Below are 250684 nucleotides of genomic sequence, written 5' to 3' on the forward strand. Positions count from 1 at the left end.
TCTCGTAACTGGAGAAACTGAATATCAGCCTACCATCACAGAAGAGTGTTTTTTTTTTTTTAGAAAATGTAAAACAATTATTTCTAATACAGTATGATAAATATGACTGTAATACTGCATGTCATAAAATTACTGTAACAATTGATTCATTAGTGTATAGGTTAGGCTACCATAAAAACCATATTGCTGCTTCTTCATTATCAATGCATGAATCATTTTACCTGTAAATAAATATGAATGTCTTTTTCACCTTATCTTTTCATTTTTGATGTTTAGTGTTAGTGGTACAAATAGAATCTACAGTGTTTTGTATCATATAAGACAATATTGACATTGGTAGTGAAAGACAATTCATCTTGTAAACAGACAACATAAACTTATGGTATCGATAAACACAGTACAGTACTGTAAATGAATTTTCTCTCCCTTATGATTTCCTTAATAACATTTTTGTCTCTAGTTTATTTTATTGTAAGAATATAACATCTAATACATATACCATATAAGTATGTATTAATTGACTATTTATGTTATTGGTAAGGCTTCTGGTCAACAGTAGCCTATTCGTAGTTAAGGTTTTGGAGAGTCAAAAGTTATACATGAGTTTTCCACTGCCAGAGAGTTGGCACTCTTAACCTCTGTGTTATTCAAGGGTCAAGTGTATTTGTCTTTCTCTGTCTGACTTATTTCACTAAGCGTAATACTCTCTAGGTCCATCCATGTTGTCGCAGATGGCAAGATCTCATTCTTTTTTATGGCCAAGTAGTATTCCATTGTGTATATGTACCACTTCTGTATCCATTCATCTGTTGGTGGGCACTTAAGTTGCTTCCATATCTTGGGTACTGTAAATAGTGCTGCTATGAACATAGGGAATATATATCTTTTTGAATTAATGTTTTTGTTTCCTTCAAATAAATACCCAGAAAAGGAATTGCAAGATGATATGGTAGTTCTATTTTTAATTTTTTGAGGAACCACTGTACTGATTTCCACATTGGCTGCACCAATATACATTCCCACCAACAAAGCACAAGGGTTCCCTTCTCTCCCCTTCCCCGACAACACATGTTGTTTCTTGTCTTTTTGATAATAGCCATTCTGACAGGTGTGAGGTGGTAGCTCATTATGGTTTTGATTTGCATTTCCCTGAAGACTAGTGATGTTGAGCAACTTCTCATGTGCATGTGGGCCATCAGTATGTTTTCTTTGGAAAAATATCTATTCAGATCATCTGTCCATTTTTTAAATTGGATTGTTTGGGGTTTTTTTGCTGTTGGGTTATATGGGTTCTCTATATATTTGGGGTATTTACCCCTAATTGAACATATTGTTGCAAATATTTTCTCCCATTCAGTAGTTTGCCTTTTTGTTTTGTTGATGGTTTCCTCTGTTGTACAAAAGCTTTTTAGTTTGATGTAGTCCCATTTGTTTATTGTTGCCTTTGTTTCCCTTGCCTGAGGAGACAGATCTGAAAAAAATATGGCTAAGACCAATGTCAATGTTTTCTTCTAGGAGTTTTGTGGCTTCAGGTCTTCCATTTAGGTCTTTAAACCATTTTGAGTTTATTTTTGTGTATGGTGTTAGGGAGTGTTCTAATTTCATTTCTTTTACATATAGCTGTCTAGTTTTCCCAGCACCAGTTATTGAAGAGACTGTCTTTTCTCCATTGTATATTCTTGTCTCCTTTGTTGTAGATTAATTGATCATAGATGCATGGATTTATTTCTGAGCTCTCTATTCTGCTCCATTGATCTATATGTCTGTTTTTGAGCCAGTACCATACTGTTTTGATTACTGTGGTTTTGTAGTACAGTTTGAAGTTAGGAAAACTAACTTCTGCTATTCTTCTCCTGTTTTGTTCTTCTTTCTTAAGATTGCTTTGGCTATTAGGGATCTTTTGTGGCTCCATACAAATTTTAGGATTATTGTATTTTTTTAGGCTTATAGTCACTTAAGTTCAAACACATTCTAAAAGCTGTACATTTTTAACTCTCCCTCAACATTTCATGTTTTGAACATCATATTTTATATCCTTTTGTGTATCCCTTTATTACTTATTATAGTTGATTTTATAACTTTTGTCTCTTAACTTGATACTGACTTTTTAAGTGGTTGATCAACTGCTTTTACTGTATATTTGCCTTTTCCAATGAGATTTTGTTTCCTTCATATAGTTTCTTATGTCTTATTATGGCCTTTTCTTTTTTGCTTAAACATGGCCCTTTAGCATTTCTTGTAAGGCTGGTTTAGTGACGATAAACTATTTTCGTTTTTGCTTGTATGGGAAACTGTTTATATCTCCTTCAATTCTGAATGATAACCTTGCCAAGTAGAGTATCCTTGATTGTAGGTTTTTTCCCTTTCAGCAATTTAAATATATCATGCCACTCCCTTCTGGCCTGCTAAGTTACTGCTGAAAAATCAGCTGATAGACTTATGGAGGATTCTGTTGTATGTGACTCTTTATTTTCTCTTGCTGCCTTTAAAATTCTCTCTTTACTTTTGTCATTTTAATTATAATATGTCTTTGTGTGGATCTCTTTGGGTCCATCGTATTTGAAACTCTGTGCTTTCTGGACCTGGATATCTGTTTCCTGCCCCAGGTTAGGGAAATTTTCAGCCATTATTTTATCAAACACATGTTGTGCCCTTTTCTCTCTCTGTTCTCCTCTGCAACCCCTGTAATATGAATGTTGGTACACCTGATGTCCCAAAGGTCCCTTAAACTATCCTCATTTTTTAAAATTTATTTTTCTTTTTTGCTGTTCTGATTGGATGATTCCCACTATTCTGTATTCCAGATCATTTAAGTGTTCTTCTGTATCATCTAATATGCTGTTGATTCCCTCTAGTGTATTTTTCATTTCAGTTATTTTATTCTTCAGCTCTGATTGAGTCTTCTTTTGTATTTTCTAATTCTTTATTCAGGTTCTCACCATGACCTCTATTTTTTCCAAAGTCAGTGGGCACTTTTATGACGATTGCTTTCAACTCTTTATCAGGCAAATTTCATATCACCATTTCATTAGATTTTTTTCTGGAGTTCTTTATTCTTTAAGCCTTTCCTTTTTAAAATAATTAATTAATTAATTTATTTATTTTTGGCTGTGTTGGGTCTTTGTTGCTGCGTGTGGTCTTACTCTAGTTGCAGCGAGCAGGGGCTACTCTTCGTTGTGGTGTGCGGGCTTCTCATTGCAGTGGCTTCTCTTGTTGTGGAGCATGGGTTCTAGGCATGCAGGCTTCAGTAGTTGTGGCGTACAGGCTCAGTAGTTGTGACTCGCGGCCTCTAGAGCACAGGCTCAATAGTTGTGGTGCATGGGCTTAGTTGCTCTGCGGCATGTGGGATATTCCCTGACCAGGGCTCGAACCCGTGTCCCCTGCATTGGCAGGCAGGTTCTTAACCACTGCACCACCAGGGCAGTCCCTTTTTTCTGGAGTTATCTTGTTCTTTAATTTGGAACATATTCTTCTATCTTCTCATTTTGTTTGATTTTCTGTGTTTGTCTGTATGAATTAGGTAAAACAGTTACGTCTCCTGGTCTTGAAGGTGTGTCCTTGTGTGGGAGTGACCCTATGCAGACTCAGACTCTGTGTGCCTGGTGGCTTTGGCAGAGGAGCTGGAACTGAATGGGAACAAGTTGGGGCTTTTCCTAGGGTGTCCCGGGGGCCACTGCCTTTGCAGGGTGGGGCTGCAGCTGTAGCCCAGTGTGGGGTGGGGCTTCTCCTGGGGCCTGTGGAGGGTGGGCTAGAGCTGGAGCCAGAGCTGGCAGGTTGGCTAGGGCACCAGGTTCTTCTCCGTCTGCTGCCTCTGTGCGGGGACTAGTGAGTTAGTTTGTGTGCACGCCTCTTAAGACTAGAGTCTCAGTTTCCTACAGCCCTCCAGTTCTCCCAGTTGTAAGCCCTGCTGGTTTTCAAAGCCCATCAAGGGGGCTCATCTTCCCAGTGCTGGTCACCAGGGCTGGGGTGCCCAATGTGCTGCTTGAACCCCTCATTCCTTAGGGAGGACCTCAGAGTTTGTGATATCACCTTCTGCTCCTGGGTCATCCGTGGGGCTGTGCGTCCTGACTGGATCGTGTCTCTGCCCCTCCACCTGTCTTGATGCGGTTTTTTTCTTTACATCCTTAATTGTAGAAGAACCTCTCTGTTTGTCTTCAGGGTGTTCTCAGAGAGGGTTGTTTTACATGTACTTGTAGTTTTGGTGCATCCATGGGAGGAGGTGAGCTCATGGTCTTCCTGCTTTGCCTTCTTAATTCCACCTCTCTTTTGTATTTTAATAGAGCATCTATGAAAGTTAATTTTGTCTTTGGTCCCAAATAATATCTAAGGTATATGAAGTCATTCACAAAAGTAGAGGTTTTATAATCCACATTCCCTGATTGTAATTTTTTTTTAAGTTTATGTTTGGCTTCTTTGGGTCTTCATTGCTGCATGGGCCTTCTCTAGTTGTGGCGAGCGGGGCCACTCTTCACTGCAGCACATGGGCTTCTCGTTGCAGTGACGTCTCCCATTGAGGAGCATGGGCTCTAGGCGCACGAACTTCAGTAGTTGCAGCACGCGGGCCCTAGAGCGCATGGGCTTCAGCAGTTGTGACTCGCAGGCTCAGTAGTTGTGGCACACGGGCCCAGCCGCTCCTCGGTATGTGGGATCTTCCCGAACCAGGGCTCAAACCCGTGTCCCCTGCACTGGCAGGCGGATTCCCAACCACTGCGCCAACAGGGAAGCCCACCTGATTGTAATTTTTCAGAAAGGAATAAATAATGAAAAGGGACTCCCATCCCTTCCAAAATCCTCTAATTACTTAGAAATTAAGAACCAATATCCTAAATCACCCTTCGTCAAAAGGTAAATAAAACTGAAGTTACAAATCACCTATTGTACAAAGCAACGATGGGGGAAACGTCATACCAACACATACATGACACAGCTCAAACTATTCCAACTGGGAATTTATAGCCTTAAATGCCTTATTATTAACGAAAGAAGAAAAATAAACTTAGAGCTCAGTCTAAATTAGAACAAGCACAATAAAATGAACGCCCCAAACAAATTGGAAAAGAGATTAAAGTAGAAATTAATGAATAGAAAACAACACAAGTAGAAAAGGTAAGTCCATCTAAGAGCTGATCTCTTGAGAAAGACCCCCTGAGTAGACAAGCTCCCGGTCTGATGAGGGAAATGAGAGAGAAGTCACGAAAACCCGTGTAAGGACCGTGATCTGAGCTGCTGGCCCGAGGGCTGCGGTCAGGAAGCTGCTTCCCTCTCTCCCACCGCTGCCTCCGCATTTTTGTGGGAAACATTGCCTTGCTCTTGGTGACATTTCTGGTAGCTCCCATGGCTTTTCACCCACTTTCGTTCTAAAAACGGTCCCATCTTTAGGGACCTGGAGGTTTGATCCCACCTAAGTGAAAAACCTATCTCATTAGGTCCATGCTTTCCCCTCTTCCTGGGGCAGGCCCTTCACTGCCCTCTGGACCAGTGCTGAGGGAGGGGCGTGACTGCCCACTGCGCCTGTGCCCTGCCCCCCAGGCCCCCCAGTCCCCCCAGAGCTGGGGCTGTGTGCGCGTGGAGCCGGCACCACTTATACTTTTCCCTCGGTCTCTCCTGACACACGCTCTCAAGTTCTGGTTCTCTCTCCGGTGTGCGGTGTCTTGGGAGATGCCCGAGGAGATCACCACACCTGCATCTTTCCCTGGAGCAGCTGATGCACTCACCCGCCCACCTCTGAGGCACCGCAGCCATCCCTCATCCCTGCCTTCTGCCTTTCGTTTTGTGGGGTTTTTTTGGAATTCAATTCACCCTGGCAAGCAGCTCTCTCTCAAGGAATCATTGCAAGATGACCCAAGCCCTGCTACTGAGGGTTCTATGAAAAAAGCAGAAGCATCCTTTCACTGTGGGATGGTGAAAACACTCCTTATTCTGCTGCTGGCCTCTCCCACCGGCCATTGGAGGGCTTGCTCCAGCCCACCTGCCCCCTGCAGACCCCTCAGCACTAGACAAGCTCTAGTGCTGTATTCACAAGAGACCCCGGAGCTTCAAGATGCGTGCCTGGTCCCACAGCCAGGGGGAGAAATGCCAGGATCCTTTTCCGTCAAGTGTCCACCACTACGAGTGTATTTCCTGAAGCTTGCTTCAGCAGACTTGCAGGGGAGGTGGGGACGCAGCACCCTCCGCACTCCCGCCTGGCCTGGCAGCTCTGCACTGACTGTCTTCAATCCCACATCTGAAATCTAATCCTCTCCTGTATCGCCTGGAGGGGATGTGGAGATGAGCTACGCTGCACGAACGGCCATCCATCTGGAATAAAACGGCGAACCACATGCCGTCATGAAAGATGAATAAGCGCCAGCTGGAGTGAAGACTTCAGTGTACAGAGGAAGGAGAAGGAGAAGGAGATGATGATTTAGGGGGATTGTGACCCAGAATCTGGGGACACCTTTTAAGTAAGAAGAAAACCTAGAAGCTGTAAATAAAACGACTGACATATTTGAATATAGAAAAAACCATAAAGCACTCTTTCCTCTCCCCTCCCCTTCCCCCCTCCCTTCCCTTCCTGAACAATTCGGTCCCAGGGGCTTTAGGTGAAACTGAGCGAGGTGGGTGTCCATGGGTTGGGGCTATCGCGGCCTGAGGACGGCGTGGGCGGAGAGGAGTGTCCCAGCCAAGGCGACAGAGCCTGGGGTGATGATGGTGCCGCTGTCCCGACAGAGTAGCAGGCTGGAGCAGGTGTCAGGAGGGCAGCCCAGGGCAGAGAAGGTGTCCACCGGTGGGGGGGGACAATCAGGTGTGAGTGTCAGAGATGAGCAGGGAAGATGTCTGGATGAAGGGTTCACACCGGAGACGTCAGGGCCCAGGCCAGGTGAGGGGGTCTGCAGAGGAGGGCATCCTGGTGCAGGTGTCAGAGGGTGGCCTGGCCCGAGGGGTTGGAGGCTGGGCTAGGCAGGGAGGGTGTCCAGTGTGGGGAGCAGGGGGCCAGAGCTGAGGCAGGGAGAGGGCATCCTCAAGGAGGCAGGGCCAGCCTAGGGCACGGGGATGGTGACACACGGGAGGACTCATCAAAGAAGTACCCATGCTGAGGAAAATGGGGATCGGGTGGAGGGAGGTATACATACAGGAGGGAAAATAGAATCAGCCCTGTGGTACTGATTGGAATTGCAAGTATCCTGAGCTCATGGATTTCCATACGTACAGATAGAGAAATAAATATGTGTGTGTGTGTGTCTGTGTTCCTCCTTGGTCCACTGAGGTGGCCTGAGGCCGAGATACTCCATAAGCAACGAGCACGGCAGTATTAGGATCTTGGTTTCTGAAAACCATTCACCCCTGAAAGGAGCCAGTGCTCCTTGGAGAAATGAGATTGCAAGGCTGAGGCCCAGTGAGTCCAAAAGGAACCTGGAATGCCTTACCGTGCCCAGAAGCAAAGAAGTGCTCCCGAAGCTCAGAGACACAGAAGCCAGCATGAAGGATGCCCACAAATTGGGGACAAATTAAGCTTCAAAACAGCTAATGATAGAAACGCCTGTAACCCTCCGGAGGCAATTGAAACCCATGAGAGTGTGTGTATATATACAAGTTCTCATATCAAGTTTGAGAAGTAAGAGCATACTTTCATCTCAAAATGCTTCCTAAGAAAACACTAGAGAGAGAACATGTAACGCTGCAGTGGAGAGCACGGGCGGCACCCTCTGAAACAAGCCATCTAGCTGCACATCCCCAAACCCACCTCGTGTGCCCCTGGTGGACGCCTGGACGGGAACACAGCATCACTTCCGTGCATTTTCTTCCAAAGCGGCATAGCCCGCCTCTAATGATGCGGAAGAGTTTCAAACCCCAGTTCTACAAAGTATCTGGCCTGTGACCTTCAAGGGAATTGAAGAGTTCAAGGGTTCAAGAATGAGAATGATTTCCAAGCTGAAGGAGAGTAAAGAGGTGTGCTAGCTATGTGCAAAGTGTGATTCTGAACTAGACGGATTTCTGCTCCAGAGGACATTGCTGGGCTGGCTCCTCCTCCCCCTTCTCCTCCTTGTTCTTGTTATTATTATTAATTATCGACCAGACTCACTGGTGGTGATGTCTGAAAGCCAGTGGCCCAATCTCGATGGCTGTGCTGTGGTTCGTAGGAGAACGTCTGTGAGGTGACGGGGCATCATATTGGCAGCTCAGTCTCAGATGGTTCAGGAAAGTGAAAGTTCTTTTTCTTGCACTTGCAACATTTCTGTAAATTTGAGATTGTTTCAAAATTAAACAAAATTGAGAAGTTATATAGGAAGTGAAAAGACTAGCAATTGGGAAAACCCTGAGCAGCACCAACCTCACAGAAGAGCTAATATTTTAACATACCAGGGGCTCTGATTAAACTGATAAGATACAGAGGAAATAAGAGAAAACCCACATGGCAAGGAGACAACAAACAAACAAGAAGAGGTTACCTCATCGTTGCCAGGGACAAGCAATTAAAATATTGGCCACCTATCATAAGGTGCCTATCATAATGACACAAATTTTAAAGAGTGGCAGCCAGAAAGTGTGACTTGGAGATGTGGAGTGAGTAGTTTCATCCTTTGATGGTAGAAATCTAGATCGTTTAGTTTTTGTGGAGTGAAATCTGGCAATGTCTGTTAAAAATGGGTATTCCATCACAGCTAATAGAGAAAAAGTTCTGGAGATTTAATACACAGTGATCCTAGTCAATAGCACTGTATTATAAACTTCAAAGTTACTGAGACTAGGTCTTAACTGTTCTCAACACAAAGCAGAAATGATGATGACGTGACATGACAGAGGTGTTAGCTAACGCCACTGTGAGAATCATATCGCGATATACACGTGTATCAAACCAACACGTTGTACACCTCACACTTACACAATATTGTATGTCAATTATATCTCAATTTTAAAAATTATTTAATGCATTTCCTTTGACCCAGAAATTCCATCCTGGAGGATCTATTCTGTAAATCAGGATATAGAGACAAGAATCTTCATCGCGGCTTTGTTTTTAGTAGCAAAACCAGAACAGTAAATTATTATTAATAGGAAAATGATTGGGATACAAGCATCCCGTGGAAAACTATGCAACCATGATAAAGAATGTAAGCTCTTTGCCAGCTGACTAAAAGGGATTCCTACAATATATTTGTAGCGGGGAAAAAAGGCAAGATGCAGAGAAATATGTAAGATATAATCCTATGTTTTCAACAAAGCTAACTTCCCAATACATGTAGCCATTTTATGTATGGTTACATGAGCAAGTAGAAAGATATGCATGCTCACCCACGTGGTTACAGCACCGTCCATTGGTTTGGGGGACGGGTGGGTACAGATAAGAAGGAGAAGATGAGTTTCGGTGGCATTGCTCCATTCTGACTAATTTCTATTGCTCTGCACACAGTCCTTACAATCTGGGTTAATTGATTGCTGAGGCGCCAGCTGTTTGGATAAATTAATCGAGAAAGATGGCTACTGTGAGACAGTGGGAGGTAAGAGTCTGTAGATCCACTGCCCCAGCTGAGGAGGCCGAGCCAGAGCCAGCAGCAGCAGGCAGGACGGGTGACAAGCACGCTCAGGAAAGTATCTGTGCAGACAGAGGTCCAAGGGCAGTGTAAGACAAGATCCACAGGTGACGCTTATTTACCAAAGGTGGGTGAGGGGGTGGGGAGCAGGGGAGGAAGAGTCGGTGTGAGAGGCGAGCATCAGAGGTCAAGGACGCTTAGACTCAGGGTCGGCTCTCAGCAAAGAATCAGGTCCTGGGAGACGGGTCTGGAGCTCAGAGCAGGAAGGGCGCCAACAGAGCAGGGCTGTGGGTTGTCCTCCTCGCCCCGTCCCCTAACCCCTCCGACTTCCAACCCTCACCATTAGGGGTTTGGGCAGCTTCTGGTGCCAAGAGAAAGAGAAGAAAGACAAAAACAAAAAAGCTAAACGCAAGACTTAAGACATAGAATTCTGATGTTATTAAGAAAAAGTGCTCCTAAATTCCTCAGTGTAAAACAATCATGTCAAAACTAAAAACGGAGCTACCCTATGACCCAGCCGTCCCACTCCTGGGAATATACCCATAGAAAACCAAACCTTGAAAAGACACATGCTCGCCAATGTTCATTGCAGCACTATTCACAACAGCCAAGACCTGGAAACAACCTAAATGTGCATCGACAGATGAATGGATAAAGAAGATGTGGTACATATATACAGGGGAATACTACTCAGCCATAAAAAAGAATAAAATAACGCCATTTGCAGCAACATGGATGGACCTAGAGATGATCATACTAAGTGAAGTAAGTCAGACAGAGAAAGACAAATACCATATGATATCATTTATATGTGGAATCTAAAAAAATGATACAAAGGAATTTAATTACAGAACAGAAATAGACTAGAAAACAAAACTCTGGTTACCAAAGGGGAAGGGTGGGGAGGGATAAATTAGGAGTTTGGGATTAGCAGATACACTGTACTGTATATAAAATAGAAAAACAATAAGTCCTACCATACAGCACATGGAACTATATTCAATACCCTGTAATTATAATGGGAAAAAAATATGAAGAAGTATATATAAATATATATGTATATATACACACATACAAATATAGTGTATAGTTATGTAACTGAATCACTTCGCTGCACACCAGAAACCAACACAACATTGTAAATCAACTATACTTCAATAATAAAAAATAAATAAATAAAATAAAATAATCATGTCAACACTATTACTACTGATAAGACTGCTGAAGCTTTACTGACCTCTTACTAAGTGCTGTGTAAATACACCAGGCGCTTCAAATGTCTTCTGTCTTTTAAGCTTCACAGAAACCTGTGAGGTTGGTACCATTATCTCCATTTTCCAGATGATGAAACTAAATCTGACAGATGCTAAATAACTTCCTTGAAGTCACATAAGTAAACATTTCCAAAGCCCTCAAATCCAAGTCTGTCTGAGACCACGGTCCTAACTATGCTGTGTGTACAATTACTGATATTTGTAATGACGGCCTGGAGTCATCTGTAAATGTTAATCTCTGATTTTTTTTTTTAACGTTTTTATTGGAGTATAATTGCTTTACGATGGTGTGTTAGCTTCTGCTTCATAACAAAGTGAATCAGTTATACATATACATATGTCCCCATATCTCTTCCCTCTTGCGTCTCCCTCCCTCCCACCCTCCCTATCCCACCCCTCTAGCTGGTCACAAAGCACCGAGCTGATCTCCCTGTGCTATGAGACTGCTTCCCACTAGCTAGCTATTTTACACTTGGTAGAAAAATATATAACGCTTCACGAATTTGCGTGTCATCCTTGCACAGGGGCCATGCTAATCTTCTCTGTATCGTTCCAATTTTAGTATATGTGCTGCCGAAGCGAGTGCTCTCTGATGTTTTTTATTTCAAAAATCAGGGAAAGTTATACTATCTCTCAAGTATTTTCTTCCAGATAAAAGTTGGTTTTCCAGAGTGACCCATTTTTCAAGAATTCTGGATAGCTGAAGCTTTAACTGTACTTTGCAGCTTCTTACTAAATTTCAGTAATTACATCTGTACAAATTGGTTGCAATCAGGTTGCAAGTAAAATTTTTATGAAATGCTATAAAATATATTGGTTGTAAATTCTGAGTCCTATGTAAGTTCTATCTATTGCATTTCCTCACACACGTCAATTTTAAAAAGGCTTTTAAATGTTTTTGGCAGAATTTTTTTTCGAAATAATACTTCAATATGGACTTTTTCTTGGCAATCCATGAGATTTCCTGGAAGTTCCTACTGAGTACACTTACTGTATAAACATAAAACTTGATTTCCCAGTAAAAGCATCAACCATCTGCAAATGCCAATAGGCTTTATAAGCAATTTGCAGCCTCTGAGTAAGGCCATCCTCCTTTTTCCATATTTTTTCTAATGCTTGGAGTATGGGCCACAGAACTCTTGGAAAGACTATTTTCAAATTCTTTCTTGCTTTAAGACCTCCCCACCTTTTGACTAAACATTGCTTCATTTTCCTGGAGTAAAGAATCTGACTGAAAATCTCTAGTCAGCTTACCTGATCACATTTCCCCCAATATGTCAGTGTAGCGGTAACTGCTCTGAACATCTAACCTTTCCTGAACCCGTGGCACATTCGTACAACCACACATAACAGTGTATACAGTTCCTTTTCATTTATCAAAAGAAAGAATCCTTGGGGAATAAAGATTTGACAGCTACTGTTACAAGATAATTGTAATACTTAAAAAAAAGAGAGAAAGAGAGATGAGACAGATGGTGTACGCTGGAGACATGTGGAAGTTTGCTTGAAAAAGAGCTTCAGAAATTCAACTGACACTGAAAAGAAATTATGCAAATCGTCATTTTTGCATAAAAGCATCATGGAAAACAGGGAAATTATGTTAATCTTTAGTCGTCCACAACCTTGTCACAGAGAGAGAATGTCAAGTGGACTGACACCTTCTTGGTGTCCTATTTTTTAAAAAGCTCTGTAGCCGCTCATGTTTTTCTTATTTATTTATTTATTTATTTATTGGAGCCACTCATTTTGAGTCACAAGGAAAAGAGATTAAATTGAGTGAGATGATTAAGAACATCTTCTGTTTTGCCATGCTTAGGTCTAATTCATTAATATCAACCATTAATACATTTTAGATGAGTTATTCAGTACTTTTATTATACATTACATAATTTACATGGGCAGTGTTTGTAATAAATTTATTAGGTATTTCTTCAGATTAACCTATGTGGCATTAAAGGATGATGGAAATTTAATTTTAAAAATTATGTTTATTACTTTAAAAAAAGATTTTCACATTGCCCTTTTAAGCTTTATATGCTTGCCTGATTCACACGTTACCCAAAATTTAAAACAAAAGGAAGAACGTGTACGAGACGCTATGAGGACAGAAATTCTAAGGAACAATGTGAAATGTTGGGGTGAAAATTCTGGCACTGTTGGTCGAGGGGACTGAGGCACAGAAAATTAGTGAGGAATCTGATTTCAGCGAAAGGAGGAGAATCACTTACTGAATTCAGGCAAGTTTTCAGAAGAACAGGTTTGAAGCGTAGCACCATTAGTATCTGGTGTCATGATAATTATGCTTTTAAGAACATGAATAGGGCTTCCCTGGTGGTGCAGTGGTTAAGAATCCGCCTGCCAACGCAGGGGACACGGGTTCGAACACTGGTCCGGGAAGATCCCACATGCCGCGGAGCAACTAAGCCTTTGCGCCACAACTACTGAGCCTGCGCTCTAGAGCCCGTGAGCCACAACTACTGAAGCCTGCGCGCCTAGAGCCTGTGCTCCGCAGCAAGAGAAGCCACCGCCATGAGAAGCCCGCGCACCGCAACGAAGAGTAGCCCCGCTCACCGCACCTAGAGAAAGCCTGCGTGCAGCAATGAAGACTCAACACAGCCAAAAATAAATAAATAAATTAAATTAAATTAAAAAGAACATGAATAAACTCACGTTTATTTAGGGGCAAGAAAGAGGGAAGGTGACATGTTAGCTGTAGACAAAAGAAAATGTTATGATGGGATCATTTCCACTCATTTCGAGATCACAGAATATAGGCTTGTGTCTGAGTGTACATGTGAACTAGGGAGAGTAAATGGAGAAAGGCCCATCTTTCACCCAATATTATATTGAAAACAGAAACCTGGGTCATACATCATGAATCTCCCGTGAATTCATGCTTGTGTGTGTGTGTGTGTGTGTGTGTGTGTGTGTGTGTTTAAGCTGGCCTATTTAAATGCCATTAGAAAAGTCAACATTTATATTTAATTTGAACAGAGAAAAAGAAATCTGAAAATTGATAAACAACCTTTAATATATAAAGATGGGTTGCCAAGAAAGATGATGGGATTTCATTTCCTGGAGATGGTGAGATAAAGTGATGCATATTCTCTAATAGTTTGGGCTGGGCGAAGACTGCTTAGAAGCAAAAAGACCACTTCAAGGATTAAACTTTTAAAACGAGAATGGAGCTTGACAAGAGAAAGTATTTTTCATAGAAAGGAAGCCATCCTATTACATTTTCTTCACAGAGGTTACATTTATCTTTGAACTTGGGTCAGCAGTATATTCGCGCACCCAGTGCTCCTGTGTGCTTTCATACAAGTTTCACAGTATAAGCAGCAGGACCTCCTGAGGCTTGATATGGGTGACCCTGGTCCACATTTGGGTCCTGGGGTAACTCGGGGCCAGCCATGTGTATTTCTCTGGGAAAGCTAATCTTCTGGCTCCCTTTTAAACTGATATTCTTTTTTTTTTTTTTTAATTTTTATTTATTTATTTATTTGTTTGTTTGTTTGTTTGTTTATTTTTGGCTGTGTTGGGTCTTTGTTCCTGCGCATGGGCTTTCTCTGGTTGTGGCGAGCAGGGGCTACTCTTCATTGCGGTGCGCAGGCTTCTTATTGCAGTGACTTCTCTTGTTGCGGAGCACAGGCTCTAGGCGCACAGGCTTCATTAGTTGTGGCACGGAGGCTCAGTACTTGTGGATCGTGGGCTCTAGAGCGCAGGCTCAGTAGTTCTGGCGCATGGGCTTAGTTGCTCCGCGGCATGTGGGATCTTCCCAGACCAGGGCTCGAACCCGTGTGCCCTGCATTGGCAGGCGGATTCTTAACCACTGCGCCACCAGGGAAGTCCCTAAACCGATATTCTTTATAAATCCGTGCAGCGTTTATTAAGAGGAGAGGCTGAGCCCCGGATGGTGGGGTGGGCAGGAAGGGGGGCCAACCAGAATGAAGGAAGGTTGCAACACGCAGGGTCTCTCCTGTGGCCCCAGCAAACCAGCAATGGCTGGAGCTCCCATATCCTTCCTTGGTTATATTAACCAAAGCCCAGATGGCCCTCGATGGACTAGCTTCTCTAGTCTGCTCTGGGTGACTAGGTTAGCCTTTCCTAAATTGTGGTCCCAGCATCACTATGTGAGAATCGCCTGATTCCTGAACCCATGCTGGACCTACCGAGGGAGTGTCTCTAGGTACAAGGCTGGCACATCTACATTTTTAATGAGCTCTGCAGGTGATTCTGGCCGCACTACACCTCAGGACCCGCTCCCGGAAGGCTGGGTTAGAATTAGAGGCACTTAGAGAGCCCCAGCTCCCCCAGGTATTTGGCATTCAAGCACCTCCTCAGACGTGCAACCCTGTGTCAGGGATGATGGAGGAAGATGTGGTTCTGCACCCACTCCTCGGTCTCACTGCCCAGCATCCACTCTGATTGCGCTGAAGTCCCTGGGGAGGGCCTATAAATACTCCATCTGCTCAGACTTCTTGCCAGACAGTGGCGTTTGCACCACCTTCCCACTGCTGAGACCGAAATACCTCCTCCGGGCTTGCCTTCCTTGAGCTGCTAAGAGCCCTGTTTCCTGACAACTCCAGTGCCCCAGGACCACTTGCCTTTTTCCATGGGGATTCCATTGCCCTTAGATGTCCTTTATGCAATTAGGATGGAGATAAATGTTTAATGCTGGAAAGAACCTTAGAGATAATCCAATCCACTCCATCATTATGTGGAACAGGTGCAAACAGATACACAGAAGAAGAAGCAGGGAACAACATTTTGAGTCCTCACAACGTGCTAGAAATGTGCTGTGCTAGATTTTTCAACCAGTTTTGTCATCAATATTTTTTTTACAACAAACTTTCAAAGGATGAGATCATGTCCATTTGTTATAGATACAGAAGTCGAAACTCAGCAAATTAAAGAACTTTGCAAAGTTGTTCAGTTAGCCGGTAGTGGATTCAAGGTTGAATCCAGGTTCTAAAGAAAAGTATAATATTAGCTATCATTTATGAAGCACTTACCATGTGTTGGGCATAGTTCCAAGCTCTGTATTTTTACTCACTTATGTAATACTGCCACAAAAACCTTGAGGTAGGGAGGAGTATTATGCCCCCTTTTCTGGGGGACGCAGGCACAGAAGACCAGAAACTTGCCTGGGGACACCCCGTTAGTAGATGGGGGAGCCCTGACTCTAGTGGTCTCTCCAGAATCAAGTAATCAGGGAAGGTAGTTATTGCCCGGATAGGAGATAAACAGACCTGAAGTAATGATTGGGAGGAAGGGACAGATCTGGGAACCCCTTCTGATGATCTCTGGATCACCTGTCTGGATGGGAGGTGTGGGAAGGAGTGCAGACAGAGCTCCATTTTCTTGCTTCCTCGGGGAACTAAGTCAACGGTGACACCATTAGCTGAGACCCAGAACAAAGATAAACCAGCGTCACATTTATGTTCTGGGTTACCTAGCTGGCATCTGGCTACTTCTACAGCTTCCCTGTGAAACGTAAGAGGAAGAACCACCTGTCCTCGTTTTCTACCTAAAAATGTATTGATTGATCAATTATAGGAACCACTCAGTGGAATTTGGAGCACAGTCTGCCTGATTTCCTATCCATAGGGCCGTGAAGTAGTAAGTGTATTTGTAGCTTTGGGATGGCAGTACATACGATCCCTTACTCGCTCCATTCTTATTCGACAATTATCCTCTGGCCGCCACTATGAGTTGCTGTCAAGGATCCCACGGTGAAGAAGACAGCCCCGGTCCGCTTCAGGGAGCTTGTATTCAGGCGAGGGAGATGGGCAATAAGAAAGGAATGAAAGCTTAGCCTGTGAAAAGTACTATACAGACAACGGGGGTGACATGGCACAGAACTTGCTAGCCCAGGGACCAAGTGACGTGGGGACTTGTCAGACGGGAAAGGCGTCTGAGGTTTATTCCAAGTGTGATGGGAAGAAACTGATGAGTTTTCAGCAAGGCGGTGACACGATGTTGTGCGTATTTTGCAGCTTGCTCTGAATGTCACTACATCCAGGGCAGACTGTGAAGGCAGGACTGGAGGCAGAGAGGCTGGTGAGGGGGGGCAGAGGCCAAGGTCGGTGACAGCTGAAAGAAAGGTGCAGAGATGACAAAGTGGGTAGAAACTGAAATATATCTGGGGGTGTAGCAGGCAGACTTGTTGATGGAGAGCGGTAGAGAGGAAAAGGGAGAAATCGTGATGACCCCTGGGTTCCTGGTTTAAACCCCGGATAAATAAATCGTGCTGCTATTTACCAATATTGTTGCAACTGGACAAGGAATTAGTGTTTTTTTTTTCCGTAATAAATGTTTATTATGAATCAAATGAAGTTACTTTTAACAAATACGTCTTACAAGCTTTTCTTTTTTTAAATATTTATTTATTTTTGGCTGCATCGGAACTTAGTTGTGGCACACGGGATCTTTCATTGTGGCGTGCGGGCTTCTCCCTAGTTGTGGCTCACGTGCTCAGTATTTGTGGCACAGGAGCTTAGTTGCCCCACGGCATGTGGGACCTTAATTCCCGGACCAGGGATCGAACCCGTGTCCCCTGCATTGGAAAGAGGATTCTTAACCACTGGACCACCAGGGAAGTCCCTACAAGCTTTTTGTTTAACCACAAAACTTAAAATCAAGTGTGAAATTTCTGGGAAATTACACAAATATTTGCTGAAAAAGTTATGTAGGTTTTTCAATTTGTCATTAAATATCAATAAACATAGATAAGAATTGTTAACCCAGTAATAATAAACAGGTCAAGTACAGCTTTGCCTCACCTGGATGATTTCCAAAGTGTCTCTTTGGTTATTAGGTTCTTGTGGAATGACTGAAACATAAATGTTTTATAACTTTCTTATTCTTTAACTTTCTGAGGTGGTAACTAATGGTGCACAATTCTTGATTTCTTAATGTATTTCTGTTGGAAGAATTAGTTTATGTCTTTTTAATGTTTCTCATCACACATCATTGAATTTTGATTCATTTTAATTTTAAAGAAGGCTGGTTACAAGTTGAGGCTTCTAATATTTTTTATTGAAGTATAGTTGATGTACAACATATAAGTTACAGGTGTACAATATACTGATTCACAATTTTTAAAGGTTATACTCCATTTATAGTTATTATAAAATACTGGGTATATTCCCTGTGTTGTACAAGGTATCCTTGCAGCTTATTTTATACCTAATAGTTTGTACCTCTTAATCCCCTACCCCTATCTTGCCTCTCCCTGCTTCACTCTCTCCACGGGTAACCACTAGTTTGTTCTCTGTGTCAGTGAGTCTGTTTCTTTTTCATTATATCCACTAGTTTGTTGTATTTTTTAGATTCCACGTATAAGTGATATCATGCAGTATTTGTCTTTCTCTGACTTATTTCACTTAGCATAATATTCTCCAAGTCCATTCATGTTGCTGCAAATGGCATTATTTCATTCTTTTTTATGGCTGAGTAATATTCCATTATATATATATTCCTATATATATTATATTGTAATATATAATATTAGATTAATATTCCATTATATACAATGTATAATATACATTATAATATATTACATTAATATTCCATTTTATATATATATATATATATATATATATATATATATATATCACATCCTCTTTATCCATTCATCTGTCAATGGACACTTAGGTTGCCTCCATGTCTTGGCTATTGTAAATAGTGCTGCAATGAACATTGGGGTGCATGAATCTTTTCTAATTAGGGTTTTCATTTTTATCATTTTTTTTTTTGATAAATACCCAGGCATGGAATTGCTGGGTCATATGGTAGTTCTATTTTTAGTGTTTTGAGAAACCGCCATACTGTTTTCCACAGCGGCTACACCATTTTACATTCCCACCAACAGCGTAGGCGGGTTGGAGGAGGAATTAGTTTTGAAGGTAGATGATCATCAGACACACGTATGTATACGTGTGTGTAAGCACGGTACCAGAGCTTACCAAAAAGCACTCTGGACTGGGAACTGAAAAGTCTGATTTGTGTCAGCACGTCATCACTATGAGCAGTAACTTCTCGACACCTCATTATTTCCCGTCTGCAACATGGGGATGATTATATCTGTCTTCACCGCTTCAGAGGGTTGCTGAGAAGATAAATGAGATAGCGTTTAGGGAAGCACTTTGAAGTCTTGGTTGGACAAGGACTGTATAAATCCAAGCTACCATTATCATGTCAGGGTGTGTTTATTTTTCATGTATCTGCTCAAAGTCACAGGGGCCATGAATATATCATGTGTACATTCTTTCCTTCAGGTTCAGTTCCCAGAAATGGTCAGGTGAACATGTTTGTCTTTCCCCAACTCTCCCTTCAGCTGTAGTATTCTCTCGACAGTATTCTGCAATTATTAGTGTTGTTGAAGACTTTTTAAAGACCCTGGGAAGAAAGGATTTTGCCCAGTATAACTTTTCCCAGGTAATTCTTGGCTGATAAAGATAATGATGATACCTTCCTTTAAAAGAGATGTACAGGTTACAAAGAACCAGTGCACTGTCTCATAGAATCCTCAACAACAGTCTAGGAAAGGTATGATTTTTTTCACCATTTGACAGAGGAAAGATGGCTCAAGAAGTTCAAGTAATTTGCCTAAAACTTCATTGTACAGTTGGAGTAATTAAAGCTAATAAAAGAGTTGCATTCTAAAAAATAGAGTGAATGAGCAGCGGGGATGTTGAAAGAACTGAGCCATGTCCCAGGTGACATTCGTCAGAGCTTCTTCCATCCTGGAACCCTGGACGCAGTCTCCAGGTCTTTGATAATGGGTGCAACTAGGCTTTTTCTGGTCTGGAGTTTCAAAAGCTGGACCATTCCACCCAGGACCTTGTGTACTCTTCTCTACATACAAACAAGCAACCAAAATAAGACCAAAATAAAGTAAAATTGTCCCTTGGTCTCCAGAGTCATTACCTGGTTAACTGTCAGCTTTCCCTTGGAGGACACAAAGAGCATTCGGGTTTGCTTGAGGTGACCTGTGAAAGACGTCCTTGGGATGGTGGGAAGAAAACTGGACTTGGAATCCAGACATGAGGTTGAGTCTTGGTCCAACGTGGCTTATTGTGATGAGTGAACCTATTTTGAGTTTTGGTTTTAATAAGTGTAAATGGCATATAATAATGTTTATCTGTTTACTGACTGTGACCTTCCAATCAGCCTCCCCTTCAGGCACGCAGTTGCAGGTGCAGAAGTTTATGGGCTAAGCAGTCACTTTTAGAGTGACTTGTTGGTGGATTACTGGATTAAAAATGCTCTATTCTGATCATTTCTCCCTTTGTCTTTCTCAACTCAAATGCATGTGTATTTGCTCACTTCTTTTTTTTAATCAATATTTTAAAATTGGAGTATAGTTGATTTACAACGTGGTGTTAATTCTCCTGTACAGAAAAGTGATTCAGTTATACATATATATTCTTTTTTCATATTCTTTTCCATTCTGGTTTATCACAGGATATTGAATATAGTTCTCTGTGCTATACAGTAGGACCTTGTTGTTTATCCATTCTCTATATATGTATTTGCTCACTTCTAATGGAGGGGAAGTGGGCTATCCTTTCTGGTACTCATACAGTAGGGCTGTCCACATATTCATCCATTAGCACAAAGCTAAAGAGGGAAGATGGACAGAGTTTCAGTGAGGACTAGATGACCGCATCTCCAGTGTGGAGCAGGTGACTGCACACAGTGAGGGAGAGATAGCTGTAGTGTCACAGCGGTTCCTTACTCAGGTGATTCTCATTTGTCTGTACTGGTTTCGCTGTGGCCCTGGCTGGAGACTAGACGATCATCAACTCCCTTCAAATGGTCAGGCTGGTTAGAGGTCGGCCATTGGTTTCTCGAAAAGGCGTATCTGTCACCCTTTCTCCTTATCTTCTGCACACCTTTGAGGAGGGTATTTGGGAAAACTTTTTGTTATGTGGATGGCAAATGCAAATAAAATGACAATTTTGAGATCAATGACAAAATTTTAACTTGTTTTACCGCTAAACTGAGGCTGAGAAACAAACCCCCAAACTTGTGGACACGTGTTTTTCCAAAGGACCTTTCGGTTTACACGTGTGTGCCTGGGTTTACAGGTGTGTGCCTGGCTTTACAGGTGTGTGCGGGGGGGCCCCCCAGAGGCCGCGGGGCTGGTTCGGGCCACACGGGCCCCGGGCCAGGCTGACCCCCGGGTCGCGGGCGGGTAGGACGAGCCTCCGGGCCGGGCTTCCCGTCGACCCCGCCTTCCGGGTCCTGGGCCGGGTCCCGAGGCTCGCGCCCGGGTCTGTGTCCGGGGTACCGGGTGGCACCCGCTTCTTCTCTGCGGGCAGCGCGTCCCCACTCGGCCGTCCTCCCAGCCTCGGCGGCGGCCGCTCAGTTCCCCTTCCCCGTGCCCCCGGGACCCACCCTGGACCCCGGCAGCGCCCGGGCGCGGGAGGCGGGCGGCAGGCCTCCCCCGCCCGTCCTCCTCCTCCTCCTCCTCCGTCTCTGCTCTCCGCCCTCCTCCTCCTCCGCTGCTCCTCCCCCTGCCCTCCCCCTCCCCCTCCTTTCCCCTCCCCTCCCCCTCCCCCTCCTTTCCCCTCCCCTCCCCTCCCCCTCCCCCTCCTTTCCCCTCCCCTCCCCTCCCTCCTCGCCCCTCCCATCCCCTCCCTCCTCGCCCCTCCCCTCCTCCTCCCTCGGGCCCGGCTGGCGGCGGCGGGAGCGCGCAGGCGGCGAGCGGAGCCCGGTGCGGCCGCGGCGTCCGAGGCCGGTGAGCGGGAGAGCGCGGGGCGTGCGGACAAAGAGGGCGCCGCGCGGAGGTAGGACCCGCCCCCGGCCCCGAGTCCCCGGGCCCCCGCCCCCCGGGCCGGGTTGGAGCGGAGCGGGGCGGCCCGGCCCGGCCCGGGTCACTGCGGCGGCGGCGCGCGCCCGGGCGCACGGCGGGAGGACCTGGCGACGCTGCCTGCGGGCGGTCCTGAGCTCCCGAAACTTCCCGTGGGCGCGGGGCGGCGGCCAGGCGGCGGGGGGACCCACCCGGCCCTGGCGGCCCTGGCCCGTGGTCTAGGTGGACGGCCCCCTGCACCAGCCCCGGCGAGCGTCTACGCGGGCGGCTCCCGGCACCAGCCCCGGGGTGTCTGCGCGGGCGGCTCCCGGCACCAGCCTCGGCGTGTCTGCGCGGGCGGCCCCTGGCCCCTGGCCCCGGCGTCTGCGCGGGCGGCGCCCGCCCCTGGCCGTGGGCGCGTCTACACCGGCGGCCCGGCACCTGGACCGGCGTCCACGCGGGCCCGCAGTACCTGCGGCGAGCAGAGGGGCGGCCGACCCCGCCCCGCCGTCAGGGGCAGCAGTTCCTGCCGACGTCCACAACGCCACCCGGTTCCCCTGGACACGTCCACACTGAACTGGGGGTAGGGGAGAGCGGTGCAGGCTCTGGTTTGAACGCTTTTTCCTGAATGGCCCCTTTTTCATATTAAGCCCTCGGTTCTCAGTCCAGCATTCCATTCTCAAATTCTCTGGGTGATAATTTTGCCAGATTTTCTGAATGGGATTAACACAGGCCGTTCAGAAATCGTTTCTGAGTTTGGCAACCGCTGCCCTGATGGGTGCTGTTATATTTGAGCTGCTTTCAGGCCCATCTTTAGTGTGTTGTTTAGAATTGTGAACCTTCGTCTCGTTTTGGTTGGGCAGGATTAAACAGTTCTATTTTTAAGAGCAGCGAAGAAACATATGTATTTAATACTGGGACCATGTGCCACAGAAATCACATGAGGCGCGGTTTCTTAACCACCAGGGTGGCTTAAATACTGGGAACTTGGTGGGATTGAAAAGGAATTTCAGGTGGAGGAAACGTTCATTTGCCACTTTCACCTTCTCAGGTGAGTTGAGGACTTGACTAAGGCAGCAGATTTGACTTTGAGAGCCGAAGAAATTATGCTCTTATTACGTTTCATAAATCCTATTTATGGCAAGAGCCCTGAATCGTACTTGGTAGCTCTTTCTGCGCACTGAACTAGATAATCTTTCCGGATTCATTCTGAATTGCTTAGAAAGCCTATTTTGTTTTTAAATTGTTGACGCTGGAGTTCAGGCCCCATATTCCAGGGCAGAGCTACGCTCTTCGGAGGCAGCGCTTCTGTGTGCTTTCTGGTTCCTGGCTCTCCTCTGCACCTTTCCCCCGATGATCATACTTTTCCGTCTTGTCTTCCTCTGCCCCGGTGCCCCCAGAGCAGCGTCTGACATGGGTGTCACATGAGCCACTGTCAGGGCCGCGTGGAGCGTCTCCCTCGGTGAGCTACAGGAAGATGGATGAGTCGGCCCTTCTGGACCTTCTGGAGTGTCCCGTGTGTCTGGAGCGGCTCGACGTCTCTGCCAGGGTCCTGCCTTGTCAGCACACGTTCTGCAAACGGTGCCTGCTGGGTATCGTCGGTTCCCGCAACGAACTCAGATGCCCCGAGTGCCGGACTCTGGTGGGCGCGGGCGTAGAGCAGCTTCCAAGCAATATCCTGCTGGTCAGACTTCTGGACGGCATCAAGCAGAGGCCTTGGAAACCCGGCCCTGCGGGGGGCAGTGGCGGCCCCAACTGCACAAGCGCCTCGAGGGCTCAGAGCAGCGCTGTGGCCACTTGTAGCTCGAGAGACCCACCTTGCCCCCAGGGTGGACAGCAGCCTCGGGCGCAAGCCTGGAGCCCCCCGGTGAGGGTGAGTAGCCTGAAGAGGCGGTGCGCGGTGGGTGACGGTGCTGATGGCCAGTGTGTATTCTTTAGCCTTCGGATGTTTTCTAAATCAGCTCGTGGCTAAAGAAGTCACGTTACTGGAACAGATAGGAGATTATGCCTTGGGAATTTTTTTTTTTTTCTTTTTGGAATGAGAGTGGATATAAATAATTCTTCTTGTTTTTAAAATTCTCTGCCGGATGGTGGGCCTCTATTACGTTTTAAGGGAAACCTTGGGAAACAGTAGCAATTATTCAATGAAATCTAAAATACAGAAGTTTTTTATGCCGAGTTTAAAATGGAAATTTGGTGTGGTTTTACCTTTTCGATGGTGTTGGGAGAGCCATGAGTATGTATGTATGTGTGCCTATATGTAGACGTGTTATAAATATGTGTGTGGGTAGATCACAAGTAGGACATCGAGCTTTAGTTTTTAAGCGGCTTGGAGCCACTCTGTTGGTTTTATGAATGCACAGCACAGAATAATTTTCTGGTTGGAGGAATTCTTAACGAATCATGGCCACAGGTAGCAGAGTTTTGTTGCTGTAGCAACAAAATGTCATTGAGAGCCGTGCTAAGACAGCAGAAGATGTAGCTTTATGTTGGGTTTTATAGGGAGTGAAACGAAATGTTTCCATCAGAAAGATTTTTCTTGGGTTTTGGGTTCGGGTTGAAATAATTTGAAGTGAGGCTAAATATCTGGGCAGTTACCACTACTGAAATTTCTAGAAGGTAAGGTATTTTGAAGAAATGTAAATTATGTTGCCTGTGACGCACCCCAGTTAAGACATGCTTTTCTCATTTTTGTAAACCTAAAAAGTAGTTACGGACATTCGATAATTAAAGCACTTCCATTTTTGTCGGAAGAAGCAATCTTGATAATTGGCCAAACTGAGAGAATCTATTTTTAAAGAACAGTTAATCTGGATGAGAATTCTTTTTTCAAAAATTCGTAGTAAACACTCAAAACTGACTTTTTTCATGTGAGGTAGGAATAACCCTTTGGGATGGCATTAACTAGTGTAAATTCACAGATGTGGCTCTCTGGGAGCTGTAGGGAATGACTACCTTCTAAGCATTCCTTTCTTCTCAAGTTCATCTTTTACAAATGATGTATTTACATCACTAGATGTAGAGTACGCAAAGTGTTTTAATTGCTGGAAAACAGTTTTATCCCCAGGCTATCAGGTTTCTTTTGAGTCATATTTAATTTTTTTTTTTTTTTACAGTTAGTGAGAACTTTGGGTTCTGGAGGTTTTCTTTGCTTATTTGAAGCCCCCTAGTTTTGAAATTGGTCTGCTTATAGGGTTTTCTTAGATTTCCTTCTTTTAATGGAGTTTACATGATTAGTATCTGTGGACTCATGAATATTTCAACCTCAGAACCATCGTTTTTGAGACACCCGACCCAGGTCTGCTTCGCTTAATTAGGGGGTAGATTTGCTTCCTTGGAGGGATTTTGTTTCCTTGTTAATTAGACTGGAGAGGCCTAGCCTCTGGCTGTGACTAGAAGTGTCTCAGCTGTTGACAACACGTTGCCTTACCTGTTGTGAGGAATGTGGTGAATGTTTGATTACTGATAAAAAGGAATTTAAGAAGAGGGCTCAAGCATTCAGCTCAGTGTCCTTTGGATTTTAAGTTTTCTTTCTGATGTGGAAACTGACAATGTGATGTTGGAATGTTCACTTATTTGAACTGCTAATCTCCCAAAGTTGAGCTTCACGTTTCTTAGGTACATTATTCTGTGATTTTGATGATGTCAGTATTATTATTCTGGCTGATACGATTTTCCTGATTTGCTTTATGTTTCTTCTTTTGGCATGAGAAAAATTACTTGCCAAGAAGCTCAATTGAGCTGGAGCTTTATAATCTGGATAAAGTAGTTGAGGCCAATAAAAGCAGGAGATGATCATGTCTGTTACTTTCGGGGGGCGGGGGGCACAGAGAGTGGAGGACAAGACAGTGAACAAACAAAATTATTCAGTAATGTGGGTTGAGCAGATGCTGTAATTCTTGTCAAAAGCACTTTCTTTCCCCCCAAGTCTAAAATAATTTCTCATTAGCAATTACTGGTACCTTCTACTTTGAAATATTCAAAACAACCAGGGGTACACAAACAGCCCAAGGACCTGAAAGATATATACATTTCAGAAAACGCTCCTTTTATTTTTTTACTTTATTTTATTTTTAAAATTTATTTATTTTATCGAAGTATGGTTGATTTACAATGTTGTGTTAGTTTCAGGTGTACAGCAAAGTGATTCAGTTATATATATATATATATATATATAAATATATATATATATATAAATATATATATATATATATATATATATATATATAAAAATATATATATACACATTCTTTTTCAGATTCTTTTCCATTATGGTTTATCCCAGGATATTGAATATAGTTCCCTGTGCTCTACAGTAGGACCTTGTTGTTTATCCATTCTATATATAATAGTTGGCATCTGTGAATCCCAAACTAGAAAATGCTTCTTTTAAAAGTGAGACCCGTGGAGTTGTCAGCCAGCCCCTGGGGTGTCCCCTGAGGTGAATGACATCATAAATCCTAGATCCTCAGCTGTTCTGACTCGACCCTGGGGTGTGAGAGCCTGTTCCCACGTGTGGTGGAAGCCAGTGCTGATACCACGTGGGATGCAGTTCAGTTATTGGTTATGTCCCATGTTCCGTTAGATCGTGGCCATGTGGCTTCCTCATGCGTATACCTCAGGGACACTGGGTGTTATCAGCAGATACGAACATTTCCAACGTGTGACACACATCTTGTTCCCAGAATTTTAGTGTTTCCTGCCTCATACGAAGGAGCAAATGGAAGAGTGTTGGATGGCGTCACCACTGGAAACCACCAGCTCTTTACTGCGAGTAAAGAATCCCTGCTGGTTTGGCGCCACAGTGGACCAGTGGGGCGAGGTGCAGGGAGCAGTGGCTGCAGACACTTGCTTCCAGGGGCTGAAAAATACCTGCAGAAGGTGGATTTTATATATATAAGTATGTACGGAGTTCCATGTGGACATGTGTGATTAATCCCTGTAGAATTGTGACCTAATGGAATAAATTTCTGCTTTCTAGCTGTGGCTCCACTGGTTCCAGGTCTAATACCTGTGCGTGTATCTGTCTGTCTAGGTGCTGCTACTTCGCTCCCTCAGAGCGAGCGTATTCAGCAAACACTGATCACATGACCCCTGATTTACACTAACTTGCACTTCATGTATTCTTTTCTTTATCTAGCAAATATTTATCAAGCACTTACTAGGTACCAGGCCCTGCCCTAGCTGCTGGATAGATAGTGCTGGGCAAACCAGACTCAGGTTCTGCTTATGAACCAGTGTGTCTGGTGGGAGAGACACACCTGTAATAGCATGATAACAGTGCAGGTAGGTCATCACAGGTGCTAAGTGTTAGGCTGGGAGCTGGGGAGATGATAGGCGAGGGCCTGGTTTAGTGCGTGTGTGTGTGTGTCTGTGTGTCTTCAAAAGCTTCTTCAGGCCGAGGCATTTGAACTGAGGTCTTAAGGGTGAAATGGTATTAATTAGTTGAGAGGGGTTGGCGGGAAAAGGGACAGAGTATTCCAGAGGTCCTGACCTACGGCCGGATGAGGCAGAGCTCCCAGGAAGAAACGAGGACAGTGAGTGAGAACAAAGCGAGGGACGGGCTGGTGACCTAAGACGAGGCCTGTGGTGCAGCACTGCGCCGGGAGCCGCCCAGGACCACGCGGCCACACTGGTCAGTGCCCTGCCCGTGGGGCCAGAAGGAGGGGTCCTCGGGACTGAGATTACCACCGGGCTCAGCACAGAAGTGGTTGGAGCGTGCCTCAGGGGCCTGGGAGACGGGGAAAGAAGAGGGGCACAGGGGAGCTTTCCTCCCTGCCGCTTTCACTTCTCCATAGCGCCAGCTCCCTCTCTCCCTGCAGCTGACTGTTAGCGGCTGAAACGTGTCCCCCCAGGCTCACGGGTTGAAGTCCCGTCCCCCAGGTCTTCAGTGTGAGGCTGCGCTCAGGGGTGGCACCTTTGAAGAGGTGCTTAAGGTGAAGGCAGCTTACGCGGGTGGGTCCTAATCCGCAGTCTGGCGTCCTCCTAAGAGGGGATCAGGACGCAGAGCCGGGTAGAGGGGAGACGCAGTGGGAACACGGCCGGCCCCCTTCACGCCAAGGAGAGAGGCCTCGGGGTGGGGGGAGCCAGCCCCGCCGACACCTCGGTCTCAGGCGCACAGCCTCCAGAATGATGAGATAAACGCCTGTTGTTCGGCCGGCCGGCCTGTGCAGCCCCAGTGCCGCCCGTGGATGGGCTCCTGCGGGTCAGCCCCGTGTGGCCTCGGTCCCCTCTGTCCCCTGCGCGCCGGTGGGGCTGGTCCTACAGGCCTGCGGGAGGGCGGGGGTCAGGCCTCCGCGCCCTTGGATGCTGAGTCACCTCGAGTGGACCTTCAGTCCCTGCCAGCCCCGCCGGTGGAGCCTGGCCGGCTGGGCTGGCGGGGTCCAGGAGCGGGAGGAGGGCGGGGCGGGGGAGGGGGAAGGGGGCGGGAGGGGGAGGGGGGTGCCGTCGCTGGGCGGGGCATCGGTCCAGCGCACGTGTCGGGGAGAGTGCGCGTTTAGCAGAGGCCGAGCACACAAGAAACAGCAAGCAAGGCAGCAGGTGGTGAGGCCCCCGAACTGTGCGGTGAGATACAGGATCGTGCCTGGGACGAGGGTCGTGGAGGAGGGGGGCGAGAGTGGGCAGGACCCGCTCCCCCTGGCCAGGGGTTGGCTGTCAGGGCACAGCGGGGACCATCCCTCCTGGACCTAAGAAGCAAGACTTCCAGGTAGTGGTTTGGACCGAGGGAGAGGTTTTGATGTTTCCCAGTGGCCGAGTCTAAGTAGAAAAAGGTGTTTGTTTTTGCCAAACACTGTGTTGCAGACATTCTTGACCTCTTCTTCTTTATTCATCGTGTCATCCTTGACCCCTGCTCAGCCCTCCTGTACCTCAGCCCTGACCGCTCCCGTGTTCCTGAGTCAGGCCTGCATCGAGGCTCAGGGCTGGGATGGGCAGGGAGCCTGTGTACAACAGGAAATGCTGAATGAGTCTTCTTTTATCACATTTGTATCGTCTGACTGTTACCGTGTAAATCTCAAACAACCCTCTGCAGCTAAGGAGTATTGTTATTTAAAAAATGTTCAAGATGTAAATTGCAAAATGAGTTCCTAAAAACATTCTGGCTATAAAAAAGTTCACCACTTTGGAAGTATAATGTGTGTCCTTCTGTATCTCTTCTTATGTGTTTATATGTGTATGCATCTGCTTGTTTTGATTCTTGACATAAGTGGGTTTCCCTACTCTGCATATCTGATGTCTAGAATATATCTGGGAAATCTTGTCATGGCTGAGCACATACACCTACCTCGTTAAAAAGAAAACACCTGTTTATTGAGGTACACTGTACATACGGAAGAGTGCACGCATTGTGAGTGTACAACTCACTGATTTATCATGCTCCATGCTTTTTAAATGACTGTGTACTGTTTTTCTCTCCATTTAAAAAATTAAAGGTAATATGTGCTCATAGTAAGAAATTTGTGGTAGAGAAGGATGTAAAGGGGAAAATCAAGGCTTCTAATCGTCTGTCCCTAATCTCCAGAGGTGACCACTGTGCAGAGGTTTTTTTCTGTGTGTTTTTCCCCCCAGGAAAAAACTGCATAGAAATAGGATCGTGTTATACGTGCTATTCTGCAATTTGAGGTTTTCTCTGAAATGGCATCTCTCTGAGCTTCCCGTCTGCTCTCATTGCTGGTCAGGAAGGCATCCTTGTGTTATGGACATGGGAAGGGTGGCTGGAGAGGCCCAGAGACTCGTGCGAGGCCCCCCGCTGTCAGGAGGGAGCCGGCCACCACCCCAGGCCTGTCTGCTCCCCGCTTCGTCCTCTTAACCGTGTCGCCTCGCCCTCGCGCTGCTGCGGCCCTGGAAGCTTTCCTCAGTGTAACTCGCGGGGCTCCTTTCGCCTCACCGTCCCTGGTGCCTGTTTTGTTCTGACAAAAAGGGGCAGGCGGACCCCGTGCCATGGAGGTAGGTGGGCCCAGCCCTTCCCCGGTGTGGCTGGCGGCGGGGAAGGGAGGGGGGTGGAGGTCCGGGTTGTGTCGGCCGCTCTGGGCTCCGTTTCTTCACAGAAACGCAGAACCGAGGGCCCGAAGCTCCACACGGGGCCCCGGGCCAGGATTGCTGAGTTTGGTTCACCTGTGACTCTTGAGAACCTTCGTGGTGCCTGGCTCACAGGACACACTCAGGAGAGGTTTGTTGCGTGTGTATTAGTTTCCTGTGGCCGCTGTAACGAAGCACCCCCGGCCGGTGGTTGAGAACAACAGAAGTTCTGGGGCCAGAGTCTGAAATCCAGGTGTCGGCAGAGCTGTGGCCTCCGCTGGCTTCTGGGGGCTCCCGGCACACCCCGCTGTCCTCGGCTTGTGGACGCACCCCTCCCGTCCCCGTCTCCTCTTCACAGGGCCTTCTGCCCGTGTGTCTGTGTCCCCATCTCCCCCCACAGCCCGGCGGGCGCGGGGTGCACGGTATCGGGGGTCGCGTGTGCCCCCGGTGGAGACACCGCACGCCGCGCCCAGGATGGCGAGGACTCGGGTGCCGCTCGGGCGTGGGTCAGGCGGGCTCTCCGCAGCAGCACAGCGTCCTGGGGTAGACACCTTACACTCGAAGCAGCCTTGCTGCTGAGGCACCCTCACTGTGGAACTCAGGCTTCATCCTTCCGAGCTTTTGTCCTAAAGACTGCGTATATCTCCTCACTTTTTTCTAAACTTCAGAGACTTCTGAGAGTGGTGACGCTAAAGAGAGAACCTGTGAGCTCCAAGCACCCTGTGCGGCCCCGCCGTGCTTGCCCTTGGCCGAGCCCGTGCCCCGTCCGGAGGATGGAGTGCTGGCCTCTTGAAGGCTGGCAGACGTGCAGCTGCAGGCACAGCTGCTTCAAGGACGGCCCGTGAGTGGGCTCCTCCAGGTAGTGGGGAAGGGGATGGAGGTGCCGGTCCATGTGGTTGGCGGTAGCAGTTAAGTAGTAGATGATTTGTCTTGTGGAACATGGAAGAAGGCAGCAGTAAGCAGGCTGTGCAAGTGAATTACGTTGCAGTAAACATAGTGCAGAAAGGCAAGGCCTGTCAAGTTTGAACTTTCTTCTCTTAGCCTAAGGAAGTAAAAATTCCTCCAAGTATTTTTTGCAAGGACAGAAATCCTTTTGAAACGCTGTATGTTCACTGTTTATAATTCAGCAATGAATGAACAGGGGTGAATTTTCATTATTTTAAAATGTAGTGAGAACTGCCCAGGATGAAATGCGGGTTTGCTGTAGGGGCTCCATCCCTGGGTGTAATTCATGTGAAGGACCCCCCCCCCCCGGCCCCGCCGTCCCCACAAATAATCCAGCAGCGACGGAGCAGAACCTCAGTGTGGGTACCAGCAGCCCTGGCATCGGTGTAAGGTTCCTGGAAGGGTGTTTGGACACCAAGGATGAAAGGGTGAACATTAGATTTCTTACGAGGGGATTAAATTCCTGTAGAGCTAAAAATCTTCTAACACTCTTCATTGTATAACTGCTTGGTTTTTAAACATATATCTTTAAAGAACTTTCAAAGTTCTTTAACACGTTAAACACATAGATTAAACAATGTATGTAATAAATGAAACCTCAGACCTTAAATTTTTATTTGCTCGGCTCATTCGAAGTGACATTTAGTTAACAGATGTCTCAGTTTTTTTCTCCCATGGTTGAGTTTGTCTTTTAAACACACTCTTTGATGTATTATTTCCGTCATTTCATATGTTTTTAACCTTTTCTCCCCCGCAGCTGAGCACAATTGAAGTGCTTAAGTCTTTCAGGCTAAATATGTTTGCCACTTTTGGTCAGTCTAATTACTTTCGTTCCGTATTTCGTATTTCATAGTACATAATACTATTAGCGTTTTCATTTTTCTACTTATTTTATGACAAGTTCAAAATATTAGAAGATACGGAAACCCCAAACTCTTGGCATACAAAGGTAGTGATTTTGTTGAAACCGAAGTGTTAGCTGAAGGTCATCATCAGGTGACAGTGTGAAATATTTACAAAGCCCAAGAAAGCCCAGCTGTGGCACCAAAAGCTCTGGTCTCACTGAACGAGGTGCGAGAATGTAGGAAGTGTGACTTGAGGACCGCTTGTGCGGTGGTGAAGTGATGGAGCCCTGGTGTTAGTCCTGGCCTGGTGACTTGCAGCCAGTGATTTCTGTTCCATAGGCAGGCGTTTCCTCTTCTCTAAAACGAGGGGTTTCTGTATCTGAGTTCCTGTGCGGCCCTGAAAATTTTGACACGATTGCCCAAGCCAAGGCCAGCTCCGGCCGTGAAACATTTAGGACAGACTGAGGCTGGCGTCTGGGTATCGTCTGGGTGCGGTGATGTGAAATGGGCCTCAGAGTCACCCTGGGACACCGGCATCTCCTCGGTGTCCCCTGGAGGCCCCGCCTGCCACAGGGGCCTTCAGACGGACGGTAGGGTGGGCCAGGCATTCAGCAGGAAGGCGGGGGGCAGCCAGGAGCCCGACTTGGGGCTGGTTTGCTCGCTGGGCCTCCTGGGCGGAACGACCTCCCCATGTTCGCCCGCAGTGTCATCCTGCTGCCTGAAGCCCCCCACAGCTGGGGACGAAGTGTCCCCACGGCCAGGGGTGCTGCGCTTTGGAGAGGCCTGAGCCCATCTCACCGCTGTGCCGTCCCACTCTGACCGGCAGCTGGCGGGCGGCGTATTTATGCTGAATGCGGGTGGGAAGTAGCTGAGCTTCTCTGGGGTCGCACAAGCCCGGGCGGAGGAGGGCAGACGCTGTGGACTGGATCCTGCACACAGGGACACGTGGGGTGGGAGTGGGGAGGGATGCTGTTGGTAGTTTGCAGAGTCCACGGGAGGCATCGGGGACCGTCTGGGGCAGCGGGGGCTTCATCCGGGGCGGGGAGATGTCCCAGAAAACAGAGGCCCCTTCAGATGGGTCGGGGGGACTCGGGAACTGAGTCTTCCTCTGCACGAACGCTCCTTTCTGAGCGCTGGAGAGCAGGCCGTGGGGCAGAACAGGCAGGGGGTTTGTCACCAGGCAGAGCCCCCTCTGCCCCTTGCTACCTGCGTGGCTCGGCACCTCCCTTAGCCCGGCGTCATTCGTGGGGCCGTGAGGGTCCGCCCTCCGTTGCCCGGGACCTGCGACGCTCAGCTGCCAATCCTCTTTCCAGAAGTGAGAGCTTGGAGTGCCCTGTGTCAGTTACGTGGTGCAGTCAACCCTGTGTTCGTGTGCATGCGCGTGCATGCGGGCTGGTGGAGTCTGGTGGTTTAGTCAACCGACATTTGTAATGTACACGTCATCAGGCATTTTGCTCTGTTTTAAAGAGGCAGCTTAAACTTTAGGTTCACAAGCTGTTCATGAGTTAGTGACTGCAAATGATGCCAAATCTGGTTTCGTCCAGGTTCTGCCACTGGCTGGGTGTGACCCTGGGCCTGGGCTGTGAAAGGAGCTGGGGCCCTCAGGTCTCTCCTTCTCCTGCTCCTGTGGCCCCAGCGGCCGTGGAATTCCTTATGTGCTGGCCAGCCGTGACTGTTTCCTCTTCCTCCCTCCCTCCCTCCCTATCTCTCTTTTTGATGATGTGGGGAAAATAATAGCTGAAATAATTTAAAATACTTATCTTCTGACTTTGTTCTTTGGTATAGTTTTGAAAAGTCTTAGCTTTCCTAAGACTTCTGTAAGAAAGACTAGGTGTGCTTTGTAGTTTGGTTCTAAGTTTTAAAAATTGATGTTAGGAAGGATTACAATGCCCTCACAAGGGTCCTTTAATGGATGCTGGATGTAGAATGTGTGTGTGTTTTATTCCTTGCGGCCGATTTTTGTTTACCCCCTCACCCTTGCCCGCCCCTCCTTCCAGAGCACGCCCATCATGTTTTTAGATAGACACTCTGGTTAGTTTATCAATGTTTTGGTTCTTTTTATGTCTCCTACCTAGAGCAGCTGATCACCTTTTTATGTGACTAGACCCATCTCTCTGGCTAAGTAAGTACATTTATGTAGCTGATACCTTTTCTTCTTTTTTTAATATATTTATTATTTATTTATTATTTATTTTTGGCTCTGTTGGGTCTTCGTTTCTGTGCTAGGGCTTTCTCTAGTTGCGGCAAGCGGGGGCCACTCTTCATCGCGGTGCGTGGGCCTCTCACTGTCGCGGCCTCTCTCGTTGCGGAGCACAGGCTCCAGATGCGCAGGCTCAGTAGTTGTGGCTCATGGGCCAGTTGCTCCGCGGCACGTGGGATCTTCCTGGACCAGGGCTCGAACCCGTGTCCCCTGCATTGGCAGGCGGATTCCCAACCACTGCGCCACCAGTAGCTGATAACTTTCTGATGAATTTTGAAAATGCAGCAACAGTGAAGAAGCTTGCAGTGCTTCCACTTTTAATAAGTCTGGATGTTTGTTTTTTTTTTAAATGGAGCTTCTATTTATAGTTAAAATATTCACTTCCTGCCTTTGTAGGGTAAGAAAGGACACTGAGTGAACATTTTATGAAGATGATCACCTACTGTATTTTAAAGTCTCCGGAAAAGGACATTTCAAACCTTGTTGGCAGCTTACTCCAGAGCCTCACAGTCTTCCCAGCCAGGAAGTTCTTGTTTTTTTTTTTTTTTTTTGTATCAAATACAAATCCCCGGCCTTGCAGTTTAATCCCATTCCTCTGGTCCCGTCCCTAACGGGAAAGAAGTGCTCCCTGTGCCGGCCCTAACCAGCCCTTATCTGGCCGAAATACTGCACTTCCTTTACACATCCTCTTAGGACCTGTTTCCTAATGTTTTGACCGCTTTAGTTGCTCTCCTTTGGACGCCCGCCAGCTCCTCCCCGGGCTTGGGTTCCGGTCCAGAGGAGCCCTGAGCCTGGTCAAGAAGTTCTGGGTAGAATAGAGCCTCGCGCTGGGGAAGGGCTGTCACGTGACCCTCCTGAGTGCAATGCAATATGTATCTTTAAAAATAACTCCCTGCGTTGCTGATTCATGCTTCGCCTGGGCCCTCAGATTTTCTCTTCCTGAAAGTTTGGTTTTCTCCCATCTCTTATTTGAGCCCTTAGTTTTTTTTGTTTGTTTGTTTGTTTTGTTTTTGTTTTTAAACATCTTTATTGAAGAACAATTGCTTTACAATGGTGTGCTAGCTTCTGCCCCATAACAAAGTGAATCAGTTATACATATACATATGTTCCCATATCTCTTCCCTCTTGTTTTTTATTAGTACCATAGTCACAGATTACTTTTTGGGGGGGGGGGGAGGTATTTATTTATTTATTTATTTATTTTATCTTTGGCTGTTTTGGGTCTTCGTTTCTGTGCGAGGGCTTTCTCTAGTTGTGGCGAGCAGGGGCAAATCTTCATCGCGGTGCGCGGGCCTCTCATTATCGTGGCCTCTCTTGTTGCAGAGCACAGGCTCCAGACATGCAGGCTCAGTAGTTGTGGCTCACGGGCCCAGTTGCTCCCAGGCATGTGGGATCTTCCCAGATCAGGGCTCGAACCCGTGTCCCCTGCATTGGCAGGCAGACTCTCAACCACCACGCCACCAGGGAAGCCCTGAGCCCTTAGTTTTGAGTACCTTCCTAATTAAACCACCTCTTGTTTCTGTAATCCTCACGGTAGAGTCAGTAGCCATCCATGGGAACTGAAACCTGTCCATCCCAAATGCTGTTTCTGTAATAGAGAATTGTCATATGTGGATGGATATTGGATGTAGTTCCCTGTGCTCAACAGGAGGACCTTGTTTATCCATCCTATATATACTAGTTTGCATCTGCTAACCCCAAACTCCCAGTCCGTCCCTCCCCCATCTCCCTTCCCCCTTGGCAACCACAAGTCTGTTCTCTATGTCTGTGAGTCTGTTTCTGTTTTGTAGATAGGTTCATTTGTGTCGTGTTTTAGATTCCACATATAAGTGATATCATATGGTATTTGTCTTTTTCTGACTTTGATTAGTATGATAATCTCTAGGTCCATCCATGTTGCTGCAAATGGCATTATTTCATTTTTTTTATGGCTGAGTAATATTCCACTGTATATATGGACCACATCTTCTTTATCCATTCATCTGTCAATGGATACTTAGGTTGCTTCCATGTCTTGGCTATTGTAAATAGTGCTGCTGTCAACATAGGGGTACGTGTATCTTTTAGAATTATAGGTTTGTCTGGGTATATACCCAAGAGTGGGATGGCTGGGTCATATGGCAACTCTATTTTTAGTTTTTTGAGGAACCTCCATACTGTTCTCCATAGTGGCTGCACCAATTTACATTCCCACCAGCAGTGTAGGAGGGTTCCCTTTTCTCCACGCCCTCTCCAGCATTTGTTATTTGTAGACTTTTTGATGACGGTGATTCTGACTGGCGTGAGGTGATACCTCATTGTAGTTTTGATTTGTATTTCTCCAATAATTATCGATGTTGAGCATCTTTTCATGTGCCTTTTGGCCATCTGTATGTCTTCTTTGGAGAAATGTCTATTTAGGTCTTCTGCCCATTTTTCGATTGGATTGTTTGTTTGGTTTTTTTCTTATTGAATTGTATAAGCTGTTTGTATATTTTGGAAATTCAGCCCTGTGGGTTGCATCATTTGCAAATATTTTCTCCCAGTCCATAGAGTTGTCTTTTTCTTTTGTTTATGGTTTCCTTTGCTGTGCAAAAGCTTATAAATTTGGTGAGGCCCCATTTGTTTATTTTTGCTTTTATTTCTATTGCCTTTGGAGGCTGACCTAGGAAAACATTGGTATGATTTATGTCAGAGAATGTTTTGCCTATGTTCTCTTCTAGGAGTTTCATGGTATCTTGTCTTCTATTTAAATCTTTAAGCCATTTTGAGTTTATTTTTGCGCATGGTGTGAGGGAGTGTTCTAACTTCATTGAGTTACATGTGGCTGTCCAGCTTCCTAACAGCACATGCTGAAGTACCAGACACCTTCTGATTGCTCTGCTTGCAAGTCTGCTTTTGGAGTGAAAATGTTACCTGTAATCAAGGCCTCGGTTTTGGTGCAGGTGATCGAGATACTGAGTAATTCCTGTGGTCGGCAATCCTGCGGATGGCAGGAAGCACAGGTGGTGATGTGGGTAGCAATGAATGGCACCTCCACACCTTAAATCCCACGACAGGCATCATGCACGGTCAAAATTAAATTAAAATTCCTGAAAATGAAGCAGAAAGGGGAAAGAAAGGGGGCAGTTAGAAGAATAAAGTAGCCCCAAGGGACACTTTCCAGTTCTCGAATCCTAAGCCAGCTCTGGTTCAAATACCTGCAAGGATGAGTCCCTGTGATTGTTCATGTGTCAGATATTTAACTATAATGCGTGGAAATACCTTGAGTTGCTATCGCCTCTGTCAGGAGACTGAGCTGTGTGATACTCACAAATAAGTAGCGCTACATCGACCCAACATTTCATTATAGTTAAGAGAGTGGTCCATCTTGAGGGACAGCCAGCCCATCAGATAGGCTTGGTAACCTTAGAAATGCTTCGCACCGCGGATTCTCGGCGTGCTGTACGTGGAGAGTTTTCTGTCAAAGGAGCTTGATGCTACGTCCATGTTTATTATGCAAAGTCGCATGTGTTGCTAGGTTTATTTAAGTTTCTTCTCTGTGAGCTTAGCTTTCTTTACTTCCTGGACTGAGAGGCAAGGTTATTTTTCACATTAACCTGGTATGTAAATTTCTCACCCCCCTGCTGGCGGCTTTTTTCTCCTTCCAGTAGTGGCACCAGGTCAGGGTCTGGGCAGGGAGTCCTGGCGTTAAGAGCTGGCTGGTGTCTTATCTCTGTTTAGCTGAGGCCCCGCTGCGGTCCACCCATCCCTTCTGTAACTGGGGGGTGCTGGCCAGGGTGGGACCTATTCAACATGCCTTACATATAAATGTTGGAGTTTCAGAAGGTATGAAAACAGGCTGTGTTTTGCTCGTTCAGTACACATTTTTTTCTCTGTTACTGGATTGAAAGGTCACCATTTCTTGGAAGTTACCAGACACATTGGTAACTTAAACCAAAGAGTAGAATAGGTGAATTAAAGGCAGATCGAGGCCAAGTTTGATTTTCAGTTTGATACTTAGTATCAATTTTTCTAGTCCATTGAGTGTTATCTGACAAGTATGCAGCATTGACAGTTATTGGCAGCTATGTCCTGATAGGGCAATCTGCAAAGCTGGGAGAAGTTAGATCACAGCTATCTATCAGTAACATTAGGGTGAAAATAGTAGCAATCGTAGTTCGACAGCAAAATCAATTTTAAACGGTCTGATATCACTTCAAGAGCTGATCCTATGCAGTAATGTGTGTGGGATTCAAGAGAGTAAATTCTTGACTACCTGACCTTGGAGGAAAAATATGTAGCAAGATGTTTTGTGATCTTGAAAGAGTGAAGTAATACTTCAGCAACTTGGTGTTCTGTTGGTCGCATCTAGGCGAGCCATGACTGAATGCGTTCTGTGCTCAAAGAACTTGTTTTGCATCGATATCCCTATCTGAAAAAGGGAGCAGTGATGATAACATTTCATACGCTGGAAAACTCAACATGCCCTAAAATGTGAAAATGCACGCCTTCCTTTTATATACTAAGTACAACCTAAAACATCAGCTTAATTGCCTTCCTTCCACATTTCACACGGACAGGAAACCAGAGTCCTGACCCTGGAGACGTACAGTGTGTCCGTTACAGTCTCTGACTGATGAATACACTTACCTGGCACAAACACACGTGATCCAAGGTGACCTGAACAATAATATATAGTTTTGATTAATGAATATGCCGGGCTTTTCTTTAAGGTTTGAACAAAGAATGATGTAACACACAGTTTTGTTCATAAAGTAAACAGAGGTTAAAGACTGGAGCTGTTTCTGGTAGACTGTGCAGCCCTACATCATTCAAGAGCAATGAAGCAGTTTTCTGGACAGATTGTGTTTCCTTATGAAGGAAGGAAGCCACCTTTGTTCTGAGTCCCTGGCGCATACCTCACAGGTGAGGTCACCCTGCGTACCTGATACCCCTTTCCTTTCATGCACGCAGGGGAGCCGTGGGCCCTCCCCACGCCTTCAGCTCTCTCAGTCTGCAGAGCAAGGCTTACGTGTACCTGTCCATTAAAGGCTTTCGAAGGACGAAAGCCAACCCCAGGGGCTACGTGAACCATGAATGGACAATAAAAGACAGTGTGCTTCTGTTTTTCAAATAGCCTGTTTAAGGACAAAAGAGCTATTCACTCCTACTTGACTTTCACGTAGTTACAGTGAAGGAGGGGAGGATGGTCGTCGTGTTTTGTGCTTGATTTTAAGGCTGCTCCACTGAGATTATTTGAAACAGTAGTTGTCAGTTTTTCAGACTGATAAAGTCGCTGAGGCATGTGTGCTAATACGTCTCCATGTCTCGTTTCTTTAGAAAGAGGTGAATTTAAGAAGTGGGTCCCCACCCCCTGCAAGATCTGAGGGTGAAAGCGTTTAGAGCGTCAGATTAAGCTGTAACTGTTGAAATCGCCTCCTAACTAGTCCTCCTGCCCCGCCGTGTCCCCCGGGGTCCCTGGTGTTTCCGTCAGCGTGACGTGATGCCTGTTGTTCAGAACTGCAGGATGGTTACACGGAAGCCGAGTACCTGAGCCCCGCCCTTCCCTCCACCTTGTCTTTGCCGCTTCCGTGTTTCGCTCCAGCCACACAAGCTTTCTTGCCGTTTATTAAATCACCGAGGCCTGGGGCCTTGTCACCTGCTGTTTGCCCTCCCTGGAGGGCAGGGCTGCCTTCACCTGCATCTCAACGTGGCCCGCTCCCTTCCTGCAGTTTGCTGTCTTCCTCAGAAGGTCCTCTCTGACTACTGTATCCCCAAAAGCCCCTTGCCCTCCTCCTGTCACTCTGCTGGCCTTGCCCTGCTTAATTTTTCTTTGTGGCACTTAGGTCCATTTAAAATCATGGATTACTTACTTGTTTGTTCTTTCCCTTAAATAGACAGTAAGCTCTATGAGGGCCAGGATTTTGATTCATTTTATTTCTGTCTCTATCCCCCACAGCTAGAACGCTGCGTGGCACGTAATAGGCCCTCGGTAAAGAATTTGTTAAATCAAGAAATTGGTGAATGAGTTTTACTTGAAGAATGTTGGTCTCCACTACTCTGCAAACGTCATGCTGAAAAAATGTGGCAAATGGGAAAATGATCGTGAATCATTCAGATGTTTTAAGTTGGAACTGAGAACTTTTATAGATGAGTACATTAAAGTGTCATGTTTGCTTATTTGGCCATTCATTTTGTATTGTTCGGTTTTATGAGGATAAATGTGGAACGGTTTAAAAAATAATCTTGCCGTGAGCCCTTTTGTTCAACCCAAGAGGTGAGCAACGTGACTTCAGACTAGAGCGGCGCCTCTGCTTTCAGCTTTTGGAAATGAACCCACACCCTGTATCACTGACAGAGCGCTTCAGTGCTCCTTCTGGTGAAGCTCCCAGAATCATGAGAGCACAGAGAGGAACATGGTCTTTTTCACTTATTTCTGCAAATCCTGTGCCTCACATACTCTTGGGAGGAGGAGGGACATTGTTTTCTGTACCTACAGCTGTTTCAGGAGTGGGTGGAAACACCTAGTCATCTCGGCTGTGTCGTGACTCCGCCATAGCCCTCCTGTGATGCAGTGGGGATGCAGATTCGTTCGAAGATAGCCTGTATTTTCCTCTCCAAAATACCCCAGCTGAGCGGGGGGTTGGTTGCTGTCGGTTCCTGTCAGGAGCCACTTTCCTGCTCAGAATCCGGTCGCGGCTGTGTTCGTTACACGCAGGACTCACCGGGGCATCCCCCGTGGTCCCTTGTGTGTCACCAGGGACCACACCAGACCCCTTCCTCGGCTCACCGCCCGGGAGGTCGCCGCCTGCTGGAAATCGATTTTTCCCGCCGCTGCCCGGGTGCTCCCAGCAGGGGAAGGGGTCTTTGTGCTTCTCGCTCCCGGGGAATCCTGTGCTTTCCCACGTGTCGGCACACGGTCCGTCTCCACATAGATTTCGAGGATCCCCGCTGCTGCCTGTTGGCGGTTCCGGGCGCTTCTCCAGGGTCGCTGTGAGGCGGCAGCAGGCCGCGCTGGGGGCACCCTTGGTGTCCCATCCGGGGGGCCACGGCCCCTGCTGGGAGTGCTGGCCGCAGGACTGCGTGGCTGGCTCCGTGTCCCGTTCCTGCTCCCGTGCTCAGCTGCGGGGGCTGCGGAGCCTGCAGCAAGGGCGTGAGCCTCCGCGGCCTCCGATCCCGTGGGCGGAAGCCCCTCTGTAGTGACAGCCCGTGCTGTGCCCTGCGCGGATCGCCGTCCTTGGTCGGAGTGCGGCCGCCTCGGGAGCTTAGACGTCAGCGCAGATCACGTGAGCTGTGACCGCTGCCACCTTCAGGCCTGCCATGCGGGGCTGGTCACTGGTGGTCACTGCGGCCGGGCGGGCGGCCGATCCTCCGGCGCGGCTGTGGGCGCTGCCCTCCCGTGGTTCAGTCCCTTCGCAGACGCCGATTCGGGAGGAACCCCCAGCTGGTCCCACCGCCTCTCCTTCCTGCAGCCGTCAAGCTTGCTTTTCCTCTTTTCCATCTTGCGACCTCTTGTTTCATCTTCCTGCCCCTCTGCCCCTCCCCGCCCGTCTCCAGGTCCAGTATCTCAGCCTTTGTCCTCAGTCATCACCTTTTCCCAATATTGCCAATCAGCCCATCGCACCCGACTCTGTTAAATAGCCCGTGGAGGCCTTTTTTTCTTTTTAGATTAAAACAAATGTACGATTTTTAAAGGTTACTTTCCATTTACAGTAATCACAGAGAATTGGCTCTGTTCCCCGTGTTGTACATACATCCTTGAGCCCGTCTTACACCCAGTAGTTTGTACCTCCCCTCCCCCTACATAGCCCTTCCCCACTCCCACTGGTAACCGCTGGTTTGTCCTCTGTGTCTGTGAGTCTGCTGCTTTTTTGTTATATTCACTACTTTGTTGTGTTTTCCTTAATGTCTTTTTTAAAATGAACTACGTTTGGCTGGGGGTAGAAAAACCTGTGGAGAATAAAGCACGTGGTACGAGGCGGCTTTCTTGATACTTTCTTTAAGAGGCGGTTTTCTTGATACTTTAATTTTCCTGTGAAATGGAACTTGTCTTTTTTTTTCAAACTAGTTTATTTAATTTACTATTTTTGGCTGCGTTGGGTCTTCGTTGCTGTGCGTGGGCTTTCTCTAGTTGCGGCGAGTGGGGGCTACTCTTCGTTGTGGTGCGTGGGCTTCTCATTGCGGTGCTTCTCTTGTTGCAGAGCACGGGCTCTAGGCGCGCGGGCTCAGTAGTTGTGGCATGTGGGCTCAGTAGTTGTGGTTCGCAGGCTCTAGAGTACAGGCTCAGTAGTTGTGGTACATGGGCTCAGTAGTTGTGGCACACGGGCTCTAGAGCGCAGGCTCAGTAGTTGTGGCGCACGGGCTGAGTTGCTCCGCGGCATGTGGGATCTTCCTGGACCAGGGCTTGAACCCGTGTTCCCTGCATTGGCAGGTGGACTCTTAACCACTGCGCCACCAGGGAGGTCCCAGAACTTTGTCTTCTTTCACCTTCCTTTCTAGATGGAGAGCTATGAGATTATTCATGTTTTTCACCAGCAGTCTTGCAAGATGGTCATACTTCCCAGGGAATTATTTTATAATAGTATTCAAAATTTGAGTTGGCTTTTAGTTTCAGAGTAGAGTAATTGCTGGTGAAATGACTTGCATTAGTGGATCAGACCCAGTTAATGCACGTGTGTGCCTCTCTTAAAATAAAAGTTGAAAAATTGAATTTGTTCCTTGATAATTTGATCTGTAGGAAGTGGGGAACAAAGGATTCCAAACAGGGCTTTTAAAATCAGTTCTAATTAATTGCGTGTGCAGTTGCATCGGTGGAGATGGCGAGGCAATTAGTCTAATTATGTTTAAAATAACAGTTGCATGCCTCAACAGACGTCACACCCGCAGGCCTGCCTATCTTTTTCTACTTTCTCCTTTAGGCATGTGGTGGATTTTTTTGGCCATTAAGCATGACCTCGTCAGAGTCTGTAGAGCAGAACAGAGTGACAGGCTGCAGAAGGGCAGGGTCACAGACCCCCCAGCTCCGCGACAACACCTGCCCAGCACACTTAGGTGGCAAGACTGAGACGTGCTGGGGACCATTTTTGTTCTCTAGCTACTACCTCCCCCCACCAACCAAATCTTATTTTTGGAAGGCTGAGCTCTCTCTGAAATATTTTTCTCATGCTCCAATTTGGAGTAAACTATAGCTGAGTCCCGTTCTGCACACAATGAAATGATTTGAGTTTCAGAGTAGAACTTGAATAAGTAGCACCTTGCCTGACAACTTACCCTTAGAATGAAAGAGAGCTGCAGGCCAAGGGGGAGTGGCCGGAGGAGGGGCCACCTGGCTTGTGAAGTCCTCTTATACCTGCCAGGTCTTCAACTAGTGCAGCTACAACGGATGTGACACCCCTGACAAAACTGTTTTTCTTTTCGACGTAAGCAGTTGGTGTTTGCACAGGAGAATGAACCAGAGATGTTTTCCCTGCCTTTTCATTAAAAGCTAACTGGAGCGCTTTTCTCTTCCGTAGATTCGGTTTTATGGGAAGACGTATCGAAGGTGGTCTTCTGTAAATCCTCCCCTATTGCCCTTCCTTTGGTTTCTGGTAGCATTAAAAATGATTTATAAATTACACGTTCGTTTTACAGGATATCCTGCTGTTACAAGACTACAGTCTTTATTACCGACCTACCACAGCGATTTTGCTTTTTCTTTCAGCTGCATTTGCTGTATTTCTGACTGTGTTATTTGCAGCAGAAACTGGGGCTTGACTCTCATTGCTCTAGTTACGGCTGGATTGTGTGGTTTTCTCCATGTAGGTTTCCTCCTGCAAAAATGGGATCTTGAGGGTAGATGGCTGATGGTGTTAGGCCAGTTGGACCTTTGTTTTCTGACTGTTTTTGCTAATCCTGGTGTAAGAAGACAAGCTTGCTTCATCTGTGGCTGTCAGAATGCAGTGGATGTAGGTGAGCGATAGACAAATTTAGATGGAGATATTTAACACGGACATTTGAATATGTAGATCATCGGGCAGTGAGGCTTGTGCGTGAGCATTAGGGCCTCTCTGTTCACGGTTCATCCACAGACACAGGCCTTAACTCTGAGTGGATCCATTCAGAGGTGACAGTTACATTTGCCTTCCTTCTTGGAGGTTACTCTGTTAAAGTGTTGTTGTTTGAGAAGTTTATTCTTCCTTTAATCTTTGAAACAAAGCCACTCTTCTTAATATGGTAAGCATAAGCACATTCCTTTAAAATCTAGACCAGTCTAGGAATTTGGTTTGTAGTAAAGCAAAAGATAAATGTATTCTTTTAAGCGGATGTTCGATGCTAGTTGTGCTATCATTATGCTGGAGTATCTGCTCACAGAATACGGGTGTGTTTGCTGTAGCGTGTTCACCTCTGTGTGTTGTATCATCTCTGTGTACATGTATACACGTATGCGTAGTCATCTCTGTATATGTGTATCCCGCGTTTTGCGTAACCTTTAATAAACACTGGGTAACTCACATTTTTGCTTTGTTATAATATCAGTACCTTTTTCATGCAGAGCCTTATTTACTATCCTTTTTGTTTCCTATTAATAAACTGTTAAATAATAGTACAATTTAAAGACATTAAAGGAGTTGACAGGTTATAAAAACGGAACTGAAAACCACGGGTTAAGTTTAGAAAAGCTTATCACTGGGGTTGCCATTCTGTCTTGGTTAAATATGTGCAACTCAAAAAAAAATCATTATTTTGTCCTCTGTATGATTTTATGAGACAGCCTTCCCATATTCTATCTTAAATATTGTCTTAAATATTCCCATATGCATTTTGGTGTTGTTTTTCTTTCCCCTTCAAGTCATTCTGATTATAGTTAGATGAATTTAAGTTATTAACTTGTGGTCTGAGAGAATTTAGATTGATTGACATTCTGGCATTGGGAGCATAGTGAATTCTTGAATTCACAAAAAAGAAGATGTATTGTGAAACTGCAGAATTGGGTAGAAAGAGATCGGCTGTGTAGTGGTTTAAAAAAAAAAAAACTGGGAAGAGCTTTTACAAAAGCAGCAGGAAGTTCTTACTGAATCAGCACTAGGCCATTGTGTGGAGGGGTTTGCAGATTTCTAATTAAGCCACTGAATACTTACAGTCCTCAATTCACATGGAAAACTTTGAGAATGGTGGTGAGGCCCCTGTCCAGTTTGTGTAGAGCAGCTGCATGTAATGACTTGATAGTGAAAATTAGAAAAAAAAAGGTAACGTGCGTGGAAACAGCAAGAAAATTTGAAATAGAGTGTCTTAAAACAAAATAGTAGGACAGCCACCAAAAAGTCACTCCGTGTAATTTCGAGATCAGACAAAGGGATGGCCAGAGCGTGATGGGAGCGTGTAGAAGCCTGTTGCTAAATCACAAACGAGCAGGAGTGCGGTTCACAACCTCGTTTACTACTCTGTTGCCCTGGAGACAGACTGCACATATCAACTCTGGTAACGCCAGGGTAAGCTCTCCTTGTCTGCAGTTATTTGAGTGAAAATCTGAATTTGTGATTTGAAAATACGAGTTGACCGTAGTCGGTGCGACAAATTACATTTGTGGCTGGGTGGAGATTTCCAGTAGGTTCTCAGTCATCTTGTGGAAAATAATGACATCAAGGATCAGAAATAAAATCTGATTCTAAAAAGTTCAAATAGGAAAGCGTGGTACCTGAAAGCAAGACTTCCTGAAAACCCAGGGCAGAGGCTGCGGAGACTGATGTAAATGTCAGGCATCCTCTCACTTTGTAGCGGAATGAGGTAACTGGAGAATGGAGATAACAAAATTAATAGTCAGGGGAGTGCTGAAAATATTGTTTAAAGGTGAAAATGAGAGACCTAGCCTGGAACGATCAAGATCGCGTGCAGTTGTAATTTTAAATGATTCCTTAGAGGAGGTGAGCTTTCCTGCATTCCTCACTGTGTCTGCTGTGCCTTGCCTTCTGGTGTTGTGCTGTAGTTGCAGTGAAAATGACATTTCACTGATTTTCCTTGAAAAACACTCATCCAAGTGTTTAAGAAGTGTCAAATGAAAAAAAAAAATAACGGACCTGAAGCCTGGACAGACAGCTCTAATGGAAATGAATTGTCTTCCCCGCGGTGCTATTTTTCGAGACCACCTGCATCAGAAACACCAGGGTGCTTATTAAAAATGCAGATTCCTAGTGCCCCCCCCCCCCCCCCCCCCGTCCTCCCCCAAGACCCACTGGTTTCGGTTTCCCGGGGCCGGCCCTCGGGAATCTGTATTTTGAACAAGTTCTTGTGCTAATGTTTGAGGAAAACACTTCCAAGATGTAAACGCAGATCTTAGCTATTAAGACACAGGGATTGAATGTTTTCAAATCTCTCTTAACTTTGGAAAATTTTGGAAGTGGTATTGCATCCTAAAAACATTGCTTGATAGAAATGATTATGCGGATGCTAGAACTTGGGTCACTGCACGAGCGAGGTGTCTGTGTGGGGAGAAAAGTTTTCATAGAAAGCAGTTGTATGTTTGGGATTAAATCACAGGTAGATTAATGATCGAAATGGCTTCAGCAGAGTATTTCCCCTTTGGGGAGAGTGGCAGAGTCACTTATCATTATAATTTTTACTCCTCTGTTTAAAAAAAAGTCTTCTAATTCAACTAGAAAAAAATATATACAAACATATATATACATACATACATATATATATATATATATATATATTTTTTTTTTTTTTTTTTTTTTTTGGCCACACTGCATGGCTTGTGGGATCTTAGTTCCCTGGCTAGGGATCCAACCTGTGCCCCTTGCAGTGGAAGGGCAGTCTTAACCACTAGACAGCCAGGGAAGTCCTTCAACTAGAAAAATATTTGATTAAGAATCACATCCCTCCTTCCCCACCAAAGGAGCCTATTTATAATATTTGGAGCCTATAAGTATTATTGTTTATATGTAAAATTTTCAGATTTCATTGGAAATATGATTGAAGTGAAATGTCATCTTATATTTTTTTAAAACATTTTTTGATGCTATGCCTTCTGCTGTTTTAACTACCCGGTCGTGAATTTAGGGACCGGCCATAAGGGCAGACAACCGGGTTGGCTTTGCAGGGCGCCGAGGGCCTGTGGAGGGAAGCTGGCCTCACGTCCCCGGTCCAGGTGCCCGAATGACACTCCAGTGGGGTCTCGGCCCCGGCTTTTAGAAGGGTAGCCATGTTCTCCTTTCGGTTTGGGTGCATTTCTGGAGCCGCTGATCTTGGATCCCACCCTGGGGCCTGCTGGCTTTCTCCGTGTCTGTGCGTGGAGCTCAGGTGCCCATGTGGGCGGCAGACCTGCACCAAAGCACATCTCCTTGCTCAGGTGCGTTCCGACCCTTCCTCACCTCTGAGGCCCTTACTGCAGGGGATGGTAATTTAAAGCACAAACAGCACCCCTACAAGATAAGGCCAAACGATCCTACATAGAAGTGGGGCTGAAGTTCACTGCCTGTGCCAAAGGGTGTGTTTGTTGAAGGAAATCTATTTAAGCCCCTTCTAAGTGTATCCAGCCTGCATTTCCTATATTAATTGGAAGGTTTAAACTTAGGTCCGTTTCACATAGACTTGAGCCGTTGGCCTAGCTTTAAATTTTTTAGCCCCTAGTGAACATTTCAAAAAGGCTTCACTCCCTTCTGAGGCCTCCCTGTGGTGAGAAGGATGCTCGGGCCATGTTCAGTTAGGCCTGGACCGTTTACCGAGCGAGCGCTGTGCGCTGGCAGTGTAGGCAGGAAAGGAATAATGCAGGTTGGCATCCCAAGTTGGAGACAGTTTCTGAAACCACTTCCTTAAATAATTAAGTGAAACTGAGTTCATTGTAAAGCATGTTGAGAAGTATTAATTGACTTTCAGAAATTTGACCATCTTAAGATTCTGGGAGTAGGTGTCCCAGTGTCCACTTGGAGGGTCTGTGCTCTGTGATACTGACTGTCAGACTTCATTATTTTTATTTTTTAAAATTTTTATTGAAAAAAGAATTTTTTTTTTTGATGTGGACCATTTTTAAAGTCTTTATTGAATTTGTTACAATATTGCTTCTGTTTTATGTTTTGGTTTTTTGGCCGCAAGGCATGTGGGATCTTAGCTCCCCGACCAGGGATCGAACCCTCACCCCCTACTTTGGAAGGCGAAGTCTTAACCACTGGACCGCCAGGGAAGTCCCTTCATTAATTTTTAAAGAAAAGTTTTTCACTGATGGGTCTCGTGTTATATTATGATTTGCAGTTAATTAATTGCAGTTCTCCCGAGTATTTTAAAAGATTGTACTTATTTCATTGAGGTAGAAATGTTTGGTAACGAGGCAGACGTTGCTAACGCTGGAACGGTTGAAAGTTTTAAACCTTAGACGACGCCTTTTCATTTCTTCGGAGAAGTCTGTGAACGGCTGTTTAGTGGAAATGCATGTTTGCCTGTTGACTGGCTCCAGGGCTGCTCCTGGCAGTTGTTTGTTTTGTGTTCTGAACAACGTGTGTGGCTCCGAGCTCACCCTGCTAACCTCCTGTTTTTCCCCCTACGCCCTGCCCCTTGGGCGTCAGCTTCTGTCTGCACGTCGCTTGCACACCTGGCCTGCAGGATACCCCTCGTGGTTTAACAGAGATGTGTGACCTCGACAAAAACATCCCTTTGTACAAAGCAGGTCGATTGGTTAACCTTCCTTATTGGTGCAGTCGTGGCCGAAAGAGCGACCCACATACGGCTTGAAAAGGCAAAGATTCCACTTGAGGAGGGAAGTAAGTAGGAAAAAGATCATCAAAGCATTACAGAGGTGAGCCAGGTGTCTCTGGTATGGTCTCGTGTTTAGGAACTGGCCAAAGTCAGACTTGGTCTGTAGATGTCTGTGGTCAGAACAGACTTTTCGTTTTAACGGACTAGCCGCCAAAATTTAAAATTCTGGGTGTACGTGAAAATGTATTTTTTTCTGGAGAGAGGGTCCCTGCACTTTCCCCGGGCTCTCCCAGGGCTCCACAGCCAGACCGTGCACGGGTCTTGCTGTCCCCTGGGTGAGGCTGCGGGGTGCCCACCCTTTGCGGTCTCAGCACTGATTCCTCACGGGGCGAAGCCTGCATCTGACCTTTGTCCTCACTGCCTTCTTCCTCTGGCCGGCCGCAGGGTACTCCCCTTGATTTGTCCAGCACCCTCTGTAACTCGCCGCCAGCAAGCTCCCCAGATTTCATGGCTCTGCCTGTGACTCAGCTGATTCCCACCAGCCACGTTCAGGGCCTTGTCATCCAGACCTGCACTTAAACAATATGTGCAGGGGGGGTGGGGAATACAGTGGGAGATTGGGACTGACATATACACACCACTATGCATAAAATAGATGACTAATAAGGGCCTATTTTACAGCACAGGGAACTCTACTCAGTACTCTGCAATGGCCTATGTGGGAAAAGAATCTAAAAAAGGGCGGATAGATGTCTATGTGTAACTGATTCACTTTGCTGTTCACCTGAAACTAACACAACATTGTAAATCAACTATACTCCAAGAAAAATGTTAAAAACATATGTAAAGCTCCACATACACATTTTATCACACCAGCCCCCTGACTCGGTTATTTTTCAGTAGCGTAAGATACTTTTCAGTATGTAAACGTGGTTCTTCTCTCTACGTTTAAGAAAGTCTCCCTCTGTTTTCTTCACCAGAATTATGTCTCGTAAAGACTTCAGAACCTTGCGTTTGCAACAAGCTGGTCGTTGATGGGGGCGACCTCCTGTGGGCATGGACGATGATTTCCGCTCTCGAAATCAGTTTTACTTTTCTCCCAAGTAAATAAAAAGCACCTGGTGGGAATGACCTTGGGACGATTCTGCTCCTCAGAAGGTTCCGTGATGCTAAGCAGGATCCTCTCCCCGCCCCGTCGCCTTGCCTGCGTGTCAAGGAACCTCCCCGGCTGGTTCCCCGTCACGTCACTCCTCCTCTGCCTGCCGATTCTGTCCCCGCCCCCTCGACCTCAGGAGACATTCATTACTGTGCGTGTCACACAGCCAGCTGGCACCGCACTTTGGGCTCCTGTTGAATCTCTAGTTGGCTGGCAGATTGTCTGCTCATTGAGAAGGGGATGTGTGTGTATTTGTGTTTGTTTATGTGCGTGTTATTGGCAGAGGGTGAGGCAGGAGCAACAGTCGGGCTGGTTAAAGGCAGTCGTCTCTCTTCCACTTTCTTTCTTTTTCCATCACTTTGTACCAGAGGAGATCATGGGTGTTATTATTCAGGTTTTTTTTTTCTTTTTTATGAGTTGTTTATTTATTTACTTTTTAAAAAAAATTGAAGTATAGTTGATGTACAGCATTATGTAAGTTATAGGTAGGTGTACAATATAGTTACTCACAATTTTTAAAGGTCATACTCCATTTATAGTTTTAAAAATATTGAATATGTTCCCCACATTGTACAATATATCCTTGTAGCTTATTTTATACATAATAGTTTGTACCTCTTAATCCCCTTCCCCTGTACTGCCCCTCCCCCTTACCTCTCCCCAGTGGTAACCACTAGTTTGTTCTCAGTATCTCTGAGTCTGCTTCTTTTTGCTTTATTCACTAGTTGTATTTTTTAGATTCCACATATAAGTGAAACCATACAGTATTGGTCTTTCTCCGTCTGACTTATTTCACTTACTGTAATGCCCTCCAGGCCCGTCCATGTTGCTGTAAGTGGCATTATTTCTGTCTTTTTTATGGCTGAGTAATATTCCATTGTGTATATATGGACCACATCTTCTTTATCCGTTCCTCTGTTGATAGACAGTTAGGTTGCTTCCACATCTTGGCAACTGTAGATAGTGCTGCTGTGAACATGGGCATGCATGTATCTTTTCTAATTAGTGTTTTCATTTTTTTCCGATTTATGCCCAGGAGTGGAATTGCTGGGTCGTGGGGCAGTTCTCTTTTTAGTTTTTTGAGAAACCTCCGTACAGTCAGTGAGTTATTTGTTAGCGTCTGAGTCTGCGTATTTATCGTTTCCTTCTTAGAATAGTCAGGAGCAGTATGTGTATCTGCCCAGCCCTTCCTTGTGGTGTGAAGCCCCTCGACCCTGGCGGCGAGGTGTTCGGCGTGCGGGAGGGGTTAGGGTGGACGGCGGGTGCCGACCGCACCGGGCGGGTTCCGGGTCTTCACGCCTGTGAGCCTGGGTGGTTCTCACTGCAGCGCCGGGAGGTGGTCGCTGTTACCATCTCGGTTTCAGGGATGAGGAAAAAGACACGGAGAGCTGAGGGACCAGGTGAAGGTCCCTCAGCTGGTGAGCGCGTGTGTCACTGAGGGTGGGTTAAGCTGTGGCTGCGGACAGGCGGCCCTGCAGTCCGAGGGGCCCCCAGGACCCACACTCAGTGCTCACTCGTGCCGCGTGCCCCGTGTGCGGTCCTCGGAGCCCCGGCGCCATGGAGGGTCCGTCTCAGCTCTGCTTCCAGGAGGGGGCTGGCCAGCGGGCTCTGGCTTCCAAAGCGTTTCCCGCCACCCCCCGGAAGTGACACGTTTCCCTCCTGCTCACATTCCATTGTGCAAACCCTTGCCGGGCCCTGACCCAGTTTGAAGGCGGCGGGAGGTGCATCCTGCAGGGAGCAGTGGGGTCTGTGAGCAGCCTCGGGACTAGCCTGGTGGGGGACCCAGCCGCTGCAGCGACCACAGCCGTGGGGAGTGCATGGCAGGTGGCCTAACGCACGTGCTGTCCACGATGGGTTTTGTCGCTTATGGTGCAGAGGGCGTGTCTTTGAAAGAGATTAAGTAAAATCCCCCTGCAGTATGCTCATTATTACATGATTTGTAGTTATGAATATGGCATGCTTTTACATGAGAGGTGGAGGAGCAGGATAGGCGGGAGGGTGGATTCTGGATTGAAATGCCAGCTCTGTGTGGATTTCCTGTGTGACCTTGGGTGAGTTACTTGACCACTCTGTGCTTCGATTGCCTCCTGCTAAAATGGGAGTAGCAGTAGCACCTGTCACATAGAGGTACTGTTATCATTTAAAACAGAGTGGGTATTGCTATTAGAATAGCAAGTGTGGAATTCGTAGTAAATATTGAGCAAATGGCAGCTACTACCTTTTACTATGAATTTCGTCATGCCACAGAGTAAATGACATCTCTAGAAACTTAACTCTACGCAAAACAGACAGACGGCCAGGTTGGCCTGTCAGGGTATCGCTCTGTTGTCATGGAAGCCAGGTTGTCCTGATGCTTGGTGCCAACAGTGTTCATAAATTTCCATCTGTGTTCATCAAGAATCAGGGAAGTGTTGCTCTGAGTCGTGTTTCCCACGGTAGGGTTACAGGTGGTATCCTATTTCAAGAATATCAACGTAAAAGAACTTGTTGATTTAGTTATTAAATACATTTATACCCAGCAAAATGAGTGAATGAAAATGCGGATGTGTAAACCTAAGTGAGAAGTCTGGTGTCTAAGCTCTGGAGCAGGGGTCATCAGTGGAGTGGTCTCGACCCCCAGCGACGTCCGGCAGTGTCTGGACCTGTGTTGACCTGGATGGGGGACGTGGGGCTGGCATCTAGTGGGTAGAGGCCAGAAATGCTGCTAAACATCCTACAATGCACAGGACAGACCCCGCCCTAGAGGATTATTCAGCCTAAAATGCCAGCCGTGCCAAGGATGAGAAACCTGACCAAGAGGTAGAAGTCTGTACACGTGGATGGCTTTCATAGGAAGAGCCCTCCGGGTCAGGTGGGATCCCGTGCAGTCAAGGCCGTTGTAACCCCCTACTGGAGATAGTAGGAGTCCGTCTCCAGACGCGTTGGGTGCTTGGCCTAGCAAGGCTGTGCCCTGGGCGTGGCGGGGCTGGTCAGTGAGAAGTCTGCTGCCAGAAGTGCGCTGATTCATCCTCGATGAAGGCAGTGATCAGGACGTCTCTGGTTAGATGCAGTGAAGGTTCTCCACCCAAACCCACGCTCTCTGACTGCTGTGGCCCCGTGTTGGAAGAGTTGTGTGTAGTTTGCGCCCTGTGAGAGCTTGAAGCTTGTGCTGCTGGGCCTGGGATCATTCTCAATCGGGGCTTCTCAACTGCGAACCGTTGGCATTTTGGTTCCTTTTGGGTGGGTCTGTTCTGTGCGTCGTAGGATACTTATTTAGCGGCATCCCTGAAACCTACCCACCAGACGCCAGCAGCAGCCCCCTCCCCAAACCCCTCCACCTGACCAGGAGGGACCTAAAACCCTGGAAGCGCGCCCCATGGAGGCCCAGTTCCGGAGTGGTTTGGGTGAGGACGCTGCTTTTCCAGGGGTGTTTAGGTGGGCTAAATGGACGGGTTTGGCAGAGTGAGGTGAGAATGGAAGAACCACAGCAGCAGCAAGCAGGGGTACTTCTCACTTTGGGGGTTCCTTAGGATCAGCATGGCAGGCGAGGGCTATCTCAGAGCATAGGACGGGTGAGCAGATGGTACTTAACAGGGATGGAAGAGGTGAAGTCCTGCGTTAAGTATTTGATGGGCATGAATCTTATTTGGGGGTTTGAGCACATCACCGGAGAAGGGTAAAAATCTCTAGTAGCAGCCAGTTTTCAGGGCTCAAGCACAGTTTTCCCAGATTTACCAAATCAGCTTCATTTGGTGTAGCTGTGATGTGTATACCCTGCTGTTTCAATCAGAAGGCATCTGATCCCAGGTCGGTTCATTTGCCCTGGCCACGCCAGGGACGTGATGTGACCAAAGGTGGCCTTTGATCTGACCTTCGAGGGGTGCAGAGGAGGGGCCAGTGGCAGGAGGAGACCTGGATTCAGGGCCGTCTCCGCCGTGGTTCCAGCATTGTCGTGTGCCCTGGGGCGAGGCCGTGACCTAGCTGAGGCTCAGTGTCCCACGTGGAAGGGCGTGAGGAGGCCCAGTTGGTCTACCGCTCTTGGGGCCTGTGAAAACCGTGATGCTCTATGACTTGGTCCGCCATGTTTCCTACTTGCTTTATTTTACTGTCCCCGTTGCTGCAGTGAGTGATCTTTTCCAAGCGCGAACGTGAGCACTGAGGCCTCTGCTTGAATCTCTCAGGCCCTCTGCTGGGTGGAGCACAGAGCCTCTCAGTGTTGGCCCTGCCCACAGGCTGCAGGGCTGCCGTCCACTCAACCTCTCCCCTCGCTGGCCCTCACTCGTGCCCTCCCCAGCCAGCCAGCGCCTGGAACCGATGCTCAGCTGCCTCCCTCCCCTTGTCCACCTGGCTAGCTCTCCGGCCTCGGGCCCCTCCCCTTAGCCAGGTAGCCAGGCCTGCCTTTTTGCCAATAGTGTGTCCTATGTTTTGGATATATTTCCATTCTAGAATTTTTAAAACTGTTGAAAAAAATTTTTTTTCATTTTTTCTCCTTCTAGGCTAATAGGTTTTTTTTTTTTTAATAATTAGTTTTCTTTTTATTTATTTATTTATTTATTTTTATATTTATTTTTGGCTGTGTCGGGTCCTCGTTTCTGTGCGAGGGCTTTCTCTAGTTGCGGCGAGCGGGGGCCACTCTTCATCGCGGCGCGCGGGCCTCTCACTGTCGCGGCCTCTCTCGTTGCGGAGCACAGGCTCCAGACGCGCAGGCTCAGTAGTTGTGGCTCACGGGCCCAGCTGCTCCGCGGCACGTGGGATCCTCCCAGACCAGGGCTCGAACCCGCGTCCCCTGCATTGGCAGGCAGATTCTCAACCACTGCGCCACCAGGGAAGCCAGACTAATAGGTTTTTAAAGACAGGACCTGATACGTATATATCTTTATACTTCTCGTGTCAAGCGGTGCCCGAGAGGTATTGGGTATTTGGTGAATGTAGTTGAAGGAATCAGTAATTGAAGAGAGATGGTCCAGGCAGAAGTAGAAAAAGGCATCAATTGTTCAGGACTCTGATGGCAACAGAAGTGGGAGTTGGTACTTATGGGTCATTGGAGGAGAAGTATCCTGTCACGGCTCTGGGGAAAAGCTAATCTTCACAATTTAGGATCTGGAGTGGGGGAGAGATGTATTTTCCTTTGTGTTTGTGAATAACAAACAAATTTGGGGCAACAAACATGATCAGCCAGAGTGTCGTGAAATCAGCAGTAATGTAATAACAGGACACGTTTGCGGAATGCTCGTGTGCTGGCGCTGTTCTCAGCGTCCGCATGTTTTAACCCAGGGCCCTTGCCTCTCCCGTTTGTTCATGAAGAAACGTGGATGCCGGAAGGTGAGCAGCCCAGGGCACGCAGCTCGTGTGCAGAGCTGGGATCCTGCCCGGGCCACGACCTTGTGGTCTTTATATGCTGTATCTTAGCAACTCTCAGAGCAGGTCGCTCATTGACCACAGACAGTGTTTTTTAACCTGTTGAGCCTAGTGTACTGTTTCTACTTAATAACTATAAATTTAAAGAAGTAGATCTCATTTATAGAATTTTTTAAAAAGGGAGAGTCACTAATATTTGAATAGCTAATAGTTTAAGATTAAAGGTGAGATTTTTAGTTTAGATTGAAACGTTTCTAGACTTTTATTGAAAAACAGGGTGAGAACCACTTAAAAGCAATTCCCCATCCCTTCAAAATTAACCTCAGCTTATTTGAATTGAATATTCTTTTTGATTAACTCCGTGGGTGAAGAAAAAAACCTTTGGAATGCCTTTTACCAATCTGTTGCTTACATATAGTGGATGAAACATCCATGGCTGTATTTGAGGACCAGCATTTTGAGTAAGATACATTTTGACTATTTATAGACATGATATGGTTTGTTTAGACAGGGATCATTTAAAGTCATATTGAGTTAAACATTGTTTCTTCTAAATGACCCATGCATATAAATACCATTAGAGGCTACAGTACATTTTCACAGTTGTGTTGTTTCAAGTAAATCTTAATCCTAGCTGCAATATGGCATTGATTGTACATTTGATATTTGCAAATAGATCCCATAAACTCTCGTGGGCTAAGCTGGGGCTGGTTTTGTTCCCACTTGCTAGGAGACTGCCCTGAGTGCTCAGTGAGTGATGCCCTGTGCAGATGTTCTCATTCTCTGGAGGTTCACAGGGGCGTTGGGAAAACTTTCTGAGAACAGTGAGGTTGAACACTTAGAGCTTTCAGTGCTTTGGGACTTGTAAATTTTAAACAGTTAATATGCGTTGGTGACCCTCTAAAAGAGGATAATGTATACATCCTTTCCCAAACACATGTGACCACAGAAGAGGTTTTGTTGTTGTTTTGGGTTTTGTTGTTGTGTTTTTTGAGATATACCCATTTATATTTCCACGTGTTCCAAGGAACACAGTCAATTTGAGGAACAAAAAAGGTCATGTATTTTAGAATAAATTATTATTAAAATTGCTCTTTAGAAGATTCAGAAACTGTTCCTCTGATCATTATTTAAAGAAAGTGGCCAACAGAAGCATTTGAGAGTTGAATTGAGTTTGACAAAAGTATTCTTAATTAAATTCACATATTTATTCTATGCAAGTCTCTTCACTTAATAAAAAAAAGGAGAATTGTAAAGATGAGTCCATTTTCCCACAACTGAGGTTGGAATTAAAGTATCATGTTTTATTTTTATTGGAAAGCAGTGACAGTTGAGACAGAGTTCAGATATCTTTGGTTAACTGAATGGAGACCTTGAGAGTTTCTGGAAAAACTCACTCTTTGGAGATACAGTAAAATTAACTTAATGGAAGTGTAGCCATAGGTCAACCTGACTGTAGCAGAATGAATTATACCTACAGGAGCCTTTGGATCTTTTTTGGAATAAGCCCTGAAATGGGCTTATAGGAGGTATCAAACTCTCCATGAACCTAAAACAGCTCTTTGGTGGGGCTTTCTTGCTTTTATTATTATTATTTTTTACTTAAAGATAGTTTCTGGTTTGTACTCTAGGAGCCATCTGAAATTTCTTTCAAGAACAGATTTCTTTAAAAAACATTTTTTTTAGCACCACCAAGTTCTACAGATGTTTGTAGAATTATTCAGCAGAGTCGGTCAAGAACTCATAATTGGAGCAGGAAAATCCAAAGAGTGTATGTGTGTGTGTGTGTGTGTGTGTGTGTGTGGCATATGTCTGTGTGTCTCTATGAAAAAAATAAAATGGTATGTGTACTAGTAGATGATTAGAAATTGTGGGGGGCCAGAGCGATGGCCCCCCCTCCCCCCGAATCCTGGGACCGGGGAACATGCTGTCACGTGGCAAAGGGGAAGCAGGGCGCAGATGGGATTAAGCTTGCTACTCAGCTGACCTTGAGGTGAGGCGATGACCTGGGAGTGCCCAGATGGGTCCAGTGGGGTCCAAGGGCCTTTCGAAGGAGGAGAGAAGCAGAGACGAGCAGAGTGATGCCGCGTGAGAAGGGCTCAGCTTTTGCTGCAACTTTGAGGTGGAGGAAAGACCCATAAACCAAGGAAGGTGGGCGACCTCCATACGGGGGCAAAAGCCAGAGGATGGTTCTTCCCTGGAGGCTTCAGAGAGGAGTGCAGTCCTGTCCACACTTGATTTTAGCCCAGCGAGAGCCAGTTTGGACTTCTGACCTCGGAACTGTTAAGACGATCAATTTGGATGGTTTTAACCCATGAAGTTTGTATGAATTTGTTACAGTGGCCCCAGGAAGCTAATACGCATGTGAACTCTGATCTGCTTGGGTCGACTCCCTGTATTTGAAGATCACCTCGTTTTACAGCCAGTGTTTTCTGGTGCAGATTTTGTAGTTCTTATAGAAGATGTGCATTTAGAGTATGTATTCAGTGGTGATCTGCTTACTGCTCCTTTAAAAAGTGACGCAGTATAAAGTTAAAAAGTGACGCAGTGTAACGACTTGTTGAAGAAAAATAAGAATTGAAAAGGCATCCTGTTATTTTCATAGGGAATAAAGTCCTTAATAAAGTTCAGATCAGGGCTTTGGGATTCAGAGTCACTTCATGACTCCAGGATTTATAGAGTTCCCTTCATTCCCTCTTGTGAAATACCTTTTAAAAAGTTTTCCTTATGAGTGGCCTGAATTGAAGCGTTTGGGGACGCTGGAGATTCTGCTCTAGAATCCTGGATGGTATGTTTCCCTGCGGGAAATTCCACTGTAGCCACCCTTGCCCTTTGACATTCCTCTGAAAGTGGCCGGGTTTATCTTGATGGCACTGCTCTGCTGCCTGGGCATCCGAGGTCTCTGCTCTCAAGGTGTTTCCACCGGTGGAGAGTAATTACCATCAGTGTGTGATACAGTGAGATGAGTAATGCAGAGATGCCGAGGGACCCCCAAGGACCCCAGCTACCCCCGGCAAATGTTGTTTCAGAGTATAAAGTGCTCATTCAGATTTTAAAAGAAACACTGCGTTGCTGGGGGCTCCAATACAAGTTGTAAAGCATAAATTCCAACTTGACACACCTGTTAAGAAAACCACTTACTTTTGTTCCCATTGGTGGTCTCTGTGAATCATTTTACCGTGTACCTATCAGTGAAAGATGGAATATTTGGTGACAGATACATTTTATTCAAGAGGAACATTTTTAAATTATGTGAAGTAGGGAATAGTTCTTTGCTTCTCATGTGCCATTTCAAATCTATTTAGTGTTTAATAAATTGAGTTTTTTGAAAATAGATTATTGATTGATGTTATAGTCTAGTGATTTTTTAACTCCCTATTCTTGTTAACATTTTGTGATTGGAATTAATTGAACTACCAATTCTTTTTTTATGTGTTTGTAAAACCAGTTTAGTAATTGAGGTGTGTACAACTTAGATTTAGAATTAAGGGTAACTAATGCCATTTTAACTCATTCAGTTTGTTACCCAGTCACAGTTATTATAAGGCTTTACCTTCATGCCAGTTTTGGTGCACTGAATAAATATAGTTATAAAGATACACTTTCATTATCTACAGTAGTTTCCTATTAAATTGATGGTGTGTCACGGCCAAATATTTAGAAAGTTTCTGACCTGAAGCTTTTTGTTGTTGCTTTGTGCAGTTTCTGTACCTCCCTTTGGGGAGGGAAGGATGGTTAAATGAAGTTAGCATGAGCTATGATTTATTATCTCATTAATTACTTAATTCATCTAGGTATTCTGTTCTCTCCTGCCTTTTTTTTTTTTTTTTTAACAAAGCATCATCAAAATTTTCTTCCTTGTAGCATCTTACGTGTTTTGCTTTTCACTGCTATGGAATGGGGGTGTTTTGGTGACCAGGAAAAACCTTGGTATAGAGACACGACAACTATGGTGGAAAGCAGAATCCTTTTGATTTATGAATTTGCAGCTGAATTGTAATGTCAAGTGATCGTGAAAATCAAACCCAGTAGGAGTTTAACTTAATTTCAGAAACAAAATATACTCTTATGTTCAGCGTGTTTTGCCTTATCTGGAAGCTGCTGCTTCCTTCACTTACCACAGGTACTTAACCACCCACCTCTTTCCTTTGCATTAAAGGCACAAAACGAGACAAGCGTGAGTCCCAGCCTGGCCTGTTCTGATGTTGTTACTGGGATAGTGGCCGTCAGGATGCTCTCTCCCCGCCTTGGTGACGTTCAGAGTACGCTGCTGGCTGTCTTCTTTGTCTTGTCCCTTAGATGCATCGCCCCGAGGGTCCGTCTCTCCCTGACACTGGGGTCTTCCATCTAAGCTCCTCGAGTTCATTCTCACACGACCTCTCCCCCGCCCCGCCCCTCCCTCAAGCTGCCCCCGCCCCTTATTCCCTTCCTTTCGAAGCAGCTTGGACCAGCGCTGCCCCTCACCGGCGTCCCCCTCCAGGCGTCCCTCACCTGCGTCCCCCTCCAGGCGCCCCTCACCTGCGTCCCCCTCCAGGCGTCCCTCACCTGCGTCCCCCTCCAGGCGCCCCTCACCTGCGTCCCCCTCCAGGCGTCCCTCACCTGCGTCCCCCTCCAGGCGCCCCTCACCGGCGTCCCCCTCCAGGCGTCCCTCACCTGCGTCCCCCTCCAGGCGTCCCTCACCTGCGTCCCCCTCCAGGCACCTGTGCGTCTGACTTTGCCACACAGCTTGGTTCCTGAGGCTCCTCCTCCTCCTCCCGTGCCAGCCTTCAACCCAAGGTTTTCTCTGCCGACCCCCCAGGTGGTGACGTCAGTCTGTGACTTCAGTGGGGGCCGCCTTGCTGATGGCCGAGCGGTGACCCTGTGCTCTGCCTGGGCTCTGGGCCCACATCCAGCTGACTCTCCTGCTGGGGAGGCGTCTGGCCGAGGTGCCTGAGGCTGAAGCTGGGCGCGCTGCCCTTCTCCTCAGGCCCCTCCTTCTCCGGGTCGGCTAGTTCGTGGCCTGTCACCCTGTGCCCCCGGAGGAATCTCGGGTGGCGGGCATCACCCCACGGCCTGTCTAGGTGGCGTCCTGCCCCCAGCCCCCCCGGGGCCGCCGCACCTGGGCTCCCTCTGTGGTCTGTCCTCGTCCCTGCGCCGTGCGCGCACTGTGCTGGGGTCTCTGCTGAGAGGGGGCGATCTGCCCTGGCACGCTGTCACCTGCGGAAGGCCACCACGTGGCCCAGGCCTGCCCCGAGGGACTCAGGGGTCCAGCCTCCTCCTTGATGTCCCCTCTTCAACGCTCTGCCCCAGGCAGGCTCTGCTGGCCCTCTCTTCATGATCCATCCCCCCCCCCCAACCCCACTACTCTCCAGCACCCCTGCCATGCCAGCCCTGTCCAGGCTGTCGTAACCCCCGATGACTGCGGTGTCTGAACCCCGTCACCCCAGGCTGCTCTCCCCTCCTAGAGTCAGGCCCTCGAGCAGCAGACAGAGACGTCTTCTAAGGTAAACTTCTGGCCACAGCTCCAGAGGACAGACAGCGTGCTCTTTCCTCTGCTCCCAGCACTGCGGGCCTCTCGGTCATGCTCAGAACAGAGTCACACCGACTCTTTGTGATGGCAAAGCCACGTGGGATCTGGCCGACCGTTCTCAGGGGCGGCTGTGCCCCTTCCTGTCCCTGCAGCAGTGTTTGGCATGAGGGTGGCTCTCTGATGGTTACAGGGATGGTCCTGTTGGCTTTCAGTGCCTCAGCGCCCAGGTTGCTGAGCGGGACGGGACCACCCTCTCCTACCCCAGTGACAGCAGTGCCCTTGCTGGGACAGCGCACCCCTCTGCTTGCCTTTCCCGTGGCTTCTGTCTCCCGCCCGCTCGCTGGTTCTACCCCAGCCTCCCGGGTCCTCCGAGGCTGCTGTCGCCCTCCTGCTCAGGGCCTCTGCACGTGCTCTCCCATCCTTCCTTCCTCCGCCTGAGTCACTTCTCTCACTTGGTGCGGGTCTCTGCTCACGTGTCACCTCCTCCTTGGTCCTCTTGCAGAATCCCCACAACATCACTGCGCCTTTACTCTGCTTTGTCTTTCCTCTCGGTACTCCTCACGACCTGTCGTGAGCTTTTGTGTTGGCCCGCGGGTCTGTCTACCCATCTCCTGCCCTGGAGAACAAGGTCGTGAGCGCGGCGCCCGCCGGTCGCGTTCGCGGTGCACCCCGTCCCCCGCCAGGGGGCGCCGTGACCGCCTGGTGCCCGTGCCCTGCGCTGACGCGTCCTTTCCGGAGGGGCGCTGTGGGGCGGGCGTGGACCGAGGGGGCGCGGCCGCTCCCGCCCCTGCTGCCCGCACCGGTTCCGGCGCTCTGTCTGCACCTCCACTTCCCGCCGTCTCTTGGGGGCCCTTGCAGCTGTGCCGTGTCCGATCTGGCGGCTCCTCAGAACGCTCCTGGGCCTTTATCTGCCTATCTCCTCCCCCGTCACTTGAGTAGGTGCCCTGCCGTGTCTTCCTGGAGGAGAGGCCCCCCCTGAGGTGTGGGCCGGGAAGTGTGCATATGGGGGGGGGACCCGGGCCACCTGCAGGGGCCTTGGAGGCCACGTCGTGGGTGCCTCCCCCGTGGGGGCTGCGGCTGCGCAGGCCGGCGGGCGCGTGGGGCACCTGGTAACCCACACGTGTCGGGCGCGCCGTCTACACCGCGCGCATCCTGGGGCTCCACACACACCCACAGGACTAGGGGTGCCGTCCGCACCGCGTGCGTCCGGGGGCTCCACACATACCCACAGGACCAGGGGCTCCGTCCACACCAACAGCACCAGGGGTGCCGTCCACACCGCGTGCATCCGGGGGCGCCATCCCGCCCATTCGGGTTCTGGGTCAGCCCGTGCAGAACTTCCTGTCCAGACCGCTTTCTCAGCAGAAGTGGTGAGTTAGGGGTATGGTCGGGAGCAGGACGGATCTCGGGGAGTTAACCCGTAAAAGTTAAAGAGTCACAAAGTAGAGAGTTGTTAACCGCAGTTCTCTCTCACTTTTAGTTGTAAAATGCAGTTTAGAAGGTGAAAGATTAACAAGGGACACAGAAAACTGACTGAATTTTATCCTCAGATTATGATTCCACTTATATTGAAGCAGACTTTGTTTTTATTTTGTTCCGGTATTTATCTAACGATGTTGTTAATTTGGAGTTAAACTCTATTATCTTAAATCCCTGTTAGGAAGGTGTCAAAATATACAGAACAACCAATGACTTATAATTTAAAAACAGGTAATAATCGTTGCTGATTTTATGTTGCAGAATGTTTTGCCTGGGAGGGAAACAAGTCAGCCTTAAACACCAAACAAATGGATCCGATATATGTTATTATCATAGTTCATAACGTTACACGGAGGAGCTAGTGGCGTGTCCTTTGGGTGGAGGAAGGGAGAAAGGCTTACTTTTAGAAGGACGAATTGTACAGTTTATTATATTGTAGTCTGATTATCCAGTAAGCACTATGGTTATGCTTTAGCTTAGCAATTTAGTATATGTGCTATACAAAGACTCAGGGTCCCTCTAATAAAAAGCTATTGGAATTGTAGAATGTAGATATTATGTGCATGATGAAACATAAAATTCATGGCAAATTTTAGGGAGGAAAAAATGAAGTGTTATGTCATCTTGGATTTAACAGCTATGCTCTTTTTAAAAATATTTATTCATTCCAGTTTCATTGAGTTATAATGCACATAGAGCACTGTATAAGTTTAAGGGGTACAGCATAATGATTTGACTTACATACATCGTGAAATGATCACCACAGTAAGTTTAGTGAATGCCCATCTCATGTAGATTAAAAAAATTTTTTTTTGTCCTTTCTGTGAAAACTCTTAGGATTTACTTTCTTAATAACTTTCATACAGAACGTACAGCAGTGTTAATTATATTAATCACAGGGTCCATTACATCCCTAGTACTTCCTGTAACTGGAAGTTTATACCTTTTGACCACCTTCATCCAATGCCCCCCTCCCTCCACCTCCACCTCTGATAACAGCAAATCTGATCTCTTTTTCTGAGTTTGTTTACATGTTTTTGAAGTATAATTGACCTATAACACTATGTTAGTTCAAGGTATACAATACAGTAATTCAATAGTTATGTGTATTTCAAAATGGTCACCATGCTCTAACAGCTACATTCTGTTATTATAAGACATAATTGTAGATTGTTAGGTACATTACCAAGAGTATAGTCTTTATAGGCTGAAATGAAATGCTGTTGAGGAGAAGGTTTTAGCCTACTGCATATATTTGACCAAATCTTCTTTTCCAATGTCAGCATCTTCTAAATTTCCCCAGAACAGAGTTGTTAGTATAATGGATTATGGTAAAGCTTAAGTTATACATGATTTTTCTTTGATGCAGATCAAAACCAGCAATTTGGGCAGTTTTTGAGTTGTGTTTTTGTTTTTGAAGCCTTAAAAGGGCTTCCACCGAGTCTGCAGGGTGAGGACTCAGCTGGTTCACTCTTTATCACACTTTGTTGAAAAGACTGATTTTTTTATGTGTTTGGAGGCTTCTCAGAATTCTGTTTATAAACATTGCCAGGAGCAGAGAGTTAGGAATCTTCCACTCGAAAGAAAAATGACAAAAGGAATAAAATCATGACGACTTGCCATGGTTTGGTGCCCCTTGTCTCATCCTGATGCCACTGGGGCCACTCCGGGTCCCCCGAGGCATGGAATGGGTGGTGTCAGCAAGTTGGAAGCTGTGTAAAAGGCAGCGTATGCCTCTCATTTCTGATGAACCGCTCGGGGCCCTTTGGAATTACAGTTAAGTTGTGTTTAAACCATTTTGACACGTGACGTTCAAATTTAACTGAACTTTTAACTAAACCAGAATTGTCTGTCTGTTAAACTTGTGCCTTGAAGGCACATTTTACATGTGACTGACCTTCCATCTCATTCATTTTCACAATAATCAGAGCCTCTGCTGTGACTTTGTTCTTGAGCATGATGATACTGACCTCGTGAAGCGTATGGATGGTAGGCTCTTTCTCCAGACACGTTTTCACGGAAAGTCACGTTCCCTCTGTGTCACCCACCCCTACATGATAGGGGGCTGATAGCGTGGTCAGGCGGGCGTGCGTGATGGTGAGCTCGGAGCCGTGCGGTCAGCTGTCTGGCTGAAGAGTCCAGTGTCGTGGAAGCGACTCGCCCTGCAGCTGGGTGCCCAGGTGCCCAGACTGCTGGACGGTGGGCCAGACCTTGAATTGCTAAAATCTCCAAAGGCCAGACAGCGGCCGCTCTTGAAGCCGAGCAAGTGTCCCCCATTCCTCAAGCCACCCATGCCAAAATGTGCATTCCAGAAGTACTAGAAAAAGGAAATTTATCTTGTGGAAGAGAGGATCACACAGAAGTTCATTTGGCTCATTCATTGCTGACCAAGGAGAGCTAGTATAAATGTTTACTCCTAGAACTTGTCAAGTGACATGTATTCAGAATGAAATTTATTCTTCACAGTCTTCCTGTGAGGAGGCAGCCAGCTCTGGGCGTTTTTCTTCCCGTTACAAGGAGTTCATAGTAAAGACAGAAAATCGTGTCAATTTCAATCTCATTATTAAAACAGTCAAAAGTATGTGCAGTCTAGAACACAGACTATTTCCTGGCTTAGTTTTCTCTAGTTGTAGACAGGCAGTGAGGCATACTGGCAGACTGACGATTCACTTTGAGTTGAAGTAATTTTGATATCTTTTTAAAGTATTAATGAAAAGTTCCTCTTTTTTCTTCTTCCCTCCCTTCTGCTTTTCCCCTAATTTAGATTAGCACAAGCTAATTTGAATTGATTGCACGGGTGTTGATTGTTTAAAAAAAAAAAACAAACTATCCAAGTATCATTTTTGTCACTGAGACAAAATTAAAATCTCGGAATAAAAAGCATGACATTTAAGTGAATGGAATGCTTTTACACAGGGTGACAAGTAAACAATTGATTCTGGTGATTGCTGGCTTGATAAGAGAAGATAGAGGAGCACAAATGAAGAAATATTCCCACCTTCAACACTTATAAGCCCCTGGTTTCCGCAGCAGGAAACGCAGGGACCTGGCTCTGGGTCAGGGGGCAGCTGTGTCCCGGGCGCCCGCCCGCAGTGGCCACAGGGGGCAGAAGACAGTGGACACAGGAGAGGGAACGCAAGCTGCCCTTGCTCACATCCTTCCAGTACTTGGCGAGGGCTGTCGGAGGAGAATATGTTCGTTTTTAGCAGGCAGTGTTTGATAGCCTTGAACTCAGGCAGTGGCTCCTTGGCTTGACATTGGTGGGAAAGAAGGTATCTTCATGGATGAATATTTGTCGGACTGTTGTTTATGACGTCAGATAACTGAACCCTTTTTCTTTTTGTAATTTTTATGAAGTCTTTCCTTAAACGCATCATGCGCTCCCTCCACTGGTTGGACAAAGACTGCACAGCGTGGACGGCCCTCCCCTGAGGATTTGGGGCCCCGCCCTGTGCTCAGTGTGGCTCCGGGCCTCCACCCAACTCGGACTCTGTCACCTCTTCCACGTTACTATCCTTGCACCTGTCAGACACGCCTTCTAATCTTGTATGCGTTGAGAAACCAGGTAGCTGGGTTTACTGTGAGTTCTCTGCTGTGTAAGGAAGGTTATGAAGGAGTGTGGGTCTGGGGGCTTTGTGGCGCGTGGTCTTTGGGTGGAGGAATCATGCTTCTGTGCTCAGGGCTGTGTGCTAGAGGGTGGATCTGTCCAAAGTCTGATTTCTAAATGCTCTAAATTACTGTGTACTTTTTAAGGCACCTTGGAAGAACAGTTAACCCCTAATTAGCCTGAGCAAAATCTACTTCTAGATTACCTTTACTTACACTTTTTATTCTTACATAATTCCTCCCGTTAATAAATTTATGTATTTATTAGGCACTCTACTACCTACTTTGCATGCCTACAAACACATCCCAGTATTGGCTTCAACCAGCTATCATTAGGTAGTTAACGCTGCTCTAAATCCCAAATGACCAATAAATGACCTTGGCCTTCTCTGCATTTTGATCGTGGGTGGTGATGGTCCTTTCTGGTCCCTGCTCTTACCCTCCCCTGCCTGTGTCACAGTGGCTGCAGCCACATCCCCAGGCTCTCAGTCCCAGCTCCAGGGAAATGGTGAGGGGTTTCCAGGTCAGGCTGGTGAATTTCATGGGGGGGGGGAGGGGCAAGTGTTTTATTTAAATGTGTGTATGTATATTTATTATGTATACGTATATGTATGTATATGTATAAGTATGTATGTACACACACATTTGAAGTAAAGATGGCTGCATCAAACTTGATTCTGATGCAAATCCTGGCTACTGCTTATTCCCCATAGTGGTAAAGGCATTCATACTTGAATTAATTTCTTGTTGGAAGTTCAATCTGCAGACTGTTCTTGCACTGCAGTGATTTGAGGGATCATAGGAATTTCCCAGGGTGGTTGAAGAGACCCAGTACTTTTGACCAATGATGATAGAAAGCATTCTTTTCCCTCAGTTTTGAAACATTTCTTTTTATTGTAATAAAATATATGTAACATAAAATTTACCATTTTAAGTGTAGAGTTCTCATGCATTAAGTCCATTGACGGTGTTGTGTATCTGTCTACAGAACTCCTCCTCTTCCCCCCAAACAGTCACCCCCTGCTCCCCCCCCTGCTACCAGGCCAGTGTTTTATTCCTCACCGTCAATCACATCCGGTCTCATCCAGCCCAGCCCTGGTTAGTGCCCATCCAGATGCCCTCCAGGTCTGGGTTCGCTTTCTGTCTCTGGTGCTGCTTTCCTTCCAGCCTCCCCTGAGCTCTGCCTAGTGTCTAGGCCCCTTCGCTGATGACTTGCTGACTTGGTCAGCCGTCACCTACCCTGCTCCTGTCTTTCCGATTCACCGCCTGGTGACGGACGCTCCTGACGGTGCCGCTTTGTCGGGTCATCTCTCTGTTGCTCAGCAGTTAGCATTGGTGTTTGCCTCCAGCTTTGAGACTTCTCCCAGGCTGCTCTGTTCTTCCTACAGCTGCCTGTACTGGCCTTGGTCCTGACCTGCCTGCCCAGCTCATGGTGGGTAATCGAGGCCTCCCGACCATGTGAGAAATAACATCAGGCAGATTTAAAATTCGACCCTGGGAAGTCTACTGTTCAAGGCACTAAATGGCACATTACTGTATTATAATATATGACACTGAAAAATGAAATACCAAATGTATTTCATTTACCAAAAATCTAAATAGCAGGAAAAGTACTGAAGACCATGAACTGCTTTTCTAAAAATAATTTTTGAGTTAGCAATTAATGGATAATACAAAAGCGATGGAAGGATAATTCCCATTAAGAAATTTGACGAGGTGCTGAAGAAATCTGTACTAACCCAGGTTATGAAGATACTTTCCTATGTTGCTGTATTGCTGTTTATTGCCGTCTAACAAACGACCACTAAAGCTGATGTCTTAAAGCAAGAATTTATCATTTCTCCTGGTTCTCGGGTTGGCTGGGCTCGGCTGGGTGGTTCTTTACCCCGTGTACTGTCTGCGGGCGTCACCCTGTAGGCTGCATTCAGCTGGGAGCCTGGCTGGGGTTGGGAAGTCCACGATGACCCCCCCCCCTCACGTCTGGCCCCTCAGCAGAGGCCACCTGGCCCCTCTCCGCATGGCCTCCCGATCTATTCCAGCTCCTTTACCCTGTGACAGTACCCCAAGACGGTTTTTTTTTTTTTTTTTTTTAATTTTTTTTATTTATTTATTTTTTGGCTGCGTTGGGTTTTCGTTGCTGTGTGCGGGCTTTCTCTAGTTGGGGTGAGCGGGGGCTACTCTTTGTTGTGGTGCGTGGGCTTCTCATTGTCGTGGCTTCTCTTGCTGCGGAGCATGGGCTCTAGGCACATAGGCTTCAGTAGTTGTGGCACGTGGGCTCAGTAGTTGTGGCTTGTGGGCTCTAGAGCTCAGGCTCAGTAGTTGTGGTGCACGGGCTTAGTTGCTCCGTGGCATGCGGGATCTTCCCGGGCCAGGGCTCGAACCTGTGTCCCTTGCATTGGCAGGCAGATTCTTAACCGCTGCGCCACCAGGGAAGCCCCCCAAGGCGGTTTTTATTAACATTTTATTCTACGATTTTAAAAACTTTATTCCAAACTTGATTTAATTCGTTTACTGTTAAGTCTTTTGAAGAAATAGTTAACTACACCCAAATAATTGTTTAATTGTTATATTTAGTTTACGTGTGTGTGTATGTGTGTATCTAGTAGATGAGAGAAAAGAATTTTTGCTTGGAATAACTAGGCAGTTATACTGTTTTGTAGATGTAATTTTCAAATGACTTGCCTTCAAGACATATTCTTCATATATTAGAGTAGAGTGTAACATGAGTCTTTGATATGAAAACATGAGGACAAAGCATTTCTTGTTTCTGAACAGATATGGTGGTCATTGCATAGATCTTATTTACACTCAACAACAAAATGAGTAAGGACAGTTATAGAAAAATTTATATGAAAAAATATATTTCAAAAATGAGAGAAAGCAATTAAAAATAGCTGAATGTCTTTAATTCAGGAATTGTGGAGAGGAATGCTAAACTAACTTTTTAAATGCTTAAACCTCTTAATTTTAAACAGTATAATTTCCAATTTTCCTAAACCTTATACAGAATATGGATTTTTAAAGGATTCTTTAGTTATTTGCCTGGCTTAGAAATAAAGATTTAGACACATAGTTAGCATACACTACATATACCACATTACTTGACTATTAGAAAACAAGTGATTATCCTGCATATTCAATAATAAATCTATGAATTTGGTGTTCCTGAGAGAAATAAAATGCAACTTCCATAACAAACAAAAATTATGTCACTGAATAGGCAGTCTGAATAGGGCTGTATCTATTAAAGAAATTTAATCAGTAATTAATAACATTCCAAAACAGAAAGCAGCAGGCTCAGATGGGTTGACTGGCGAATTCTACCAAACATTTAAGGAAGAAATATCAACTCTCCACAGTCTCTTTTTTTTTTTTTTTTTTAACATCTTTATTGGAGTGTAATTGCTTTACAATGGTGTGTTAGTTTCTGCTTTATAAATACAGAGTGAATCAGCTATACATATACGTATATCTGCATATCTCCTCCTTCTTGCGTCTCCCTCCCACCCTCCCTATCCCACCCCTCTAGGTGGTCACAGAGCACCGAGCTGATCTCTCCACAGTCTCTTTAAGAAGATAGAATATTTTCTAACTCATTCTACAAGGCCAGAACTACCCTAACATCCAAATCAGACAAAGACGTTACAAGAAAAGAAAACTACAGACCAATATTTCTCATGAACATAGACGTAAAAACCTTCAACAGAATAGCAATATTAGCATATTGAATCCAACAATGTATAGGAAGAATTATACACCATGATCAAGTGGGATTTATCCTAGGTATGCAAGTCTGGTTCAACATTCAAAAGTGAATTAATGTAATCTGTCACATCAACAAGCTAAAGAAAAGAAACATGCCATGATTATCAATATATGCAGCAAAAACATTTGACAAAATTCAATACCCATTCATGATAAAAACTCTTATTAAACTAGGAATAGTGAGAAACTTCTTCAACTTGATAAATATCTACAAAACCCCTACAGCTAACATCATACTTAATGGTGAGAAACTCAAATCTTTCCCGCTAGGATCAGGTACAAGGCAAGGATGTGCTCTCTCACCACTCCTTTTCAGCATCATACTGGAAGTCCTTGCTAATGCAATAAGGCAAGAAAAGGAAATAAGAGGTATACAGATTGGGAAGGAAGAAATAAAACTGTTTTGGTTTGCAGCTGCCATGATGGTTTATGTAGAAAATTCTAAAGAATTGGTGAAAAAACTCCTAGAACTAATAAGCAATTGTGGTAAGATTGCAAATACAAAGTTAATTTACAAAAGTCAGTTGCTTTCCTACATACTAGCAACAAAGAAGTGGAATTTGAAATTAAAAACACAATACTGTTTACATTATCACCTCCAAAAATGAAATATGTATAAATCTAACAAAATATGTGCAAGATCCATTTGAAGAAAACTACAAAACTCTGATGAAAGAAATCAAAGAAGAACTTAAATGGAGAGATAGTCCATGTTCATGGATAGGAAAACTCAGTATTGCCAAGATATCAGGTCTTCCCAACTGGATCTCTAAATTTAATGCAATCCCATTCAAAATCCCACCAAGTTATTTTGTGGATATCAACAAACCGATTCCAAGGTATGCATGAAAGGCAAAAGAATCCAGAATAGCCAACACAATATAGAAGAACAAAAAAGTTGGAGGAATGATGCTACCTGACTTCAAGACTTAATATAAAGCTACAGTAACCAAGTCAGGGTGGTATTCACAAAAGAACAGACAAATTGATCAATGGAACAGAATGGAAGGCTCAGAAATAGACCCACATAAATAGTCAACTGATCTGTGACATAGGAGCAAGGACAATACAGTGGAGAAAAGATAGTCTTTTTGACAAAAGGTGCTAGAATAACTGGACAACAACAGGCAGTGAAATGAACCTAGACACAGACCTTACACCATTCATAAAAATGAACTCAAAATGGATCATAGACCTAAATATAAAATGTAAAATTATAAAACTCCCAGAAGATAACATAGGAGAAAATCTAGGTGGCCTTGGATCTGATGATGATTTTTTTAGATACAAAACCAAAGGCATGACCCATGAAGGAAAAACTGATAAACTGGACTTCACTAAAATTTAAAATTTGTTCTGCAAAAGACACTATCCAGAGAGTAAGAAGAAAAACCACAGGCTGGGAGCTAATATTTGCAAAGACATATCTGATAAAGGACTGTTATCCAAAATTTGCAAGAACTCTTAAAACTCAACAGTAAGAAAGCAAACAAGGGGTAAAGGGAGTTAAGTGTATAGTGACAGATGAAAACTGAACTTTTGGTGGCGAGCATGCTGTAGTGTACACAGAAGTTGAAATATAATGTATGTGATACTTAATGTTTTAAACCAATGATACCTCAATAAAAAAAAGAAAACCCTATTAAAACTGGGCAAAAGACCTGAACAGACACCTCACCAAAGAAGATACACAGATGGCAGATAAGCATATAAAAAAAGCTCCACATCATATGTCAGCAGGGAAATTCAAATTAAGACAACGAGACACCACTACACACCTATTAGAATGGCCAGAATCTGGAACACTGACAACATCATACATAACCTATTGAGGATGTGGAGCAACAGGAACTCCCGTTCAGTGCTGGGGGGATGCAGCATGGTGCAGCCATTGGAAGACAGTTTGGCAGTTGCTTACAAAACTAAACATACTCTTAGCAGGCGGTCCAGCACTTGTGTTCCAAGTGAGTCAAAACGTATTTTCACACAGATGTGTATAGCAGCTTTATTTATAGTTACCAAAACTTGGAAGGAACCAAGGTGTCCTTCAGTAGGTGATTGGATAAACGGTGGTCCATCCAGACAGTGGAATATTATTCAGCACTAAAAAGAAATGAGCTATCAAGCTATAAAAAGACATGCAGGAACCTTAAAATTCATATTACTAAGGGAAAGAAGCCAATCTGAAAAAGCTGCATATTGTATCATTCCAACCATATGACATTCTGGAAAAGGCAAAACTATGGCGACAGTGAAAAGATCAGTGGTTGCCAGGAGTTATGGGGGAGGGGTGAGGGAGTTCTGGAGCAGTGAATCTATATACTCTGCATGAGACTGTAACAGTGGGTGTCATTATACATTTGTCAGAACCCACAGGACGCTCAACAAGGCGGAACCCTAACGCAGACTTTGGACTTCGGGTGATCTAGGTGTGTCACTGTAGGTTCGTTGATTGTAACAGGTGTACCCCTCTGGTGAGGGTTGTTGATAGTGGGCGCTGTGTGTGTGGGGGGCAGGGTTATATGGGAACTCTCTCGTACTTTGGCTTAACTGTTTCTGGGGACCTAAAACTGCTCTAAAAGGCAAAGTCTATTTAAAAGGAAAAATATAGAAGGAAATGATGGAAAAAAATAAAGATACCTGCTTAAATATTAAAAAGAGTACTGAACTTATTGTGTCATTCTGTTGTTTCGGACTAGAAATTTTTCCTTTTTCTTCAGTAATGATTAAACATTTCAGAGGCTAATTTAGAAACGAGATAATGAAGGTATCACAGAAACATTTATTTCTCTTCAGTGCTATTCGCAAAAGGCTACGTCGTGGTATGAATGGTGGAAAGATTAATTAGCTACATTTGGGAAAAAGTATCTAAAACTGGATTTTTGCCATTTTTCTTGCATTTTCGGCATTAGGATGTAAAATGTAAGTTAATACCACTTTGAAAAGCCCCATTGGTGAGTGGAGTCAGAGGGGTAGCCATCCAGATGGTGGCTTTGGGTGGCATCAGCACGATTTTGTGCCCGTTTCCTCGTCATCTGACAGATTCTCTGATATACGTGGAAACAAAACTTCTGAACGCTTTTGTCTACCAACCACACAGATAGGTTTATACATTCATTGTCTAGCCTATAACTGTCCATGGTGCTCTGCGCCTTTAACTATGAAACATGCTGTGGACGCACACAAGGCCATCATTGAAATCGAGGTAACTTGCTGTCTAAGAAGGGTTTGACCTAGTTCCTCATCCGACGCAGACCCGGCTGATGTGGGTGGTACCCAGCCTGTTCTGATTCTCCAGTGAATGATGGCAGCATGGCGACCTTGGACTTAGTTCCTTAGAGAATGGGTTGAAATAACCAAACCTGCTCAATTATGGACAGTAGTAGAGACTTTTTTTTAAGCAATGCATAGATTTTAATATTTTTTCTTTGAGAAAATTATTATTTTTAATTGTATAGTTGCTGTACAATATTATATAAGTTACAGGTGTACAATATAGTGATTCACAATTTTTAAAGGTTATACTCCATTTATAGTTATTGTAAAGTATTGGCTATATTCCCCTTGTTGTACAGGATATCCTTGCAGCTTATTTTATACCTAATAGCTTGTATCTTATAATCCCCTACCCTTATTTTGCCCCTCCCCCTTCCGTCTCCACAGTGGTAACCACTAGTTTGTTCTCTATATCTGTGAGTCTGCTTCTTTTTTGTTATATTCACTACTTGTATTTTTTAGATTAGTGGAGACTTTTTATGGGGCTTAGGGATAAGGATGTAAGTGTTTTTGGTCTTTTGTTCTTATTTGCATTGTCTTGTGAAAATAATTCTGTTTTGATGAACGTGGTGGTTTTTCTTTTTTTTTTTTTTTGAGAGCGTAACATTGAAGCAGCATAAAAAAATAAAATAATAATTATGCAAAGTTGTGCATGTTATTATGAAAAGAAATGTTTTTCATAAACTACTTAGGCAAATGCAATTTTATTTCAATAGGCTTAAAAAATTTTTTTAAACACCCTATTAGGCTTACATCTTTTTTGGAAATAATAAACTGAAATCTGCATAATGTTTCTTTATCATTTATAAAATTAGCTTTGCTTCGTTATTTGCCTCATATTATGCATAATCATAGGTTGAAAGGTATCTAGAGAATGAGGGAAGGGGTCACACAAAACATTTTGCCTTAGTGTGAGTTAGAAGGTGAAGCTTGCAGTTTTCAGATGCAAATGATCCTCTGTGGTAAGAAGATGGAAATAAGCCGGAAGGCAAACAGAGGAGGAGGAGCAGAAAGGGGAAGAAGAGGGAGACGAAGGATAAAAAGGCCGAGAGGCTCTGGCAGATGGGGATGAGCAGAGCAGAGGAGGGGTGTCGAGGGAGGAGGGCAGGAAGAAGGGAAAGCCTGGAACCCTTGCTGAGCCCACCCGCCCGCCTGGTGTGCTACATACAATCTTATCTACCTTAGTGTCTCCATTTTGCAGGTAAGGAAATTTGAGTACTTCACGTCACAGTGTGAGTTAACAGAAGACACAGGGTTTGAACACATCTGATTTCCTTTTTCTAGTAATAGTGGCTGACTCATCATGGGCCAAGCTTGATATTGAAACTACTACAATTACAGGCTCCATCTGGTCCCTTTCCTCACTCAGCTTGAATCCCAGTGGGGAGGGTGGATTAGCGACTGCACGGTGACCTGCAGGGCAATACGTGCTGTAGACAAGGGAGTGCGTGGGAGGATTCAGGGTGGCAGCACCTCAAACAGCCCTGGCATCAGGGAAAACTTCTTGGAGGAGGGGGCTTCTTTTTGAGAACCGAAGGACTAAGGCAAACACAACTCTCCACTTCGGAGTTCATTTTTGTTTTGTTTGGTGTGGTTTTCATCTTTCCCCATTTCTATTTTTTTTTCTTTTCCAACTCCTTCTTATTTTCCAGCCATAGAAACCAGAGTCTTGAGGAAGTTCTGATACCGTTATTCACGCCTAGGGGTTTGTGCACGGTGGAGCTCACAGCCTACATCTGGGCTCTGTCCCTGCAATTACATGTGACTCACAGCTAATGTCCGGGGCTCTCTAGGAGCTGGCTTGCAGCTGCAGGCCCTACGTTTGACACTGATTCAAGTCTGAGTGTCACCTCATTTTGTCCTTGGGTTGTCAGGACACAGCGGACTTGGTGTAGCTGAGATGGCCGATGGTCATTTACTGGGCCTTCAGGTGTGTGTATTAAATAGGAATGAAAAATAGTTGTTTACTAAATCATTAGGAAGGAAACATTTGACTTGATAGCAACATTTCCCAAGTTTTGTTAAAACTCACATAAAATACATTATGTGTGTGTTTTTTAGAAACCTTGTGTCTGTCTTCCTAAAAAGAGGTATAGCTTTATGCTGTTAAGATTGCTGTTTCGTCCTTTTTTTCTCTGCCCAGTGATAACTAGGTGCTTCCTTGGTGGAGAGTTTCTTGAGGAATACAGTAAAAGTGGGCGGAGAGTGAGGCCCAGTGGCCTCCATGGGCACAAAGGATGGATGGAATTCCGGGCCAAGCCAGAGTGGGTGGGAGGGCAAAGGTCATTTCAACTCTGGGCAGAAACTGCCAGTACTTGGGGTCAGACAGCAGGGCGTGGATGAAGGAGGGTTAGTGAAGGAAGGTGGTTTCCTTTTAGGAGAAAAGCCCAAACTGGACTCCTTGAATAAGCACGTCTGAGCTCGGTCTGGACATTTCTAGACCCGCTTCCTCTGCTGGAGCGGGTGCCACTCGCTCTGGGGTGCAGGAGGGCCTGGCTGCAGGCCAGAGGTGCCACTCGGCTTGGTTTGGGCCCTGCCACGCCTGCCCGCTCCTCTCCGGTGCAGGGTCCCCCCCGTGGTGTGGGCACTAGGCCTGTGATCTGAGTCCAAGGCACACAGGCTGGGTGCTCCCGGGGGTCGCTTTGGAGGGTGGCATGCGTGTCAGCAGCCCTCTGCTGCGTCTCCGTGGGTCCTGGCGGTAGAAGAGCAGTTAAAGAAGGGGGAGCTGTCTGAAGCGGCGTCCTCCACCGGGGTGGCTTGTGGAGGAGCTCTGATGACCTCGTGTGTGGACAGAGCCCCAGCTTCTCAGCCTCCCTGGGCGCGTATTGGTCCCGAGGCCAGAGGCGATCCTGAAAGGTTGGAGTGTATCGTGGCGACTTGGTTTAAAATGTAGGAACCCTGGTGTAATACCCAGAAGCCAGCGGATGCCGTGTCTTTTTGGATTACTGTCCGTCTGCTCTGTCCCTGCCCTGTGTGTGTCTGCAGCTCGGTGTGTCTCCTGCCGCACACCCGCTGTCCTGAGAGCTTGGGATGGGGGTTCCCTGTATAACCTACCTTCACCGCGCAGGGCAAGTGCTTGGCCCAGGTGTGTTTTGACTTCCTTTTTTAAAATTTGATTGAATCCTATGAGCAGTCTTTTTGGACATTAGACTCTAGGGCAGTGTTGATCGGGCCCCGGGTGAGGACTGGTCATGAAATTATTGCAAGAGGTCATGAATCCAGTGGACCTTCCAGTGTCCCTTGTGGCCGGAATCATGTATGATGCAAAAGGGTATCATTTTCAGGTAACTGGAAGTGTGGTGTCACTTACATCAGTTAGTGTCTCCTAGGTTTGGTCATGTTTCCTCTACGTTCTCTTCAAGTGGGATATTCAGGGCGCTCTTCAGATCCGCTGTTGCAAGTGCCTGGAAGGATTGATTGATCTGAGAGAGTTCGGGCGCGGTGCCTCTCAGGCTGCTGCATTGGCTGCATTCCAGGTCCTGTCACTATTTATTCTGTTTAGAAACATGAATTAAAAATTTATTTATTGTTCTTGTGTTGGTGGTGAGGGCAAGACCCAGTTGTAAAAGGCCTCAGTGGGCTGGCATTGCTTTTTCAGGGGCTTTTTCGCCAAAGTGGATTTGAGAACTCCTGTGACTGTGGTTTGCTTGTTTTCCCAAGTCAGGGGTGTGTGTGTGTGTGTGTGTGTGTGTGTGTGTGTGTGTTTTGTTAAGAAATTCTTCACATATTCCTGGTGTTATCTTTCCTTTCCTTGAGTCAGAAAACTTTCACCGAGTGTCAGTGTGGTGTGTTGGCAAATTTCAAGAAAGGGGAAGAGCGAAATTTATGAGTCCAGTTAGGGATGCCACCGGGCTCCTCCAAGAGTTCCTGGCTGTGTTACTAAGTGAAAAAATATGCTGGAGATTTTTCTGACAGGTGAGTATTTGTCAACACTTTAATGAGGTCAGATGGTTTAACAACAACCCCAGAAGGATGTGCTCATTGCCTCCCTGTGCCCCTCTGTGCAGGGCAGTATATTTGACAGGCCTGGAAATTGGCCTGCATTTTTGGGTGATTTGATCTTAGTTTTGCAAAATCAGAGTTATTAATATAAAAGAGATAGTGCATGGGGGAGTTAGCCATGCTTATTACTGCCTTATCAGTGGGATTACAAAAATATAAATTAGTTTTTGTGATAGGACTCTGACAAGTCATTTCTTTTTCTCCAAGGTCACCCATGTGGTGTTAATTTTGACCTGATTCATAGGTCCTCTGATACCCTCCACACAGAGTGTGTGTAAAACAGCCAGACTTAGTGGCATTCACTTGCAGCTCTTGCCAACAAAGAAATACTGTGTACTAAATTTGAATCTGGTTTCAAAACAAATGTCAACATTTTCAAACGCTGGATTTACTGGAATGTAAATAGTGCATTTAATGAAGCAGTTTCTCCCGACTCCCCCCTTATTCTGTCAGCATATCAGGTAACTGCACGAATTTCCATTTTAATATGTGATTCCCATCTCTCCTTCGTTCCCTGATTCCTGATTGGCACAGAGAAAGGAAACCCAGCCCTGTTATAAAGGCTTTTCATCATCAAATCAACTTCTCAGTATTACAGATTACTTCAGATTTCAGAAACAAGTTGAACAGGAGCCCAGACTCTTCAAAGGGGGAGGTTGATATCTGACACCTTGGCAAGATGCAGTCTTTTAAAAAAAAAAAAAAATTTATTTATTTGGCTGCGCCGGGTCTTGGTTGCAGCAGCATGTAGGATCTTAGTTCCCCGACCAGGGGTCGAACCAGGGCCCCCTGCATTGGGAGCACGGGGTCTTCCCCACTGGACTGCCAGGGCAGTCCCCAGATGCAGTCTTATTTGTGTAAGTTAGGTGTGTGCTCAATGCCCATCTTCAAACTCGAATAGTTGTTAGCGTATGTGCAGTGCTAAACTTGGCTTATTTAGGGACATTTTTAGGTGTGGAGCTGTTGGACGAAAGAGACAGTGTTTTATCGTGAAAACTGGCTGGTTTGATTTCGAAGTTGTGAAGGCTTCGACAGAGAATAGGGTGATTTAATGAGATGATATGCTGGGAGTTTTGTTGAATTAGTGTGATAAAGAAGATGAGCACCTCAAGATTAAAAGACGCTCCAGCACTCAAGACCTTTAGGAAGGCGAACGCGGAGTAGTGTTACAGTCTTTGGAAGCGAATTCCTTCTTGTCTCATATTTGATGTGGGATTTATTTTGGCTTATTCATCTCACTCAACAGTCCCCCAGGACGTTTTACTTATCCTTTGAGTTGCTGTTTCCTCGGGGTTTAAATTAGGAAAAAGTCAGTCAGAATGAGGGAGAGAGAAGGGATTGGTATATTTTGAATCCTTCTCTGTGCCAAGATCATGCCAGGCACTTTCTTCATAGTAGTCTGACGGGATAAAAACAGTTTTAATTCCTGTTTTGCAAAAAAGTAAGCGCTCAAGGTCACACAGCCCTGTTTTGCACCAGGTCTGTGTTCTTTCTTTTGTCATGTGCTCGTAAGTGTGTGACTTCATAACATCCCTGGTCCCTGCTTCCTCTTAGGGAGTTTGGAGGGCAAATCAGAAGAGCTATCTCTTGACTGGAATGAAGAAGAAGGAAGAGGATTATTCAGTCATTCATTCAACACGTATTTTTATATGCCAGATACTGTTCTAGGTGTATCTTCAACCAAACAGGCTTCCGTTCTTTTATATCATTTAGCTGCGATTTACACATTTTTAGACCATGATTCTTATCTCTGGTGGAGGTTGTTAAACAACTAGAGAACAACACTAGGATGTCTTTATTTTGAGGGCACTACAAACAGCAAAATGTTTTGAGTGTTGAGTTAATACCCTGTGGTGCACTTTCTATGTCCAGTAACTATGTTACTATGTGGGATTGGAAAGTATTCAACAACAGCATTCCTTCAGGTGTGTTCTGGGGGTATTTGGTCAAATATAAATAGTTTCTTTACTGCAGAACTTCTTGGAGCCCTTAATACACTCATGTGGATTGTCAGTCTCACGCAGTATTGCCAAGCTTATTTGACCATGAACCCTTTTTTTCTAAGAGTTTCTAGCCCAAACAGTGTTCAGGAGAACTCACGTTACTATCTAGATACAGAATGCTGTGTTTTCCTCCTGTAGTTATTTTTTTTTCCTTCCCTGCTCAGAAAGCACACAATTGTATCTTTCAAAGTTCTCTTTATTGAAGACCACCTCAGTGTTTCTAATTTTTTTATTTTTCTTGGAGTATAGTTGATTTACAATGTTGTGTTAGTTTCAGGTGTACAGCAAAGTGAATCAGTTATCCATATACATATATCCACTTTTTTAAAGATTCTTTTCCCATATAGGTCTTTACAGAGTATTTGAGTAGAGTTCCCTGTGCTGTACAGTAGGTCCTTATTAGTTATCTATTTTATATATACTGGTGCGTATATGTCCATCCCAGTCTCCCAGTTTATCCCTCCCCTCCCTTCCCGCAGGTGACCATAGGTTTGTTTTCTGTGTCTGTGACTCTACTTCTATTTTGTAAATAAGTTCATTTTTATCATTTTTTTTTTGATTCCACATATAAGCGATATCATATGATATTTGTCTTTGCCTCGGCATTTCTAATGGTAAATTTACTAAGCTTTACTTTAGGTGCACAGATTAAATATCTGATGACAAATGTATCTAAGAAACGTAAACTGCTTCTCCACTTGTCATGAAGTTGCCTGGTAAAATTATTATGTTATTTCTTTAGAAATAGGCACTTCCACAGGCCTGGAATGAACGGATACTTTGGTTTCTAAAGGTAGGTATTTACTTCCATTGTGTTTTCAGAGGTTCGGACAGTTGTCCCTGGGCCTCAAACCCAAATAATAATTATAAGCTGGCTGCAAGCCGAAGACTTTTGTTCATTTTAAATTCCCCTCCGAAAAGAACCACCTCCCCTCCTTCGGAGGAGATGGTAAATTGAAATAGTCCTGTCCACCCTGGACTCCATTCTCGTCCACACAGAGGCTCACTGTTTCAGTTATAAATCTATGCTCTATTTGCCTGGATGTGTGGACACAGGAGAAGATGGGGCCCAGAACCAAGGTTGATCTCATCCCAGGAGCCAGCCTCCTGCAGAGAAGGTGCGCATTAAACTGAAGAAGTGGGGGGAGAAACAGCCTTTGTTGTGGCCACAGCACACGCACGGCCCTCCCCCTTCCCGGCCCCCGGGCACTGGGTGATGCAGACCAGGCACACAACGGTATCTCCTGAGTGACTGAACCCATAGCTTCCCCTTTAATTCTGTATCTGGAGGTCAGAGATCACTGGAAGTTCCGGGGAGCTCAAGGTGGCCTCTGACTTAAGTGGACATTTGCCAGGCGCTGTGCTGTGTCTCATTTATATCATCTCATTTAATTCTCAGAACAATCCAATGAGGTCCTTGGCCATTTTACAGATGGGTAAACGGAGGCTGGAGACCATTGGATACAGTGCCCGAGGCCCGTGTCTCAGAGCCGGGGGAGCTCGAGTACACATCCAGGAGCTGGCTTCTGCTCCTTACAGCTTCACCAGGGTTCTGGGCTGCTGGGTTTCTTCTTGCCTCAGTGGGGATGGCAGGTGGGGTTTCGGTGTTAAGACCTTCTCCCCAGAACTTTCAATAGTAACCCTCTTATTTACATTGGAAGGAGTAAAATCGACGTATGATTTGACGGGGGTAGGGGGGAATCGGGGCTGCCTGAGGGACTCAGCTGTGTTTTCTCTGTGACGTCGCAGGAAGTTACCATGGCAACGATGATGGTGTTATGAATGCAGAACTATAACCTCCAGCGGGGAAATTAGCAGCCTAAGGAGACAGAGGCTGAGGAAAAGCAAACAAATTCAGCAACATGAGGTCTAAATGCCTGCTGCTTTCAGCTTTCCTGAAACACCCATGTGAAATGATTCTTTTTACTCTCCCTGGTTTTGTTACTACTTTCAGAACTTGATGAAAGTAAAATAAGTCCCATGTGTGCGTATGTGTTTTTAGTTTAGCAAATACTGCTTTTTTTTTTTTTTTGTATCCTTCCTGCCCAGCCCCCTCTAATCCCTTCTTGAAGATATTCCCGTGGAGATAAACTGTTTCCTGGGGTTTTTTTGGTTTTGTTTTTTAAAATTTTTTTAAAAATTAAATTTTATTTATATTTTTATACAGCAGGTTCTTATTAGTCATCCATTTTATACATGTCAATCCCAATCTCCCAATTCATCCTGGGTTTTGCATCACCAGATTCCCTATGGGGTAAGTTAGCATGGGTATTTGTTAATTGATAATGCTGATTCTGGCAGTTGGATGGAGGGGGTTCATTAAAAAAACATTCTTTTCCCAGTAGAAACTTGAATCCCAAATTCCGATGTTCCTGTCGCTGTTCAGTAAATGTAATCCTTTCCAGGAAATGCTTCTTTCAGAAACATTGGTCATATGCCTTAAATCTTGTCACAGAAAATTTTTTTAGATCGCCGGGAATTGGAGGTGGCGAGAGTTCACCACCTACTTTGTGTGTATTTGGAATCCTCACGTGCTCTGTCTCTAACCGGCCCTGTGTCTGCCTGGCTCCAGGGCACCCTGGAGATGTCTGTTCTCTTCTGCTGCCCTTTTACTGTGACAGGAGCCTCACCGTGGTTCTGGCCCCTGAAGCTCTAGAAGCTTGTCAGCTGACTCACTTGAGTTAGTACCACAGATTCGTGTGGGATCAGAAGTATCTTTCTCCCTATTCTGTTCTGGGATCTGAAGTATTTTCCTAATCTGTGATTAGGAAGAGACGAGTGAGTAGAAGTGGAGCTTTCTTTTAAATAAAAGAGGATTTCAAATGATGAAAAGAGTACGTAGAGAGTTGAATTGGTCACAGGCATAAGTGCCTGTTATCAGATGATGGTAACACGTGATACCTAGGAAAGACCGTAAGTTGTCTCTGTTATGAAACTTGCCTATATGATGAACCTCTTCTGTTGAAGAGTCAGAGTGTGTGACCAGTACGAGTGAGAGGTGACGTGTGTTCTTTCACTGCCCCATTCCTCTACCAGGTTGTGTTTATCATTCACTCGTCTTGTAAAAATAGAGTTGTGTACTTTACCAAATTAGTACAAGTAGTTTCGAAGAAATGGAAATACACTAGTCATAATGTGTTTTTTTCACTCAGTATTGTGTTTCTTATTCATCTATGTTGTTGTGAGCTGTGATTCATTCTGACTAATCTATAAATTTCCTTTCCAGTCTTTACTTTCACTTCTGGGTTATTTAGAAATGGTAAAAATTTTTTCCAAGTATAGGTATTTCAAATTTATCCATGTATGACTGACTTTTAACTTAATTGGTTTGTGATTAGGGGACATGGTCTGTATAATAACTAATCTTGAAATCAACTAATCTTGAGCGTTGTTCTGTGGCTTAGCACATACAAAGTTTTTGAAAACGTTTATGTGAAAATAATGTGTATTCTTATTATTGAGTGTACTACCTGTGTTTACTACATTGAACATGTCTTGGGATCTCCTACCAAATGATGGGTTTATTAGTTTCTCCTGTGTTTTTATTAAATTTTTTATCTACATAATTGAGGCAACTTTAATAAATATACAATATATAGATTTGTTATACCTTCCAGTTAATTTTTTGTCATTATGTAGAGGCTCTCTTTTTTTATTGAAGTATGATTGACTTACAATATTACATTAGTTTCAGATGTACAACATAGTGATTCATTATTTTTATACATTACAAAATGATCACCATGATAAGTCTAGTTACCATCTGTCACCACACAAAACTACTACAATATTATTGACTGTATTCCCTATGCTGTATATTACATCCCCATGACTTACTTATTTTATAACTGAAAGTTTGTACCTCTTAATCTTGCTCACCTATTTCACTCATCCCCCCCGACCCATCCCATCTGGCAACCACCAGTTTGTTCTCTGTATCTATGAGTCTGTTTCTGTTTTGTATGTTTGTTCATTTTTGTTTTTTAGTTTCCACATGTAAGTGAAATCACACAGTATTTGTCCTTCTCTGTCTGACTTATTTCACTTAGTGTAATGCCCTCCAAGTCCATCCGTGTTGCTGCCTATAGCAAAATTTAATTCTCTTTCATGGCTGAGTAGTATTTCATGATATATTTATATACACGTACATACATACATATATGTATATCTCTCCACATCTTCTTTACCCATTCGTCTGTTGATGGACACTTGGGTTGTTTCCATATCTTGGCTATTGTAAATAGTGCTGCTATGCACATTGGGGTACATGTATCTTTTCAAATTAGTGTTTTTGTTTTTTTCAGATCTATGCCAGGAGTGAAATTGCTGGCTCATATAGTAGTTCTGTTTTGAATTTCTTGAGGAACCTCCATACTGTTTTCCACGGTGGCTGCACCAACTTACATCCCCACCAACAGTGCAGGAGGGATCCCTTTTCTCCACACCCTCTCCAGCATTTGTTTTTTTGATGATAGCATTTTGACAGGTGTGATGTCTCATTGTGGTTTTGATTTGCATTTCCCTGATGATTAGTGACGTTGAGCACCTTTTCATGTGTCTGTTGGCTGTTTATCTTTTTTTGGGAAGATGTATATTCAGGGTCTCAGCCAATTTTTCGATTGGGTTGTTTGTTTTTTGATGTTGAGTTGTATGAGTTTTGTACATTCTGTATATTAACCCCTCATCAGATATATCAGATGCAAATATCTTCTCCTATTTAGTAGGCAACCTTTTTTTTTTTCTGTTCATGGTTTCCTTTGCTGTGCAAAAGCTTTTTAGGTTGATGTAGTCCCATTTGTTTGTTTTTGCTTTTGCTTCCCTTGCCCGAGGAGACAGATTCAAAAAAATATTGCTAAGACCAATGTCAAAGAGAATGCTGCCTATGTTTTCTTCTAGGAGTTTCATGGTTTCAGGTCTTACGTTTAAGTCTTTCATCCATATTCAGTTTATTTTTGTGTTTGGTGTGAGAAAGTAGTTCAGACTGATTCTTTTGTATGTAGCTGTCCAGTTTTTCCAACAGCATTTATTGAAGAGGTTTTCTTTTCCCCATTGTATATTCTTGCCTACTTTGTCACAGATTAATTGACCATTTGTGTATGGATTTATTTCTGGGCTCTCTATTCTGTTCCATTGATCTATGTGTCTGTTTTTGTGCCAATACCATACTGTTTTGATTACTGTAGCTTTGTAGTATAATTTGAAATCAGGGAGTATGATACCTCCAACTTTGTTCTTTTTCAAGATTGTTTTTGGCTATTTGCAGTCTTTTGTGTTTCCATACAAGTGTTAGAATTATTTGTTCTAGTTCTGTGCAAAATGCCATGGGTATTTTGGTGGGGATGGCATTGAATCTGCAGATTGCATTGGGTAGTATGGACATTTTAACAATATTATTTCTTCCAATCCATGAACACAGTATATCGTTCCATCTGTTTGTGTCATCTTTGGTTTCTTTTAACAAAATCTTAAAGTTTTCTGAGTACAAGTTTTTTTCTCTTTACCTCCTTGGTTAGATTTATTCCTAGGTATTTTATTCATTTTGATGCAGTTGTAAAGGGGATTGTTTTCTTAATTTCTCTCTCATAATTTGTTGTTAGTATATAGAAACAACTGACTTCTGTATATTAATTTTGTGTCCTGCAACTTTACTGAACTCATTTATTCTAATAGTTTTTTTGGTGGCATCTTTAGGACTTTCTATATATATAGTATCATGTCATCTAAAAAGTGACAGTTTTACTTCTTCCTTTTCAATTTGGATTCCTTTTATTTTTTAATTTTGTTTTAGTTTTTGTCTGATTGCTGTGGCTAGGACCCCCAATACTATGTTAAATAGAAGTGGTGAGAGTGGGGCATCCTTGTCTTGTTCCTGATCTTAGAGGAAATACTTCCAGCTTTTCACCATTGAGTATGATGTAAGCTCTGGGTTTGTCATATATGGCCTTTATTATGTTGAGGTATGTTCCCTCTACACCCACTCTGTTGAGAGTTTTTGTCATAAATGGATGTTGAATTTTGTCAAATGCTTTTTTCCACGTGTACTTACATGATCATGCTTTTTATTCTTCAGTTTGTTAATGTGGTGTATCACCTTGATTGATTTGCCAATACTGAACCAACCTTGCATCCCTGGGATAAATGACACTTAATTGTATGATCCTTTTAATGTTTTGTTGGATTCGGTTTGCTAGTAATTTTTTGAGGAGTTTTGCATCTATATTCATCAGTGATATTGGCCTGTAATTTTCTTTTTTTGTGGGGACTTTGTCTGGATTTGTTATCATGGTGATGCTGGCCTTGTGGAATGATTTCAGAAATGTTCCTTCCTCTGCAATTTTTTGGAATAGTTTCAGAAGGATAGATGTTAACTCTTCTTTAAATGTTTGGTAGAATTCACCTGTGAAGCCATCTGCACTTTTGTTTGTTGGGAGTTTTTTTTGTTTGTTTTATTTTGTTTTTTATACTACTGATTTAGTTTCATTACTGGTGGTTTGTTCATCTTTTCTATTTCTTCCTGATTCTTTCTTGGGAGATTATATGTTTCTAGGAATTCATCCTTTTCTTTTCTGTTATCCATTTTCTGGGGTGTATAATTGTTCTAATAGTCTTTTATGATACTCTGTATTTCTGTGGTATTAGTTGTAGCTTCTCCTTTTTCATTTCTGGTTTTATTGGTTTGAGCCCTCTCTCTTTTTCTGATATATACTAAAGGTATATTATTTTTGTTTATCTTTTCAAAGAAGCAGCTCTTAGTTTCATCAATCTTTTCCTTTTTTTTTAAATCTCCATTTTACTTATTTCTGCTCTGATTTTGATTATTTCTTTGCTTCCACTAACTTTGGTGGTTTATTGTTGTTGTTGGCCTTCTTCTGATTCCTTTAGTTGTAAGTTTAGATTGTTTACTTGAGATATTTCTTGTTTCCTGAGGTAGGCTTATGTCACTAGAAAGTTCCCTCTTAGAACTGTTTTCACTGCAACCCACAGATTTTAGTACGTTGTGTTTCCAGGTTTTTGAAAATTTCCTCTTAGATTTCTTCAGTGACCAACTGGTTGTTTAGTAGGATGTTGTTTAGCTTCCAGGTGTTTGTGTTTTTTGCCGTTTTCTTCTTGCATTTGATTTCTAGTCTCATAGCGTTTGTGGTGGGAAAAGATTCTTGATATGATTTCAGTTTTCTTAAATTTATTGAGGCTTGTATTGTGGCCCAGCATGTGATCTATCCTGGAGATTGTTGCATGTGCGCTTGAAAAGAATGTGCATTCTCTTGCTTTTGGATGGAATGTTCTATATATATCCATTAAGCTGATCTGATGTAATATGTCATTTGAGGCCAGTCTTTCCTTATTGATTTTCTGTCTGGATGACCTATCCACTGATGTAAGTTGGGTGTTAAAATCCCCTACTATTATTGTGATTCTGTCAGTTTCTCCCTTTATGTTTGTTAATATTTGATTTGTGTATTTAGGTGCTCCTATGTTGGGTGCATATATATTTATAATTGCTATGTATTGTTGAACTGATCTCTTTATCATTATGTAATGTTCTTCTTTATCTTTTTACAGTCTTTGGGGGTTTTTTTGGTGGCGGGGGGTTTGGCCTCACCAAGTGGCATGAGGGATGGGATCAAGTTCTCTGACCAGGATCAAACCTGTGCCCACTGCAGTGGAAGCGCAGAGTCTTAACCATTGGACCCACCAGGGAAGTCCCTTTACAGTCTTTGTTTTAAAGTCTATTTTGTCTGCTATAAGTATAGCTACCCCAGATTTCTTTTTGTTTCCATTTGCATGGAATACCTTTTTCCATGCCCTGACTTTCAGTCTGTGTTTGTCTTTAGCTCTGAAGTGAATCTCTTGTAGGCTGCATATATGCTGTGTCTTTTGATTGCAACATTTAGTCCATTTACATTTAAAATAATTATTGATAGGTATGTACTTATTGCAATTTCATTGATTCTTTTCTGGTTGTTCTTATAATTCTTTTTTGTTCCTTTCTTATTTTGTTCTTTTCACTTAATGATTTGCTGACAATCATTAGTGTTATGTTTGGATTCCTCACTCTTTTTTGTACCTGTATCTATTATAGGTTTTTGGTTTGAGGTTACCATGAGACTCATATAAAACAACATATACATAAATTTAAGTTGATGATCTCTTATGTTTGAACACATTGTAACAACACTGCATTTTACTTCCCCTACCCATGTTTTTGACATCACATTTTACATCTTTTTGTTTTGTATATCCCTTAACTACTTATTGTGGATATAGATGATTTTACTATTTTTGTCTTTAACCTTCCTACTAGCTTTATATTGGCTGAGCTACTACCTTTACTGTATGTTTGTCTTTACCAATAGATTTTTTTTCCCTGTTGTAATTCTTTCCTACTTAGAGAAGTCATATTTGTAATGCTTTTCTACTTAGAGAAGTCCCTTTAACATTTCTTGGAAAGCTGATTTAGTGGCACTGAACTCTTTTAGCTTTTGCTTGTCTGTAAAACTCCTTATCGCTCCTTCAAATCTGAATGGTAGCCTTGCCAGATAGAACTGCAAACTTCTGGTCTGCAAAGTTTCTGCTGAAAAGTCAGCTGATGGTCTTATGGGAGTTCGCTTGTACATAACTAGTTGCTTTTCACGTGTTGCTTTTAAGATTCTGTCTTTAATTTTTGCAATTTTTATTACAGTGTGTCTTGGTGTGGTCCTCTTTGGATTCATCTTGTTTGGGATTCTCTGTGCTTCTTGGACCTGGATGTCTCTTTCCTTTCCCAGGTTATGGAAGTTTTTAGCTATTATTTTTTCAAAAAAGTTCTCTGCCCTTTTCTGTGTGTCTTCTCTTTCTGGGACCACTATAATGCAGATGTTAGTATGAATGATGTTGTCCTAGAGGTCTCTTAAACTATCATTGTTTAAAGAAAATCTTTTTTCTTTTTTCTCTTCAGCTTGGGTGATTTCCACTACTCTTGTCTTCCAGTTTGCTGATCTGTTCCTCTGTATCATCTAATCTACTGTTGATTCCTTCCAGTGTATTTTTTATTTCAGTTATTGTATTCTTCAGCTCTGTTTGGTTCTTATTTATAGTTTTTAACTTTTTATTAAATTTCTCACTGTGTTCATCCATTCTCCTCTTGTGTTTGTTGAGCATTTTATGATCATTACCTTGAACTCTTTATAAGGTAGATTTCTTCTCTTTGTTTAGTTCTTTTTCAAGGGTTTTGTCTTGTTCCTTCCTTTGGAAATACTCCTCTTTCTCCTCATTTTGCCTTGTCTTTGTTTATTTCTGTGTGTTCGGTAGGTCAGTTACGTATCAGACTTGCTTTCTGGGAACATTTTCCTTCTTGAAGGGCCTCCTTTAGAAGCTCTAGTGGATAGAACTCTACTAGTAATAAATAATCTCACATTTTGTCTGTGTGACTATGTCTTATTTTTCTCTTATACTTTTAATTCTAGGTTTTAAGTGTGGGTTGATGGCTTTTGTTTTTCTTTTTTCTTTCTTTCCTTTTTTTTTTTTTTTTTAAGCATTTTAAAGATATTTCCACTAACTTTTCGTCTCCATTGTTTCTGTTTGGGTGGAAATTTGTTTTCAGCCTAATTGTTATTCCTTTGTTATATGTTCTACCTTTTTTTCACTTTTAAATCTTATCTTGTGTTTGATGTTCTCCAATTTCATTATAATGTGTCTAGGCGTGATTTCTTTTTATTTATTCTCTTCTTTTTTTCAATGAAAAGAAAGAAAGAATTTAAAAAGGAAAAAATTTCTCTTTGTGATGAGAACTCATAGGATTTACTCTCTTAACAACTTTCCTGTTTATCATCTGACAGTGATAGCTATAGTCATCATGTTGTACATTAATCTCTAGCAGTTATTTATGTTATAACTGGAAGTTTTTACCTTTTGGTGACCTTCCTCAAATTGCAATCTTCCCCCCACCCCCACCCCCAAGTCTCCACCTTTGGTAACCACATGTCAGATATCTTTTTCTAGGAGTTTGATTTTTGTTTTTGTTTTTAATTCCACATATAAGTGAGACTGTGTAGTATTTGTCTTTGACTTATTTCACTTATATGAGCATAATGCCTTCAAGCTCCATCCATGTTGTAGCTTATGGTAGGATTTCCTCATTTTTTTATGGCTGAATAATATTACTCTTTGTGTGTGTGTGCGTGTGTGTGTGTGCGTGTGTGTGTGTGTTCTCATAACTTCTTTATCCACTCATCCATCAAGGAACTCTTAGGTTGTTTCCATGTCTTGGCTATTATAAACAATGCTGAAATGAACCTTAGGGTTCAGCTATCTTTTAGAGTTAACGTTTTTGTTTCCTTTGGGTTTATGTCCAGAAGTGGAATTTCTGGATCATATGATAATTCTATATTTAATTTTTGGAGGATCCTCTATACTCTTTTCCATAGTGGCTGCACCAGTTTACAATCCCACCAATAGTGCATAAGGATTCCCTTTTCTTCAAGCCCTCACCAGCATTTAAAATGATGGCCATTTTAACAGGTTAGGTGATACCTCATTGTGGTTTTAATTTGCACTTCCCTAATTATTAGTGACAGTGAGCATCTTTTCATGTAGCTATTGGCCTTTCATATATCTTCTTTGGAGAAATGTCTGTTTAGGTCCTTTGCCCATTTTTAAATTGGGTTATTTGTTTTTGGCTATTGTTTTATGTTTTCTTTATATATTCTGGATATTAACTCCATATCAGATATATAGCTTGCAAGTATTTTCTTCCCATTCTATAGGTTGTTTTTTCACTTTGCTGATGGTTTCTTTTGCTATGCAGAAGCTTTTTAGTTTGATATAGTTCCACTTGTTCATTTTTTATTTTGATGCTTGTGCTTTAGGTGTTATATCCAAAAAATCACCAAGACCCATGTCAAGGAGCTTATGAGTTTCATGGTTACAGTCTTACATGTTCATCTTTAATCCATTTTGAGTTAATTTTTGTGAGTGGTGTAAGATAATGGGTCCAGCTTCATTCTTTTATATGTGAATATCTAATTATCCTAGCACCATTTGTTGGAGAGATTGTTTTTTCTCTATTGAATATTCTTGGCTCTTTTGTCAAGTATCAGTTGACTGGATATGATTAGGCTTATGTCTGGGCTCCTGATTCTGTTCCCTTGGTCTATTTCTCTGTTTTTATGCCAGTAACTTATTGTTTTGATGACTAGCTTTATAGTATAACTTGAAATCAGGAAGTATGCCTCCTGGTTTTGTTCTTTTTTCTCAGAGTTTCTTTGTCTTTGGTGTCTTTTGTGATTCCATATAAGCATTAGGAATTTTTTTCTACTTCTGTAAAAAATGACATTGGAATCTTGATAGAGATTGCACTGAATCTATAAGTGGCTTTTGGTAGTATTGACATTTTAACAGTATTAATTCTTTCAATCCTACTTATTCTCTTTAATATTCATTTTTGCATAATGTATTTATTTGTACATTTATAAAGATTTATACAAATTGGGATGATCTAAAAAAGGCCAATTTTAAAATTCATTTCCATAGGGAATGCATTATTTCTAATAACACAAATTTCTTTCCAAATATTGTACAAATCAGGTTGCATGTGTTGGTATGTATATGTATATATATATATTACATTGAATATGATATTAAAAGTAGGGGCAAAAACAAATACATGTACTTTTGGGACATGTACAAAGGTGTGTAATTTTAAATACACATTTATCTTGACCAGCCCTATGGAAAATTACAGCATATAAAGAGTTAAGAACTTGGTGTTTTGATACTCTGCTATTTGTAGACATATATGCATTGCAGAAGGAGAACACTAATATGAATATAACTAAGGATGTTACATATGTATAAAAGTATTCATTTGCTGGTGGTCTAAAAATGAGGCCTTTCATTTGCGGTTTAAACTGATGAAAACTACAGTAGTTTGACAGTCAATTTTTGATTATAGAAAGCAAATGAAAGGGGGGGACAGAGGACCTTGTTTTTAACCTTTCCATTAGGTAATTTAACTTTTTCTCCAGTTCAAAAATATTGCCAGAGAGGGTGGAAAATCTTATTAGATGCAGTAACTTTGGGCCATTTGATTTTTCTAAACCACTATTATGGGACATTTTTATTTTTCCTTCAAAGGAAAAATAAAAATTTTCCTTTCTCATTTTGAGGTGTCAGTTTTTATTTAGCAGTTCCAGCAGGCAAGTCAACTGTAGTTTTCTTTTTTTTTTATTTTATTAATTAATTTATTTATTTTTGGCTGTGTTGGGTCTTCGTTTCTGTGCGAGGGCTTTCTCTAGTTGTGGCAAGCGGGGGCCACTCTTCATCGCGGTGCACGGGCCTCTCACTATTGTGGCCTCTCTTGTTGCAGAGCACAGGCTCCAGACACGCAGGCTCAGTAGTTGTGGCTCACGGGCCCAGTTGCTCCACGGCATGTGGGATCTTCCCAGACCAGGGCTCGAACCCGTGTCCCTTGCATTAGCAGGCAGATTCTCAACCACTGCGCCACCAGGGAAGCCCCAACTGTAGTTTTCTTATACAGCAAAGAAAACTGTTGGAACTTTTTATATTTTTCTCTTCCTCAGTGTCCTATAGTCAGGAGTTAACTTTTATTCATATTTTAAAAGGATATAATACTATTCTAACCAAGAGGTGCTAGAAAAGTTTCGTCATTTAGTTGTGGAAAGAGTACCAAGTCTGTGATTTTAATATAAAATGTTAATAATTTCATTTATATTTAAAGGATTATTATGCCATTCCAAATTCAGTTTGTTTTATAAAACATAATACAAGCACAGTTATTCTGCAGTGGGCCTTTGTGTAATTAAAAGTAAAAGTTATAGAATTACAGATGATTTTTCTTTTTCTTTTTTTGTTTTTCTTTTTTCTTTTTTTGCTTTACTTAGTTCTGGAGACTAAAAGTCCCAGGTCAAGGTGTGGGCAGGGTTGGTTTCCTCTGAGAGCCTCTCTCCTTGGCTTGTGGGTGCCACCTTTCATGGCCTTCACTTGGTCTTCCCTCTGTGTCTTCTTTTACTTGACTTTTGTTTACTTCTGAGTGTTTCTTTTTCAGTATTTTTAGAATAAAATAGTCAAAACTATTTTAAGGGCTTTAAATAGTTGATAATAACGTCTTGTTCAGTAAGACTAAAGTTGGACAAAACTAAAGTTGAGAATAAATGTCTTGTTGGATAAAACTAAAGCAATCTGAGGCAAATTCATGGGTGAATATATGGGTTGGCTTTGAGGAGATATAGTAAAGGATCAGCTTGTTAAAATAAAACACAGGGCTAGGGCAGTGGGCTAGGTAAGTTGGGTTAACCCTCTTGCTAAGGAAGACTAGGAAAAGAAATTAAAGTATAACTTGTTGTTGGAGCAACAAGATGTCTTTCAGTAGGTGCATGGAGAAATAAACTCTGGTACATGCAGGTGTTAGAATATTGTTCAGTGCTGAAAAGGAACAGGCTCTCAAGCCATGAAAAGACAGAGAGGAATCTTAAATGCATATAGCTACATGAAAGAAGCCAATCTGAAAAAGCTACTTACTGTATGATTCCAATTCTATGACGCTCTAGAAAAGGCAGAACTATGGAGAGAGTATAGCGATCATTGTTTGTCAGGCGGTGAGGGTGGGGAAAGAATAGGTGGAGCACAGAGGATTTTTCGGGCAGTGAAAATACTCTGTATGATAATATGATGGTGGATACATGTCATTGTATGTTTATCCAAACCCATAGAATATACAGCACCAAGACTGAACCTTAATGTAGACTGTGGACCTTGCATGATTATGACGTGTTCACCTAGGTTCATCAGTTGTAACACGTATCACTCTGGTATGGGACGTTGATAATGGGGGGGCTATATACATGTGTAGGGGTGGAGGGCATTTGGGAATTCTCTGTACCTTCCTCTCAATTTTGGTGTGAACCTAAAACTTCTCTTTTAAAAAATTGTCTTTAAATTAAAAAATATTCTACTTAGAGGCATTAGGGAGGTTATAAGATAGTGAAGAATTATGGGGCCAGGATCAGGGAGAATGGAGGCCCAGCTTCAAATCATCTCTTTCCCTGAAATGAGAGGGAAGTGATTCCAGAGTACTAGTTCCATAGGCTTCCAGCAGAAACAAGCTTAAGTCCCCTTTGGAAGAATATAATATTACCCTAACCCTCAAATTATTTCTACTAACAATTTGCCAAAAACAACATCTGACAATCAGAAATAAACACTGGGTGAGGAAGGACAACATTAGCACAACCCAGAAAAACAATAGCAGTGGAAAAATGCAGAGAAGCGTCACAAATTGGTGTCATGAGAAACAGACTTCAAAATTATTATGTTCACTATTTTCGAGGAAAGACAAGAATTCAAGAGAACTGGAAAGCATAAATAAGAACCAAGTGAAGACTCTAGAACTGCAAATTACAATAACCAAAGGAACAACTCAGAGGTTAGGTTTAACAACAGATTAGATATAACCAAGGACAGATTTAGCAACCTGAAAAATAGGTGAAAGAAATATACAAAATTAAACACAGAGAGCGAAAGGATGAAAAAATACACAAGATAGGCTACAGGATGTGGTGAGAAGTTTTAACGTACTTATAATTGGAATCTTAAAAGGAGATGAGAGCCAATATGGAACATAGCAATATTTGAACAGAAAGTGACTCAGAGCTTTCTAAATGATAACCGCTATCTACCAACTCAAGGAATTCTGTGAACTCCAAGAAGGATAAATAAAAAGCAGGTCCTTCCAAGTCATATCGTTGTAAAACTGATAAAAGCAAAAACAGAGAGAAGGTTATTAGAAGCAACCAGAGAACAAAAGACAAATTACTTTCCAAGCTACACTTAAATCAACAACTGACTTCTTAGCAGAAACAGTGGAAGCTAGAAGGCGATGGGATGGTATCTTTAAAGAGTGGAAAGAAAATACCTGCCAACCTAGAGTTCTCTGTCCAACAAAAATATCCTTCAAGTATGTGGGTGAAATAAAGACGTTTCGGATGAACAGAAATTGAAAGGTTCTGTCATGAGCAGATTTTAAGGTTAGATTAGAAGGTGTTATTTAGGTAGAAGAAAAATTATGCCAGCTGGTCAGAAATATAACTATAAATATGACTATGCAGAGAAATCGAGAAACTACTCACTATATAAAATAGTAACAATGTCTTGTTGGATTAAAATATACAGAGAGTTAAAGCACATGACACGTAGGTTTTGAAAATGTGCTCAACGTAATTTATTACAGGGAAATGGGAGGTACGACCACCATGAGATGCTACCACACTTCTCCAAGTGTGGCGAGGAGGGGCAGCTGGCGCTTTCTGGCTCTGCTGGTGAGGAACGTGAGTTGCTAACCACTTTAGGAAGTTGGGGTGATCTACAGACGTTTATACCCTGTGATCCAGCACTTTCACTCCGAATGTACACTTAACAGAGGTGCGTACAGAAGACACATTCAAGAATGTTCATGACAGCACATTCATAATGACTAAAACCTGGAAAGAATGCAAATGTCCGCCAAGATTAGACGGACAGATTATATATGCGTACAGTCGACTATGCATGGATGTAAAGGGATAAGCTGACGAGTACATGTAACCACACTGATAAATTTCACACACGTAACGTGGTGCAGAAGCAGCCAGACACATAGGAATACAGACTGCGTGATTCACTTAAGTAACATTTTTTAAAGCACCACAGAGCCATCGTGCTTAAGGATGCAGACTTAGGTAAGAGGCAGGATGGTGGATGCCTTTAGGAAGGGGAGGGGCGGGTTGTCACTAGGATCATGGGGAGGCAGGGTCCTGGCAGGGTCTGTCTCTTGACCTGGTGCTGGCATGTGAGTGTTTCCCTTTGTGGTCAATCTTTGAACTGCATCTCTTGTTTTGCACATGTTTCTGCGGGTGATTTATTTCACAACAAAAAGGTTAAAATACACACTCAGTCATACTTGAATTATACAGAAAATATTTTAGATGGAGAACTGTCTTGATTTCATTTTCTCTGAGTGTATGTGTCTGTCCCTGTCTGTCTGTCTTTCTTTTAATATTTTGGAGATTCTCTTGGAACAGGTTTTTAGGGGCTCTTGTGCTCGCTGCCAGGAGTCGGCCTGTCCCCTGGTCCCCTTTACAGCTCTGGCCTGAACATGAACAAAATCCACATCCCTTAGGTTGCCTTAGCGCAGCGGATAAAGATTTTTAAAAAGAGGATTTTACCAAACATCCAGGGAGGAGAGGGCAGGAAAAAAAAAAACCCAGTAACGTCAAAGGAACATAAGTCTGGAAAAGACTCTTTCATTCAGATTTCCAATCCTGCGGCAGCTGATTTCTTCCCAAGGCTCGTGGGCTGTCCTCTTCCATCCCCGAGCGGGTGTCTGTTAACTTCGAAACAGAGACCTTGTCCTCGGTGCAGTCCCCAGGCCCAGGAACCTTCTCTTCCGGTGACGGGCAGGCCGTGGGGAGCCCTTTCCCCCTCCCCGTGCGCGCGGTGGGATGTGCTCGCTGACAGGGCCCACGCTGTAATGATCCGTCAGCCACCCAGCAGGCGCAGCACCCTTAGTAGCGGGGCAAAGTCTGTCTGTCCCAGAGGGAACAGTTCTGAGTGACAGCTTTAACTTGCAGGCTTAATATTTCTATATACTGAAGTGGAACCTAGCAGCTCTGGAATAGCTACCGGCACTTACTTATGTGAAAGGAAAAGATATCCCTCAAATAACTCCGGGGGAGGAGTCCTCGTGCGTTGTCTGCTGGAGGCTGACACCGTGTTCCTGCTGAAACTTAAACCTGAATGTGGCTGGGGGAGCACAGCGGCAGTCCGTAGCCTCGGGTGCTTTGCATGTTCGTCCTTGCTTCAGCCTATCAGCACGAGCACGAAGAAGCTCATAGAGGTTGAGCGGTCTGTCTGAGAGCAAACAGCTAACTAAGCTTGGTGGAGGGGGTCCACGGCTCGTTCTTCCCCTACGCGCCCCACTTTCTCTGAAGGCACAGGGAGATACTGGTTTTATTTTTAACCTGGGGTGTTGTGCTGATGGCCCTTGAAACAGAAAATCTGTGACTCGAAATATCCGTAGAAGAGAGGCCGGTAGGGGAGCCGTAGTGCACATGCCGTGACCGAGTCCTCCCCCTGCCCGGATGCTGCCTTGTCTGGCTTTGCAGCCGGAGCTGTGATGGGCGGGGAGCTCGTGCTGGTCCCCCTGGCTCTGCCCGCTCGGCGCCACGTGGGGACCAGCTCTGTAAAGGAGGGGCTTTCATGGGACTGAATACCAGCAGAGTATCAGCGCCGGGTGCTGCAGGCCGCGCTGCTCTACCGTGTACCTGATTGCAGAGAGCCTCTGCTGAGTTGATTTAAGTGGTCTGTGGAGGGCATTGCGTTCATTGTTGTGATCAATGGTCACTTTATTCTGAGGGCACTTGAATGTTGCATCAGTGGAAATAGAATTGAGAAAAGCACCGAGTGCTTAGACGCTTGGCAGAGCTTCTACTTGAACCGGTAAGAGCCTCTTCAGAATAACTCCTTAAGCCAAAGCTATCTTTACGAGAATGAGACAGTTTAAATGTCTTCCCAGAAATTTTCATTTGTGTGTGTATGTATAATTCTTTTTCTTTTCCACAGTTCGTAATTTGTTGAAAATGTCAAGGTAGCTCCATAATTCCATTGAAAAAGTCAGTTACAAGTGATACACTGATAAACTATTTCCCTACTGATGCAGCCGGCAAAATATTGGAGAAAAGAGCCTGTGTTTCACACTCCTTGCTGAAAGGTTGATGCACACACTCAAAACTGATGCAGGATGGAAGAAATTATTTTGCCACTTTGGCCACTTCTGCACAAAGCTTTTCACTTAGAATTTATTGAACTGTGGCAGACAGGTTGAAATTATTAAATAAGCCAGAAAAGCTTTAAAGATTTTGGGTGTGTCGATGTTTTGGGATGTGGGCTTTTTTCCTGTCAGATTTTCAGTGACTTTTAACGATTAAAAGTACGTTTCCGTTCCTTTTTGTACTGTGCGCTAGGGAAGGGCTCCAGAAGTGGTGAAGGAGACGAGTGTGTGTCTCCCCAGCGGTCCTGCTGCTGGAAGAACAGGCTTTGTTCAGCCCCTGGGTGTCCGAGGCCCCGTGGGCTTCTCCTCTGCAGCAGGGCAGGTGCACAGGGTTGCCTGGAGCGGGGAGCCCACGGTCTCCGGTGAGGGCGGTGGTGGGAGGGGAAGGATGGCGTGGTTGGAATACCTGGTGGGGATTTGCACCCGCGCGAGGTGTCTTTGTTGCGTTAGGATTTCACTTGAAGGGTGAGCGGGTCCTGGGAAAGCTGCTTTCCTCCAGTCATGCCTTGGAGTCAAGGATGTTATGGTCATTTCCGAGGGCTGCTGTCGTCAGCTCCTGCAGACCGGCAGCGCTGTGAGACCACAGGCCCCCAGGGGAGAGGCTGGGACGAGGCGGGCAGGGCCGCTCCCTCGGGAGGCTCTGGGGAGGGGTCCTTTCCCGCCCTCTCAGCCCTGGGGCTCATTGCCAGCCGCGCTCCCTGCGTGACCTCTGGCCGTCCTCCACCGCTCCCCAGCCCCTGTCCCTCTGCGCGGCCCTTCTTTCTCCACGTGGCCTCCGTGTCAGGATACCACTGCTTGGATTAGGGGCCGCCGCACCCCACTCCGGGACGACCTCATCTGGACAGATTGCATCTGCAGAGACCCTGTGTCCAGACACGGCCACACTCTGAGACTCCAGGTGGACATGGATTTTGGACTGTTTAACCCAGTACAGATACCCTTCTTTATTTGTTCCAAAGCACATTTACTTCATTTTACTGACACCTTATTTACAGCTTAACTTAAAATTTTTAATGTATAGGCTGCAGATGCCTGATTAGATGATTAGTTTTCTTTTTTCTTTTAAAATTTTTATTAGAGTATAGTTGATTTACAATGTTGTGTTAGTTTGTGCTGTACAGCAAAGTGAATCAGTTATACCTATACATATATCCACTCTTTTACATTTTTTTTTAATTTTAATTTATTTTTTATACATCTTTATTGGAGTATAATTGCTTTACAATGGTGTGTTAGTTTCTGCTGTATATCAAAGTGAATCAGCTATACATATACATACATCCCCATATCTCCTCCCTCTTGCGTCTCCCTCCCACCCTCCCTATCCCACCCCTCTAGGTGGTCACAAAGCACCGAGCTGATCTCCCCCGTGCTATGCGGCTGCTTCCCACTAGCTATCTATTTTACATTTGGTAGTGTGTATATGTCCATGCCACTCTCTCACTTCGTCCCAGCTTAACCTTCCCCCTCCCCGTATCCTCAAGTCCATTCTCTACATCTGCATCTTTATTCCTGTCCTGCCCCTAGGTTCTTCAGAACCTTTTTTCTTTTTTTTTTTAGATTCCATATATATGTGTTAGCATACGGTATTTGTTTTTCTCTTTCTGACTTACTTCACTCTGTATGACAGACTCTAGGTCCATCCACCTCACTACAAATAACTCAATTTCATTTCTTTTTATGGCTGAGTAATATTCCATTGTATATATGTGCCACATCTTCTTTATCCATTCATCTGTCAATGGACACTTAGGTTACTTCCATGTCCTGGCTATTGTAAATAGAGCTGCAATGAACATTGTGGTACATGACTCTTTTTGAATTATGGTTTTCTCAGGGTATATGCCCAGTGGTAGGATTGCTGGGTCATATGGTAGTTCTGTTTTTAGTTTTTTAGATTCTTTCGCCATGTAGGTCATTACAGAGTATTGAGTAGAGTTCCCTGTGCGATATGGTAGGTCCTTATTAGTTATCTATTTTATACTAGTGTGTGTACGTGTCAGTCCCAGTCTCCCAGTTTATCCCCCGCCGCCCGCTTTCCCCCCTGGTAACCATAAGTTTGTTTTCTACATCTGTGACTCTATTTCTGTTTTGTAAATAAGTTCATTTGTACCGTTTTTTTAGATTCCACGTATAAGTGATATCATATGATCTTTATCTTTTCCTGTCTGACCTACTTGACTCAGCATGACCATCTCTAGGTCCATCTAGCATTATTTCATTCTTTTTTATGGCTGAGTAATATTCCATTGTATACATGTGCCACATCTTCTTTAGATGATTAGTTTTCAGTAAGATCTTGACTACTTTGTTATTGCTGGATACAGTATATGAAATGTATTCTCATGAAAAAGGAAATAAGCTTAAACATATTGCTTGTCAACCAGAAGAGAGAGCGAAAGAGATTGTCATAAAGAAAATAAAACTATGTGAAACAAGCTAATTTAAACTTTAACCAGAAACTAGAACAATAGTTGCTAGTAGCTCTCAAAGTTAAATAAATACTGAAAAGAATCCTTTTATGTAAAAGAGAGACCTTGAGATTTTAGAGAGAATCTTAATTTACCCTGGAGTGGAGAGGGTGTATAAACCGGAACAGATTATTTATTGATAGGAGAGCATATTTTAATAGCCGAGAAAACGTACCTGTGGAAATACTATTTTTATTAATAATGTTGGTATTTTCTAAAGAATGTTTTGGAATATATGAAGATAAAGGGTTCCTTTTAAAATTGTAAGTGCAGTTTTCATTATTTCTTCAGCCTAAAGGAACAGGATACTTGATAATAGAATGAGAAAGAAAATAGAATATGATATAAACAGTCATTTCGTAGTCAGTCTTGGAGAAGAAAGAAGTTCAGTGTTAATAAAGAGAGACACCTAAACTGCACAGATTCCTCGCAGTGAGTCGGGCATTCCCAGCGCTCTCTCTTAGGGTAAGCACTCGGGAAATAGGGCCATCAGGACCTGTGCTGGAATGGGGAATCGTTGCTTTATTTGCACTAAGCTTTCTGTATAACCTCCAGATCCCGACATCTCTCAGCTCTGTGCTCTTCCCTTCCTAGTAACAGAAAGCGGCTGGAGTCCCCACCCCGTGGAGTTTGGGCAGCCCAGTGTGTGACTCGTTTCTGAGGCTCTGGGGAGTAGGTGGCTGGAGGGCCCGTGTGGCGTTTCTCTGGCCTCTGTGGCCTTGGACCCCTGCTCCCGTGGGGCCCAGACTGTCCTGTCCCGTCTCCCCAGCCGTGCCGGCGGCCCTCTCTCAGCCACACCGCCTCAAGCAGGGGAAAGCATCCCCTCTCCTTCCTTCCCAAAGTACCACTCATCCCAGAGCTGTTGTGTAACAGACTCTACTGAGGGCTCGGGGATACAGGAGGCTGAGTTAGAACCCAGCTTAGAACAGACTCCTGGCACCTCGGGCTGGAGGCTGTGACCCTGGTGTTGGACTCATTCCCCCCCGATCCCCACCTTGACCCGTCCTTCCCTAACTCTGGGCCCCGTCCTGCCCTCCCTCCCCAGTCCCCTCCCTGCCCCCCGACGTGAGCAGGGCCTGGCCTGCGTCCTCTTACCTCATTATGTGGATGCCAACTCTTTATTCATCCCTCTTCTTTCCTTTCCACACCGGCTTGGAGAACGGGGGTCAGCGGGTAGTAATCACCGTTCAATTAAGATATTTTCCTAGAAGAAAAGCATGATGCTGCCTGAGAGTCATAGTTCTTTTCTGTGCCTCTAAAGAGGTCAGCTGAGACTATAACTCACTTTTAAATTTTTAGAATTCTTTCTCTCCAGCATATCTAGAATATTTCAACTGTCTGAGAAGGTCTGGAGTAGAAAGGTTCCGTTTCCTCCTGGCCCTATCTCTCCTGGGATTTGTTGCTGCCCAGCTGTGGGCTCCCACCTGGAGAGGCCGTGTCTTCCTCATCCATCATTTTATCTGCAGAGTCCAGCATGGGGCTGGGCACCTAGTGGACACTTGTGGGATGAGTGAGAAACATGAGAGAACAGTGTCTTTATATGTCGGAAAGGAAATCTTGAAATTCCTACCCAAGCTTGTCCCTTTCAATTGAAACATCATCGTAGGAAGCAGATAACACAGACAACGCACTTAAAAAATGTTTGGAATAGGGAGGCTTTTATCTTGGTGGTCCTGCAACATTGCTATTTGAAAACTAGGAGCCACCGAGAAGTTGAGTAGGAAGTAAAAGCCTTATCTTGAACATAATCCCTCACATGTGTGATCTTGTCCACCGCTGTCTGTTTTCTGCTTGGTTTAGCTGGAGGAGGTGCTCTCCGAGCTGTAATTTAGTTCACACCCTGGGACACAGACTCTGTCTTGGCATATTCCTTGTGGAGCCAGCGTGCGAAAAACAGCAAAGCCTCCCAGCCCGGGTGACTGGGAAGTTAGGGATCCTTTCTGGACCAGCCTCATCATCCAGAGACAGGCATCTCCTCCTCAGTGGCTCACAGGTCATGAGTGGTGGCTGTGGATTGATGGTGAAGGTCGGGAGCCTTCGCTGTCTTCAGGATGACCTCACGTTGTTAAATTTGAATGAATGGCTCAAAAGGAGAAGAAGAGCTCCCTTGCATGAGGCCAGGAAAGTGAGGAAGTTGTGATGGGGTGAAGCCCAGGTCTTAACGCCCACCACTCGCAGCCCACGTGGGTTCCCCTACAGGCCTCACTGTCTGGTTTTCTAGAATCTTCCAGGTCAGACCCGTGTCGGTATGTGCATGTATGAGGTGCCGATGGGACTGGAAGCACGTTAAAATTTAGGGTTGAGTGCAGCACGTTGCTGTGACGCGTCCAGCAGACAGTCTGCTGGGAAGACGCAGGGGGCCTGCGGGAGAGCTCCTGCTCCAGCACGTGGGTCTGGGGGTGACAGTCCACCTGCTCGTGGGGCGCCCGGGTCTCGGGCCTCCGGGCGTGGCTTTCCGTGCGTCACCAAGGGCCGTGCTCGGGCTCTGGGCGCCTCACCCCACACCCCGGGTCTCAGATTTGGGCAGAAGGAGTGACAGGAGCTATTACTGCTTTTAACAACAAACAACCCTTCCTGTGAGCCCTGCTAATGGAGAAGACCTGTCAGCTTGAGCTTTGTACGCTCATAAATTGGTGACTTTACAGAAATGAAACGTCCCTTTTCTACATACCTCTTCTCTTGGCCAAGGCTTCCAACACACCGTCATGTCCTAACTCATTTGTTTCTTGTTGACGTCAGAAAAAATTTTCCGCAGTTGTTAAAACGTCTGCAAAAAACCCTGCTAAAAGTCACCTTTCTCCTTTCCTTTTATGGTAGAAAAAAAGCAGTGCCTTGCTTACTGACCTGTGTCGCAGTGTGATGTCTTTAAGGAGGTGGACGGGCCATCTGAGGTCTGGACCACTGCCTCTTCTCTGTCCTTCTGCAGCAAGAAAGGAGTGGGGTTGTTAACGGGGACCCAAATCAGTCGCTTGTGTTCAGGGGAAACCTTTCCTGTAAGCCCTTTGTAAGTCACGTTAGACCAAGATTGCACCTAAAGATCCCAAATGAGTCTGTGATAGAAACTATTCAAGTGTCTCCTATATTGTAAACTGTGGAGGTTGGTTTTTCTGTTACGTTGGTTTCTGTTCTCTCAAAGTCTCCGTCATCATATTTTTGAGGAATGTTGAACTTTAAGGTAATGTTAGGAAATTAAGAACACTTTGGAAGAGAGAATGTTTTGGCATTCTTAATTATCTGTGTGTTGAAACATGGTCATGCTACACGGGTCCTCATGTCCAAGTACTTGCTCCAGAAGTGATTTTCTTGGCCAGCCTCTCCTGTAAATGACTGTGTTTTACCTGATTTGAACATGAAAAGCAGCTGCATCTAACAAATCAGTTGTAATAACGTATTATCTTTTTTTTAATTTATAGAGTAATGCACAAGTAACTTTAAAATTATTAAATTGATTGTATTCAGTCAAGGATATGTAGTGTATATGGTTTCCTTTGCTATACAAAAGCTTTTAAGTTTAATTAGGTCCCATTTGTTTATTTGCTTTTGTTTCCATTAGTCTAGGAGGTGGATCCAAAAAAATATTGCTTCGATTTATGTCAGAGTGTTCTGCCGGTGTTTTCCTCTAAGATTTTATAGTATTGGGTCTCACATTTAGGTCTGTAAGCCATTTTGAGTTTATTTTCGTATATGATGTTAGAGAATGTTCTAATTTCATTCTTTTACATGTAGCTGTCCAGTTTTCCCAGCACCACTTATTGAAGGAATTGTCTTTCCTTCATTGTATATTCTTGCCTCCTTTGTCATAGATTAATTGACCATAAGTTTGTGGGTTTATTTCTGGGCTCTCTATTCTGTTCCATTGATCTATGTGTCTGTTTTTGTGCCAGTACCATACTGTTTTGATTACTGTAGCTTTGTAGTATAGTCTGGAGTCAGGGCATGTGATTCCTCCAGCTCCATTCTTCTTTCTCAAGGTTGTTTTTGCTATTCGGGGTATTCTGTATTTCCATACAAATTTTAAAATTATTTGTTCTAGTTCTGTGAAAAATGCCATTGGTAATTTGATAGGGATTGCATTGAATCTGTAGATTGCCTTGGATAGTATGGTCATTTTAACAATATTGATTCTTCCAATCCAAGAACACAGTGTATCTTTCCATCTTTTTGTGTGATCTTCAATTTCGTTCATCAGCAACTTATAGTTTTTGGAGTACGGGTCTTTTGCCTCTGTAGGAAACCGTAAACGAAGTGAAAAGACAACCCACAGAATGGGAGGAATATTTGCAAATGATGTGACCAACAAGGGATTAATTTCCAAAATATACAAACATCTCATACAACTCAAAAACAAAAAAACAACCAACCCAATCAAAAATGGACAGAAGACCTAAATAGACACTTCTCCGAAGAAGACATATAGATGGCCAACAGGCACATGAAAAGATGTTCAGCATCGCTAATTATTAGAGAAATGCAAATCAAAACTACAATGAGGTATCACCTCACACTGGTCAGAATAGCCATCAGTAAAAAGTCTACAAATAATAAATGCTGGAGAGGGTGTGGGGAAAAGGGAACCAACCCTCTTGCACTGTTGGTGGGAATGTCAATTGGTGCAGTCACTATGGAGAACAGTATGGAGGTTCCTTAAAAACCAAAAATAGAGTTACCATATGACCCAGCCATCCCACTCCTGGGCATATATCTGGAGAAAACCATAATTCGAAAAGATACGTGCACCCCAGTGTTCATTGCAGCAGTATTTATAGTAGCCAGGACATGGAAGCAACCTAAATGTCCATTGAGAGAGGAATGGATAAAGAAGATGTGGTACATATATACAATGCAATATTACTCAGCCATAAAAAAGAATGAAATAATGCCGTTTGCGGCAACATACATGGATCTAGAGGTTATCATACTAAGTGAAGTCAGACAGAGAAAGACAAATGTCATATGATACCACTTATATGTGGACTCTAAAAGAAAATGATACAAATGAACTTACTTACAAAACAGAAATAGACTCACAGACTTATGGTTACCAAAGGAAAAGGGGGGGAGGGATAAATTAGGATTTGGGGATTAACATATACACACTTACTATACATAAAATAGATAACCAACAAGGACCTACTGCATAGCACAGGGAACTATATTCAATATCTTGTAATAACCTATAATGGGAAAAGAACCTGAAAAAAGAATATATATATGTGTATAACTGAATCACTTTGCTGTATACCTGAAACTAACACAACATTGCAAATCAACTATACTTCCAAAAAAAATTTAAAAAAGGATATGTAGTGTAAATGTGGCAATCAAGTATTTGGATTTTCTAGAATAGTCTCCATTTCACATATTCTATTTCATTCTCCCACAAAAGCCACAAAAACTCCATTTATTAATTCAACAAAAATGATTTGAATATTTGCGTCATGCCAGGCACAGCTCTGGGCTGGGGATACAGTGATAGATAAAACAAATAAGGTCCCTCTCCTCCTTCTTTTAATAGGCGAGACACAGTAGACAGCAGAAATAGACATGTCACAGAGTGTCGTAGGTGTCTAGATAGACACGCAGTGGACTCTGAGAGCCGTGAAGAAAACTGAAGCCCAGCAAGAGGATTTGGAGAGTGGGGGGGATGTAAATACCAGACCAATTCTGTCAGACCATGCAGCTTAATTTTGAGTTTGAAAAACTTGGTCAGGAAGATGGCTGGAGAGCTGAATGGAGAGATGGCCTCACTCAGGCCCCAAGGCCACTTGCAGGAAACACCGACCAGCTGGGTGACCTTGAGGTCCCCGGGGTCGTGGTCTGGTGCTGGTCTCCGTCCCCTCTTCTTCGGCACCACAGTCATAGAAGAATGGGAGTGAGTGGACCACAGCCACAGAGTTTCAAAAGGACCGAGTGGGCAAGGACGTGGGTTTGAGGGCACACAGTTTCAGTGATGCAGGAAGGATGGTTCTGGGGCTGCTAAACAGACTGTGCCCTTTGTTATCAGGACTGCAGTGTGTGCTTGAAAGTGTGTTAACAGGGTAGATCTCATGTGAAGGTGTCCTACCACGCTAAAATGAAATTAAGAACAAAAATTGGGGGACTTCCCTGGTGGTCCAGTGCTTAGGACTCGGTGCTTTCACTTCCAGGACCGGGGTTCGATCCCTGGTCGGGGGACTAAGATCCCGCAAGCCGTGTGGCACGGCCAAAAAAATAAAATAAAATAAAATGAAATGAAAATCATCAACTTGGGATGTCTGTTTAAAAAAAAAGAATAAAAATTGAATGACATAAGTAGTTAAATTTATGAGAGTATGATAGATAGTTGTCCACATGCTATAGGTGGAAGAGAGCTGGGACCGAGGACTCTTACACACTCACACATCGTCACGGTGCCTCAGATTTCACCATTAGTTTAATTTCTTTGGTACCTAAAAGATCTTATTAATCTTGATGAGTTCTCTGTTAAAAGGTTTGTGTATGAAAGTGAATGCTTGTGAAAAGAATTTTGGATGTGGGACACAGGTAGGGAGCGGGGAGAAGACGGGGTACCAGGCAAATCAGGGAGGAAAGAAAGAGGATGAATTTCCCAGAAAGGCCATTATTTTCAGTGTGGCTCTCAGGATGGAGCGGGGGCCACAGCGCTGTCTCTGCCCTTACCTGGAGCAACTCAGGAGGGTCCGGCCCAGCCTGGAAGGCTCCAAGTAGTAGGGGTTTGTGGCTGAATTGCAGCAGGGTGGAAAAGATGCTGCACTTGTGTTTCTTCTGTGAAACAAGAGGAGTGGAAGAGGTGGTCTCTGGATCTCCTCCCACATAGGAGAGGTATGGGGCCGTGGTCCCAGACAGTTGTAAAGGAGCACCCCGCGTCCCAGTGGGAGGACTGAGCCCTCCTGCACAGGGGGTGCTTTGCCTGAGCAGCTTGGGTGGGCTCCTTTCAGATTTGATTTACTTCACCCAGGAAAGAGTGCAGCTTCCTCTGTTCCCCGGAGTGAGTGTGTGATTAGAGACAGAAGCAGGGTCGTGGGCAGGTGAGACTCTTGAGCTGGTGAGGAGAATGGGTGCCCGAGTCATTGGAAGATTTGTTTAAATTGTTTGTTTGTTGAGATTAGAGATTAAGCAATTGGGTAATAAAAGTGCCTGAAAGCATTGGGTTTCAGTTGTTCTGGGGGAGGGGGCAGTGGTTATGTTAAAATTTACTGAGGGGAAGAGTAAAGTGTCTGAGTTCGCTTCGAATGCGCACGAATCTGATGTAAATTAGTGTTTTTCTCTGTCACGCGGTGTATTTGAGGTGCTTTTGCTGAATCTTATGCGCTTGAGTAGGCGACAACCAAAGGCTGAACCAAGTAAATAAAAAACAAAACGAACGGGGTTGGGGAGAGGCTGGGGGCTGGACCGTGTGGGTCAAAAGAGCCCGAGGCACCTGGCGCCCTCTGACTCTGCTTGGAGGCTCTGACCCGGGCAGTGGTTGGTAGCATGCCCCGTTGTGCGGTGTGTGCAGTGCCCTGTTACCACGGTTGCTGGCTGGTTGGGCGGTGCCCACAGCTCCGAGGGGGAGGCTCAGTATTTACATGAGCGGGATTTGGGACTCGAGCCTTTGGAGGTCTGGGTGGCAAGCTCTTCTCCTCGGCAGGTGTTCAGTTTGATTCTTCTCCCCTCACGGCTTTATTCTTCGTGGACAGCCCCGTCCCAGACCGAGCTGCGCTGGGTTGGACGTTGAAAGGAAAGGACCACTTCTGGCCTCCCGGGCGTTCTGCTCGGCCCGCCGTGCAGGGGCTGTGGCCAAGGGGTGTGCAGGCTGTCTCTGCGTGCAGGTGACGTGTCTTCTGGAGCCGCGCCTTCCTCTGAGACGCCGATTGCAGACTGGAATCGAAGGGCTTTGCGTTCGAGAGGTGGTCTGGGGTGACTCAGTGGGAGCAATATGTTTTAGGAAAAAATACAGAGTTCTGACAAGATGCTTTTTGGAAAGTCCAACCAGCTGTTTCAAGTAGAACACTGTAAAACCTACTCAGAGTAAATTGTATTTCACTTGGAAGCCAACGTAGTTCCAAGAATGAGCTCAAGTAAGCAGGGAATGGCCTTGCCCAGCGTCTGTGCGGGGCTGTCTTAGGCCTGGGCCCCCTGCAGCCTGCTCTCCCGGCCCGAGCCGTGCAGAGCTGCCCCGTTATCCTCGTGTGACCCGAGCACAGACGGGAAGTGCCGCACAGACGGACGTGATGTGAGGCCGGGCCTGTCCCCTGTGGCCTTGGACCTCGGACTGGCCCGGGCATGCGAGTGGTGGCTACGGGTTCGCATGGTGAGTTAGTCTCCTAGGGCTCCTGTAACAAATCACCACAGACCTAGTGGCTTTAAGCAACACAGATGTATGTTCTTACAATCTGGTAGGTCCGAGGCGCCGTGAGTCTCCCTGGGCCGACACTTGCAGCGGCGGCAAGGCTGAGCGCTCTCCCGATGCTCCCAGAGAGTTTCCTGCCGCTTCCACTGTCTGGAGGCCACGTGGGCCGGGACCCTCCTCCACCTTCCCGGCTCGCGACGGGGCAGCCTGTACATCCGCGTCCACGGCGGCAGGGTTCACCCTGAGCACAGCTGCCTCTGACTCCCAACGCAGCCGGGGTGCTTCTGATTCTACGTACCCCGTGATTACATTCAGCCCACTGAGTCCGGGATTAAGCACCCCGTCTGAAGGCTCTTAACTGCCTCACACTTGCCACGTGTCTTTGGCCCCATAAAATCACATCTTCTCGGGTTTTAGGGTCCTGGCTTTGGCACTGATCAGCTGCGTGATGTTGAGATAAGCGTCACTTTTTTTGTCTTGACGTGCCAGAGTTGGGCTAAGTAATCTTGCAGGTTCCTTCCAGCCCCAGCACCCTGTGATTCTACGTCTCAAAACAGGGGTCAGGCTCAGTGTTTGTAAAATTTGTTTAACTCGCAAGGACCCCATCTGTGAGAACCAAGGTTTTAGCACCTTTACCCATCAACTTTGTGAGTATCTGTCTGGATGTGTGTTCAGCCCATACGTACACACGGAATGCTTTCTATTCGGTCATGCAGGGAACTGTGTCAGTGAACTATACGTTTAGGGTTTTTCCTCTGTCTTCTCACCCCTTACCTCCGTGGAAACTGGTCTCCATATATGTAAACAACTTGAAAATACAGAGTTATTTTAAAACATTTGAATATTTAGTTTACTTTTAAAATAGTAGATTATACAGTTAACACAGTTAAGATGTGCCTCATTATAAAATTATTAACATGTAAAATAGCTTATGTTAGAGTAATCCTCTTAGTGATATGGACATATACAGTGGATTATGAATGTTCTTTCATGTTTATTTCATAAACTTTCCTTGCATTTACAGATTTATTGTTTGTTAAGATCAGTGTGGAGATCTTTCAGTGCTTGATTTTATAACTCTGTTTTTGTTCTTGCAAATGCTGTCTTTTGTTTATATCTCCTTATTTAATTAGAGGATGAAAAATGTCTCCTTGGTCCAAGTAGGTGTTTATAAAGATCTGTAGCGTACAGGCTGAGGAAATCTTTAATAAAAGATCTTTAATAAAGGTTTTCCAAAAGAATTTGAAATGGGAGCACAAAGAGATGAGCAAATGCTGCTTACGAGAGCGTCTGTGTCCAGCAGGTGGCTGGTGCAGGGTGACATAGGACGGCTGGCATCCCTCATCTCATGATAACTAAACGACAGACAAGCGCTGTACTTAGACGTGGCTTGTTGTCCTTTCCAGTGTACCTGGCTGACACCACTGTGAAGAGTTGGAAAAATGACCAGTGTTCTTTTTTGTGGGTGTGGAGTAGATGTCTGGATGGAAAAGGAGGCATGTCTCGTTGAAGAATAGTGCTGAGAGGGGCCCAGAGCGCGTGCGGGGCAGGACGCTGATGAGCCGGCAGCCTCCACCTGAGCCCTCACCTGAGTCCTTGCTGCTGACCAGGAGCCGTGGCTGGGAAAATCCTTCCTTCCACTGGCAGTGAGCTTGGCCCATCATGATGTCCCTTTGTTGTTCTAGTGTTAGGCCTGGGAACTATAAAGAATATCTCATTATAAAGAATAAGTCTAATATTGCTCTGTTGCATCAAATGGTCGAGTTTTTAAAAGCTCCGTCCTGATGTGAGCGTGAGCTTTGGGGTCGAACCGCGCCAGTCACCAGGGCGCAGCCTTGGTTTCTGCAGCTGTTCAGCGGGAGTAGTCGTGATTCCTGCCTCGTTGGCTGTTGTGCGTGTGAGTGTGTGCACCGCACGCTGTCAGTGCTCACCTACTGCTGTTGTCATCTTCCCTTTCTGCTTGTTTTCCCCAAGTTAAGTCCTTCTAACATGATTTCTAGACCATTCTCCGTGTGTGTTTAGAGATCGTGTTCCTAATATTCCCGTTAAACCGGGATACACGGAACCAGCAGGGTTCCCCCATGCCATCGATGAGTCCGTCGTGGAAGGACTGTCCCTCCCCGATTGTCACCAGCATCTCACTCATGCAGACTAATGTCCTGATTAACATCTACATGGTCCTGGTGGCTTATCTGGAACTTGCTGACAGCAAAGCCCTTGAGTCTTTTTCATTCAGTCTGCTGTTCAGGCAGGTCTTCTGTAGTTTCCTGTACCTGTGCGAGTGGTTTTAAACGATGAAATACACAAATTTACGTTCGTTCTAGTAAAAACATTTGCTTCGTTTGGCCCACATTGATCATCGGTGAAAATCTTTCTGTCGTCCAGCGTATTGGCTGGCCCTCCCTGCTAGGTGTGTGTCGCAACAAATCCATCACCACTCAGCACCTCCATTCACAGCATCGATTCAGATGCTGGCCACCCCAGAGGATGGGCAGGTACAGGGCTTTGGGGCACATCTCAGCATTCTCCATCCGGGTTTCTTTCTGACGACTCATTCATTCATTTCACCAGTGTCTTCCTCTGTTCGGGCTGCTGTAACGAAGTACCACAGACTGGGTGGCTTCCACAACAATTCTGGAGGCTGGGGGTTCTGGTAGATTCCATCCTTGGCGGGAACAGAGTCTTCCTGGCTTGCAGGTGGCTGCCTTCGTGCTGCTCACATGACCCTCTTGGTGCCGACGTGTGGGGAGAGGAAGAGGAGGCAAGCTCTCTGGCATCTCCTCTTATAAGAGCACTAATCCCATCACGGGAACTCCACCCTCGTGACCTCATCCAAACCTGTCACCTCCCAAAGGCCCCTCCTCCAGATACCATCACACTGGGCATTAGGGCTTCAGCACATGAATTTTGAGGAGGACAAAGGCATTTTGTTCATAAAAGCCAGCGTGCACCAAGTGCCCACAGCTTGCCTGGTACGGACACAGGCCTGCCATCCTGCCTTGAACAAGACAATGCGCTGTCTTTAGAGCTTACTAGCCGGTAGGTGAGTAAGCAGTACAGCTTGAGGCGTGATGAATGCGGGGCAGGTGGAAGGAGCCAGGGGAGATGGGGGCAGGAGGGCTCCCCTGCGGTGCCCTGTGGGAGACCCAGACGGTCTGAGGTGGGCCTGGGGGAAGATGCAGGCATGCAGGAGTCAGGGCAGAAGAGCCTGGGAGGTGTCGGGCAGGAGCGGGAGCCGGAGGGGGCTGGGGAGAGCCAGAGAGGTGAGCGGGGCCGGGTGTGGAAAGCCTCCTGGTGGGAAGGAGTTTGTGTGTCTTTTTCAGCGGGAGGGAGGGAAACCTCGGGAGGCTACCAGGCAGGACAGCGTGGGCAGCAGCCTCCGTTAGAGCGAGCGTCGTCTTGGCTTAGGCCGGTGGTGCCGAGCTCGCTGGCTTGGGATGGGGCCTGAAGGCAGAGCCCCAGGCTTGCTGATGAGTGGGGTGTCGGGGACAGGAGCAGAGGCATCGTGGTGAAGCGTCCTCGGGCCCGAGCAGCTCAGGGAGCCCAGGCGGGAAACACGGGCGGGATCAGGTGTTGGAAGCAGGCGGAGAGCAAGGGGTCTACCTGCAAACCTGGGGGCACCTGTGAGACACTCAGCAGGGAGGCGGGAGAGGCGGGCGCCCAGGGAGAGGTTGTGGCTCAGGTCACGCTGGGGAGACATCAGTGTATAAACCAGCAGGTCTTGGCCGTTTACATGAGAACCATTACGGAGCTTTAAAAAAACCGACACTTCGGACCCAGTCCTGGAAATTTTTATTAAATTGGTTTGGGGTGGGACCTTAAGCAACTTCAAAAGAAGGAAAATAACTTTCTACTTGATCCTAATATACAGTCAAGGTTGGTTGGTAACAGCAGGTATACGTGGTTTTAGAAGGGAACAGGTGAGATCACCTGGGGGTGAACTTAGAAAAGATTGGGCTCGGAGCAGCTGAGGAAGGAGAAGCAGCACAGGAGGCTGGGAAGGAGCCTGACCCGGATTCCCCCGCCCCGTGGGGAGCATAGTTCCTGGACCTGCAGCCCCGCACCGCCTGGGAGCCGCCCGCCCCATGCAGCCATGTGTCCGTGACGGCCGCGCTCAGTGATGGCCGAGCCAGGCCTGTGCTCACTAACGTCTGCAAAGCACCAGGTTTTATTTATTGTGTTATCAGGTAGGGCAGCTCCGGGTATGAGCCCGGGCTCCATTTCTCTGTCTCTGTGTCTCTCTTTCTCTCTCTCTCTCTATATGCGTATATACACATACGCATACTCATATATATGTATATATAAAGTATACACAGAATATCAGTAACATTCCCACTTTGCCCCCTCGTCATTCAGGCTCTATCTCTCATAATAAATACAGACTTCTTAGTTTGCTGTCCTAAGTTCCGTGATGGGTATAAAAAAGGAGCACATGTATACCGTAAGTCCAATTGTTTAAGGAAAGAAAAGGACCTAAACTGTGTCCGCAGCCACGTTCCTCGCTTCCTTACAAGAACTTGTGATGCACTTATCAGTGTGATTTCACCCTGAGACTCAGCAGAGGTTAAAATGAAGTGCGGTGCCGTGCCCTTGCAGTCAGATCAGTGATGATGGTGTGCTAGGGCTGCTCTTACGTTTCCAAAAGACTTTGTGAGAAAATAATGGCTTTATTTTAAACAGACAGAAATCTCGTCTCTCTGGTGAATCAAGTTTTTGTGACTGTGGTTCTAAGAATTCTTACTCTGTCACCTTGCTAACAACCCCCCGACCCCACTGTTTGAAAGTAGCTTGTCGGTGAGTAGATACCCGGTCGTCAGGAACACAGTTTGATTTCTTAAGTTCACACAAGAAATAGGTATTTTTTTAAAATTTATTTATTATTTATTTATTATTTATTTTTGGCTGTGTTGGGTCTTCGTTTCTGTGCGAGGGCTTTCTCTAGTTGCAGCAAGCGGGGGGCCACTCTTCATCGCGATGCGCGGGCCTCTCACTATTGCGGCCTCTCTTGTTGGGAGCACAGGCTCCAGACGCGCAGGCTCAGTAGTTGTGGCGCACGGGCCCAGTCGCTCCGCGGCATGTGGGATCTTCCCGGACCAGGGCTCGAACCCGTGTCCCCTGCATTGGCAGGCAGATTCTCAACCACTGCGCCACCAGGGAAGCCCAAGAAGTAGGTATTTTTGAAGGTGACACGTCAAGTGACCGCCACGTATTTCACCGGTTCAGTAAACTAACCCTTTTTCATTTGAGGGAAGGTTTTGATATTCAGGTTTTTATTTTCTCCAAAGCTAACGTGTTAACTCTGCTGCATCTCAGGGTCACCATCAACTAGACACACTCTCTCGGGGTGAAATCACGCTGATAAGCGCATCAAAGTTCTTGTAAAGAAGTGAGGAGCGTGGTCGCGGAGATAATTTAGGTCCCCTCCCCCTTTTTCTAAACTATTGGACTTACTGTATACATTTACTCCTTTTTTGTATCCATAAAGGAACTTAGCACAGCAAACCAAAAAGTCTGTATTTATTATGAGATAGAGCCTGAACGACAAGGGGGCAAAGTGGGAATGTTACTTATGTTCTGCCGATACTGCATTAAAGTATGAGAGTCGATTATTTATGCGACTGAATATCCTTATCAGCGAGGGGCGGGCCTGGGGCTGGCAGTGGGGGGGTGTGGGGGGTATTTAGGGTTTACGTAGCTTTTCTTCTTTTCATTTCCTTTTAAAGGCTACATGCGGTTGGTGAAGAAAAATATAGGAGCACACAGCATTCCTTTTTCTTATGCCTTTTATTTTTTTATTCATGGTAGAAAATATGCAACCACACAGAAGAGTCTAAAATAAAAAATACAAGTGTCTATCCTTTCATAGCTAGTCCAGCTTCCCAGAGGTAGGTGCATGCACTGTTTTCTCTTCTGTAGTGCTTTGGCTGGTTACCTTTACAACCTCAAACAGTGTTTCCATTTCTTGATTGCTTAGCCTTAGTATCAATTCCAGATACCCAGTGATAAAATTTAGATTTCTTATTCCACCTCCCACCTCCTCTTCCCGAACTCCTGGTTTTTGTTCAGCATATGATTTTTTATATCATCAGAGTTTATAACATTCCCTTCTGTAGCTATGATTAATTCTTCTTTGCTGTGTGTGGAGATGGATTACAAAAAAACAGCATTTGCGATATTGCGATTATATAACCGTTCGTTAACTGCAGTGGGTCTGAATCCATGAAGGAGGACATGTAACCTGTGTCAGGGGTCCTGCCCCACCGCGGGTGGGATGGGTCCAGCTCCTAAGTCCGGTGGGTCCTCTTTACATTTCTTTTCCATCTTCGATCATACGGGGCCATCACGTTTCTTGCATCACATGTCATCTCTCTAGGAGTCTTCTGTTGGGGGGTGGATCCGAGGGGTCGGATGAGAGGTACCTCGTCCAGTAATTTTTTTTTTTTCATTTGAAATGCACAGGACATAAACCTTCTGAGATTTTGTGTGTTCAAAGATGTCTCTGTTTTGTCCACACATACAAGTAACAGGTTAGCTCGCTAAGATTTTCTAAATCATGTTCCCTTAGAAGTTTAAAGGCATTGCTCTGCTGTCCTCTTTTATCCAGTACTGCTGCCAGGAAGTCAGACTTTAGTTCTGCGATGATAAACTCTTTTGCCCTAAGTCTTTTAGAATTTTTTCTGTATCTTTGAAGTTCTGCAGTGCGATAGGCTGTGTCTGAGTATGAATCTTTTTTACCCTTACTAATCCTGCTCGGTACTTCGTGAAACTGTTGTAGCTGAGATCTTGGGTGTCTTCAGTGCATGCAAAAAATTTTTTCCGTTCCTGTATTTCTTTCATGATGCTCCTTCACCTTATTGCCTGTCTTCCTTCTTTGTGGATACGGGGCTTTGTAAAGCTCTCTTTCATCTCTCCTAACCTCCCTCCCTTTGTTTGGGGACATACCCTTGACTCCAAGGAGGGCCATCATCTTGGCTGTTAGCCCTGCCTTACACATTTTTCACTCCAGCCAGTGAAACTTTTCCGATATCACTTGCTTTCATTCTTCTCGAAGTTCCTAAAATTTTCTGGTATGCTAATGGATGTTCTCCCTCTTTTTTAGAACTGCTATAGCTTATTTAAAGAAAAACAACTCTTAGTAAATTCAGTATGACCTTGGTGGGAGGTCACTCAGGCAACTAAACGCATGTGTTTAACTACCACTGCACATCACTGATTTACGACGTCTCTTCCTTTGATTTCCTTGCCTGGATCAGGTAAAATAACCACGAATACAAGCAGGTGCCCGTCTCGGTGCCCTGACCTTCTGTTTGGTTGGTACATATCAGCAGATACCACCCAGGCCGTCCCACTAACTCCCACCGCAGAGCTCCTGGTTGTAGGACACCAGACGCACGCTGCCGCCTTGGACACAGGGTGTGGGGTGGCAGCAGGTGAGGGAACGTCCTCTTCCCTCTTAGGTTTGTGTGGCAGGTGGGAAGCGGTGCCTGGAGGAGGGAGGGACCTAGTCATTTCAGTAAATGCGCTTAACTGTGAATAGGGCCCAGTGCTGGACCCTGCAGGTGACTCAGGAAGGCATCAGAGACCGTCCCTGCCCTCAGGGCGTTTTCAGTCTTGTACTGTTATCAGTTAAAATCTCAAATGCATATTTTAAAGGTGCAGTAAAGCCAACAGAGAACTATAGGCAAAACCCTGTGGGGTCCAGACGGAGAATATACATCTGTATTAAGGAATAAGGAAGAGGTCGGACAGTGTGGTATTTGAGTTGTGTGTTGCAAGGCGCATAGGCTTCTGACAAGTGGTCTGTGGAAGAGAGCTCGTTAGGTGGAGAGAAGGTTGGAGAAAAGTCCCAGGGCTTGGGAAAGAGAGAGCGTATTAGGGGAACTAGAGGGACTCTAGTTTGGTTAGAATACTGGATACTTGTTGAGAAGGAGGGTGAGGTATTTGAGATAATCGTTTGGGGTCTTAAGTGCCAAAGAGAGGGGTTTGAACTGAGTTTGATTAATCTGGTGGATCTCTGTAGGATGCAGTGAAATCTAACGGGTTGATTTTGGGCAGCCCGGTCGGCTGTCAGGATGTGAAGGTGAGACCTGGCCCCGACCTCAAGGGGCTCACAGCCTGGTGGACGTGAAAACCTGGTTGCTTTGCCCAAAAAAACATTGAGTTAAACAATTTTTGAAAAAGCATATAGATGTATGAAAAAGATTGTATATATATATACAATATATATATAGAAGTTAATCACTCTGCTATACAGTAAAAATCAACTACACATCAATAAGATAAATTAAAAAAACATATAGATGTAGTATATTACATTAGTAGATTTTTAACTATAATTAATCTGTTGCCATAGCCATCTCTAATGATCAATTTTCTCATTATCTCAAATCATCTATTTTTATGAATGCAGTTAGAATGATCTGTTATCTTTTTATGCCATATATATTAAATGCTTATTACAAGTAGTCTTGCTTAATTTTATATTCACTGATAGATGTTTAATCATCTAGAAATATAAAAAATTATATATCTATTGATTAATGGTTCATTTTGGTTAAAAATACCTGTAATTCATATCCTACTGTTTAGTTATTTAGAAAAAGAAGAGTTAGATTTGGGCTTGTCAGGAGTGGCTTAGTCAGTAAATCTTTCCCCTTAAGTTTCTCTTATTTCTTATTTTTGGAGATCAATATACTTGAATTGGATTACTGTTTTTTTTTTCTTTTTTTGAGGGAGCTTCAGTAAAATTACTTGTTTCAAAATAATTATCTAGTGGTATAATTATTCATTGCAAATGAATATTTCTTTTCCTCTTACATAGTCAAATATTTGGAGAAAGTAGGGAATAAAGGCAGTTGCTGTTTTTCAGTAGCACTCATTTCGCTCACAGAATATTCTCAAGTACTTTTCAAGCATCTTTTTACAACAGACTTAGTCAAAGGTGAAAGAGCTTAGCTGAAAGGGCCATAAGATTGTACTTTTAATGCTTTTTGAAAGCCAAAATCCCAAAGCGTATGGGCCTAGGTAGGGTTTGTTTGTTTGCTTTTTAAAGACCCTGACTGCACCCTCTGGGTTCACAGGGTCAGCTCTCTGTCCTCATAATAGATTATTTCCTAGTGAGAGGGTGTCCGTGCTCTGTGATCACACGCCGTCTTTACGCTCCATCGGCCATCAGAGCGGTCCTTTGGAGAGCAGTGACAGTGACACGCAGGTTACGTGTTACTTTTTCACGGAAAGCGAAGGCCGTGAGAGGAAGGGCCGCGTTGCCTCTGCGTTCCTGTGACCTGGAACCCGGGGCGTTGAGGCCCCGGCACTTGGGTCCTGCAGCTCCGTCACATTCCCAGATGTCTTCTTCCCAAACGTGTCCTCTGTGTCCCCTTCCTGCACCTCGTCCCCCTCCTCATCCTGGAGATTCCGCCCCTAAAAAAGAAACAGAGACAGAACCATCAGGAATAAAAGCAGCCTTTCGAATGGTCTGGTGGCTCAGAAGTCATAGAGATCCTAAGTCATCATCTCTTCCTTTGCCTTTGGGCAGAACCCGCCTCGTGAGAAGGTCGGATTTTTCAGAGTCTCCAGTGACAGAGGTGTCATAACCCATTGCAATATTTAACAGCCCTCGCTGTCAGGACACTCCTTCATCCCACTTAAATAATGTATGCATCCGTGTTAGCCTGTGTGTTTTCTTCAGTGAATACGGAGCTGACTTACTCTCCCTGTGTGAGACTTTTCTGTTGTATTGGAAGACCGACTGCCCCACGGATACATCTCAGCTTCTGCAGCTCGTGTCATAGTATTTTCAAATATTATGTATAGAGAATAGTTGAGGGACTTCCCTGGTGGCGCAGTGGTTAAGAATCCTCCTGCCAATGCAGGGGACACAGGTTCGATCCCTGGTCCGGGAAGATCCCACATGCTGCGGAGCAACTAAGCCCGCGAGCCACAACTACTGAGCCTGTATGCCACAACTACTGAGGCCACACGCCTAGAGCCCGTGCTCCGCAACAAGAGAAGCCGCCGCAATGAGAAGCCCGTGCACCGCAACGAAGAGTAGCCCCCACTCGCCGCAACTAGAGAAAGCCCGCGCGCAGCAATGAAGACCCAACGCAGCCAAGAATAAATAAATAAAATAAATAAATTTATAGGAAAAAAAAGAAGAATAGTTGAGATGTAGGCAAAATCATCTGTACCTCTCTCTCCGCACCGAGAACCCTGCAGTTGTGTGTTCCTTTCGTTTGTGGGATTCAGGCTGGTTCCCTAGTTGATGGATTCCTAGCCGTCTGGTGAGAGGCCCCCAGTGCTGGTGTGGGATCGGATGACAGTGGACACTTACTTCTGTGCCTCGGGGATGGGTTTCCTTCCCGCTGGGCCCCGATCTCTGCTTCTGGACTGGGTTTCTGGTTTTCCCGGTGTTGCCCTTCTCTTGGTGGCCGGTGTCGCTTGTTACTCACTCTGATACTAGTGTGGCTTTTCCTCCGCGTGCGTACATAGCCACGTATCTGGCGTATGTGGTCATTTCTAAGGTTTTCCCTCAGTACCGCCACCGGTTATTTTTTAAACATTTTAATATTGAGGTAAAATTTACATTATGTGAATTACAGTGTGGAAATCGTTAAGTGTGGAATTACTGAGTTGTAACACATGTCTACGCCTGGATAACCAACATCCCCGTCAAGGTATATAGAATGCATCTGTAATCTCAGGAATTTCCTCATGCCCGGTGAGGATTTATTTCCAGTAGAGTAGCTTTACCTATTGTGGAAGTCATATAGGTGTAATCTGTATATATTTATTCTGATACATGTTTATTCTGATTTCTCACCTGTACGCATCAGTAAGTTATTCTTTTCTTTATTTATCTACTTTAAATAGCTGAGGCGTCCATTGCTCATCTCCCGCAGATGGACGTTTGGGTTTTTGGTTTGGGGTGTTGTGAATAGTTCTGCAGGGAGCATTTCTGTGTGGCTCTTGATGTGGACATGTCTTCATTTCTTGGATTAACACCCAGGACTGGAATTGTTGGGTTGTGAGTAGGTGTGTTTGTAACTTTATAAGAAACTGTCGAGCAGTTTTCCAGAGTGGTTGTACCATTTTAGACTCAACCTGTGTGAGTTGTTCATTCTGTGATATTGACAGCATTTTCTGTTGTCAGTCTTTTTAATTTTAATCACTCTGATGGGTGTGAAATAATATCTCATTGTAGTTTTATTTTATATTTCCCTGATGACTAAGGATGTTGAGTACCTGTACACTTCCTTTTCGAAGTGTCTGTTCAAATCTTTTGCCTGTTTTTCAATTGGGTTTGTTGGTGGTTGTTTATTTGCAGTTCTTTATATTTCTGAATTCAGGTCCTTTGTCATGCATATGTATTATAAATATTTTCCCCTATATGTAGCATGCATTTTTATTTTCTAAATGGTCTTTTTTGAGGAACAGAATTTTTCAGTTTTGATGAAGTTCAATTTATAAAGTTTTATGGTTAGTTAAGATTTGGGGGGGGAGGTGAGGGAGGTCTGCCTCATCACTAAGATAGCATCCTGTGTGTTCTCCTAGAAAACTTACAGTTTTAGACTTTACATTCGATTCTGGGATCCATCTCAAATTATTTTTTGTATGTGATGTGAGGTAGGGATCAAGATGCCTTTTTCCTCCACGGGCTGCTAAGTGTTCCAGATCCATTGTTGAAAAGACTTTCTTTTCCCCAGTTGAATTGCCTTGACACTTTTGTCTAATTGTCCATACGTGCAGGGGTCTATTCCAGTGTTGTTTTAGTTCTGAAACTATGAACTGTCTTTCACATTTAATGTCATGTTTAAATTATGTGAGCATCTCTCTCCACTACATCAATGAAGACACTGGACACAAACATCTAAACCAGGCGGTTGAACTAGAGATCTCACCTGACCTTCCCGTTTAGTATGAAAACCTGCTCCTACCCCCGCCCCCGCCATGTTTCTGGCTCTCCCTACCTCCCTGGGTTTCTGTGAGGGTTGGATGGGGGCTGTGCAGAGCCCCTCATGCAGGGCCGTTCTTCCCCGTGACTCCAGTGGCAGGTGGGAGGTTTAGGCAGGGCTGGGGCAAGGGCCTTGCCAGGAATCCAACTGTCTTCCAAATAGATAGAAAGTTGACTTTTTACCAGGAAGTGTCCCTCATCCTGCCATGAATCCTCAAGATGGCAGCTCAAGTTACTGCAGCAAATTTTCCCAATAAATTTTCCTGCTCTCTGCAAAATATTATCATAATTATTAAATGTGATGAAACAGAGAAACTAATATTCAGGGCAATGAGCGACATTAATTTCCTGCATTTTAGTTCAGTGACTGCATTCTCAAGAGCTCTCTGCCCTTAGAAACATCCATAAGATTTGTTTTCTTTAATGGTTTGTCTGTCAGTTGGACAGTCCCGGTTTAAAGGCCATCCAAGAAAAGAAAGCTATATATCAGCTGTGTGACTGTTTGCTTATAACCACCAAAAGAGCCTGTAAGGAAGATACTTGTTTGCTGTGGTGTGCTGCAGACTTCGCTTCGCATTTTTCAAATGCCAACAATTCACTCAGTCCAAAGCCCTCAGCTGCCCTCTTCCAGGGCATATCGTGGTTTTAGCTGTGTTTCTAGCACACGCTGAAGTGGACGCCAGTGAGCGGTAGTGGCTCACGCTTCTCCAGGGTTTCCTCGTGCACCTCGGTGCGCCAGGCTCCCCGGCAGCCCCGGGGGACGGGGAGTGACAAGCCTCCTTCCTCCTGCTGTTCCCCTGTATCTACCTCGCACTGTGCCCCAGAGGAGGTGCTAAGGACAGTCCACAAGGGTGGGTAGCCGTCCCCAAGCAGCACGACACACGCGTGGAGGCATGTGGTCAGTGTGTTCACAGCTGGTGAGCCTGACCCACTGTAGAATCGCCTTTTAAGCGGCTTTTCCTTTGGCTGTGGTCTTTCCCACTTTGCCATCCACACTTCAGCGCTCAGCCCACTAGCGATGACATTCATTTTCTCACGTATTCATCCAGCAGGGGTGTAATCACAGGCACCGAGGTGGGTGCTCATGACGAGAGATGGCCATGCAGCTCAGGTGCACGGGTGTTGCAGTCTCGTGGGGACCAGGCTGTGAGCCGAGTGATGGGTGCATGTGAGAACCGTGTGCCCGGGCGCGGGATGAGCAGCCCCTTCTCCAGGCCGGGGGCGGGGGGTGTCCTCCCCACGGGGGCCGCGCCCGCTCTGGTCCTAAAGCAGACGTGGCTTCTGCGTCTGGGAAGCGGTCCGTCCTGTTGACCTGCACCCTGAACTTGGTCTTATTTACGTCTGATTCCAAACAACAGAGGCATCCGTCCCAGACAGAAAACTGTAAGTGGGAGAAACACGACCTCCTTGTCAACTAAGCACGTGTCCAGGTGCTGGGGACCCTCCGGGTAGGAAGGTGGGGTTGAGGGGGGCTGCCCTGTGCCCTTCGGTGGAGGGCTGTCTCAGTCCGTTCGGGCCGCTCTCATACAATACCACAGACCGGGCAGCTTGTAAACAACAGAAATGATTTCTCACTGTTCCAGCGGCTGGGAAGTCCAGGATCAGGTGTCTGGGTGGAGGCCCCCTCCCAGGTCCACAGCTGGTACCTCTCACCGTGTCCTCACAGGGCAGAAGGGATGAGGGATTTCTCTGGGCCTCTTTCATTAGGGCACTGATCCCACTCTCGAGGGCTCCACCCTCTTGACCTAAGCACCCACCTCTACACCATCACCTCTACACCATCACCTTTGGGGGGTAGGGTTTCAGCATAGGAATCTTGGGGGGTCGCAGACAGGCAGACAGTAGCCAGGAGGCGTGGCACGTTTGAGGCCGGAGGTGATGAAAGCAGACTGCTTCGCTTGCTGAGGGTGGAAAATACGCCGTGAAAGCGTCCAAATGGAGGGCCGTGAAAGTCATGGTTTAGGACATTAATCTGATGGAAGAGGATAACTGGGACCATCTTCAGATTCCAGAGGCACAGGTGGTGTGGCCAGGCCCGCGCTTCCAGAATTACTCCCGCTGCTGTTGCTGTGTCCCTTTGGTTCTCTTCCTCCCTCTCTAATTCTTAGGGGTTTTAATCCCCTAAACACAGGTCTTTCCCTTTGGCCCCCATCTTCCCTGTAGCACTGCCTATGACACTGTGCTCTGGGTCCCCCCAGGCTCCCCTGGACAAGTAGGAGAGGGGCCGGGGGGTGGGCTTGACTGCACCCCACACAGAGTATTTCTTGACCCTCAGTATTACGGTTCCTGGAGAAACAGCAGAGTCTCATCTAAGTTCTTCTTAAGTTTGGAAAACTCTTCTCTTCACTTTCTCCCCAGATGTTTGAACATAATCACTTGACTCGAACTAACTTTGTTATGTCTTTACATTTAGTTGAGTCTTTGGTTAAGTAGACAGTTACGTATCATCATTCGATTCCGTAGCAGCGAGAGTGCAGTCCAGGGAAAAGCTGCTGCTTCTTTCGTCTCCTCTCTTTTTACCTTTAGGTTTTTTGTTTCTCTCTCTCTCTCTCTCTCTCTCTCTCTCTCTCTCTCTCTCTCTCTCTCTCTCTCTCTCTCTCTCTCTCCCTCTCCCTCTCTCTCCCCGACCCTTCCCTACAACGTTAATGCCACTAAAACAAGGCTGGAAACTGTCCCCGGCGGATTGCTGCTTGGTCAGGAGATGCACCAGGAGGAGAGGAGGGTGGGATCGCAGGAGGGGTGTGAGGAAGAGGAAGAGAGAGGGTGGGAGCAGGAGGGGTGTGAGGAAGAGGAAGAGAGAGGGTGGGAGCAGGAGGGGTGTGAGGAAGAGGAAGAGAGAGGGTGGGAGCAGGAGGGGCAGCCGCGGGCCACAGAAGCAGGCAGGCTAGCCTGGGCAGCCCTGTTCCATGGCGGGTGGAAGGGGGGCCAGGTCTGGGCAGAGGAGACGGTTGGAGGCTGGGAAGGGGACACTGGCTTAGCAGAATAAGGACAAAAAAGAATAAATGTGAGTGAAGAAAACATGGTTCTCTTCATTTCTGTCTATTCGCAGCTGCTGTCTTCCAAGTGCTGGTAGATATGGTTGAAGTCAGTGTGATGAGAAAATGTTATGTGGCAAATTGAGGCGGAGGCTTAAGAAAGTGATCAGATCAAAATGCCCCAGCAGGGCTTCCCTGGTGGCGCAGTGGTTGACAATCTGCCTGCCAATGCAGGGGACACGGGTTCGAGCCCTGGTCTGGGAAGATCCCACATGCCGCACAGCAACTGGGCCCGTGAGCCACAACTACTGAGCCTGCGCATCTGGAGTCTGTGCTCCGCAACAAGAGAGGCCGCGATAATGAGAGGCCCGCGCACCGCGATGAAGAGTGGCCCCCGCTTGCCACAACTAGAGAAAGCCCTCGCACAGAAACGAAGACCCAACACAGCCATAATTAATTAATTAATTAATTAATTAAAAATAACTAAAAAAAAAAAAAGCCCCAGCAGAGTGCTGTCCACATAGAAATATTAAAGGAAAGAGCAAGTAAAATGATGGGCTTCTGTGGGATTATGGCATTCACAGCCCCTTCTGCTATTGCCTTGGAAAAGTACCTTGTAATATTCATCTTGGATGTTTGTTATATTGAAGTGGAAACATTTCAAGTGATGATCAAGTCGTATTTGAGTGGTAATCCAACCCAGAGATTCTAAGAACAGCACTTCAGACTTATTCACTATTAAAGAATCAGTATTGTAATGAAATGCTGTTATGTCCAGAGAGATATTTCACTTTGGGGGGTTAGGGAAAAGCCAACATGTATTTTGTGTACAAGGAACATTTAAAAAAAAATCTTTTCCTGAACCATTTTGCTACTTGTTACTCTGTGTGCAGTGCTTAGTGCTTCCTATTTGGTTATTTCTTTGGGCCTCAGTTCTTTCTGGAAAGTTTTTGAAAGTCAAGTTGCAACCAGCCAGAGTTTATGCCAATGGAAATACAACTAAACTATTAAATTATACACATTTTATGGCTTTCGTATGACAAGCATATCTTCTAGATGTTCCTTTTAGTAGGTCTTTGAATCTTTTTTTACTTAATGGAGCAGTAAGAAATGCATGAAGGAATTTGAATTTAGAGAGGCTGTCTTGCATGTGTATCTGGGCACTGGCATTTAGCGTCTGTAAAATCAATTGGCAGTGAATGTTTTATTTACCTGTTAGGATCTCAGCTAGATCATCAAGCAGCGCTTTGCCAGATATATTGGAATACACTCGATGGTACGGAAATCGAGTGGAAAGCAGTGAATCAGAAATATTTGTGTGCCGGTCTCATGAGGATTTTAATGCCCTATAAAATACCTGTGTATATAATAGAGAAGCAAAAATTATTGGAGAAGTAGAACTGGCGCACTGGCATAGTTATTACTCTTTTGTACATGAGCAAAATAGTCACTGTTTACCGAAATGTATTTTGGATTAAGAATCGTTATCAAACCTCAAATTGCCTAAACTGCCCAGCTCTTTGCCGAGGCCTGAGTGGCAGCTGCAAAGCGAGGTTGGCCGCGGTGCCGGGTTCTCTGCAGCCTCTTGGCTTCTCAGCCTCCCTTTCATGTGTAGCCAAGTGAAATGTGAGCTCTGCAGATACCGGGGCCTTGGCCGGGCAGCAGTTTGGAAAGGCTGCCAAGGGCCCGGAGGCCAGGGGCCGGGCGAGGCCACGACTCCCAGGCATTTCCAGGGCGGTGACCGAGGGGCTCTGAGGTTCCAGGCACGTTTCCCTGCGAGACCAGGCCTGGGCTCTCAGGCGGTGTTTTTGGCTTCATCCTTCAGACGTTGCATGAGGAATACGCAATCTTTATTGCTCTTCAGCCGCTTAACCGTTTATCCTTCACCTTCCACAATCTGTGTGGCGATCAGTGTTTTAAAAGATCAGTGCATTTCACTGGATTTGAAACCAGAGTGGGGTTCGTTTTATTTCATACAGGAAGCCTTCTTTGGGGAAGTCTGACACAACTGGCTTTTCAGCCTCTTGGAATTGAATTGGAAAAGCACAGCAGAGGAGGACAGGGCCGGGTGTCCGCTGGTGGGTTAGGTGGCCGTTGACCTCGGGATTCTTTCGCTGTGGCTCCCGGTCGCTGGGAGAACCCGATTCACAGGTCGGTGTGAGTTGGTGCGTTTCCGGTTGCAGTCAGGGATGTGACCAGGCTGACCGTAACGGATATCACTGTTCCCTGAAGTTTTGTTCTTGCTGCTCATCGTGTTAAGAATGTTGGATGATTTTAGGAACACTTAGCAGATTTGCTTTGATGGGAAAGTTAGTAAGTCCATCAGGCCGCTGGTGCGTGGAAATGATCTACAGAGAAATAAATTCCTTCCCTCCCACACCAGCACATGAGAAAAGAGCCGTCCTGTGGGTCCCTGGGGATCTGACAGGTCTCCCCAGGGAGCGGTCCAGAGCGGTCCTGAGTGCCGGATCTGGGTCTCGGTGCTGCGTTCGGCTGGCCAAACAGAGCTAATCGAGGTGGGGAGAAAACCGAGAGGACAGGCCCTAACGGTGCACAGAGCTATGCGTCGCCGAGCCGGTAATAGGAACTTCAGTTAATTCACCCAGCCTTCCAGCTCCCTGCACTGGCCCTGCCAGGGTGAGATACAGCCTCGCACAGAACGCCACCCCTACTAGACAGGGCGTGTCGGTGCGTCTGTAATTTCTAATGTTCACCCAGAAGATGAAAACAAACGTGAGCTTCGGAAGTGCCCCCTGTGAAGTCCCGACGCCCCCCTAGGAGGAGCGGCCTTTGGGTTGCTACACAGGGAGTGTGCCCTGGAAGTGCCAGTGCTGTGTGAATTCGTGCAAAAGGAGGAGCATCCGGCTGCAGAGACGGACATGTTTTCAGGTGCCCTGTGTCCCCGGTGACCGGCCCTTCCTGCTGGGCGGTGGCAGTGATGGCACTTCTGCCCACCGGCCGCTTGCAGTGGTTTACACGCTTTACTTCTCTTGGTCCTCACGGCACCCTGAAGATGAAATTAGGCCCAGAGAGGTTCACCTGCTCAGGATCACACAGCAAGTGAGCAACTGGGCTGGGATCCCGGCTGCAGGGCTACCCGTCATGTCCCGACGGCTGTGTTCCGAGCGTCGCTTCGCTCCGGGACTTGTCACTCCTCCGGCTCCGTCACTCAGAGCGCTGTTTACTGCTTGTTTATTTACTGTCATTTCCTCCAGTGTGTCTTAGGAAGTATTGTTGAACTGTGACTACCAGACTTCCAGAAACACACAGTAAAGTAGAGGACATGGCGAGGCCTTTCTGTGAGGGGGGACGGGACCTACGACCCTTCCCCGAAGCCGGCACGGCAGGACTGTGACCCCGGTTCAAAGGACCGGGCGGCATCGGCGTCCTGCAGGGGAAACCAAAGGGCGCAGCGGAGTAGTCGACAAGGTTCGGTCAAGGCTGGGTGACGGGGGTCGTGTCGTTAGAAGCAGGCTCCGAAGGTCAGAGGGCCCTTGAGGGGTCCAAGGACTTCTGGAAGGCTCGGCCCCGGTGTCCCCCGGAGCAACTCTTGTTAAGCAAACCCAGCAGGACATGGACGCGACTGGCCAGGCCCCCCGCCCGCGGTGGTCGACAGCAGCAGCCGGCTCTTCCTCTGATGCTAAGCAAGAATACCTCACCAAGAAAAGTTAGGCCAGACGCTGAATCTCTGACTCGAAGCTAAACTAATTTTGCAAAACTATGTTAGGAAGTTCTGTTGCCATCAGGGTTTGATCCACTTTTTTGGAGGGGGCGGGGGCAGGAGGAGACTTTAAAAAAGCTTTAAAAAAACCCGTCACCGTCCCCCTGCCTGCCCGCCCCCTGCCCATTTTCTCCCCCCCTCCCCCCACCAACCCTGGCCGGACTCGCCTGCCTGGCGGGGTTCTTCCCGCCCTGCGCTGCCTGAAGGACACGGCAGTTGAGACGCTCCAGCCTGGCACTCAGGGCCCCTGTGAGCTGCCTGCCCACCTGTGTGCACTCACACTCACGCCCCCTCCTGAGCATTGCGTTCTCTGTCACGCCGGTCCCTCTGCCCCGCGTGTGCCTCGCCTTTGCGGGTGCTGCCCCCCCAGCGCCCCTGCTTTTCTCTTTCTTTCTTCTTTTCCTGCTTTCCTGCTGGCTACTCTTGTCTCCTTGAAGATGTAGCTCGTGTGTCCCTTCCTCCGGGAAGTGTTTCATTTTCCCACCCACTCCACCCCAAGACCTCTGCCCTCTGCTGCTGTCACAGCTCGGTCCCTGCGTCCCCGGGTCGCTCGGTCCCTGCGTCCCCGGGTCACTCAGTCCCTGCCCTGTGGCCTAACGTCTTCTAGAGCCTTGTCCCTTAAGGGGAACGGCTGTGCCTGTCCCTCTTTCAATCCTCAGCACTCGCACACCACCTGGGAAAAAGGGAAAGCTTGATAAATGTCTTCCGGATGATGAATAAATGAGTAAGTACGTAAAAAGCAGGAGCTCAGGAATCTCCTTCAGTGAATTACTTTGGATGTTTGATGTGCTGTTTATCCTCTGAATTAGGGGTAGGCAGCAGTGACCGAGAGGGGCCAGAGGTCGTCTTAAAGTGACATGTAATGCTCAAGAAGGGCACCTCCAGTGCCACCGGAGAGGGAGTATCTATCCAGTCCATTTGGAGATTAGATTGCCTGGGGCACACGCACATGTTAAAGCTGTCATTTAAAACCATAAGGCAGTGTGGTCACATCCAAAACCACGTCTGTTAGCATCTCAGCCTGACAGTGGTCTCTAGGCAGGAGAGAGCAAAGGGGAGTGATCGTATGTAGGTTGTAAAGGCTATGTCTGTACGATCACGGGTTATAAACTCTGAGCGGCCGGCAGCGGTGACTGACCTACTCACGGCCATTCCAGACACCGGCACAGAGCCGGCCCAGCTCATCCTTGAGTCCGCGAAGGAGAAAGAGCTACTGCCCACAGTGAAAGCCGTTGGAAAAGTTTTCCCCAAAAGCGAAACTCTGATTCTTATCTGTCAAGCTTAAGAGCAGTTAGTAAATTAATGACTTGTTCTTCTAAGTTTTTCCTCCTCTTCTTTTTTTTTTTTTTTTTTTTTTGGTGCTTGTCATTTATCCTGCTGAGTAAAGTAGTTAATAGCGGAAATTAAGTTTTTTATGAGTTTTTGAGTTTTACACCAGGAAGCCAGACACAGCAGTACTTCCATGTACTAAAAACCCCAAATAAGGCAAAAGCCTCACTAAATTAGCCTTAGGAACAGAATGCCATCTCAGGGGCCGGGGATGGTCTACTGTTTGTTTTGTTTTCTCTTGGTGACACGTACATATACAGGTTTTTTTTAAAATTAATTAATTAATTTATTTATTTATTTTTGGCTGTGTTGGGTCTTCGTTTCTGTGCAAGGGCTTTCTCCAGTTGCGGCGAGCGGGGGCCACTCTTCATCGCGGTGCGCGGGCCTCTCACTATCGCGGCCTCTCTTGTTGCGGAGCACAGGCTCCAGACGCGCAGGCTCAGTGATTGTGGTTCACGGGCCTAGTTGCTGTGCGGCATGTGGGATCTTCCCAGACCAGGGCTCGAACCCGTGTCCCCTGCATTGGCAGGCGGATTCTCAACCACTGCACCACTAGGGAAGCCCCATATACAGTTTTTTAATGTGAGACTTTCTTTGTAGGGCAAAGTGTGGAGTTGACCTTGACTTAACAACCATGATAATACAGTTGAATTTTCAGACATTTTGGGACTGTTCTTTCATGAAAACTCTTCTCTTTCCTTCAGGGAATACCTCAGTTACCATGTGCCAAAGCATTATACAACTACGAAGGCAAAGAGCCCGGGGACCTTAAATTCAGCAAAGGTGACATCATCATTTTGCGGCGACAAGTGGATGAAAATTGGTACCACGGGGAGGTCAACGGAGTCCATGGCTTTTTCCCCACCAACTTCGTGCAGATTATCAAACCGTTACCTCAGCCCCCGCCTCAGTGCAAAGCACTTTATGACTTCGAAGTTAAAGACAAGGAAGCCGACAAAGATTGCCTTCCGTTTGCAAAGGTAAAGTGAGAACAACACCGCCTTCTATTTGTCGGCCCTTCTCTGTACCTGGCTGCATAGACTATGGCTTCTGTTTCCTTGTGCAAAAACATATGCTAGTTTCATGTGAACTATCTCACTGTGCTTCTAAAAATATCTGGAAGCAGGCTTCTCAGAGTCACAAAGACAGTAATTTTGTGCACAGACTGTTCTCTGTGAAAGATAATTTTGGTTGATGTGCTGTGTGGTATCATTTTCGTATTTAGGGCCTAAATGTAATTCTAAGCTACGTTTCGGGGGATGTGTGCGCCACTCGGGGATTTTAATTCCCTGAATTATGGATAACAAAGTGAAACATCGTTACTTCCTTATTTTATATGAAAATTTCTTTGCTGAAAAGCACACAAGACTGTATCTACTGAATTGATAAAATGCTTTGGGATTTTGAGCAGAATGCTGTGGTTTTTTGGTAAAGAAAAACAGTAGGGTGTACACTTCAATGGGCATTTGGTGTATTATCAGAGAAAAAGTGAAAAGAGCCTGAAAATTAATCTGGACCAGGGGTTCAGGGGGTCTGGGTGGGATTTGAGGTCGCAGTTTGTGGGTCTAAACAAAATCAGCTGTCAGCCCCTCGGTGGAGGGGCTGGTAGTTTACAGCTGTCTGGTCTGAAGGGGATGCCAGGCTGACTGGTAATTACCATTCAGTTCATCAGCTTCTTCCATTCACATCCTGAAGACACGTCATGGAACTTTTATTCATGCACTCTTGCGACTTGAGTCCCATATTGAAAAGGAAATTAGGCGGCGAGCTTCCTGGGATCGGGTGGAGTAACGTTCGTTGTTTCTTCAGGATGACGTTCTGACTGTGATCCGCAGAGTGGACGAGAACTGGGCCGAAGGCATGCTGGCAGACAAGATAGGAATATTTCCCATCTCGTATGTTGAGGTAAGTCAGTCTGTAGAGACGTCAGTTGTGTTAGTGTTCTGCTTTGCAAATCAGTCTTCAGTGTGCAGTGTGAGTATTCAGAAATCCTCAGGACCACTTCTCAGTATGTACCTGCATCGCATCGTTGTTGCACGCCTTAAACTGATACAGTGTTACATGTCCATTATGTCTCAATAAAACTAGGGGAAAAAAAAGAAAGACGAAAACCTAATCGATAAAAAAAAAAAAAAAAAAAAAAGCCCTCATAGCACAAAGCCCCAGGAATGCACCTGTTCTAAATCCTGGGATGGAATTCCTCTGCCCTGCCCTACAATTCCTCATCACCAGGAGACTGTGAAACGTTTGAACTCTGTACTTTGTCCCCTGCTAAGAGCATCGGTGTGTCTGTTGAGTGGGACCCTGGGCTCCCTGCCGGCCCCTGTGCTGTCTGCAGCCTCTCTTTTCTTTTGGCAACTGTGTGGTCAGAGGCTGGTAAAGGTCCCGACTGAGGTGGGAGATGCGTGTTTCTGTCTGTTTACGCGTTTCTTCCGTGTGCCCCACGTCTCAGAACTGGGACGGTGATCTGCACCGTAGCCTCCAGAAAACGTGAAATAAGCAATGAACCGCCTCCACCCCATCCCAGCAATAACCAGCCACGCTGCCCCCTTTAACCAGCTTTACTCGGAAAGGTATGGCCAACCCGATTCAGCGAAGTCTTTTTAGGAATTTGTATAAAGTAACGTATTATTTTAAAGAATAACACAAATTAAGAATGAACTAGGAAGTTACAATTTACATTCAGCCTTATTACATCATGTATCATAAACTTTCATGTCCTTTAGCCATAAGACTTTCATGCCAAAAACAAAATTAAAGGGATTTTCAAAGAACGAAAGACCAGCCCAAACAACCGTACGAGGTTAGCTGAGGTCACAGAAGGCTTCTGGGAAGAAGCGATTTCTTGGTGATGTCTGTGTCCTGGGTAGATGTGCATGGAAAAGGTGCATTGTTATGGCAGAAAGGACACGCATGCAGCACGAACAGCATGTGCACAGGCCAGAAAGTAAGAGACAGCACAGGTCGGGAAACTGAAAGTAATTCTCTTGTTTAAGATATCAAAGCATGGGGCTTCCCTGGTGGCGCAGTGGTTGAGAATCTGCCTGCCAATGCAGGGGACACGGGTTCGAGCCCTGGTCTGGGAAGATCCCACATGCCGCGGAGCAACTAGGCCCGTGAGCCACAACTACTGAGCCTGCGCATCTGGAGCCTGTGCTCCGCAACAAGAGAGGCTGCGACAGTGAGGGGCCCGCGCACCGCGATGAAGAGTGGCCCCCCGCTTGCCACAACTAGAGAAAGCCCTCGCACAGAAATGAAGACCCAACACAGCCAAACATAAATAAATAAATAAATAAATAAATAAATAATGCAACTGCAGAAAAAAAAAAAAGATATCAAAGCATGCATCTTCAGATGTAAAAAAGAAAACCCACACCACTGGTGTCCCCGTCTTTTCACCTGAGGCATTTATTTTGGCGTGGTTCTGAGGACAAAAATGACAAATTGTATCATAGTAGCCAGCGTTCAGTCTCCCCGCAGACTGTGAGATGGCCAGCATTTTCCTAGAACTCCCCTGGACTACCGTGTATCCGTGGAAAGGTAATTCAGACCATGTAAAAGCCTTGAAGTTTATCCGTATCCTTCAGGTGTTCCTGTTTATTAAAATATTTTTTCCTCCTTTGAAAGTAAACAATAGAAAAAAAAATGCTTAGCTCTCAGGTAACCTTTCCTGCACATTATTTGCATATTCTAACTGCGGTCACGGAAAGTTACACGCATTCCCAAGCATCTGAATCGTTACAGTGAGGAGCGTGGGTACTGCAAGCTTAGTCGTGAGAGCCTGTCTTCACTTGCTGGGTATTAGCAGTACTACGTGCTAGCACTTGGCGTGTGAGGCGTGGAAGAGGATTGCTGTGCTTTTGTTACTGGGCAGGTGTAGAATTGCATGATAGGCATAAAAGATCCACCCACGGCAAACCCAGAGTCACCGAGAATCACTTGAGTCATGAGGATTATTTACTCTGACTTCGGTTGGAAAGATAAACTTCTGCCCAAGTGGAAAATACTTTCATTCTCCTGCCTCTTTTCTTTCACAAGAGTATTTTCCTCATTTGAACCACAGTTTTGCCAGTTGAGACGAGGTGAACAAATCTCTCCCCGGGAGACCGTGAGCTTCCCTTTGATGTCAGGCCATCGGATGGAAGTTTCTGGCACCTGGGGATTAGCATGGGGGTTCAGCCTTTAGGGGAAGAAGGGGTGGCAGATTTCAGTAGCAACCTACCGAAATTCAGCCATTCAGGTAAAGCATAAACTGTCTTTCAGGGCAGCCTTACGTGGAGCGAAGGCAGCTAACCATGGGAATCAAAAACCGGGGCTTTTTCCTGAGTAATGTCTTTCTCTTGCTCTGTAAACCCCTTTAGGGTCCAGACCATACCTCACTGTAAAAACAGACTGTGTTACAAAAATCCACTTGTAAGTTATTTTCTTATACCTTGTAGATATACATTTAGGTTTCCACCAGTGTTAGGTGCTTTTGCTTTTTTCACGGTGCTTCTCCCCCAGACTCTTACCCCCCGAGGTGTGAGAAGCTTGTGTGTGATGATGTGTCTCCGAGGGCCTGGCCCTGCTGTGTCCTGTGAACCGTGGTTTGGAGCTCAGATCGGACCGTGACCCAGAGGATAGCAGTGGTCGTATAAGAGAATCTCAGCTCCACGTCTTGTGAGGAAGTGAGTTCAGAACTGAGTCTGCAGAGTGGCGTCTGGGCTTGTCACAGCGGAAGCTGGAACCCCGACTTCTGCTGGGTGGCTGGTTCGTGGAGATGCCCACAGAGCTTGCCTGTGGCAGAAACTCTAAGCAGGATGGGTAGGGGATGGGATGCAGGCCTGGAGCAGGACCTCTGGGGTCGAGTTGGGAGCTGAGTGTCAGCGGTGGGTGAGGAGAGGGCTGAGTGGGGGGACCCAGGGCATGAGAGGCAATGCTGGGGTGCTGTGCCCTCCCCGTCCCTGCTCCCCACCTCCCTTCCGCCTTCCCCTCCAGCACCAGGACTGTGTACCGGGCTCCCCACCTGTATCACAGGAGGTGAGAAAACGGTGACTTGCCGATAAATGACCACTGATTAAAGTACCAGATTCTTCAGGGTTTGAGCAGAGAAGGAGAGTCTGGTTGGGGGTGACTAGGGTGAGAATGACCACGTGAATGTCCTTGAATTCTGCCCCTCGGGTCTCTGTAAAGATGAGGGGTCTCTTGCCTTGATCACCATCACGCTTCCCCGGAGACTCTCCCATCAGAGCCCCGAGGCTGTGGGTTCTGTTCTGTAGGGAAGATAGATGTTTCTTGGGGAAACCCAGGGGACTCTTGGAGACACCGTGTCAGGATATGTGTAAAAGGGTGTATTTGTCAAGGAGTGAGTGCGGTTGTAAAAAGGAATCAGTAGCTTGCTATTTTCTTTGTTCAAAAATATCAGGCTTCTCCAAAACCGAATGATTTTAACACCCTCATTAATTCAGAGCTGACTCATTCACATTTCGTGGTCATTTGGACGAAGATGACATAATTCTTAGCAAGCCAAAAGTTTGAATGAAGTAAGTGCTAAATATGGCATTTTGGATGATTTTCAAACATTGTTGTGTATTTTAGGCTTATGCGCTATACATTTTTATTAAATGTGTCATACAATATTTTGATTCTTAGTCATTCATGTAAACTATCACTTACCCATTTTTTTCAACAAAAAAAATTGTTTAGCAGCTCTGCTGCAGATAGAATGTAAAAGTGAGCATTCCTCGTGTACGGGTGGCGTGAGGTGGGCGTGGCCTGCTAGGCAGCTGTCTGGCTCTGTAGTTACTGCCAGAAGGAAGGGCTGCGTCCTCGGGTTAGATCACTGCCCCGATGTCACCTCTGTGGGCACACCTGCCCTCACCACCTCGTCTAAAGAGGTTCTTCCTCTTCCACCTGCTTTGCCTCACCCACCAGGTGCTGTGATCCTGGAAAACCTTGGGCTCGGAGCCCAGACGGCCTGGATTCCAGTCTTGGCTGGACCGGTGATGGTGGCGTGACTGGTCTCCTCATGTGTAAAATAGTAGAGCCCTCAGGGTGAGTTCGTCCGGTGGTGCTGTGCGCTGCCTGCAGAGTAGTGAGAGGTGTGTAGGGGGCACTGCGGCCGGCACCACCGCTGTCATTGTAATCACTCCACCGCGTCTTGTCCCCTGTAGCTGTCTCATCTGTGGATGTTACTGTCTCCCAGTGTCCGCCCTGCATGGAACGTGAGCTCCCAGGGTCAGCATCTTGTCTGGTTCACCCGCTCTCCCGAGGTCCCCGCCTGTCACCTGCCCCTGGTTGACCCTCAGTAAACGTGGGTTGAATGAATGAGTGAGCAACCCAAGGACCTTTTGGGCCGACATCAGGAATGAACTGGTTTCAGATGTGGCCAACTTTGACATTTTTCAGCTAGGACTCCCAGCATTCGCTACCCAGCCATGTATTTTCTCATCGGTTTATCTCAGTGATACACCTGGACCCCACCACCCTCAAAGCACAAGGTCTCTCCGGTGACTTTAGGGAGATTGTTTTGTAATGAAGCTGAGTGAATCTTTGGTTATGCCTAGTTTAGAATTTTCCAGACTAAAATAACGGTGGCCATACTCTGTGGATTAGATCCTGGAGCCTCTACGGATTATCTCCTTGATACGTTCTTAGATGAATTTTCACCTGCTTGACACTATTCCTTTGACTCACTTTGAGCAGATGTAGGGTGGCCTAATTGTTAAGGATACTCATTCTTTTAAAATAACTTTATGGAGTTATCAGTGACGTATAATAAACTGCGCATATTTAAAGTGTAAAGCTGTTTTCAGCTTCCAGAATCAGACAAATCTTGGGAGATATTTCTATGGCCAGGGAACAGAACGGTGTCATCAGCTTTAACTGTGGAAAGTCACGTGTGTGGGTCTCCCGGAGCACCAGCAGCCTTCAGGGGGGTGATAGCTTCCTTTTCTGTGGACATGGGGGCTTGGGAGATGTCATCTGTGTTTCAGGGAATTACAGGTGCAGGTTTAGGTATCGGGTTTGAAGTTGCCAAGGTGCCCCTTGAAGGAGCTAAGAAGAGCAATGTTCACTTTACTACTTAAAGAGTCTTTGTGCTAGAACGGCGGTCCCCAACCTTTTTGGCACCAGGGACTGGTTTCGTGGAAGACAGTTTTTACATGGGCTGGCGGTGGGATGGGAATTGTTTGGGGATGGTTCAAGCGCGTTACATGTATTGTGCACTTTATTTCCATTATTATTACATTGTAATATATGATGAAATAATTATGCAACGCACCATAATGAAGAATCAGTGGGAGCCCTGAGCTGGTTTTCACTTGCCACTCACTGATAGGGTTTTTTTTTTTTGTTTTTTTTTTTTATTTTTGGCTGCGTTGGGTCTTTGTTTCTGTGCGAGGGCTTTCTCTAGTTGTGGCAAGCAGGGGCCACTCTTCATCGCGGTGCGCGGGCCTCTCACTATCGCGGCCTCTCCTGTTGCGGAGCACAGGCTCCAGACGCGCAGGCTCAGTAGTTGTGGCTCATGGGCCTAGTCGCTCCGTGGCATGTGGGATCCTCCCAGACCAGGGCTCGAACCCGTGTCCCCTGCATCGGCAGGCAGATTCTCAACCACTGCGCCACCAGGGAAGTCCACTGATAAGGTTTTGACGTGCGTCTGCAGTTGATTTCTGATGGCCTCTGTGCCGTCAAACCTCTCTGCTAATGACAATCTGTAGTTGCAGCCGCTCCCCAGCACTAGCGTCACCACCTCAGCTCCACCTCAGATCATCAGGCATTAGATTCCCACAAGGAGCGCACAACCTAGATCCCTCGCATGCGCGGTTCACAGTAGGGTTCACGCTCCCGTGAGAATCTAATGCCGCTGATCTGACAGGAGGCGGAGCTCAGGTGGCAATGCGAGCGATGGGGAGCGGCTGTAAATACAGATGGAGCTTCGCTTGCTGGCCCGCTGCTCACCTCCTGCCGTGCAGCCTGGTTCCTAACATTCAGCCAGTTGGGGACCCCTGCTCTGGAGAGTAATGAGAACCGAGGATCAAAATCATCGTCTTTGATCTCTTAATCAGAGAGAGCTGATTGAACAATGTAAAAAGATATTCTGTCATTCATATTTTGGGATGTATTCTTTTCCTTTTAAATGCAAAAGTGAAATGTTCAATTCACTGTAATCTTTTCTTTTTAAATGAGAAATGTAGGAAAATTGGGGGGGGGGGGTTGGAAAGAGAATTACGATATTGCTTGGCTTCCAAATACCCCTTCAATTCTGAAGTGAAGTAATTTTTATAAAATACATTCAGAGACATTGTTGGGAAGTCAGGAAGGCAGTTGGTTGCTGCGCTAACTTTCTCCCTCCGTTTTGAGGTAAATTAATTTCTATAAATGAAATCTAGAGATACTGTTGAGCAACTGGTGAGGGAGGTAAATTAATCTCTATAAATGAAATCTAGAGTTGCTGTTGAGGAACCGGTGAGGGAGACTTACCCCGTGCCCAGTGTAATACATTCGTTCACCTCCAAGTCTACAGCGGCCCTGCTTTGAGTAGCGCTTTCAGCCCCGTGGGCTCTGTCCCGCACTGCGGGTCCTCGTATCCTCTGAGAGCCGTCAGCTTGGTGCAAATAATAGTTACATTTCGTTTTGCCACAATGACAGAAGGGGAGAGGATCTCTAGATTCCGAATTTCTCAGGGCAGAGGCAGGTCTCTGGACTCCAGGAAAAACCCCTGCTCACTGCAGACAGCTCGAGGCAACCTGGCCAGACCCAATCAGAAAAGGAGCCCTGTAAATTAGGTAAGGATTTATTTGGGGCAGTTTGCGTCCCATCTATTATGCAGCAGCCTCTTTCCAATTTAAGAGTTTCCTTTTGTTTTCCATCAGGAGAACATTCCGGGAGCTGAGATTCTAAAGATGGGTTAATGTTTATCTACTTCTCGCTTCATGAGCAGGCAGTTTCCAGCACTCTGGGTAGTTTCATAGAACATAAACCTGCAGGCGTCCCGTGGAGCCTGGAGCAGAGGCCAAGGGTAATGACCAGTTGGTGTCTAATGTCCGCAGCACTTTCCCCCAGGAGTCCTCAAATTCTTTAGCTTGGCCTTATTCCCCTGGGCCCTCACTAAGTTGGTCTGATGATTGTTCCTGGAAAATTCCATACCTGGGAATTTTCCATACCTTTACAGCTCATTGGGGATGTTTCCTGGTCCATGTGCCTGTGGAAAGCTCACCCTTTCTTCAGGGTCCTGATGAAAACTATCATTTCTCATGAAGCCATTCTTCCCTGATTCTCCTTTGCAGAAACAAGAGCAACCCTCTCCTCGTGTCAAACTTCCCTGGTACGCAGCTTGTCCATTCTTACAGCCTGGCATGTGCCAGGAGTACAGTTGTGTGTGTATAGGATTCAGTGTTTTCCTGGGAGCCACATCGTAGATAAAAAAACATTTTTAATGATTTTATTTCTACGGTATAATCACATTCCAGAAGAGTTGGAAAGGAAAGAAAGAACCCTTAGGCCCATCACATATAATTTTGGTAAATATCCTTCCATTCTTTTGCCCTGTGCTTTATTTAATGAGACCACACATATGATTTTGCCTTTCTCTCCACTATTATAGTGCTACTAACCATCAGTTTTTGTGACTGCATAATAAACATTTTAGGAGCTAATCTGTAATTTAGTTAATTATTTTTCCATTTTTTAAACAAGTGTCTTGTTTAGGGACACCCAGCCAGTAATTGAGAGGTGAACTGTGGTCTTTCTCAGACAGCCTGTGTCTGCCCTAGACCCCTGCCCTGCAGTTGACTCCGAGGACATGTGATGATGATGGCTAGTCTTCCTAAGGTTGGTACAGAATCACTGTTATTACCAAGCTTCGCTTAAGAAGTGTTTAGTTCATTTTGATTTTTCCTCAAGACTAGTTGACAACGTTTCAGGTTTGAACACCCAGAAGGTTAATTTTCAGAAATTATGAACTATTCAACAACTTCAAAGAACTGAGGTTGCCTTTTTTAAGAAAAAAATCACACATTCATTAAAACCACAATATTTTAAGGTCTTAAATTTTATTATTTGAAATTTTTATCACATTGCTTTATACACCCTAAAGTTGGTAGTAACTAAGGCTTTTCAAGAAGTGAAGTAGGGACTTCCCTGGTGGCGCAGTGGTTGAGAATCCGCCCGCCAAAGCAGGGGACACGGGTTCGATCCCTGGTCCGGGAAGATCCCACATGCCGCGGAGCAACTAAGCCCGTGAGTCACAACTGCTGAGCCTGCGCGTCTGGAGCCTGTGCTCCACAACAGAGAGAAGCCACTGCAATGAGAAGCCCGCGCACCACAATGAAGAGTAGCCCCCGCTCGTTGCAACTCGCTGCAACTAGAGAAAGCCCACATGCAGCAACGGAGACCCAATGCAGCCCCGCCCCCCTAAAAAAAAAGCAGTGAAGTAGGTGCAGTTTAATTAAGCAAGGGTTGTCTTGTGTCCTGGAAGAGGCAGAATGAGTGTTGTGCGCATCTGTGGCATCTTGATGATGAAGCTCTGGGAAGAAGCTTTCCTGTGATGAAGTAGACGTGTTTCAGGAAGAGCGTCGGGAGGTGGTGTGGAGCAGCTGCCCTGGTGACAGTGGAGTGGCCTTTCCCCCAGGCCTCACGGGTGTGCGAGCAAGCATCTCTGCAGGCGGGAAGGGAGAGGAAGGTCCCAAACCCCTGTGCGGGGTCGCCGCGTGTCCTGTTCCGTGCCGATTCCTTCCTGGCGGTCTCTGTTTCCCACCCGCTACCCCCAACACTTTGGGTTCCAGGGGAGGGGGGCGAAATATCGTTCACCGGTTTTATTAACTGATTACCTATCAACGTGGGATTTCTGTCCGTGTGTCCTGTCACATGAACAAATGCTTGCTTAGAATTTAATGGCAGCTCCATATTCTTAACCTCCTGAGATGGATGTGTGTATATTTCTTCCTGCATCTACTCACGAGGTCCTTGAAGATGGAATGTGTGGTTGAACGTATCCTTCGGGTTACCAGACGTTTCTTGTTTACGGTGTGTGTTTGGTGAGAGAGAAACACACCCCAAACCTGGTGTCTTGTCAGATCCAGGAGCACAGGGAAGTGAGCTGGCCCAGGTTTTAAGTCATCCACCGGGCTCTCTCCTGGGCACCGCGATTGATCTGTCGCTGCCGAGGTAATGGTGGGCCTGCCCTTCAGCCTTGACCTTTGGGGTCCAGCTCCCCCCCGCCCTCCCTGCGTGGTCGCTGTTGGCGTCTCTGTCGTCCTGGGGTCAGGGCTGTCCCTCCGCACCTGCTCTCCCAGACAGGGCTGCGTCCACGCACCTTTCCTGGTTTCCATTTCCAGTGTTCGCTCGCCCGGGCTCCCCTTCCTGTTGGAGGAGGGTCAGCCTCTCGCCGTCCTCCGGCTGTACGCTGTCGGCACCCCCCTCAGTGACGGTGCCACCTCCCTCCTCCTCTCCTGCCAGAATCCCCAGGGTCACTCGCTCAGTCCCTGCGGTCATCGCCCTCCTGGCTGCCGGCAAACTGCTGTCGTGCTTTACCCTCCCGGCGACGGTGACCCCTGCCATGATGCTTGCTTCTTCCTTTCCCTGCAAGAGCCCCCTGGCCCCGCCCCGCCCCCGGCCGGCCCCGCCTCCCTGGTCTCCTCGCCGGCGGTCCTGGGCGCCGTCGCCCCCTCCTGGCCCTGCGTGTTCTTAACGCTTCCTGCCCTGTCAGAGGCCCCAGCTGGCATGGCCTGCAGGACTTCCACGCTTGGTTTGCAGGGTGCTTTTGTTTTAATTAGTTGTTCAGGTGGAAAATCAGGAGATTTTACATAGGCTTAAATGTCTAGCTTTCCTTTAAAAAAGAATCAGCTGACACTGGCAGCAGCTGCAGAGAGAGAGGGAGAGAGACAGAAAGAGAGAGAGGGAGAGAGAGAGAAGGAGAGGGGGAGAGAGGGAGAGAGAGGGAGAGAGAGAGAGGAGAGAGGAAGGGGGGGGGAGAGAGAGGGCGAGAGAGTGGGGGGAGAGAGGGGGGGAGAGAGAGAAGGAGAGGGGGAGAGAGAGAGAGGAGAGAGGAAGAGAGAGAGAGGGGAGAGAGAGGGCGAGGGGTGGGGAGAGAGAGAAGGAGAGGGAGAGAGAAAGAGAGAGAGGAAGAGAGAGAGAGAGAGGAGAGAAGAGAGGGAAAGAGAGGAGAGAGGGCGAGGGAGAGAGGGAGGGAAGGAGGGAGAGAGAGAGGGGGAGAGAAGAGAATGGGGGGGAGAGGAGAGAGAGAGAGAGAGAGAGACCCTCCCTAGGTTACTGAACCATGCACCGTTGCTGCCGGCGTCCCCTGAACTCACCTGCCCCAGCTGTGCAGACACATGGCAGCACAGCCCCCGATTACTGCTAGAAACCCAGGTGCCGCTTCCCTGGTCCTCTTCTCTCCCGAGTCGAGGGGATGTTTCTCTCCCCCCGCCCGGCACTGCGCCCCGCTTATAACAGTCACTCAGAGAAAGTACGGGTGAGGGAAGGTCTCCCCGAGCTTTGACTCCGGTCACCGTGGACCCGAGGTCTCGACCTCTGCCTACTGTGAAGGGGGTCTTTCTGTTTGGTGTTGAGAAAAGGCATTTGTCCCTTGTATGGGCGTAAGACTTTCTAGATCGCCAAGTCCAGCCTCATGTGACGTCTGAGAAACAGGAGACACACACCCGCATCCCCCCAGGCGACGACGGGGCAGGTGAAGGGCAGGCTGGGCCTCGAGTGATGGTGAGAGTAAACCACATTCGTGTGGCGCATTGCAGGTGACAGGCGCTTTCCCCGTGCCCCTTGGGTGCACAGGACAGGTTCCTGTCCTGGTGTATAAACCTGAATCCGGGGCGTTCGAATGGCCCCCACTGTTCCTCAGCCGGTTAGGATGGGGGCCTGAGACCCCCTGGGCCTTTCACCTCCAGGCTCGGATGGTCCTCTCCTCAGCTCCCCTGAAGCAAAATTCTTTCAGGCTTTTGATGACGTGCTCCCTCCCTTCATCCCTTACATTTCATAGTCAGAAACCTGGGAAAGAACATTCTAGCGTATTTGTTTTCCAATCGCCGGGGCCACCGGAGGGGAAGGTAAGGGACTGGTCCGCGAGGCAGGTCCTGCCGTGCGTGGGGCTGGCAGTGCTGTGTTCCTGGCCAGCCGTTCGGGCTCAGGACGCTGCAGAGATGCAGCTTGGAGGTGCGTGTCGGTGTCCTTCCTGTTCCGCATGTTCTTTGCGCTTGATGAACCTCAGGAGACGCCCCCCCCCCCCACCCCCACCCCGCCGTGAGCTCCTGATGTGCCTCCGGGGACACTCTCGCTGTGCCCCGTCCCAGCTGGGATGCAGGCGGGTGGCCAGTGCCCAGTGGATGGCAAAACTCATACCAAACCAAGGGCGTACCTGTCTCCGTAACTTTATACTGATTACATGCCGAAGGGATAACGTCTTCCGTATGTTCAGTAAGATACGTTATTAATTTTACCTGCTGCTTTTTATGTTTTAAAATGTGGCTACTGGAAAATTTCACGTTACACTTGTGGCTCTTGTTCTACTTTGGTGGGACAGTGCTGGTCTTGAGGCAGTGCTCCCTTCCCTCGATGGTTCTGAGAGGGCAGCACGTCTTTATTCGTTCAGCACATCTCTACAGACGCCTAAATGGAGCTGCTACCTGGGGGAGGCTTCCGGATCCATTAAAGAGACTTCTGACTACACCCTTCAGTCTCTCCGTTTATTCCTCTGCTGTGGGGAAGTCTCCTTTTATGAATGAAGACTAAGCTTGCTTTTGTATTTAGATCATCCAAAAACAAAAGCCTTGTTACGCAAATTGCAGGGAAGAATGGAAGACTGACGGAAAAGCAAATTCCCCATTGCCATTGTGTAAAAACACTTTGCAGAGGGCTGTAAAGTGAGGCAGACACTCATTTCTACTTTGAAGGGGTGGTGGCATGAATTTCCACCCAGTGGCATTGTCCCTGGGGACTGGGCACCGGGCCTGGCAGTGCAGCAGAGGGTTCTCCCTTTGACACTGGCTTGTGAAGGTGGCTTTTCAGAGCTGGCAGGAGACGATGGATGCTATATAAGCTGCTGGGCCACTGGAAGAAAGAACGCACTGTCTCTGCTTCAGTCTTTACACAAAACCAAACATCCTCGTGGTTCAAAGACACAGACGGACAAAGGGAGGAACCATAAATATACTAGGAGAAAAGTGATTTTATTTTTAAAAATGATTGTAGAGGGCTTCCCTGGTGGCGTAGTGGTTGAGAATCTGCCTGCCAATGCAGGGGACACGGGTTCGAGCCCTGGTCTGGGAAGATCCCACATGCCGCGGAGCAACTAGGCCCGTGAGCCACAACTACTGAGCCTGCGCGTCTGGAGCCTGTGCTCCGCAACAAGAGAGGCTGCGATAGTGAGAGGCCCGCGCACCGCGATGAAGAGTGGCCCCCACTCGCCCCAACTAGAGAAAGCCCTAGCACAGAAATGAAGACCCAACACAGCCAAAAATAAATAAATAAATAAGTAATCTAGAAGAAAAGAACATATATCCATGAAAAAAAAATATGATTGTAGAAAAAAGATTTTTAAAGCGTGATGTTAGCTTGAGATGCCATAATGGAAAAGGTGAATAAATTTGCACATCCAAGAAAAATGTATATATGACAAACATATCAAGTTAAAAAACGAATTGGAACAATGTTTCTAACTTAATGGAGATATATACACATTCATATACATACATGCGTACGTAGTATATAAAAGAATGATTTTTGTACTTTATAGAGAGCACTTATAAATCTCTAAGAAAAATAAACTCAATCGAAAAATGGATAAAGTGTGGGAATAAGGAAATCCTAGGAAAAGAAAAAAGATGCTTAATCTCATTAATAGAGAAATACAAATTAAAAGAAAATACAAATTACCTCTTCAACTGATAGAGATTTTAAAAAATGATTGATAACATGTAATACCGTAATTGATAGATGTAACACCTAACACTACTGTAGCTGATAGAGATTTTAAAAAATGATTGAGAACACCTAACACTGTAACTGATAGAGATTTTTAAAAATGGTAACACCTAACACTGTTAACAATGTGGGCAACAGGGACTTTTTATTCGCTCTCAGAGATGATGAAAACTGACACATTTTTGGAGTGCAGTTAGGCAGTATCCTTCAAAGAATGCTTTAGGCTACACTTTGACCTGACAGCTTCCCTTTTGGGAGTTTGCCTTGCAGATATGGTTGTTCGGGCAGAATGCACAAGAGGGGGATGCAGCGGGTACCACGCGACCAGCCTGCTCTGTTCGCAGGAAGGGCTTTTCATGAGATGCAGTGAGAGGAGAGAATGTATGTGCTGCTTGGTTGCATTTGTGTTAAAATTAATGAAGCAGGTGCTTAGTTAACAACATCATAGAAAGTACATGGAAGGGTATGTTCCAAACTGTCGAGCGTGAGAGAACTGGGAAACAGGTCGGTGGAGGAGACAGAGGCAGAACCTGGCTGAGGCCCGTCACCTTTTACTCACCATAAATCTACACTATTTCCTGTTTAAAGTAATGAACATGTATTACTTTTGTAATATATATTTTAAAGCCTTTATTTGCCTTTTATTGAAAAACCATCGTGTTGAGGAACAAACACCCTAGTGGGTTATGAATTAGAAAAGGTCCCTCTGCACAGACCTACTGTGTGTAGCCTCTGATACTTAGAACCTAGAGGCCGATTCCTCTGCAAAGCTTTATATAAAACGGTGACTGTTCAACTTAGTTCTCATTAAATTTTTTTGCTCACTTTTAGAAAAATTTAAGTACTGTATTTTAAAAAGACTGTATTCTCTTTAGCAAAGAGGCCAGCTGCACACACAGAAAGTATCTTGATGTTTCTTAAATTGCCTTGTTATTACTGTTGTTATTACTATTATTATGTCAGTATTTCCTTTCTTGTGTTTATTTATGCTTCGGATAGTTCTCAGAGACTAATTCCTTCTAAATTTCAGGGTTTCCCAAAAAGGGACATTTACAGTTTTAAGATCGACAAATCCTGCTGGTACCTGCTTTCCGCTCCAGGCTACTGAATGGCCTGGTATCCACCCTGAGTCTTACCAGCCAGTCGTCACCCAGGGCTGGGAGGAAGGTGTTTTCGGGCACAGATTTGTTTTGTGGGTGGACGGTGAACTTAGGGGCTGCGGCTAGAGAAGGTCGTGGAAAGAAAGCCACACTGGAGCTCATACAGAGTTCCTCGAAATTCCATGAAAAGCCGTCGGGTCCTTGCTTTCCTGTCAAGGTGAGCTCACCCTGGAAGGAGGCATGCCCAGACCCCTGAGCTCTGGCATCGCGGTCCTGGTCTTCCGTCTCGCTGGGTGATGGGTTTGGGGTGAGGGGAATGAAGGGACGGTCTGTCTGCTCCAATTTCAGACCCTCGTCCCCAGCCTGTGCAGGAACAAGGACCCTCGCCCCACACAGTCTGCTGCTCTGTCCTGAGGTCTGGACCACTCCTGCCATGAAAACAGAGCATGGCCTTGCTTCCTTGGGCATATGATTCTCTTGGGACCAAGGCAGCATTGTGAATACGGGGTCTACGGGCCAAATGCCGCCCCTTCCCGGCAGCCCAGCCTTCGTCCCTAACACCCGCTGGAGTCATGATTCCCCTCCCTCTGCCCCTGGCACTCGGGCATCACCCGGCATCACTGGGGCGTTACTGCCCGCGAGTCTTGAAAGTTTTTACGTGGATAGAATCCCTGTGGTCTGAAGGAGGGGTAGGCTTGTGATAGAAAAGCTGTCAGGCCCCGTGACGGCGGGTCCTCAGGAAGCCGCAGGAACCCTCTTAGTCGGTTTTCATCTGGAAGCACTGGCTTCAGGGCTCAGTCACCAACTTCCTGAGCCGCTGGTGCCAGAGCAAGTTCACATCTTTCAATATCGCGACAGGATTTCCATCCTTCTGGGAGGACATCCTCGTCCACGGTTGGGGAGACACAGTTGTAAACCAGTTAGGTGCGAAAAGAGCATTTGATCAAAGAGGCATTTGCAAAGTGCTGGGATGGGAAGATCCCCACTATCCTTAATGTTTCCCCAATTCTCTTTGAGGAACTTATTGTTTTTCATCTTCATGGTTGTTAAGGGGTTAAACTATGCCCGATGTTTCCCGTTACTGTACTATCTGGGTAAGTACATATGCGGCTGCTTGTCATGGAAGCTTTCTAGAAATGTTGTATTTGACCTCAGGGAACAGAAACACCCTGTGTTCTTTCTTGCTGGCGTTCCCAACCCCGTGGGCAGCTTTTGACAAACCGTCGGGCCCCGACTTTACACTCAGACAACTTTTCAATCAGGCCAAGTTCACTTGGCAGCAGGACTTGGATTTCAGGTCTCAGCGTGTTACAATTCAAAATTTAAGCTGAGGGAAATCACGGGCACATGACGTGACAAAAGTAATCAGGAGTTTCTGCCGACACTTCTGTGAAGGCCCCCCCAGGACGGGGAGGTGGGGGCGTTCATTCCCGTGGAAGTGTGCCGGGTCCACGGTGACGGCCTTGCCCACAGTCACCGCCGGAAGCTGCCCTGCAGGTCCGGCCCTGAGCGGAGCCCAGCTGTTACCAAGCAGTAGAGGCTGCCCATGCGACCGCACCCTGCGCCTCACTGTTCTCTGCATTTCCCCAGGGGCCGAAACAAATCTTCATTTGTCACTGGCGACGTTTCAAATCAGATATTCTGAAGATTCTTGGGAAAAAATGTTCTTGATCTTGCTGGTGTTGCACTGGAATTGTTTGTCCTTGGTTTAGCATCTCTCTGTGACGTACGTACAGTGCAATCCTCATATTGAGAGAAAAGACATCTCGCGTGGGGAAAAAGGTGTCCTTGCACCTGCAAACTTTAAAGTGATGATGTTCAGCTTTAGATACAAGGGTGTCGAGAACACCTGTCACCTGACCTTCTCGTGTCCTCTGCTGGTTTGCAGTTTAACTCGGCGGCCAAGCAGCTGATCGAGTGGGACCAGCCTCCCGCCGGGGGCGTTGGCGCTGGGGAGGGCGCCCCGGCCGCTGCCCCGAGCAGCGCGGCCCCCAAGCAGCCCGAAGCCAAGAAGAACACGAAGAAGCGGCACTCGTTCACCTCCCTGACCACGGCCAGCAAGGCGTCGCAGGCCACCCAGCAGCGCCACTCCATGGAGATCAGCCCCCCGGTCCTCATCAGCTCCAGCAACCCCACGGCCGCTGCACGCATCGGCGAGCTGGCCGGGCTCTCGTGCAGCGCCCCCTCTCAGGTACCCACACTGCCCAGCCCCGGGGCCACCGCGGTGTCAGCCTTCGGGGGACAGCAGCTCTCCCAGGGCAAAGCCCTCTGCGTTTGTGGGTGGAAATGGGGGGGGGGGGGAACCAGCCTGGATGTCCCCAGGTCAGCTCAGTCACCTCCAAAGGGCAGAGCGGCAATTACAAGATGGCTTCAGTCATGCTGAGTGCTTTCCCCATCCGGCCCCCACTCAGCGGGACAGAGCCTTCTCGCCCCCTGGCACCCAAACTGGAGGTGCCGTGGTCACAGTGTGGGGTTGCAGCTGCCTGCGTCGGTGTCACTTACAGTGGTGTTCAGGCTTCCAGTCGGCGTTACGGGGAAAGGACGGGAAGAAGCATTTAGTTTAAACTAGAAATTGGCCTAGCATTATTTTTTTAACTTGTTAGTTCATCAAGACTTTCCATGGCCTTAAGACATAGCTACATGTTATTCTTGTGTTAGTAAAAATACACACGATGATTGGGAACGTTGGTAATTCATCTGGCAGACAGGTCTCGAGTGCCTTCTTACAGATGCTCTGGGCGCCGTGCACGCACCGTGTACCCAGGACGGAGAAGACGTGGGCTTCTGTGCGTCAGACCCTAGTTGTGGGCAGACTGAGCCCCGGGTCGGGGGGCCACCCAGGTCACAGGCAGCTGCGGTTACCCAGGTAGAGGACAGCGGTGTCCTCTACCACCAGAGGCCAGAGAGCCGGGTCCTGAGCAGCCTGCCGCAGCGGGAGACACTGCTTTCAAGTCTTGTGTTTCATCTTAAAATTCATGCAGGTTTTATATACATTCCCTGTGCTTTGTAAAAACAGACATGTACTACACAGGTTCATACATGCCTGTTTAGGACCACGGAATAAAAATGTGCAGTGCAGCGTTTGGCATTCCTTACCAAGGTTATTGAAATGCCACTTGACCCCGTCCTGCAGGTCCACACTGAATCTCGTAGTTTCTGAATGGGATTGTGGCTCAGCAGCGTTTTTTTAGGTGGTGTGGCCATGGCACATGACCCTGCAGGGGAAGTAGGACACGGACACGCACACGCACACAGAGATACACATGTGGACACACACACACACGGAGGAGTGCAGAGGGCTTTTGTCTGTTCACTGCTGTTCCCAAGCGTCAGACAGACAGTAAGCAGCATAAACATTTGTTGAGTGAGTGAGTCACTTGGACAGTGTGTAGAGGAGAACCAGGAAGGGATCAAGCCTGTGGAAATAGACCCGGTTCCAGGTCTGAGCAAGGAGTACGAGGGGGGTGACCCTGGAGGGGTCAAAGCTGCAGGTCCCTCTCTGAGGGGGGGCTCTGACGGAGGGGCCGGTGACAAGGGCTCTTCCCTATGGAAAATCGGGTCGCGGGACTGTGTTTTTCATTTTGTGACCTCAGCAGCATTCACAGTGACGTTTTCTTGAAATAAAAGATGAGCTTCTGCTGGGACTCGGGGCGGCTCAGCAGGGCACAGACTTGGAGGTGTGGACAGCCGTCTGTGGCCGTGGAGAAGGTGGAGGGGAAGGCGGGTCACCCAGCGTCTGTGCCAGAGACCCCGGTGTCGGGCACGGCGCTGGGCGTGGGCACGGGAGGGCGGGGCTGTTTGTGTCTTGGGCGCGGTAGCTGAGGAAACTTTCGGGCTCCTCTCTGTTTCCATGAAGACAGCCTCCCCGTGTTCTAACAGGTCCTGTTCTCAGTGCTGACATATTGCCTCAGGGAGAGGTTATTTCTAGAAGAGATGGGAGAGGTTTGCAGCGCTGCCTGGGTCCTCCAGCCTCGGCTCCAGTGCGCACTCCCGGCCCCGGGTCCTGGGCCCGTCACCGGGCTCTCCGGGCCACAGTGAAGCAGGACCAGCCCGGCCCAACCCAGGACGGACCTGCTGTAGACGTGACGGGCCCTAGGCTGGATGTGTCTCCTGCTTTGAGCCTCGTGTCCTTCTTGCTTTTGCTTCACGCGGTTTGGTTGCTTTGATGAGAAAATCCAAAGCACGGGGCCTGCAGCAGTGAACGTTCGTCCTCTCGCACCCGAACGAAAGCCACGTGGAGGGGGTCAGGCCACCATGATGTTGCCTGCGGGTCAGCTCCCCTGTCCGGGCTCGTCTTCGTGTTTCCGGATGGCACTTAGAGATCACACTGTCACGTCGAAATCCTGCAGGACAGAAGGAGCAGACAGCTTGCTTGCTATTGTGTTGGTGACTCTGGCACCGTCAGATGCGAGAACCGGAAGGTGATTTGTAGGCTGTGCTGTCAGGCAGGTCCCCAGCACAGGTGTGCACAGATGTCTGTGATGGGCGTCTGTAAAGCACGTGGTGTCACAAGCAGCTAGGCGTCTGTCTGCTCCTCTGGCCGCACCCTCGATGTTTTGTGCCCTCTGCCAGCTGCAGGAGTGATTCATGACGTTCAGTGTTTTGTAGCGTTTTTGTGTTGCCGGCAGCTTCAGGGGAAGCAAGAAGGTCCACCCACTCCCTCCTCTTTGCTTTCCCCACTCTCCACGTAGCCCTTCCCCGGGGAGGAAACCAAGCCAGTGTGCAGCCCCACAGGAAGGAGTGAGCGCGGTGGAAAGCCAGCCTGCCCCGCCTGCTCAGGGCGTTCGTTCTGGACCTGCCCCGCGCGGCCCGGCCACTCCTGCCGCTTGCTTCTGCCTTTAGTCATCCTTTGGTGACTCTGTCTCTTCCTTTACCCGCGTGGAACTGGGGCCTGCAGGGCCCTCCACATCCAGGGCCGTGCGGGCAGAGACCCCAGGCGGCCTCCGGTCTACCCCACGCCCTCACAACGTGACTGTCCAAGTTCACGGGCTCGTTCGAGCTCATCACCCTGCCTCCCGGTCTGGGGCTCTTGGAGAGACGTCAGACACTAGTTGGGACTTCCTCCGTGGCTTGTAGGGTCAGGCCCTGGAAGCTGAGTTTTGGTGAGTTTTTACCACCCCGAAGGTTCCTAGGTAACAGCGTGCACTTTGAACGGAGCCTCATTTATCTTCGAAGAAAGACTCGTCTTTTCTGTGATGCCAACTTGCATCAGAGTACGTACACAAACAGGTTTCTTGAATAGGATAGCTAGAGGCCTCTAGGTTTTATCCTAGGATGAAAAATCCATGTGCGGCTCATTAGAAATTGAGTGGAGGGCTTCCCTGGTGGCGTGGTGGTTGGGAATCCGCCTGCCAATGCAGGGGACGGGGGTTCGAGCCCTGGTCCGGGAGGATCCCGCATGCCGTGGAACAACTGAGCCTGTGCGCCACGGCTGCTGGGCCTGTGCTCTAGGGCCCGCGAACCACAGCTGCTGAGCCCGCATGCCACGGCTGCTGAAGCCCACGCGCCTGGAGCCCGTGCTCCGCGGCGGGAGAGGCCACTGCAATGAGAAGCCCGTGCACCGTAGTGAGGAGTGGCCCCCGCTTGCTGCAACCGGAGAAGGCCCGCGCACAGCAACGAAGACCCAACACAGCCAAAAATAAACATAAAATTTAAATAAAATTTAAAAAAAAAAGAGAAAGAAATTGAGTGGAAATAGACATTGATGCACAGGAGAGACAGAAACTGAGGTTTGGGGCAGAGCCTTTGTGGAGGTGCCTCTTGGCTCTGCTTAGGTTCAGTCAGTGTATGAGCTGCCAGGTACAGGTGTAGCTTTACAAGGATGTGGATTCCACGCAGCTCAGACTTGACCTGTGAAAATCAGCTCTGTGCTGGGATGCTGATTATCCTGGCCTCGGCAGGGCCTTGCCTGGCAGGAAATGAAAGTCCCTTCAGGCTGTCTGGGAACTGATCTCTGAGCCTCTCTTTGTCCTGATAATCTTTTTCCTAATTATTGGGACTGAGGAAACTAGGTTTGGGGTTAAGTTTTTGTTAAAAAAGCCCAGCAATTTTGGTGGAACATTGTTTCCTGGGGAGACAAGGTAGCAGCCAGCCGCATTCCTTTAATGGTGGAGGAAAGACTTCCCATTTGTGCAGGAACCCACGCCCTCCGTCTGTGGTCACACCAGGGGTGCAGCGGGAGCGAAATTGATCAGGTAGCCGAACACCTGCAATGAAATGACCTGAATAACTGTTTCTTTCTAGTGAATTAATCTTGGGTAGTGTCGTGGATAACACACCTGTTTTTTTTTTTCTTTAAAGATTTTTCTTTTTTGATGTGGACTTTTTTTTTTTTTTTTTTGCCTTTATTGAATTGGTTACAATATTGCTTCTGTTTTTTATGTTTTTGGTTTTTTGGACCCGAGGCTCGTGGGATCCTAGCTCCCTGACCAGGGGTCGAACCCGCACCCCCTGCATTGGAAGGCAAAGTCTTAACCACTGGACCGCCAGGGAAGTCCCGATAAGACATCTTTGAAAACAGCTAGTTTGGCTTGACCCTGTTCCCTGAAGTTTTGTAAATAATTGCCTGCGATCAGCAGTCCGGGCAGCTGCATTTTAATTATGCATCCCCATGGAAGGGTACAAGTCATGAGAAATGATCCTGAAGATGGCACGATACCTTAAGCATGTTGTGTAGATTTAACGTGTTGGTGGACTGATGAGCATTCAAGACAACCCACCGGAACGGGATCCTCGGGACGGTGTTAATGGGCTAGCTGCAGGCCAGGCTGGTCCCAGCAGCACTCATGTGAGGCAGCGGCCGTCAGGAAGGCCAGCAGCCGTGGAGTCTGTACATGAAATGTTGTCGTGACCAGTGTTTATCAAGGGGCTCCCTGGCCTCTAACACACATTAGGGCCTCAGTACGTTTGGGCTGGATAACCTGAAGGGGATTCTGCCTTCCCCCAGTGATGGGAGCTGCGGGTCTTGGATGTTTAGCCGTGACCCGGTGCCCAGGGCTTAGCTGGTCTCATCTGTTGTGCGTGCATCCTCTTTTATTCACTCTTTTTTCCTTGGCAGGTCCACATAAGTACCACCGGGTTGATTGTGACCCCACCCCCGAGCAGCCCAGTGACCACCGGCCCCTCGTCCACGGTCCCGCCAGAGGCCCCCTACCCGGCCGCTCTTTCGGTGAGTGTGCACCACCGCCTCACCCCGGACCCCCGTGCCTGCCGCTCGCAGGTACACAGCCCTGTGGTCTGGCTGCCCCCCTCCTGACACCACAGCTCATGATGACGCTTGTTGAGGGTGGGGTCTCTATCTCTCATTCTCTCTCTCTATTCATTTTAGGAAAAAATCACAAAGTCTCAGGCCGGTAGCCAGCACTTTATTTTAATGGCAAGGGTCGGCGGCCTGAGGCTACAGGAAGAGCTCCGTGAAGTACTTTTAATTTTCACTAAAGGTCAGCCTGATTTTCTGAAGGCTTAACCTTTGCTTCTTTTGGGTTTCTAGACCAGGCGTATTTATCGAAGTACTGAGGGAGCTGGGATCCTAGAGGCCGTATGGTTTGCCTCGGGTCACGCGATGCGTGGATTCCTGTCTCCGATTACACTTCCCCTTTTGGGTTCCTGGTCTTCTGTTGGTCTGTGTGACTGGCCTCCCTGGAGGTTACCAGATGTGTAGTTCTCCAGAAAGCCCCGCAGCCTGCAGACAGAGTCTGAACAAAACTGCTGAGTGCTTTCAGACAGCCCAACGGGGAAATGAACAGGAAGAGTGAGGGCAGTCGAGGGAAGCTGATACAGAGAAGAACTCTGTGGGGAGAAAATTGAAAAGGAAGAAACAAGAAATTCGACCTTGGGAAGCAGTGACACAATGGCTAAAATCCATGTTTCCTAAACCTGCAGGGGAACTGCTAGGAACCAGCCTCTCTCGTCCAGGCCGCTGCCTCGCTACACTTTCAGACTGTTTCTTCCAGGGCCGAGTTGAATGAGGATAGAAAAGGTCACCACATCCCTTCTCCCCAGTGGACCCCAGCCCTTGGCTTGCTTTACAGAATCTCTCCCAGTGTGATGCTCTCAGAGGAAACAGTGTGGTCGGTGATGGGGGTCCAGCCCAGCCCCTCCTTTGTGATACGGCAGTGAGGTCACTCAGCCTCTCTGAGCCTCTGGTCCTCGCCTGTAATGTGAGAGTAATCGTATCTGCTTCGGGGAGGCGGCAGTGCCTGGGACTCAGGGAGGTGACGGTGAAGAGCGTCAGCCTGTGTAGAGGGCCACGGCGGCTGCAGCATGCCCGCTGGTTTCCTCAGAGCCCGGGGGTCGGTCTGGCTCATTGCTGGGGTTTGCTCCACTGTCTGTACTGGGAGTACGGAGGCTTCTCCGTGCTGGCTTGTTTTCAGGTTGTGGACTTCATATATGTTGCAGAGATTCTGTTTCCCTCTGCTCAGCTGCTTACAGACAGATTTGCACCTCCCCTCACCCCCCAGCAAGGACCTCACAGTGTGTTAGTCAGATTGTTGCGTCCATCTGGTCCTATCGTCCTCATTTACCTTTTGCCTCGTTTTCTTATGGTGTATTTATTTTGCCTTGATACATTTTATGAATAATTGAAAGCTGACTTTGAAATACGGTGGGATATATAGTACCTAGCTTGATGTAGACTTTTGAAAGCTTTTCATAAAGTTAAGCATGTTCCTGAACTTAAATGGAAGTTAATAAGTTCCGGTTAGAGGTTAAAATTTTTGGTTAATGTTCCTGGAACAATGACAGCTTCCTTGATTGTACAGCTGTTTGGGGTGGGAGAAGTTGCATTGATTCCTGTAGGGAGAAGGTGAAAGTCAGGTAATTTTTATGAAAAGGTGGTTCCCCTGAGGTTCTCTTGGCCCTGGGTGTTTTGACCAGAGCCAAGTTGCCCAATCTTCATGCCCTGTCATCCCCAGAGAAGACCCTTTCCTCCCTTCCCTCCCTCCCTCCCTGCCTCCCTCCCTCCCTTTCTTCCCCTTCCCACCCCAGTACATTCACAACCTGTTGGAGTTTCCGTTTCCAGATGACTACTTCACGTGGAAAAATTCTGATTTCATTTCTTAAGGGAAAAAAGACTGACTTTTCTATCTTAGAAAAATTAATTAGTGGAAAAGACGAAGAGCTGTCTGAGTGTCAGCCCTTGTGGGCTGACAATTTTACGATACAGTAAATGGCCAGTTGCTCATAGCTGGGCACACTCTAGGGCATATAGATGCGACAGGTCACGAGAGAGCATGAACACACAAAAATTAATTTACATTCAGCCATTTCATCCCAGGATATACAAGAGAGCCTGCATGTTCAGCAAGAGGATGGTTTATTAATGCTTCGTCTATGCCAATTCCATTTAATGGAAAACTAATTATAAGCAGATCTGTCGCCTGTCATCCCGGGAGATTCTAGATCTCAGAGTCCCTGGTCGGCTGGCAGGAATGCTTTGGATTTAATATGTTAGGTTTAAGTGGAAAAATCTCAGTAACATGTGCCCTCCGTGTCTTCCATCAACCTGGCAAGTGTCCTGTTTAAAATGTGAAACCTTTCCCAAGACTTTGAGTGCGATCACAGCAAAGCGTAGGCGGCGTGGTGGGAAGGAAACCAGGCTTTTCCTGGTGTGGATTTTATTTTATTTATTTATTTTAATTATTTATTTATTTGTTTTGGCTGCACCGGGTCTTAGTTGCGGCGTGCATGCAGGATCTAGTTCCCCGACTAGGTATCGAACCCGGGCCCCCTGCGTTGGGAGCGTGTAGTCTTGCCCACTGGACCACCAGGGCAGTCTCCCGGTGTGGATTTTAGGATAAGTACCTCTGCTGGACTTGGACGTGAACATTATTTCTAGCACTTTTTTCATAAGTTGAGACTTTTTAATCTTTTATTCAGAGTGGAATTATGAGTATATTGTCCTGTGCATCTCACAAGTAACAGTTAAAATGTTAAATATCTAATAATAGAAGCAAAACTGGAATTACATGTATCTCATTCAGACATCAGACTGTTCATGGCAGGGAGGGTTTTTTCCCAGCTAATTCTGTGAGGGGCGAGGATGAAGAGCTTGCTCTCGTGTCCTGTGCACAGTGGAGGAAGAACTTGTGAAACAAGGGATGGGTGATCCCTGATCCTCTGGACCAGCTGAGAGGTGTTTAGCTACAAGATGTCACAAGGTAGCCAGGTCAGAAAAGGCCAGATACAGTCTGTGGCCAAGTTGAAATCAGATTGCACCCAACAGTGGGTAACCATAACTAAAACAAGTGTGTGCATGTGTGTGTGTGTGTGTTTGTGTGTGTGTGTACTTAAAGAAACAAAATTAAATGATGTCATGTTCTCAGGATAGCCAAGACGTACTGAGTCCATTGGCGCCCGTGGTGGGAGGGTCCGGAGGGTCAGGGCAGGATTCTGGATGTAGGGACGGGACCGCCCAGCTTGGCAGCATGAGAAGCAGAAGTCAAGCGTTTGGAATCGGCAGCAGTTCTGACGACCAGAATGGGGGCAGGACATGGACAGAACCTCCATAGCGACCACAGAGAAGGGCCCTGGCATCTCAGGAACCAAGGCCTCCTGATCCATATCAGACTGCCCTGAGGGCGGCAGGCGCACAGGATGCTTTCTCGTTCGTGAAGCCCTCGTTGAGGGTCCGTTACCTCCCGTGGACAGAGCTGGGTGACGGGGACACAGGACAGACAGCGAGACGGTCTCTGACTCTGCAGCCTCGTGAGTTCTAACAGCAGCTGCCATCCGGAGCCTCCGCTGTGCCCAGGGCGCCAGAAGGGCCGCTTCCCTGACCTGCTGCTGCTGAGAACCCCTTGGATGTCATTTCTGCAAAGTCAGTGAACGGTGTGGGTGTGTCTCCTCACACGTCAAAGGCAATTGGTGAGAGAAAGTCCGTTCCCAGAGAGGTTTTTTTAATTTACCAAATTCTTAATTACATCTCCCCTTCTGACATCATCTTCCAAGCATCTGTCTCTGGCATTTTTAAATATACTCTTTAATTTTTTTTCTTTTCTTCATAGCTGTGCCCACGAGTGACTGACTGAATTCCAGGGAGTGTCCAGATGAGGTGAAAAACTCACTTTTCCATCTTCTTAATTTTACTGCATTCTGACACCTGAGTGTTTTTTTGAATCGCTGGTTATCAGTGCTTCCGTTTTTCTGTTTCCTACTCATTGTTTAAAAAAGGCAGAATACTCACATAATTGCACACATGTGGCCGTGTGCAGGTGGTGGTGCTCTGGGAATTGGTGGCACTGTTGCCCCGAGGAGGGATGACCAGCCGCCCCTCCTGCTGTCCCCTCGGTGGCCGTGTACCTGCGTGAGTTCATGGCACAGGAAGACCCTGGAGAGAGGTTGAAAGTGGGTTCATTGGAATCGGATGTTCAGGAAGAAATGATGACGGGATTGGGGGATATTACATGGTCTTTGCTCGGAGGACCCAGAAATGCCCAAAGTCTATGCCAGCGGCCACTTTTCTACCCTGGAGAAGAGGGAGGGGCACACGTGAGGACACACGTGAAGGACGGTCGGAAAGAGGTCGGAAAGAACATGGACCTTTTACCGTCAGATCCCCAGGCTCCATCCAGGCAAAGCGCTTTCCTGGTCAGCGGCCTGCAGCCCTCGCCCAGGGGGAGGACCTCGTGGAGCTTGGCCCTCAGGCACCTCGGGGCTGGCTGCAGGGAGGGGAGAGAGGAGGGGACCACAGTCCGTCCTTGAACTCTCCCTCAGTGTCCACTAGCGGATGTGGCCCGTCGGTGGCCTGGAACCGGTCATTCATACAGGACACTTCTTTCTTGGAGGGAACCCGGGGGTGGCCCTTAAAGGCTGAGCCGGGGCTAGAATCTGCGTTTCTGACCCCAAACCCTAGGCGTCCTCCACGGTGTAAAGCTGTCTCTTCCGAGAGATCAGTGGGTCGGGGACAGAAACTGGGCGGGGCGAACGTGACCATTTCCCACCACAGACCCTGCCCCCCCGAGCCCTGGTTTTAAGCAAAGTATTATTCAGAGACCGTCGTTCAGGCCTCAGACCATCGCCCCGTGGAGAGGGTAGGAGAGGGTCTGGATCTGCAGAAGCACAAGCAGAGGCCCGCTTCAGCGACAGCGCGGCCGATGTCCGGTCCCCTGCGTTGGACCCCGGAGGCCCGGCCCCGCTCCCCTGGCCCTCAGCCCCTCCACGCGGCTCAGCACGGGCCCGCTTCCCAGCCCTGCTGCTTTAGATCAGTGTCTGGTGACGGCGGTGACAGGCGTGGTGTTGGCTTCTGAACGCAGTCGTGACCAGAGGTGTCCTGCGCTCCCAGCAGCCCGCAGGTGCCTTTGCTGCGGCAGGAGGGTGTGTCCTGGCACCCGGCTCCCAGCCGTGCGGTGACGGGAGGATGCAGTTGCTCCCGCGCGTGCACGTCCCCAGATTCTCTCAGCTTGGGGTCTTCCCCAGGCGGCCCACGGGACCTCCTGGCCGGCCCGGCCCTGGGCACGCTGGGGCCCTGGCATCTGACTGGCCCGAGGGGGCAGCCACGCTGGGGACCCTGAGTGTAATTGCTAGTCTTCCTGTGTGCTTATCCCGCCACGAACGCGCACGCACGTGCACATTTCTCCGAAGATACGCAGCCCAGCAATGGGGAGAAGTCTGCCCAGTTTTACCAGCGCCACCCGTGAGGGAGAGAGCTGCATTCTGCCTGCAGCACCACCGTTGGTATCTTCGAGACCCTCCTCTCTGTGCCAGATCTCAGATGCCTCCTGACTCACTCTTTGTAAAAGTCACCTACACCAAACATTCCCTTACTGCGTTCTTTAACTATAAGAGGTCATGTGTTCTTACATTTTGTCACCACCAGCGTGGCCTGTGTTTTTATCAGGTCCCTAGATGGTCTTTCCTTTTTTTTTTTTTTGCCTTTTTCCGCATAGGGCCAGTTTAGTACCGCCTCTGTGTCACTGACGTGAAGATGCAGCAGACAGTTTTCCTCTCCTCCCTTTGCCAGTGGAATTCTACTCAGAGAGCCGAGTGGGCCCTTGGTTCTGCTCTGAGTGATTCCAGGGGTGGGTGGCCTGGGCTCCTTTTGTCCCCTGTGTCACCTGCCCCCCACGGCTCCGCGGCTCTGAGGTGAGGCCTGGGGAGACTGGAGGAGACGGCTCAGCGGTGATTTCACGCCCTCCAGCTGCTGTTCTGTTCAGTGTCCTTGCCCAGGACCTGCCTGGGTCACGTGCGCTGAGTCTTCTACCAGGATTATCTCGATTTGTCTCCACTTTGTCCCTGAGACCAACGGCATGAGTGCTTGGCTTTCTCCTGGTTAAAGGTGGTAAAGGCTGCAGGCCCCGTGCGCGTGCCTCCCCGGAGCTGCCCCGGGGCGCAGGGTGGCCTGCTCTGTGACTGTCACCCCGACCCCGCCCGCCCCAGGACCGCAATGCGCCGTTTGTCCTGCACTGGGTGTCCTGCCGCGGTTGCAGGGTTGGAAAAAGCCTTCTCTGAGGTCGAAAAATTAAATATAATGTGTGAAACAGTTGCAGCGTGTGTCTGGAAATTTGATATCCTTTTCTACTCAGTTGATTTTGTTTCTGGAACTGTGTACATTAACAGGCAGATGAAGGAAATGTTGATGAGATTAAATTTTTTTCCCCAAAAATAGAAACAAATTGCTGTTCCCTTTGTTTAGAAACCGTGGGGTTTTTTCTTCTTTTAAGCTGATGTGGAGACGCCACGCACACCTCCCAAGGGGCAGTCTTCAGCCTCCTTATTTCTCCTTTGATTCGGTGTTTACGTGGAATGGTTCAAAGATTTGGGGAGGGCAGGCGAGGTAGGGGTTTGGGCAGGTCTTTGTGTGCCTGTTTTCCCAGGAGTTTCGGTACCCAGACCCTAAAGAATTATCCGGGGTGTATAGATCAGAAGGTAACAATTGCTCCATTGATTCTGAAAAGGCACGGAGTCCTGTAGGCAGAGCCCATAAAGGAACCAGCAGCTGCTTGCGGTGTACTTGTTAAAGATTACCAGCCTCGATAGTCCTAAATTTCAAAAGCTGGCAGAGCTAAGAAGAGAATAAACAAAGGTAAAAACAATGGCCCAGTGATTGTGGCTTGCTATTGTGTGTGGTTTTGGGAAACCAGGCATCAAAGGAAATTTTCTTTGGCGGGGATGGTTTGCGATACAGTGCAGCTAAATTGTTTTCCGCGGTGTTTTAAGTTTCGGGTTGCTGAAACAATCACAAATTAATTCCTAGCAAGCAGGGTGACATTATAGCCGCCCCCTTGAAAGGCATTTGGATCCTGGTCCTGGTTTGCACTTAACAGTGCCATCAATCTTAAAATTACACGCAGTTGTGTCATTTTTTTTCTTTCCCTTCTCCCAGGTGTGATGACCTACTTGTTTGGGGAAGGGGTCGCTGTGGCTCTAAGATCTTAAAGGGTAACAAAGAGGTCTCTTTTCCAAGGAGGCTTTTGCACAGGGCAGCTGCTTCATGATTCTTTTTTCATGGGTTTCTGATTCCTCTTCCCTCCTCTTTGATGTGAAAGATGTGCATAAATCATTTGTTTCTTCTTTTTTGTCTCTCTCTCCAGACTATGAATCCTCCTCTCCCCCCGCCCCCTCTCCAGGCGGCCACCCCCATGGGCGCTGTTGCTGCTTCCGGGATGGGCTCCAGACCCGTGGCCGGACCCACTGACCAGACCGCACACTCACGGCCGCAGACGCGCCCCAGCGTGTAAGTGCGGCGTCCTTTCTGGCCGCGGGCTGAGCCCGAGCAGAGACGCGGGGAACGGCTTTCTGGGGGGCGCTGGTGCCAGGGCGGGGTCGTATACTCGGTCGTGCGTGTCATTCATTAGGAAACGGAAACTAAGTGGGTCTGAGGATGGGCCACCGGGCAGCCGGCCTGCTGAGTGTGGGTCTTCCCGGCCTTCCTCCGCCACTCTTGCCTGGGCTTTGTCCCCACCTTCATCCCCTGCATAAGGGTGCTCGGGGACAGGGAGGGGCCGAGCAGAGGCCAGACCTAGCAGAGTGTGCGCGTGAAAAGCTGCAGGTCCCCCACCGTGAGCATCCGGAAAAGTCTGGACATTATCCGGTTCCGGGGCTCCCCGTGGCCGAATGCAGCTCGGCATCGGAGGCTTTTCCCCTGTGTGGACTGACCCAGGAGTCGCTCGGAGCCTGGGTCACGTGGCCCGCCGATCTGCGGGCTCCGTGTGTTGGGGCACAGTCCCGCGCACGGGGGAGCTGTTGGGGGGCTCTCTGCGATCTGCACTTGCCTTGCCTTTGACTCTTGCAAATTCAGTGTCTTCCCTGGCTGAGCGCACGGACGCGGGTGCGGCCGGCCTTCGGGCTCAGCCGTGTGCCGAGCTTCCCAGCGGGATTTCGGACCGTATGTTCCTGCCAGGGCTGCTCCCCAAGTCTGACCAGGGCCATCTGAAGGGCTCAGTTTTCCCAGTGGGCACCTAACGCCCCACAGCAGGCTTGCACCCTGGGAAGCTGCGTTAATTCCTTCGCACCCACGAGTACCGTTTGGAGGGGTCGTCGCCTTCACACCGGGAGGACCAGGTGGGCAGTTCTGAGTCAGGAGGCCTCTGCCTTTTCTAGGTAGGTGGCAGTTCAGTGGACAGTGGCCAAGGCTGCCCACAGCTTGAAGGATTGTGCGTTCTGTTTACTTTTGTATGAAACATCCAAGGCTTCATGCCAAAGAAGGGTTTTGAGCATTCTGGGGTCTGTCTGTTACTCAGCTCGAAATCGACTGTTTTTTCCTCTTCTAGGTATGTTGCCATTTATCCCTACACCCCCCGGAAAGAGGACGAGCTGGAGCTGAGGAAGGGGGAGATGTTTCTCGTGTTTGAGCGCTGCCAGGACGGCTGGTTCAAGGGCACGTCCATGCACACCAGCAAGATAGGGGTCTTCCCTGGCAATTACGTGGCCCCCGTCACGAGGTAGGGCTCTGAGTAAGTGGTTGCTGAGTCCTAAACAGAGAAGCTCTGTCCTTTCCCGTGGTTTTCAGCCTGTCCAAGATTCCTCCTCCCATTACAGTTGCTTGTTACACAGCCGACGTTTTAAAGATCCCTATCTGTATTTGCCGAAATCCCTTCTAATTCTCAAAATTTTAGCTTACTCTTCACATGGATATATGTGAAATTGTAGGTTTCTCCCAGTAAATGTACTGGGTTTTAAATTACTTGCTTTAAGTTACATGTGAGAAGACTCAACTACACCATTTTCAATATTTTTCTGCTAGAAAATTTAAAATGTAGCATTTAAATAAAAGTGATATTATTAATACTCTTATGTTTATGTGATGCTGACGAGATGCCAGACACGCAGATTTCTAAGTGCGTTACACACGTTAATGCCACGTCCTTAAACAGCTCCCTGATGTATGTGCTGTTGTGATCCCCACTCAGCAGTTGAGCACGTGGAGGTGGAGAGGTTAAGCAACTCGTCTGAGGTCACCTGGTGAAGAGGTGCTGAAAGCCAGCCATTTATTCCAATAGCTTGGCGGTCACCTCTGAATTCTCACAATTATTTTCTGTAATACAGTCAAGAAACAGAATTCCTTCGGTATGACATAGCTCCTTCACCCTTCTCAGATGAGGGCAGTTTTGCTCCCCAGGGGAATTTGGCAATGTCCGGACACTTTTTTTTTTTTTTTTTTTTTTAATTTTTTTTATAGACTTTTACTTTTTTTTTTTTAAGTATTTGTTTATTTATTTATTTATGGCTGTGTTGGGTCCTCGCCTCCGTGCGAGGGCCCTCTCCAGCCGCGGCAAGCGGGGGCCACTCTTCATCGCGGTGCACGGGCCTCTCACTATCGCGGCCCCTCCCGTTGCGGGGCACAGGCTCCAGACGCGCAGGCTCAGCAGTTGTGGCTCACGGGCCTAGTTGCTCCGCGGCACGTGGGATCCTCCCAGACCAGGGCTCGAACCCATGTCCCCTGCATTGGCAGGCAAACTCTCAACCACTGCGCCACCAGGGAAGCCCCCGGACACATTTTTGATTGTCACGATGCGGGGTGGGAGTGCTACTGGTCTCCAGCGCACAGAAACCAGGAAAGCACAGGACACCTGCAGGGCACGGTGCAGCCTGCACAGGAAGGAGCTCTCTGGCCCCAAATGTCACCAAGGTTGAGAAACCGTGTTTGAGGGCAGTAGGAAGCAAGAGCTTTAGATGTATAGATATATAGTCTTCAGTTTATTTAAAGGTAGTCCCCTTTCTGGGCACTGAGGAAAGTAGCTTTGGAATGAATGCAGTGACCTATAATGGCATCATCATTGAGGAAGCCCCAGTTTTGGGCCACCTGGCTCTTCATAAATGGTCCAGCTTAACTGTGTTAAATCATTTCTCAAAGTCCCTGATTTTAAGTAAATAGTTTAAGGAACTGACATGTTGTCAGCGGTTGGCCTTGATTCAGAGGCTGGCCAGCAGCCTAATCAAATGAAAATCTTTCTCTTTGCAGATGGTGACAGAATGTTAGCTTTCATTTGACTTGCAGATTTTTCATCACTGTAAACCTTCTTCTCGGTATATGTTAAGATCTACATTCACATCCAGAAGACGGCAGCTAGATCTTCCCTGGTGGGAAGAAAACAAACAAAAAGCCACAACAACTAAGGGAGATAAACCAAGCAACAACAAAACATCAAGTTAGTGAAGGAAAACATTTTCATAAGATTCAAATACAAATTATCAAAAAGTCTCTGGAGAGACACTTACTGACAGTAAATCCTCTGTTATTCCTCACAGTAAATAATAAGGAGGTTCAAGTTAATGAAGTATTCTGCTTGGTAGAAAGTTACTATCTATAGAATTGTTGTTTAAATGAATTTAGAATATTAAAAAAATATGTTACATAAAACTACACTGAACCTAATTTAGTTAAATTCAACCGGTAAATATTTGTTTACAGCTGGCTGTACCCCTATAACTGTGCATGTACAAGAGGAATGGAAAAGAACCATTGCACATGGCCCTGCTTTCAGGGAACTGAGTCAGGAGTATTTAATTTTACTGAGTCAGGAGTATTTAATAAGGAATTTACTAAAAAATAACACATCGTACTTTGTAATCAAGGGTCATAGAAGGAAGAAATCCACCTGAAACAGAGTAGAATCCTGAGGTCTTAGGCCTGAGCCTTCAGCCAGGCTGCTGGGAATGACAGGATTGAAACATGAATGAGATTAGGGTAGTTCGAAGGAAGCCAGAGGGGACGTTGCAAAGTGTGTGCGCACACACACGTGCACACGGGGCAGTTAGGGAGGAGGGCAGGGCACGTGAACACAGCCATGACCACATAGACACTGTCATCTAACAGACCAGCTTCTCCAGGGCCCGGAAGCTGGTGGAGATGTTTAGCTTCAGGTGGGAGCTGAGACCAGGAACTGTGTGTCCTTGAGCAGAGTGACATGTGATTTTCTCCGACTCAGTTTCCAGACCGTTCTCCGCCTCAGGGCCATCGTTCTCTGAATCTGCTCTTCTTACCCTTGGGCGGGTAGTTCCATTCACTTCCCAACGTGTTCTGTTTTTAAGCTCTGCATCGTTATTCTGGTCGCCAGTTGTTCTGTCTCCCGTCTTGCTGATGGGCTGGGCTTCTGTCTCGGCAGGGCGGTGACCAGTGCTTCCCAGGGTAAAGTCCCCGTGTCGACCGCTGGCCAGACAAGTCGAGGGGGGGGACCGGCCAGCCCTGCCCCCGCAGGAGCGCCTGCCCAGAAGCCCCCGGGGAACGGCATGGCCGGCGGTCCCGGGGTCCCCACTGCCGTGGTGTCAGCAGCTCACATCCAGACGAGTCCCCAGGCCAAGGTCCTGCTGCACATGTCCGGACAGATGACCGTCAACCAGGCGCGCAGCGCTGTGAGGACAGGTAGGGGGGCCGGGCTGGTGGCACCAGGAAGGGGGCCCTGCCCGACATCAGACCTTTTACAACAGATGCTGAGAAGGACAGATGGAACGTTAAAATAATGAATAACGTTGGGAGACAGGCAGGCACAGTCTATTCACAGCCACTCGGCTCCGCCTGCCCGGCTCGTGAATTCAAGCCTGATCTACAGATGGAGGGTCTGAAGGAAATTAGGTGGACCCTAGCGATGTCGATAGTACTTGAAAATGTGACTTCTGTGCTCGAGATCAGATGACCCCGCGTCCCGCTGCTGCAGCGGCGTGGCGCCCTGAGGATCGCCGTGCTGAGCGTCTGGAACGAGCTTCATCACAGCTCTGTTTCAGGCCCAGCCGGACCTCACATAGCTTGCTGCTTTCTGTAGCATTGAGAACCTCCCAAGAGTCTTAGGTAACGGTGGTGGAGAAAACTGTTCAGGTCTATCAGAATAGCCAAAGGAAGGAAAACGGTGAATGAGCAAAGGGAGAATGATGATACTAAAAAAGCTCTGGGGCCAGCCTGACCTGACCCTGTAGGGGTGTCGCTGGGTCCCTGGGTGAAGTGGGCTCGCAGGCCCTCAGCAGACTTGGGGCTGATGTGGGATCTGGAAGGGGGGTGTCCAGGGGCCCCGCCAAGACTAAGTAAGTGCTCCTAAACCACCGTGGTTTCTTACCGTTGTGGCAGGCGGGCTGGTCTGGCGCGGGGTCGGTGAGCAGCATGCGTCCAAGTCACACTTTGCTCTTCTCTCCCGTCCTCCAGTCTCGGCACACAGCCAGGAGCGCCCCACCGCGGCCGTGACGCCCATCCAGGTTCAGAGCGCCGCGGGGCTGCCCCATCACCCCCTGGCCTCGCCCCAGCCCCCCGGCCCGATGGGCCCCCCTGCCCATGTGGCTGCTGGCAGCCTGGGCCGGGCCGGCGCCCCCCTGGCCTGCGCTGCGGCCCCGCCGAGCCTCCCCGCCGCCTCCCTGGAGACCGAGCCCGGCGGTCGCCCAGTGACCATGCTCCCCGGGCCGCCCACCTCTCCCGACAGCGGCTCAGCGGCCAAGCCAGACAAGGACAGCAAGGTGACCACCCCAAGGGCCTGCCCGGCGACCGGGGCCCGGCTCTCTGCGGTTAGACCCTGGTGTGGGAAGTTGGGGTCTGCCTCCGGGGGCTTCCACCCCACCCCCTTGCTGACCTTAACTCCTCCTGTTTAGTGAGCTTTGCTTCTGGTTAACAGTTCTGCAGAAATGTACTTGATATACTAAGGGCTAGAAACGGTTGATCAGAAGTGTTACTTGTGGATTTATTGTTCCTACACTATGTTTGATTATAATCTGTGCGGATAGTTTTTCTCTTGACTTGAAATACAGGGGGGAAATTATTTTCTAAGTTGATAGATCTTTTTAAAACCTCTCCTTTGGGCCTGAATTTGAAAGAAGATGTAAGTGGGCAGCTGTGTTTGAAAGACTAACTTCTGGTTGCGTTTGGAGACAAAGGAAATGCCTGGTGATTAAATGTGCACAGAAAGAGCAGAGTGACAGCAGATTCTGCGCAATTGTATTGTAATCATGACTTTCCCCCCAGTGTTCGTGCCTTTTCCCCAGAGCTGGCCTGCAGCTCTAGGGTCATCACCAGGTTCCGTGGTCATGTATGTCGCTCTGTTTAAATGGTTAGGGAAGCCTGTAAGCAGGGGTTTGTAAGGAAATAAACTTTACAGGCTACTAAAAAGTTAATATTTAATTGTTGAGTTAACATGAGTGTTTTTGCAAAAGATTGGTATCTGTTCAGTGTTTATAATTAACTACGTTAAACTTGTACTCAAGCTGACATGGTCAACTTTGTCAGTATCTTCAGAAGAATTATTTTACAGTTTAGATTTGAAGGTTCCGGGACGGTGTGTCAGGGCCATTGTCACGGAGGAGAATAGACTCTTCAGCCGCAGGCCTCCCAGGGAAGAATTCATGGCATCTCTGAGGCTGAAGCACGCCTGTGCTAGACAGAATAATGGCTCCCCAAGGATGTCCGTGTCCTGATCCCTGAAGTTGGAGAATACGTTTCCTTACATTGCAAAGGGGATCTTCTGGATGGGATTAAATGAAAGGTTTAAAGATGTTTGAATTATCCGGGTGGGCCCAGTATAACCACAAGGATCTTCATATAAGGGAGGGAGGATCAGGGCCCGAGGAGATGTGAGGCCGGAAGCAGAGAGCAGAGTGACCTGAGGAGGGGACCACAGGCCAGGAAATGCAGGCAGCTCCTGGAACCTGGAAACGGCAAGGAAACATTCTCCCCTGGTGCCTCCAGAGGGACCCAGCCCTGCTGACACCGGGTTTTTGCCATGAAGTTTGGGGTGATTGGTTACAGCAGCAACTGATAAGGCCCTTACGTTTATCCTGCTGAGTCCCCATCCTTGACAAGTGGCCACTGGCCTCTGCTTGGACCCCTGTGGCCCCTGTGCCCTGGCTCCACGGCATCCTTGCCGCCTTCAGGAACCTCCAACTCGGAGAAAGTTTCTTCAGCACACACCTGTCTTCTGTGACTTCAAACCCTTGCTCTGTGTTTTGAGGAGATACATAGAAAATGATGATCTCAGTTCCTTGGTGGTCCAGTGGTTAGGACTCCACACTCTCAATGCCAAGGGCCTGGGTTCAGTCTCTGGTCCGGGAACTAAGATCCCACAAGCTGTGCAGCAGGGGGAAAAAAAAAAGAAAAAGAAAAATGATGATCTCCTTTCTACATGACCCCGGGTTATCTTCTTTTTTGAAAGGTTACGCTCTACGGATTTTTCCCCTATTCCTCATGTCACAGATTTCAAATGTCCCTTTCTAAATCTGCCACCTCATTTAATGTTCCCAGCTCGCTAAAGAGACTGTCCCAGTCACTGTAAACTCAGTGATCCCATGATTAGCATGAGGAGTGTCACTTTGCCCCCATTGCTCCATCCTGTTGCCCAGGACATCCAGGGGGAGCTGGACGGATGCCAGATGAGATCTGAGCGTCTCTCATTCTTCCATCCAGACTGTTCCCCGGCTGCCCCATCGTTTCTGCTGTAACGGACTATAGCCAGCCTCTCCTGGCAGAGACTCTTCCTCGATCTCACTTCCTTTCCTAAGTCAACCTTTCATCGAATACACTGTTCTAGGATTTTCCAGATGGTCTGCAAGGCGTGTTGTTGTCTTCTTTATGAAAATGAGGACTAGACATGCCCTTCTTTGGCCTGTTGCGTTGACCCTGGTCCCAGGTTCACCAGGATCGGTCAGATTATTGGTTGAATTTCAGCTGTTCATTTCCTCTGTCCGCTGGGGTGCATTCAGCCTGTGGGGAGGAGTGGTTTGATCTCTAAATCCCAGTCTCCTCCCCCATTTCCCTCCTGTCAAGGGGCTTTGTTCTTCCTTTCCCGTTGGAAGGTGGCCCTTCCCTTTCTTCCTGTGTCTGAGGACCGCCATCCACCCCAAACGGCAGCTCCGCGTCTCTCTTGTTCTTCCTTCCTCAAGCGTAACTTTAAGCAGCACTCCCTACACACACACACACACTTCTTTTTTGGTCATTAGCATTTTTGCCAGTTTAAGCTCATTCTGGCCTTCAGCTTCTTGAATTGCCACGGCTGTGATATGTTCTTCTTAGGGCCCTTCTCCTGATCTTTTTGTGGAGTCCTTTTGGCCGCTTCCTGGGGCATCACATCAGTGCCTTTAGGTGCCTCTGCATTTTCATCCGCTGAGGTAGTTCGCATTTGTGTGCTTAGAACCTCATTCTGGAAAGCCCTCCCATTGCTCTTGAAGCATCTTTCCTTCTCAGTTTCAGGTCATGTGTATATTTTCTTGGAACTTTTAAAATCAGTTCTTTTACACTTCAGAGTTCAAGCCTGACCACGGGCAGTCTGTCTTGTGGGCACTTACTTCCGAGTCCTCACCAGCTGGACATCTCTGCCCCTGGGCTCTGCCTTTCCCCCAGGTGATCAGAGTTAGACCCTACGTTGCAGTTAGCTCGGCTTTCTGTGAGATTAAATTATCAGCAAGTCGGGGACTTCCCTGGTGGTCCAGTGGTTAGGAATCCGCCTTCCAGTGCGGGGGATGTGGGTTCGATCCCTGGTCGGGGAACTAAGATCCCACATGCCGCGGGCCAACTAAGCCCGAGCGTCGCAACTACTGAGCTCGCGCCCTAGAGCCCGTGCGCCACAATGAAGAGCCTGCCCACCACAACAGAAGATCCTGAGTGCTGCAACTAAGACCCGACGCGGCCAAATACATAAATAAATAAATATGAAAAGAAAATTATCAGCAAGTCAAGGGAAAAGTGTATCCGAGATTCTAAGTGTATCAGAGATTCTAGTTTTAGTTGGGACTTGCAGCCACTATCTAGGTTTCTGACAATTCCCTCATTATTTCTGTCTTCCTTGTCCTTCTGTGATCGGCCTCACCCATGTACATAAGCTCTCCCCCAGATGAGGGCCCATCCATCGTGCCCTTCTCTCTGCACACGGGGGCCCTTCGGGGGGCTGCCAGGCTGCCCCACATGGCGGGTCACTCCCACGTGTGCTCAGAGCTGTTCCTCTTGAACAGTATTTTGTCTGGAAGTCCTCGCTCACCAACTCTCAGAAACGTGTTTTTGCCCCGACGTGAAATCTCTAGCTAACTCTGTCGGTAACTGTGTTGTGTGGTTTGATAAATAGGTGTTGGAAGCTCTGTCATATGTTTCCAAACATCATCTCAGTTTGTTCTTGTTTGAAACTCTGGGCATTTCTACCACTGTTTTTCTTCTTTCTGTAAGACCTCTGACAGCTTTTACGGTTATCAGTTTAACCACTTATCTGGACATTTTTCTAACTTCATGCTCCGTTTAAAGGCTTCATTATTTGATCAGCTCGTCTCCAGGCAAATGTATTTCTCAGTCCTTATGAGATACTCATGTATATGTATATACACACATTTTTTATTGTTTTCTAGTTATAAATTTCTTTAACTTCTGCATATTTATTTAGAAGTTAGAGAAGATCCAGACATCTAAAACCTAAATGTGATCCAGGGTTTCAAAGAAAACCACTAATATGGTGGTGTAGAAATGCTTTTTTCCCCTAGATACCAAAATATAGCAAATATTACTTTGGTCTATTAAGCTTTCATCTAGAAATAAAATCTTTTTCATTAGCACCAATTATGTAATCGGCTGTTCTTATAAACTCTGAGTTCTGTTGAAACATAACTGAGGCATTTAAAAAAATGTAACAGTTTGATTTGAGCAAAATTCTGTTCAAATCAGGCAGTGCCACAGTGGGAGTGGTCAGGAGACACCCGCCAGGAGCTGAGGGCCAGGCTTTTATAGAGAAGATGCAGAAACAAAGCAGGGAAATTATGTGATTGGCTACAGGTTAAGTGTCACCTTATTTGGGGAGGACCGGTCCTCTGTGACTGGTTGTCCTGGGTGTGGATTTCTCAACCCTGAGGCGTCTGCAGGCGGAGGGCTGGTTTGCTTAGAGCTTGTCTAATGGCCTCTAATTAAAGCCTGATGGTTTAATTAGCTCAACTGTCCTAATCTCACAACAGGAGAAGAGAAGAATCCATCTCTGATGCCCTCCTCTTCCTTCCGCCCACCTCCCTAGTCCCTCAGGTGCTGGGAGCAACTTCCCCATATTGTCCTTTGTTCCCAAGCCCACCAGCTGAGTGGTGCTGGTCCCCAGGCTCCTGGAACATGTCCTGGAATGTTCCTGGAAGGTGGCTTTCCTCCACGTCCAGTTTAGTGCCCCAGATCCCTAACAACTGTCCCCTTCTTCGTCACTGTGCCGATGCTTGAGGACCCTTGCTGTTATTCTTGGGTTTCCTTTTTTTTTTTTCTTGTTTTGAATTTTATGTTTTGCCCTCTGGATCTTAGTTCCCCGACCAGGGATCGAACCCACGGCTCCTGCACTGGAAGCGCGGAGTCTCAACCACTGGACCACCAGCGAAGTCCCATTCTTGGGTTTCTTAACTGGAGCATCCATCTAGGGTTTCAGTGCCCGTTTCCTTCTCTCCTGAACACTCGTCCTGAAGTCCCTGCTCGTGGCTTTCTTTGCTCCTCGATCTTCCTTCCTCCCAGCTCGTGTTTCACTGTCAGAAACAGGGTAGTCTGTGGCTTGGCTGTTTTGTTGAAGCAGTTTCGTCTGAAACTGTTTTGTTGTCTTAAGGAGAAGAAGTTCCCTCCCTGCCGAGTGGTCTGAATCACAGTTCCCGCCCGCTGAGCCGGGTCTGGAAGGTGCAGACCCGCCCGCAGAGCTCGGCCCCCTGGCCTCTGTGGCCTGCAGCCCGGGTGGACGGTCCCCGGAGCAGAGGTGCTTCCAGAGACGTGGCCGCACTGAGCTCACCGGAGCGGAGGGCGGGCTCGGGTGAAAGCCCACGTCACCCCTGACAGTGATGACCACTGGTGAGCCTTAGGCGATGAGGACAGTACTGATTCCTGTTCCATCAGGTGGGTGTCAGGAGCAAGCGTGGAGACTTGTAGAAGCACTGAGCAGGGTTCTTGAGCCCAGTGGCGTGTAACCGCATCTGGAATCTCACATGGCCTTTCCCTCTCTCCGTGCACGATGCCTCTTGAGCCGCGCGTCCATTGGGGCCAGCACCCCGTCGTCCTCCCCCGGCCCTGCTGGGTTTCCTGTGAGCACCTGTGTGCCTGCAGGGCTGCGTCTCTGGCGGAGGGTGTGAGCTTCTTGCTGCAGGTTCACTGCTGTGATCCCAGAGCCCAGGGCACTGAGGCATCACATTCGATGCTCAGTAAATACTCGCTTAAAAAACGAGTGATTATCATCAGACAATGGTGTGAATTAGGTGTCGGAGGTGCCTTACCCATGAACAGCACCTCTTATCGTTGGGAGCCTGACGACGTAGATTTTTGATACCAAAGGCCCAGAAGACTCCCTCTTGCTACGTTCTCTGTGCATCTCAGGGCACAGCAGACCAGACAGGAAGACAGGCTCGGGTGTGGGTAATGGTGAGTAGTTCAAATGCAATTTATTTCTGCTTGGGAAGGAGCTCGGGTGTGGGTAATGGTGAGTAGTTCAAATGCAATTTATTTCTGCTTGGGAAGGAGCTCTGACATGGCGTTTCCATAGTGTCCCCAGCCTCTGCAGTGTGACTAATACAGACTTATTAACTTTAAGTTCAGACATTATGTTTATATATGAAACTCTTTCTGGCTATCTGGTGATGATTTCCTGACCCAAATAGCTTTTTGTTTTCATATGAGATGTGATTTTAAATGATGAAATCTTCTGAAGAGGAATTATGACTGCAAAAACATTGTACGTCTAGGAATAGTTTCTTGGAAAAACCCACAGGAGAAGAATTATGAAGATTTATGTTAAAAGATATGCCCTTTTCTGTGCATGCTAACATGACATTTTAAAAATTGCTTTGCTGAAGTGTAGCTGTTATTAATTCATCCGTAGTTTTCATTTCTGCTGTTGTATTTTGAGAAACAAGGGTGCCCTTAATGATACATGTCTGAGTTTGCAAAACTCTCTCAAGAGGCTCAGTGTTCTGCTAACATGGAAACACTGGAATATGGTATTCACAGCCCGGCTCCTGGACCCGGGGCAGCGTCCCTCCATGCCAGTGCCCCATCCCTGCCCGCATCCCCACATCCCCACCCACCCACATCCTCATCCCCATCCCCATCCCCCACATCCCCATCCCCATCCCCATCCCCGTCCACCATCCCCATCCCCATCCCCATCCCCCACATCCCCATCCCCATCCCCATCCCCATCCCCGTCCACCATCCCCATCCCCATCCCCATCCCCCACATCCTCATCCCCATCCCCCACATCCTCATCCCCATCCCCATCCCCATCCCCATCTCCATCCCCATCCCCATCCCCCACATCCCCATCCCCATCCCCATCCCCGTCCACCATCCCCATCCCCATCCCCATCCCCATCCCCGTCCACCATCCCCATCCCCGTCCACCATCCCCATCCCCATCCCCATCCCCATCCCCCACATCCCCATCCCCATCCCCCACATCCTCATCCCCATCCCCATCCCCATCCCCATCTCCATCCCCATCCCCATCCCCCACATCCCCATCCCCATCCCCCACATCCCCATCCCCATCCCCCACATCCCCATCCCCGTCCACCATCCCCATCCCCATCCCCATCCCCATCCCCCACATCCCCATCCCCATCCCCCACATCCTCATCCCCATCCCCCACATCCTCATCCCCATCCCCATCCCCATCCCCCACATCCTCATCCCCATCCCCATCCCCCACATCCCCATCCCCATCCCCCACATCCCCATCCCCGTCCACCATCCCCATCCCCATCCCCATCCCCATCCCCCACATCCCCATCCCCATCCCCATCCCCCACATCCTCATCCCCATCCCCATCCCCATCCCCATCTCCATCCCCATCCCCATCCCCCACATCCCCATCCCCATCCCCCACATCCCCATCCCCGTCCACCATCCCCATCCCCATCCCCATCCCCCACATCCCCATCCCCATCCCCATCCCCATCCCCCACATCCTCATCCCCATCCCCATCCCCATCCCCATCTCCATCCCCATCCCCATCCCCCACATCCCCATCCCCATCCCCCACATCCCCATCCCCATCCCCCACATCCCCATCCCCATCCCCCACATCCCCATCCCCATCCCCCACATCCCCATCCCCATCCACCATCCCCATCCCCATCCCCATCCCCCACATCCCCATCCCCATCCCCATCCCCATCCCCATCCACCATCCCCCACATCCCCATCCCCATCCCCATCCTCATCTCCACCCCCACCCCCATCCCCATCCCCATCCCCGCCCCATCCCCATCCCCTCCCCACACATCCCCTGGAAGTCACTGGAGCTGCGTTTCATGTGTGTGACCCTTTAGAGGAACAAAGTCATCTTTCTTCTTAATCACTTTCGAGGCTGTTCCCCGAGAGGCATCCAGTTAACTGTTTTCCTGGCATCGGGACTGAGCTTTTAGGAAGAGTCTTTAGCGGTGGTTTCCTGAGACTGAGGTTATCACCGGCCTGTGTTCTCGGTAGACCTGTGGGGCCCCGGGGCTCTCGTGTGCCTCCTGATGTCCCAGCGGGGACCGCTGAGGACCTGCAAGGCGGGACGTTCTTCCCAGCTCATTGATCGGCCCCGAGACCCCGGGCTCCCTCAGAGGAGGGGCAGATGTGCCCGCAGGTGTGTCCTTCCCCCTCACGGGCTGCCGTGTAGATGGAGGCACCATTGCCCTGTGGAGTGCAGACTGTCCTCTCCTCCTTCCTCAGCCCTGGGTCCGGCCAACTTGCTTCCCATCCCCCGTCCTCTGCCAGCTCATCCGCGTCCTGCTCTCGGCACTGGCGCCGTAGGACATGCAGGCTCGGGTACCTGGCCAGGGATGTGGGACTGTTCACTGCAGTGCACACATGGCCCTACGGAAGGTGAAGGGGTGAAGCAGAAGCCAGAGAGGTGTGGCTGAGGCCCGGCCTGACTAAAGATGCGAGAGAACCTTCCCCAGGAGGGAGGGGAAGGGGTGGGGGGCTCATGCGCCAGCTCTGCAGCCTGAGCCCCCGACAAACAGAAATGGTCCAGCAAGCCCTCCCCTCCCCCCTTCATTCCTGCCCGGGGTGTTACAGGTGCTGTGTGCAGCCATAGCTAAATGGGGCCTGGGGGTGCAGACCCCCTGGGATGCTTGTTCATCTGATACATGATTACTTTTGTTTCTTCCTCTTTCTGCCAGCCTGCCTCTAATGAAACTGTGTTATTATGCCTCCCCCAAGGGACTTTTACTGAGTCTGAACTAGCTCAGTATTCAGGAAAAATTACTCGGTGTTCTATCTCCTTAAGGGCCCCTCATAATTCTGCTTCCCTGTTAGTAGACCTTAATAATCCCAATTTGCCTAGAGAGTGTTCTAAAGAATTATTTTTCTGCAGTGTTCTATTCTCAGGCCATGTTTTGAGTCAGAGGACCTGATGATGTAGTTGACATCTTAGTAAAACAGTTTAAAGTGATGATTGTTAACCTATGCTTGGGCATCAGAAGAACACTGACACTTGGGGTCTGGGTACGGAGGAGAGCCAGCCCTCTATCTGGTTTCCTAGCAGAGCAAAGACCAAAAGCATCAAGAGAGACCAAGAGCCACGAGATGGCTTCTGTGAGATGGCTAGGAAAAATTCTTATTTGTATGCTTGCTTGCAGAAAAGAGACATAAAAATGTTTATTATACTGAAGCTTTTTTTTCTAATTTTGTGGAGTTGTTTTTGGCTTTTTAATCAAGGAAGTACTTGCACAATAGAAATGGTTTGACTTCTGTTATTATTGGTTTGTTTAATTTCATCAGGGTGGTGACAAGTAAACACTTGGATCAAAACATCACCCATCCCCTCCATGGACTTCCCTGGCGGCCCAGTGGTTAAGACTCCGCGCTTCCACTGCAGGGGGCGCGAGTTCAGTCCCTAGTTGGGGAACTAAGATCCCGCATGCTGCGCGGCTCAGACAAAAAAACAAAAAAGGCATCACCCCTGTAAATGATAAGCGTCAGGTCTGTGGCTGTAGAAGTGGGAACAGGTTTATGCTAACTCAGCACACAAGAATTAGAGCTAGGGTTGGCAGAATTGCAGGAAATTAAAGCCATAATCTGAAATTTCCATTTTGTCCTGAAGTGCTACTTTGCCTTCACCAGGCCTGGGAAGCGAATAGGTGGGATTTGGGTTTCACATTGTTTTTCTCTGCTTGTCTTACCTCCTCCGAGGAGGGTGCTGATGAGCAGGGGAACGTCCGGAACTAGGGAAGAAGCCCGGGCAGGTGCGGGGGAGGCCAAGGGCAGGTGAACGCGCGGCCCCCGCGATCCGGACCGAGAGTCCCCAGACACCCACAGGCGCCCCTCGAAGGCTCACATCGGAGCTTCAAACTGCAGCAACAGAACCATGTCTTTTTGACTCACGTGCTTTTTTCTTTTTTCTAGAAAGAGAGAAAGGGGCTGTTGAAGCTGCTCTCCGGGGCCTCCACCAAGCGCAAGCCGCGGGGGTCGCCGCCGGCCTCGCCCACCCTGGACGTCGAGCCGGGGGCCGAGCTGCTGCCCGGGGCCCCCGGCGCCCCCTGCGCCTGCCCCGGGCCCTGTGATGCCGCCGCCCCGGCCCCGGCCCCCGGCCCGCAGCGCCGGACCTGCTCCCTGGACTCGGCCCCGGTGGCGCCACCGCCGCGGCAGCCCTGCTCGTCCCTGGGCCCGGCGGCCGGCGACGCGAGGCCTGCGGTCTGTGAAAGGTGAGTCCGCGGTCACGGCCGCCGGGGAGCCGGCAGGTCTGCGGCGTCCGAGGGGCCTCACGTCTCCTTCGCTGGGTCCGTGGTGACGGCCAGCCTGGCCCCGGTCCCCCTGGGGTGACGGGCTCCGCCTCTGCCGTTCGCTCCGTGTTCTCGCCCCGCGGGGCTGTGACCCCCTTTCCGTCCGTGTCTCCAGCACTGTCCCCGACGGGGCTGTGGGTCGCCGCCGCCCCGGCCCCGCTCCTTGCGTTCCTCGTTCAGGGCCAGCCCTCCGCCCTCGTTTCATGTTTGGCCTTTTCGTCAGAGGTTCAGGTCACCACCTGCTAGTTGTAAAGCACCTGGAGGATCTGCCCCCTCACCGTCCGCTTCAGATTCTTCCTGAGCCTGAGGGCGGCCGAGTTCTCCCGGCCTGACCCCCTCCTGACCCGCTGACTGCGTTCCGATACCCGCAGAACGACGAGCCCCATTCCGTGACTGTGGCCCTGAGTCACCGTAATTTACACACGGGAGCCAACGTGTCTGATTCCGCTGCTGGGGCTCTTACGAGCGCATTAGGAGAGAAAACCTACTAAATAAGACAAAAGCCTACTAGGATCGTATGAGTTAGAAACACGGCACAGTTCGTTGCCCGGGAAGACACCATGAAGTGCACTAAAAATAGGGGACTGTTTTCCCATAACACAGAAATATATAAATACGTGCTTTAAAAGGTGCCGTCTGTCTCTGTAAGCTTTATTCCCTCTGTCCCTGCGTCTCATAAACAAAGCAAATTTCTAGTTTGTGGAGGTGTTGCCTTTGGGGCAGCATTTTCTGTTACTTATTCGAAAACTACTATAAAGTGTTATACTTTGAAATGACTTAAATTTACCTTAGCTCTGTATTTCAGATGAACACTTGTACCCACCAAAATCTGAGGCTTTCCTTCAGACGACTCGGGGGGCATACTTTATTACTCAAAAATAACCTGGGAAAGAATTCGTCAAACAATCTATGCGCCTTGAGTACAAAGTACACAGTTTACTGTGTACTTTTATGGCAAAGTAAAATAATTTCTTGTATTTCTGACCCTTATAAAACCAGTTTTGAAATGAGACGTTACCCTAAAAAGTGTTCCTGTCCCGCCAATAAAATCGTTGTGTCTTTCCCCTCATCTGTCGGGCTCTCAGTAAAGCTTTGAAATCCTGCCCCAAATTCACGTCATTCTTTATTCTGAGAGTCTCACTCTTCCCCGCGGTGTTTCTCTGCTTTCCAGCGCTCCCACCTCTGTGCCAGTCCAGCAGCTTGTTTCCTTTCTTTCAGTCCCAGAGGCAGCTCCTCACCTCCAGGCACTGATGGGCAGTTTCCCCCCTGAGCCCTGAGCCTCCCCCTCTCCCCTGTCATTTGTGGTGGCGGCGTGACTGTTTCGAGTGACACTTTACTTCCCCAAGCACACGTTCCTTTCCAGACGCCAGATGTGCCCGGTCTGTGAGCTTCTGCATCCCAGCCCCTTCCTCTTCAAGGAGCTCCTTGCTCACAGCGGGCTCCTGCTGTCCAGAGCGTCTGCAAAGGAGGGGCCGCGGGTGCAGGCAGGTGACAGCGGTTCAGGGGCAGGCTGCCCCCCAGACAGGGAGCGGGGAGGATTTACGGATGGGACGGAGGGGGCACGGCGTGCTGGAATCCTCTTCCGGGTGTTGTATAGCACCATTTCCATCTTTACAAGTGGGAAAGTGCTCTTGGGAGAGAATTTCTGCCCCGCGTTTATATTTTTATAATCCACGTGCTTACTGGAATATTGAATATAATAGCCAACCTGACCGACTTTACCCAGCCCTTTTGCCTTCATACAGCGCGGGTGATGTTATGTATCTAACTTGGATTCTTAGGTCTGCCTGACTATAAAAACAACAGGAAAACTGTGTGGAAACAAGTAGAATAGGAAAACAGTCTATTATCCTGTTGTCCACTGGGAATGAGATTTTTTTGGTTGCTCAGAAGCTACTGAGGACATCATTTAGGGATTGATTGTTTCGGTATTTCAAAACTTTCAACATAATAAAAAAGTACTTCATGCTAAAACTGCAGGGAAGATTAACTGTCACATCAGTCTAATTCAGGAAGCATTTCAGGATCTCAGAGGCCTCGATTCACGATCTAAACATCACGACTCCAGCCCCCGCAAAGCGCGGAAGCCTGAGGTTCTTTTGGTAGCATTTTTCCTGGTAGAATTTCACTGAAATAGTTTTCAGTGTCTAACGTCGGTCCAGTATGAGATAGGATTCATCTACAGATGGGAATGAGAACAGGAATAAAATTTTCTCTCAAACCATGACCCTGCCCCAGAAATCTCAAATGAAAGAATGGGACCAGGGTGCCCAGTGCTGTCAGGGGGAAGAAGCATTCTCAGGACAGAAAGACAGAAGCATCTCACAGTGAGGAAGGAGGGGCCTGGAGGTGTGTTGACAGATCTTGGTGTCAGCTGAGACTGTTCTCTGAGGAACAAAAGGATTCTTCTGTGTTCGTTAGAGACACTGAAGAAAACAAGCAAGAAATGTTATATCCTGGAGGCAGAACAGAATTGATGACAGTGGAAATAACAGAACAGATGTTTTAGGCTCTCTATTTTGGAGGGACTGGGAAAAAAATAATTAGGAAATTGCGAAGAGAAAGTAGAAATGAAATATTTCAGAAGGGATGGCAAATAAAAGAAAGGGCATGTGACAGTTTTTTTTCCTACTAAAAAAAAATTAACAGATAAAGGGCTTAAGGAGACACAGCAAGTCATCTCTGTATATTTTTAAGTTTAGGAATTAAACTGATAACCACATACCTATAAGCCCATCTGCTAAATTGGCAAAGAACCTCTGATCTTTGATGAGGGATTATGCTAGAATTCTTGGAAACATACAAATTGGATAGAGAGAGATTTACAGAAAGGCGGTCGGGCTTAAACAGCATGATTAATTTGAGCCCGTGACAGTGAACCCACTGGGTGAAGCAATGGACATAATTCACTCGGACTTCAAGCAAACTACAAAGCGAGTGAGTTTGGTTTTGCCAGTGAAGTACTTAATTGGATAGCAGTTTGCTGTCGCAACTGGCAGAAAGCAGTGAAGGGCACCCCCAGGCCAGGGAGCTGGACAGGGTGCTTCCCAGGGTCACAGGGGGTGCAATTTGGGCTAAACCAGGAGAGGTTAGAAACAAAAATGCACAAACTACAGAGAACATGAGAGAGACCAGAAAAATTAAGGAAATAGAAAATCCGTGCTAATAAAAGACTGCAAGTGCTCATCTAGTCAGAAGCCAGAATACCTTAGCCCAGAGCGGGAAGACTGCCCTTGGGATGTCAGTGAAGCTTCTTTATACAGCGAGCGTCTTTTTCTCAAATTCCACCCTGGTCATTATCACCAAAAATTCATTTAGTGTCACACAGCCAGCAAGAGGCCGAGGCCAATTTAGGGCCAGGTCTGTGAGCCACTCTGTACGTCCCACAGTGACCCCAGGGCTCTGTCCAGACGGGGTAGGAGATGCATCCCAGCAGCCAAGCACCGCGCAGCTTTGGATGGTTTTTCCTCTTTCTCGCTTCCTTTCTTGCTTTCTCTCTCTCTTGCTTTCTCTCTCGCTTTCTCTCTCTCTCTCTTTCCCTTTCCCTCTCTCTGTTCCTCCCTCCCTTCCTTCCTTCTTCTTTCTTTCTTTGCTTTCTTTCATCTTTCCATTAATTTTTAAATTCACTTACCATAATTTTTAAATTGTGATCAAATACCATTAAAATTTACCATTTTTTCCAAGTGTACAGTTCAGTAGCATTAAGTACCTTCACATTGTTGTATAACCATCACCACTGTCCATTTCTAGAGCTTTTTCATCATCCCATTCAACACTAACTCCCCGTTCCCTCCTCTCTCAGCCCCTGACAACCCCCATTCTGCTTTCTGACTGTATGAGTTTGTTGTGCAAACCTCGTAAGTGAAATTGTATATTTGTTCTTTTGTGTGTGGCTTATTTCACTTAGCATGATGTTTTTAAGGTTCATCCACGTTGTAACTTGTGTCTGTCAGAATTTCATTCCTTTCTGAGGAGCTCTGTCCATTTAAAATGTAGTTTTCCTGTACGATCAGGACTTTTATTTTTGTCATTCGGCATGCTTATTAAGAATGACCACATGTATGTACTATGCTCGGTGGTGTGAGGTGTGTATGGTGAGTTTACCATCACTTCGCCCCTGAAGCAGCTCATGTTCTGGCCGAATGAATGAGGCAGGGATGCAGCTGGTGGTGATGCAGTGTAGACTGTGCTAAGTGCCGAAGCTTCTGGAATCTGGTCAGGTGTGAAGTTACCTGCAGCCGCGGGGCAGGTGGGAGCCAGGCTTTGAGAGGCCAATCAGGCGTGGGCGGGCACGGAGGTTGTCTGAGAGAGTCCCCAGGGGACCACGTGAGCCAAGACATGGGGTGGGGAGAGAGGCCACGCCTGGGGGAGTGTCCCCGTGTGGAGGCGTGCTTGGCACATTTGTGGGGATAATAGTAGCTGTAGCTATAAAGAGAGATTGAGGCTGGTCACCGAGGGCTTCACACACCAGGCTGGGGAATGACCTAACTCAGAGGCGCTGGGAAGCCGTAAGGAGTTTTGAGCCAGAAATAGCTACAAATAGAGCTGGCAGTTAAAGTTAGTATTTCGGTTCTTTGCAAAATGGAATGGGGACGGGAGATGTGAGGCGGGAGGACAGGCAGGTTGTTTGGTCAGGTGGGAGGGGACACAGCGGCGTGGCCGGAGTGCAGACTTGGAGGTGGACCCCAGGTCCCGTGGCGGTCATGGGAAGGAAGTCTGGCCCCTGAGGCTCAGATCAAGCCCAGCATCACCCAGGGGCCCGGCGGCTGTGCTCACGTCTGCCGGGGGTTGCCGAACATCCACTTGGCAAAGCTCCTCCGCACCTGAGCCGGTGGCCGGCTGGGCCCATTGTTGGCCTTGAGCGTCTGCATTGGAAAGCTGGTGCAGACCCCCTGGAGGCCAAATCCAGCCTCCGAGCAGAGTCTCTGCAGAGTCTCTGCTGCACCGGCTGGTCTCCCTACAGCCCCAGGTGGCAGTTCCCACTCATATCCGCCCTGGAGGCCCGTCACTTAGTGGTGAACATCCACTGCCCTGGGGGCTCGGCAGGAAGATGGTGGTCTTAGCCTAGCAGCAGTTCTAGTTCAGAAAATGTTTGACAAAATTGGTTTAGTACAGTTTTTAAAATGCAAATATTAAAACTATTCACTTTTTTCAAGAAATGTTTTTGTTCCATTTCACCTGTAAGGCAGCTGGCAGAGGACCAGTGGGGATACATTTCATCAGAGAGCTACTGTGAATATGATTTGAGTCACTTGTACGCTTCTTTCCATAATTATAAAGCTTTGCTCAAATTTCGACGTGCCCCAAGTGGCAGCATGGATTTTTTTTTTTTTAATTTTAAATATTTATTTATTTATTTATTTATTTGGCTGCATCGGGTCTTAGTTGCGGCACACGAGCTCTTCCTTGTGTTATGCAGGCTCCTCTAGTTGTGCTGCGCGGGTCCCAGAGCTCCAGAGCACACAAGCTCAGTAGTGGTGGCGCGCGGGCTTAGTTGCTCCGCGGCGTGTGGGATCTTAGTTCCCCGACCAGGGATCGAACCCACGTCCCCTGCATTGGAAGGGCAGAGTCTTAACCACTGGGCCGCCAGGGAAGTCCCGGCAGCATGAGTGTTTACGTGGATCTTCAGCCTGTTGGCATCAGAGTTGAGAAGTCTTCTCATCTGGATTCCTTCCTTCAGATTAGTCCACAGTGGGAAGCTGTCAGAGAAGGGGTTCCAGAGCCCTAACTCTGTCGTTCTAAAGTTTGTCAGTGTGTTGTGAGGACGTTCTCCTTCAGGGTGTGGTCTGAGTCGTTCCCGGGTAGAAGCGGCTGTCGGTCACGTCTTCGTTGAAGAGCCAGGCCCCCGCCCGCTGTAGCCTGAGCCACACGATAGTGCTGGGGGCTGGCACTTGGGCCGTCAGCTCTGTGACAGACACCATCCTGCGTGCGTCCCGCCTGTGTTCTCCACACATCACCTGACGCTACCTGCTCCGGCCCCTGCAGTCCTGCTCCACAGATGAGAAAACCGAGGCCCGAGCGGCGATGGCCGCCACAGTGAAGCTGCTCTGAATGGCCCCAAAGGCTGCGTGGACCCCCAGGCCCACTTCTCCCACGAGGCCAGGCCTCCCCCCCTCCTCCAAGCTTGATTAAAGCCTGTCAGTACTCGTGTTTCAGTTCTCTGGACCTTTCTTGGAGATAATCAGGCAGCCTCCGTGCCATGCTTCTGGTCCAGAGCCTGGAGGATAGTTTGGCTCCTGAGCCCAGGATTGCTCGGGAATGGGGGGGGGGGTGGCCCCTGGGCCTTTGCAGAGATGCCTTTTTTAATAGAGTCATCGCCTGGGGCTGTTGCTCAGGTCTTCACATGAGTGGATTCTGGTTTTTATGGAATGGAGGCTGGTGAAACTAGCAGTCTTCCGAAAGGACTGGGCCCAGATGGCTTTCCTGAGTTTGGGGCGGTTCTGTAGAATGGGTTCTGATGACCAACTTTTCACCCATGACGTTCTCTACTTGCTGTTAAGAGTAATTCCTGTGAGGCTGTAAATTCATTCTCTGACTTGGAGACCCAAATGAGAGTAGAAACTCAACCACTTTTGTAGCTGAAGACTAATTAGCATGAGACAGGGAGAGATTATTTATTAGTTATCTTTTGCTGTATAACACATTACCCCCAAAACTCAGTGGCTTAAAATAACTGTAAATATGTATTATTTCATAGTTCTGTGGGTTGAGAATTTGGGGATAGCTTACGTGGGTGATTCTGGCTTAGGCTATTTGTTAGGATGAGTGTCCAGATGTCAGCCTGAGCTGCAGTTGTGTAAAGGTTTGACTGGGGCTGGAAGACCCCTTTCAAGGTGGTCCCGCTGGCTTATGGGAAGAGATGTCTTTTACCGGCATGTAGTCCTGTCCACAGGGTGATGCGTCAGCTGACAGTGTGGGACTGGTTTCCCGGGAGACAGCCGGGTGGGAGCCGCACGCCCGTTAGGACCCCACCTCAGGACCTAGAGGCCGTCATTGTCACAGGACTCTGTTGGAGTGGGCGGAGAGCACCCACAGTGTGTAAGGCAGCTCACCTCCCTCTGGCTTCCCTGGCTCCTAACCATAATTTTGCAGAAGGAAACGAAGAAGCATGGAAGCAGGGGGTAGATGACCTTAAACCAGCAAGGCTTCTGGAATCTTTCAGTAATAATTACATCTTTTCCCACTGATACCTGAGTTGAGAACCAGTGGAGAAACGGACACAGATGTCAGACCAACTGAGTTCTGGATGCCGGCCTCCTTGCTGGTGGTGGTGGATTGAACTGGTGGTCTCGGTCCTCCCCACCCTGTGTGGACCTTGGGACAACTTGCCCCAGGGAGAATTGGGGTGTTTAGGGCAGGATTTCCTTAGTCAGCCCCTGGTCAGTTGTGGACCGTTATGCACACCCAAACATTGTTCATGCCAAGTCTCTACTCAACAGGGGACGGTGGCATTTTGAGTCATTTTACCAACATTATAGGCAAACTTGTGCTCCGTCCTGTTCTGTCAGCGTCTCAGGCGCGTGCACTGGCTTTGCTCAACTCCGAGCAGCTGTGACTAAGCCCACTCTGTCTCTCCCCCCCTCCTCCTTCCTGCTTCCCCTCCCTCCTTCTCCCCTCTCCCCCCATCTCTCTCTCTCTCTTTCCCCCCATCTCTCTCTCTCTCTCCCCCATCTCTCTCTCTCTCTCCCCCCATCTCTCTCTCTCTCCCCATCTCTCCCTCTCTCCCCCCATCTCTCTCTCCCCCATCTCTCTCTCTCTCCCCTCCATCTCTCCCCATCTCTCTCTCTTCCCCCCATCTCTCCCCACATCTCTCTCTTCCCCCCATCTCTCTCTTCCCCCCATCTCTCCCCCATCTCTCTCTCTCTCCCCCATCTCTCTCCCCATCTCTCTCTCTCTTCCCCCATCTCTCCCCACATCTCTCTCTCTTCCCCCCATCTCTCTCTCTCCCCCCATCTCTCTCCCCATCTCTCTCTCTCCCCCATCTCTCTCCCCATTTCTCTCTCTCCCCCATCTCTCTCTCTCCCCCCATCTCTCTCCCCATCTCTCTCTCTCTTCCCCCATCTCTCCCCACATCTCTCTCTCCTCCCCATCTCTCCCCACATCTCTCTCTCCTCCCCATCTCTCCCCCCATCTCTCCCCCATCTCTATCTCTTCCCCCATCTCTCCCCATCTCTCTCTCTCTTCCCCCCATCTCTCCCCACATCTCTCTCTCCTCCCCATCTCTATCTCTTCCCCCCATCTCTCTCCCCATCTCTATCTCTTCCCCCCATCTCTCCCCCATCTCTCTCTCTCTTCCCCCATCTCTCCCCACATCTCTCTCTCCCCCCATCTCTCTCTCCTCCCCATCTCTCCCCCCATCTCTCTCTTCCCCCATCTCTCCCCACATCTCTCTCTCTCCCCCATCTCTCTCTCTCCCCCATCTCTCTCCCCATCTCTCTCTCTCTTCCCCCATCTCTCCCCACATCTCTCTCTCTCCCCCCATCTCTCCCCCATCTCTCTCTCCCCCCCATCTCCCCATCTCTCTCTCTCTTCCCCCATCTCTCCCCACATCTCTCTCTCCTCCCCATCTCTCCCCCCATCTCTCCCCCATCTCTCTCTCTCTTCCCCCCATCTCTCCCCACATCTCTCTCTCCTCCCCATCTCTATCTCTTCCCCCATCTCTCTCCCCATCTCTATCTCTTCCCCCCATCTCTCCCCCATCTCTCTCTCCTCCCCATCTCTCCCCCCATCTCTCTCTTCCCCCATCTCTCCCCCATCTCTCTCTCTTCCCCCCATCTCTCCCCCATCTCTCTCTCTTCCCCCCATCTCTCCCCACATCTCTCTCTGTCTCTCCCTCTCCATCTCTTTCTCCCCCACTCCCCCCTCTCTTGCAGGCACCGGGTGGTGGTTTCCTACCCCCCGCAGAGTGAGGCAGAACTGGAACTCAAGGAGGGCGACATCGTGTTTGTGCACAGGAAGCGGGAGGACGGCTGGTTCAAGGGCACGCTGCAGCGGAACGGGAAGACGGGCCTCTTCCCCGGGAGCTTTGTGGAAAACATCTGAGGAGCCGCCGGGGGCTGGACCTCGCCTATCACCGCATCCATCACAAGGCCCACAGGGACCCGGGGCGGCGGGACCAGGGTGCGTGCCATGTGCCTGGTCCTGTCTGATTCACTCCACAGAGGAACCTTTTCTAAAAAGATATCTAGCTGAGACGGACAACTGTTTACAAGGCTTAACTAATTTATTTGCTTTTTTAAACTTGAATTTTTCTTGTAATAGATAAATTCTTTGGATTATGATTTTAAGAAATTATTAATTTATGAAATGATAGCCAAGGAGAAGCTGGATGATCCCCTGTCGGGAGCAAGAGTGTGTCCTTGTTGCGGATGCAGCCCCTGCCCCCCTGGGCTTCACCTCGGCTTCTTTGAGTCAGAGCTGCCCGTCCTCGGGTTTGGTTGTCTCTTTGGGAAAGCAGGACACACAGGTGAATCCGTGTCGCTGAGGGACCCCGGGGTAGCGAGGCAGGAGCCTGTCTCTCCGGTTGGGTCGGGAATCCCTCCAAGACCGAGTCCTCAGTTTAACCTTGAACGTCTCTGATTCCCTAGAATAAGGAAGAATAAAGCACAGCCCTTGGACAGCATGTGTTCAGAAATAGATTTAGTTTCCTAACAGAAGCGGCTCAGCTCGGTGGCTGGAAGTTGAAGAACCGAGGTTGCCACCTGTCTGAGGATGGCTCTGAATGTCATCGAGCTGTCACCCTGGGGACCTGCCTGTGCAATCATGCAGGAGGGACCCTGCGAGGCGGCCCAGGCGTCCGTGTGGCTCTTCCCACACCCCCGCCCCCGAGGGGGGTGGACCCCCCGCACAGAGGCCACAGGCGATGCCCACCCGCCTGGGCTGGACCGGGCAGCCCCCCCTCTGCCCCAAACCAGGCCCTCCCCGGCTGTGACCCGGGCTCCCCGTCCCTCCAGGTGGCTGCAGGCGGGGCCTCAGGGCGGCGCCCCCGCTTGCAGGCTGGTGGGTGCAGGTGGGCGGGGCCCGCATCCTGCAGCCCGGCCCTGACAGCCCACCTCCACCCTGTCTGGCCGCGCGGCCTGGGTCAGGGCTGCCCTCCAAACAGAACTAGGGAATTGGGCTTGGCGACGTCAGAGACCATGGCCACAGTTTTCTCATGAAAAAGCAGACGCAAAAGCCTTTTTCATTTTTTACTTTTAAGAATTATAGCTGGGGAATCAAAATGTAGACTGTGAGTCTTCTCACAGTAGCAAGCGGTTTCATGGTCTTAAAGAGATATATTATGTGGTTGAAATGAAATCATTCCTAAATTAACCATTTTTTTTTTATAAGACACTGTACATTATGTTCCTGTGTATTGAATTTTTTAAAAAAATACTTTACTGGGATATTCATGTAATATATAAAGTTTTGGTGAAATGAAATTTAGCTAGAAACAAAGCTGGCATCAGCTTTCATCTGTGTAAGTTGACACCAATGTGTCATAATATTCTTTATTTTGGGAAATTAGTGTATTTTATAAAAATTTTAAAAGTAAGAAGACTACTACTACAGGATAAGATCATTTTTTTAACCTGTCTTTTCTCCATATTTTAAGCTATGTGATTGAAGTACCTCTGTTAATAGTTTCCTGGTATGAAGTTGGTTAAAATTTCATCTGTTAATAGATCACTTAGATAATATAATGTATGGGTTTTCTGTTGGTTTTTTGGGGCACAGTAGATGGAGATTTTGTAACAAGGGCTTGTTACACGGAGATTAAGGTAATGATAAAATTGCAATTTATTGTTCCTTTTCATGTTAATAATTTGAAGACTGGAGAAAAGGTTCAAGATTAAAATTTGATGTTCAGCCTTTATGCGTCCATTGTGTCCATCCTTAAAGTTTTTCTTTTTTTTTGTTTTAAACATGGCATAGTTTCTACTTCATAAAAATTCTTTGCATCTTCCTCAGACAGACGGCATCTACAATAATCAATTTGGTCGTTATGATGCAGTTAACCTCTCCAGCCAACAAACCTTATTTGTTAATAAGGTTTCCCCGGAGAGTTTACAGTCTTCTTAAAAGAGAACGTGCGGAATCTCAACCAGGGGCTGGGTGACTCGTCTGCTCCCCTTTCCCCCTTCACGGTGGCTAAACCGTCCGGTGACTCTGGAAGTTTCTTCTCGGCCACAGAAGGGAGTACCAGACCTAAACCAGCCGTGCGGTAGCCTGCAGGTCTCGCAAGGCGTGGGCACATCATCTTCACACTCACTGTGATTTTAACCCCCATGGAAAGCCAGCAAGTCGTAAGTTTAAAAAGACTGCGTCTATCGGGTTAAAAAAGTATTTTCCTAATTTAACTTTTAGTTGCTATCAAAGTGTCAGAATTAAGAATCAGGAGTTGTAGGTTGTATGAGAGCTTTTGCCGAAAGCTACCTTTGTAACCACCTGGGCAAGTCGGTGATCGTTTAGTTTCCCCCTGTTTCTACCCTGTCTCCCTACTGGGCGAAGGTGAGGAGGAGGAGGCCATTTCCCTGTCTTGAAAAGCACTATTTTGGGCTTCCCTGGTGGCGCAGTGGTTGAGAATCTGCCTGCTAATGCAGGGGACACGGGTTCGAGCCCTGGTCTGGGAGGATCCCACATGCCACGGAGCAGCTGGGCCCGTGAGCCACAACTGCTGAGCCTGCGCGTCTGGAGCCTGTGCCCCGCAACGGGAGGGGCCGCGATAGTGAAAGGCCTGCGCACCGCGATGAAGAGCGGTCCCCGCACCGCGATGAAGAGTGGCCCCCACTTGCCGTAACTAGAGAAAGCCCTCGCACGAACCGAAGACCCAACACAGCCAATCAATCAATCAATCAATCAATCAATAAATAAATAGCTAGCTAGCACTATTTTAACATGTGCACCGTTTTCACCTCTGCTTTCAGATATTTCACTACACTCTCCTGGGGTGTATGCACGAGCCTTTGCTGGGTCTAATCGGATTTAGAAAGAACAAGTTAAGGTGGTGTTTTCCAACTGCGGTGCATGTAATTTTCTATTCCTAATGAGAACAGGACAGTGTTTTCATGCCTCCAGAAGCTCAGGTGAACATTTCAATCCAGAGCTCTATACAACATTAGGATTCAAGTTGGGAAAGCGCTTTTAGTAGATGTTAGACTAAGTTGTGCAACTTGTTGTGTGTATCCATGTGAAATTTTTAAAAATTGTTTTGAACCAATTAAGCTATGTTCTTATCGAGGTAGCATCCTATTCGAATTGCTTTTTTCCGAGAAAAAGAATGTGCCAACCAACCGCAGTAACGGAGGGGGTGTCACACAAGACTCGCCGTGTCCAGCTGAGCACAGGCTTGCCCTTCCCTGACTCCTGTGAACGCCCGGCTCTGTTCTTGGTGGTAAGTGATTGTCACCAGAGACCAGAAGGAGCTGGTGGGGTGGCCTGTGTGAACTATGAATGCCTTAAAATACCCTCCCTCTTTTACAGAGGAATGTTTCTCTCATTTCTCTTGTCTTTCTGTTAATAACTTGTAATAACTTTCTGACTTGGCTATTTAAATTTCCATCCTAAACAGCACCTTGATCTCACTGGATGCAAATTCTTGTTGCTCTGCAGCCACCCAGACCCCAGGAACCTTGATGGAAAGACCTGCATGTGGCAGTGGTCTTCAAGTCACCATACTATGGTTACAGGTCAGACTACTTGAGTGATGTCCTTAAGTCTCCAGAGGTAGCAGAGTGGTCAGTGAGCCAGCTGCCACTGCTATGGCCCACAACTTAGAGAGGAAATTCGGTTCCAGAAGGCTTTGACCTTGAGTTGAATCTTTCCGGGTATGAGACCTTTGTAAAAGTCCCAGAAGAAACCAGGAGAGACCTTCCTATATGTGACTCAAAAACCAGAAGCCATACAGAAGAAAACATGGATACCTTCAACTACAGAAAAAATACCTACATGACAAAAGACCTTAATCAAAGTCAAAAGAAAACAATAGAAAAAAATTTTGTAACTCCTGTGACAGGCAAGGAGAATTTCCTTCATATATAAAGAGCTCCTGGGACTCAATAAGAGTAAGAATGAAAACCCAAAAGTAAAACTGACCAAGAATATGGGACAGAAACTGCCAGTGCCCTCCCAATACCCAGTGCCCTCTTCTCCCTTATTAACTGATTCCCGGGCAACGCCCTCAGTTAAAAAGCCCCATTTTCCAGTTTCCTTCAGACACAGCCACGGTACTGAGTTGTTGCTGAAACAGAAGCTAAGTGTCAAAGGGGGCTTCTGTGAGGCTTCTTAAAAGGGAGGAGGCACACACCCTGTGGCCGTTTTCTTTTTCCTTCTTGTAGCCTGCAGTGTAGACATGTTAGCTGGTACTCCAGCAGCTACCTTGAGCCTAGGTGACCTTTAAGATGGAAGCCACATTTTAATATGACGGGGGGAAAGAAACGAGGAGCTTGAGACCCTGATAACCTTGCAGGCTTCGTGCCTCCTGAACTACTCGTCTCCAGACATGATCTGTGTGAGAATAAACCCCTTGACTGTAGTCTGGTCTCTCACCCACACCAACCTGATGCCAGTATTAACTGGCAGTTCCTCAAAAAAGAAATGCCAATATATTAAAAGGTGTTCTACCATATTTCTAATGTAGATGCAGTTAATAACTATGAAATATTTTTCACCTATAAAGTTGGAAACTTTAAAAAAAATTAGAAAGGGAATCCGCCTTCCAATGCAGGGGACATGGGTTCGATTCCTGGTCGGGGAACTAAGATCCCACATGCCGCAGGGCAACCAAGCCCGCGCGCCTCAATGAGAGAGCCCGCATGCCGCCAGCTACAGAGCCCACACGCCCCGCAGCCTGTGCGCCCCCAGAGAAGAGAAAACCTGCCCACCGCAACTAGAGAGAAGCCCACTCGCCGCAACGAAAGATCCCGTGTGCCTCAACGAAGATCCTGTGTGCCACAACTGAGACCCAACGCAGCCAAAAAAAGAAAACAAATAAATAAAATAATAACAAATTAAAAAAATTAGGAATCAGGAGCACTTGTTTTGCTGATGAGAACGTGATTTGATAAAACATCTAGGGAGAGCATTCTAGAAAACATCAAAATTGCAAATGCATTCACCCATTCTAAGAATCTGTCCTCCAGAGGCCCTTATTCGTCAAGTGTAAACTGCCAGCACCTTATCCATTGCAGTGCTGTTTATCACAGCAAAATACCGGCCACGCCCTAAGTGCCCACCGGTGGAGCTCTGGTGACATCTGTGCAGCAGAAGCTACACAACCACGAAAAGCATCCCCGCTGGGACGTCCGTGACGTGCGGATATGGTGCATCTCTGAGCTGCACAGGGACAGGACAGAGATGAGGTAGAGTGTGCTACCGCTTAGGGAGACGTCAGGAGGGGGAAGGATGCACGCAGCACGGCTCTTGGCTCGCGTTTGACGCAGTGTCTCTGGCAGGAGAGCAGGGAACTGCCGTGCTGCTGGCCTCCACCGTTCAAGACGGGTCTGCGCCAGCTTCCTTCCTCTGTCTGAAGTCTCCCCTCGGACGGACAGAGGACCTGAGGCCCCGACCTGTGGGGGGGGTCACAGATTTGGAAGGGAGGAGCAGACATCCACAGTGTTTTAGGGAGATGGGAGCTTGGAAATTGAGAGAGCAAGGGATACCCACTTTGGAGAGAATGATCACTGCTGAGTTCAGAAGCAGGTGGAAAAATGAACGTCGTTTAGGAAGAGAAGGGCCATCCCATGTTTCCACCACTGCTGAGTGTTCAGAGCACATTGTCTTCAAGAACCCAGGGTAGGGGCTTCCCTGGTGGCGCAGTGGTTAAGGGTCCGCCTGCCAATGCGGGGGGCACGGGTTCGAGCCCTGGTCCGGGAAGACCCCACACGCCGCGGAGCAACTAAGTCCGTGCATCACAACTACTGAGCCTGCGCTCTAGAGCCCGCCAGCCACAGCTACTGAGCCCACACGCCACAACTACTGAAGCCCGCACACCTAGAGCCCGTGCTCCGCAACAAGAGAAGCCACCGCAGTGAGAAGCCCGCGCACCGCAACGAGGAGTAGCCCCCGCTCGCCGCAACTAGAGAAAGCCCGCGCGCAGCAACAAAGACCCAACGCAGCCAAAAATAAAAACAAACATATAAATAAATAAATTTATTAAAAAAAAAAAAAAAAAAAGAACCCAGGGTAACCCTGACGCTGATTTTCCATGAAGGATCGACTTTTACTTTGAGAACTTGAGAACCAGCTGGCCTGTTTCATGGTACAATGGATCCCATGAAAAAGTCCCTACAAAATAGAAGGTACGCATACCTAGATCAGTACTAAGGTTCTGCTGGTTCCTCTGTATGAATCCTGATTGCAGAACCCCTAAGAAGCTCCCGCCATGGTGCGAAGCCACGGAAAGATCAACCAAAGAAGAGTCCCACGGTGCAGCCTCCAGACTGGGGTCTGGTCGAGGGCATATGTGAACCAAGCAGGGCTTCTGCTGGTGCCGTCACTGTGTGCGTCCTGGTGTGGAAACCGCCGGCCGAGTCGTTGGGAAGCCCACCCCCTCATCACCCAGGAAACGGAGCAGGTGTGCAACACGAGCTCATCGTCCAGGTGAACCAGAGGTGGTTCTCTGCTGGGCAGATTCCACCTCCCAGACCCCACACGCTCCTGTAGCTTCCTGCAGAACCAAGGGGCCTTTGTGCCACACCCTCTCAGCAGAGCCACGGGGGCTAGAGGATAAGGAGCAGTAAAAAACCCAAGCCCTCCTCACGGAGCAGAAAGTGAGCAGGTAAGACGTAAAATTCATAGTGTCTTTGCTGGCCCTGTCCCTCCAGCTCGCTCTCTCTGCAGATTCTCTAGTTCACCTTTCAAGGAGTTCCGTCATCTTTGCAGGTGGAGTGTCTGAAAAACCCTCTTCAGAAGGAAATCAGTCTGCCACAACCAGCTGGCCTTGAATTCACAAGACTTAGTTGATGAAAGAGGCTAAAGGCAGCTGTACAGTTTTCTTTGGATTGCTGGTAAACGTCTGGGATTCGGGATATAGGTGAGCGTAGGGGAGAAATAAACGTATCAGTGTTTATTCTCTAGAACATTGCTATCCATCAGAGCATGTGCTCTGGGGAGTGATGGGATGTCTCATACCCGTGCTGTCTGGTACGGGGGCCGCTCGCCACGTGTGGCTGCCGTGACCCAGGAACTGAATCTCTAATCTGAGTGCATTTTAATTAATTTAAGTTTAAATAGAAATAGTCACATGTAGCCAATAGCTACTGTAATAGTGCAGTTGAAGAGAATAAAAAATCTGTTTTTAGATGATCACCCAAAAAACAGAGAAACGTGCTATACTGGGTCCAGCTTCTCATTCAGGGGCACCAGCCCATGATTTAAAGATAAATCATATTAGAAACCCTCTCAAGGGAATTCCCTGGCAGTCCAGTGGTTAAGACTCCACGCTTCCAGCGCAGGGGGCGCGGGTTTGACAACACTTGGTCGGGGAGCTAAGATCCCGCATGCCATGCAGCACAGCCAAAAAAGAGATTACTTCTTTGCTCTTGTAATAGTTTCTTCTTCCCTCGTCATCGAAGAATTGGGCCAAGTGACAGATTCGAGTCACGAAGAGAATTGGGGTCCCCTGAGGCCTTTGCTGTGTGGAGGGAACGCCGCTTCTCTGCAGGCAGAGGCCGGTGAGTCTTCAGAGGTCAGCCCATGTCTTCCAAGTGCGTCTTGATGTGATGCTGAGTCCACGAGGGGCCGGCAGGATGGACACGTGACTCCCTGGGCTGTCAAGGTGATGGTCAGGGGCTCTGCCTTCTGTGAGCTAATGAATATTCTCAGCAGATTGGGGTCGGGGTTTATAGAGAGAGAAAACAGAATTCGAGCCCCGTAATTCATCGTGAAATGACCCCCGGGAACAAGGCCGTGCTTCTCATCCCATTCCTGGCGAGCCCATTCCTTCTGCCGGCGAAAACTGAAAGCTTGATAGAATTACCTTTTTCCTTTTTTTAAGCACTCAAGGGCACTATAAGACATAAAGCGAAAACGTCCTTTTGGGTTAAGCCAATTTCCTTATCAGTGATATCCCAGGAGCACATTCAGTAAACCCCGTAAAGGCAGATGCAAAGCGAGGACGGAGGCCCGGCTGCCAGCTCCTTCTCAACACCCGCGAGCCCAGGGTCGCTTGTAAGCCGCCCTTCTTCCCCTCCCTTGCACACGTGTAGTGAGCTTTCTGCTGGGACCTGATTCCGATGGAGAACCCTGGTTTGGGGGAGGGAGGGTCTGGGGGTAGGATCCTTCTGAGGTTTTACGAGATGCCAGGCAGCAGGACCACCAAGTCTGCGAGTCCTTTCTGTGGATCAGCGACCAGCTTTAACCGCTCCATTTCAGTAAGCCCACCATGGCTGTTGAAACCCTCCATGTCCAGTAAACAAAGACAGACACAGAGAATAGTTGAACAGACGTGGTGTTTAAAAGCAGCTCCCCTATCATGTGGGCCCCATGGTGCTCGAGCAATGGGGTCCACACAGCACAGGCACCTGCGAGGCCGTGGGGTGAGGACGAGCCCTCCATCCCGTCCAGGAGGAGATGCCAGGAGGGGGACGAGCTGCCACGCCCTTTGGCGCTGGCCACGTGGCGCGGGGGCCGTGTCCACATGTAACCTCGCTGCTGGTTCCTCTGGGGCAGCAACTGTGGGGTTGCTGTGATGTGGCGATGGTGGCAGAAATCAAAGCTGGGCTCGAGTTTCTACCCTCCAAGCTGAAATGATCCCGCCTGTGATTTATTTACCCACTGAGACAGATGCGCAGGACTGGCCTGTTATCACTCGGCCCCTGTAATCACGCTGGAGTGAGTGAGGCTTCCAAGAAGAGGGCATCGCAAAGGAAACGCGCCTCACGAGCAGAGCTGTAATGATCTTGCCCACCGGCTAAATTTGCCCAGTGGCTTAGGCATGAGAGAACAGACACAAAACTTTAAAAATCAGAGTCTTAGCCTTTGATCCTGAACTGTTTGTTCCTTATGCCAGAGAATGCACTTTTTCTTTCCTTAAGAAAAAAAGATCCTATATACACTAATATGTATAAAATAGATAGCTAATAAGAACCTGCTGTATAAAAAGTAAATAAAATAAAATTCAAAAAAAAAAATCCTGTTTTGTATTATTTCTGTCCTATCGCCCTGTCTCTCTGTGTGTCTGCATCTCTACCTGCCCTTCCCTTCCCCTGCTCAGCGTGGGTGTTGGGCTCATGGAGCTTGGTGTGTGGCGCAATGTCCCGTAAACCCGTGTCCTCATATAGAGATGATCTACCAGCTATCCTCTTTAAATTTATTTATTTTGGACTGTGTTGGGTCTTCGTTTCTGTGCGAGGGCTTTCTCCAGTTGCGGCGAGCGGGAGCCACTCTTCATCGCGGTGCACGGGCCTCTCACTATCGTGGCCCCTCTTGTTGTGAAGCACAGGCTTCAGACGCGCAGGCTCAGTAGTTGTGGCTCACGGGCCCAGTTGCTCCACGGCACGTGGGATCTTCCCAGACCAGGGCTCGAACCCGTGTCCCCTGCATTGGCAGGCGGATTCCCAACCACTGCGCCACCAGGGAAGCCCAGCTATCCTCTTTAAGCTCCCATCTGAAGACACTTTGAGGTTTTTGTTGTTCTTGTTTGATTGTTTTTACCTTTTCTCTCTTTTCAGTTTTAGTCGTATCAAGTCATTATCAGAGTACTGGGATATAATGAAAAACAGCAGAGCTGAATCAGAATGGGGAAAAAGGCCTAAATGATTCCACTTAAATTCAGATTCTTAAGGGGCTGAAATACATTTTTTAGTTGCCTGAGATTAATACACATGTGCCCTACTCTATTTCAAAATCAACTCCATATTTATTGAGTGGGTTCTCACAAACCACCTGTGTTTAGCTACTGCAACGATGGGTATGATGAAAGATACAGAAGAAATTATTTTTTTATCCTGCAAAAGTTTGGGGATTGCTTACAAAAATGTACACAATAAAAAATGGTAAAAGCAAAATAGGTAAAATTGTGGGATCATGGAAAACAAGTAGGATACCAGGAGGAGGGGATCATTGGAAGGAAGAAATACAAGACACTGTCCCTGCCCTCAAGGAGAGCACAGTCTGGATGGGGAGAAACATGCAAGCTGAAAATTCTAAGAAATATTAGAAGACAACGCATCACTCTTAATAACTTTGCAGCAGAGATTACAAACCCGACATGAGCTTGGAGGAGAGGGAGGCAAGAAAGGCAGGAGTACGTTTTAGATAAAGAGGTGATGGGGCCTGAGCGATGAAGACGGAGAAATTTCAGATACGTTTCGGAGGAAGCACAGGACAGGCGGGCACGGGAAGGTCTGCAACGCAAAGGCTCAGCGGCAGACACGAGGCGGCACATCCGTGGGGAGACGGAAACCCAGGGCTTGCACAGCAAGTGCGTGCTTTGTAGCGAGCCTAGGGCCAGATGCCTGCCTGCAAGTCAGGAAGGGCCAGCCGAAGGGTTCACCTGATGCTGCTGAAGGTTTCCCGATACAGAAGTGACGTGGAGGGAAGACCAGCCCGGCCATTGTACGGGAGATCAGATGCGGAGCTGGGGGCCCGGGAGTCAAGAGATGAGGAGCTGGGAGCTGCCCGCCCCGCCCCCGCCCCTGTACGGGGCAGAGGGGACAAAGAAGCTGGAGGAGACATTTAGAGAAAAGGGCCGGTAGGAATTGATGGCTGAAGAATAGAGGAGATGGAGGAGGTGGGACAAAAACAGCATCTAAGATGTGCGTCAGGGTGACCATGGCAACCGCGGAGCCTTTGAGAAGGATGCAGACGTCAGCCGGAAGTGTAGTTCCAGGTCAAGACGGGAAGTTCCATTTTGGAAACGGTGAGTCCAAAATGCTGGCGGGACTTGAAATTTCATCCTGAAAGCATGACATTTGAGCTCAAGTGGGGCAACAGTGGGAAAGCGAGCCACCAGGTGCTTTGAACTCCTTCAAGGACAACGGGTGTGTGAGGTGGACAAGCCAGGACCGACGGCTGCAGTTGGGAAAGGCTCGCAGGACAGCGTTGTCGTCTGGTGACAGAGCGAGAAGAGGGTCAGGGGAAGGGTAAGTCACAGGACCCAGCAGCCTGGACAGCAGCTTCCAGCAGGAGGGGCCAGCGGGACCCACCACGGCAGGCGGAGGAGCCGAGGAAGGCGGCGTGGTTCCCGTCTCCTCTGCACGGAGCCCCTGGGAGTTGGCGGGGGGGGGGGGGGGGGGGGCGGCTCCATTTGACCTTAGCGAGTTCTGTTCACGGTGCTTTGGAACCAAACCAAGACGTTCTTGGCAGCCATGCTGACCCTTTTCCCTCCTCTCTTAAAAAAAAATTTTTTTTTAAGCTACTCCTCTTTGAGAAAAGAATGCAAAGGCCTTGTAGACCCAGTCAGAGCTGAAATAAAATCCCTGTGACCTTGCTCTAATGTAACTGTGCGATGACGTGGAAATTCTGCCGGCAGATCAGATGGGGATTGACCTGTAGGAAAGATGTCTTTAAAATCACAAACATCTCAGTGAACACAGCCCAAGAGTTGATATATAAACAGGAGGGTGTTTCCTTACATTGATTTTTCGTGTGCAAAGTAAGGCCAGATCCTTTCTGAGACAGGCACCCACCCCGCTGCCCACTGTGCTGTTCATACAACTGCGTGTGGAGAGCCCGCAGCCCGGCTACGAGGAGAGATTGCGGCAGGTGCCACCGCATAACCTACAAGCATCCCACTTGCTGTCTGGCCCTGCATGCTGTCTGGGCCTTCTCCCCTGATGCAATTACTTTCCGTCTCTAATCCTTTTCTCTGCTTTCATTGCATCCCTCCACCCTCCCCGGGCACATGGCCACAGGGAGGGAAGAAACACATGTTGTTGATGATTCTATTAACTCTGCTGGTGATTTCTCAAGGTCGGAACCCAGGGTGACTTGAAAATGTTTCCCTCCTAACAGGACAGAGGGAGGAGAAGGACCGAGAATTGTTTGTGTTTCTCCCTCGAAGAAAGGAAACATGCTGGGAGCCAGATGACCACGCAGATCCTCAGAGATGGCAAGTCCAGACCATGGATTCCTGTGTCCCAAAATGCAAAGATGGACCTGGGGGAGGTGTCAGCTGACGTGGCTGAAGATCATCCTGGGCTGGTACAGACCCCCCCTGTCCTCTGTCCTGTGCTGACAAGTCTCACCCACAACCCAGGCACAGAAATAGAAGGGCAGTCAGAGATCACAGGTACCCGTCCCTGCAGTGCGGGCGGCGTGGAGGGGAGGCTGGGCAGGGCAGTCCCGCCCGAACCCAAGCCCCTGGGCTGGCTCTGCTCCTCCGCTGGTGGGCGAGGCCGGGATCTGAGCGGGAAGCTGCTGGTGGGACCCCCAGAAACGCTGCCCCTTGTGATCGTTCCTCAGGAGGACGAGTGGGTCTCCCATTTCTTGCCCTGTTCTCTTGCTGTGTCGGGCCCGTCTCCTCTGCACTGTTCAATGTGCTCATGTGCCTGCTGACTTTTTTTTTTTTTTAATTGGAGTATAGTCGATTTACAATGCTGTGTTAGTTTCAGGTGTACAGCAAAGTGAATCGGTTATACATATACAGGTATCCACTCTTAGATTCTTTTCCTGTATAGGTTATTACAGAGTGTTGAGTAGAGTACCCTGTGCTATACAGTAGGTGCTTGTTGGTTATCTATTTTATATATAGTAGTGTGTATATGTTAATCTGAAACTCCTAATTTATCCCTCCCCTTTCCCCTTTGGTAACCATAAATTTGTTTTCTGTGTGAGGCTGTTTCTGTTTTGTAAATAAGTTCATTTGTATCTTTTCTTTAGATTCTGCATATAAGTGATAGCATATATTTGTCTTTCTCTTTCTGACTTCACTTATATGATAATCTCTAGGTCCATCCATGTTGCTGCAAATGGCATTATTTTGTTCTTTTTTATGGCTGAGTAATATTCCATTGTACATATGTACCACATCTTCTTTATCCATTCATGTGTTGACAGACATTTAGGTTGCTTCCATGACATGACTATTGTAAATAGTGCTGCTGTGAACACTGGGGTGCATGTGTCTTTTCAAATTATGGTTTTCTCCATCATGTACTTGCTGACCTTTGTCTGTGATTTTCCTTGTTCTTAAAGGTGGCAGGGGGTGCGGGGTGTCCTGTGTGTCTCTGATCACGGTAGTTAAGATGTGTTCTTTTAGAATGGGGTGGATCCTGCTGCAGACCTTTGGGAGAAGGGAAACATTTAGATTTATTGCAGTTTTTGTTTGGCATCTTAGCGACAAGGATGAGAGTAGGTGCAGGACTGTGGGAACCTAAGGCCGTTTGTTTGGGGCTTAAAGACGTGGAGGAATCACAGGACCCCTTCCGCCCCTGCAGAGCGAGCGCTCCAGGGCCCCTCCCTGACACCGGAACACAGGTGTCAGTCTTCCTGAGACGCGCCAGCCCCTTCCCCCCGCACCTGACCGTGAACTTCTGGTAGCCTGGGTGCAGACGGGCTGGATTGTGGGTCACTAAGTGATCAGGGCAGAGAGGAGCTGGTGGCTGAATAGGGCCTGGTGGTGGCGAGTCGGGACCAGCGCCCGGAGCTGGGCTGGGGGAGGAGGCGGTGGGTTCAGGCAGGGTCTCCTCCCGCAGCCTGGCGGGTCTCAGAGCCCGTGCCATCTCCTCCCGTCTCACTGGCCAGGGACCCTCCGGGCATCCCTATCTCAGTGAAGGGCGTCCCCGCCAAACTGGCCCAGGGACTTGGAGCCGAGCCCCTTAATCCCTGCAGCTCCTGGGCACTGGGTGAGGTAGTGGTGGGCACGGCAGCTGAGGCCTGGGGCTGGGGGTCTTCTCAGTAGCAGGGGAGGGAGAGGAGTGAATGTGTCTCTGCGTCTTGTGTCATCTGCCCCCATTGCTCCACTGGGCCAGAGCAGAGCCCCTTGTACAAGTTCCAGGAACAGTGACTCTCCAGGGCTGGCTTGGTCGGGAGGCCCTCACGCCCTCCCAGGCCCGAGCCCAGGGTGTTACAGCCCCAGGGGCCCGGGGCCAGGGGACAGAGCTCCCCTCTCTGTGACAAGACCGCCACCTCGCTGACAGGAAGCCCACTCCTTTTAAACCCTCAAAGCACAGGGCCTCGGGGGTTGGCCCCTTGCCTACAGACCACGTGGGTCTTTAACGCCCCTCAGCCTCCTGGCAGGGGGCCTCCTCCACTCTCCCCCCACCCCCATTTCTAGTGGTCTGAGTAGTTCATTAACTGAATAGTGGATATTTGTGCACAGATACATTGAACTCAGTACTGTGCTTTTGAAGACTCACGATTCTAACAATTTGAAATAGTCTTGCTTTTGTTGCCAGAGATACGTAAGCTGTATTAAGTGAGACTAAACGGTGATGTTTAAGAAGGTAGATAAGGCCCAGAGATTATAGACTATTTTACGTGGTGGCTCTTGTGTGTTTCTGTGGTGGAATCTGAGTCGCCAGCGATGGGCGTGAAGCTTGCAGGGCAGCAGGTGTCTGGGGTGGGCTGCAGCCACTGGTCAGAATGCCCACCCCACGCACACGCTCCTCCGGGCACAAGGACGGCGTGTGTAGGCTGCGGGGCACGGGGTTTGGGCTCAGACTTCGGACGCGCAGACAGACGGCTGTGCGCTGCCTCATTCTCCAGGGGTGTGCGGGGCTGTGAGGGGGCTGCCGTGGAAGCTGGGCGGGGGGTTGTTCACAGGTCACAGAGAACGTGCAACCCCTCAACCCCTGTGTGGCTTGTGTCTTCTCAAAGAAGAGTCCTCTGCAAACCAAAAAGTGCAGATCAAACGGCCGAGAGGATTGTATGAGAGCGTGTTCCTAGGCAGGAAAAGGAAATCCCGGGATGCTGAAGAATCCACAGGTGCAGTTGAGAAATCCTCGGGATAATCTCAGAGGAATCGTGAAAAATAACAGAGTCCCAAGAGATGGGGAGATGGTAGTTGTAATTTTCAAAAAGAGAAAGAGGGCAGGTTCTATGAAGTTCTGATGAGTGGGCTTGATGTTGACTCTTGGCCAGCATCTTGAAGAACGTCTGCGAAGATGGTTTCCAAGCTCTTGTAGAGGGCATCAGTGACTCTGAAGAGCCAGCCCAGGTCCCGAAAAACGCACGGTGTCAGGCTGTTTTCACCTCCTTTTCCGACAGGACTGTCCGACTGGCAAACGTGTAAGGGAGGTTGGTGATGACACCCACAGTCCAGGAAGGACTCACTCCCAGGCCGTGAGGATGAGGGAAGAGGCAGGTCTCACTGGCTGCTTTTAGGTCAGAACAACAGAGACGGATTCTAGTTAGTTTAAGCAGAAAAGGGATTTTATTCAAGGATATAGAGCCGCTTACCGACTCTCGGGAAGGGCTAGACAGCCGGGTTTGGACGTCACACGTCAGAACCATATCCAGAAATCACGGGGCTGGTCCTGTGAGGACACAAGAGCTTGTCAACACCAGCCTGGGCATCACCTTTCCCACTGCCGACACCACGACCCTGGTGTCCCCAAGGGCATGAAGCTGTCCCCACCCTCTCGAGCTCCTGGGTCAAAGCTCAGCACGATGCTTCCAACCGCTGGGGCCCGGATCCCATGGCTGTACCCGAGCTGCAAAGGATGCTGGGTAAGCCAGCCGCTGGCATTTTCTGCCTTTCATTCTGGGAGGTGGTCTTGGCTCCCGAAAGACTCATAAGGTGGGTAATTGCCCCACATAGAAAAGGGCCTCAGATGATGACGGCCATAAAGCCTGGCTAATGTCCTGCTCCCAGGAGTTGAGGGAGAGGGTAATTGGGTAGGTTTATAAATGGTCGAAGGATCATAGGGTTGCTAATTAACCAATCCTTTTTAATCTAAAAGAAGGTTGTTATTGGCATACCGCAGGACTCTGCGTTTTTGTGCTACACAAGATTTTTTTTTTTTTTTAATCGGTGGCTTATTTTATCTGCAGGTGACACAGAACTAGAGTGGAATGCGAATACATTCAAGGGAAAAATCAGAATCACAAAAGGTCTCTGAAAGTCTGAATGAACCAGCCCATAGGACAGGACAAAGTCTATCAGTAAGTAAATGGCGGGCTCTGTTTTTGGGTTTTAAAAACCCAACCGCTCAAATGCGTAGTCGCTGCTAAGAAACAAGCCATTGTTTAATGTGGTTGCCAGGAAAGCTAATTAAACTCTAGGCCGCGTGAATGGACCACAGTGTTTAGAACAAAGCGGTCCCGCTCCGCACTGAGCGGCCACAGCTGAGCCCTGAGCACCACGGTCCGTGAGGGCCCGGCCGGTCGTAGATGCTCCCAGGGGCTCCGGGAAGGTGAGTGGGCTCAGCGCCGGGACAGGAAGAGGGGCCTTGGAGGGAGGGATACGAGAGGGGTCACCAGTCACCCAAAGAGTGTGCACATGGGAGAAGGGGAGATCTCGCCCACAGGGTGTCAGGGGCTGAAACTGAGGCCCAATCCAGCAAATTATAGCGCGTCCTCAGCAAAAGGAAGAAACCATTCTGTTGCAGGAAGGGGGACCCCTTCCAGGGCCTGAGAGTGGGCTCTTGTCTAACACTCGGATATGAACTGTCCGAGGAGACACACGTGCTGACAAAGCAGGAGACGTTATTGGGAAGGGGCGCCCGGCAGACAGCAGCGGGGTAAGGGAACCCAGGGGCACTGCTCTGCCACGTGGCTCTGTCTCTGGTTTTATGGTGATGGGGTTAGTTTCCGGGTTGTCTCTGGTCAATCACCTTGCTTGGCTCATATTTGGTCCAGCTCAGGGTACTTCCTGGTGGCACACGCATCTCAGCCACGATGGATTCCAACGAGGAGGATTCTGGGAGGTTGGCGGGACATATGGACTGGAGTCTCCTCTCTCCTTTTGACCCTTCCCGAATTCTTCCGGTCGGTGGTGGCTTGTTAGTTCCGCATTCCTTACCAGGACCTCCTGTTGAAAGAGAACTCACGCAAGCGGTTACTCCCCGGCCTGGCTGGGGCCGGCGGTTTCCGTCAGTGGTTCCCCAACAGTTCTGCCTGAGCTAGAAGAGTCTGGGGCAGGGGTGGGGTGGGGCGTGTCACACGTACCTGTCACTGGAGGTGTTCAGATGAGAGGTCGTGGCCAGCAGTAGAGGCGCTGCTGCGGGGCCTGCAGCTAAGCTTAGACTAAGTGAACGTCCAACTTTTTTTTAGCTTTAATATTTTTATTTAAACATTTTATTGAGATATAATTGACATATAACACCAAATTAGTGTCAGGTGTATAATGATACGATATACGTATATATTGTGAAGTGATCGCCACATTGTCGAGGTAACATCCTTTCCCATACAGTTACAGAATTTTTTTCCTGTGACGAGAACTTTTAAGATCTACTCTCTCTGCAACGTTCAACTCTGCGGTACTGTATTGCTAACTATAGTCAGCATGCTGTACACTATATCCCAGGGCTTAGTCACTTTATAACTGGAAGTTTGTACCTTCTGACCCCACTGTTGGCAACCGGTATTTGTCTCTCTCTGACTCATTTCACTGAGCTTAATGCCCTCCAAGTCCATCCATGTTGCTGCAAATGGCAGGATTTCCTTCTTTCTTGTGGCTGAGTAATATTCCATTGTGTGTATACACCACATCTTCCTTATCCATTTATTTATTGATGGACACTTAGGGAGCTCCCAAGTCTTGGCTCTTATAAATAGTGCTGCTATGAACCTAGAGGTGCATGTATCTTTTATAATTAGTGTTTTCCTTTTTTTCGGACAAGTACCCAGGAGTGGAATTTCTGGGTCAGATGGTAGTTCTATTTTTAGTTTTTTAAGGAACCTCCATACTGTTCTCCATAGTGGCTGTATCAGTTTACATTCCCACCAACAGTGCAGGAAGGTTCCCTTTTCTCCATACCCTCTTCAGCATTTGATATTTGTATTCTTTTTGATGATGGCCATTCTGACAGGTGTGAGGTGATACCTCACTGTGGTTTAGATGTGCATTTCCCTGATGATTACTGATGTGGAACATCTTTTCATGTGCCTGTTGGCCATCTGTATGTATGTCTTCTTTGGAAAAATGTCTATTCAGGTCTTCTGCCCATGTTCTAACTGGATTGTTTGTTTTTGCTATTGAGTTGTATGAGCTCTTTTGGAGAGTAACCCCTTACCAGATATATGGTTTGCAAATATTTACTCCCATTCAGTAGATTTCCTTTTCATTTTGTTGGTTTCCTTCGCTGTGCAGAAGCTTTTAGTTTGAGGTAGTCCCACTTGCTTATTTTTGCTTAGAACTTTCCATTTTGATTCTATTTTCTATGGAAATATCCGGCATTACGAAGGTAATATAAGTAGCTCTAATGTATGCATGAGCATTTTAAGAGATTTGATTTAGTCTCTGCTGAATACTTGAGCTGCACCCAACTTACAGTGGAGATGGGAGATAGCCTTGTTTTACCTGCGGGGTTGGTAATGCTTTCATTTCAGTTCCGCATGAATCGTGACAGTCACACCAGCCTGGAGCCGCACGAGGGGAGGGGGGTTGAGTGAAGAGAGTCCAAAGGAAGCAAACGAAGACGTTCAGCTTCAGGGCACTTGGAGAAGCACAGTCCGGGCCTCTCACCCACATTCCAGAAGAGAGACCACTCAGGCGACGAGCGAAGGGAATTGTGGTGCTCAAGCTGGTTGCTCCGGGTGGACGGGGAGGGGGTCCCGAGGGGCCCTGAGCACAGTGGATGCCACGTTGGGAGGACAGGGTAGCTCGTGCTTACATGGTCATTTTCTGCTTCCAAGATAACAGCAGGTGAAAGGGGGGAGAAACAAAGAAAAAGCAGACCCCATACCACTTACACAGTAAGTCCCCTACATACGAACGAGTTCCATTCTGAGAGCATGTTCGTAAGTCCAATTTGTTCATAAGTCCAGCAAAGTTAGCCTAGGTACCCAACTAACACAATCGGCTATATAGTACTGTACTATCATAGGTTTATAATACTTTTCACACAAGTAATACATAAAAAACAAACACAAAAAATAGAGAAACCCTTTTTAATCTTACAGTACAGTCCCTTGAAAAGTACAGTAGTCCAGTACAACAGCTGGCACACAGGGGCTGGCATTGAGGGAACAGGCAAGAAGAGTTACTGACTGGAGTGGGAGGTGGTAGAGTTGAAGGATGGTCAGCAATAGGAGACGGAGGGCGAGCTGCAGCGTCACTCACGCCTGACGTTGATGGCACAGGGTCTGGTTCCTTGCTGGAACCAGATGCCTATTTGCATCTTTGAAAGTTCGCAACTTGAAGGTTCGTATGTAGGGGACTTACTGTATTTATTACCTTAGATTAGGCCAGCATGGTGGGAACTGTGATGATGAGGATGGCAAGGCTAGCAGTGTTCGTGGCCTGTGACCTGTGTGAGAGACCACGTGTTTCTCGCTCCCGAATCCTTCCCCGAATTAGGGTCAGGAAGCGCCAAGGAGCGCTCTGATAGCAGCAGATTTCTGGAAGTTCAGAGTATGTCTGGTCCAGGTCCTGCTATTCCCACCCCAAAGTGTAGGCGAATCCTCAGCACACGAGGCGGCCTTTGTGATTGGACTCTTTGGGGGACATGGGGCCGGGGCAGGGATTTCCAGCGTGTACAGTGGGTTTCAAATGTATGGTGACACCTCAGATGTGCAAAACGGGCCTTTATTCCTCTGGAACTGCACCGAGTTTGCTGGTGAGGTGGTGAAAACCCAAACTTGGCCCTTGAGGGTAACAGACCCGCTTCTGGCCTAAAAGCCTCTTCTGGGCAATTCCTCGGTCAGTTCAGGATTTGAACTCGTTCGGGGCTGGTCTCCCTTGTCCTCTCCATCGCTGACCCTGGGGTGAGGCGTGTGCTTTCTGTGCTCCTGCCCCCAGCCCACCCCGTTGGAGACGTCTTGTCATCTTGCTCTCGGTGTCGGCCTTGGTCCCGTGCCTTCACCGCTGACCACCTCCACCCCGGCCGGGCTGCTCTCACCAACCCTTCCTCTCCCGCTGCCTTCCTCCCCCTCCCGAGGGGCTGTGACTTCCCCACTCGGAGAGAGAGCTGAGGGGGCTCAGATGGGTGGTCGGCCGCCACCCTCCATCAGTCCAGGCCTGCCCTCCCCGCGTCCCTGTAGGGCAGGCGGCCAGGACGGTGGAGACACAGGCCCCAGGCCCTCCGCCCTCACCCCGCGTTCTCTGCCCCCAGCCCGCAGACTCTGAGCGCCGGGGATGCGCCCCCCCCCCCCCCCCCCGCCCACGCCTCCTGTACGGCTCTCCCCCCACCTGCCTGTCTAGGCTCCGCCGCCGCCCCCTGTCCTGTGTACGAAATACTTTCACTGCTTTGTTTCTTGATGGGGAAATGACCTCGTACCGAGACCTGCATCCTTTAGAAGGTAGCACCTACTCTACGCTCTCCTCCTCCAAGGTTTTAGCATCATCGTGAAGCCAAGACCTTTTGAAACTCCAGGCCAACGCCCCACCTCTCTCTCTCTCTCTCTCTCTCTCTCTCATGCGCACGGCTAGCTTTGTCCAGTGTCTTCAGATTCACGTCGTAAATTATGACTCCGCTCAGCACCTCCTCTGATGGCCGTGTCCGGGCCGTGTCCTGAGCACATCAGCGCCGTCGGACCCACGGGTGGACAGCCAGTACCTCCCCGAGGTAAAGAACCTCAGCTTAAAATTTTAAAATGTTATTTTAATCTTCGAGAACCCCTATGCCTCCACGCCACATAAGTGAAGATGAAAACGTGTGAGTAAAAGGCAGGGTGACGTTGAGTCTGACTTGCCCCCGTCCTGGTGGAGCCCGGGTAAAGGAGAAGCGGGGTCCCTCGTGACCGCTCGGAGTACCTCACCTAGTCGGCGAGTGTTTCTCCGTTTCCAAACCTTCCCACAGAGGCAACAGGGAGATGACACTGCCGCCCCGCAGATCCAGTGGAGGCTCAGCCCACCTGCACTCCTGCGGTCGTCCGTAACGACCGGTTGGTTTGTAAGCTGGCACAGTGGTCGTGACTGCCCTGTCGCTTCTCGTCGGGAAGGCTTTTTACGTTTTAGAGGGAAGCTAGGTTTCTGTGCTTCGAGTCTGCCTGGGCCCATTAGGCGTTGTCTCGGATGTATTTACCGCAAGTGGCGTGTAGGGTGTCGCTGCCGGCCTCACAGCAGGGATCGCTGGGGGGCCGTTCCGACCCCAGGCCCTCCGTGTGCAGCTGTCCCCAGTGGTCCCCCACCTCTGGAGGCCACCTTCTCCCACGCCGCCAACCCCGCCACACCCCGTTGCCTGGGCCTTGTCAGCGCTGGTGGCATCTCAGCAGAGCTGACGGGCGTTTGGCGGGGTGTGCTGACGGCAGGGGCAGGCGGTGGCCTGGAGGACGGAGCTCCGGGGACACAGCTGGGGCCGCCTTCTCGGGAGGAGGGAGAGAGGAGAAAAAGCAGAGGGGATGACTTTCACGAGGAAGAGGGAGCGGCGTTGAATTCGGTGAACATTTAGACGATATTTAAGCATTTCGCCTGCGCTTCTCCACGGGACGTGGGGGGCAGAGGTGAAGCTTGAAGTTGACACGACCCAGGGGGCCTCTTTAAGGAGAAGAACACGGAGACACTGCTTGGGGAGAGATCCCCAGTGTTCTCCTTACTTGTTGCAGGTGATAAATCCTTTCTTCTCCTGACAATAAAAAAGAGCAAGAATGCAAAATTAGGTTACAAAATTAGTTATGACATAACGAGTGAAGAAATCACTGCAAATTATGTGTTTTTTAAAAGCTAACAAATAATACAAAATCACAAAATCCAGAAACATAATACAATATTTGAATTAACTAACTGGCTGCTATACTTCTATAAAACTTTTCCTCCCTACCTCCTTTGCCTGTATATTCTTTGGTCATGTTTTTAAATAAAAGATTGAATATCATTCAGTCTTTCCTCTGGCCTGGTTGGTTGAAGTGGATTTATGGATAGTTTGAACGTGTTGTTCTTGGTTAAAGCCATTTAAAATTCTGGGGTGATGTTAAATCTGGGATCATGTCTATCACATTCCCTTTAGTTTTTCTTATTTTAAAAGATTTTTTTGATGCAGACCATTTTTAAAGTCTTTATTGAATTTGTTACAGTATTGCTTCCGTTTTATGTTTTGGTTTTTTTGGCCACGCGGCATGTGGGATCTTAGCTCCCCGACCAGGGATCGAACCCTCACCCCCTGCATCGGAAGGCGAAGTCTTAACCACTGGACCGCCAGGGAAGTCCCTATCACGTTCCCTTTAAAGATAAGCTGTGGACTCGAGGAATCGCCCGCAGATTGGCTTCCGGCTCCCAGTGTTCTGACAGAGCTGTAGGATTGCGATCCGAGCACTTGGTGCCAGAAGCTGCAGTGCACGTCTACACTGCACGCAGAGCCGGGCCCTGCTCCTCCTCATCGTGAGGCCGGGCAAGTTGGCACAATGGGTGGTGGTTTTCCTGGAGGCCGTTCCTGCATCGGGCGACTGGCAGTGACTAACTGTCCACAGATGCGTCTGTGATCCAGGTGGATGCGCCCCTAACTCGGCGCCTGTGGTTGCAGCCCCAGAGGGCTCACGGCCACCTCGGCGCCACCTGACACGAGAGGCCCTTGAGTTAAACTCTCTTACGTTTGTACATTTTATTACTAACAGATACACGCACAGCCAGGGGCCTTCCTAGAACCTTGGAAGGAGCTGTGAGGCTGAGGGATTCTGAGGCTTCGGAGCAGCCGCATCTGAAGGGTGAACGGTGTTGGGCGTCAGGTCCTACCCAAGAAGGCTGCCCGGAAGACCACCCGCCTCAACGGCCAGTTCCGGGACTTGCTGACAGAGTCATTTTGAAGGAGGGGTGAGGTGTGGGGGATGAATGCAGCACGAGTGGCAACTTGGGGGGGGCTCTGCAGGCTCTCAGACCGCCCCCACCAATGCCCACCAGCAGAGTCCAGCGCCCCGAGCAGACACAGCCCCATCGTGATGAGTTTTAGGAAGGTAAGCAGCGTCTCTGCCTCCTTAGCTTTCTGGATATTCAAGTGATGTGCTTTTTGTTGTCACTGTTTCTCTTCTGTGCTGTTCCTGCCGTGAGTGGGTGGCCGAGCGTCAGGGTGAGGGTCGTCTGTGGACTGAGATGGGGGGAGCGCGCTGTGGCACACCTGGACCGCGGTCCCTGCCACCCAGGGCGCAGGAGGAGGGGCAGTGCGTGGGCTGGGAGCCACCAGGGCAGCATGCAGCTGAGGAGCTAGCTCTTCCTGCTCGGGCGGGAGTTACTCTGCCCAGACCGCCCACGTGTTTCACGGCTGCTCCCCGGGACGGACGGACGCCCTGGAGACCCTGGATCAACAACGGCTTCTTGTGGAGCAGAGACACCAGCTTCACGGCCACCTTAGGAGCCGCGGAGGGGCATCACAGGAAGGACACAGGACAGCGTGTGGGCTGCCCTCCTGCCTCCGACTCAGAAGGAAGAAGCCACACCGTCCTGGGGCCAGTCATCAAGGCCGGAGTGATGACAGAACGTCGGGACGAACAGTGAGTGTGTGTGGTTATGAAGTGATGCTCGTCCTGTTACTGCCGGGTCTGCGCGCTGTGACCAGGGCTGTTTCCGAAACGCCCTTCTATTCAACGCATCAGGATTTGAGGAGTGATGCTTGGGTCATTATCTTTTTTTTTTTTTTTTTTAGCAATTCAGTCTTTCTGTTTTTTGTTTGTTTGTTTGTTTTTATTTATTTATGGCTGTGTTGGGTCTTCGTTTCTGTGCGAGGGCTTTCTGTAGTTGCGGCGCGCGGGGGCCGCTCTTCATCGCGGTGCGCGGGCCTCTCACTATCGCGGCCTCTCTTGTTGCGGAGCACAGGCTCCAGACGCGCAGGCTCAGTAGTTGTGGCTCACGGGCCTAGTTGCTCCGTGGCATGTGGGATCTTCCCAGCCCAGGGCTCGAACCCGTGTCCCCTGCATTGGCAGGCAGATTCTCAACCACTGCGGCACCAGGGAAGCCCTGGGTCATTATCTTTTTTCTTCCCCGTCCCTCTTCTCTCTTTCCTCTGAATTGCTGCCAAAGCGACTTGAATTGTATAACTTAGAGCCGGGAGCTCGGTAGGGGTGGGGAGCGGTTTGTATCCAGATGAGCCGAATGTGGAGGAAACTCAAGAAAATGTGGGTAACCTTCAGGTGTGGACCCCACGCACCTAGCCCACGTTAGCTGGTGTTGGCCGAGGGTAGAACTCAAGGGAAGGAGGGTTGGTTCAAGTTAGAAAGGCTCTGGTTTCTGTTTGATGCAAAACAAATCATGCCGTTTTCAAGTCCTGTGACACTCAAAGGTTTAACCAGCATTTACACCGTGCTGTATGGGGTCGGAAGCACAGATGCCAACGCGGGGCCTTTGAAGACAACACATGTCTGTAAATGATGCCTGCCCTTTGGGTGTTCCACCTGTGGTTGCTTTTCTTTCTATTATCTTGTTTAATATTAATTTTGTTACGGCATCCTCTTTTTTTTCCCCCTTTTTTTAAATTGAAGTATAGTTGATTTACAATGTTGTGTTTCAGGTGTACAGCAAAGTGATTCAGTTATACATATACGTATATTCATTCTTTTTCAGATTCTTTTCCCATATAGGTTATTACAGAATGTTGAGTAGAGTTCCCTGTGCTATACAATAGGACCTTGTTGGTTATCTATTTTATATATAGTAGTATGTATACGTTAATCCCAAACTCCTAATCTATCCCTCCCCCTGTCCCACATTTCCCCTTTGGTAACCATAATTTTGTTTTTGAAATCTGTGAGTCTGTCTCTGTTATGTAAATAAGTTCATTTGTATCATTTTTAAAGTAGATTCCACATATGAGTGTTATCATATGATATTTGTCTGAGTTACTTCACTTATATGATAATCTTTAGGTCCATCCATGTTGCTACAAATGGCATTATTTCGTCCTTTTTTATGGCTGCATAATATTCCATTGTGTGTATGTATGTGTGTGTATGTGTGTGTGTGTGTATATATATATATATATACATATTACCACATCTTCTTTAACCATTCCTCTGGATGCATGTATGTTTTCGAGCCATGGTTTTCTCTGGATATATGCCCAGGAGTGAGATTGCTGGATCATATGGTAGCTCTATTTTTAGTTTTTTAAGGAACCTCCACACTGTTCTCCTTAGTCGCTGTATCAACTTACACTCCCACCAACAGTATAGGAGGGTTCCCTTCTCTCCACACCCTCTCCAGCATTTTTTATTTATAGATTTTTTGATGATGGCCATTCTGAGCAGTGTGAGGTGATACGTCATTGTGGTTTCGATTTGCATTTCTCTAATAATTAGAGATGTTGAGCATCTTTTCATGTGCTTTTTTGGCCATCTGTATGTCTTCTTTGGAGAAATGTCTGTTTAGGTCTTCTGTCCATTTTTGGATTGGGTGGTTTGTTTGTTTTTTTGATGTAGAGCTGCATGAGCTGTTTGTATATTTTGGAGATTAATCCCTTGTCGGTCGCTTCATTTGGAAATGTTTTCTCCCATTCTGAGGGTTGTCTTTTATAACACTTCTTCTTTATCCATTCATCTGTCAGTGGACATTTAGGTTGCTTCTGTGTCTTGGCTATTGTAAATAGTGCTGCTATGAACATAGGGGAGCATGTATCTTTTCAAATTGTAGTTTTCGTCTTCTCTGGATACATGCCCAGGATAAGCATCCTCTTTTTGTCCCTCAAATGTATTTGCCAAAATGTATATTATGGGGACAAGAGGAGCATTGGATGATCGCAGTCTGCCTGGTTGGCATTGTTCCCCGATCTGTGGCCTTAGTTTAACCAGCAGCTGTGTCTGTGGCATCATAAACCTCATCCAGTGTAAGGGATAGATGCACATGAGGATATTCGGTATTTTTGAGCCGGAAAGCCCACAATACCAGATGCCTCAGTTGACAGCTAGGACCCAGCTCGTGCACTTCCTCGGGGCTGCGGGAGACGCCCCATTTCCTCTCTGCCTCGGGCTGTTTCCCTACACGTGCCCCCAAACAAGAGGCAACACCACCGCGGAGAGGACGACTGGTGTGCCTCGACTGACTGTCGTGTGGGCGTGTGGACCTGCTTTGCGCCCAGCAGGCCTCCGTGGCGACGGGCTGAGGCTCCAGCACTGTGCCTGCTGGACAGAGCCTGGCCGCAGAGAAGAGGACCTGGGCTCCTTACAGTTGTCCTTGAAGGAAAACACAGGGCCACGGGGCTCACAGGTGCCAGGGGAATGGGCCTGTGGCGGTGATGTTCCCGGTCCCTCGACTGGAAACAGAGCCCAGCCGCCAGGAGGCACTGCGACCCCGGGGTCCCAGGATGCTGGGAAGGAGGGATGCTCTCAGTATGACCTTTAGGATCTCTGACCTGGTCTTCTCCCACAGGAGGGTCTGGGGCTCCAGCACTCTGATGGAAACAAGCAGATTTTAGGAGGTCTGGTTTCGGGGGCGCTCCCAGAGCTGACTGTTCAGTCTTACTTGTTCCAGAAAGTCCTGGCAGCTTGGTGCAGGGAAGTCACCAGCACACACGCCTGGCTGTTGGTAAAGAGGGGCAGCTGGGGCCCCTCAGATGGCACAGCCCCAGGGGAGCAGGTGCGGGGCCCAGGGGACCTTTCTGGGGGTGGTTCCCGAGGGTGGGAGCTGTGGGCTGGATGCTGACTGCTTTCAGGGGTTTGAGAGCCAGAGGGAGCTCTGCTTTTGGTTTGTTGAAAGATACTTTATTGGGAGGATTTCCGCTCGGGGTCTGGCTGGAAGGACATGTCCGCTCTTTCCCCTCCCGCTTGCAGAAGTCTAAAGCCCACGGGGGGTCCCCAGGATCCGGTTCTTTCGGTGGTGTTGCCGCTGTATTTGGTCTTAAGAGCTGATGCGCTGGAGCCTTGCTGTCCCTGCACTGGGCCCACCACGTGGCTGGTGGTTATGATGCTGGCTTTCCAACACGGGCCTGAATGCACGAAGCCGGGGGCCCAGGAGGCGTCTGTCAGCTTTGGGAAATGCTGGATTTTCCAAAGCCTCAGTCGTAGACAGGCTTTTGTGACACTGCGGAGGAGGCTCTCGGCTTGTCCAAAGGAAGGAAGCAGAAGGCTGGAACGCTTTGGGGAGCTTGGAGGAACTGTCACGGGGGCGTCTCCCTGGTCACACAGCCCCGGAGGAGATAACGATCCCCAAGACTCACACCTTGGGTGTGTTTGCTGGGAAGGGCACCATGACAGCAAGTGACATGGTGGCCCTGTCCTGGGAACCGAGCCGAGCTCAGGGACACTGTGTGGCCTGGCTGACGAGGAAGTTCCTCTGTCACTGTGCTGGCTTCCACGTAATTGTCAAATTGGGAGTGTGTCATGGTGGGTCTGCGACTTCCCAGGCTGGCGGTGACCTCACAAGGACTGTTACAGACCCGTGGGACCCACAGCCAGCGGAGAGAATCGCTACCTCCCCCTCTGTCCCATGACCTCGAACGTTGTGGTCACCACCATGGCCTTTTGTTCTTGGAGGGGACAAGCACTTTGCAAAGTGGGGTCACTCTGTTGCTTCTGTAGGTCATCTTCCCAGACTTGCCTGATTCTCAGAATCTCAGTTTTTGGCTCTGTTTCGCATATCTGTTTTTTGAAGTGTTTTTTAAAAAATAGGATGAACTACTGTGTGTCAAGCATACAGAAGAGTGCAGAAAATAACATAATAGGGATCCAAGTATCCACCGTCCAGATTTAACAAATACTAGCATTTTGTCCCATCTGTATCAGACATTTTTAAAGTTGAATTTAGCATTAAATCCCCTGCATATCTATTTTTGGTAGATGGGAAGCATCGATAAGTTCAATTCTAGTTGGTTGCTGGCCATGCACAGAAGCTCCTCTGAGTCTCCAGATACTGGAAACTTTGTATGTTTGTGCAGAGCAGTACTGCCCCAGCCACGTGCCTTAAGCAGAAGGATTGTCCTAAAGACTGTCTCAGCACCTGGGCAAATTTTCTCCGACTTACACTGTGTACATTTTCTCCACCAGTTTGCTGTATGTTCACAGGGCTAACGCCCATCCCCACCAAATGCAAGAACCCTCTGGCTCCAAAGGTTCCAAGTGTGAAAAACTGCACCCAAACTGCTGAGTTTTGCCCCACTGAATAAGAAAGGATACTAAATATTTTCATAAAATTAAACAACCCTTTAAACAATGTTCAAAAACATTTTGATGTCCGCATGAGCCAAACTCCCGGAAAGCTAAGTGTTCATTCTCCTCCTGGGACAGAGGCTGGAGTATTCAGGCTTTACAGAGAGAGAGACATCTCTCCTAGAGTTCAGCCCTGAATCTCCAGTTCCGTACATTCTTACCAGCCTGTCCTGAGAATGCTTCGGACCTGAAAGGCTTGGAGACAGACTCGTGCTCTTTGTGCCTAATTATGCCATCTTTGCAGTTTCTCCGTGTTTCCATGAAAGGCACCGCTGTTCTTCCAGCCACACGATCCGGCCTCAAGTGCCTTGTCTGTCTCCTTTGTCCTCAGCATCCAGTATCTTTCCTCCAAGTGTTTCTCACTTCTGTCTACTCCTCCCCAATCCCCTTGCTGCTGTCCGAATTGGGGTATTTCTCCTCATGTGGTTTGGCTGATTCTGTCTTTTTGCTTTCCCCTTTCAGTCCAGTTTCAGTACCAGATTATCTTCTGTGCCGTTCTGCTCAAAATCATCCAGTGGTCCCCACAGCTGACCAAAGACCAGTTTTCTACCCAGAACCTCCCATGTTTTCCTCATCTTCTCTGTCCGCACGTACATGTCTCTCTGTGTCTCACGCGACATCCCACGAAGCCTCTGCCCAGTCACACAGCACTGCTTGCCCTCTCTGATCCTCTGAGTCTTCTTTGATTATTTCCTCTGCCTCAGTCTTCCTTTCCCTCCTTCATTAAACGAACCAACCCTCACGGGGCGTCTACTAGGAACCAGGTTATGTGAAACAACACCTACGCATACAGACCTTGCAACCTAGCAGAGAAAACAAAAGAATAAACAGGCAGTCAGCAAGCCAGGCTGTGCAGGAAGTACCACGGCAAGGAAGAACAGGGACACCAGACCCAGGCGTGGGGAGTCAGGGCAGGCTTCCCAGGGGAGAGGCACACAGAGGGTGAGTCGTTCTTTAGGATGGTTAGCGGGGGGAAGGGGAGGGGGACGGGAGGCAAGTAACTCGGCGACATGGCAACATTGGCTTGGAGGAAAGCTGGGGAGAAGCAGTGGGTTCTGGGCACGTCTCAGAGCGGGACCATCAGGACTTGCCATGGACGGATAGCGGGTGCAGGAGAGGTGAACAGATTCTGTTTTTGCAGCTGGAAGAAGGGAGTTGCTCTTTGCAGAGCCGGGGAGGACTCTGGGGAAGAGAGAGGTTCAGGCTTTGACATGCTGGTTTTAGTGCGGAATGATCTAGTAAGGTTTCAGTGAAAGAAGTCCGTTCAGTAAATACTTGAAGGAGATGAGGAAAGAAAACTTGGGTGTTTGGGGAGCACCGAGAAGATGCAGAGTCAGGCAGGCTCAGTCCAGTGGGGCCCACTGTCGTCCCTAAAAGATCCTCCATCTCCAGGGGCAGCAGCTGGTGCGCACTCATCCTGACACCCTCCCTCCAGTGGGGAGACTGTACCACGTCCACTGCAGTTGCTAAACAGTATTTGCTGGACGCATGAGAGGAAGGAATAAGCTTAATCCTTAAAGGAGACTGTTCCAACCGTCTTCCCTTCCAAGGAGGAGATCCTTGCCAAGATGCTGTACATCTGGGGAACAGGACCTGGAGGTCTGCACCCTCCGTCTCAGGGTTACCAGAGCCCCCTGCCATAGAATCAGCACGCACAGTGGTATAATGCACCTCTGGACCCTTCCCCAGACCTTCTCAAGCTGAATTCCTAGGGGAGGAGCTGGGACCTCTTGGTTAGAGACTCATTGAGTGATTCTTCTGAAACTACAATTTAAGAACTGCTGACCCTCCAGAAGATGACCGCTGTTGACACTTTTCCTTGGAGGCAGATAATTTCTAGCTGTGATGGGGTGAGTTACAGCCACTCTGCGATGTTATGGTACTCGGTACTCTGTGCTCATCGCCTCATCAAGCCGCCGCAGTTGAGTTGGAACCGGGCTGGCCCAGAGCCCCACGCGCTGTCCGGTGACAGCTTAGGCAAGCGAGGCCTTTTGCCAAATACCTCCCAGTCGAGCTCTGCAGCTTGAGAAGAAAAATACGAGAGAACACGTAAATGCCAGATCTCATTAAGCTGGGAGTTTTCAAACAATGACTACACATCTGTCTCACTCTCAACTATAATGAAGCAACAAGCTCGTTCCTTTCATACTGTCTGAGCCACAGTAAGGACTGAAAGTCACACGTTGACCTTGCACATCATGTTTAGCGAGACCGTTATGACCCGTCTTCAACACCAAGAAGAGGTCAGCTCCACGAGGGCGGTGGCTGCCCGCTTGGTGCCTACGACGCCTGGCACACAGTAGCCGCTCAGTCAGTATCTGGATGGATGGCACACGGTAGCCGCTCGGTCAGTATCTGGATGGATGGCACACAGTAGCCGCTCGGTCAACATCTGGATGGATGGCGCACTCGTCCCGCTTCCTGCTGTGAGGGCCAAGTGCTCACAAATCCCGTCTGTGGAGTTTCACTGTTACCTGTAGCTTCCACAGCCCTCGTCCCAGCAGTTCCCTACCCCTGTAGAAATCTGTGCAGTCTTCACTTCAGATGTAACTTTCTGCTGACCCCATAAAAAATTGGCAGGAATTCTCAGAAAGGATGATATTGTAGTTGTTCTTGCGGGGCTCCACGGAGGGATAAATTTCACATTATTCATGTTTCCAGATGGACTTTCAGTTCCCCAGGGCAGTCATTCCAGAACCTTTTCTCAGCCTTAAGTTTACTCCAAGAAATAAAACTAGTGATTTAGGGCTTGGTCGGTCCCACAAGAGGCTCCCCAGTTTTTGGTGCAGAGCCCGAAGTAGGGCAGAGGGAAAGGCAGCTGGGAGACAGGATGAGGGGCTGGTGCCCACAGGGGCCCCGTGGGTCAGGGAGACACTGCCTGCCCGGTCTCTGGAGGGTGAGGGCCTGGAGGGCAGGGGTCAGGCCAGAGATGGAATCGTCCGCGTGGTCAGGCAGTCCCAGAAGCTTGGAGCAGCAGTAGGCGGTTGATGCTGGCGCCCCGAGGCTGGAGTAGTTGTGGATCCGTCCCACCGTTCCCCGCAAATGGTATTCACACCCCAGGGCTAGTGTCCAAGGCTACTTAATTTAGCTGGTTGGGATGCTGTACTACCGAGGTTTAATCGTCGTATTTCTTGAGCTTTTACTAGGCTAACATATGAACTCTTTCAACAAATACTTATGTGTCAGCCTCTGTGCTGCGTGCTAAGGACACAGCTGTGAACAAGGATGGGAACTAAGGACCTCTGATCCGTGAATGCTTCTTCTTAGCCTCAGATTCAAGCCCTGGTCCCAGGCCTGTTGTTGTTTTCAAAGGGGCACATTCAGAGTCAGTGGATCAGAGTGAATTCTTCAGGAGTTCTCACGACGGGTCAGGGGGACCCCCTGTTCTAAGGATATAATGATCTAACGCGTGATTGAGAATCATCCCATCAGACACGCGCCAGGCGTTCGGCTCCTGTAAGGCTCGACGTTTCAGTGTGAGCTGACGGGATGGCCACTCCTGGTGCAGAGGGACCAGAGGGACCTGGCGGGAGGCTGCCTGGCCGGGGGCAAGGCCCCTGCTGGATGTGCCGCGCCCTCGCTCTGTGGCCCGGGCACCCTCGTGACCCAGCTGGACCCTCCCGGGGCTTCCTGCTGCAGGGGGAATACACCCCGTGTCTCACCGGGCTCTCCTCCCCGGGGTCTGCTCCTGCTCCGAGCCCTGGATTTCTCTAGAAGCTTCTTCTGGCCTCAGAGCTGGCCTGGAACCAGCTCTTCATCTTCCCGGGCTCAGCTGACACACCTCCCGGGAGGGGCCCGTCCAACCACCCATCTGAGGGCGCTCTGATCTTCATCATTAGCGTGTGCCCTACTCTTCAGAGCAGGCACTTCAAGAGGGTCGGCTCACTATTTGTTTGGTGACCTCGTCATTACCATCTCTCCCTGCTAGAATGTAGGTTCCTTGAGAACAGGAGAGTAAGTGGCACTCAGTAAATAATTAATGTGGATCACGTTTCCTACACGCCCGCCGGCTCTCTGGGGACGTCTGTAACTGTTGCCAGGTTGCCAAGGGCCGGACAGCACTTTTTTTTTTTTTTGGCTGCACCGTGCTGCTTTCAGGATCCTAGTTCCCCAACCAGGGATCGAACCCGGGCCACGACAGTGAGAGCGCCGAGTCCTAACCACGGGACCGCCAGGAAATTCCCCAGACAGCACTTTTGAAATCATATCTGGAAACACAGTATATGACCCAGAGCCTCAGCACCCAGGAGTAACCTAAGGCTTAAGGTCTTTTTGTTAAATGGAACTAAATTATCACCAGACCAGTAACTGGGAAAATGGCGTGTGACCCAAGAATCCCCCTGATGGGGCTGGACAGCGGCCCAGGAGGACGCTCTCACAGTGGCCACTCTTCACCCATGTTCCCTTTACTAGGACGGAGGCTACGGCAGAGCCCAGGGAGCTGGTGCCACCCAAAAAAGAAAGCCCCTCACAGGGGCAGGCTGGTTGAAATGCGATGGAGGGAGATGGTGCAGCCATCCTGCACTCCGTGTCACGTTGAGCCGGGGCGTTGGCAGGGCGGGGTCCTTCTGCAGCCCACATGGTAGCCGTGCTTGCTCAAGTGACAGCCTCTCTGTTGAAAACTGACAAGGAGAAAATTAAAGTCTCTCCTGTTTTCTGTGTCACTCAAATGCCCCATTGCTTGGTAGCTGGTTAAAATGCATAGTTCCCTTGTCAGGCTTTTAGCAGCTGTGAAGATCCAGTTAATGTAGGTCTCCCTGCCTTTGCTCTCTTGGCTAACTAGCTGGCCGTACTTGCTTTTCTTTTTGTATAAAGCTTTTCCTTCTGTCCCTTTGACAGCACAGTGTCAGAAACGATGTATTGTCTTCACAGATGTTCCGTGTTGCAGAGCATTTGCTCTTCAGTAAACATAGTGACGTGAAGGGACACGTTGCATGTGTCCAATCCTTTTAACGACTTAAGGTCCAAGATTGTTTCTTCTCAGTGGAATGACCATCGACAGAAAAGATTGGTCAACTACTAGCAATTTGAGAGTTTGCTAATCCTGCCAGAATGGGAAATTCTAAGTGTTTGGAAATAGATGTTTCCATCCGTCGAGATTCACTGGCAGATCCCGAACCAAGCAGTTCTGACTCGGGGAAAAGGAAGGCTGATTGCGCTTCAGCGTGTTTGTCACGCCTGGGAAACCCCTGGCGGTGGTGTCCTTTCTCCTCCTGGGGAGGAGAGTGGTCCAGCCTCAGAACTGGGGAGACGGGCAGTCTTGCTCTCACCCTCTCCTGCATCTCTTCTTGGTCCACAGCTGACGGGGACTTGCAGCTGAGAATCACTCACTGGCAGCTGCAGCCTCAGACCTTCTCCCTGCGTTGCTGGGAAATCGCCGAGAAGGCAACTCAGAGACTCCCAGCTGCACAGACGCTGCCTCAGGAGCACGCGGCCACCACCCTGCTCAGGGCTGAGAACCCGGAGCAGGATGTGAATTTCCCACCCAAACAAACCCAAGGGAGATCCCTCCTGAAGTCTGTAGGAAATTTGTTTCTGACCCACGGGTCACAAAATAGCTTGCTATGAATTTTGATTGGCTGCCTAGTCATTGCTAATTCATCTCTGACTTTGACAGAAAAAAAATTAAGTGTTAAAGAAATGAACTGGGGGCTTCCCTGGTGGCACAGTGGTTAAGAATCCTCCTGCCAATGCAGGGGACACGGGTTTGAGCCCTGGTCTGGGAAGATCCCACATGCTGCGGAGCGACTGAGCCCGTGCGCCACAACTACTGAGCCTGCGCTCTAGAGCCCGTGAGCCACAGCTCCTGAGCCTGTGCACCACAACTGCTGAAGCCCGTGTGCCTAGAGCCCATGCTCTGCAACAAGAGAAGCCACCACAGTGAGAAGCCCATGCATCGCAACCAAGAGTAGCCCCCACTTGCCACAACTAGAGAAAGCCCGCTCACAGCAGTGAAGACCCAATGCAGCCAAAAACAAATAAATAAATAAAAATAAAGAAATGAATTGAGCAGGAAAAGAATTTTTTTTTTAAACAAGCATGATCCTACAGCTGCTGGAAGTCTAGCAGAGGGGGTGGTAAATAAACCTAGGAAGCAGGGTGTGTTCATTTTCAGAACTTTCTGCTTGAAGAGGAGTCTGGAAAAGTGCGAGATTCATTCTGGACGATCAGTCTTCTATGCTGACAAGGGAGTGAACTGCTACGGCCAAAAACAGGCGAGACCAAATTCACGATGCTATGAGAGAAGGACACGTCAAACAAACCCAACAGCGACCTCCCTTGGGGTTGAGAAACTGAATCCCAGGTCGCCGGCCTACCCTCCCGTCCTCCTGGCTTCAGGGGAGCCGTCTTGGTTTTGTCCCCACTCATTCCTCTCATTTCGTCTTCCCCCTACTTTTTTCCTGACTTTTCTCTCCTCAAATATTTTCTCTCTTTCTGCTACTTGATATCTATTACCTATACACATTAAAATATAGTTCAGAATTCACAGTTGAATCATCACACATCCACACATCTGAAATGCAGTCGCGCATCCTTTCTGGGAATTTATGCTGCTTGACGGGCAATGTTGATCTGTCCTCTCCACCAGCATCCCGGCCACCCGGGCCCCTGCCTTCTTTCATTGTAAAGGTTAGAAAAGAATCTCTCAGCTTCCCAGCTTCTCTGGCAGCGACGTGGGGCCTGAGGGGTCTGGCTCCAGGGTAAACACCTGTCTGCGGTTTCTCAGGCCCGATATGGCCGTTAGAAAGGCTTTCCCTGGGAGACCTCGGGCGTGAGCCCTCCCCCACGAGACTGGTGCACGGCCGGGCTGCAGGGTCTAAAGGGAGCATCTCCCCCCCAGTCCGGTCCCTTTGCTCCGGCTCCCTGGAGAGTGAGACCTCCATGTCTGCACTGACCCAGCCTCTCCCCCAGTGGGAGGGAGGGGGGAGATCGGTGCTTGCAGCATTGCAGTGGGTGATTACAGGCTTCACTGTTGCTCCTGGTTGCTTTCCTTGGCTGCTTTTTAACCCCTGACAGCTCAGTGCTCTCTCCCAGCTCAGCTGAGCCCCTGACAGCCATGCCACACAATTTTGGGCAATTAAATGTAAGAGGAAGTCGGCCAGATGGTATATGAGAAAGCGTTTACATGCCTGTTCAGGCAGGCAGGGAGTTGGGGGTGGGAGACAAATGACATTCTGCCTTCATCCTGCCTAGAAGACAGATATGATTGCTGGTGAGGCAGCAGCCATTGTGTGAACATAACATGAGAAGCCCAGTCCTTAAAGATGCTGAGAAGAAAGGTCGAAGGAGCCTGCATTTTGATAACACAGCTGAGCCACTGCAAAGCCTCCAGATGCCTCTCCTGGTACTTCTTGTGCAAAGACCAGAAACTTCTATAATGATTTTAAAATGTATCCACAAACTCTTTGATTCTCTTCCTATCAGAAGGTAAAGGCTAATACCCTTCCCTTCAATTATGGGGCAGCTCTAGCTTCTTGCTCCTAATGGAACACAGCAAACAGGGTGTGGAGGCCAGGTTACAGAGGGTGATATGGCTGTCTCTCTGTCTCTGTCTCTCTCTCTTATGCCTTGGGGGCCCTTAGCAGACACATAGGATGTCCAGCTGACTGAAGCCGCCGTGCTAGAGAGACCACATTTTTTTTTACCATGAGCACGATCCTACTGCTGCTGACCATCTAAGGGAGGGGACGGTGAATACGCATCGGGGCTGGGGACACATAGTGGAAAGTTGAGAGCCAGGGTTTGGATTACTCAGGATTTAGCGTGAATCATTCTCGGGGGCCTGGGGAAGAGTAACGAAGGCTGCTAATTAGCCTGCTAAACAGTTCTCTGTGACTGGAGGCTGTTTGGTTGCTGAGGCAATTATCTCTTTATGATGTATGAACCTATTTACGTGATCCACGTGGGCATCCGTGACTGGTTAGCCCCGGAGCACGGGCCTGACATCTGGGCTAATAACACACTGTGGAGTCTGGTCCTGCTGCTTCCTTCTGTGCCCGGGTCGTCGGCCACCCCGTGGTACAAGGTGGCCGCCCAGTCTGGAAACAAAACTGTCTCGTTATGTAGTATTAATAAATTATTTATCATCTGTTTATCTGTGCTGCCAGAATTTGGTGGCCACCCTGCAGACATTCTGGGGGGTGTCTTTACCAAAACTCAGCGTTCCAGCCCTCAATCCATCCCACCTTCTCTGAGAAGTGCCCGCTCCATGTGGGTGGAGACTGTCACGTGACTCGCCTGCCAGCCTTGATGGCTGAGCAGGGGGTGGACCCTGGGTTCAGAGCAGGGCCACTTAGGGTCTGTGTCCCGGCAGGAGGGAGAGACAGCCGGTGGGTCACGCTTGTGGTGGGAACAGCCACAGAGGAGCTGGCTGGCTGTGCTTCCCCGTCCTCTGCCTTGTGGGGAGCTGGGCTCTGGACTTAGAGGAGGAAGCAGGAGAGCACGAGGAGGCCGAGGAGATGGCCCGAGGGGAACCTCCGGAAGGCAGATGCTCTCTGCTTCTCAACTGCGGCCCCTCCTGCAGCCTGGCTGCGCCCCTGCCTCAAGCTCCCGGGGACACTGCATCCTGGTCCCACGTGCCCCGGTGCCTGGGAGAGTCCAGTGGTTTCTGGTACTTGCCTCCAAAAACCCTCCGGAGCATAAGTAGCCTAACTTCAGCTGCAGGAGAGGAAAAATCATTTTCCCTCTGCCCCTCTGAGTTCTTTGCTGAGACTACTGGAAGAAAAGTCAGGCTGGCGAGCACCACAGACAGAAGTTTGGTGACATGTTTACCTCGTGCGTACTTGGCGGGTGCCCGGGGAGCATGAGTGACTGCCCCAGTGGCTTAGGAGTCGGGCTCAAGCACCAGGTTAAGAGGGAAAGGGAGGGGGCAGGACTCTGGGGGAGAGTAGATGATTTCTGGGAAAGATGAAAGGGCCCTTACAATGGGATGGGAGGGGTGATGGTTTGTGACAGAGTTCTCCCGGTGCAGTGTCGACTTCTAGTCACCTCCCCTGTGACAAGTCCGACTCCCTGGACTGATGAAACTCCCGGGGAGGGGATTTATGACAACTGAGGTCCTTCAGGGGAGGACCAGTGTCTGGCGCCAGATAAGGAGGTTCAGGGAAAGCCTCTAGCTGCGTCGCTGTTTTTCAGGTGCCTGCCTGCAGCTCAAAATAATCAACAAGTGGCACGTGCTGGGGCGGGGGGGCAGCATATTCTGCCGTCTCCCCAGGGGCTGCCATTCTCGAGGGTTAGGAAGGGACGCGTAGATAAGGACAAATCTGTTGTCACCGCGGTGGAAACGTTTAGGAGCACGCTCTCCCAGAAAGGCACCAACAGCACCATCTGTGAACACAAAGGGCCGTGCGTCTGTCCTGCTGAGCACGGGAAGTCCCTCTTTCTACTCCAAAACTGACCTTTTTTCGAATAGAAAAGAGCTTCCCTGAGGTGCTGGCAGAAGAATCTGCTCTTTGAAAAACAATGTCGAATGCTCACACTCCAGTAGATCATCACTAAGTGAACAGTTGTCCTCAGACACCCGTGGCTGAAGTGTCCCCACCAGGTACCGGCACTGCCCTTTACTAAAACGATCTCCACACAATATGAACCACAGAACGGCTTCCCCAGGCTTGATACTGCGTCCAGTACCCCAAACCACCTTTTATTTGGTGTTTCTGGTGTGTTTTCAGTGGTGAGTAGAAGGGGGCAAAACATGGCTTCCTACTTCTCATATCTTATTCGGGTCCCTTCTGCTTTATCTCTGGTAACCTTATAAGGCTGGGCGAAAGTAGGAAACAATGGCAGAGGACTTTAAATCTGAATGTTTAAGGCAAGAAGGACGGAAAGAGAAAGCTTACAAGAAGCAGAAAGCGGGGAACAGGTGGGTGAGCGGGTTCTTTAGGGCGAGACTGCTTCACCCCAGAGTCAAGCACGTGGTCTGGAACAGAGCAGGAAGCGGGGCAACGTTTGTGGGACTGACAGAGCGAGCGAACAAAGGATTGGTCAAAGGAAGCCCAGAAGACTAGCTTCCCCACTGCTAACGGGACGTGGATTCGTTTCCGTCGAATTTCAAGTATTAAATCCTGAGTTTGTCCACTCCAAGTAGACTCTGATGTGGCCTCTGGATACGAAAAGTAAACTCCTGAAAGCTTGTCGGGCTCCACAGTTGATGCTCTTATGCTATCTTGGATGTAGATACAAGTCACAACCCTGACGCCCCGCCGTATGCCAGAGGAGGCTTCCCTGTGCCTTCAGGTGAGCCCTGGCTGTGACCGCCTGTGTTCTGACGTCTGCCCTACGGCCTCAAGCACACAGGGACAGGAGTGAGAGGCAGACCTCTGGCCTGGTCTCCAGGGTGGCTCCAGCCTTGTCATGGGGCGTGGGGACCACTGCCACCCCTTCAGTTACCGCCTCTGGAGGAGGAGGCCGGTTCCTTCATCGTATCAACAATAACGAGTCCCAGGGCTGCAGGAACAACAGACTGTTCCTGAAGCAGTCAAGGTGCTTATTTGAGAGAAGGACAGTATCCTTCCGTGATGAATGTGGGCACTTCCTCAGAGCCGAGGGTGGGGTGTGTGTCCCCCTGGAGGGGGCACAGCGATGGGAGGTAAGCCACTCGGAGGGCTCTGTCCTCAGGACCGCCGCATGGTCAGTGTGGGAGCCAGGTGCAGGGAGGGGACGCCGGAGATTTTGTTTTAGTTATTCTGCCCGAAGGAAAATGGTACTTTGTTCACTGTACTGAAGCTTAGAGAGCCGTGAAGATGGGTTGGTACCTGCCCTTCTCCAACTGTGGCAGACACGGCCGCCCTCCTTCTGCAGGAGGGGAAACTGAGGTCCAGGTGGGTGGAGCTTCTGTTCTCAGCAGAGTCTGCAGAGGTTCACATAGCACTGCATCCAGCAGACTTACGTCCCTCCCCTCCTCAACTGCTCTGATCATTGTATCTGAAAATCCACCCAAAAGGGGAGAGATTAACAGAAGGCAGTGAAAAAGGTGCCAACTTCTTAAAATAATTTACCACGACGTGTGTGTGTGTGTGTGTGTGTGTAAGTGTGGGTGGACGCAGGTTTGGGTTCTGCGAGGCTGTGGTTTGGTGGTGAGCATCCGTTGCAGCCAGCGACCTGGGATCGGCTGCCTTGCCTTGCAAGCTGCGGCATGTGAGCCGAGGGCTGGGATGGCAGAGATGGGAGCTGGGGGCGTGGGGGACTGAAGAAAAAGCTCCTAAATCACAGCTCTGTCGGCCAAGACACACTTGGAGTAAAATCTTCAAATTTAAAGAAGAAACCTATTTCCTTGTTGATACAGCACCCCTGTCTGAACCCACGCACTGCCCAGAGTGGCAGGTGAGGATGAATTTTCATTCAGGGCTCATGCTGCAGACCGCCAGGAGGGCCGCTGAGACCACACGGAGAGGTCATGTCCCCCTTTGCCGTTTCTAAAAAATGAAAATCGAATCCATTTGAAATCCATAGATAGGAGTCTGCAGCACTCCCCGCAAGAAGAGCTAAACATTCCTTGGGACCCCGCTTATTTATATTCCCAGGGATTCGTGACTGCAGCACCTCTATCAGCGCTTCTCAGACGAGCTCCTGATTCAGGGCGACAGGCCATCACACTGCCTTTCTGCACAGCTCTCAGCCCCATGACACTCATCAGGGCTTGGAGGAGTTCCCCCCAAATTCAGAGGAGCCTTGCTTCTGCTCACTGTTAAAGGAAGAGGACACAGAAATTATTCTACTTAGAAGAGTTTCTGGAATTTGGCTATTTATATGGTTTGATAGTTTTAAGGGAATCAAGTTGATTGCCTTAAATCATGGTGACTAAATCACTGGCTAGTTCAGTTAAGCGATCAGCTTACATCATTGTCCGGTTGACAATCATATCAGTTCACTGCTTTTGTCTGGGTTTCTTGTTTTTGTTTGTTTTAGACCTAGTGTAGGCAGGGCTCAAGTGAAGCAAACCAGACAATCTTGTCAATGCTTCCAGAATAGAAGTGGACAATAAATTTAAAAATGTGAGAGCCGTGTGGAAAACAGAGCCTCATTAAAGAATTAGATGGGATTAAATGGGTTACGTGCACGAGAAGGAAAAAAATTAAAAGGCTATTCTTGCCAGGGAATCAAGTCTCTGCAGAAAGTGATTGTGTGGAGGGTCCCTCTGGGCCTTGGAACAATTAGCTCTCAGAAAATGAGAGGACAGCCTTGTGTTTCTAGGGATTCAGACTTAACGGATGTGTCCTGCCCCTCAGGAGGCCGTTCACTCCCTCCAGCCTCTCCATTTTTGGCTGCTTGACCCTGCGGGCCAAACCCAAGCCCTTGAGAGTTCAAGATTTTGAGTCACAGAGAGTCTGAATAAAAATTGGATTCTTGGAAGACATTACTTTTGTAAGATTCTGCCCCAGATGTACTTCCTGGGGTGCTTTCTGTCAAAAAGATAGTAATAAAACAAAATCCTTCTCGGTACTCAGAAAAGGCAAGAGCTAAGCGGCTGTATTTCCGAAGGTGGGTGCTGGGGAGGGTGCTGCTTCTGTCCCTTTACTGGCTTCTCTCTGAGGACAGCGTGAGCAACGAGAGAAGGCGACCAGGCTGATCCCACAGCTGCTGGGAGGCGAGGCTGGGGGCGGGCCCAGGGGCACGTGGCCGCGTGGCCGGCCAAGGTGAGCGCTGATCTCGCCGCACCTGCTGGGTGTGGGCCGGGGCGTGTGTCGTTAGCCTGATGAGAGGCGGCCTGACGAAGGTGAACAAGGGGCGTGGGGTAAGGAGCCGGGACGGGGCTGGGCAGTAAGTCAGCCGGGAGGGCGCGGGCGCCCCAGCAAGCAGGCAGCTGCTTCCGTCGTCTGGTAGGAGACTGGGCGTGTTTGGAGCGAGGCCCAGAACACCGTGGATCTCATCCGCTGGCGTGACTCTTCCTCATCAGGAGAGACCCATCTTTGGGGAGATTGCCTGCGCTAGCCACCCCTGCCCGCCCCCGGGAGGAGCGGAGCCTGGGCCCAGCCTCAGAGGCCGAGCCGGGCGGCTTTGGGCTTCGGGAGAGGCCAGAACTGACCGAACGTATCGGGGGAGTGGGCTTGTTCTCCTCCTTGGACACGGCTGAAGGCGGTCACCAGGACGGAGAAAGAGAGTGAGGTCTTGAGGCAGAGGCGCCCCTGAAGCTGGGGCGCCGCGCTGGGCTCCAGGGCCCTCGAGCACCTGCCTGGTGGCGGAGTCCCCGAGCAGAGCAGAGGCTGCGTGCAGAGGGACGGCGTGTTCCAGTTGTACTGTCTTGTAATCCGACGTCTGTGTGCGCTGCAGGGCGGCCACCGACAACTACGAAGAGGGCCCTAGGACGGGCGCCTTGTCTCTCTGTGGTCCTCGTGGCCCAGCTCTCACGTGGGGCTCCTTCTCGGCCCCCCCGGGACCAGCACGATGGCCCATCCCCACGTCCCTGCAGTCCTGGGAACCTCAGCTTTGTTTTTGAATCTGAACCTGGCAGACTCGGGCCACTGGTCATCGATTTGGGAATATTTAACGGGCTGTGGAGACGGTGAACAGAAAGCACGGGTCCACCTTCCTGATCAGAGGAGGCGGTTGTGCATGAAAAAAAGGACCGGAGTTCGCCAAGCCTTGCAGGATGAGAAGGGGATATTGCACGAGCGCTGTCTTGTCAAAGGGAAGGTTTTAAATCTCAAATGCTGCAGACCCAGCAGAAAAGGAGGCACATAGACCGCATCTTGCTAGCTTATATTTTCAGACACTTAAAGGATGTTCTGTATGCTTCTGTTGATTGAGGGAAGTGATCAAGAAGGCTCACGCAGGGTTTGGCATCTTCAAAATGGCGATGGTGCTTCTGAGAACGCCCCAGAAAAATTAAATGTGCTGTGAAGGATAAATTACAGCTGGACGTGAGTTGTTAAAACGTCATACCTCTTCCCCAGCAGCCTCCTTCCTGCCTCATTAAGCCAGCTGACTGGCTCTATCGAGACAATTACGACGGTGATTTACTGCGTTACTGCTCGGTTGTTTCTGGGAGCTGAACGGGGGTGGTGGCGCCCCATCTTCGCTGTCTCGTTGGGGGGGGATGCTCAGGTCTCAGCTGCAGCATTAAACACGGCACCAGAAAGCAGAGGCACAGGAACGCACTTTCCCTGCTGTCATGAGCCGAGACATAAAACGAGATTTATTTGCAACAGTCTGATAGAGAAAACTGAGTCCTGGGAATTGATGTCCCAGAAAGCCTTTCAAGTCAGCCAGGAGTTACTGCAGGATGTGAGTCACAGAATAGGGAGGGGTCAGAGGAGAAAAAAATTGGGCCTTGATACCTTCTGTGGCCACTGTTAAGGGTAAAGGGATTGACCAGTTTGCACAATGTGAATCACTGTCTCAGTTACAGACTGCCCTATCCACTCTCTCCTAACAGTTGGATACCTTGGGCCCTCAAATTGGTGCTGTAATTCAGCTTTTTAAAGATGCTATTCTTCCGCAGACTTGACGCCAGATAAAACCCCCCGATGGCTCTCTCCTTTTCCCGAAAGTTTTCATCCTAATAAATAATTTCAAATTATTGTGATGGTTCTTCTAGCATTTCACAGTTCAGTTCTTAAATTTTCTGAAAGTTGCTATTGGAATTTGAGGATACAGCAATCCCCAGTTCATGTTTTTAAATTCCTGTGGAAGTTAGACGTTTATGTTCAGTTTCGTTTACTCTGGTGTTTGTTCAGCAGCCAGTATTTGTCACAGTTTTAATGTGTATCTGGCCTTGCTGGACTGCAATCAGAGAAGATACATGTGATTTTTCAGTTGGCGCAGCTTTGCTTCCAGAGTATCGTGCAAGTCTCTACGTGTTTGCACACTGCCGAAGGTTGCAGGTAAAGCTAAAAAAAAAGTGGAGGTTCATGACTGCACGAGGACTTTGCAGAGTCAGGGGACCCCTCCCCTGCAGGGCTGATTTCAGGGCTTTGGAATAAGCCAGGGTCTGAGCTCAGGACAGCTGGAGAGTGAAACCAGCTTCGCTGCTGAATCCTCTGTTCCCCCCAAGGCAGTCCCACCCCTGCTCCCCCTGCCTGGGCAAGAGACTCATTGTTTCAAAAGTTACAGCAATCGGGACACCCCCTCCTGCTCCTGCGATTTTGTCCCTAATTTATAGCCACTTCCATGAATAACCAGATGATGACTTCCAAAGAGAAAACTTTGGACAGCTTTATTGCCCCCTCCAGACAGGAATGAGGGTGGTGGCAGCCTTCACGGTAGCTGGCACATGGGACTGTCACTCACTGCTGCGTCAGCTGCAACCAGGGTGGCCCCCGGGAAGAGTTTGTGTCAGAATTGTGCGATCATTTCTTCTGCTTGTTGCGAATATGTACAATTTCTCTTTCCAGGGAAAGTGCATGAAGCTTTTGTGTAACTTGCTTAGTAGTCACAGTTTGGTCATTTCATCTTATTTTCCCAAGAGAGGTGGGAAAAAAACAGTAAATTGTGTGTTAGGTGACAGAGTCTTTCTTTGGCCCATAAAGGGTAATTGGATCAAGAATTTCTCAGAACATCAATGTTGACTTAAAAATTCAAGTCTGCACTATATTTATGTTTCCTTTTTTTTTTTTTTGGCCTCAACACGCAGCATGCAGGATCTTATTTCCCTGACCAGGGATTGAACCTGCGCTCCCTGCAGTGGAAGTGCAGAATCTTAACTGAGGGAATGGCAGGGAAGTCCCTGTTTATCTTATTTTTTGACCCATTGCTCTACTTGAATAAGACCCTCAAGGTCAATTTTTTAACTAAGAATCTGAAAATATTGAAAATATTTTCATTGTTTCATTATCGCCCTCCTCTAAGTCTGAAGGATATGTATTGTTCCCTGCTTTCTTCTTCCGTGCCCCAAACTTTGTCTTGGTATAGTTATGCCACGTTGACTTCGTTGACGGAAAAAAATGCACAACTGAAAAGTTGAGGATTATGTTTTATTTGGCGGACAAAACTGAGGACTTAAGCCCAGGACACAGCCTCTCAGACAGCTCCGAGGGTCTGCTCCCAAGAGGTAACAGAGGAGCCAGGATGTACAGGAGGTTTTGCAACAAAGACCAGGTGGTCAGAACATCAAAAGGTTACTGTTAATTAAAGAGAACCAGAAATCTCAAGTTAAGGAATTCAGCACTTTTCTGTGTATGGGAAGATGCAAGGGTCTGGGCTCACTGGAATCATTCCTTTGATCTGCACCTCAGCTCTCTGGGGCCAGTGTCCTGTGCTTTCCCATCCTGAGTGTCCTCGGGGTGCACCATCGGGGAGGGGGGTAGAAGGAGGTGGGGAGTAGCTGCAGTGGCTGAGGGCTTGATGGCCGGCATCCTGTCTCCATCCTGAGTTCCCTCAGGGCTCACCTTCCGGGCGGCTGTAATGTGATGGCTTGATGGCTGCAACATCCTTTGTTTACTGATATGGCAGGTGATACTTTTTCATTCACAACTTTAATAAGGCAGAGTTTCTATCCAGCTTAAACTGTATGAGAAATTTGAAGGGAAGTGATTGTAGATTCCATTCAGGAAAGACATCTGCATAGTCAGTTTTGTTTTCTGCTGATTACTAGGACTGATTTTTGTTTTGTGTTTTGAATGTTATTTATTTATTTTTTTATACAGCAGGTTCTTATTAGTTATCTATTATATACATATTACTGTATATATGTCAATCCCAATCTCCCAATTCATCCCACCTCCACCACCCTCCCCCCGCTTTCCCCGCTTGGTGTCCATACGTTTGTTCTCTACATCTGTGTCTCTATTTCTGCCCTGCAAACCAGTTCATCTGTACCATTTTTCTAGATTTCACATATATGCATTAATATACGATATTTGTTTTTCTCTTTCTGACTTACTTCACTCTGTGTGACAGTCTCTAGATCCATCCACGTCTCTACAAATGACCCAGTTTCATTCCTTTTTATGGCTGAGTAATATTTCATTGTATATATGTGCCACATCTTCTTTATCCATTCATCTGTCAATGGATACTTAGGTTACTTCCATTTCCTGGCTATTGTAAATAGTGCTGCAATGAACATTGGGGTGCATGTGTCTAGGACTGATTTTTTAAAAAGCTTTTATGTTGAAATAATCATAGGCTCACAGAAAGTTGTGAAGCTAACACACAGGGTTCCGTGCTGTCCTCTCCCATCTTCCCCAGAAAGTGACATCTTAGGTCTCTGCAGCCCAGTATCAAACCAGTCAACTGGTAACAGTCTGGGAGACTTAACTCGGTTTTCACCAGTTTCTACAGGTGTGTGTGTGTGTGTGTGTGTGTGTGTGTGTGTGTGTGTGTGTGTGTGTGTGTGTGTGTGTGTGTGTGTGTGTGTGTGTGTGTGTGTGTGTGTGTGAGTGAGAGACTGGCCTTTTCACTCAGCGCAGTGCCCTTGGGTCCATCCAAGCTGTGTGGTGTTCATCATATGGATGGTTCCAGAGTCCATTTAACCACTCATTCTTTGAAAGACATTTGGGTCGTTCGCAGGTTTTTGTGATCACAAATTAACCCTCTATGAACATAGGTTTTTGTGTATGTATTTGTGAACATGAGTGTTCATTTCTCTGGGATAAATGCCCAAGCATATGGCTGTTATGCTCTTGGATTGTATGGAAAGTGCATGTTTAGTTTTATAAGAAACTGCTGAACAATCTTCCTGGGTGGCTGGACCATTTTCTATTTCTACCAGCAGTACAGGAGAGGAACATATTTTCCCAGGAGAATCTTCTGTTCTGGCCACATGTCCCTGGATGTAGCCAGGTCCCTCCTGGCTGGAGTGGTGGAGGGAGAGGGGTCTTGGAGAACGGCTGGGCCAGGCAGCCCTCTTGTCCATGCAGGGGACAGTGCACATCACCTGTGGGCAGCGTCAGGCCTCACCTGCTGGGATCACCGTATCCTCGGGGGTTTCTGGGCATTACTGGGGGTGGTTGGTCTGGGTGTGTCTGCACAGCTCTGACACGTGGCCCCGCAGTGATCTGGCGGGCCTGGGAGGCTCGATGGTGTCCACGGAGCCCTGTTCCCCCCAGGCCTCGGCCACGGTCTCCTCACTGTCACCCTCGAGGAACGAGCCCTCCCAGTGCCGGGCTGCGGTCCTTGCCCACGTGGGAGGACATGGCAAGCGTCCCCTGGAGCCCCTCAGGGACCCGTGTCCTCACATGGCCGGCTAACCTGCACTCCCCACTGGGTCCCGCCTCATCCACGAGCTGGGCCATTGGCCGCCCTTTCCACTGATGAGTCTTTCTCAGTCTTGACACTCACACAAAAGTACGTGCTGGCTGCCCTTCCTGTGGTAATCCTCTAATGTGAATAGAAGCTGCGGAGAGAACTCACCTGCCAGACGGGAATCTCAGCTTAAGCCTGGAAAGGACCCCTGTGTGCGCCTCCTGTCTGATCACCTGGGAAAGGACGCCCGTGCACCGTCCTCCCACCTGATTACCTGGGAAAGGAGCCCCATGCACCGTCCCCCAATCTGATCACCTGGGAAGGGACCCCCTTGCGCCATCCCCCATCTGATCACCCAGGAAGGGACTGATCACCCAGGAAGGGACCCCCGTGCGCCGTCCCCCTGTCCGATCACCCGGGAAGGGACCCCCGTGTGCCGTCTCCCCGTCTGCTCACCCGGGAAGGGACCCCCGTGTGCCGTCCCCTGTCTGATCACCTGGGTAAATTCGCCTGGTCTAACTCTCTGGGTCACTGACTCACTGCTCCATAACTGCTCAAGGCTGTTCCCCTGGGGGTAGTATTAGAACAAAAAAGGGGCATTTTCCATTGAAGGGTGGAGAGCCAGTTGGAACCTTCCTTAAATTCCAGTAGGACAAAGAAAGCTCCTCCTGTCTTAATCTCTGCCTTCTTGACTTAGTACCTGTGCCACTAGTTGGGATTTGCCTTATTTAGTTAAGGTGCAAATGCCAGTTGCTGTAACAAAGGCCCCAAGGTAACAGTGGTTTAAGCGAGGCAGAATTTATTTTTGGACCCAGCTGTGATGCAACGGCACCGCGGTGAGAACCCTTGTCTTAGGGACATGGCTTTAGAAAGCCTTAGCCCACCATATGCTAGCAATCTCTCTTGGCTTTCATTTTGTTCTGTTCTGGGAAATTTTCTAAGGCTAGTGTCCTCTTAGGTGAAATTAGGGAGGTATCAGTGTGCTTCCAGTAAATTAGAATTAGAATTTGCTCTGGTCTGAATGTTTGTATGCCCCTAAATTCATATATTGAAAATCCTGCCCGATGTGATGGTGTTGGGGGAGTGGCGTTTGGGAGGTGCTTAGGTCATAAGGGTGGAGCCCTCCTGAATAGGATTAGTGCCCTTATAAAGGAGACCCCACAGAACCCCTCACGCCTTCTTCCATGTGAAGACACAGAGGAAAGGTGGAGCTATGAATCTGAACGAGGCCCCCACCCCGCCAGGCTGGCCCCTTGATCTTGGACATCCAGCTTCCAGAGATGTGAGACATAAATATCTGTTGTTTTTAAGATGCCCAGAACGGACTGAGACAGGATGTAAGGTGCTGTGGCTTCGTTTGCCATAGGTAACTTTAAGGACGGAATGAAACTTTGCCACCCACCAGGCATAGTTCTGCAGGAGCTGTTACCAACCCAGCTTCAGTCCTGAAAGTGAAGGCTTCCTTGTCTGGGTTTTCCCAAGATGTATAATAACATGCAACGTCCCACTAACCCAGAGGAAGGAAGGAAATCTGTTCAATTAAAGACAAGTGTAATTTTGTACAATTAATCATAGTCTTCTTAAGTGAAATAAAATAATTTGTTTTTAGTAAGAAGAAACCAGTAATTATTTGGTGAGAGAGGAAAAACCACCCGTTAGCACATCGTGTTTACTTTGAATGTGGGGAGACACACTGCAGCTTTTGCTGTTAGTCTTGGGCATGAAATACTGTGTGTTAAATCTTGTCATTTCTGGATCTGACAGTCTGCTTGGATGACAGATTAAACATGCAGTTTGGCATTTCAAGACATAAATCTCAAATAATCAGCCTGAGAGGATGGTGCCAAACCCTCCCTGGAGGTTCCTAACATGAGGCAGTGACCTCCTTAACAAAGTCAGTGTAGTGATGTGACTTGTCTCTGGTTCAGCCAGGAGGAGCAGGAGAAGGTCCCAGCTGCTGCAGTAACCACTCAGAAGGTGTGTCCTGTGAATCTGGAAAACCAGCCTCTGGAAGTTGTCCCCTGGAGATAGGACACGCCATGTGTCAGCCGTGCCCCACGGGCACCTTATATTACTTCAGGGGGCTGCTGGGCATCACACAGTTTGCTCTCTGACAGAAACAGGCCAAGTTACGAGTTCCTGTTTCCCTGGATCTGAGAGACCTTCAGGTCCTTCATGGGATGTTATGGTCACCTCTGTTAAAACAAACATTTCACAGCGAGTCACACACACTTCTACATTTTTGTTCCACCTCTAGCCTCTATTTTACTCTTCGTCTTTCCAATTAGACAATAAAAGCCTTGGGAGGAAACTTCTCTTCTTAAGGTGGTACATATATACAATGGAATCCTACTCAGCCATAAAAAGAATGAAATATTGCCATTTGCAGCAATAAGGATGGACCTAGAGATTATCAAAGTGAAGTAGGTCAGACAGAGAAAGATATTTAATAGCACTTATATGTGGAATCTAAAAAAAATCATACAAATGAACTTATTTACAAAACAGAAAGAGACTCACAGACATAGAAAACAAACTTACGGTTACCAAAGGGGAAGGGCGGAGGAGAGATAAATTAGGAATTGGGGATTAACACATACACATTACTATATATAAAATAGATAACCCACAGGGTCTTACTGTATAGCACAGGGAACTATATTCAATATCTTGTAGTAACCTATAATGGAATATAGTCTGAAAACAGTATCTAACTGAATCACTGTGCTTACACCTGAAACTAACACAACATTAAATCAAATATACTTAAATAGAAAAAAAACTTCCCTTCGTATACTTTGTTTCTCCCATGACACCTGGTACAGGTCCTTACACATACGATACCTCTTTACTGATTGTTACGTTAGCTTCGCTTAATACCATGGTTACTAAGCGTGTTCTCAGAGTCACCATGACACTTAACAACCATTAGGTGACTGTATGCAATTAAATTGTTCTTAATCAAGAATACAGAAGAATTTGCAATGTAACAGAACAGAGAATAAAAGATCTGGATTTTATGTGACGAGATATTTTAAATAGGGAAATAATATATACATTAAAAAAATATATAGAACTTTAATTTGTTGTATCTGCTGATATCTAATAAGGATCCTTCAAAGCAGAAAGCATCTGAGATGTTGAGCTTATGGGGCAACGAAGCGAATTTTGTTTTATTAAAAAAAAATCAATTGACTTTATTTTTTAGCAGAGTTTTAAAGACTTGAGAAGATAGTTCAGAGAGATCCATATACCTCTGCCCTTCACAGTCTGCTCTATTATTAACATCATGCATTAGTGTGGTGTATTTGTCACAATTAATGAACTAATACTGATATAGTATTAGTTTACATTAAGATTCACTCTTTGTGTTGTACAGTTTTATGGGTTTTGACAAATGCGTGTCACGTATCCATCATTATACTATCATACAGAATAGTTTCACTGCCCTAAAAAACCTACACTTCAACTATTCATCCTGCCTCCCTAACAAAGGGAACTTTTTAATATCCCTGCTTGTCTGTGAGCTGGAGGAGCCTAGCTCCTGGCATCCAATGAGGTCCTCATCACGCTTCATCCCTTGTTGGCGGTGTGTAGGTGAGAAAGCGACTCTAACCTTGATGGCCTCTTGTGCGTAACATGAGATCATGGTATCTTCCTCTCAAGGATGTTATGAGCACAAAATTAAAGACATTCCCATATAAAGCACCTAGCACCCTGCCTGGCAGTGTCAGAGTGCTTGGGTTACAAGCAACCCACACCAGCATTGCCGAGCTGAAGGGAGAAAAGCGTTAGAATAATACTGGGTCCCCCACATGATCGAGGAAGAGGTTAACAGCCAAGTGTCAGGACCCGGGGCTCTGGGCGTCCCGGCAGCAGGGGGTCCTGACTGTTTCCTGGGCACAGCTGTTCCCCTGGGTGAGTGGATTCATCTCCACCTCTCCTGGCTCTTCTCAGGAGTGAAATTCACGGGAGACACGTGTATTTTTGCGGATTAGGTCACCTGACTTTACAAGGCTGGAGGGTTGGCGCATCACTGGCAGCCTGGCCAGGACCGTAAGGAGAGTGGGAATGCCATTCTCTGTAGGAAACGGGAGGTGCTGTTGCCAGAAGGAAAAGGGTAGGTGTGCTGAGCAGACAGACATAGCGCCCCAGTGCACCAGACATAGAGGGTGCTAGGAAGTGGTGATCTCCTTTTGGTCTGCCATTTTGATGACGTGTGATTTATACCTTAGTGTGAAACTTGCAGTGTGTGTGTGTGTGTGTGTGTAACATGATAGTTTCTAACCAATTGCAGTTGCTGAGCTAAGCACCTTCCCCCTCCCCTTGGCTGTCTGCTGTCTCGTCCTTGCTGCTCTCCACCGTCCAGCAGGGACTGTGGCATCTGGCTCACAGCCCCCCTCCTCTGTGACCCTGTTGCTGGCTTGGCTGACCCCCACGTCCACGTGGTCACCCCACCTCACCAGCACTAGCCCCTCACTCCTCCAGTCCTTCATGTCCATGTCCTTCTCCTCCTCCGTCTCCCCCTCAGCCCTCTCTTCCCACAGTTATCTAAAATCCTCAGTACATCCCTGATCCTCTGGTCACCACTGGCCTCCCAGCCTTCCAGCTTGCTTTCTCAATGACTCAGTGTGTGTTTTACCCTGTGTTGTCTCTTTCTGCTTTGCTTTCTTCTTCTTTTTCTTTTTTTAACTTTTATTTTATATTAGAGTATATAGTTGACTAACAATGTTGTGTTAGTTTCATGTGTACAGCAAAGTGATTCAATTATACATATACATGTATCTATCCTTTTTCAATTTTTTTCCCATCTAGGTTGTTACAGAATATTGAGCAGAGTTCCCTATGCTATACAGTAGGTCCTTGTTGATTACCTATTTGGTTTTTTGTTTGTTTGTTTGTTTGTTTGTTTGCCGCACGGCGCAGCATGCAGGATCTTAGTTCCCCGACCCGGGCTCAAACCCACACCCCCTGCAGTGGAAGAGACTGTCATTCCTCCCTTGTATAGTCTTGCCTCCTTTGTCGTAGATTAATTGACCATAGGTGTGTGGGTTTATTTCTGGGCTTTCTATCATGTTCCATTGATCTATATTTCTGTTTTTGTGTCAGTACCATACTGTTTTGATGACTGTAGCTTTGTAGTATAGTCTGAAATCAGGGAGCCTGATTCCTCCAGCTCCTGTTTTCTTTCTCAAGATTGCTTTGGCTATTTAGGGTCTTTTGTGTCTCCTTATACATTGTAAAATTTGTGGTTCTAGTGCTGTGAAAAAGGCCATTGGTAATTTCTTTTTTAATAAATTTATTTATTTATTTATTTATTGTTTGGCTGCGTTGGGTCTTCGTTGCTGTGCACGGGCTTTCTCTAGTTGCTGTGAGTGGGGGCTACTCTTTGTTGCGGTGTGCAGGCTTCTCATTGCGGTGGCTTCTCTTTGTTGCAGGGCACAGGCTCTAGGCACACAGGCTGCAGTAGTTGTGGCACGTGGGCTCAGTAGTTGTGGCTCACGGGCTTAGTTGCTCCGCAGCATGTGGGATCTTCCCGGACCAGGGCTGGAACCCGTGTCCCCTGCATTGGCAGGCGGATTCTCAACCACTGCGCCGCCAGGGAAGTCCCGCCATTGGTAATTTGATAGGGATTGAATTGAACCTAGATTCTTTCAGTCACTCTCTTGTCCACTGAATTTCCTGAGTTGTTCATTTTCCACAGCTGCCTGGAAAAATGACCCAGTACACCTGGACCGCAGATAACTTCTGTGGGTAGGTGACGCAGTCGTCGGCCTTGAGTGGACCCTCAGTGAGTCCAGCGACCCCACGTGTTTCTCGGGTCTGCTCATACTCCTGGTCTCTGTGTTAAATTGTTCTATGAAAATACTTTTAAAAAAATCCATGTCCTCTTGGTTTTGCTCTGAAGTCCGTTGACTGTTCTCCATCCTCACTACAGCCACCCCAGTCGAACCCCCCATAATCTCACACCTGGGTTACTACAATGGCCTGCCGTCTGGTTCCCACATTTCATTTCCCTAGTGTTGCCAAGCTCGTCTTCAAAAAATCTCACATGGCTTTCTCTTTTCTTTAAGATCCATTCCAAAATCCGCCACGTGTCCTGTGAGGACTGGTGTCACTGGGCATCACCACGCTTATGCCTCCTCCTCGTCTGGATTTACCATCCCCTCCCCCCCAGTCTTCAAGCACCATGGCCCAATATTCAATTTCTGGATCAGTTTCCATCCCGCATCAGTGCGCAGCCAGGTGCCCACGCCTCTGTTCTGCACGTTTAACCCCAGCCCCACGGCCCTCCTCAAGTGATTAACTCTTTCTCTCTCTTAAATGTCATTTCCTTAGGGACACTGCTCCTGCACGTTGCTTTCAGAACATTTGTCACAACCAGAAGTACTTACTCCACGTCTGTCTTCCCCACTAGAATTAGCTCTGTGACAGGAACACAACGACTGTGGTTTCCACAGCTCCCCAGACCCCAAGGCCCCCAGGGGGACACAGCGAGCGACCCTCTCCTGACTGTGCGTCTGTGCACGTGCTGCCCGGGACCCACCCTCAGGGGTCCCACTGCTGCCCCCAAAACGGAGGTCTTGGCTTCATGCGCAGAAAATAGACTTTTCTCAATTACAAAGTTTTCCTCCAGTTATTATTTTTGCCCTCCGGTTTGGGTCCTCACAAATGCCTAGGTGATCCCCCCAAATTAACAAAGAAGTACCAATCAAATGTCAATAGAAAACTTGAAGATAGCCGATCACACATAGTTTTGGAGTTAGCCTTCCCTCCTTGATGTGGACCTGTGTTTGTGATACATTATTTAAAATATTAGATATGCATAATAGGCAGTATGTGTTTTCTGCTACTAAGGTTATCCTTAGATTATGTAATGAAATTAATATATTGCTGTTTTGTGGTGCTTCCCACAGAAGTCCCATGCTTTTGAGGTGCTGTTTATACCACTGCTGTAAGGCTGGTTTGCGTTGACATTTCTCCTTTACAGACAAGACGAGGATGAGCTGACCCTTTGGGGAATTCACAGCCAGTGCTCACGGTGTTAAGCACACGTCATTTCTGTTTGATTTACCACTTTATCCATAGCTTCAAAACAGCTCCAAGAATTCTACATAGGGAGGATGTGCTATGTGATAATAGAAAAATACACTTCACCATGTATTTCAGTGTCATTCTGAGGACCGGAACTTTAGAAACATATCTGAGATTAATCCTTTACAAACAAAGAAATGTGTCTGAGTTGAGTCCTCAGGAAACACGTACTCTTTTATCCATTGATTTGAAAGGAATGAAAGGGGTAGAAGTTAGAAACCAGGAAGGTGGTCGATACATTTTGTCTGAGATACAAGAAGGAATTGATAGATATTGGAAGAAAGAAAAAAAAAAAAAAAAACTGAGGGAAAGAATGCTTTTTAAATGGAGAAACTAGAAGAATGAGCTAAGACGAGACCATAAATAGTGATTACGGAGCCGCGGTTCGCAGTGCATGTGCTGGAATTCCCACTGGAAGAAGGTCCTACTAATTATTGATAATGATGAGGTAGATCGACTCATCTTCTGCTTGTGAATCACCTCTCATGAATGTTATTTTCCCCATTTCTCTAAAAACACTTTTACCTGGAGAGTTTAATAACTTACTCAAGATAACACAGTTTCTGGTACAGCTAGGACAATCTAATTCTAGTTAAATGTGATGCTGTGTTGCCAATCTCATATTTATGTATCGAGTCTTGCCTGAAATAGCAGACTAAGTCTTCACTTTGACTGAAAGGGTTCATATTTTAGTTTGTCACCTTCTACGCAAATTCTTTTACGCTGATTTATTCTCTCTCTATTCAGCAGAAGGGGGAAAGGATATTTTCCAGAGTGTTGGTTAAGGATCAGCCACTTTACATTTGTTTAGTTTTAAATTACTACGGTCTAGGGGTTAGCCTAATAACAGAGCCAAATAAATTAATATGTCACTTTTTAGAATTAGAAGGTGAATTCTAGCCCATTTTTTTCCTGCTCATCAGTTGTGTAGGGACCCATAAATATTTGCTCCTTAAATTCCTAACTTAAGCAAATCCTGAGCGCTACTTCCCAGAGGGGACAGATTCTTATTCCATGTAAGAATTGGCAGCTGTTTCACTTTTTACAAAATTCATGTATCTCTCCTCAGATATCATCACCTCCTATTCCATTTCCCTGCATGTTGTATGTTACATGCTGCGCCAGGCCCATTACTAGTTACTTGGAACAAAACATTCACAGATTTCACAGGGCATTGAGCTCAGCTACTTTGCGAAGAGAAAAGCACGGTAGTCTGTCCAGGAGACTAGACGATGTCCGTTTGGCACTGATCACAGAGCTCTTGCTTGGCACTCCCCGGGGAGGGTGGGAGTTTGTCTGAGCTGCTGGGGGTGCCTGCCCAGCCCGCCCCCTCACACAGGCCCCGGGCCCGGCCCTGCTGGGTGCGTGTGGCAGTGATGGCCCCTGAACCCATCACCGGCCTCACATGTGCACGTGGTCCATGTTCGGGCTCCTGGGGAGAAACCCCAGTTCTGCCACTCGCTGCTGTGCGATCCGGACACTTGAACTTCTCGGGGCCTTGGCTTCCTTGTTCACAAACACGGGGCTAATAGTATTATTCTACAGCATAGTTTGTTGTGAGAATTAAACACAACTGAACAGTGGGCTTGGCATGCGGTATTTAGGTATCCAGTGAGCATTAGCTGTTTTTTTAGTAACGGCTTTTACACACATACACACTCACAAACATATACACATACATGTACACATATACATACATATAATGGTGTACACACACCTATAATATAATAATACCTATAATAAAATGTTATCTGTTTTATGTGTGGGTATGTATGTGCATTTGTACATATAATAGATGTACACACACACATCATATACCCGTGTGTACACATATTCATACGTGTGATGTACACATGCCTATAATAATACATGCCTATAATAATATCTATTTTATGTGTATGTAATAGATACACACACACTCACATATACATATGTGTATACACAATACATAAATATAATGTACACATGCCTATAATATAATAATAGTACCTATAATAAAATGTTCTTTTATGTGTGGGTATGTGTGTGCATTTGTACATATAATAGATGTACACACACATATACACATGTGTACACATATTCATACATATCATGTACACATGCCTATAATACATGTCTATAATAACATATCTATTTTACGTGTATATGTATGTATACATATACATGTGTATACACAATACATAAATATGATAATGTACACATGCCTATAATATAATAGTACCTGTAATGTTATCTGTTTTTTGTGTGTATGTGTGCATACATATAGAAGTACACGCACATGCACGTGCACACACACCTTCACTCCCTGGCCCGAGTCGGAAGCCCTGTGCTCCCACAGCACCTGGTCCACAGTTATATTAGTGCCTTCATCATGTGACATCATCACCTGCTGTGTACCATCTCTCATCACCTGGGGTTCCCACGGTTGAGGTGGCTGCTTCTCCGTCCTCTCATCCCAGAGCTTTGTGCTGCTGCCGAGGGTATCCCTGAGCTCACAATAGAGTTATATGTGTTTGGACAGGTGGATGCTAGATATTACTTCACGGTTAGATTGTCATTCCTTTAGCCTAACACTGGGCTCTCGGTTAAATTCGCATGTTTCTAAGCAACTTCGTGCCCCGTGCTATTATATTATTTATGACACTTAGAGGGCAGGGATTTCAAAGTCCTCCCTGAAAGTGAGCTTTGGCCAGCAGACGGGAGAGAGGTCTTAGGGGTCTGGATGTCTGCAAGTGACGGCAAGTGACGAGAATGAGGTCCATGGTCTTTATGCTTTTGTTCTCATGGTGACATTTCTCTTCCCAACTCAACTCACGTGTTCAGCGGGCTGTGTGGTGTTATCCAGCAAAGATGTCGCTTTGTGGCTCGGTTGTAGGGAAGAAGAAAGTGATAGTCCTATTGTGTTAGTCTACGGGGGCAGCCGGAACAAAATCTAGCAGTTCTGGAGCCTAGATATCCAAGACCCAGGTGCTGTCAGGTTGGTTTCTGGTGAGAGCTAGTCCTGGCTTGTGGATGGCGGCCTTCTCTCTGTCCTCACATGACCTTTCCCCTGTGTGCACACGGAGGGACAGAGGAAAAGAGAGAGAGAGACCACTGGTGTCTCTTCCTCTTTTTACGACACCAGTCCTGTAGGATTAGGGCCCCACCCTTGCTATACACTGGGTGTTTGTCTCCCCCCAGATTCATATGTTGAAATCCTAACCCCCAGTATGATGGTATGACGGCGGGCAGCGGGGGGTGGGGGGGTGGGGGGGCTTTGGAGGCGATCAGGTCTAGAGGGTAGAGCCCTGGGGAATGGGGTTGTTACCGAGTCCAAGCTCTCTCTGCTCACCTCACAACAGGCCAATGAATCGGAGACACGGTGTTGAGGCACGAATACGACTTTATTGGGAAAGCCGGCAGACCTTGAAGATGGCAGACTAAAGTCTCAAAATAACCATCTTCTCAGGGTTTGGATGCCAGTTTCTTTTATAGCACAGAGAGGGGGAGATGGGGAGATGGGGAAGTAAAGTAAAAAGGCCATACATTTTGCAAATATCACCTGGAATGGCCAGCCTCGGGGAGGGGATGTGTTAATTTCTTCTTTCTTGTAGCCATCCGCAGGTGGGCAGGGTCAGGATCCTTCCCTGGACAAAGGCACTTTGGGTTAACATTCAGGCAGAGGGGCAGGGTTCCCTGAGGCAGGCTATTATGTATAGACAGTATCCTTTTAGTGAACAAAAGCAGCGGAAAGCAAAGGTTAAAGTAAAAGAAACAGATCTAACATGTAGCCAAATTTGGCTCTTCCCTGTTACAATTCCCCACTGTCAGTGTCCATTCCATAATCTTGTGGAAAAAAGGGTGACGACCATTCTAATTGCTTCGTCAGATGGATCTTTCTGGGAGTGTCCGCCATCGGTGCCAGTGTTCCAAACGTTGTCTCTTCTGTTCCTCTCTAGAAAGTATCTCCTTTACACCTGTAGCCTTAAAACAAAACAAAACAAAAAAAACCTCACAACCTAAAAGCTGAGAGTTATGATCTATTCAGTGGGAATTTTGAGGGATTCAAGCCCAGGAGGCAGCATCTCAAGTTAAGGAATTTAGCATTTTTCTCTGTATGGGAAAATGGAGGAGTCTGGGCTCACTGAAAGCACTCTCTTGATATGCACCTCAGCTATCTGGGGCCTGTATCCTGTATTCTCATATCCTGAGTTTCCTCAGGGCTCACAGGCTCACGTTGGAGGGCTGAAATCGCTAATGACTGATGTGGCCAGAAATATTCCATTTCTCATATCCTCTCCCCTTGGTCAGGGTTTTGACCAATATTTGGGAGACATTTCAGGATCAAATTTTGTCCCATGGCGCTAGGAGGCTTATCGCAGGTCAGGTGAAAATTCTTGATATGTCACTCCAGGTGCTAGATTTTGGATTAGGCCCTAGTGATAATTAAAGATTCTCTGGATCCTCTATCTAATTATGATCCAGGAGACATTTTCCCTTGTTGCTTCTTCCCATAGCTAGAATCACACTATTACAATTATCTTGTTATAAATGTGATCTACTTCCTCAAGATGTTTAGCCATAGACGTTTTGTTGGAAGCCTGGTTACACACTGGGTACTGTAAGAGACAACAATCTTATAAAATAGACAGGATATAAGTAATGCAGCTAGTAACATTGACAGAGACATAGTACAGCAGGGAGATACAAAGTACAAACAATTTGGCTTACAAGGGTATAATTTACCAAATTATTGTAAGTCATAATTAGTTTAAGGGGAAGGTTTTCCTTACACCTGGAAAACACAGATTTAAACCAGTCATTTTTCAGATAGAAACCATAAAAATTATAACCATATTCACCACTTTACTCAGTCCTATGTAACTAATCCTTCTTGTTAACAGCTTTATGAAGCCTTCAGGTTTCCCATTAGAATTCTTCAATTTCTTACCCAGTTCAGCATTATGATCTGAAAGCCAGAAACTTGTATTTATCCAAAGGTCCTTTCTATAAATCATCTTGGAGAGGAAGCATTTTTGCCAAGGCATCAGAGTGAAACCATAACTGTCTATAATGACAAAAGACTTAAGAAGGCACATTTAAATCTGATTACCATGCAATTGACAAAGTAATTTGGTTACTGTTGTGACATGCAACACTTTCAGATAATAACTAGACTTATGACTGATAACATTTTACCAGGACATACCAAATTTTAGGAACTGCATATAATCTCTAGAATACCTGTATCATTTGCCATAAAATATAACCTAAGAAGATTTATTACTTATTTGACAACACTTCCCATGTAATTTAACATACCAAGTGAACCTAATTAGTTAATATCTCTCTTTAGGGTGTTTCAGGGGCCCTTTGAAGCATCCCAGAGTTAGCTAGAGGTCAAAGGAACTTCATTATAATTTGATTTGGGAAGTTTTGTCAAAAAAATATCAAAAGGGTCTAAAACAGTCAGATAGGATCACAGGTCACTGTGAAACAATAGTTATTCACTTAGCCAAAGTAACAATAAAAGATTTCAAAGGCAAATATAGTACCAGATCACTTAAAAGGTAGAGACACTTAAAATTTGTTATCAAAGGCAGTTCAAAATCTTAAGAAACCTTGTCGTCTTAACAGAGAGAAAAGCCAAATTCAAGTTTTGCACCAGCTTATTTTTAAAATTTATTTACTCAATTAAACTTATTTTAAACATAGTGAATCCTGACCATGTACAAAACTCTTTTCTCGGGGTCCACTTTCCATAAACCTTCCATCACTTAACTTATTTTAGCACTATTCTAACTTTCAAGTTGTTGAATATCTGGAGAGATTAATTTTAGATAGATATTCCTAAAAGATAATTATTTTTAAAAGTTCACCTAAAGCTCTTACTTCATTTGCATTTTCTTTTCTTAAAAGTTTCTTGACATCAAGTTACTTTCCTTGCTGACAAATTTGCAAGAGACATAACAAGATTTTATCTAGCTTATATAAAACCTAGGCACCGTAAAAGTATTATACTTAATGCTGATGACTCCAATGACATGTCTATATTAATTGGATTAACAAACAGCAATACTGAATATTTCTCAGTTCATGTGAACCTGAAACTCATTTAGCTTAATTTTTCTTGTATTTAGAATTGTTTGGTTTGTAAGTGCTTACTTTTCTTTAAGCCAGTTAAATAGAGTTCATCCATAAATCAACGTCAGCAATGTTATCCGTATACAAAGACTCATACAAGGACACAAACAGAGACATCATAGTTTTCATTTCAAAATTTCAGCCCTGAGTCAGGTACAGCAATGTAAAGCCCATCAGTTTACAGAAAGAGGTTGAATTAAGATTAGGTTTCTGGCAGATGGAACAAATCAAGCTCACTTGTCTAGATGGCTGAATTTTTACAGAAAAGACACTTAGGTTTTTTATTTATCCTTGACAAGTCAATTTCTAAATTACCTTACCCTCTTTTTAAAGATTGCATTTTAAAAAGATGGAAGAGATGAGGGTTCCTGAGAAGACCAGGTAGGACATTTGCATCTCAAAGTTACAGGCAAGTTTTTCCTAGCATGACTTTGTTTTCCCTTTGTTTAATATTTAGAAGCCTCTTAAGATAAATAGGGAAGGTAGTCGATTAACTTGTTCCCCACTGTCAAAGTTACCTGGGGCTCGGGGAAATTAGAATCGGATGCCTCAAGTCCAAGGGAGTCCCCTGGCCTCTTACAGGATGTTGGCACAAGGGGAATTGCTCTGCTGCAGAAGTGGCTCTCAGTCCAAATTGGGTGCCCTGTCGGGTCTTAGATGGTGATACTAAATCAGGCTCCTGTGCTCTGGAGGTTAACATAGAAACTTCTATTTGATCCCCATGGGTAGGGGAAACGGGAGGCAGTGAATATGATGGCGGCATGTGGGGGTGGGGGCAGTTGGAACAACTGCCAGTGCAGCCTGCTCTTTTGCAAAACACTTCTAACTGTGAGATCATATAATAATTGAGTGAGTCATTCAGGGGCCATTGCTCTTATGATCTTAAATACTGGGTCCACACCCTATTACAATAGTACATCATGTCTTTCTTAGTCATAGGCTCACGGCTATGTTTCACCCATTTATCTAATATACGCCCCAAAGGGCTCTCCTTCAGGATAGATGGAGTATTTCCCATTTTTATAAGTTTGATAACACCAAAACACAAAAGGCGCAAACAAATTCCAACACAAAAGGTCCAAACAAACTCTGGCATTGATGCACACGAAACCAAGATGAAAACCAACAAGCTGGTTCCTGAATTGGGTAGACTTACCCTACAAAACCAACAAACTAGATCCCAGCGAACCGGCTCCAAATCAGATAGAGGCCAACAACAATTCCCCCCTGGAGGAATTATACCTGGTACCTGTTGGAACAGGGTACCCCAATCAAACAAACTGGCTTATCCCGTAAAGAAAAAGCCCAAATTGAGAGGGGAATATGTTCCCGGTATGCACGCCAGAGTGACTTACGCTACAAAGTCGAGTCCGTCAACTCGCAACACAGAAGGATACACAAAACCAAAACAAGACCAAGACCAAAACAAACGAACCGGTTACCAAATTGGGTAGACTTACCCTACAAAATCGAGTCCGAGGACTTGCAAAAGTTGGTCGGTTCCTTGCTTCAACTGCCAAGCGCTGGGGTAGCCCGTGCTGCTTCAGGAAATTTTGAAGGGAAGATCCTCAGGACAAATAGTCCTGGCAGCTGCTAGGGCCTTGCCCCAATGTTCCCTCACTGGGGCCAGCTAGCCACGAGCAGCAAGCTTCCTGGCTGGCTCGCCAAATTTGTTACCAAGTCCATACTTGCTCTGCTCACCTCACAACAAATAAATCGGAGACAAGGTGTTGAGGCAATGAATACGACTTTATTCGGAAAGGCGGCAGACTAAGCAGATGGCAGATTAAAATCTCAAAATAACCATCTTCTCAGGGTTTGGATGCCAGTTTCTTTTATAGCACAGAGAGGGGGAGATGAGGAAGTAAAGTAAAAGGCCATGAGTTTTGCGAATATCACCTGGAATGGCCAGCCTCGGGGAGGTGATGTGTTAATTTCTTCTTTCTTGTAGTCATCCACAGGTGGAACAGGGTCCGGATGTTTCCCTGAACAAAGGCACTTTGGTGTAACATTCAGGCAGAGGGGCAGGGTTCCCTGAGGCAGGCCATTATGTATAGACAGTATCCTTTTAGTGAACAAAAACAGCAGAAAACAAAGGTAAAGTAAAAGAAACAGATCCAACATGTAGTCTGATTTGGTTCTTCCCTGTTACAGGGTCAGTGCCCTTACAACAGAGACTGCAGAGAGGTCCCTGCCCCACTGCCAGTGAGGACACAGTGACAGACGGCTGGCCATGAACCAGAAGATCGTTCTCAGCAAACACCGAATCTGCCTGTGCCTTGATCTCTGACTTCCAGCCTCCAGAACTGTGAGAAGTAAGTCTGTTGTTCATAAGCCACCCAGACAGACTAAGGCAGCCCTTAATTACCTCCTGAAAGGCCCTATTCCAAATACAGTCCCATTGTGGGTGAGGGCATCAACAGATGAACCTTGTAGGGGGGGGGGGGACAGTTCAGTCCCCAGCACTGAGGCCTATTTTAGTTAGAAGTTTTGTGTGTGTCTGAGGACCCCCAGTTTTCTGCTCAGCATAACTCAGGGGATGGGTTTCTGCAGCTGTGGATGAGGAACAACAGGCTGTGATCATTCCAACAAGACCTGCAGCCACACGGCAGAACCTGGAGATGCAGGAGCCATGGGTTCAGGCCCATCTCAGATGCTGACACACAGTGTGGAGTCTGGCTTCCCCAGGAGAACCTGGAGGGGTGGGACCATGCAGAGTCCCAGTGAGTCAGGGCACCGAGGAGGGGCCTGAGCTGGCCAGGGCCTCTGACACAGACCTGTCAGATGGGGGGCTGGGATGGGGAAGCTCATGTGAGTCTGGGAGATGCAGCAGGTGAGCTGACCCTCCCGCCAGAGGGCAGAGGTAGAAATGGGATGCTGGGGGCAGTGGGGCAGGGGGTGGTCAGAGGACTGAGGCCAGACTCAGAACCACTTCTGGGACACTGAGCCTGGCAGACATGCTGCCCTAGGGGCTTGATCTTAAGTATCCAGAGCTGGCCTTACACTATTAGAAAATTGGGGGCAGATTTTTTTTAAAAAGGAGTTTCATAAAATTTCAGGGTTACACTCTTCCATGGTACTTCCTGGTGAAATGTCCAAGCTAAGTGATCTCATCAGGGAGGAACACCTGCCTTCACTAGCAAATCTCCTTCATCAATCAAAGGAATCTCTTAAGTCAGGATTTGTATTCTTTATGTATAAATAATGCTGTCTCCTAGCTAACCTTGTAACGTACTGATGGATAGTAACTGTAGTTATCACTCTTGGTAATAGTTCTTAGTTATTATTCTTTTACTTTACCAGCATTAAGACCTCAGAGGAGCCTTCTCTGACCTCAGACCCCCACTAGCAGACTGGATCAAAGCCCTCTGCTAGCGCCCTGTCCTTCTGCCTTACAGGCCTTCCCACTATTGCAATGAAATAGCAACTGCATGATTAATTGTTTCATGCCTGTCTCCCTTGCCAGATTATTTTCCCAATGAAAGCAGCAACCAGGTCTATTTTAATCATAGCTAGAGCCAACACTGGTTCTTACCCATAGCAATAAATTCTTTTTAAATGAGTTATTTCATTCCCTCATTTATTCAACCATTAGCTAATAATGCATTTAGTGTTTACAAGCCCTAGGAACTAAGCTACAAACAGGGAAACAAAATGTAATGTGATCGTGTCTGCATTCAAAGAGCTCACAATTTAGTGCAGAGAGTTCTTAACACGTGAAGGTAAAGTTCCTCTTGAGAACCTGGTGAAAGAAGTGGTCCCTCTTCCCGGAAGCTACTTATTTGAAATGGATACGAGATTTTGTGTGTGACTTGCAATGTTCACAGATCCCTGGCAGTCTATTCAGTGTCTTCCTAAAATTTCCTGAATTCAGAGGTCAGGATCCTTCCACGAAACACAGACTTAAAGACACACACACAAGTTAAGGAGAGGGAGGAAGGAGGGCATCAGCGTGTCCTGCTGGATCAGGAAAGGCTTCCCTGGAAGAGATGCTTGGGCCGTGTCTTGAGGGATAAATCTGATGTCACCAGAAGAAGTGAGAGCCCTGGAGTTGGGGCAGACAGCATTTGAAACCACACAACCCAGAGTGGGACTTGAACCCACTGTCTTTTAATTGAGATCACACACCTGGTCTCAGGACTTAATGAAGCTCAGGTCCTTTATGTCTCGTTGCAGAAAGAATTCAGTGAGAGAGAAAGCGATAGGTAAGAGGTGGATGTTTTTAGAGAGGTACATGTTCCATAGACAGAGTGTGGGCCGTTTCAGAAGGCGAGAGGCCCCAAAATATGGTGGTGGTTAGTTTTTTAGGCTGGGTAATTTCATAGGCTAATGAGCGGGAGGATTATTCTAACTGTTTTGGGGAAAGGGTGGGGATTTCCAGGAATTGGGCCACTGCCCACTTTTTGGCCTCTTATGGTCGGCCTCGGAACTGTCACGGCACTGGCGGGTGTGTCACTTAGCATCATGTGTTACAGTGAGCGTATACGGAGGCTCAAGGTCCACTGGAAGTGGAACCTTCCTCCACCTTGAGCCTAGTCGGTTCTAACCAGTTTATGTCCTATCCTCAAGGGCTATGTCCTTCTTTGAGAGGTTGTGCCCTGCCCGCTTCCCTCCTGCCTCACGTTTGGAACAGCACGGAGGTGGGAAGGGACATGTCACTCGGGGAATTGCAAAGCCCTGTCCCGTAGGAGCGGTGATGGGAAGAGCGGTGACGGGAAGAGTGTGGTGGGCGAGGGCGAGCAGGCGGGAGTGGGGACCAGATGGGGAGGGCGCAGCCTTGTCGTGCGCAGGGTGGGGAGCTGCTACAGAGCCTTCGTGGCGGGGACAGAGGAGCGGACGTGGCTTCAGGGGGAGCCCTCTGTGGAGGGGAGGGCAGAGGGGAGGGCGCGATCCTGGGGGACCGTCGCCCAGCCGTTGCAGTCATTCAGGCCCAGGGCCCGGACGCGGGCCCGGCTCTGCTCGAGGAGAGGGTGCAGGCTGGAGCTGCAGCAGGACTCTGCTTGGAGGCGGCCTGGGTGCGGGAGGGTAGGAATGAACTCCAGGTTTTCGCCTTAAGCAGTTGAGCGCTCGGCGGGGTAGGTTCGGAAGGCGTCCTTGGGCACAGATGCCCTTCTCTGTGGCATGGATGCCAACTCAACAGAATGAGTGCTCACGGACACATCTTCCCCATTCAAGACGAAATAATCTTCTGAAATCGTGAGAAGGACGCTCCTTACAACTTAGATGACCTGGCAGACTGGCTAGAAGAATGCCAAGAGAAAACCGATGCTGCTTTTTCATCACGAAAGTTGTATCTAAGGCAGCTTTCTAATCTCCCTCTTGGGAATAAGAGCACGGGCTGTACTGAGGAGCCGGGCTGTCCACGCGCCGCCTGGGTGCTACGGGTCCCCACGGCCTAAACGGCTGGGAGGAGTCGTGGGCCTGCTAAGTTGGAGATGCTTAGTACAGCGTGTTACGTAGAGATTTCCCCCCAAATATCAAACCATGATTATGAATTTCTTATTAATTTCTGTAGATTAGGTATCTCGGGTGTTGTAAATCTTGGCTTATAAGAATAACCATGAAAGAAACCCACTTACAGTTAGCTGCCATTTTAAACTTCATGTACAAGGCCAGTGGGCTTTCAATTAATTTTTTTAATAACAGTTTTATTGAGATATAATTCACATACCATATAATTCACCCATTTAAAGTGTACAACACTTTCAATTAGTTTTTATTTACCTTAAAAATATAGTTTTTTCTAAAATTCTTCTTGCAATTAAATGGTATGCCGTTTGTAATAAGAAAAAAGAATACAAAGTATGTACATTTAAAACTGTGTACAACAGTCTTTATACATAAGGAATTTTCTCGCGTGACTCCAGTTAGTGGAGTCAAGAGAAAATATATTCTAAGGTTGGTTTGGATTAAAGTGTAAAATATAGTCAGCATGTTATCACAAAAGTGACATGTGGCGTGAGAAGGAAAGACCAGAGGTGGCCCATCCTCGTGGCTTTCTTCACTGTCCTGCTGGGGAAGGAGACCCAGATTAATTTACAGGCCCTCATTCTGCTCTCAAGGGGTCCGGGAGACCATCCCCTGCTGCAGCCTTCCTGCCTGATGGCTGATTCGTTGTGATGAGTGTCCTCAGCTGGGATGGTGGTGACATTGCACTAAGAGGGGGGAAATTGCCTTGGGGTTTAAACCGAAGTAAGTGGCACAAGAGCAGCTCCCCCTAACAATTGGTGTGTATACACAGAGAGGAACATCGGAAAGCTCTGAGAATTTGAATGTCACCTTGTCTCCTAGGTTCATAATCTTTGTGGTAGATGCAATACATCTAAAAACCAGGGTTTTTGCTAAAACAACATGCAGAAAAAAGTATAACCCTTTTCCTACTGAAATTGACAGAACTTGTCACAAGGATTGAACCTCTCTGCTTTGCCCCATGATGCTGGATGCCAGGAATGTACTGATAATTGGCATTTAGACTGACCCATATACCGGTAATTTGTCTAAAACAGGTTTTCCAAGGTTGCATATGAGTGCGTAGTCGCACAGAGGCTTAGACAAATTTGGTCTAACCCACCCTTATATACACCATGTTCTTAAATTCAGCTTTTATCTTGTGACTTCTAGGGTTAAAGCGCCTCCCTGTTTAATGCCTGCATCTGGTTTTAAAGCCTCTGTAACCCAGCACTATCCCAACTTTCCTGTAATCAGGCTTATCTCCTCAATGTTTCAAATACCCAAAGACCCATTCTTGTGTCTGGATGTTTGCTTATATCGTTTACATTCCTATTGCACTCACTTTCAATAAAGTCTGTTTTGGTGTTCTGTCCTCTAATAAAAATAGATGCTATAAAATGACCTTACAGTACAGTTTTTTCATGAAAAGCGAAGCCCACTGTAATACTCAGGGTGCCTTTTATGAGACCCACGAGGAGGAACCATCACTCAGACCTCTTTGCTGTACAACCAGTATATTCACTCCTTATAGAAATTACAACTTGTACTTAATCGTGTGTCCTTATTTGCTTTGACCACTAGGAAACTTGGAATCACATATGCATCTCTTCTTTAGTACTGCAGAGATTCTTACAGCATGGCTTGATTTTTACAACCTTTCCACTGACCCCATGTTATTTTCCTTGCCTTGAGCGGTGAAGGTGGTCTCCTTTGCCTTTTAAAATTTACCCATGTATTTTTTTTTTAAAGGGCACACATGTTTGTTAATCTGACAGCTCCTGTGGGTCAGCAGTCCTGGTGCCACGCCTCACATACTTGGGGTCCAGGTATGGCTGGTGCTGAATTCTCACCTGAGGCTTGGGTCCTCTTCCCATCTCACTGTTGGTTGGCAGAACACAGCTCCTTGTCCCTGTGGAATTGGAGTCCTTATTTTCTTGATGGTTTTTAGCTGGGTCTTGCTCTCAGCCTCCAATGAGCAGTTCACAGCATAGCTGTTTGCTTCCTTCCTGGAGGCCGGCAGGAACATGTCTCAGGCCCTGAATCCCCCTCAGGCTTCAGTGTCTTTGTCTTTTTTTTCCTTCAAAAAAAATTTTTTTTATTGCAGTCTAGTTGATTTACAATGTTGTGCCTATCTCTGCTGTACAGCAAAGTGACTCAGTTACACACATTACATTATATACATTCTTTTTTAATATTCTTTTCCATATGGTTTATCACAGGATATTGAATATAGTTCCCTGTGCTGTACAGTAGGACCTTGTAGTTTATTCATTCTATATATAATAGTTTGCATCTACTAACCCCAAACTCCCAGTCCATCCCTCTCCCTCTCCCTCCCTCTCCCCCTTGGCAACCACAAGTCTGTTCTCTATGTCTATGAGTCTGTTTTGTAGATAGGTCTTTGCAGTGGCTTAATGTTTGAAATTACTTTGTGGCTTTTTTTGGTAAATACTGAAATGTAGCAATAATGTCTTTTGAATATTCCCAAGCCCATGAGTCCTTGAAAATATTTTTTATATATACAGTAACTTTATGTGTAAGTATGTAAGCAGTGCAGGTTTATTAGAATCCATATTTTAGAGTCCACATATAAGTGATATCGTATGGTATTCGTCTTTCTCTTTCTGACTTACTTCACTTAATATGATAATCTCTAGTTGCATCCATGTTGCTACAAAGGCATTATTTCATTCTTTTTTATGGCTGAGTAGTATTCTATTGTATACCACATCTTCTTTATCCATTCATCTGTTAATGGATATTTTGGTTGTTTCCACGTTTTGGCTATCGTGAATAGTGCTGCTATGAACATAGGGGTGCATGTATCTTTTTGAGTTATAGTTTTGTCTGGGTATATTCCCAGGAGTGGGATTGCTGGATCATATGGTAATTCTATTTTTAGTTTTCTGAGGAACCTCCATACTGTTCTCCATAATGGCTGCACCAACTTACATTCCCACCAACAGTGTAGGAGGGTTCCCTTTTCTCCACACCCTCTCCAGCATTTGCTATTTGTAGACTTTTTAATGATGGCCATTCTGACCGGTGTGAGGTGATACCTCATTGTAGTTTTGATTTGCATCTCTCTAATTAGTGATGTTGAGCATCTTTTCATGTGCCTACTGGCCATCTGTACATCTTCTTTGGAGAAGTGCCTGTTAAGGTCTTCTGCCCATTTTTCGATTGGATTGCTTGGTTTTTGTTTTTGAGCAGGCTTCAGTGTCTTTGACTTCTCCTCTGCCACCAGCCAGAGAAAATGGTCTGGTTTAAGAGCATCACCTGATTAGACTAGGCTCACTCAGATCACCTACATATTTTAAGGTTATTGAATTGGGATTTAATTACGTCTTCAAATTCTCTTCCCAGTGGTTCCTAGGGTAGTGTTGGATTGAATAGCTGGGGTGGGATGGGGAGGGTCGTCTTTAGGATTCTGCCAATCACAATCCCTATATGGAGGACTCTGCAAGTGTGAAAAGAATCATGGCATGATCTCCAAGATATATTATTACCCTGAAAAGAGCAAGGTGTGGAACAATTGTTGTAGTGTCTGACCTTTGTATAAGAAAGAGGGTAAAACAGGAAAGAGACATGCATTTTCTCATATTTTCAAAAAGAAAGAATGGAAGGATAAATAAAAATTTAACATTTTATAGGGGGAGGAAGAGAACAGGAAACAGAGACAAGGATGAAAGCTGTGCTTCTCTGAATGTACCTGCTTTGTGGTTTACACTTAAGAACCGTGCAAATGTTTTATATAATTA

The 250684-nt window shown here is 47.5% G+C and overlaps 1 protein-coding gene, 1 long non-coding RNA gene and 1 other non-coding gene across 5 annotated transcripts; 2 read left to right on the top strand and 1 right to left on the bottom strand.

The window, feature by feature from the left end:
• Positions 1-11265: 11265 nt before the first annotated feature.
• LOC137771092 (U6 spliceosomal RNA) lies at positions 11266-11372 on the bottom strand. The gene has a single exon (XR_011075307.1). It is a non-coding gene; the product is annotated as a U6 spliceosomal RNA (small nuclear RNA).
• Positions 11373-21466: 10094 nt separating this feature from the next.
• On the top strand, positions 21467-183886 carry SH3RF1 (SH3 domain containing ring finger 1). 3 transcript variants are annotated; one of them, XM_068552924.1, is made up of 12 exons: positions 21467-21533; positions 22985-23457; positions 127631-127906; positions 128736-128831; positions 144828-145130; positions 149997-150107; positions 157468-157610; positions 158647-158817; positions 161482-161738; positions 162510-162814; positions 172666-172964; positions 181916-183886. In XM_068552924.1, exons 2-12 carry the CDS (start codon positions 23062-23064, stop codon positions 182082-182084), a joined length of 2526 nt encoding a protein of 841 aa, XP_068409025.1. In that variant the 5' UTR covers positions 21467-21533; positions 22985-23061; the 3' UTR covers positions 182085-183886. The 3 variants fall into 3 exon arrangements, with proteins under 3 accessions (XP_068409025.1, XP_068409024.1, XP_068409027.1); XM_068552923.1 differs by having other exon boundaries at positions 21473-21582; XM_068552926.1 differs by having other exon boundaries at positions 21473-21582; positions 22990-23457.
• A 14077-nt stretch (positions 183887-197963) lies between these two features.
• On the top strand, positions 197964-244197 carry LOC137770691 (uncharacterized). Its single transcript, XR_011075208.1, has 3 exons — positions 197964-198068; positions 243627-243787; positions 244026-244197. It is a non-coding gene; the product is annotated as an uncharacterized lncRNA (long non-coding RNA).
• Positions 244198-250684: the final 6487 nt, after the last annotated feature.

The sequence above is a fragment of the Eschrichtius robustus genome, chromosome 10 (assembly GCF_028021215.1).
Source record: "Eschrichtius robustus isolate mEscRob2 chromosome 10, mEscRob2.pri, whole genome shotgun sequence".
NCBI lineage: Eukaryota > Metazoa > Chordata > Mammalia > Artiodactyla > Eschrichtiidae > Eschrichtius > Eschrichtius robustus.

Excerpts from the sequence above, each read along its gene's own strand:
- SH3RF1 (XM_068552924.1), top strand. The coding sequence starts at position 23,062 with ATGGATGAGTCGGCCCTTCTGGACCTTCTGGAGTGTCCCGTGTGTCTG. Across the intron at positions 128,832-144,827 it reads TTCCCATCTCGTATGTTGAG|TTTAACTCGGCGGCCAAGCA; the intron begins GTAAGTCAGTCT and ends GCTGGTTTGCAG. Across the intron at positions 145,131-149,996 it reads CGTGCAGCGCCCCCTCTCAG|GTCCACATAAGTACCACCGG; the intron begins GTACCCACACTG and ends TTTCCTTGGCAG.